This window comes from Lissotriton helveticus, chromosome 1_1 (genome assembly GCF_964261635.1).
Source record: "Lissotriton helveticus chromosome 1_1, aLisHel1.1, whole genome shotgun sequence".
In the NCBI taxonomy this organism is placed as follows: domain Eukaryota; kingdom Metazoa; phylum Chordata; class Amphibia; order Caudata; family Salamandridae; genus Lissotriton; species Lissotriton helveticus.
The window spans coordinates 1009790906-1010079263 of NC_136057.1; positions in this window are offsets into that span (position 1 = coordinate 1009790906).

Sequence of the window (288358 nt, forward strand, 5' to 3'; positions counted from 1 at the left end):
TTCTGAAAATAAACAGCTTTCCTAAAAGCACTCATCTGCGTGGGCTTCCTTGCATCAGGGCAGAGTTTGGGATAATATATATATAGATAGATATATAGATATATATAGATATATATTCACTGAAAAAAACATAGGTTTTACAGATGTTACAGTTAGGAATTAGCATTTAAAAAACCTTTGAAATTCACTAAAAAAAACATATGTTTCTGGGACGTTATAGTTAGTTGGATATTTAACTCATAAAACCAGAGAAATTGGTTTTTTGAGCTCATGACATGGTCAGTGACATCACTGATTACATCACTGATGACATCTCAAATGACATCACTGATGACATCATCCAGTTAATGTGTGTTTCTGTAAAGTTTAAATATTTTTCATATATACCTATGCCAAGGTGTATTGAAGAATGAATGCATTTACAAGTGCCTGAAGGGATTATTTAGTAGGTGCGTGACTGACTGTAGAAGTGAGTGATTGAACATGTCTTACTGAATGCCTGGGTTAGTGACTAAACTGTGTGAAAGTCTGTATTAGTATCTCAGTTGGTGTGTAAGCAACTACATGGGTTGGTGAATAGGTACATGACTGTCTATATGGGTTACTGATTTGTTGTCTAAGTATCTGTATGGGTGCCTGAGTGTCTGTGTGCGTCGTATGACTCTGTACATAGATGTCTGAGTGGGTGATTCACTGGTTGTAAGGATTCAAAAGTGCATCTGTGAAGGGCTGTATGGGTGAGTTAGTGTGTGTATGGGTGGGTTGGTCAGTGAATGAATGTCTCAGTGGTATATCTGTGACTAACTACATATGTTTTAAGGCACTTGTGTTGAAGTATATAAATGCAATACATGCTCACTTTGCCACTGGAGTCAAGCAAGCCCGGCTGAAGACGGCTATAATGCCAGAAACCGGTCCTGGGAAGCTTGATTCCGGTCCAGGGAAGACATGGCTTGGCAGTTCGGGCTGTACTGTTCCCATGAGGCACAGGGTCAGACTGATTTGCATATGGCCATGTCTGAACTGGGGTGGCGGAGTGAGCTAAAGAACGGTGATGGATTAAACCCAGATCAGTTGACTGGGGGTGAGTGCTTGTATTGTCAACGCTCCGTCCATCATCACCTTTGGTTTTTCTTTGTTCGCCCTAAGTTGGCAGGGTATACTCAGACGTGAGTCCCTTGCTCACTATGCCACTGGAGTCAAGCAAGCCCGGCTGAAGACGGCTGTAATGCCAGAAACCGGTCCTGGGAAGCTTGATTCCGGTCCAGGGAAGACATGGCTTGGCAGTTCGGGCTGTACTGTTCCCATGAGGCACAGGGTCAGACTGATTTGCATATGGCCATGTCTGAACTGGGGTGGCGGAGTGAGCTAAAGAACGGTGATGGATTAAACCCAGATCAGTTGACTGGGGGTGAGTGCTTGTATTGTCAACGCTCCGTCCATCATCACCTTTGTTTTTTTTTTTGTTCACCCTAAGTTGGCAGGGAATGCTCAGACATGAGTCCCTTGCTCACTTTGCCACTGGAGTCAAGCAAGCCCGGCTGAAGACGGCTGTAATGCCAGAAACCGGTCCTGGGAAGCTTGATTCCGGTCCAGGGAAGACATGGCTTGGCAGTTCGGGCTGTACTGTTCCCATGAGGCACAGGGTCAGACTGATTTGCATATGACCATGTCTGAACTGGGGTGGCGGAGTGAGCTAAAGAACGGTGATGGATTAAACCCAGATCAGTTGACTGGGGGTGAGTGCTTGTATTGTCAACGCTCCGTCCATCATCACCTTTGGTTTTCTTTGTTCGCCCTAAGTTGGCAGGGTATGCTCAGACGTGAGTCCCTTGCTCACTTTGACACTGGAGACAAGCAAGCCCGGCTGAAGACGGCTGTAATGCCAGAAACCGGTCTTGTGAAGCTTGATTCCGGTCTAGGGAAGACATGGCTTGGCAGTTCAGGCTGTACTGTTCCCATGAGGCACAGGGTCAGACTGATTTGCATATGGCCATGTCTGAACTGGGGTGGCGGAGTGAGCTAAAGAACGGTGATGGATTAAACCCAGATCAGTTGACTGGGGGTGAGTGCTTGTATTGTCAACGCTCCGTCCATCATCACCTTTGGTTTTTCTTTGTATAAATGAGTATCTGCTTCTATCAGTGATTGTATAAGACAGTAAATACGCGTTAGTATCTGTATAAATAAGTGATGTGGTGTGTCTATAAATAATGGAGTTGGTGTGTATAACTGTATACATGAGTAAATGGGTATGTGATTGATTCTTTGCATTACTGACTAGGTGTGTGAGTAACTCTATAGATGAGTGGCAGAGTGTGAATGTATGTATAGATGTATGAGTGCATTTATAGCACTGTATTGATGAGTAACTACATGTATAAGTGACTGGATGTGTGTGTAGGCCTAGGAAATAGTGAGTGGTATGTAGTATCTGGCATTGTTGTGTGCATGGTTTCAAAAATAGTAGTCTGTATTTTAGAGTGGGTGTATCACAGTTTATATTAGGGCATCAATATGTGCATCAGATTATCACATAGATGATGTCTTCAGTGATGTCATTTGAGATGTCATCAGTGATGTCAGTGACCATGTCATGAGTGATGTAATAGGTGATGTCATCAGCAGTGCATTGCCGGCGCGCGAGTTATAGTTAGCTCAACTAACTATAAGGGGCGAATTTCTCTGGTTTTATATGAGTCAAATGTCCAACTAACTATAACGTCCCTGAAACCTGTTTTCTTTAGTGAATTTCAAAGGTTTTTTAAATGCTAATTCCTAACTATAACGGCTGTAAAACGTATGTTTTTTTCAGTGAATTTTGAAGGTTTTTTAAAGGAAAATTTCATATTTTAATATTTATAAAACCTATCTTTTTCCCATTTTCTTGTAATATTTAGGAACTCTATTATCCTTTTTTAACTTTAAAAATGATGTAATGTTTTATATCTGCCCCAAAAAATATGTACATCTTTTTTGGGGTCGCTCCCGCTTCGTGTGCGTATGCGACGAGTGCACGCTGCCAGGCCCTGTGTTACGTCATAGACATATGGTGTCACGCCGGGTACGCCATTCTCTCATTTTTCTTTATGACTCAAAACTATATCTAAATAAGTTTAAAGTGTATATGAGAGCAAGCGATAATCTAAAATATTTTAAACATTTATATATTTCTAACTGTAATAAACTTATATTATGATAAATATATTTTCTCAAAATCGCGTCGGGTGCTGCCTCCTTGCAGGCTCGATGCCGATTGCCATATGACCTAAAAAAAATGCATTTGATTAGTTCATAAAAATTCCCATTGTAACAGTTGGAGGACCCCACCCATTTTAGTAATTCTCTCTACAGCATTTGATGAGAGCCACCCCTTCTGCTTAGAGAGCTTTTTGAATTTTTTTTTGCTGTGTACACATATCTTATACTACACACAACGTGCAACGATCATCTTGATCAATATTCATGGTCTGTACATTAGCCTTCCACGTGTGATGGCAATACATCTGAAACGTTACAACAAAAAACAAATGTGTGTTAAACGATGCCCCTGGTGTATGTCTGTGCGCATTATTGTGCTGCCTGTCAGCCTGGGTATTGGTGGCATGAAGGGGTATCATCAGCCAAGGGCTGAGTGCACATCCTAGATCACATGTGACAAACAGTAAAGAGTAATGTGTAGATTTGTGTTGCAGTATGCTCTGTTGTCAGGCTTTACCAGTATACTAGTGTGTCATATGTGAGACTTTCAGATTCACGTTTGACATGCATTGCTTAACTATAATGAGCACTATCATTGTGTATGACGTAGCCTCACTGCTGATCCTCCCTCCGTCTGAGCACTTTCACATGTGTGTGCTTCACGATAGTAACACTTTCAATAATACCGCACACCATTGACACGCGTGTCTGCGCATATCCACAAGCTTGACACGGACATGTGATGTTGGTCATTCAATGTTTTCGATCAGCATCTCATTAGCGATATCTGCCGCCTTCCCGCTGCATGCTCCATTAATGTAAATTGTGCATTCTGCGACGTCAAAACTGCAACAGAAACACACATAAGTACACTTCCTGGCCAGGCAGGAACTGAACAACGCCCAGGACCCCGGAATAATTAGACACACCCCTACACTAGACTGGGGTACGCAAGCCTAGCCCACTTTGTGAACGTATAAATAGGATAACAACAACGCCCCAGTTCTTCTACACTGCCTCAGGTGATATGGCCGCATCCACCTCGCAAATCACAATGCGCATAAAAAAAAGAGATCCATGAGGAGTACACCATCCTGGCAATCAACACTGGATATGAATTGTGAACCCTACTGGCCGTCATGTTTGGAAAGGGATCCATGAGTTGTACACCATCCTGGCAATCAACACTGCATATGAATTGTGAACACTGCTGCACGTCGTGTTTGGACACACAACAATGACAGCAGGGGAGCAGTGGTGCCTGGGTGCACAGGGTCTGCAATCGAGCGCGGTGCTGCGAGAGGGGTGTGGTGCATCAGCCTGGGTGCGCAGGTGCGAACAAGCGATGTTGCTGTGCGTAATGATGTGATCTCTGACCTCATTCAGTCACATATCTGTCTGATTTTAAGGACCTGATGGTCCGTACTGTAGGCCTGAGCCAGCGGGCATGAAAGGGGGTGGTGATGGAAGGAGCATCTGAACCAATCAAACACTCACACCCAGTTAAAAGATGTGGGTTTAATCCATCACCGTTCTTTAGCCCACTCTGCCCTACAGACATGTGGCGTTGGCTTTTGGAACAATGCAGTGAGCTAATTACTAAGTGTACATGCACACAGGCTTGCACCACTGCATTACACACGCATATTATGCTTCCAGCATGCGCGCCGTTCTTTGTATGTGAACGTTGGCCTAACATAATATTATTCAACCTTGTAAATTCCCGTGCACTCAAACTCCTCTTTGAACTACGATTACCACTAACAGTTGGTAGATCCTACTTCAAGAAGGAAGGACGCACTCAACTGGTGTTCTCTATTAAGCTTGAAATAAACCTTAATTTACCTCAAGACGTTTCCAGCATTATATTATTTTTAGCTTTTCAGACACTGAGTTGCTTGCTCCAAAATGGGCGGAGCGGGTGCTCACCCGTGACGATGCCCTGGGCATTCTGACGCCTTCAATCGTGGTATCAAGACACCGTCCCAGACCGGAGACCTGCTGTACCACCCTGAGAGAGGCACCTTGCTGAGAGAGCTTGCAACGGCACGTCGTTGGATACACAGTTTGTGGCAGTTGAGCAGAGAAGCCTGGGGTGCAGCAGCCTGGGTGCATAGGTGTAGGCAAGCGATGTTGCCATAGATAATATTGTAATCTCTAGCTTCATTTGTGTCTGTTTCATTTTAAGGACTTGCTGGGCCGCACTCTTTCTCGTGGACCCCAGCGTCCTAGACACACGGGTGACGGGAGGTGAACAGTGAGGCTGGGTGCAGTAGGCTGACGCTCTGTCTCCTCCTCCCTCTGTTCTTTTGACTCTCCCTCCCCTTCTCCCTTCCACCCACTCCCTCTCTGTCCCATTCTCACTATCTTCCTTTCATTCTGACTACCTTTCTTTTTCTCTTGGACATGGCACACATACCTATGTTTCTTTTTTGTCTTGCCGATAAGTAGATTTATTGCAGGAAAACAAGATAGATTAAACAGCCACCAACAGGAGCAGACAGCAAAGCAACCATCTTCTCCAGCACCGTGTACAAACTCCCCAAGGTTCCCCTCATGACAGCCCTACATTCTAACATTACAGACTTACATTCTACTAGCATTACATACTAACATTTTACTATGACTTACATTGGAATACTACACAGAGGACATGACTGTACAGCAATGAGCTCATAGTTTCATCCTCGAGTCTTGAGACCGGTCGGGGTGAGTAGTTCACTTCCCACTCCCTATATTGTATAAAAGCAAACTAACACTACTTCCACAGGTATGCTACACCGACCAGAGCACATCACTTTACAGCAATGGGCTCACAATTTAGGCTCACAGTTTAAACCCCGAGTCTTCAGACCAGTAGGGGTGAGTAGTTTGCTTCCCCCTCCCTGTACAGTATAAACGTATACTAACACTACTTACACAGTTATACTACAGCGGCCAGTATGCTACACCGCCCAGAGCCCATCACTTTACAACAATTAGCTCGGTTTGATCCCAGAGTCTTCACACCAGTAGGCGTGAGTACTTTGCTTCCCACTTCCGGTATAGTATAAACGCACGGGAGGGGTCAATAGTTCGCTTCCCACTCACTGTATGGTATAAACGCCTACTAACACTACTTGCACACATATGCTACAAAGACCAGAGCACATCACTTTACAGCAATGAGCACATGGTTTAGGCTCTAGGTTTCATACCCGCGTGTAGCAGCATCTCATCTCAGCAGCATGTCACTCTGAGCAACACCGCACTTTCAGACTGGTAGGAGTGACTACCTCGCTTCGCACTCCCCCACAGAGGTCACAGTGCTCCTATCCTCCTGTTTCCTACTCTTCTTGCCCTTTTTTCCCCTTACTCATTTCAACTGAATCACAAAATGGTTGCCAACACTTCCTAGTTGCAACCACTTGCACTGCTCGCAGCCAATAAGCACTAAGCTTGTGCTCGTAAAGCCTCAGGCAATCAGACGGCAGAATTCCCAAATATCGATATCTGTAAATTTAGATATTTCTCCATACCTACTGAACGGATTTACACCAAACAAAGAAAAGCGTGCTTTCTAGACCAAGACCCTTCTCCCTGTCAAATTTGGGGTAATTCCGTTCACCCGTTCGACCTGTAGCCTTGTCTAAAGTTTCCTATGGAAATTGCATGGAGAAAACACGTTTGGGACCCCCCTTTTTTCACGGCCATCCTTGCCGAAACATCTCCAAACTTTCAATCTAGGAGCTGACATGAGCAAAGAATTAGTTTGAAAAATTTCATGAAGATTCATCAAATGACGCCAAAGTTATAAGCAAAACAAAAAATTTTCTGGGGGCGTGGCCTTGAGGGCGAAGATGGTGGACGCGGCTCTTTAGAGCTCCCGCCAGCCCGTACCTGATCCGTCGCATTATCCTTGCCCCCGAGTCCGACTCCCGACCCAAACTTGCAGCGGAGGTGGAGTCCAGCGAGGGGTGCCCTCCGGTGCAAGAACCGGAGCACTGGCTACATCGGTGGCGGAGTTCGTGGTGGCGACGACCTGGGGCCTACACTAGCCGAGTGACGCCGGGGCCTCAATTTTGGTGATCCCCGGCCGGGGGCTCCGGGCTCGGCGGGCGGGGCCGGCGGTGCAGCCCGCGACCAGAGGCTTGATCCTGCAAGAGGAGCGGAGGTGCCAGAGGCTGCCATATCCTGCATCTGGGGGGTGAGTGCAGCCCCCCAGACCCTGAGGGCGGACAGTACCTGCTGCGGGGCCCGGAGACCGGGGCCTCAATTTTGGTGCCTTGCGCATTGCGGCGCAGGGGCGGCTGGTGCTGCGCCCCCCCGGAGTGCCATCCTGCCTGCTCCTTGGCCTGAAGCCTTGGCGATTGTCTGCCTTCTGGTTGGCTGGGGGCCCCCCCTCTGTCCCGGACTTCTCTGGAGGTGGTGCCCGGCCTTGGAGTTGCTGGAGGGCCCTGGTTGCGTCGACGAGGTGCGCTGTTGGCCCGCTGCCGGGGGCTTGGACCTGCCTCGGGGCGAAGGTACCGGGGGTGGCCTTATCCTGCGACTGGGGGTGAGTGTGGCCTCCTGGACCCCTGGGGTGCCCCGGATTTGCCTGGAGGTGGTGCCTGACTTCGGGGTGGCTGGCGATCCCTCGGCTGAGACGACGGGGTGTACAGTCGGCCCGCTGGAGCCTGCTCCCCTGCTGGACGGTGGCCTAGCCCTGGGAGCTTTGCGTGTGCCCCCCCCCGCGGACGGTCTGTGGCGGTCTGCTGGCCTGAGATTGGGTGCCACACTTGGTGGCGAATTGCGGCGCGGACAGCCCGGCTGTGAGGACAGGTGCCTGCCCTGGGGCTCCGGTCACCTGAGGAGAGTTTCACCATGACCCGAGGGGGGGGAGGGCCCGCCAAACAGGGCCCAATTGACAAATTTACTGGCCCGAGTGGGAGACAGGGGGCATCCGGTGGCCAGGGTTCGGCCCCGACAACGCGGCGCTCATGGCGGCGATCACCCAGTCCAGGGACATGCTCGATGCCAAGATTGGGGCTGTTGGAGCGGACGTCACCCTGCTGCGCCAAGATCTGCGCAACGCCGTGGCTAGAATTACTGAGACCGAATCGAGGATCTCTGTCGTGGAGGACGATGTTGGGACCCTGAAGCGGAAAGTGGCGGCGATGGAAAACATTCAACGTGGTCTGGCGCTTAGGGTCGAGGATGCCGAAGGGCGGGCGCGCAGAAACAACCTACGCTTCGTGGGTTTTCCGGAGGGGTGCGAGAAGGGCAATATGGAACGGTTCCTGACTCAGTGGCTGGAGAGTTGGCTCCCCCCGGAGGCCCTGTCCCGCTGTTTCGTGATCGAACGCACCCACAGGGCTCTGACGCAGAAGCCGCCGGAGGGTGAGAGGCCCAGACCTGTGATCGCCAAACTCTTGAACTTTCATGACAAGGACACCATTCTGCGGGAAGCGAGGGCCAAAGACTCTCTTCTGTTTGAAAATCAAAAAATTATGATCTTCCCGGACTATACTAGGCTCGTGCAACAACAGCGGCACTCCTTTCTAGCCGCTAAGGCGAAACTCCGGGGCCTAAAGATCCAGTACTCCTTACTCTATCCGGCTCGCCTACGGGTGATCTTTCAATCTCGTACTCATTTCTTCGACACCCCGGAGGCCGTGTTCAAATGGACGGATGAGACGGTGAGAATCAGACCGCACGATCAGCCTGGATTGAACCCGGGACGTTCACGGGAGCCGTCGCAAGATCGGGGGGACCAGGCTGCCAGGCCCCGAAGGGATAGGAAGTCACGATCGCGGAAACGGACCGCTTCCCGAGGTGGATCTCCTTCTGCTGCGCCTACTGACTCTGATCACTCTGGAAGAGGCCGCTGACAGCCAGTGGGGACATAGGCCCGTATTGGTCTACCATGATTCCCGGCTGAGTGGACATGCTCCGCAGGGTCCCATTTTACCGCCTGGCTTTGCAACTGTTCGTTGATCATGAGGGGGTACTGGGAGTGGGGGCTCGGGGGTTGCATGTTAGGGGCTGTTGTTCTCCTACGACTGTAGGAGGTTTGGGGGGGGAGGGGTGTGATTACTGTTCTGGGGGAGTTGGGATCCATTGGTATGGATGGCTCGGGGCTCTCTGTTCTGGACCCTGGGTCACCCATGCCGCGACAGGTACTTCATGGTTCCTTGAGGTATAGGGTGGGGGGCGGTGGGGTGTGGGTGGCTGGAGACAAGGCCACTAAGTTGGGACTGTACTTTGATCTGGACTATGCTGACGTTCTATTGTTGGTTGGCCCTGAGGTTTGGGGTGAGACGAGGGTTGCTCGTTGGGTTTTGTTGGGGTTCTGGGACGGGAGGGTGGGACTGCACGTGTGTTTTGCTGTATTGTTCTTTGCTGTGTGTGATGGGTGGCAATGGCGAGGACGCCCTGTTGATCTAGTCCCGCTGGATTATGGCTGATGGGACTCATAGACTCCCCGGGGAGTCATTGCGGGTGGTCACGTGGAATGTCAGGGGGTTGCTTGACAAGATCAAGCGTGGTGCTGTGTTGCGTTGGGGGAAGCGTGAGAGTGCTGACATATTATTGCTCCAGGAAACGCACATGATGGGCTCGAAAGTGTTGGGCCTGCAGAGGTTTGGCTACCACCAGGTGTTCCATGCTGGTTTTTCCCGGGGATCTAGGGGTGTGGCCATTTTGATTCATCGCAGGGTGGCATACGTCCATGAGGAACAGTGGGTTGACCCGCAGGGTCGGTTTATCTTTGTCAAGGGCATGGTGGGTGCTGAAACTGTGGTCTTTGGGAGTGTCTATGCCCCCCCCCCCCTGCAGTGGGCCCTGGCTGAGCGACTCTTCACTGTGTGGGAGGACATCCCTGATTCCTTGGCGATGGTTGGTGGTGATTGGAACGATGTGATGGATGCGAGTGTGGACCGCTGGCGGCGCCGGGATGTGCTGGACGTTGCCCCTCCCTCTGCTCGCACTAGATTGCATGCTATGGCTGAGGGACTGGGTTGGTCGGATACCTGGAGGCATATGCATCCTGCAGCTTGTGAATATACCTATGTCTCTGCTGTGCATGGCTCCTACTCGAGGTTGGACTGTGTGTTTGTGCCCAGGGGCTGCTTGTGTAGAGTGAAAAGTGCTGATATTCTGCCTAGGGGTCTGTCCGATCACTCCCCGGTCTCGGTTAGGGTGGAACTCTGCCGAACGCGCCAACCGTTTCGATGGCGGATGTCCTCATGGCATCTGCAGCAGCCGGCCTACGTGACACACTTACGGGAGGCGCTGGACTTCTACTGGCGGGAGAACCTTGTGGGGGACGTGGATGCTGGGGTGGTGTGGGAGGCCATGAAGCCCACTATCCGTGGAGTGGACATTGCGTGGTGCGCCGCGGCGCGTCGAAACGACGGGAACTGATCATAGACGCGGCTACAAGGGTGGAAACGTTGGAAGGGCAGAACCGAGCGGGGGGAGACGACGCCGGGTTGCGATTGCTTCTCCAGGCTCAACAGTCCTATGCGTCTGTCCTGCTTGATGAGGCTAGACAGGCGTGGCTGGCCACACGTAGTAGAATATACCAGTGGGGGGACAAGTCGTGCACGATGCTTCATAGACTCTGCCAACGCCATCTTCAGCCGCTTGTGCTGCCGGGGCTCACGTCTGCCGACGGTGAGGTCATTACCGATCCAATTGAACTGGCGGCGAGTTTTGCCGCTTACTATGCTGCCCAATACGCCCCATGCGACCGCCTGTCCGCTGATGAGGTGGTTAAATTTATTGAGGACCTGCCCCCCAAGGCAGTGTCTGACGAAACCAGGACAGCCCTGGATGTGCCCCTTTCAGCTGAGGAACTGGGCGATGCCCTGGGACAGCTTAATACTGGGAAAGCCCCTGGCCCAAGTGGTTACCCGAGTGAGTTCTTCAAAAAGTTTCATGTACAGCTGGGGCCCCATTATCACCGTGCGCTTGAGACTGCACGTGAGCAGGGCACTCTGTCCCGGGACTGGAGGCACGCCGAAATAGTGGTCTTTCAGAAGCCGGGTAGACCCCCGGAGAGGCACGACTCCTACCGCCCCATTTCGTTGCTCAATATTGAGGCTAAAGTGCTGGCTAAGGCTCTAGCGAATCGCTTGTCCCCACATATAACAGATCTTGTGCATCCGGATCAGGCCGGGTTCATGCCTCATAGGGCGACGCGGCACAACATCAGACGCACGCAGGCGGCGATTGATGCAATGGGAGCCACAGGGGAGCAGGCGGCCTTATTGCTGGCTGACATTAATAGGGCCTTTGACTCTGTCAGCTGGATGTACCTGTTTGCACTCTTGCCCCGGCTCAATCTCGGCCCGGTCTTCCTGTCCTATATTAAATTATTGTACACCGACAATACGGCCTCGGTGCGGGTTGCGGGGGCGGTATCGGAGACGTTTCCAATTGGTCGAGGGACCAGGCAGGGATGCCCACTCTCCCCCTATTTGTTTGCTCTCCTTATGGAGCCGCTGGCTGCCTGGGTCCGTATAGATGCGCAAATGCGGGGGTTTGTGTGGAGCGACAGTTTAACTGATAGAATTGCGCTTTACGCGGACGATGTCCTTTTCTTTCTTACCGACCTGCGGCGATCGGGACCGCGCGTCCTGGAAATCATGCAAGTCTTTGGGGAGGTCTCCGGTCTCTATTTGAATCTGCGTAAATCCACCCTTTGGGTGCTGGATGGCGGTGATGTGACAGATCCCTGGACGCTGGGGCTTCAGGTGGCTACCCGTGGCCTGAAATACTTGGGAGTGTTCCTGTCGAGCTCGGCGGACGTTGCGTGGGAGCGCAATGTAGTGCCGGTTTGGGATCGGGTGCAGTCGGATGTCAAGACTTGGTCTCGAATGCCACTCTCTATATTTGGCAGGTCCGCTATTTTTAAGATGGTGGCCCTCCCGCGTCTCCTCTACCAGTTGCAGAATCATCCCTATCCAATTGCACCCCGGTGGTTCCGACGAGTCAACTCGGTTTTAGGCCGTTTTCTATGGGCGGGGGGGACGGCCAGAGTGGCTCTCCGTACATGCTTCTTGTCCACCTATTGCGGGGGCCTAGCCACCTCGGATCTCTTATCCTATTACCAAGCCGCTCATCTGCTTATCCTGAACGACTGGTGGTATGGTGACAGAGCGGATCCGGCCTATGCCCTGGAGCGCTCCTTGATGGGTGACAACACGCTCCACACGGTTCTCTACTCGGCCCGCGTGCGGCGGGATCTGCCGAGGGTGACGTGCCTTGTTTTTGCGGTGTGGAGGCAGGCCTTGCGCCGCATGGGCTGGTGGGGTCGCCTGACCGCTGAGACGCCGCTTTGGCATAATGGCCTCTTGCCCGAGCTTTTGGCACTGACAGGATTCGACGGATGGGATGCGATCGGGATTTCGTGACTGGGTAATGTGATGTCCGGTACGACTCTCAAGTCCTTTCAGGCACTTAGCGCTGAGTTTGATATGCCCCAGTCCCAATTTTTCCGATATTTGCAACTTCGCCATGCGCTGATGCCCAGCATTGTCACCTTAGCTTCCCTTCCAGAGTTTAGTCCCATTGAGGCAAAGGTCTTTATGGGTGATTTGGGTGATAAGAAAGTCTCTCGCATCTATCAGACTTTGGTCACTCATTGCTCCTCCACCCTTCTTTCGTTGAAGACGGCTTGGGAAGCTGACGTTGGCCCCCTTGACGAGGATGACTGGAGGGAGGCTCTGGAGTCCCCTAAAGGTGCGGCCATTGCCATGCGGCTTAGGCTAATCCAGTTCAAGATTCTCCATAGGGCCTACTTCACCCGTGAACGACTGTGGAAGGCTGGCTTGATTGAGTCCCCTGAATGTTTGCGCTGCGGGAATGCAGTGGGCGATTTGCTTCATACGATGTGGTCGTGCCCGAGGCTGGTGGGGTTCTGGAGGGGTGTGTGGGGCTGTTTGTCGGAAGTGTTGTGTTGGACTCTTCCTCGTACCCATCGCCTAGGCCTCCTACACGTCTTGGAGGGGGTTGGTGGAAACGTATACAAACGGCATCTCCTGCTCCTGGGTCTAGTGGTGGCCAAGAGGGACCTGGCCCGAGCGTGGAAGGATGTGAGGGCTCCCCCCCTGTGTGCGTGGAGGGCCGGATTGGACTTTTGCATGGGCCTGGAACGGCCGGTATTTGAGGCGCGCGGTTGCCCCCGCAAACATTTCAAGATCTGGAAGAGGTGGGCTGAGTATAGGGGGCTGACGCTTGACCCTCCAGCGGAACTGGAGGAAGATCCCTAGACGTCTGTTATTGGCGAGTCCTTGCATTTTGCCACGAATCCTATCTCATGTTGAAACGTGCAGCAGTTGTTACACGCGTGCGAGGGGTGGGGTGGGACACAGGGGTGGGGTTGGGAGGAGTGGGTAGTTGGGGTTTTTGAGGATGGGGGAAGGCATCGTGCTGTTAATGTTTATCTATCTTTCATGACTGACTGGTTGGTCACTTGGTCCTGTGCTGTCATGCTATCATGATGTTTGGTGGTGTTCTCCTGACTGTGGGGAGCCACGCATATTACTTGCCCGATCCTGTCAATAAATAAAAAAAATTTGTTGTGAAAAAAAACAAAAAATGTTCTTCCTATGGAAACTTGGTCCTAACTATAACTACCTACTGGTGACCGCCAGTAGGTAAAATAAATATATAAATTGTTTAGAGATATATATATATATATATAATCACCTCAATCCGTATTTTTTTCAGATTTCCTCCTCCAAATGTACACGGACCATCAAATAGGTGCTTGTTTCAATATTCAATTCTTGCAATGTCGCCATAACGTTTCGGCTCGTCCGAGCCTTGATCACATGACATATATATATATTCCTGGTTGAAGTGTTGGCAGCCAATAAGATCTCTGCTTGGATTTGTGGAGGGTTCATGCCCCTAGACATACAAATATCATTTTCTTTAATATCTCTACTGAACAGATTTACACCAAATAGCAACAAGCATTTGCAATGCAATAGGTCTTGCATTTGCGAGATTTTGAGCTATTGACATTGTAAATTACAATACCTTTTATTTCAGCATTTTGAAAACCAACAAGAAATACAAAGTGCACATAAATACAAGGCATTGTCATTTACAATGCCTATAGGTGAAAGTTTAGAAAATGCAAGACCCATTACATTGCAAATGCATGTACTGGAATTATGTGGAGTGGGATTGTGTGTTATGGAGTGTATTATGTGGAATGGTATTTTGGGTTGCTGAGTGGTATGTAGTGGAGTTTAACTATATAGTGTGCTGTTGAATTTTGTGGCACAATGTGGAATTGTGAGGTGGTATTTAAATGTATGTGAACCAATGTCAAGCGGCAGGTGGGATTACCCTCCATATTCTGTTTACTTCAGGTCTTGCGACAGCACATGCGCTGTCTAGGCTCGACCTAATGAGTCTTGCAGCTAAGATGTTTTTTTCTGTAATAGAGTTGGGTCAGCTTCTCTGGAAAAGGTAGGCATGCTGCAAGAGGGAAAACGTGGCTCAGCAGGGCAGTAGAAAAATGAGATGGCAGTAGCCCATGTGTAACAGGTTGTATGTGAAAGGGGTACTTGAGGTTGTCAGACTCTTCAAATAAACAAGTATGAGGCAACGGAGACTGAAAAGTAAGAAGGAACTCTGTAACCATAGTTGGGGGGAGGGGGCTGTCAGGGGAATGGGGGAAAGGAAAAGGCTGCAACAAAGTTTCCGCAGCCTGGGAGTAGGGAGGCGGCAGCCACAATTAACTTAGACTGTCTGCCGTGCAGTGGCGGCGGTGTGCAGTGCGCATTGCCTGCAGGAAGGGGCGTTGAAGAGGACAAGCTTTCCTGGGCAGTGAGAGGCTCTCGGGTCGTGCTTTCAACCACTCTTCACACCCACACACCCCAGTGTCCACGTTTTCCTCTTTTGTACCTTTCTCAAAATCATTTCTTCCCAGTACCTGGCCTTCACCCGTGGGATGACGGTTACACCCCATCATACCATTGCCTTTCACCTGTGAGATGAAGCTTGCACCTCGTTCTGCCAATGTCTGTCACCTGCAAGCTGAAGCTTGCACCTCAACTTCACTTGTGAGATGAAGCTTGCAAATGTCTGTCAGGGTGGTGAGTGAATCTTGCATCTCATCCTGGCCATGCCTCTGACCTGGGCATTGAAATGCTAATATCATTCCGCCAAAAGTCATCTCGGAGGCGAACGCTATGCTTTCTTCTACCCTACTCCTTCAGCAGGGCTAGGAAGCTTGCACCTCATCCTGCTGCTTCCTTTCAGCTGGGAGGTGATGTCTATAGGAGCCTGAAGGTTGCTTCTCAGTACCTCAATTCTGCCCGTGTATTTCAGCGGGGAAGTAAAGCCTGTGCTGAAATTAACCTCGCCCAGTGTATTTCGGCTGGGGTTTGACCCCTGAACCTCTTTCTGTCCTATATTTTCAGCTGGGGTGTGAAGCCTGCACCTTGTCCTGCCCAGCGTGTTTTAGCTGGTGGTAAAGTCTGCCCACATTGTGCCAACTACATTTGGTTGGACAGAGGCAATGCTGGATGATATTCTCACATCAAATACATATTTTCTCAGCTTTGGAGCAATTACCGGACCCCCTTTGGTCTACTTTATCTGTTTCTATTCGGGGGAGGGGGTAGAGGTCATGACAAAGGCTATGTCCAAGCCAAACTGATGTGTTCAGCTGCTTGCTGTCAGTGCTACGATGTTTGTGTTGGATCAGGAAATGATATAGCAACTAAAACTGCCGGGTAGACACTTCTGTGCGCTTTTCTAACCTTATACTGAGCTTCTTTGCATTCCTGTAATTACATCTTTGATAACTGACAGCCCAAGTTCCCTGCATGGTGTGATACAACCATGGCATTGAAAGAAGGGTTAAAACCCACGCCTGGTCAATTACCCATCTCATAATGCATGTTTTCAATCTCTGCAACTTGAGGTGGAAGCCCCTTATCCCCAATCCCCGCCAGCATGGGATTAGCAAACCTGTAGGTGCCAGTATCACCACAAACCTTGTACACTGGCTACCCTCCCCTCTTACCAACCCCCAGCTTGCCATGCTATGTCCCTTAAACATGCATTAGGGGTCTGTAGACTCTCTGGGATTCAGGAAGACTGGAGCTGCAGGTAACTTTGGTGCAACATGTGCACAGATGTACCAAGCAATCGTGTAACACAAGGTGCAGGCCTGGGGGCGGGGTGCACGTTGTGCCCGCGCAGCCTCCTGTGCTTCGGTACATGTTGGAGTGCGCGGCTTTCTCACTGGTAAAATTAAAATGCCAGTCCATACACCATGGCACTGGAGAGCCTGGGACATGCAGCCCCAAAATGTTGTTCAAAAGATGCCGGGCTGTGATGGGGGAGGCCATATGTTTCCCCAACCCCCTACGTCCCCCTCTCCTGAAAGATTTCAAAAGAATACCCAAATCTGCCTAAAAATTCAGCAGACTGAAGGGTGAAGCATGGGAAAAGCACACACAAGTATAAACCTGAATGTGCACGTCCTGTAACAAATAGGTTCAAAGACGCATTCTAAAGAGAGAGCACAGTATGTTGATGCACTTGCTACATATACGCATACTACGCGTACTACTCGCAATCCACAATAATGGCATTAGTCTCATCACAAAGGTCTGCCCGATATTTCCAAGCAGACCTTGCTCTGTGACTATGGGGTTCTTAAGAGGGGCCTTGCCGCGTTGCCGCAGCTGTCAGTGTTTTTCCGTCCGTGAGATTTGCATGTGAGCTCCTAGCCAGGATTTCTGCCGGCTCATTCTCCCTGCCTGTGTACCAGGCTGCAGTGCATCCACTCCTAACGGGTTTATATGTAGCGCTTAGTCAGAGTCGGCCCTTGCTACAATAGCGCCCCAGGTGCACAGAAATATGGTGCCCCTGCTAGTGCCAGTGAATTATACAAGCGACTGCCCTTACCAAAGCGGTTGTTCCCGTTTTTTTTGCTCCTTGTCTGTTAGCTGGCAATGGCGGTCGCTTGTTTGTATTTGCAGCGCACTGTGCATGCTTTCACGTATGAAGCGAATGGTGTGAGGGACTGCAGCTGTTCTTAAAGAGAAACGCTGCTAATACAAACAAGCAACTGCCATTGTCCCGGCTCAATAAACAACAAGTATTTTTGTACGAGGCTGGGGACGCTGAGAAGATAAAGTAGTCCCAAAACTAAAGAGATACCGACCTACAGCGCAACTAAACTGTAGTTGGTCAGTGCTGCTTCCCACAAAATGGAAGTGATATATCAGATGGCCAGTCAATAAAGAGCAAGCTACGCAGAGCAACGCCAGAGTAAACCAATTTCAAGCGGCCGGCGGGATTACCCTCCATATTCTGTTTACTTCAGGTCTTGCAACAGCGCATGCGCTGTCTAGGCTCAACCTAAAAGGACTCTTTCTGGACCAAGTTCTAGCTTTCTGCCAAATTTGGTGTCATTCCATTCAGCGTTTCGGGCTGTTGATGTGCCTAAAATCTCTATGGGAATTAACGTAGGAAACCTTTTCTCAGCGCCCGCTTGACTGATCACTCTGAAACTTTCCATGAACAGCTAGAATCAGGAAGACCTTTTTTGGGGCAAATTTCATGAAGATCCGTAAAATGGTGCCAATGTTATAAGCAAGTCAAAAAACGCTTTTCCTATGAAAACAATGTCTTAACTATAACTACCTACTGGGTGGCAAGGATATTTCTAGCGTATAGGGTCGGTGAGGGAATTTGGTTGGCAAGGGTATTTTTAGGGTGGTTAGAGTTTAGGGGTCGATAGGGTAATGTATATAGGTAGTTATAGTTAGAACCTAGTTTCCATAGGAATTTGTTTTTTTAATGTGCTATGTATTAACTTTGGAACCGTCTGACGAATATTCACGAAATTTTCCAAAAAAAAAGCTATCCAAGTCAGCTCCCATCTGGAAAGTTTGCAGGTGATTCGTCAAGCGGGGACTGAGAAAAAGGGGGGTCCCAAAAGGTGTTTTCTCCATGTTAATTTCCGTAGGAAACTGTAGCCAAGGCTACAGCCTGAACTGCTGAACGGAATTACACCAAATTTAGCAAAAAGGTAGCTCTTGATTCAGAAAGCGACCTTATTTTAAATGGTGTAAATCCATTCGGTAGCTACTGACAAATTCGAAAAAAAGGCAAAAAATCAATTTTGCATGGCAATCTTTAGCCAAGGCTACAGCCCAAACTGCTGAACGTAATTACACCAGAATTGGCAAAAAGGTAGTTCTTGGTTCAGAAAGCGACCTTTTGTAAAATGGTGCTAATCCATTCAGTAGTTGCTGAGAAAATCAAATCGATATCTAGGGGCGACGTGGGTTCACGAACCCTCCCGACCATGCGCTTCATTCTAATTTGCTGTGAACACTCCAAACCAGGAAATGTTGGCAGCCCTCTTGTGACTTGGAAGAACTGTGTCACAAGAAAACAGTAAAAGAAAGTTTAAAATGAAGAAAATGGGGAAGGGTAGAAACACCCTGACCCCCTAGGCCTGCTCAGGCAGTCCCAAAAGAACCCCCACAATTTAAATTATTATTTTTTTTAATCGTCTGAGTACAAGCTGGGTGCGGGAATCCGGATGACAATGTTTTAAAAAACAGTAAGCGGGCTCCCCCACTTCATTTAAATGAACCCCCAGATGGGCCTGGTCCCGTGGCAATCGTATAATCATACCGCCACCTCCTCTGAGCTATGTAAATTAGGTGCGGCCTTCCCGCAGCCCCGGGGTCCACCACCACCCTGGGGCTTTGCAAATAGAGGGAGGGGGGCTGCGCGGCCTGGTTTGCTTTGTTGAAGCGAGAAGAGGAAAACCTCCTCTCGCTTCAATAAAGGAAAGGAAAATTGCTTTTAGGGAAGGGAAGCTGCATGTTAACAGCTCCCGTTGCCCAAAAGGAATGCCATCTACAGCAGGAGCCAGGTAGCCAGCGGGACCATGGGGGCATTGGGGCTCCCCCAATGGTCCCCAACAGAGAGGCCAGGCCACAGGGAGGGGGTCCCTGGGGCCAGAAGTGGCCTGGGAGGGGCACCACTTGGCCCCCCTCTCCTTTGAAGAAAAAAATGTAGATGTGGGCATGCTTCAGGGGATGGGGTCCCCAAGGCAAATGTAAATTAATGAGAGTGAACGCTTTTTATTTTTCAAAAAAGTCTGAAGTCGCAACTCTAGAGCGGCCCCCTAGTGTGAACATGAAGGGTGCACGGCCCCCTGGTGTGAATATGAAGGGTGTGCGGCTCTCAGCACGGCCCCATAGTGTCAACGCACTGGGTGCGCAGCACTCGAGTACTTCTCAGGTCTTTAAAACACCAAGGGTTATATTCTCAAGGACACATCGCCAAGTTAACAGCACTTTATCACAGCCAAAATGGTGATAAATTTAACACATCATTCACAAGCTGGTGCAAACAGCCCATATCACCAGTTTACAAGCGATAGCAGCCTCAAAAACCATTGCCACGGATGACCTCGGCAAATATCGCTAATGAGATGCAGAGTAGGCGTTGCGGTGCAAAAACCAGTAAACACACCACTTCGCAACTTTATCAAACACCAGCAAGATCGGCGAAGAGAATACAAAACAGGCGATAAGGTACGTTAGCAGCAGGAAGTTTACACCTGCTCTGACCTGGTGTAAAGTCGGACTACAACCTGCAATATGAAAGGGAACCCAGCCCACAGCCACACTTGAATGACAACAGATGCTATGGAGACAACGATCATGCAGCTCGGACAACCAACAGTGCCCCGCCACCAGCCTCGAATCCGCTATTGCCCCTGACACCCCGACAAACAAATGTTGCGGCAACCTTCCAAAATCTGGAACGTAACAAATCGGCTGATGTTACACAATTATAATAAAAAAGATGCATGCAATGTTGGACAAATGAGAATCACAGTCATCTATAGATTTACATATAAAACATTTTATTTAAACAAAACAACAACATATAAAAGTAGGTACAGCCATGGCATGTCATCCCTCGACAATTTTTGAATCACAGCCTGCAAGACAAAAAGCAAAATAAGATTGTGCGTCATGCGCCCATCAAAGGAGAGAGAGAGAGAGAAAGAGAGAAAGAGTGAGAGAGAGAGGAAGAGAGAGACAAAGAAAGAGTGAGTGAGCGAGGAAGACAGAAAGAGAGAAAGAGTGAGAGAGAGAGGAAGACAGAGAGAAAGAGTCAGAGAGAGAGGAATAGAGAGAGTAAGAGAGAAACAGTGTGAGAGAGAAAGTGTGAGAGAGAAAGAGGAAGAGAGAGAGAAAGAGTGTGTGAGAGAGAAAGGAAGAGATGGAGAGGGAGAGTGAGAGTGAGTGCTGCCACTGTGGACAAAACCCTCATACCTCACCTTTGGACCACCAGTGTGTCTCCAACCACATGCCAGGACATAGTGCAGCCCTCAAGCTCACTCATCTGAAACATAGTATAGAATCAGTAATGGCAGAGTACATACAACTGCACATGCCTAAATCGCTGCCCTGCCCTTGCGCACCCAGGCTGCTGCACCCCATCCACTCCCGCCGCCCAGAGGTGTCTGCCCACCCCTGCACACCCTGGCTTCTGCACCCCATCCACTCCCGCCGCCCAGAGGTGTCTAACCACCCCTGCGCACCCAGGCTGCTGCACCCATCCACTCCTGCTGCTTAGAGGTGTCTGCCCACCCCTGAGCACCCGGGCTGCTGCACACTAGTCACTCCCACCGCCCAGAGGTGACTGCCTGCCGCTGCGCAAACAAGCCTCTCTGCACACCTTTCGCCACCCGCGTGTGTCCAAGAGGGCCCACCACGTGCCGAAGTAACCTCCTCAGCCATGGCGTACACGCAGTCAAGATGAGCTCACAATTCAAATCCGGTCTTAATTGCCAGGATGGTGTATGGAGGCCACGCATAATTGCAGGCTGCACACCCACTCAGCTCTAGTGGCACTAACTCAGTGGAAATCAAGTAAACGCCACATGGCGGGAGGCCCGTGTTGGGGGGTGGGGGTCGACAATCTGTGAATCACAGCCTGCAAGACAAAAAGCAAGATAAGACTGTGTGTCATGCGCCCATCAAAGGAGAGAGAGAAAGAGTGAAAGAGAGAAAGAAAGAGTGAGAGAGGAAGTCAGAGAGAAAGAGTGAGAGAGAGAGAGAGAGGAAGAGGAAGAGAGAGAGAAAGTGTGAGAGAGAGAGGAAGAGAGAGAGAAACAGTCTGAGAGAGAGGAAAGAGAGAAAGAGTGAGAGAAAGAAGAAGAGCAAGAGATAGAGAGAAAGAGTGTGAGAGAGAGAAAGGAAGAGATGGAAAGGGAGAGGGAGTGCCGACACTGGGGACAAAAACCTCACTGCTCACCTTTCCACCACCAATGTGTCTCCAACCACGTGCCGGGACATACTGCAGCCCTCAAGCTCATTCATCTGAAACATAGTATAGAATCAGTAATGGCAGAATACATACAACTGCACAAGCCTAAATTGCTGTCCCGCCCCTGCACACACAGGCTGCTGCACCCCATCCACTCTTGCCGCCCAGAGTTGACTGCCCACCTCTGCGCAAACAAGCCTCTCTGCTCACCTACCGCCACCAGCGTGTGTCCAAGAAGGCACACCACGTGCCGAAGCAACCTCCTCAGCCATGGCGTACACTAACCCAGGACATAATACTACACTACGCCAACAGAGCATAAGTAGTTTGTACTATAGCACAGTACAAAAACTGTGCTTAATCACGTAGCGTAGCAGCTAGATAAACAACATCCTCAGATGCTTTGATAAAGCAATTTTACATGCTAAAAAACATATAACCAATTCACAAAAGTGAGTTTTTTCAATGAAAACATTAGGCAATGAGAGAGGTGATGATTTTGGGGTCCCCCCTAACCTAGGGGGAGGACCAAGCAGATGCCTTGAACGCAAAGAGCATAAACAAAAAGCACATCTTGTTGAACTTCGGTGGTGGTCCCATCCTCTTAGGACCACCCCAAGCACAGTTATTGGCAAAAAGCAATCCCAACCAAAGGCCCTGCAAAGCATTATGGGACGAGATTAGCAGTGGGCAGTAAATATTATAGTATCCAATATCAAAATATTTCTACTAAGAGCTGCAGTTCAACTGTCGTTACTAGATGTCCCTCACGAGTCAAATGCAAAGCATTGAAATTATTCTTACATCATGCTGCAGTTCCACTAGTCGTTACTAGATGTCCCTTAGGAGTCAAATGCAAAACCATTGAAACCCTTTCATCAAGCATTTGAATTTGACCCTGCAGTCATACAGGCACACATCTCTCCCTGCACTCATACAGGCACACTGCTCACCCTGCACTCATACAGGCACACCTCTCACCCTGCACACATACTGGAACACTGCTCACCCTGCACTCATACAGGAACACCGCTCACCCTGCACTCATACAGACACACAGCTCACCCTGCACTCATACAGGCACAGTGCTCACCCTGCACTCATACAGGCACACCACTCACCCTGCACTCCTGCAGGCACTCAGCTCACCCTGCATTTGTACAGGCACAGTGCTCACCCTGCACTCATACAGGCATAGTGCTCACCCTGCACTCATACAGGCATAGTGCTCACCCTGTACTCATACAGGCACAGTGCCCACCCTGCACTCATACAGGCACAGTGCTCACCCTCCACTCATACAGGAACATCACTTACCCTGCACTCATACAGGCACGCCAGTCACCCTGCACTCATACAGGCACACTGCTCTCATACAGACACACTGCTCACCATGCACTCATACAGGCACACTGCTCACCCTGAAGTCATACAGGCACACTGCTCACCCTGCAGTCATACAGAAACACCTCTCACCCTGCACTCATATAGGCACACCAGTCACCCTACACTCATACAGGGACAATGCTCACCCTGCCCTCATACAGCCACACTGCTCACCCAGCACTCATACAGCCACAATGCTCACCCTGCGCTCATACAGGAACACTGCTCACCCTGCGTTCATACAGGAACACCACACACCCTGCACTCACACAGGAACACGGCTCACCCTACACTCATACAGGTACACTGCTCATCCTGCATTCATACAGGCACACCGCTCACCCTGCACTCATACAGGAACACTGCTCATCCTGCACTCATACAGGCACACCACTCACCCTGCACTCATGCAGGCACACAGTTCACCCTGCACTCGTACAGACACAGTACTCACCCTGCAGTCATGCAGGCATACTGCTCACCCTGCACTCATACAGGAACACCGCTCTCCCTGCACTTATACAGGCACACCAGTCACCCCACATTCATACAGGCACACTGCTCTCATACAGGCACACTGCTCCCCCTGCACTCATATAGGAACACTGCTCGCCCTGCACTCATACAAGTACACTGCACACCCTGCACTCATACAGGCACATTGCTCTCCCTGCACCCATACAGGCACAATGCTTACCCTGCACTCAAACAGGTACAGTGCTCACCCTGCACTCAAACAGGCACAGTGCTCACCCTGCAGTCATACAGGCACACTGCTCACCCTGCACTCATACAGGAACACCGCTCACCCTGCCCTTATACAGGCACACCAGTCACCCCACACTCATACAGGCACACTGCTCTCATACAGGCACACTGCTCACCCTGCACTCATACAGGCACACTTGCTCGCCCTGCACTCATACAGGCACACAAGTCACCCCGCACTCATACAGGCACACTGCTCTCATACAGACACACTGCTTACCCTGCACTCATACAGGCACACTGCTCACCCTGAAGTCATACTGTGGAAAAGTAAATTTTGCCATGTTGTATGTGCCTACGTGTTCCTCATCTTATGTTATATGTGCATGATCGATATGCATGTATCCCCCTATGATCGATTAAAGACGCAATTATAGTTGTGTCCAACTCTAGTATGCCAGTTTCCAGTTCTCGTGAAAGCTACGAGTATTAGGCCTATGTGAACCTATGTTGCCACGTTTTACAGTGTGCACGTTAATTCAGTAAATGTCCCCGTTTCTAGGCCTCAAAAGGGCCCGGACACCAGATTCAGCTCCTGTCTCCTGAACCCTCTCCGAGGAGCGATACAGCCCCCACCTGTATCCCTGACCCTTCACTTACTTCCTGCCTCACAGTGCCCGGCCTGGCTCTGCCTGCCTGTCTGCCAAGAGTATGTTATGCTTCTAGTTATCAGTCCAGTCCTCCTTCTCTGCATTCCTAAGCTACTGAATCGCATCAATAGTTTCAGTCATAGTCTAGCCTTTCTGTCTCCATGTAAGAGAAATACTGTATTAATATTCATAGAATATTCCTCGCACACGCAATACATGTAGAATACTGCATGTACCAGCCTTAGTGTCAAGTAGCCTTTACCCTGATAACTTTTGGATTCTATCAACATGCTCTCCAAACACCAGATACCAGATAGGTTTTAGGTACATGTCGCTCTGACTCCGCAGACTTTAGTCTCCTCTTCTAGCGCAGAAGTCATAGCCCCCAGTTCTCCCTGGTAACACGTCATTGCCCGTTTGCGCGCACCACTAGGTTAAAGGTCCCAGCTGCTCAGGTAGCCCCCTCCATGTTTCCGCCCCATTTATGACACTTCTGTTACGTTTACATCACATGTCTATGTATACGCCCTGTACACGTCTCTTGTTACACCTACTTTATGCCTTATCTTTCGCGACTGCTAATAGTCACACCCACTGTTACGCCTACTGTATTGAATGTAATGCAATTTCTTTGATATATATATCATGTACTGTTAATGTGATGTTAGCGATCCTGCTCACCCCATTCCTGCCCCCGGCAGCTGCCATCCGTTTGTCCCCATGCAGGCTGTCCTGTTTCTGTCTTTTATGCCTGATTAAAGCCTGTAGACTCAAGATACCTCGAATCCTGACTCTTATTTATTGAGCTATCTGTTTATATGAGTATCCTGAAAAATAGAACCGGTAATTAATTATTTATTTACCACATAATGGCGCCCGAATAGGGACTTGCCCTTTCCCCACGCGCCGGCGAAGCCACGCAAGCCCCCTGACCCTCTGCAGCCGTGACGGAACCATACCGTGCACGTGCAGATATTTCTGCTTCAAGTATCCCTCAGGCCCACGGAGGAGACGGAGGTTGCGGTCCAGCATCCAGACGAGGCGGTGTGGAACGCGGCGAGTCCCGACCAGAGCCCAAGCCGAGAGTACAAGGTCCGAGGTATCCGGAGGCCCACCTGTAACTGAAGTCCGAAGTTCGTAGTCCGACGTCGTAGTGGTCCAGTCCAGTCCAGTCCGAGGCCTTCCGTTCTTGCTGCCCGGTGAGTACCGTTGCTGGGGTAGTATCTAGACAGGGTCAATTAATTTGTCTCTGGTCCGTGGGTTTGGGTACACAGATCCAACACGAAGTGTCCACCTAGGTGGATGCGGGTCCTGGCGTGTCTCTTTATGGGACCGGTATGTTTCGTACTGTTTCAGCAGTGCATCTAGTAATTCTAGTAGGTTCCGTTCTCGAGAAATGCATGTGTTTCTGTTCTCAGTATTCCAGGTAATATTCTGTCCGAACTGTTATTTTAAATGTTATTTCAATGTGTTTTCAATGTCGTGGTATGAGTGATTTGTTTTTCCAGTCATTATTATGTTTATCGTGTATTGTATTGGTCCAGATTTAAGTATAGTATGCCTCTATTCTCTAAGTTACGTCAGTTAAAGACCAGAAAAGGGCTGCTCGAGGAAGCAGTCCCTGTCCCTCCTAGGGACAGTCCAGGACATTTTATGTATCACAAGCATGGCTTAAGTGCCATAATATATCTAGACTTATGGTCTGATTATACCAGACATCTCGAAGAGAAATATAGATGGCCTGTATCAGGCACATGGGATGCCGAGTGCATCATGCGAGTAGAAGAAGCATTATGGAAAAAGAAAGCCAGACAGTCCCAGAAAGATGCCATCGAGTTATGGCGCAAAGAATCTCATAAAAGAACCGAAAAAGAATTCAGAAAAACAGAATTAAGTAGAGAATCCTCAGAGAAAGCCCAAGAAAGGGAATTAATCGAAATAGGTGAACGAGTTAGAACGGAACAGTCAGACAGACAGAGAAATGCCCTTATTAAGGGTATGTATCCTCTTCTTGCCGAGGGCTTGCCAAAAGCAACCCCGGAGGCATCCAGTAATTTTCCGCCACCACTAGTTCCGACTAAGCTACCTCATAAACCGACCGCAGCTGATATTTTTCTTTCGTCCTATTTGGACGACACAGTCCCAGAATATGCAAATCCTGTTCCGCCAGCCCCCGTAAATAATGTAATTCCTGTTCCTCCAGCCACCGGGGCACCCGTTACACCATCTGTTACAGCGCCCCCGGTCCAGTCCACAGTACATGTACCCGCTTTGTCAGTCACTCTGCCAGCACGTACAGTACCCACCGACGATTCCAGTTTAGGAGCCGCGGGGGGAAGTTCTCCTCGTACCCCACCTCAACACAGACGTATGACGCTACATGAACTAGCGTTACAGCGTACGCCAAAAGTTCATACCTATGTAGATATCAAGCGAGCACTTACTGAATGTCGTTATGATCCAGTTCCAGGCGATGGCCACATGGTCATATATTCATTACGTTTAAGACGGGTGACCGACTATTTGGACACCCTTCCCGATATGAAAGAACATCTAGACAGAATGTATCGTTTTATCCGTACAGGAGTGAATCCAGAAAGTGTTCACGAAGCCATGGTTCAGAGAAAAGTCGAGACTCAGCTCATGCTTTTAAAATTTTTAATTAACTGCTTAATAAGAGAACAAGATTATCCAGGAAAAGATCAAGAAGAAATGAAAGTCCTGACCAGGTGGAGTGACAATATATCCGAGGGAAAACACAAGACACAGAACTGTATAGAGAGTATGTACAAGAAAATCCGTAAAGAAATAGTAAAGTTACACGAGAAACGAGAAGCAATACAAGCAACCGAGAAAGAAAATGACTCTTCTAGTGAAGAGGTAGACAACGAGAATCCTTCCAGAATAGCGTATGTAGGTAGAACTAGACTTTCCGATAGATATTCACGCCAAGACTACAAGAAAGTTTTTCCTTCTCCAGTACCAGAACAGGGTTCCCTTGAACAAGTATTCCAAGCTACCGATAAAATTCTGAAATCACGAATAGGCTATAGTGAGCTTAGTACCATGCATGAACAAGAACTAGCCCGATCAGCAGTCCGGTGGACTACTGATTCTACCACTTTTCCAGACGAAATAGTGGCACAAATGTTTCTGAAATTGCCCCCAGCCGAGCAGCGACTGGTGGGTATGTATATGATTCAGCACCTCATTACACTGTATGAGGATCAGCATTCCGATCCAGGTCCGCTACATGATGTATTAAATGAGTTACTACAGTACAGATGGAGAGGTCTAGGTACCGATTTAATTAGTATCATTCTAGAACAGCGCCACAAATACCGAACGTTCCTGAATCCGCATTTTGTTCACGTCTCACCCCCAGAAAGTAAATCATTTTACATAGATAGACAGCATCCGTTACGAGAAGTACACCCAGTTAGGACAACGGGTGGTGATCTAGAACGAGTATTTGTTTACACCCCTATCACAAAGATGGAACTCTTAGAAATGAAGAAGTTAATTCCCTGTCATGACAAAGATCCAGCAGGGTTCCATCGTGAATTAAAAGATATGCTCCGTATGGGAGAATACACGTATCCAGATATCATTAAAATGTTAAAGGTCCTGTTGCCTGCGGGCATATATGAAAAACTCAAAGAAAAAGAATGGGAGGTGGGAGAGAAAAAGATAGATTGGACAGCTCTAGAAGCTGAAGATAATACACGAGTACCAGGTACCGGTCTTGGGGATAAATGTAAAGAATTACCCGAGTTATTGATACAAGTTTTGCCAAGATTACTAGCCACGAAAAAGGAAGACTGGGATGCCATCTCAGCCTGTAAACAGAAACAAGACGAAGATACTAGTGATTTTTATTCTAGATTTGAGAAATGTTTTATTATTAACAGTGGTTTGAAAACAAGTAGCGAGTCATACCCTCATCTTTTTGTTACTAAACTAGTCGAGAATTCAAGTCCACAAGTTAAAAATCGAGTTTTGAAAGTCGAAAGTACCTGGCAAGCTAATACTCCGTCACAAATGTTACAAATGCTCCAGTACCACCAGAACAGAATCAGGGAAGAGCAAGAACACGAAAGGAGACGTATGAAAGACACGAAAATGAAAGTATTAGTTGCACAATCTGTTCCCCAAGACAGTCAGAAGAGGGGTACGAATCAAGCCAGTCATCCTGCAGTTCCTGTTAAAGGGACCTGCAATTATTGTAAGCAGCCAGGTCATTTTATAAACAAGTGTGCAGTTCTGAAACACAACATAGCTACTGGTAAGACTAAAGAAAGACCACGTCCGCCTAGACAAGAACAAGTTTCACAGACTTCTCAGTCACCACAGAATGCACAACAGACAGTTACAGTACCGCAGCCGATAGCTGCAACACAGCATGTTACACAGCAGATGTACCAGTATGCACAGTCCGAGTATCCAGAGTACCAGCAGTATTCATGAAACAGCCTTGAGAGGGAGGTAGGCTTGCCTCTCATCGAGATACCTGTAGATCAAGAGGGTCCCTATGTACACAGTCAAGTCTTAGGGAACGACAGAAAGTTTCTGATTGATACAGGGGCAAGTAGGACTACAATCAGTCATGACGAGGTTCCAGGGGCTCCGCTCTCAGGCTCTAGAAATATTTCCCTGGGATTTTCAGGAAAGCCTATTGTTAATGAAATTTCGAAACCAGTTTCTCTAGAAGTTGGTCCATTGTCCCGAACTACTGATTTGTTACTTACAAAGTCATGTCCAGAAAATTTGTTAGGCATTAAGACATTAAAAGAATTAGGTGCAATTATTTGTTGTTCCCCAGAGGGAGTTCGTTTGTTCCTTAGAGACTTTAAAGGTCATTATGTATTACGTGATTTTGATCCAAGATTATTGAATGTACCACAGCATTTATGGGCGCAAGGTCCAACTGATGTAGGATGTATGCAAATCACACCCTATCGTGTGACTCTGAAACAAGGTGTAGTATTACCACGAATCCGACAGTACAAATTGCCACCTGAGGCTGTAGCAGCCTTATCCAAAATTATTGATGAACTTATTGCTCAAGGAATGGTTGTAGAAACTGACTCCAATGTATGTAATTCTCCTATCATTCCAGTCATGAAACGTACTGATCCAAATGCACCTCCAGTTTATCGATTAGTGATTGATCTCCGAGAACTTAATAAATGTATTATTCCCCAGTACCCAGTAGTTCCAGATATTTCTTTCCTATTGACAGCCATTGATTCTGAAGCCACGTTCTTTACAGTTATCGACCTCAAGAACGCATTCTTTAGTGTTCCCATTCATCCAGACAGCCAGTTCCTTTTCGGTTTCTGTTTAAATGGAAGGAGCTATAAATTTACACGAGCTCCTCAAGGTTTCACAGAAAGTCCTAGCATTTACAGTCAAGCACTTAAGAGACAACTAGACAATATTCACATGCCAACTGACACTGCCCTGCTCCAGTATGTCGATGATCTACTGATCACAGCCCGTTCTGAACGTGACTGCGAGCGAGCGTCACTTAAAGTCCTGTATTTTCTGGCCGAGATGGGGCACAAGGTGTCCCCTTCCAAATTACAATTCTGTGTCCAGCAAGTGGTCTACTTAGGACACTTACTGTCCAAGAGGGGTAGGCAGTTGACACCTGACCGTATTCAGTTAATAGCGAGTCTTCCACAGCCCAAGACCCAGAAGGAGGTACGAGCTTTTATCGGCCTCACTTCTTATTGCAGACAATGGATTCCTCAGTATGCATTTCTAGCCAAGCCACTGATACAGTTAACAACACAGGAGGCAGCCGTATCGACTGTCCTCCCTTGGACATCCGAACATACACTCGCTTTTAATGAGTTAAAGAAAGCCTTATGCCAAGCACCTGTTCTAGCAACACCGAACTATAGTAAGCCTTTTACACTTTTTGTTACTGAACGAAATGGTACTGCATTATCTGTTCTCACACAAGATCAAGCAGGACAGTACAAGCCCTGTGCTTATTTTTCGAGCACATTAGACCCAGTAGCCCAGGCTCTGCCTGCGTGCCTCAAGTCAGTTGCAGCCACAGCACTAGCTATCAGACAAAGTGATTCCATAGTATTAGGACACTCCCTGACAGTACAAGTTCCACACTCCGTGGAAGTTCTTTTAAACCGAACACAGACTCAGCACTTGACAATTGCACGTTTAACAGGTTATGAATTGACACTGTTCCAGCCACACATAAAAATCAGACGCTGTAACACTTTAAATCCCGCTACACTGTTACCGTCAGTTACTTCAAATCCTGCCACACATGACTGTGTGGAAGTTGTTAACACCATGACAAAGCCAAGACAAGATCTGACAGATATTGCATTACCTGACCCCGACCTGACACTTTATGTGGATGGTTCATGTATGAGAACAAGTACAGGAGAACTAGTAGCCGCGTATGCAGTGACTACTGAAACTGAAGTTATAGAAACCCATCGTATTGACACCTTGTCCACTCAAGCAGCAGAGCTAGTCGCTCTGACCCAAGCCTGCATACGAGCCAAGAACCTGAAAGTTAACATTTACACAGATTCACGTTATGCATTCGGAGTCGTACACGACTTCGGAGTGCTCTAGCAAGAGAGAGGTTTTATGACTTCTCATGGAACCAAGATTCAGCATGGTCTCCTTATTCAAGCTCTGTTAGATGCAATACATTTACCGACAGCTATCGCTATCATGAAGTGCAAGGCACATACGAAAGTCACTGATATCATTTCCCAAGGTAACGATCTAGCAGATCGAACAGCCAAGCTCACAGCTCAGATTCCAGACATTCCAGTTAACACGACACTGACACACACTCCAGAACAGACTACTTGTATGACAGTTAAGGACCCTACACAAGATGTCATAGATATCCAGTCACATGCTACTCCCGAAGAAATCAAGAAATGGTCCGAACAAGGAGGGGTCCAAACAGATCAAGGATGGTTGACGAAGGGAAAAGCCACATGGTTTCTCCCCGACTCAATGGTTCAAGTCATTATTAATACCGCACATAGTCCTGCACATTTAGGAGAAAAAGCCATGTTAGACAGTATCCAGAACCTTTGGTTCAACAAGCATTTACGAGCTGCAGCCAAGCAGAAAGTCCGTACCTGTATGATATGTTGTCAGTTCAATCCAGGTAAAAGTGTCCCGGTGGAACAAGGTGGTTTCCAACCTCCTGACCACCCTTTTGAAGTCCTCCAGATGGATTATATTCAGATGGAGCGATGTCGAGGTTTCAAGTATGTCCTCGTAGTTGTATGCGCTTTGTCCAGGTGGACAGAGGCATATCCAGTCCCAGATTACACAGCTGCGACCACTGCCAGGCAGTTGGTTCGTGAGTTCTTTCCCCGTTATGGACTTCCTAGGGTCGTGTATTCAGATAACGGCCAGCCATTCTCATCCGAGTTAATGAAACAAGTTTCCCTTCTGTTAGGGTACCAGTGGAAGTTCCATTGTGTACGCCATCCTGAAGCAGCCGGTCTCGTAGAGAGACATAACCAGACTCTGAAAATCCGCATTGCCAAAATATGTAAAGAGAAAGGTGTAGACTGGCTCGTAGCCCTGCCAGTTGCTCTATTCTATATGCGCATGGTCGCACATTCCAGATCAGGTCTGTCCCCGTATGAGGTCGTATTCGGCCGTCCTCCTAATATGTGGGGTACACCTAGACCCCGAAAGATTACAGATGTTTCCAGTAATATGCTGACAGATTGCCTAGCTTCCTTGATGTCTGCCCTACACTCTTGTCGTTCACAGGTTGCCGCCGCATTTCCAGACAATACCGAGGTGAAACCGCATGAAATCGTTCCCGGTGACCTCGTATTGGTCCGGAATTTTGATCGTTCAAGTCCGCTGGAGCCCCGTTGGAAGGAGCCTCGCCTAGTCTTGCTTACAACAAGGACTGCGGCCAAACTAGAGGGAAGGAAAGGATGGATCCACCTGTCCCACATAAAGAAGTTCCATGGAATGTCAGAAAAGACTTTTGCTAAGGACTGCCTAAATCCTAAAGACTGCCTAAAAACAGACTCTGAACTCAAAGTTCCCCTGTTAGAGAAAACTCCGCAGCAGGAGTATAAAGAGAAACTTCGGTCTAGTAAAATAAGTCAGCCAGTTTAATTGTCTAAGTCCCTCTCGGGTGAAACGGTTAGACAGGTTCCTGACATGTATGAGATAGACCCCCACAGTGAGAGAGTTAGTCAAAACTCTAAAAGATGTATTATTGTTCTATGTTTTCTATTATTTTTGAGTCTTATGGTTACCTGCACAAGTTATGCTTTACATTTATGTTTTCCAATTTCACATGTACATATGTTTTCCAATACTACAGTAGAGCACACATTTAGTGACCTGCCTCCTCATGAGCTATCCTATCGTCTTGCTATGCGAAATAATACCTTTATCCGAATGCTACATTATTCACACCAGACCAGCAATGCCACTAATTGTTGGGTGTGTGGTCGACTTCCCCCTTTCCAGACACCGAAGGGAGTTCTACCACTCTTTCCTTATCCGTTCTCACATAATGGTTCGTGTGGAGCATGGTCCACGTTAACGTCATCCTCATCTGATATGTCCCTTCTGAATCGAACATGTTTCCCAGACAAGCAAGGTCTCACCCATAGAATAGGGTTAGATCTAGAAAATGAAGTATATGATCTAGGTAATTATTCATCGAATTTTATGGTCCTGAATGTTCAGTCCGATACTACTCCAGATCTGCCTGCTATTTCAGTACTGCCAGTCAAAGGCGAATTATGTGTCAGAAAGAATGGTTCCGCACATGTAGGACATAGTGATTGTACTACTATTGTCAAGTATAGTGACAGTGGGAAATCTATTTTCAAAGCCTCACGTCATTCTTATTTTGTTTGTGGTCAGACCGCATATGCTCGTTTGCCCCTCGATTGGGATGGAACATGTTACATTGCCTTCCTACTGCCACCAGTTTTCCTAGCCCCATCCGATTATCATAGAAACACACATCTAGTACACGTCAGACATAGAAGGGAGATCGAGTCCCCAATTGTCGATCAAACTGAAACTGCTTTAGAACAGTATACAGACTTCAATAGAGGTTTCTTCTTCTTTATAGGACCTATCCAGAATAGTAAGTTAATACGTAGGTTAACCAGAACCCTTGAAGCTGTAGTGAATGAGACTACTTCCGCTCTAGGTAACTTAACCGAAGAGCAATCTGCTATGAGATTTGTCGTGCTCCAAAATCGTCTCGTTCTTGACGTCATACTGGCCGATAGAGGAGGAGCATGTAGAGTCATCGGATCTAGTTGCTGCATTTTCATTCCTAATAACGCGCCGTCTGTTTATTCAGCTATAACCAGACTCCATAAAATTGCCCATCAGTTACACCAGAATCCAGGCACCTGGACATGGTCCGGTTGGCTCTGGAGTATAATTTCTGCCTGGGGATGGAAAGTATTGTCATTCCTAGGTATTGCAGTAATGATCATATTCAGTTGCTGCCTCTGTTTACAATGTGGCCCTGCGATTTGCGGCATTTGTGCTACATCCTGTATTCCTAGTCCTAAGTCCCGTTCCAAGACAATTCGAGACGAGCAAATGATGCTATATGAAATGATAGATGGTATCATGAACATTGATGTTTCCTGATGGAAACGTAGGGCACAAGGAGGGAATGTGGAAAAGTAAATTTTGCCATGTTGTATGTGCCTACGTGTTCCTCATCTTATGTTATATGTGCATGATCGATATGCATGTATCCCCCTATGATCGATTAAAGACGCAATTATAGTTGTGTCCAACTCTAGTATGCCAGTTTCCAGTTCTCGTGAAAGCTACGAGTATTAGGCCTATGTGAACCTATGTTGCCACGTTTTACAGTGTGCACGTTAATTCAGTAAATGTCCCCGTTTCTAGGCCTCAAAAGGGCCCGGACACCAGATTCAGCTCCTGTCTCCTGAACCCTCTCCGAGGAGCGATACAGCCCCCACCTGTATCCCTGACCCTTCACTTACTTCCTGCCTCACAGTGCCCGGCCCGGCCTGGCTCTGCCTGCCTGTCTGCCAAGAGTATGTTATGCTTCTAGTTATCAGTCCAGTCCTCCTTCTCTGCATTCCTAAGCTACTGAATCGCATCAATAGTTTCAGTCATAGTCTAGCCTTTCTGTCTCCATGTAAGAGAAATACTGTATTAATATTCATAGAATATTCCTCGCACACGCAATACATGTAGAATACTGCATGCACCAGCCTTAGTGTCAAGTAGCCTTTACCCTGATAACTTTTGGATTCTATCAACATGTTCTCCAAACACCAGATACCAGATAGGTTTTAGGTACATGTCGCTCTGACTCCGCAGACTTTAGTCTCCTCTTCTAGCACAGAAGTCATAGCCCCCAGTTCTCCCTGGTAACACGTCATTGCCCGTTTGCGCGCACCACTAGGTTAAAGGTCCCAGCTGCTCAGGTAGCCCCCTCCATGTTTCCGCCCCATTTATGACACTTCTGTTACGTTTACATCACATGTCTATGTATACGCCCTGTACACGTCTCTTGTTACACCTACTTTATGCCTTATCTTTCGCGACTGCTAATAGTCACGCCCACTGTTACGCCTACTGTATTGAATGTAATGCAATTTCTTTGATATATATATTATGTACTGTTAATGTGATGTTAGCGATCCTGCTCACCCCATTCCTGCCCCCGGCAGCTGCCATCCGTTTGTCCCCATGCAGGCTGTCCTGTTTCTGTCTTTTATGCCTGATTAAAGCCTGTAGACTCAAGATACCTCGAATCCTGACTCTTATTTATTGAGCTATCTGTTTATATGAGTATCCTGAAAAATAGAACCGGTAATTAATTATTTATTTACCACAATACAGGCACACTGCTCACCCTGCAGTCATACAGGAACACCGCTCACCCTGCACTCATACAGGCACACCAGTCACCCCGCACTCATACAGGGACAATGCTCACCCTGCCCTCATACAGCCACACTGCTCACCCTGCACTCATACAGGCACACTGCTCACTCTGCGCTCATACAGGAACATCGCTCACCCTGCGCTCATACAGAAACACCACTCACCCTGCACTCATACAGGAACACTGCTTACCCTACACTCATACAGGCACACCGCTCACCCTGCACTCATACAGGCACAGTACTCACCCTGCAGTCATGCAGGCACACTGCTCACCCAGCACTCATACAGGAACACCGTTCTCCCTGCACTTATACAGGCACACCAGTCACCCCACACTCATACAGGCACACTGCTCTCATACAGGCACTGCTCACCCTGCACTCAAACAGGAACACTGCTCGTCCTACACTCATACAGGCACACCCTGCACTCATAAAGGCACAGTGCTCTCCTTGCACTTGTACAGGCACAGTGCTCACCCTGCACTCAAACAGGTACCGTGCTCGCCCTGCACTCAAACAGGCACAGTGCTCACCCTGCAGTCATACAGGCACACTGTTCACCCTGAACTTATACAGGCACGATAGTCACCCCACACTCATACAGGCACACTGCTCACATACAGGCACACTGCTCACCATGCACTCATACAGGCACACTTGCTCGCCCTGCACTCATACAGGCACACCACACACCCTGCACTCATACAAGCACAGTGCTCTCCCTGTACTCGTACAGGCACAGACTCACTCTGCACTCAAACAGGTACAGTGCTCACCCTGCACTCAAACAGGTACAGTGCTCACCCTGCACTCAAACAAGCACACCAGTCTTCCTACACTCATACATGCACACAGGTCACCCTGCGCAACTCTTACCATGCACTCATACAGGCACAGTGCTCACGGGCATTCAAACAGGCACACCAGTCACTCTGCACTCATAAATAAAGAAAATGAAAAGACTTAAAGCACACACAGTAATCTGTAGAATCGTAGATATGCATGAACACACATTAAATCCCTTTGGTACCTTTAGAGGAACACTGTCTTTCTGAAAACAGAAATGTTTAGGTTAAAACTGTTAATGCGCTCAGAGTCTAACAATGAACCCTCCATGTTCGTTTTTCCAGCAGCTGTGATTAATCTGCCCGCCCGGCCTCTCTTCATTGCAGTGGGCAATAAAGGCGGGAAGCAGGTCTGGACACTTCTAGGGGCCGTTGCTACCTTTAAAGCGTCTGTAGTTTGAACAGAGTAATAATGCAGTTGAAATATGTACACTAGACATGGGTGAGTGGGCATCTTTGTTAACTGCAAACAACTTTCCTTATTAAAACATATGTAAAATGCCCAAGACGAAATTGCATATCTGTTAATGTAATGCAAACTTCTCTTTAAATGTACAGGGAGGCCAGGAGCATTGTTAGACCATCTCCGGATGGCATCTCCAGACCAAACTAAAAATGTCAACACGCTGTTTACACTTTACAGCATTACTGCTGCTATTATCACATACCTACTGCAGATGTCCTGCTCTTCTGACAGTCAATCCTGTCAATGGCGACGTGCGGGCTGGGGCTGCAGCCAGGCTCCAATCTACAAAGACACTGCAGCTCCAAAGGAGTAGGGATTTGGCAGCACTGATAGGTCTGTAATCCTGCTGCTCGAGGCAACAGTGGTGACAAAAGCAATGCACGCCATGTTGAGTTGCTAAAAAAAATGATCTGCACCGGTTACTTCTCTGACGTGAGCTAACTGCCAAATATCCTGTGGGCCCCTCCACCAGCCCCTGCTCTGTGTGTGTGTGTGTGTGTGTGTGGGAGATGTTTGGGGGGGCGGTGGCGGTAACTTATAAAAACCACGCTACACACTGTTAACCCCCACATAAGAAAATGTTACAATTTAAAGGCTTATCACCGTTCTAGTAATGTCACAGAATGTAAAGTAAACTAAAACACAGGTAAATACTGACAAACACATTACATTAAAATCGAAATCATCGACTTTAAAAAGAAAGGCAGACTAAAAAAATGGCTACCGAACATAGTTGTACGTACACAGGGGACCACAGATGAAAGTAAACAAGCATTAGCATAGCCAATAGGTCTCACTTTTGGGACCTTCTAAGTATTTAGTTATGCAGCACAATATCCTTGGTGCAACAACATCAACTGTTGCGTGGCTAAACACTTATAAGGTCCCAAAGGCGAGACCTATTAGCTATGCCAATGCTTGTTATGTTTTGTTCTTGGGGAATACCAGGCTAGTGCCAGGAGGGTCACGGGTGAGTGGCAGGGAGGTGAGGAGTGAATGCCAGGAGGGACCAGGGTGACTGTCAGGCAATGCTGTGATAAGATCTACATCAGCCCTTCTCAGCTTTGCTAGACGGTTGGGAGCCAGGCCCGTGGAGGCCATGCTCAAAATATACAAGGCTAAATGTTGTGAGATTGCATCATATGGGGCCTCCATATGGGGATATGCCACTGTGGGTAAATTACAACTCGCGAAAACAGATTTCTTAGATCCTTGTTGGTGGTACCTCAGTCATCCCCGACTCTGTCCATTCACTCTGATTTAGGTTTAGGCTACATTACGGATCATCTAAAAGGAGCCCCCCTGATTTGTTGGGCGAAGACATGGCTTAACGGGGATATCACCCTTAACCACCTTATCCTTAAAGATTGTTTAGCCCTCGATAAGGCAGATGGCATACCATGGCTGGCATACGTTAGAGCGGCGTGTGTCAGACTGGGTCGTCCTGAACTATATACAGCCCCAGAGGGAATCAAGAAAGAGGATGTGGACTGGATCAAACATAATTTTAGGATTATGTCGGAGGCAGATAGGGAGGAGGAGGAGCTTAGAAAACTGGGTGCAAGAAGTATCTATCTCTTACAGACTTCCCCTTCAATTGAACCTTATCTGAAGATTGTCACAAAGCCTTTTCATCGCTTCTTGTTGACAAGATTCAGGTTCAATTTAATACATCTCACCTTAGGATTTTTTCCAAAATGGGGTAAACCGGAAGAATCTGCACCATGCTCCTGCAACAATTTTTCAACACAAGATACTCTCCACCTAATTATGTTCTGCGAAAAGTTTTCCAAGGAACGTAAAAAAAATGTATACCCCATATTACGAGAGGCGGGTTTTGTGCAAGTAAGACCAGCACTCTTACACCTGCAATTACTGAGTAGCGTGCGCACTATTTTCAGTGTAGCAAGCTTGTTGGTGGCAGCAGCTAGGATTAATAAAAAAAGTGGTAACATCTGCATGCTCCAAGAATAGTAGGAGGAGAAGGGGGTACCTCGTTATAAATTATGGTAATACACATGATGCATTTCTGTTTTTAAAATTCTAGTTTCACAGTGGTGCTTTAAATATGATGTGGACACCGCTTTACTATTTATTTTTTATAAATTCATGAACTGTATATAATGTGTATATAGATGAATGCCTGCAAAAGTTTGCACAATTATTTATTTGTATATATTTTATTCTATCTCCCGCATTTCGTATGTATGTATTGCTGCTGCTTTTTATGATTTTTATAAATCGAAATAAAGATTTTTGACTGACTGACTGACTGACTGTCAGGCCATGGGGGTGAAGGGTAAGTGCCAGAAAGAGAGGAGTGAGTGCCAGGGAGATGAGACGTAAGAGTCAGGAGGGTCAAGGGTGAGTGCCAGGGAGGGGAAGGGTGACTGCCGAGAAGGGGAAGTATGAGTGCCAGGGTGAGGGGTAGCTGCCAGGCCAGGGGGGTGAAGGGCTAGTGCCATGGAGATGAAGGTTGAGTGCATGGTGAGGGGGATGAAGGGTGAGTGCCAGGGAGATGAAGGTTGAGTGCCATGGAGGAGAGACTTAAGAGTCAGGAGGGTCACTGGGAGTGCCAGGGAGAGGAAGGGTGAGTGCAAGGGGTGAAGGGTAGCTGCCAGGCCACGGGGATGAAGGGCTAATGCAATGGAGGTGAAGGGTGAGTGCCAAGGGGGCGAGTAGTGAATGCCAGGAGGGACATGGGTGAGTGTTAGGGAGGTGAAGGATATATGCCAGGGAGGGGAAGTATGAGCACCAGGAGGGTCGAGGGTGAGTGTCAGGGAGGTGACAGTTGAGTGTCACAGAGAATCAATGCTGAGTGCCAGAGAGAGAGAAGGGTGAGTCCCAGGTGCAAGGAGTGACTGCCAGGCCTGAGGCGTGAAGGGTGAGTGCCAGGAATGTGAGGGGTGAGTGACAGACTGCAAACAGTAGTGAGCTGAGGTCTAGAAGGAGGTGTGGAGATCATCACCGGGTGTGGTCCAGGCTGGGACACACCAGTGCCAGGCAAGACTTGGGTGGATGCAAAAACCTCTTAAAGGCGGGTGCCAGGTCACTCGTAACCTTAGTACAGGAGTGGGGTGCGCAAGAGAGAGTAACATCTTCAAACAAGAAACTATTCAAAATCCTGAAAACTCCACTTTATGGTCTTGAAACCTTATGTGGAAAATAATTAGCAAATGAATGGGCTTCCATAGTGGACTTGAACCTTGTTACAGCAACTTATTGCGATAAAGTTTGCATTGCAAATAAGTCAAAGCTAACACAATTTGAATTAGTAACAGTAAGATTCGCAATGAACTAGAGACAAGTTAAAAAAGCACCCCAGTATTGAACCGAGGATACAGAATAATAAAAATCGGGGCAATATTGGTCTCCTTTTCACAGCTGACAGCCAAAAAAACAGGGTCTTGTGGAGGACTCGGATTCTGGTGGAATCAGAATTTTTAAAAGAGTCAATTTTTCATAAAACCTTTTTTTTAAACAACTCTTTTGGACACACTAGCGTATAGTGCCATGCGAGTGCCACTGCCCTTCTCCTAAGACACAACCTCTGTGAAACAAACCGATCAGAATAACTGTTTGCTGTTTAAAACTAAGTGGGGCATAAATGCAGTTTAGCATTCTGGTTATTGCTTGAAAGAAGGACAAGAAACCTGGTTACCTTTGTCTATACCACTGATATCTATGTGGACGGGAGATGTGCAGGCTGCTTAAATATTGTAGAGATTGGATTGTCAAGCACTAGGAAACAAGAGTGAATGCTGAATAAAACTAGAAACGCAAACACTTTCACGGCGAATGTGGAATGAAAGTGAAACTGATCGTGATCGCGCTACCTCACTGAGAGGACGGTGATAGGCAGTGAGTGGCCGGGGCAGGGTGGGTGTGTGTGTGTGGTTATATGTGTGTGTGGGGTTGTGTGTGTGTGTGGTTGTGTGTGTGGTTGTATGTGGTTGTGTGTGGTGGTTGTGGTTGTGTGTGTGGTTGTGGTTGGTTGTGTGTGTGGTTGTGGGTGTGTGGTTGGGTGTGGTTGAGTGTAGTTGTGTGTGGTTGTGTTTGTGTGTGTGGTTGTGTGTGTGTGGTTGTGTGGGTATGTGTGTGTGGTTGGGTATGGTTGTGTGTGATTGTGGTTGTGTGTGTGGTTGTGTGCTGGTTGTATGTGTGTGGTTGTGTGTGCTGTGGTTCTGTGTGTGGTTGTGTATGTGTGTGGCTGTGTGTGTGTGGTTGTGTGTGTGTGGTTGTGTATGTGTGTGGTTGGGTGTGGTTGTGGGTGTGGTTGGGTGAGGTTGTGAGTGGTTGTGTGTGGTTGTGGGTGTGGTTGTGGGTGTGGTTGGGTGTGGTTGTGGTTGTGATTGTGTGTGCGGTTGTGTGTGTGGTTGTGTGTGTGTGGTTGTGTGTGTGGTTGTATGTGTGGTTGTGGTGTGGTTGTGTGTGGTTGTGTAGTTTGGGGTGGTTGTGTGTGGTTGTGTGTATGTGGTTGTGTGTGTGTGGTTGTGGGTGTATGTGGTTGTGTGTGTGTGGTTGTGTGTGTGTGGTTTTGTGGTGTGTGCTTGTGTGTGTGGTTGTGTGTGCAGTTGTGTGTGTGGTTGTGTGTGTGTGGTTGTGGTTGTGGGTGTGGTTGTATGTGTGTGTGGTTGTGTGTATGTGTGTGGCTGTGTGTGTGGGTGTGTGGTTGTGTGTGTGATTGTGGTTATGTGTGTGGTTGTGTGTGTGTGTGGTTGTGTGGTTGTGTGTGTGGTTGTGTGTGCAGTTGTGGTTGTGGGTGTGGTTGTTTGTGTGTGTGTTGTGTGTGTGTGTGGTTGTGTGTGTATGTGTGTGTGTAGTTGTGTGGTTGTGTGTGTAGTGTGGTTGTGTGTGTCTGTGGTTGTGTGTGTGGTTGTGTGTGTGTGGTTGTGTGTGTGTGTTGTTTGTGTATGATTGTGTGTGTGGTTGTGTGTGGTTGTGTGTGTATGGTTGTGTGTGTGTCGTGTGTATGTGGTTGTGTGTGTGGCTGTGTAGGTGGTTGTGTGTGAGGTTGTGTGTGTGGTTGTGTGTGTGTGGGGTTGTGTGTGTTTATGGTTGTGTGTGGTTATGGTTGTGTGTGTGGTTGTGTATGTGGTTGTGTGTGTGGTTGTGTGTGGTTGTGTGTGTGGGTGTGGTTGTGTGTGATTGTGTGTGATTGTGTGTGTGTGTGTGTGGTTGTGTGTGTATGGTTGTGTGTGTGTTGTGTGTATGTGATTGTGTGTGTGGTTGTGTATGTGGCTGTGTATGTGGTTATGTATGTGGTTGTGTGGTTGTGGTTGTGTGGTTGTGTGTGTGGTTGTGTGTGTGGTTCTGTGTGTGTGGTTGTGGTTGTGTGGTTGTGTGTGGGTGTGGTTGTGTGTATGGGTGTGGTTGGGTGTGGGTGTGGTTGTGTGTGTGGTTGTGTGGCTGTGGTTGTGTGAGATTGTGGGTGTGGTTGTGGTTGTGGGTGTGTGTGTGTGGTGTGTGTGTATGTGGTTGTGTGTGGGTGTGGTTGTGGGTGTTGTTGTGTGTGGGTGTGGTTGTGTGGGATGTGTGTGTGGTTGTGTGGTTGTGTGCGTGGTTTTGGGTGTGTGTGATTTTGTGTGTGCGTGGTTGTGTGGGTGTGGTTGTGTGTGTGTGTCTGTGGTTGTGTGTGTGTGGTTTTGTGTGTGTGTGGTTGTGTGTGGTTGTGTGTGTGGTTGTGTGTGTGATTGTATGTGGGGTTATGTGTGTGATGTGGTTGTGTGTGTGTGTTTGTGGTGGTGTGGGTGGTTGTTGTTGTGTGTGTTGCTGTGGTTGTGTGTGTGAGGTTGTGTGTGGTTGTGTCTGTGGCTGTGTGTGGTTGTGTGTGTGGTTGTGTGTGGTTGTGGCTGTGTGTGTAGTTATATTTGTGTGTGTGTGTGGTGTGTGGTTGTGTGTGGTTGCATGTTTGTGGTTGTGTGTGTGGCTGTGTGTGTGGTTGTGGTTGTGTGTGTGGTTGTGGGTGGTTGTGTGTGTGGTTGTGTGTGGGAATGTGGTTGTGGTTTTGTGGTTGTGTGTGTGTGTTGGTGTGTATGGGCTGTGGTTGTGTGTGTGGTTGTGGATGTGGTTATGTGTGTGTGGTTATGTGTGAGTGTGTGGTTGTGTGTGGTTGTGGCTGTGTTAGGTTGTGGATGTGGCTGTGTGTGTTGTGAGTGTGTGTGGTTGTAGTTGTGTGTGTGTGGTTGTGTGTGCGGTTGTGTGTATTGTGTGTGTGTGTGTGGTTGTGTGTGTGTTGTGTGTTTATACTTTGATCATGAGGAAAGGCTAGGCAGGGAAGGGGGTTGCTACAGAGGAGGAGGGCTACGTGGGAGGGGATAGTGAGGGCAGAGCGCAAGGGGTGGAGGAGCAAAAAAAGGCAAGTTCTAAAAGTATAAGTACAAAAACTGCTTCTACCAACAATAGTTTTCACAGTTATTCATCTGTTTGGTGTTTGTTTGTGAAGAGTTAAGGATATTATTACAACACCCGATGGGACACTTTGAAATTACTGTTTTTAATTGCTGCCAGGTTTTGAGACTGAGATGGAGGTGACTCATTTAAAGTCTTGCATTTAAGTAGTAGTGATACTGGGTTTTGAATACTTTTAGTGTAAGCACAGTCAAGAGCTTAAAAACCTTTTCCCTGGAGAATGAGCAGAGAAAATGAGTGCTTACTTTACGTAACAGTGGCAGTTTTGTACTTCAGCCAATCCTGTTGTCCGTGTGCAGGAAGTTTTCATAGCCGCAGCCCATGCTTCTTCTGTACTGTGAGCGATTAAAGCTGGTACTGCTCCTGGCAGGGATGTACCTGTTGTGTAAGTCATGGATGTGTGTGCTCCTCTACACCCTCTCTGAGTGCAGGAAGATAGTGCAGGTGCAGGCTGTGCCATACAAACCTGTTGTGTACAAGTGTGTTACTTAGCTGTGTCACACTGCGTTCCAAGACGATGCTTGGTCTGTTGTGTGCACGCATGATGGAAGCCTGCACTGCTGGTGTGTGACACTGCAGAAATCTGCGCTGTGGTGGATGTGTTTTTTCGTTTCTTGTACTGCTGGTGCCGGTGCTGTAAATGCTGCTGCACAAGCTGTAATATTTGGAATGCGAGAAGAGCCAAACCCCTTCTCCAAACGACGTGCTCTCTGAACAGCACAAAGGCTTCCGGGGGAGAGCAAGGAGAAGAGGGGGAGAGCTGAAGAGCTCTCATGTTTCAGGGCCTGCGTACAATCATGAACTGGCTTCTCAAGCGGGAGGCAGCAGGAAACATGAATATGCAATTTAAAAGTTAGCCACCGAACTGCCGCCATAGTGAAGCTTGAAATGTGGTGACTGCTAAGCGCGCGTCGTGCTGATAAACTACAATAAAATATGAGCACTGAAGTTGAACACGCTCTAATAGAGTAACATCAACAGGAAAGAAAACAAGCTTGCACGCTGTAAGGAGGCAGCAGGGGGAGGGGAGAGAGGAGGGGGCCTGCACCTGTTTCCCTCGCAGGAGCGAGCAGGAACCATCTGTTAATTACTAACAGATGGTTTAAAAGCTCACTCCCACAAGGGAATCGCCAAACGTGCACGCGCTGCCATTTAAAGCAATGCAACGCGTGCACGTTTTCTGCAGAAAAGAGAATTGATGGCTAAAGGTCTTTCTCCTAAGTAGTGCATTCATACTGTGTAGGCGAGACCTAATAAATGACATTTGAGGTGAGCAGATCTAGTGTGTTGCTGGTGTTGTGGGTGCCCTATACAGGAGCTGCTTTCCACCTGAACTTGAGAACTACCCAGAGTTCTCTCCTTCACTTTTGCATAATTTATGAGTCACTTTATGTCTGAAAGGGTATTGTTTTGACTTATGTTGGGTGATTCCTTGTGTCTGATCAAAGCTATACCTCTCTGAAGAGCTCTAAGTAGAGCAAAACACTGTGTCAGGGGTTGTTGTTACTCATTTCAGGTTGGCTTTGTTGGTATTTTACCAATTCAAAGCTGTAATACTGTGCCTGCAGTGATAAATGGCGTTCGTCATTTTACAGCTCAGCATGGAGAGCACTGGGATAGTCTTATGCTTAAAGACTGTGCTGTAGAAATGGCAAGCCTTTGCCCCTCTCTATCTCGATGTGGATGGCACTGTGCTAATTCTATGTTTAAAGACTTTGATAGAAAAGCAGACATTTGAGGTGAGTAGATCTAGAGTGTCACTGGTGTTGAGGGTGCTCTATACAGGAGCTGCTTTCCACCTAAACTTGAGAACTACTCAGAGTTTTCTCCTTCTTTTTTGCATAATTTATGTATAACTCTATGCCTGAAAAGGTATTGTTTTGACTTGAACTGGGTGCTCCCTTGTGTTTGGACAAGGCTATAACTCTCCGAAGAGCTCTAAGTAGAGCGAGACACTGTGTCAGGAGTTGCTTTTACTCATTTCAGGTTGGGTTGGTTGGTATTTTACCAATTCAAAACTGTAATATTGTGCCTTGAGTGGTAACTGGCTTTTGTCATTTTACAGCTCGGCATGGACAGCACTGGGCTAGCCTTTGATTAACGATTTTGCTGTAGAAATGGAAAAAGGCTTTGTCCCTTTCTATCTCGGCACGGATGGCACTGAGCTAATCCTAGGCTTAAAGACTGACAGAAAAGCAGACAATTGAGGTGAGCAGATGTAGAGTGTCGCTGGTGTTGAGGGTGCCCTATACAGGAGCTGCTTTCCACCTAAACATGAGAACTACCAGAGTACTCTCCTTCTTTTTTTGCATAATTTATATGTCACTCTATTCCTGAAAGGGTATTGTGTTGATACATATTGATCACTCTCCAGGTTAAAGCAAAACGCTCCTGAAGAACCACCAACAGCGACTAGGTGCTTCTCATCTCTCTTTTTATTTTATTTTATAAAGTGCTATTGTGCTCCCTTAAGATGTGTTTCGGCCGCTGCGCAGCCTTGTTCACATACAAAGGTGCCATATATAAATAAGACAGGGATTTAGCACTAATGGGCAGATAAAATCAACCAAAATCATTAAAATGATATATCTTTCAATCCACATGTATTGCCTAATCTCCCGTTGTTATTACATGTTATTAAATGCTGTGCATTTATATTGTACTTCTTCTTAACATTTGATCCTAACAGATATTGAGTTTTAATTTTAAAACTTCCCCATATTTGATTCTACTTAAAAGTTGTCTTCCTCACCAAGATGCATTTCTTTTAATGTATTCAGGTAATTTACTTAGATTTTTCTATGTTTTATATCCCTTACCCAGAGCATTATATAACTAACTGCAATGTGCTATAAATTTTACTTTAAGAATTTTTATTTCTAAACACCTCAAAACTGAATAAAATCAAGAAAAATACATTTCTAAAACTCTATTGGTATGTATGGAGATCTTCTTCACTTTTCAAGCCCCACGGTGTCTTTGTGTTCAATTCAATAATATATCTAGACTCCAATTGTCTACGCTTCTTTTCCCTAACCACTCCCTTAATGTTTTGGGCACAGAATCAATTACAAAGTATTCCAATCCTCCATGTCTCTCTTCGAATTGGCGAGAAAACTGGGTAGGTCTTATCTTTGTGCTTGGTCGCCCGTATATGTTGCAGGATTCTTTTGTGTACTGGAAGTACTGTGCTCCCCACGTACATAAACACTTTGGACAGCATAATACATAAATTGCATGATCCGTTTTGCAATTGAATTGGCCTCTAATTGACTTTCTCTGTTTGGTCAAGGGTGATTCTTAGTGTTTTACGTTGCTCCCAAATCTATGTGCTTCGCATTTACTGCACTTCTAAAAACCTTTCACATTGCCCAATCAATTATTCATCTGTCTACTGCTTTCTGAACTGCTTTTGGTTAGAGAATCCCTCATTGATTTGGCCCTTCTAAACATTAGACCTGGCCGACAAGGAGCCTCTTTATAATCTATTGCATAATTTTTGTATATATTGTGCCAATTTTCTGTAAAATTATTCTTATTTTACCCTCCTGTTTGTTAAAAGTTGTGATAAATCTAAATTGTCCAGATTTCTTGGATTTTTTTTGTTAATTGAAAGACTAACTTTCCCCTAGGTATTGCCTTTGCCTTTCTCTTTGCTTCCTTAATGGTATTACAAGCATAGCCTCTTTCTAGAAACCTACAGGTCAATTCCTTCAAAGCTTTCTCATCTTCCTGTTTGTTACTACAGTTCCTTCTTATTCTTAGGCTTTCACCATATGGTTTACTCTTTTTCGAGATTCCGAGGATAAAAGGTTGTCACATGCAGAAGTGTATTTCCTGCTGTAGGTTTTCTAAATAGTTAGTTTTGCAGTTTTCTATTTTCAACATACACTGTTAAGTCAAGAAAGTCAACATTGATTTCACTTACTGTGTTAGTAAAATGCAAATTCAAATCATTTATGTTTATATTTTCTACAAACTGTCTGGCATTTGCAGTTGATCCCCTCCAAATAACAAAAATATAATCTATAAAGCGACACCAAAAAATCACAGATTCCGACCATTCTTATTGGAAATTAGCCTGTAGCCCCTGCTTCTCCCACAAGCCCATATGCAAAGTAGCATAGCTGGGGTGAAGCAGGTGACTTGATGGAACAATTCCTTGTTGAATTAAAATAAGATATTTTCTAAACATGTTTTAATCATAGTCATGGTCATTTTCGTGCGTTTCCATGAATTGAGAGGTTTCAATCCCATGAAGTGTTGTACTGCTTTCAAGCCATCGCTGTGCTGTATGCTTGTATATAACATTTACACATCAATCATTACAAGCACATAATTGCACTCCCATCAGATTTCAAACACCTTTTAAAAAAAAAATCCCCTTTATCTTTTAAATACGAGGGAAGGTTGATCACAAAATCTCTTAGGAAATGGTCTACAAATCTGGACGTATTTTCACATGTGCTCCCTAGCGCAGAAATTATGGGGCGCCCTGGAGTTTTCATTCTATCTTTGTGTATTTGGGGTATTAGTTAAAACGCAGGGATTTTAGGTTTGTCTATGCATACAAACTGGTACTCATCATTACTTAATAATCCTTGATCCCTACAATTCATTAAGTCATCATTATATTGTGTTTTGGTCAATCTCAAAGTATCTTGTGTAACTCAACAAAGACCATCATTCAATTGTACATATGCTTCATTCATTTATTTATTCATAGGCCACAAGACTAAATGTCCTCTTTTATCAGAGTTCCTGATAACACAGTTTTGTTTCATTTTCTAGTTTTTTCATTAAGGTATCATACTGATTTATCTGCATGTCTTTATACTGCATCTTCTTTTCAGTATTAGTGTATAGATCTTTCACTTCTTGACTGACTAGATCATTAAAAATATCAATGGAATCCTTCGGGGTAATCGGAGTAAATTTCGACCTAGCTTTAAATTCCGTCAGGACACTGCTATATACATCCAATCCTTGGAGTGTTACAATGTTCAGTTCTGTTACTGGGTCTTGTATTCCAATGTTCTAATTTTCTAGTTCTTGTAATTCCTTAAAAAATTGTACATCCTCCACTTGAAGTGCATCATGTTGTTTTATGTTGATATTTTTTTCTTTCCCTTGTCTGGGTTGTGCTAGAAAAAACTGATCTTATAAACTTAAACAAATCTATTCTTGTTTGGGCATAGTTCATGTTTTGTTCTGGGCTTAAGTTTATAAGCTCAATGAAACATAAAAAGTTTAAACTGTTGCTCAACGTTTGACTGTACACTGAAGGTGAAACTCCCTTGAGTTGAGCACAGCAGCTTCTAGGCTTCCCTTTAAACTGATGTCTGATCTCATAGGCCATTCCGACCACATCCAGGCTTAAAGTAGAGTGTCTGCTTTGGAACTACTCCCTTGCTTCTTCCGTTGCCCTCCTCAACCTTTGGTACCGCTGCAGTTAAGTACCCTGAGATCAACCCCTATGGTAATCATATCCTTTCTTGTGCATTTCAGCCGCCCTTGTGTATTCTTGATAATGATTAATTCTGCTGCTACTGCCCCCTGCCAAAGGTCCACAACCTGTGACAGTTCCCCCTTTTGCCGATCCTCTTGACTCACCTACGAACAGCCCAGTAGCACAACACATTCATGCCCAACTCTGACAAGTGGACTTTGTGTCAGCTTAGAACCAGGAGACGGATGAGCCTGTGCCTAATAACATCCCAGTCCGACTCCTGCAGAACTTGCCGATTGTGCTATTAAGCTTTCTCCTTTACTTCTCAACTGCACTGAGGTTGTCCACCCCCTTGCATTTGTATTGGGATATGGTTTCCTATCACAGAATATCTATGGGCCCCAGTAGTTCCACAGCCATAGTCAGAGCCTTTCTCATCTTAATTAGTAGTTTGCTCTTGTTTCTAAGATTCTGGTCACTGATCAATCACCAGTGCTTCAGTAATGCTATGATAAGTTAATAATCAACTGTAACTGCCTATATCTTGTTGTCACATCTAAAGGAGAGTACTGACTCTCCTTTGGATGTGACAACGATATACAGGCATTTACCGTCTGACTTGTGGAATAAACAATATGATAAGAAAGAGGAGTTGATTATTAACTTACCATAGAATTACCGAAAAATTGGTGATTGACCGGTCACGTTTACTTATTATGAACTAGATGATTGATAACGGCAGCCCTGGTGAAGTCAGAGGTGCATGTACCTAACTGCTGAAACACATATTGGCTACAGAAGTTACCCGAGTGACTATGAAGTGTATTAAGAACACCAATTGAAATGTGAAGAAGAAAGAAAACAAAAGAATGACGAACAAAGAAAATTGTTTGTACTCATATATCACAGTTCTTTAAATATGCTTGGCACAGATCTCCAAAATATTAAGATGTCCCTGCTCCGCAATGAGCTGGCAGTCATTTCAAGAAAACTTCCATTTTGCCTCCTGGTTCATTTACGGCCTCCTAAGCTTCAACACCATGAATCCTTCCTACATCTGCGTGTCGCATAGGTGCGGTCCAGGAATATACAAGTCTTAAGGTTCAACCACATTTAGAAATACCATGGTTTGTACAAACCAAAAACCCTTTTATGAAAGCATGATTCGGCAACTTACCTGGCTTAAAACATGCAGTGCCCTGGTTGAGACCATCTAAGCCGGCTATGTGCAGACTATGCTACCTATGGGACGGAAGTATTATGCATTTTGTTTGTACATGTGCAGTAATGATGGTGGAAAGAAAACGATATTTGAAAAACTGCTTCATTGACAGAGATATTCGTACTTACAGACAGGCTATGGTAGTTTGTTTTAGACCAATGGATATTAAAATGAAGTTGGTTACTTGTGAGTTGCCCACAGGAAATCTGGAAGTCTAAAACAATTAAGGACAACATTTAGGACTATTTTTATGAAATCACACATAATTACAGTAATTTTAATTGACACTTTTTATATTAAGTCCTGGAAAGATGACGGACTGATGTAATGTCTATAAATTGTGTTTATGTTTTATTTAGGAAAACTATTTTAGACTTTTAGAAATTTTTAAATTATTGATCTGTAATTTTAAATTGGTATGTTTTCTTTAGGATTGTAGTAATTGTAAGATTTTTGTTAATCATGGAAATACAATTTACCAACTTACCAACTGCATAGGCGCAAGCATAATTGGCCTGCTTCTGTCTTTAATGTTGCCACCACCTCACTGCCTCGGAACGTCACAAAAAAAGGCACCCTGAACAGACTAATTTCAAATGGGTTATTGTAGGTAACTGAATTCTCCATTGGAATGCCCCTAACACTGTCTTTAGCCTCTCAAATGCTATGCACAGTCTCTCATTCTTGGGAGCAGCCTGCATGTACCCCACCCTCTTGTGGCAGCCCTACAATCTGTAATGCCCAATCCCACAGGAACAGCGATTTTTTTGGCCAATCAAGTACAGCCTACATATACCGCCCTCACGATCAGTCATTGATTGACTTGACCTTTGTTTGAGATAGATAGAGGATAAGCTGGAATTGCCCTGTCTCTTTCTTTGGGACACTCACTAATGGAGATATTTTGAAATGTGGCAACAGACGATGTTGGAAAGAGTCTGCAATGCAGCCTAGCCACAGTTCACGTGCCACTTTCTGCCTCACTTGCTACTCAACTGATTTCCGATTCTTGCTAAATGTTTCTACTGGCGGGTTCTCTGTATGGTAAAGTGAAAACCTTGTTGAATCATTTTAACAACAGCTGTGAGTCATCCTGTTTATGGTACACCATAAGTAATTGTCTGAGGATGGCAACTTTTATAGTTGTGGGTGCCTTAAGTGTTACTTTAGTGGCTTCTTCCCACACTTCCTGCACCGCATTATCCTTTATGACTCAGCTCCTTGCTCCCTATTGCTTCTTTATGGGGTTTTTTCCTCACCTGCCCCTGTTCTCCTGCTACATATGCTTACTGGATGTCCTCCCCCACATGTGCTGCAGATGTGCCTGAATGTACATGAAGGCCACCATTTACATTCGACCATATCAAATTCCCAACATAAAGCTGAGGACTCTTTTCCCCAGCTTGGCTTTTAAATTCCTCCCTCATTTGTACCGGTCCAGCTTTGTTTTATCTGCAGTGTACCAAAAGGGGTAATCACTCCTGCTTGCTATCACCATCACATAGGTGTTCCTGGCTACATCTTGGTAGTCCTGCTCGATAGAGAGTGAGCTTTGCATCTTCAGCGTAAAACCCTTGTCATTGTGTAGTCATGTGTCATTCTGAAACATATGCTGCTCCTCATCAATCTTATCAGCGGAGTAGCTGGGGGGCAGTGGGCGCGGTCCACCCCAGGCGGCATTGTTTTGTGGACGGCCACAGCCACCGCGCGACACAGGTGGCCCTACTGTAGTAGTATCTGTATTGGTCGACTATTGGATGGCAGCCGCAGGAGTAAAAAGAAGTGCATCCAGGCGTTGCGCGTGAGAATGGTGACTAAGGGGTACAGTGTGAGGCGCCGGCCTATCACCCTTAGTCACACTTCTTGCGGGCGCAACGGCAGGACGCACTTCTTTTTACTACCGTGGCCGCCATCCAATAGCCCTTAAAGGGTGATAGGCCGCCGCCTCACACTGTACCAGACTCAGAGTGAAGGTGTGCATGGGAGGAGACAGAGAACCGGATACATCAGCCGAAGGGAAAGCAGGGGCCTGTGATCTTGCACTGCTTCCACCGAAGTAGAGGGAAAATAAGAGGTGAGATCTTGCTCTGTCTGCACTGTGGGAAGTGAGAACAAGAGCTGTTCTGCAATGCAGGCGCCGGGGGATGGAGACAAACTGACAAAGTCACTGTGTTTTCTCTGTCACGTCGTGTCTTGGGGGCAAAGGCAGAAAAGCAGCGGCCTGTCCTGGCACTGCAAGCGTTGTCATAAATGGGGTCGGATATATTTAGCACTGCGTGATTTGGCGTCAAGGAGGAGCAAGTAAGGATGTGTGGATTGGAACTGTAGGCATTAGAGAGAAGGGAAATGTAGGGGGGCATGTTGTGGCACTGCCGTACAGTAGGGTGAGGTGGACTGTGGACATGCCAGGCAATGTGGCTAAACGGTGGACAAGGTTGATGTGTTCCGTACTGCTGCATGCCCTGGGTGTAGGAAGAACAAGATGGATGTGTTCTGACACCCCCTAAAGTGAAGGGCGGGGAGATGTGCTCTCATGCTGACACGGCATGGATAAGTGTCAAGGGTGTTAAGGGAGATGTGCTCTGCCCGCATTGTGTCATGAAAACATGGGGGCGTGTTCATATTTGGTATACACCGCTTTATTTTCAATTTCTGTGTTTGATTTCAGGTGCCTTTCCGCTGCGGCTCTGCGTCCTGATGGGTGGGGTCAGATGCATAGCTAGACCTTGTGGTGCCCATGGCTATCCCTCAGGTTGCCGTCCCTGGGAACGGGAAGGGTGCTGGGGAAAAAGGATGGCGAGCACTTGAATGAGGTCCGAGATACACATAGTATCACTGCTAATAGTTATCTCGATCACTCATGCAAGTTACATGTACATACATGACACGGTCCAAGGCTACACAGTTGAATACACCGGTGACCGTCAGTACAAAGGAGAACACACAGACTGAATAATCTATCTGGGGACTCAGAAAAACCACATGTGACATCCATCAGAGATCTGCGTGAACGATTACCTGGTAATCCCCTCAGCACAATGCAAACATGCACATACATGACACTGTTCGGGGATCCATCATCTACAGCTGACATTAAATGACCAACATCATGGTCTCCCCATTAAAGCAGTGGGGACGTGCACAAATATGATGTGCTCTGACTTGAGGTACAATAATGCAATGACAAACTCAGAACAGCATGAACTACTGAGGGGAGGTGGGAGCGGGGTGGTACACTTATAGCCTGGCCTTAGAATAGAGTCACACCAGTCTCAACAGTCAGACCCACACCATTGCAGCCAGAGAGTTTCTGCCAAACTCCTAGTGCCTACTGCTTGGTGCCCATCTAAGTTGGAGTGTGTGCAACAGCTAAGTTCAATTCAAGTCAAGGGAGATTTCTAAGATCTGACTATCTTGTCGCCAACCTAGCACCAGGCTGCATTAATTGAGAGTCGCACTGGTGGCCCACCACAGCAGCAAGCCACTATAGCAACAACAAAGTACGACCCTGCAGGGTTACAGCATCACCATCCACCAAAGCATCCAGGCCTATCAACAGTGCCAGCTTCTTAACTGATGTGTTCTAATTTCTTGAGAATCCCAGGCCCTGCCAACTTGCCTTACCAGCACCGCCTCATTGCTACTGGACCTCAACAGTATGGCCTTACCACAGAAGGGCCTTATCAGTGTTGAGGTACGCATGATCTTCCTCCACTAATGCCTTATCAGTGCTTTCGGATTCCAGGAAGTATTAGCTTTCCCCAACAATGCATTATCAATGCCACAAAAAATGCTTTGCTACTAAAATATCTACACTGTTGCTTCCCCAAAATTTTTAGATTTTACACTCATGACAGTGAAATGTCTCATAAATAAAACATGTTTGTGGGATTACCGATCCATATCATGGTGAATCTCGAAAATGCCTTAACGGTAAAGAAAACCAGAAAATAGGATACTGGGACCCATGTTCCCGGATGCTTGTATGCTTTCAGGCGCCAACCATCATGTGTGGTATTGAGGGGCAAAACTTCCATTTGCATAATTTTCAACATGCTTGCCAGGTGGACTTACCTGTCTTCTCCTCTCCTTTCTTTCCTGTGTTCAGACGTTCCAAACAAACAACTGTGCAGATACCTATGATGCACTGTAGAAGTTCCTCTCGGGTTGGCTCTGGTCCTCCATTAGACCCTGGGATGGACCCACAAGCAACCACAACAAACACGGTACGTCGGGTGGCAATAATCACAGAGAAATTCAAAGCCTGCTGTACCAATACAGACCCTTGCGCGCCTCCATTCGATTGCCTGCACCCTACGAAGGGGAAGTGCTTAACTCACTCAGAGGAGTATAGGAGGATGAGTGAGTGAATGTGGGAGTTCTCACGGAATTCTCAATTAGGTGCTCCCCGTCAGCATTCTGAAAATCCTGCTGCCATCACTCAGAGACCCAGTGTTTGTTTTAATTCCTTTGTTTTCCATGTATTGAGAAATTGCAGTAACCTGACAGGGCAGCATTATTTGCAGCAGCCTCCCCATGACACAGCCTAAGTATGATGGACACTCAGGTGCCAACCTCTTCAAAAAGGTTTTGAATTGTGCACATCAGGCTCTGTGTAGTCCCATCGTCGGCGCTGCCCCTGTACAAAGTGTTGAGGCCGGCTAGTGGTCGAATGTGTAATATTGACATATGGCTCTCGTTGTCGTGCCAAGGATGCTGCCCAGAGTGCCTCAGGAGGAGGTTGGAGTGGGGAGTGCAGGATTTCCCTTGAGAAAGAAAGGGCTGAATCGGCCACATAGTCAGTGTGTGGGGCCTGGGCAAGAAAGGGAATGACCCCCTTCCCAAGCTGTTGGAATGTAAAAATACAGGAATAACTATGATGCAGAGGTGTCCTCGGGTCTTTGGGCACCAGGCACTACCGGAAGCTATGCCGCTCGGCTCAATGAGCACGAAAAGGGCATTTTCAAAGACAGCCACTCTGGCGCAATGAATTTCGAGATGTCCAAAATGTGTCCAGGACGGTTGGATCCATGCCCGTTTTTCTCGAAGTTCCCATAAGACAAGTTTGGCCACAAGTAATCTAAAATAAAATATTTGTATAGCCAGTGGTCATCTGACATGCATCCTGCTCTCCTGGGTCTATGTTGGACACCCTGATAGAGTAAGAAGGGACAAAACGTGTGAGGACCTGCAACATGATGTGTAATGGGTGCTCAAATGAGGCCCACTTCAAACACGGACCACCGCAGGCGCTATCGGCCAGCATCGTGTGCATGAGGTGCGGGCCCTAACCCACCCCACCCATCAGGATGCAGAGTGACAGCGGAAAGGCATCTGAAATCAAACACAGAAATGGAAAATAAAGCGGTGTATGCCAAATAAAAATTCGCCCCCATGTTTCCATGACATGATGCGGGCAGAGCACATCTCCCTTAACACCCTTGACACCAATCCATGCCGTGTGAGCACGAGAGCACATCTCCCCGCCCTTCACTTTTGGGGGTGTCAGAACACATCCATCTTCCTCTCCCTACACCCAGGACATGCAGCAGTACGGAACACATCAACCTTGTCCCCCCTAAGCCACATTGCCTGGCGTGTCCACAGTCCACCTCACCCAACCTTACGGCAGTGCTACAACACACCACCCTACATTTCCCTTCACTTTAGTGCCTGCAGTTCCAATCCACACATCCTTCCTTGCTCCCCCTTGACGCCAAATCACTCAGTGCCAAATATATCCGATCCCCTCTATGACAACGAGTGCAGTGCCAGGACAGGCCGCTGCCTTTCTGCCTTCGCCCACAAGACACGACGTTACAGAGAAAACACAGTGACTTTGTCAGTTTGTCTCCATCCCCCGGTGCCTTCATTGCAGAACAGCTCTTGTTCTCACTTCCTACAGTGCAGACAGAGCAAGATCTCACCTCCTATTTTCCCTCTACTGCGATGGAAGCAGTTCAAGATCACAGAGCCCTGCTTTCCCTTCGGCTGATGTATCCGGTTCTCTGTCTCCTCCCTTGCCCTCCTTCACTCTGAGTCTGGTACAGTGTGAGGCGGCGGCCTATAACCCTTAAAGGGCTATTGGATGGAGGCTGCAGGAGTAAAAAGAAGTCCGTCGTGGCGTTGCATGCGTGAGAAGTGGGACTAAGGGTGATAGGCCGCCGCCTCACACTGTACCCCTTAGTCATACTTCTTGTGCGCGCAACGCCGGAACGCACTTCTTTTTACCCCCGCGGCCGCCATCCAATAGTCGACCAATACAGATACGACTACAGTTGGGCCACCAGTGTCGCGTGGCTGCCCCCAAAACAGTGCCGCCTGGGGCGGACCGCCCCCACCGCACCCCTAGCTACACCGCTGTGCTGTAAGTAAATGGCCCACATTCACAGTTTATCATGATGGCATATGACAGGGCATTTGCGTAGGACTCAACCTTGGTGTTTCTCTCTCTTTTTACACACATACCATAGTTTGAGTACAGGCCTACCCCCACCGCCCCCTAATAAGTAGAATTTACTTGTAGCTGTCTGTGGTAAGTCTATATAAAATTGTTGTGACAATACATCACACACACAGTTCCTGAAATTATTGCATGACATGGCCATTTGGCCTTTTTATCTTTTGTTTATGTATTGGATTTACAATAAATGTATGACTGTGAGTCTCACTCTTTCTAGCTACATTACGTGTTCCCACACTAGAGATTAGTCCAAATTTCAGACACATATTAAGATACAGCAAAGTATGGTGTGACGATCTTTGTAGTGATTAGATCAGCAAATTATAAACCATATTAATATAAATAAGACAGCATTCAAAAATCTAGAAAGACAAAGTATGCCTACAGTTACAATCCAGAGTAATGAAGATATAAAGAGATTACAATTATCTATAGAGTAACATATCCATGTAAAACTGTGCTATATCTTCTTGTCTTTTCTGTTTACAGGTACTTCCAAAACACAGCAAGTACATCACCTTTTATTCTGCATACACAAGCTTACCTTCTGCATGTAATGCATTAGTCTGTAAAAATTGCAGTAGTGCGTCACTGGGGGAATCCTTTTTCTCTGCTATTGCCCTGAAGAATGCCTAGAACCTTTGTTAGGCCAATCGATTAGGGCAGAAACAGGTCAGCATTTTTAGGTTAGAGTCATAGGACTAAAATATCCTGTTTGCCCCATATAATTCGTTTTTAATCGTTACCATTCACCCCGCGAATAAAGGGATACCTTGGGGTGGACATGGAATTTTTATATAATACTATATAAAACCCCCAAAAATAAATACTTCTTCAAAGAGCTCCTTGCAATATGGTCAAGCCCAACCTGACCTTTAGGAGTCAGGGTGAACTGGATGATGAAGCATGTCACTACTAGAGTGGGTGAGGGTTGTATATAAAAAAGATTTTTGCTTTTCCCACCTCTGAGTGTGATGGAGTGTAGGTGTACTTCTATCTCCTTACTACATTGCCACCTAGTGAGGAGGATACTGTTTAAGGTTTTGGTCATTGTATAAGGGTTTGTATCCTTTCTCCTTCCATTTATGAAAGGATCTCTCTACCCTTCTGGTCCCAGGAGTTACCTTCCTGTTCCTAACTATCCAAGAGATGCCCTTGAATCTGAGCCTATATCTCTCAGGGGTCAGTCCAGACACGTAAAAACGTGGTGCTTTTCGAGAGCTTACACAGGTTGAGCTGCCAGGTTTTTGTCATGAGCTGGATTTGGAATTAGGCGCCTTGATGCCCACTGGGCTAAGTCTGCGCATGATAAGATCCCCTTTATTATTATTATTATTATTATTATTATTATTATTATTATTATTATTACTTACTGACTAGGATGGCCTTCATAGCAGTATAGCATGTCTGTTCCTTTACCTCTAGTGTAAGGAGTGTGTCCCTTCCCACTGTGGGTATATACCTTCATTAACTACCACCCAAGACGTTTTCTGGGACCTTGTGCACTCTTAGAGCCACTTCATAGACAGCAAAGCATTTGTCTATGCCATCCACTACCGCATGGATGGTCATAAAATCTTTTTGGGAATCCTGACTCTGGACTTACTAGTGGACACTGCAGGTATGCTGCCACCATTGCTGTTAGTAGACCCCGCTTGTAGGGCTCTAATGTCAGCTCTTTGAGGTTGAGTTCATGGGTTTGTTTCCTCTCCTCCATGACCAGCCTCGTCTCTTCTCGAGCCTGCTCCAATTTAGCAAGCTCCAACTTGAGCTTCATTTCATTCTTCCTGTCTGCCAGCTCCTCTGAGGGCAGATTCATTTAGGAGACACTGTTCCCTGCTCTGGATATCAGCATGGCTACGAGCACAGTGCTGCCTGCCTCTACACGCAGTTCCAGAGCCTTCTCGGACTCCAGAATCAGGTCATCCTTCCCTTCTCATCAGGAATTTCCTGCTCCTCCTATGGAATGTCATCCCCTGCAACCTGGGTCTCTGCCTAGACTCTCAAGGCTTTCCACAGCTCTACCTTCCGGGTGAAGCCTTTTGTAGAAATTTTAAAATCTTGCAGAAATCTCTCAGCTCAGGCACAGTTTAGACCTCTATCCTGGCCAGCTCAAAATCAATTCCTGCAGGTGCTGCTTCTCCAGAGTGCGACATCATTTAGCAGAAACAATCAAAGGCTTATCAGGAAACTGAAAAAAATTTGAAATGGTCCCAATATAGAGTTGTAATGGACAATGAGTTACTATGTGGCACTGCACAAACACAAGTCCTATCCTCACTGCTGATCACCAGTGTTAGAACTGGGGTTTTTGGCTGCCAGAGTCTGCACCCTGTAGACGCAGAAACCACCACTCTTGTTGTGTAGATTCCACTAATCCATAGGATCTGAGAGTTTGTGGACAACCTAAACTTTGGGTGACATGCTTAGACTGATTCCATGCAACCCCATAGTATATGTTGGCCTAGAGACCAGCTAGCTTACAGTGCCACCGTAATCCCCCTTAACCTGAACAGGCAGTGAATAGTTTCTGGTAACCACAGAACATGGTGACCCTGAACCCTCAGGAATCAAGGTGACAGATCTAGGACCATTTCGATCAGTCACTTGTGCTCTCTTGTCCTCAGAGAAGTATACAGAGACTACACAATCGGACGTTCTTCAATATATTGATTGAGCCAATGTTATTCTTTTTTTTTGTTTGTTTTTTTAGTCCTCATTGTGCAACATTTATAGTAAGGAGTTATCAGGCTCTCCCCTTTTCCCCTCTGACTGTGTATTGTACCAAACCCAGCGTGTGGGATCCATCCGGGAACAACAGGGGACCCTTCACTTCCAATTACTATTCTGGAAGGTTAGTTTTCGGAGTGGGTTGAGCTAGCCATTATGACTACTCTATTTGGCCTTCTACCTTAGTAGATGTTACTTGCACTTAATCATAGGACATGAGTACAAAAGAAGAAGAGAGGAGGAACATGATACATTATCAAAACATTCCCTCATTATAAACCCAGATGATGGTTTTCCCACAACTCCCAGAACCTGTATTTTTTAGACAATGGCATCTTCTTTTTATCTAAGTTGTAGATTTTAAGCACTGAAGAAAGCCACTCCTCAGGTAACAGAGCTATTGGTGTGATCCATTTTACACATTCCTCTCTTCTGGCTAATAGAATCAAGAGGAACACCAAATTTTCTTCCCGTTGTGTCAACTTGTCTGCTAATGAAGACCCCGTCACCCCAAGAAAAACTAAATCCAGACTCACGGTTAGCTGTTTTCCCAAAACCTCTTCTAAGATCTTTCCCACCGCCTTCCAGAAACCGTCGAGATGGGGGCACTGCCAGAACATATGCAGGTCATTGGCCTTCGGTAATCCACATTTCGGGCAGCACTTCACCGAGGATCCGTTGAATTTTGATAGTTTTTCCGGCGACCAATAAGCTCTATGGGTGTTATATAAATGATTTCTTCTTAATGCCGCAGATGTTACTATTGACCAGCATTTGCTCATTGATACTTGCCATAGGAGGTTTGTATCCAGCGTCGGCAGGTCTTTCCCCCAGATTCTCTCCGGTATCCGAAATTCCTCCTCCCCTGATGCTATGAGGGCTCAATACCAGAATGATACCTCTTTCTTGAAATGTTTCTCCAGCATTTTACCTTCCAGGGCTGCATTGCCTGTTTTAGCTTCCTTGATTGACTTTGTCTAACTTAGAAGTTGATAATATTTGAACTTAGCTAGAAAACAGTTTGTGATTTCGTTTAGTATTTCCCACTCCAAGATTTTATTCTGATATAATAATTGCCCCCATACTGCTATTCCCGCTGATTTTAGGGGGATCGTCAGAGAGTCTTTAAGGCAATCAGGAGTACAGGGCGAGTCCCAAATTGGAGCTTTGTCACTGTAAAGGGGGATATTCACAGTAGACCTAATGCAGTACCACAATTTAGCAGCTGCCCTTAAAATCTTCAACGTAACTTTTTTGAAAAATTTCGGGTGACCGAATTTAAAAAGAAAATGACTGGTGTTGTTTGTCATTTTCTGTAAGTACAATGGGTAGTCTTCATATAGGCCTAACATGATTCTATTATTTTTAAATTGGAATGCTCTGCAGTATTCTAAAATATCTGGGGTGGCTAGTCCACCCTGGTTTTTCCTTCTCCTTATTTTGCTCCAAGCAATTCTAGTTTTTTTCGATGACCAAATAAAACTTGATAACTCTCCCTGGATTTTCTTTATAGACTCCCTGTTAAACTCTAACGGTATGGCGCCAAAAATAAATGTAAATTTCGGCAAAACTGACCTTTTAAGAATATTTGATTTACCCAAGATAGACAGCGGTAAGCCACTCCATACTTTCAACAGTCTTTTAACTTTCCCCTGAACTCTATGGATGTTAACCTGGGGAACCTTATCAAGATCTTTAATTAGGTTGATACCCAGGTATCTAATTTTTTCCTTATTGTAGGGGCTCAAGAGGACCCCATTTCAAGTCATGGTCTCTGTTTTAGACTTGTTTATTTGGTAATCAGTGATTTTCCCAAAATCGGTTAATGTCTCCTACGTTGTTTCAAGGGCCTCTTTAAATTGACAGGTAAAAATCATGAGGTCGTCCGCATATAGAGCTACTTTTTTATGCCAGCCTTGATATGAAAAAGGGATAATAGAAGGATGGTTCCTCAGACATTCAGCTGCTGGTTCAATATAAAAATTGAATAACAACGGGGATAGAAGGCATCCCTGGCGAGTACCTCTCTTTATCAGAATATGATCTGGTAGCTGCCCATTGATAAAAATTCTGGCCTTTGGAGCATTATAGATATTTTCGACCATCTTCAATATATTAGTTCCTAGATAGAATTTTTTTAGGACCTCACTCAGATAGGGCCAATTAACTCTATCAAAAGCTTTTGCTGCATCGATAGAAATTATAGATAGAGGCAGCTTCTCACAAATGGCTATATCTATTGCTCCAATGAGCTCATGGGTTAAACCTTGCAGATTTCTTCCTGCCACAAAACCTCTTTGGTTAGAGTTAATTAGAGAACCGACTATTCAGCCAAGTCTTTTCGCCATTATTTGGGTGAAGATTTTATAGTCGCAATTTAAAATGGATATAGGACGATAGGACTCGCATTTCTTGGGGTTTTTACCTGGTTTAGGAGGATAGAGATAGTTGCATCATTCCAGGAATCTGGAAGACTGCAGTTTTCAAGAAAAATTCTATTAAAAAGAGTAGTGAGGGGGATCACAAGGATATCTTTTAGTTTAATATAGAACTCATTTGGGATGGCGTCCGGACCTGCCGCCTTACCTCTTTTTAAATTTTTTATGATTCCTTCTACTTCTTCAGTAGTGATTTCTGCATTGAGCTTGCCTTTCTCCTCCTGGGTTAACCTTGGGGTATTTTGAGCATCTAAAAAAGTATTAATCTCATCTATAGATCTCAGAGTAGAGATCCCCAAAAAAGGCCATAAAATCTTGCTATATAACATCTTCCTCTGCTCCATTATGTGATTGGTTATGTGGGTCTATAAAGACGATTTTATTTCTAGACCTATCTGTTCTTGCCTTCCAAGCCCGTAATTTTCCACAACCCTCCCCATATTCGTAATGGGCCAACTTACTGCATTCCCACCTCTCCTTAATTCTATCTTCCAAAATTTCTGAAAGCTTATTCTTTTGCTCTAATCTCTCTACCTCCAGCTCTGGCCCTCTTGGATCTGTGATAATTTGTTGGTCTATTAATGAGATGCTATCTTCTATTCTTTGAATTTCCCTTTTAAGTCCTCTAGATTTATGAGATGCTAGACTAAGGATCGTACCCCTAATCACCGTTTTATACGTGTCCCAAACTATATGGGTTGGGGCGCCCTCGTTGTTGATTTCAAAAAAGTTTTTTGTCTCTTGCATAAGTTGATTAACTATCTCGGAATTCAAAAGAATTGTGCGATCCATCGTCCACCTCAAAGGTTTTGTTATATCTTTTAATAGGATTGTCATTTGTACCGCTGAGTGGTCTGAAAGATGAGCAGGGAGATGGGCCACTTTTAGAGTCTTTTCCAGTAATCCCTGGTCTATTAAAAAGAAATCTATTCTGGACTGTATCCCTAGTTTCTTGTTCTTAAAAGAAAACTTCTCTTGATTATCCCCCTTCTTTTTCCAGATATCTATTAGACTCAGATCCTTTATGTAAATTCTCAACCATTCTCTCATTTTTGGGAGATTGACTTGTTTCCCCCTCGGGTATCGGTCAACTTTAGGATCTGGTATAATATTAAAGTCTCCTCCTATAATGAGGGGTTCTGATATTGAGATCAAATGGGTATATAGTGATTGAAGGGGGACGGATTGTCCAAGTTTGGACCATAATAGCCCACTAAAGAAAGGGTTTGATTGAGTAGTCTAATGTTAGCTATTGCCCACCTTCCTTTGGGATCTACTTCTGCTGATTCTATCCTCACTTTCAGAGATTTCTTAAATAAGATAGCAACCCCTTTTATGACGCATTCTTGATTAGTACATATGTACGAGTCCACCCAACTCAAGTTTTTCACTATTTCCTCCCATTCTTTCTTTAATAGATGAGTTTCTTGTAGTATTATTATTTCACTATCAATTGATTATAAGTATACAAAAATCCTCCTCCGCCTACTCTTAGTACGTAGCCCATTTACATTCCAGGTAGTTATCTTTACATGTTTCATTTTCTGGATCATTTCTTTCTCCTGTTTCGCCAACCCCTGAATTTCTCCTTCTTTTTATATCTGATGGCTTGAAGAGGACATGTTTAATAATTTTTTTCCCTATCTTGCTCCCATCCCCTGTGCATTTTCACTGCTTTTTTTCCCTTCTTTCCTTTTTTTTGAAAATATACATTAGAACCAAAATAATGATGATGAAAAGAAACAAAACCAAAGTGGGAAGACACACCCACCCTCCTTGGGAAGCCTCCCTGATCCTCCATTGGGCTCTATTTCTGGCCCTCTTTGAGCTCCCTGCGTCTATTCAATTCTACTTGAAGTGCGCTACGACTCCTTTTTTTTTTCATACGAATAAATTGTGTGTTTATGTTTGGGTCATTGACTGAATTTTTATCTGGTCGCGCATTTGACCAATAATTGTTTCCACTTCTTTGGGGTCTCTGATATTATACATTTTGTTCCTCCACATTATTCTGAGGGAAGCTGGAAATTTCATCTGGACAGTTGCGCCTAACGTTTTTAATTCCGGCATCAGCTGACCTAGCTCCCACTGCCCATCCTGGGTTGCTTTAGCGATGTCTGATCGGATTTTAAAGGACCGATCATCCTTGCTGAGTTCCCCCACTTTCAATGCCTCACTCAATAATCTTTCTTTAAGTGTGTAGGTCTTAAAGTTCATTAAGATTTTTCTTGGTTTCTTTCTTTCTTTTGATTTACCAAAGGGGTCTCGATGTACCCGTTGGATATCATCTCCAAGACCCTGAGTTTTACTCCATGGGAAATACTCCTCCAGTAGGGAGACCACAAAGTTTTTTACTTCCGAACCTTCTCGCCCTTCAGGAACATTAAGCAGTCTGAGGTTACACCTTCGAGATTGATTTTCTAATGTTTCCAGCTTCTCTTCAATGTTTTTTATCTTTGACTTTCAAAGATCTGATTTCCTTCTGAGTTGTTTCAACTTTTTTATTTAGCTCATCCACCACATCTTCCACTGCTTTAACTCTCTCCCCCAGTGCGTTCAGCTTGACGTCCAGCATCTCAAATCTCTCCTGTATCTTATTTTGATTACCTTCCGAAATCACAAACCTAGACCTGATCTCTTCCATCATCTTTTCTAACAGAGTGTCTGTGGTGCTTCGAGGTTTATCTTGGGGGGGTTCCGAATCAATATCTTGGCTACTAAGAACGGCTTTAGGGAGATTTTTAGACGTATTTCCAGCAGGACTCTGTACCAGGCTATGAAGCGGCATCTTTTCTGGCCTAGGTGCTAGGCTTTGAGTTGGACTAAGCTCCGGGGTAGGGGACTGACTTTGAAGGAGAGCAGGTGCCTGACTAACTACTTCAGTCACTTCCCCCTCTATACCAACTGTTATTTCATCTGCTGCGTCAACTAAAGCGTCAATTTTATAGGTAGCCAGCCTATCAGCCATTTCACTACTGGATGGTATTGCCTCTCTTTGTTCCATGCCCTTTTCTCTACTACAACCCCGATTTTGTACCTTAAAAAATGACCTTAGTGATGGAGTGATTTTTATTTTTATGGCTTTACCCTCTTCCCTAGCCTCTGGGCTTTCCCCAGTTGAGCCTTTTTATTACTGCCTTTATTCACTAATGGCTTTAAGGCTTTGCGAGTAATTCTTCTGGTGATCCTGGGGACAACTGGCTGTTTCGTAGATGATGGAAGACTTGTTTTAAGGAATTGCCTATTCCTAAGGCAATAGGAGAACTTTCCTTTATTTTCGGGACTACCCAAAAGTGTGCCTTTCTTGCTTTGGGGTAATTCTCCGATAGCGCTTCGTTGGACTTCTTTCTGGGGTTCCTGAGACTCTCCCTTCCCTTTTCTGGGTAAACTCTGCTCTGACTGTAGCCCCTTCCATTGATTTAAAGACACCTCCCCTGCAAGACCCACGTTGTCCACACAAGGAAATAATGGATATGCTGCCTTATCAAAAGTCATACCTGACCCCTCCACCTTTGCTAAAAGAAACCTCTCTGCGAAGTTCTTCCCTTGTTCCAAGAAAGCCAGAGGCTCCTGTGCTGCCAACAAATCTATGAGCGAGAGTACAGGGGTAAATTCTCTATCTGGGGAAGCCCTTGAAAAAGAATTAAAGCCTCGGTCCTGTTTTAAACAGAGATCTATACTAGGTATGGCTCGAAGTGTACCGGCAAGATAACCCAGCAGTTCAAACGCTCCAAGGTCCTCGAGTGCTTCAAACACTCCGGTTTCGCCTCTGATTCCACTCAAGCCAGGACTGTTCCGAGTTGCCTCCCCAGCTTTCCCCCGAAGGAAAAACGGAAGCCGACTCACCGCCCTTTTGTAGCTGTGCTGGGCCTCAGAAGCCACCTCCCACCGGCAGGTTCGTGAACGGAACGTAGGACTGCTGCTGCAGCAACGGGACCCTCGGATCTCTCGCCTCGTTTTTTCGACCCGGTATGGGAGGCTTGCACAATCGGCGCGCCCGCTGCGCGTCAACGCTGCGCGTTCGTGGGAGCGACATAAGAAGGAGCCGGGAGGGAGGAGCAGCTGGGTGGCGGGAGCGGGCGGCGAATGGGCAGGAGGGGGGCGGGCCGCAGGGAGGCAGCGGCGGGAAAGGAGGGCAGAGGGCGGCTCAGCGGCGGCTGGGTCGCCCTGTGGGACAAATGCAGGTAAAAACGAGTAAAAACAAACTAAGGCAGCAGAAATGAAGGCAGCAGAGGGCACCAAGGGCACCAGATGGCAGATGACAAGAGAGAAGGAGGAGGCAAAACGTGGAGTGAAAAAAACGAGAAAAAAACGAGAAAAACCGGGAAAAAACGAGTAAAAAATTAAGACTAAGGCAGCAAAAACGAAGGCAGCAGGGGCACCAAGGGCACCAGAGGGCTGATGGAGGCAGTAGCAGGGGTGTGTGGGGGCGACCTCGCCTTGTTACAGGCTCAGCGGACGTTGGTATATTTATACCTGTAAGGTGCCGGGTTTGACGTAAGGCTGGACATAAGACGTCAATAAAGATGTCACTAAGAACTGGCCGTTCTTACAGTGCTTTACAGGAGTTCTAGGATGAAATCAAAACAAAACAAGGGGGATTTCACAGGTTGCTGGAGGTTTGGATTGTTTAGAGAACTCGTTGTGCTTTCTAGGGGGCCGGGGAAGTAGCCTTGCTTAATGTGACAGCATGTGCTACGACTGAATATGGATATGATTATTATGCCGTTGTATGGATATTATTGATTATAACCGGACAAGGGCATAAAATAGGAATATCGATTTAGGCTCCTACATAAAAACACAATACCCACTCCACGATCTAATGTCCATCATTACTAAAACTAAGCAATAGTAAACATATAAAAGTGTATGTGTATTTCAACCCACCCCAAAATACATTTTTAGCATTTGAAATGGTGCATAGATATACACGAAAATTGATTATAGGTACTGTACGCTATTCAAGCAGTGTAATCATTCAGTAAAAAAGATGCATATATATATCAGCATGAATGATTTGCGAAATTTACCCATGAAATGGCTCTTAATACAGAAAAAAGGTCGAGACCATTCCATCACATATAAATACAGTTGCTGTAAATGTGCTAGAGGCTGAGGTAATATATTGTCTCTAGAGTTCCTATAAATAGAAGCTCTGTTCTCTAAGAATAGTTCTACTTCAAGCAGAGTACATGTGCCAGAGAAAAAGGTAAATATTTTGGAATCGGGAAAAAAATTATTTCGCTTTCGGGGAGAGAGAAAAAATATAGTTCCAAATATGTTCAGTAGCTTTTGTTTATCAAAGCCGAAGGCCGAATTCGGAGTTCAGGGAACGCTGTGTACTTGTTTGCTTAAAAAGTTATTCTTTTTGCTCGGGGGAAAACATCATTTCAGACAGACTCGCAAAAAAGTTGTCTACGGCTTCAGGTGAAAGTTCGATTAAGTTCGAAAATGCCGCAACTGTACAGTCGTAAGAATGATTGCTATCATCGATGTCAGGATCAACAATGCTCACAGAAGGTCGTACCTGGGTGATGTTGCTCTCATCTCGTACTTCACTACCCTTTAATCGCAGTAGTGAAGCCTCAACGAATGCCGTCATCAGAATGGGTAGCCGCTGGGGACAACACGATGCATGAGCCGTTACAGAACTTAGCAAAGTATCTTTATCCAATGGTACTGCTGATGGTAGTGTAAGACAGACGTCCAACACGCATTCTTCTCCGCATAGCATACATCGAAGCACAGGTAAGATGCAATTCTGCCAGATGGGTCTGAATGAAAGAAACCAGGTCATATTCAGATCTCTTAGCCGGGCTAAACCAAGGACTTTAGTTATTCGGTCCCGATAGCGTATAGCTAGGATCGTTTCTTCCATTGTTGCTGGAGTCTTGTCTGCGACTTGGCTTGCCATATCGAAGCAGAAGTATCAAAAATAAAATGTCTGCTACGAGTCCCAACAGAAGTGGTAGGCCGCCAAAGACAGAATGGACAAAATTAGGAAAAATGCCCAGAACTGTTTGGAAGGGTGTTAACAGTCCCGAAAAAATTGTCTTAAATATATGTGGGATACCACTGGTATCAGACATATTTAGGATTTGGCTTAGCATTTCTGCAAAATGCACTGGGCAATTTGATGATAAAAGGGTATGTATCTCCGCCGTTGTCCTTGCAACTTGCAGATCATACGTTTCTTTTGATGACGTCAAGGCCACAGTTGTCTGTAAAAGAACAGACTTCATTCTGCTTAAAGTATCAATTCGAATAGAAGAGATATTCAAAAAGGGCCAAATCTTCGCCTCTGTGCCTGGAGTGCTGTTTGGATACAGTACTTGCATACAGCAAGTGACCATGGAACTAACGCTCACGAGATAAGCTTTTCCTGGCACCATGCCACAACATCTGTGGTCCACTATTAGAATATAGCTCCCGTTAGAAAGCCGTCTAAAGAATGGCTCTATTCGAGTTGCAGGTGTGCCATGCTGGTGACATGAAAGGTTATTTGAAGTCCCCTCACAGGCCCCATGCAAGTTAATACCTTGACAAAGAAGTATACCACTCAGTGATCGTTTACAATTGTTACCACTAAGAAATACATTCTGTTTCTTTTCACTATAACATGTGTGTGTATAAGGTAATTTCCATGATGACTTAATGTACCCTTTACCCAATCTTTCATACTGGCCTGCTGGTATATACTCTTGACAGAATTTAAATTGGAAAGTTGTTATCGGAATTGTTATTATTCCATGTATTATCCATTCAATGACAGGTCTTTCTGACATTGTCAATGGTAATCTCTCAAGTTTTTCAATGCTCAGAATTGTATACTCTGTTCTGTGCCAAGCTGATTTGTGTATCAGTAAGGTTAAAGTTAGAGAAGAGTGACGTTATGTTGATTAAACGCCAGGGCACGTAGCCTGAACGCAGAATTTGCAACGTCCAGCCAAGCTGTACAATAGAACGCAATTGGGACTGACCGTGTTGTAACATTAGTAAGTCCTGCTCTATTATATCAATAGCAGATGATACAATACTGTCCAGTGAATTCTGGAAGACAGAGTCATTAACCCATTGTCCACAACAGAAAGTGATTTTTCCAAATTGATACGGTCAATTTCCCGTATTTTTTCTGCTGTTTCAATTTGCATTGTTTTCCAAGCTTCGTTGTACGCTGCGTATACACCGGCCGCTATGAAACGTTTTTGACGCTGTTTACGTGGTCCCATTATGAAATCACGCAAGTCAGCACCGTCTTTAAGTAAAGTCAAGTGTTGCTTAATTTCTGCCAGTGTGGATGTGTGTAGCCATTCGAGGCAGAGTTTTCCTACACTGTATGTTGTAACTATCCCTGGATGTTGTCTCTGGGAGTATCTAGGGTCTGGCCTGGTCAATTTGAACCCCTGTAATTTGTTCAGGAATCTATCTTGACAGCTGTTTGTGTCTGTGGGCCAGATCAACCATTTTTTCCAATCAGGATGTGTTCTGTTTTGGTTAAAAATATGGGATACGTCTATCTCAACATCCGTAGTGCTAATACTGTCAGGTGTTGGCTTTGGAATAGACGGTTTGTTTAGTCTTTAATTTTGGCTAGGCCAAGACAGGTTGTCTGTTGAATGGTGTCATTCAAGAATATAATTTGTTCTGGGATCATGCAGGCTCTAAATAATGATTCTAAACCTTGGACCTGCCAATCTTTGGTACCCCAGAAAGTTTTTGTTTCAATGTTGTTTTTCCAGAAATCAAAACCAAATGTAGTCATTTTTTCATAAAATGCTTCTGAATAGATTAATTTAGTGTTTGTCAGCATTGTTTTCATTCCTGTCTTATTTAACATTTTAAAATAAAACGTTTCTGCTTCACTTGTGTTAAATCCTGAAAAATACGGGAATTTCCCATAAAATGTTTTCGCACTTCCTTTTGGTGGAGTTGCACAATGTTCCCATTGATTATAATTAAAAACATTTCTAGGTTGAACAGATTTATGCAAATAATGATGTGCAAAGTGGTTGTAGCAGTACATTTCTTCATAATTCGATAAACCTTGTAAATAATCATGTTCTTTAAATTTTGCTGACATAACTAAATCTGACATCATATCATTAATACTTTCAAAGTTCCAATCATCAGAGAATGTGCTCGGTTTTACAAAGTCACTTAATGAAACCTTAAACTGGTGTGGATACTTCAAGAGCTCGACCGGGCCATAGATTTCGTAATCTGTTTTGTCCCAAGCTACCCCACCGGGTATTGGATTGGCTGTGACATTCACGGATGATAGTTCTCTTTTCTCGATGTGAGATGACTTGTGTGGCTTTAGGACCAAGTTGATGTCCTGACTTGCTGTGTCCATTGTACTATATTTTCCTTCAATAATATTTCCCAAACAGAGAACCATGATGAGCCAAAGCAGGAGGAAAAGTACACCTAACACAATTCAAAATTCAATCCATGGAGAAATCGGATAGGTTTCTTTGAGTTGATGAAAGAGTTCTGTTACTTTGTCTTTAAAAGTTTTTGTTGTTGGCTGTTCTTCAGGCTCGCTTGGATCCTCAGAAAAGTCATCGAAATTGATGAAGTAGCCAGATGCAGTTCTGTCAATTGTTGGAATCGCTTCATGATTTTTATTTGCTTTTGCATCTTTTGTTTCATTAGCATAGTCTGAGGCTACATCGTTGTAGACTGGTGTTTCTTGACGAACTGTTGAAATTTGGGTTTAAACAGGCACAAGTTCCATGGCATTGTTGCATAGTCCTTTTTTATTCACTGCAGGTCTATCAAATGTGATTAGTTTCTCAGTTTGAACCTCTTGTATTGTAGCAAGTTTTGGTGCTCTGCTACATCTTGGGAGTACACTGGGCCTACTACTTATTATTGGCCACATGATTGTGGTTTTACCAGGTCGATGGATACAACTCGGTTCTACTTTTTACCAGCAAGGGGCGGTAGTACTACTGATCTTGTTCCGCTGACAGCTAAGACAGGTACTGCTTTTCTGTAAGAAGGCCCAAATTCCTTCTTCACCGCTATTTTCTCTCTGACTAGATCCCCAATCTTTGGAATCAAGACAGGCCTTGCTGGGACAGGTGGTTTATTTGGCTGTTGGCTGCTGTTTTAGCTTTATGTTGCTCAGGTCTTTTCTTGTTTCATTTAAGTCCTGTAAAATAGCCAAACGATCTTTGATACCAAAGCATTTTTCTTCTACCACTGAAGTCTGACTATCTAAGTCCTGAATATGCATTCTAGTACCGAACAATAGTTCGTACGGGCTGAAACTTTTAGAGAATTTCTTGGCAGATTATTAAGACTACGTTGGACACTTGTTAAATGTTGGACCCACCCATCACCCGAACCTAATACCCTCGCCGTTATAGATTGCTTTATGTCTCGTTTTTTTCTTTCCACAATCCCATTTCAATCAGGATGGAAGGGACAAGAGTACCGCAATGCAATGCCCATGCTGGTCATGGCCTCCTTATAAGCTTGAGAGCTAAAAGCAGGACCCTGGTCAGAATGTAGCATGCCAATTGCGTATGTGCCGATATAGACTCGCAAATCTTTTATAACAGTTCTGGCGTTAGCCGAGCGCTGATGTCTACATTTTTAGTGACTCTAGTCTTAAATAATATACATTGGGACGCATTTTTCCTGTTTGATTTTGCGTATAGATCGCCTTATGCTTTCTAATAGGGGTCCTGGCACTACTTCGGCCGGTTCGCCACTGCGATCTCTGTTGCAGGTTTGACAGTTTATTGCAAATTTGTGATTATGCAAGCTCATTCCCGGCCACCAGTATTCTGATTGTAATTCTGTCAGAGATTCTTTGATCATCTGATGCCTTAGACCTAATCCCATATGTGCTTCTTGTATTAAGAAGATTCTCCTGTTTGTGTTTGGAATTACTCTATCCCCCACTCCATGGATTCGAGCAAAAGGAACAGAGTTTGCATCGATTATGTATGTATAATTGAGTGGATAGTTCACGGGTAATGCTGCACAGTCGCCTTTTGAAGACGTTTTTACCGCCAGCATGGTTTTCCCGTCTATGTATTTTTCTGAACGCTTTTTTGTGGCTACGGAAGCCGGTCTAGTTGCTTCCGCTTTGGCTGTGTCAGCCAATGAATTCCCTGCAGCGTGAACGTCATCACGCTGATGACTCAGTGTATGTATCACGTGAGTCTTTTGTAGTTCTTTCTGCAAAATGTTAAATGTTAAATGTTGTATACTTGTAAAGCGCACAGCTGCCCCAGCAAAGGGGCGTCCCGGCGCTGTATACCGCTGGGGAACCCGTCCTGGCTTTCCCTGTGGGATGGTCCCTACTGGGAATCCCCAAGGTGGAGCCAGGCATCCCTGGCGTTGATGGGGCCGTTGTGGAAATTAGGCAAGCTAATGCCCAGAGTTGCCGAGTGTGATCCCTGGTTAGAGTAGGCACCGAGGCGAGAATTGTCGAGTCCGCTGACCCTGGTCCACGACCCTGCCCCGTCGGGAATTGAACCCTGGTCCCGGGCCGACTTCTGCTCCCGGGTCTGCCGTCTCTAACCAGTGAGCCACACCACTCCAAAGAACTACCTGTTCCAAAAGCTTTTTATGCTTTATTGTGGCACCTGTGTCATCTTTGTAATCGTTTTGAATCCAGTTCTGCAAGTCATTATTGTAAGATTTGACGCATTAATGCGAATCGCACACTATTAGTGTGGGGAATTCGCGATCAGCATTTTCAAGCGCCATCTTTAAAGATCTTATTTCAGCTCGCTGAGTTGAACAGTTTCTGAGTGATTCAGTTTTGGTAATTAACGGTCTGAATTTACCCAAGCGCCAGCGACCTTTAACAATCGCGCACGCTACGTTGTAGGATTTTTGCTCTGCATCGTAGTGTTGTGCAAATTTGTCCATGTAGATTACACATTTGTATTTTTCGAGAGGCAGAATGTCGATTGGCAGAGGATATTCTTCTTCATATTCTAGATTTTCTAGTTTTTTCATTTCCGGGTCAAAGTAGTATTTCACTTTTTCTGTAGCGAGAGAATTTTCCCATTGTATCCATTTTGGATCTAATGCCACATTAGTCAAATTGCGTGGGCTTGTTAATGCCTCAAAGGCTGATTCTGCTATTAAAACAGTTATCCTTTTGCCTTGTGCATGGGCTCTTTCTTTTGCTACAGCAGTTTGAACCGCATTTACAATGTTTTCCGTAAGACTGAATGTTTTTTCAGCTTGTGTGTACAAGTGTGATTTGTAAGCTATTGGTACCTTTTCTCCCTCATTAGTGGTCAGGTACGTGAATCTGCATCTTCCTGGGATGACTCGGATTACAAGGTTGCGTGTGTTATCGCGAGTTGGCAATTTTGTTTTAGCTAACATGTCCGCTTGCAATGATCTCAAAATTTCTGCGTGTTTTTGAGTCCAATTGATTGGTTTGAAATCAGGTTTTATTAGTTCATAGAGAGGTTTAACCCGCTCTGCTTAATTTAGAATGTAAGTTCTTCCGAAATTCAGGAAACCTAGTATTGATTGTAAGTTCTTCAGCGTTTTTGGTGCTTGAAGTACAGCACACTTTCTCTAAGAAATTGTCTGCTAGGCTTTTGCCTTCACTTGATAATTCATATCCTAAAAACAGGACAGTTAGATGGGCAATTCGTGACTTTTTAAAGTTGAATTTGTAACCCTCTGCTGCAAACCCAAGTATTATGGTGTTCACTCTTTTCAAGTGAGTCTCCAAATCATCATCTGTGAGATAGATGTCATCGACATAAGATAATGCCTCATCATCATACATTTGTATTAACTCTGTTACTCTTGCTGAGACTAATCCTGGGCTATTCTTGAATCCCTGTGGGAGTCGACAGAATTTTTTTTGTGACCCCATTATTGAGAAAGCGGTCAAGTACCTGCTTTCAGGTGCTATGTTTTGACAAAAGAATCCATTAGAGATGTCTAATGTTGTTTTGTATTTTTTGCGCACGATGTTATTCATTAGTGCTGCACTGTGTGAATTTTGTGCTGCAAATGTCTTGCAACATGAGTTAAGGTGTCTGTAGTCCAAAACTAGACGATATGAATCGTCTGGCTTGGAGACAGGAAACAAAGGATTGTTCATTTGTGAGGTGCATGTTTCAATCACCCCCTGGTATTCAAGTTGATCTAAGATCTCCCTGACTTTCTTTTTAGCTTCTTGCTTAATTGGGTACTGTCTTTGTGCAGTTGGTTGACATTTTAACTGGATTTTGTGAGGAGGAGAGTCCTCATCCCATCCTACATGATTTTTATATAATGCAGGAGCTTGGGCTACTGCCCATTTTCTTGCATATATATATTTTTTATGAATTGGAATATGATTTGAGAAGGCAGGCATAATCATTTCTTCGCCATGAGGGCACTCCCTGACAAACTCCGGTGGCCAGTCTTTCTCAGCTAAAAGGATGTCATAGCCTTTAGAAAGGTTATCCAAAAATAGACCCCTTACTTTCCTAGTCTTATCTCCCTCTATACGTAATGTTATCTCGTATATTTTATGAGGTTTGCTAACTCTGGTATCTGCAGTTTCCACCTGAATGTATTCATTCGTGTCCACTGTCTCCAGAAGATTCATCAGGATCCTGCGAGCTATGGTCACTTCTGCTGCGCTGTCTAGCATTGTCTGGGCCCACTCTCCTTTTTTCAGTTGTGTCCTCAGTATCCTCGGCATGTTTAACTATTTTAATGCTGGCTACCTTCTTTCTTGGAAATTGTAATTTTTTTACTTTGATGAGCAGGTTCCTTGTCTTTGGACTTGACGTGCTCTTCCCTGTGTTCTGACCGTCCTCTTCTTTCCGATTTCTGCGAGGAAGTCTGAAAAGATCGAGAGGGACGTGTATCAATGTCTTGATATCTATCAGGTTTCTTTGGATTATCCCTATTTCTAAGGTTGTATCTTTTCTCAGAGGGCTCCCTCTGGGGAGACTTGTGTCCTTGGTCCGGAGATCTTTCTCTCCGCCGAGGAGACCTTCCTCTGGACTGGAATCTTTTTTCTTTGGGAGTGGATTGTTTATTTCCATCCCAGCTCTTTTTTGGAGTGTTTAGATTATTTTTAATAAATATCTTTTCAGGATTTTCAGTTAGTTGGGGTTTTACTGGTTTCCCACCCAAACTATCTCTACCTAGTTCTTCATATGATTTTTCTATGATTCTGGCAAGTTAAATTGGTTGGTCTGCTATATCTGTTTCTTTCAATTTCTGGAGGTAAGTTATATCCTCCATTGTCATTTGAACTAACTCTCTATATGCCTTTGTTAATTCTTTTATTTTAACTAAGAGTTCTTCGCTTGACATTTTATCAATGTCTGGATGTGGTGTGTAGCTGGCTAGAACCGGCCACGTTGCTCCTGGTCTACCTAGTGGACCGAGCCTGGTGATGTGATTATTATGTTTTAGGGCGCCTTTAAACCAGAGCAGGTGCTCTTGGTATTTTAATGGGATTTCTACCTCCTCGAAAGGAGTGTACTCATCCGGAGGTTCCTCTATTTTGTAATAGTGGAATTCGTGTGTTACAGCGTTTGCTGCTGGAAAGTGTATCCATGTGTAGAATACCTCTGTCTGCCGATATTCATGGGCCTCAATTACGAATACGACTATTCCACCTCTTGGTGTTAGTCCATTTTCTATAAGTTTAAGAGTTATAGTTTTTCTTATGTTGACCGGAATGGGTATAGCATTCGGGTCATTCTGTAGGAGACTTGTGTCATCCTCTAGGAGTCGAGCTGCTATTCTAGCTGCCTCCCTTTCTTCTTCATTTTCTGACATTTTTACTGACAGAAAGGTTTTTGTTGCAGATCAGGTTTCAAGGAAACAAAGATTAGGTGCACAATATTTTGGATCACTGTATCCTTCAACGTTGACTAAACCAAAAACTATACATAGGAATCTCTTCCTACTAAGTTCCGGCGGATTTTAACCTTTTACCCACTCCAGACGTCTTTTGGAGTATTTACGGGAAAAGGGGTCTGTGTGAAAAAGCACGACTGAGTTACTCTAACGTCTTGCGTTAGATTTATCGCCTTACCAAACATTGGGCGCCATGTAGTGTAGTTCCTATATTCCCAATAGGCTCTGCGCATTGGAATAATATACTCAGCAGTGTAGACGTAGGACTGAGGTCGACTAGGTCCCTACTGACTATATTAGACTTACGTTTTTGCCAGCTAGCTCAGAGGTCACTAGAAACTTTCTCGAATAAACGAGGAGGAGTTTAACCTCCCTGGATAGACAAGAAGGGATTAGCTTCTGACAACCATATAACATGACAACTTTGCTCCCTCAGAATAAGAGTGTATCTCTAGAGTCGTGTGAAAACAATAGACAGCTATTTCACTCAGTCAAATGTGCGTACTTAGTTTCATCAGAATGCAGAGAAAAGAAAGACGGGCGTTTTCAATAAAAAGGTGTAATTTATTGAGCAGTCTTCTTCCTCATACAAGAGAAATGAATTGCCACAATTGCAATACTCATAGTAAAGTAAAGTGCGTACAGTAAAAGGAGGATTATAAAATAATACTGTAAAAGCATTGATATGGTTTCTTAGCCATAAGATACTTTAAAATAGATAGAATATATATACATATATACATTGACTAACGTACTCAACTGGTGCTTCTAAATACGCCTACCCCTGTGTACCTGACCTAAGCCTAATACGTGGGAAGGAGTAAGTAATTAGCAAATTTAGTTAAGTTCGTTTTTGCCAAGAATCTAACTCAAGAATTCTCTTTAAGGGTTTAGTCAGCTCCGTACCTGGGTATTAGAAAGCAGGAGGTCTGGTATCTCTCTCTCAGGACTCGATATCCCAGTAACCCGCGAAGGTATCTGGAAACACCGGATCTGGATTTCTCGGCAGGAGAAAAGACAGCATCTCTCTCAGTGCGTCAAAGGGAGGGGCAGCGTCCGTGGGCTCTCGCATCAGCTGGGCTCTCGGGCAAGTAGATAGCTGCTCCCAATACCACCACTGTGTGTTTGCTTAAGGCAACGTTGGTATATTTATACCTGTAAGGTGCCGGGTTTGACGTAAGGCTGGACATAAGACGTCAATAAAGATGTCACTAAGAACTGGCCGTTCTTACAGTGCTTTACAGGAGTTCTAGGATGAAATCCAAACAAAGCAAGGGGGATTTCCCAGGTTGCTGGAGGTTTGGATTGTTTAGAGAACTCGTTGTGCTTTCTAGGGGGCCGGGGAAGTAGCCTTGCTTAATGTGACAGCATGTGCTACGACTGAATATGGATATGATTATTATGCCGTTGTATGGATATTATTGATTATAACCGGACAAGGGCATAAAATAGGAATATCGATTTAGACCTCCTAGATAAAAACACAATAGCACCAGGATTTATTTCTATTTTCATTTGATTATTTAAATTTATTGTGGTGGTGTGGCCTACATTTTCAATAGGAGCCTAGTTATTATTGCACATAATTTTTCTTATTTTGTAAAGGCGCAATGAAGCACAGGTTAGTACATTTTCTCCATTTTTTCTAAAAAATGTGCAAAAATATTTTAATATACTATAAGGCCTATTTTGCCAATGGGCCTTCCATCAAGTGGGCCCAGTACTAGTCATGGATGCATTGAACAACTATGGTGCCTGTTGAATTTAAACATCATTTAGGACATGGGTGGCACTGGATTAAAATACAAACTTGTGTGTTTTTTGTACAGTGTAAATGTTGGGTAATGCTTTTGCTGGATGTGTGTTGCTGTAAACAGTTTTAGCCCTGTTAGTTTTCGTTTTTGGCATTGCTGAATTAATGCTGTGTTCTATGTGTTACCATGCCTCCTTTGTCTGGCCAGTGTGTGTGTTTGCCATAGGCCCCCATTTGCCTTTGTTCCCTCTGCCATGTGGCCAGGGGCCATGTTGTATAACAAGTGTCCATAGGCCTGCATGTGCTCTTTGTTTGCCAGGCCTCCTGCTTATTGTTGTGACCATGTGACTGGTGGCCATTTTGTGTAGCCAGCCTTTGTGCTTTTGCCATAGGCCTGCATGTCTTCTTTGTTGTGGCCATGCCGTGTTGCTGGTTGTTGTTGTGGTCATGTGGCTGGTGGACATTTTGTGTAGACAGCCAATGTGCTTTTGCCATAGGCTTGCATGTGTGCTTTGTTCCCCATGCATTCTTGCTTGTTGTTGTGACCATGTAGCTGGCGGCCTTTTTATGTAGGCAGACAGTGTGCTTTCAGTGGATGACGGAAGAAAAATGCATTCAGTGGCATTGGAATAGCTAAGAACAAATATAAAAACTTGGGGAGAGTCACCGTTTTAAAAATGGCAATCTGCCCAGCCACTGACAAAGACATTCTGATCTATCTGTCAAGTTGGTGTTTCATTTTATCCCCCACATGACCATAACTATACATAATCAGGCTGTTAGTACTTATCCAGTCCAGGCTTTGAACGGAGCTCACGTCTGTGCGTAGAAGCAGTGGAAGTAGAGGAGCCGAGGAGCCGACCGGCGGCAGCGCGTTGTGCCCGAGCCAGCATTTTCAACCGGTACACCTAAGCCAAACTCGAGCCGCTTGTCATTGCGGATCGGGCCGGGGGGCGTTAAGGCATTGCCGCCTACCTCACCCGTCTGCCCACCCGCCTGCTTTTCAGCCGCCCGCCCACCCGCCTGCCTGCTCTCATCCTGCGCTCGGGCAGGGGCAGGGGCTGGGGCAGGGGCGGGAGAAAGTGTGAGCCGCGGGAGAGTTGCCTGGCGGCAGAGCCACTCAGCCGCAAGGCACTAGGAGCCGCGGCCGGAGCTCCCAACCGGCAATCGCCAAGCTAGTCCCGACAAGCCCCGCCAAGCCCTCACCACACCAAGTCTCACCAGCGGAGTAGCCCGGCGGCCCAGCGGCGGGCAGGGGCCCCCAGTAGAAAGTGGAAGCACGCAGAAAGCGCCCGGTACTGGCAAACAACCAAACAGCAAACAGCTGAGCCAAGGCGGGGCGGCGGCCGAGAGTTGCAGAGGAGCCGAGGAGGAGCCCAGGAACCCAGGAGTACGGGAGCACCACCCCAAGCCACCCCAAGCCAGCCCAATTTTGATTAAAAGCCAGGCACTAGCCTGTTCTCTGCTCAACTCAGCCCTGCCCAGCCCTGCCCAGTTCAGCGGGTAAAAGGCTCTGCTGTAGTAGCAGAAGGGGTGGGGGGGCAGTAGCTGAGCAGCAGGAGTTACAAAAAAAACCAAAACAGCACAGGTTAATAGCAACAGCACTGGGCGACCCTAGTCGGAGTGTCAGGAACTTTGGAGTGTCAAGATCTTCAACTCTTCATCTCCAGCTGGCAATAAACTTTTCGCCCTTACAAGAAACGTTTCCATCGCCAGTCTCCATCGCAAAAAATGTAGCAAGAAAAATTACTATATCTTCACGCCCAGAACTACAAGAGGGATTGAGGGAGAATCAAGGAATCTAACGGGAAATGGGATCAGGAAAAATTCATCAACCGGTGGAAAGTAAAAGAAAACAACAAAAAAAAACCAGAAAAGCATCCAAGGAATCCAAGGGAGCCATCCTGCCGATCAAAACAGGAAACCCACCAAGTCCTAGAGAGAGGTTGGTCTCAGTACCGACTCCAGAATCAACGTCGAACACAAGACGGAAAACTGGTCTTTATACATTTTTCTATTTAAAGGACTCGATGGCGGCGATCTATGCATCAACAGCCGAAGCCTGCAAGTTGCCAAGCCCCATTGTTCCACTTAACTCATCGTCTCCTCGGGCCAAAAGTTTGAAGAAAACGAATAACGATCTAATGGGGTCCCAACTCTTGCAGTCTCAAGCAATACATAAGCCGGCATTAGTCACTGCTCAAGTGCACCATCCCAAAACTCCCACAACCGCAAGGGAACCAACGAGAAGTATAGCAAAAATGGATAGTATAGAGGATCTCCGGTCAAAAGTAAATTGTATGAATCTGAGCAGAAGCACGTCAATCGTAGAGACAGCTAAAGCAAAAAATTCCACCAAGGACCCCATGGAATCTAAGGAGGGAAGTTTAAAATTCAGTAATTCTTCCACATCGTCCGTACAAGAAGTGGATCCATGGCTAAATCCTCTTTTTCTATCAAATGATCCCCAACTCGAGGAAATCATCGAGATAATGACCAAGGATAAAGGTTTCCAAGGGAGAGCGTCCCAAGCAGCAACGGGTAATAATGACCATCAGATCAGTCTGGGTATGGTGGTTTCCACCCCTCGCAGCCCCTTGGCAAACAAAGACCAACAGCGGCTAGTAATGGATGATAGCGGTATTATGCCAATAAATCAAAACCATTCCAACCGTACAGCGCCAATTACAATTTTGTCTGTAAGTACGAGGGACTTAGAGTCTGAGGATTTGCGCAATCCCCAAAAAGCACAGCCATCCACTCCATGGACTCAATCTATATTAGGCACCTTAGACCAAGCAATAAAGGTGCTGAATTATCAATCAGACACATTGGTGGTCCAGATAGACCTTATAAACTTAATCGCTGCTCACATCTCAGGCATAAACGCAAAGTTGGACTTACTTACGTCTCACATAACCAACAGGGGGAATTTAGAGCCCCATACTCTTAAAGGTAATAAACAGTTTAATTACGGTTGTGGGAGCATAATCGAGAAGTTAGCAAGTCTTCCGGACATCTTAAAGGACATCCTAGGGGAGGTAAAACTAACCCATATCAGTAAACAGGAAAAGGAAATGCATCCAAACAAGGATGCGTCGCCAATTTTAAAAAGCAAGTACGCACCAGGATACTCAAGAACCAAAGCAATAGACGACCAAGAACAAATATCAGTTGAAGAAAAATTAGAAAGCATAGTTAGAGTAATGGAAACAACTCAGTCCACCAATAAGTCCCTCATCGAGGGTAAGCCAACAAAGAGGAAAAGGAAAAAGGCAAGGAAGGCCAGGTTAAAGTACAAAAGGCAACAAAATACAGATCAAAACAACATCTTTCCTATATTCAAAATGATTGCTCCCAGGAAAGCAAAAGTAAACCACTGGACGTGCAGCCAGGTGGAGAGGATGTATTCAATGGATTTAATGTACCACCACATAAGCATACTCTTGTAACCTCACCAAGGGATGGACGCCTGGCTTCTGGAGTAATGACCCCCCCACTTTTACAAGAATGCAAAACGAACCAACCTTCACCCTGAGACCATGATCAGCAAAGTGCAAAAGCCCCTGATAAAAAAAAAACGACTAGAATTACGACAAGATCAAATAAAGTCCTTAAAGGTCGCAGGTCAAGTAGGATTCTCCCAAATGATAACAACACTTTACTCGGCGGAAAATACGCGTAAAGAAAGCATAATTGGTGAGGATTCTACACGGGAATCAAAGGCCAGTAATGCACAGCACACATCCATAATACAGGAAAACAAAATAAACGGAACACATGGGGAAAAAATAAGTGTAGGGAACAAAACTGGGCCAAAACCCTTGAGAGTCACAATAACCGACAAGGATCGCAGATGTATGTTACTTCAAATGGACTCAATCCCCGAACCAATAAGGACAATTAAAACAGGATCATCGTACATAAAAAAAAGTAAAATGGAGGAAGTGAAGGGAGAGAAAGAGCAACAAGTATCCTTCGCAGTGTGCAACACCTTCATAACCCATAATCTTTTGCCCCTTAATCCAGATTCTATACAATCGCCTAAAGACCATCCAAACCATACAGAGGCTTTTGAATTCAAATTGACATTTGTGCCTGAATATTCAACACAGGGGAGGCAGGATATCCTTAATAGAGGTAACCTGTTAAAACTGTTAAAGGAAATAACAGAACTTAAAGAGATAACCCCCCGAGATCTGATAGCCGTTAAATTCCAACTGAACAGACATAATGCGGATACTGAGGAATCAGTAACAACTTGGGCCTCAAAGGACCTGGTGGACAAGATACTCTCCATAAGACCACAGTCCGGAACATGGGGTATCACACTTTTGCCTCACAAACGCCCAAGGTATCCCTATCCCCTACTAGATAGTTCAAAAAATCCAAAAAAAGAAAAAGGAGTCGGGGAAAGACAAAGGACTTGCTTACGAGGCGCTCGGGCATCCTCGCTAGGATCAACAATATCAGGGAACAGGCTCAGTACACTAGAAAGCAAACAAAATATTGGACATCAAGCGTTGGACAGGATGGATTGGTCATGGGTACCCACGGCACTGAGCAAAAAATATACCTAACAAAGAGCCCAATTTCCTCATGGCAGTAGAAAAAAGGAACCAAATCCAGAAGGGTAAAATGCCGCAATGTATTTCGTTTTGCTCTTGGAATGTTCACGGTTTTCAAGAAATGGCCCATGATCATGATACATTAGCCTTCTTGCAGCAACAGGATGTAATCCTGATCCAGGAGTCATGGAAATTGACGCCCACTTCAATTGCAGGGTTTAAAGAACATCACATATTTGCCCAAAGATTTTCACCTTTTGGGCATCCTCGCGGTGGATTGTCAGCCTATGTAGCACAAAAATACAACTGGGTAACAGAAGAGCTGGACGTGGGGTTCAACTGGGCCAGGTGATCAGAATTACTGATAGGTCCCCATCAGGTACTCAAAATTGGCAACTTTTAGTGATTAACATCTATATCAACCCTGAGAGGAAGACCCAGAAAGAAAAACATGCAAACTTAATATCCTTGATAAAAGTGATGCAAAGATCTTATGCGCAATGCCCACTGTTTATTTCAGGGGACTTTAACTGTGACCTTATAGGAAAAAAGCAGGCGGAAGAGAACACGACAGCGACCTGTGGCGGACAAAAGATAACAACTACATTAGGAGACCTGGGCTTGGCAATTTTGAATGGTAATACAAAGGGATACAGGATGGCAGGTGTCACATTTTTGAGCGGCAAGGTTCACTCAACAATTGATTATACAATTATAAGTAAGGAATTAGTTCCCAGTACTGAAACATTCCAAATTGACCAACGCATAGAAAGCGATCACTTCCCCCAAATAACGAGAATGATCATCACACTTACTTTACTACCAAGAACGACCTCTCTTTTACAACACACCGACAAGTTCAACCTAAAGAAGTTAAAATGGTGTGGGGGGGCGTTGAAAAATATCCAGGATACAGCAAAATACTTTTTTCCCAAGTTAGGTCCGCAGTCTGAGGAAGAACGTGTACCTAACTGGGAGCAGCTGATTCTGGACCTCCTGCACAAATTTCCAGCATTGCCAGGGAATCCAAGAAGTACAAACAGCAGGAAGGAGCCATGGTTTAACATGGATTAAGAGCGCAAAAGAGAAGGGTCGCAAGAGAGGTTAGAGCACTGGCACAGGCAAAAAGAATGGGGATTACTCCAAACAAATGCAAATTAAAGGAAGCAAGGAGCATTTACAGGAAGTCGTTGAGGGTTGCTAAGAGCACATATAAGGAAACTATTCGGAACAAACTATAGCAGGGACCTCTGGGGTATCATCAACGATCTAAATAAGGGAGCAAGACTTCGACAAGAAGCCGGGGTTGGAGAGGAAACCTGGGCCCAACATGTGCAATCTTTGTATTGTAATGTAGACCCTGGCCTCACCAAAGGTCCCCGGGGATTGGAATCGGATGAGGGGAAAAAAATAGGAATCAAGAGCTTGGAGAGTAAAGAAAATGAGGACCGGGAAGGAGTAAACGGGCCCTTTGAAACAGCTCCCCTAACAACTAAAAAACAATTGAGGGACATAATATTAAGATTAAAGACAGAAGGAGCAGCAGGCCCGAACGGGCTGCCCAACGCGCTTTTTAAGAATGACCCGGACTTCTGGTCAGAGTTCTTAACGCCCCTTTTCAATTATATATACATACAAGCTAACGTCCCCGCTTCCTGGAAAGGGAACATTATTCATCCGATATTTAAACAGGGAGACCATCGCAACCCCGCAAATTATAGGTTGAAATCCTTAATAGATGTTGAGGCTAAGCTCTATGCCTCTTGTATCCTAGCACAGCTACAAGATTGGATAGAATACACGAACATTTTGCCTAAGTTTCAAACAGGGTTCAGGCAAGGGATGGCAAACATAACAAATGTAGCCAGCCTGTCGCTCCTAATGGAAAAAGCAATAATCAAGGGATCCCGGTTGTACGCTTGTTTTATTGATATAAAGTCAGCATTTGATCGGGTGAGTAGAGAGCGCCTGTGGGCAAAATTAAATACCTGGGGACTTCCAATCCAAATTTTAAAGGCTATAACCGCCCTGCATAACAACACATGGGCAAGAGTGAAATTAATCAATGGAGGCAGTACAACTTCGTGCATCACAACGCACCAAGGTCTCAAACAAGGGTGCGTGTTGGCTCCTGGCCTCTTTAACCTTTTTCTCTCAGATATCACCAAAGTGTTGGAAACTGCTGAATGTCATCCACCGATATTGGCCAACAATCCAATTTATTTTCTACAATACGCAGACGACATAGTAGTGCTAAGCAAAACACCAATTGGTCTTCAAAGAGCAATAAATAATTTAGCAGCCTATTTGAAACAGGAAATGTTGGAACTAAACAAAGTAAAAACAAAGGTTGTTCGACTTGTAGAACCAACAAAGATCAAGTATAAATGGACGGCAAACGGGGAAACGGTGGAAGAACAACGATCATACAAATACCTTGGAATCACAATAGAGCAAGGATTCAAACATAAGGAGCATAAAGCAGTAATAAAAGCAAAAGCACAATCATTAATTTTTGCATATCGACTAGTAAAATCAAAATTGGCCTGTACCAATTACAATCAACTTTTAAAGGTTATGGCTGCCCAAATCCTGCCCTCCTTGTTCTACGGCCTAGTAACTTGGTGTGGTAATGAGGCTGATTTATTAAATGACCTGCAGACAAAGATATACAAGGCCGTCTTCAACCTGCCAAAAGCTGCCTCACCTTCGCAGGTACGGCTTGAATTTGGACTGCAAAATCAGAAATTCCGGAGCATGAGCGGCTTCGTGAAGCTCTACCACAAATTTCGCTCCGCCGACCCGGAGACAATGGATTGTCTATGCTGGGAAGAAATTAAACAACAGGCGGATAGTGAAACCCCGAGTACCTGGGGGAAAGCACTTGAATTCCTGTCTAACAGAGCTCGATTTAGAAACAGCATGGAAAATCAGGGCAGACAAAGCAGGTTTAAGCAGATCAGCTAACGAGGCGGCTAAAAGGAAATCCTTCGTGGAAGATAAAAACACAATCTCCAAACGTCGGCATGGGTGGACCATCATCGCCTCCTTTACATCATTTAAACCACAAGCATATCTATCCTCTCACTTTAGTGGGCACTTAAAAAGAGCTTTTATAGACTACTGGAGGGGACAGCATGTCTCAAAAGATCTATTACCCTTCTGGAAACACAATTATCAAACAGAGCATTGCCATCTTTGTGGATACAAAATGGAATCCTTAGTACATTTTCTTTGTGTATGCCCAGCAGTAATGGTCCAGAGGCGATGATACTTGAAGCCAATTTTTAATGACCTAAAAATTCGAACTTGCAGACATGCAGTAACAAGTTGGTTGGGAGGCGCCTCCATAATTCTGGCCTGCCCGGGAGTAAAATTCCTGGCAGAGGTAAGAAAATGTTTAGGGCACGTTGAGCAGGAGGAACACTGAGGAGGAATGCCACCAAGGCCAGACTATTTTGGTACTCTCACGGAAAGCACAAACTGAACCAAAAGACGATTAAGACGTTATAGAGATGGCAGGAGCTGGCCCTGACCCAAATTTTAATAATTGTATTTAATAACACTTATTGGATACTGAGTTGTAAATTGATTAGATAATTTTTAATGTGGTTTGCATTAATTGTTTTTACATACTTATTTCATGTGGAAATTGTGACAATTTTAATTAATTATACAATAAACCTTTTTGACTTTGACTGTTACTACTTATATTAAGCCTGTGACATTTAACAAAGGAATTATTCTATTTTACAGAATTTCTAGGCTCAGTTGAGCACTTATAGGGGCCTATTATGATTGCGGATTTCCCGCATCCTCTGGGCCGGAGGATGCGGGAAAACCGCCACGGAGGCTTGAAAGACCCACCGCCAAATTAGGATGGCTGGTGGGTCTTGCAATCTGTCCGCCGCTTTTCCGCCGCCGTCGCCTTCCGACCGCGGCGGAAAAGCATTAACATGGCTGTAGGTGTTTATCAGACACCGCCAGCCATATTAGGATGGAGTAGAAAGTATGCTTTTCCACGGCTGATTTTCCGCCGTGGAAAAGCATACGGACCTTCACTTCGGGGGCCCGTTGCGGGCCCCCTGGGTGAATGGGGGGTGCACATGGGGGGTACCTATGGTACCCCCCTGCATTTGCGTGAACAAAGCGGCAGGCACCGCGCGGTGCCTGCCGCTTTGTGCACGCAAATGCCGTGCATGCATTTTTAACATTGCGGCGGGGGCTGCTTGAAGCTGCACCCGCCGCAATGTTAGAGATAGAGGATGTGACCGCCACCCTGGCGGTCACATCCTAATCTGCACGGAGGGACCGCCGCTGCCCCTGCGGACGGTCCCTCCTACTCTATGGTGGCGGACGTCCGCCATCATAATCGGCCCCTTAATGTTAAAATAGAAAAATTCTGATTTATCCTAATTAATCGATAGTCCCATTAATCCACCATATTGTACACTCACTCTTATTGATGGTGGCAAATGTTCATCTGGGCATAAAATATCATCTGCATAGAGGGAGATTATCATTCTCCTCAAAGGAAAGGAAATCCCCCTTTGAAAGTGAAGTTCTCCAATTTCACATGCCAAGGGTTCCAACATTAACGCAATAAAAAAGGGTGGCAGAGGACTTTCCTGGTGAATTCTTCTACCAATAAGGAAACTAGCCAAAAGAGTGTTGTGTACAAATACTCTTCATATGACGTCGGTGTTAAAAAGCAGTACATTTTGATCAAGTTATTGGCTAGACCTATGTGCTGTAGTACAGTGTACAAGAAAAGCCATTCTAGAGAGGCAAAGTCCTTCTTAGTGTCCAAAAAGGTTGATACAGCCTCATTCTCTAGATGTGTTTGTTTCATCCATGCAAACAATGTTTACATATTGTTAACTTTAGTTCTGCCTGGATAATCCCCCCAAATGTTCTGGGAAAGGCAGTTTGCCACATAAGGAGAGAGCCTGGTGATGATCATTTTAGATATCATTTTATTATCCATGTTTGGGAGCCATAGCGGGTAGTATGACTTAGCTTGGCTCGGGAAGGAAAGTTATAATGGCTTGTCTGGCGGTAGTAGATAAGTGGGTCATTCAAACTAAATGCACATTCGATTACCCCCCTAGAGAGTGCACAAAGTGAAAGTTATATAAATGGCAATTGTAAATTAAAAAGCACAACTACGCATCTGCAGGGGGACTGGGTCGTGGTCAATTTTGCACACCCATAAGGGTTTGGTGAGGCCAGGACTGGAGGGACCCTTTTGTCTCCAAATCATTCTGAAATACGCAGCCTGCATAGCTCACACTGCCTCTTTCCTCTCTCGCACTCTTGATGAGCCCGATCTAAGCTAACATCAGAAAAATATGCTGAAATATGCTGGTGTAAATTGCTGACGCTGAGACTTATTCAGTACATTCGCATATTGTCTGCTTTTCTTTCAGAGCAGTAACCTTTAGGAGTAGAGAGGGGTTTCTTATTTTTCACTTCCAGTTGGGCACAAGACTCACTTCAAGGTCCATCGGCCCTCCTTTTCTTAGAATCGCACCCTGGCTTAGTGCTATCTGGAGCAAAAGGCCTACATAACAAATCAATGGTTAGAAAAACAAGCATTTACAATGCAACGGTTTCGCCTTTGTAAAAGTTAGAGCTATTGTCATTGTAAATGACAATTTTTTTATTTATGTGTTGCTTTTGAAAACAGATAAATAAATGGCATTGTCATTTACAATGCCAATAGCTAAATCTCTCGCAAATGCGAGACCTATTGCATTTGCACCCACACGCACACACACACAGAGAGCCACCCACACACACACAGAGCCACCCACACACACACAGAGCCACCCACACATAGAGTCACCTACAAAAAAAGCTAGCCACACAGACAGAGCCCCAACACAGACTGAAAAGTGACGCAAAGTGGGTTTGCGTGGCCATGTAAATATGCGCTGCACACTGCGCCACCCGAGCATAAGAAAAGTTTCAATCCAGTGGCGCAAATGTGCCCCTAGAGCCTTGTCAATGAGACCCTGAGGGGCTTATTTACATGCGCCTTGCGCCCCTTTTGCGTCATTGCAAAAGTGACGTACAGGCGCAAGGGGCTGGTAAATATGCCCCTAAGTGTGCTCATAGCCCCTCCCACAAAACATTAATGCCTCTCCCTTTAAACGGATGCATGTTTACGTAGTACAGCACCCTAGCCCCTGGAGCCTGATGGGTCCCTGTAACGGGACAGACAGCTGCGCTGTGCACACTCCTGCAGTTAATGCAAAGCACGAACCGCGCAGAAATGAGAACAAAAACCTTAAGTAAACCCCACAGGGCACAGGGAGTGTTCTTCGAAGGGCGGTGGCGTCACTCGCATGCGTTTCAGGGTGCGTGTGGGCCGAATTATCCGTGAAAATCGGATTGCAAATACAGATGTAATGTTACCTTAACGAGAGCCGCTAATGAGCTGGGATTAAAGGACATGAAAAGAAATCTATTCTGAAATCAAAAATCAAATCTCGGGTTTGATTCCGGCTGTGGGGCAGCTGTGGGGCCCCGGCTTTGAAACGGGCTCCCAGAAACATCACACGCATCACAGAACAGTATTAGACACGGCTTTCATCTCGAGGCGGACAGACTTCTCACTTAAGTGGTATGGCCAGTGGGACGCCATCTGTGGGGCATTTGCTGTGGTCCGTTTGCTGTGGCTTCGCGAAGCTTGCATTGGCAAGCTTTGCCAGCTCTGCGGCGTGCCTGGTTCTGCTGCTGTTGAAGGGTGGGTGGGAAACCCTAAAAACGGTTGCAGAGGATTCCTGCAGGCGTCTTACGGGAATCCTGGCAAAGGCATGTTGATGACATTAAAGTGATGCCCCCTGACCGCTTTGTCGCTGCCATGGACTGTTGTTTTACCTGTTGGAAAGTGAGGCAACCAAGACACGCACCCTGGGGCCTGGTCTGCTGGAATTCTCGAGATTTACAACGGCGTGTGTTAGAAAGTGGCTCCGTTTTGTCCAGGAGGTGTGATCTTGCGCACATTGGTGGAAAGAGCCTGGAAATCTATTGACCACAGACAGATATTTCTGGGCTCCACCGTTGCGCTCAGAACCTTTTAACAAGCATTAAGCACGGGCACACGGACATGCGGAAGGGGGGGCGGGAACGGGCAAATGGACAGCGGGGGGGGCGGGTTAATGGGCAGGGGGGGCGGGAACGGGCACACGGACAATGGGGGGGACGGGCTCACGGACAGCGGGAGGGGGGCGGGAACGGACAGCGGGACATCGCGCAACCCACCCCTGCAAAGGACACTTCCGAAATGGCGAAAACAAAACTTTAAAAAAAAAAAGCACCGCCCACCGCCACATGACGTGAGCAAAATGCGAAAAACTGTCGGGAACGCCCACGAATCTGGTCCGGCCATGACGGACAGATCTCTGTTCCAATGGCTAGCCTCCATTTATGGAGCTAGCCAATGGAACAGAGAGGCGGCACAAACATCCATACTGTAACTCATAAGATTTCACCCTGCGCGAAAGTCTGCTGCGCAGCTTTCGGCGAGGCGAAACCTAAAAAGACACTCCGCTTGCTACAACTTCACAAGTGCTCTGGTAACAGAAGGTTTTTTACTTTATTCAGCACCTATGTGTAAGAAATATGTATGCATTGCAAGAACGTCAGATCTTACTGTATGACTGATTACAATAATGACATATCTAGCTGTTTGACTATTACAGTATTTATGTAAATAGCACTTACATATTTCTCTTTTTCTTTTGTTTTATTCTTCCTAATGCATGATTTCAGAGCACTTTACATCGTGGAAACAGAGTATACAAAGACAATGAGTCATAGAAGAGTGTACATCAATGTTCAGAGACTGTCACATTAGAAAACCAGGGCTAAAAGCTGTGGGAGCTACAGACTCTAAATTAGTAGGCATTATATGTTAAGATCACATGGTCTGGAGAAGCACAAAGTCGGGATTTAAAATGCTATGCAATGGTTGCATGTGGTAATAGACTTTATTGAAGTCCTTTGCACTCTTTTTTAAAACACCTTGAAATAATGAAAGAATGAGGATAAAACAAGGTCACTCACTGCTACGATGTATTACGTGGATTGTCCGAGGACTGAACAATTGCAGAAAAATATGCAAGGTGATGGCTCATCTACAGAGGCACAGGGTGGATTTATCAATACTGCAGGAAACACATCTGGCACCAAGGAGCAGATTCTTGACACAGCGAAGAATGCTGGGACATATTGTGGCGACAGGTTTCTTCATGTACGCCAGATAGCCGATTGGACTGAAAGGGTTTTAGCTCCCCCCCCCCGTCGTGTGTGGCAGCCTGGGCTGAGACAGCTTCCCGGGCACACATACGGCTGCACCTGTGTACTTCACAGGTCTTTAAAAGACCATTTACTTGCTAACGAGGCGTTGTTGTTTTTTCACCCCTTCTTAGAGACCCTGCATCTGCACTCTGATGATTCCCGGAAGAATTAGCCCCCCCCACCCAAAAAAATTATTAGCCGCTCCCACCACCCGAATTGTGGCTCTAGTTGCGCCTCTGATGCCAGAGGCACTTTGATCTGGGTGTGCAAGGGATCAGGTGCCAGACTGCAGAAGGTGTGTGTGGATCCGAGGGGCAGATTTGTTGTGACGCATTGTTATAAAGACGATTTAGCGGTCCTCTTGTTCGGGATTTATAGCCCAACCTAGGACAATGCACAGTTTTACCATGCTCTGACTGACCAACTGACCAAATGATGGACCTACTGCATATATGGGGTGGCGACTTCTAATGTGGCTATGCCCAGATCGCGATCAATTTAAGGGGCCTCCTCGGCGCCCTTCTTCGGCGGCAAGTGCCCTTGCAGAAATAGCTGCACAGGAGGGTTTGTTGGACATCTGGTGATATAGATCCCCCACAGGTGCAGGGTACACACATTATTTATTAGTGCATGATGTCTATATTCGCAATGACTATTGGAAGCTGTCGCAGGATCTGGCTTCTCACGTGCGACGCTGTGAGCTGCTCCCGCATAGTCATTTGGCCCACTCACCGGTCCTTTTCGAGCTAGATCTGGGCTTCCCGCGTTTTCATTGCATTTTCACCCATTTTCATTGTTAGACTCCATGTTTTTCATGATGGAAACGTTCAAAGTTTCTCGGTCGCTGTGGGCTCGCTTAGCCAGATTACAGACAGATTGTGGAACTGGAGTGCACATCACAGGGAAGCAGCCTTGCAAAGCCTCCTAGGTGATATCAGAACTAAGATAGATGAGTTTTACAAAACTGCACACAGTGAGGTAAAACACTTGGGAAAGTACACAGTGGCACGATTGTACGGCGAGGGAGAGCAATCCTGTGCAATGCTGCAGGGGTGACTCTAGGCTCATGGCGGCCCTGGGCAGGGAGCGTAGGTAGGGGGCCCTGGTAGAGGGGGTCCAGGCGGGGGCCAGGCACGGAGGCCAGTGAAGAGGGGGGGGTCAGGGTGTTTGGAAGTGGAACAGAGCCAGTGGCCGCCAAATCCCTGCCCGGGGCTGCCACACAAATATGTATCCATCCTCAGAGGATTATTATATTAAGGATATATATTGGCGCGGCGGCCGCCCTGTGCAGGTGCACATCTTGCATATGCCTAAGGCCGCCCCTGAACGCTGGTGGCACTGTTGCACCCCCACACGGAGGATATCGTGATACTCGAGATACACAATGAGCAAGGGCAGAAACTACGTGCTGCTGAGCAGATATCAGACCATTTCCACAGATATTATGCCGACTTATACAAGTCGTGTCTCATTTATGATGATGGTGCAGCTGCGGTCTATCTCGCACACATCACCATGCAGAGGCTGAGTGTTGGGCACAGGGAGCACCTCATGGCCCCGCTGACCCCAGGGGAGATGTGTGGCTCTCAATGATATGCCCTCTAGGAAGGCCCCGTGTACTGATGGGCTTACGGTATCCTTATATAGGGCCTAATAGGATCAGCTCATTCCACACCTGGTGTCCCTGTATGAGGAGATGGCTGCAGATCGTTGTATGCCCCCCCTCCACAATTATTATTATTATTATTATTATTGGGACATTTATTGAGCGCTGCGCTTACGCACACCGGCGTGTCCACGCGCTGAAAGTGGGAGAAGGCAGATGACAGGGAGCACAAAAACAGCACGGGCCATTATTTGCTATAAAGATAGGTTTTTAATTTTTTCCGGAATCTGGCCTCATCAAGTTCCAGACGCAGGTCCGTTGGCAATTTGTTCCAGTTAGTTGCCGCCAAGTGTCTAAAAGACCTGCCTCCCATGCGGGCCTTCTTAATTCTTGGGGTCCTCAGTAGGCCACCCCCTGTTGATCTAAGCGCCCGAGTTGGTATGTACGCTTTGATCAAATTCGTCAGGGGGGCGGGTGCCCTGCCATTCAAAATACGATGACAGGTACAGAGGGCTTTATACTCCACTCTTCTCCTTACGGGAAGCCAGTGTAGCTGCTGGAGGGCCGCCTTAGAAGGCGCCCTTTTAGGCAGTCTGAGTATCAGACGTGCTGCCGCATTCTGGAGCACTTGCAGCCGGGCCATGCTTTTTTCTGGCGCCCCCAGGTACAACAGGTTCCCGTAGTCCGCCCTAGCTGTTACCAGGGCATGAACCAGGGTTTGACGTGCTTCCAGCGGGAGTAAGTCCAGGACCTTTCTCAGCCGCTTCAGAATCCCGAAACAGACTCCCACCACCCGATTAATCTGGGGGCCAAAAGTGAGCCCTACGTCAAACCACACCCCCAAATTGCGCGCCTCTAGGCACGGGGTAGGGGTGGGGCCAAGGCAGGAGGGCCACCAGGCCGGCGACCAGGCAGACTGGGCTCTCCCTACCACCAGCACCTCTGTCTTGCTGCCGTTAAGCTTCAAGCAATTGTTGGCCATCCATTCGGCAAGATCTTTCATACACGAACGGAAGCCATCGGCAGCAAGACAGGGGGCCTGCGACAGGGAGATCACCAGCTGCGTGTCGTCGGCATAGGAGACTAGTTGGAGGCCATGACTCTCCACGATCGATGCGCAAGGCTCTACTGTTTCACCATATTGGAGCCGGGGTAGCCAGCAGATAATTGTGTGTCCTACTGTTGGCTGTCCCTACTGAATGTTGACACCAAAGTATATGCAAAGATATTGGGTAATCGCTTGGCCCCATTGCTACCGGGGGTAGTGGGACCCTAACAAGCCAGATTGGCCCCAGGACGTAGCTTGACATTTATCCTCTGAACCCTGTTGGGCACTATTTACCAATTGAACACAGAGGTACGCTCAGCTGCGGTAATTCTCGATGCTTAGAAAGCATTCTATTTGGTGGAGTGGGGCTTCATGCTATCTGTCCTGAGATGCTTTCTGCAGCTGGTGACAGTACTTTACACCCAACCGTCTGCATCAATAATGAATATTGGCACTGTCACAGCTTCTATGGTATTATGACAGGGTTGTCCTATGTCTCCCCTACTATATGCTCTGGTTGCTGAGGCTTTGGCTATTGCACCATGTGAATACCATGCACATCGGGGCTTGTGATTCCCAGGATTTAAGTTAATCATCTTGGCCTATGCTGATGATACTTTACTTTACATAAGCAATCCAGAGTGTGATGTTACTGTAGGATTGCGAGAGGAGGTGCAGTTCGGGGAGCACTCCGGGCTCTGAGTAAATTGGGATAAGTCTACCATTTTCCCACTCACTCAAGCTATGACACTGGTGCAGCTAGATTACCCGCCACAGTGGGTGATGGATTCAGTGTGCTAATTTGGGATACAGATACACATGGACCCCTCGGTTGTCATGCTAGACAGCTATGGCAAAGCAGTACAGAAAATTTCAGATGTAATAGAACGCTGGATTTGGTTGCTGTTGTCGCTTATGGGACGCATTGCAAACATGAAAATGGTGGTGCTGCCCCGGTTTTTATTCTTGGTCATGAATATTCTGATGCTGCTACCTTTGGCAACATTCGATATCCTCTGGACTCTCAAGATTCACCTGGTGTGGGCCGGGAAACAACTGGGGTGCGTTGGTAGACACTCACATTGCCATACCACATGGGAGCACTCAGTGCCCTGACTTTGAAACTCATTATAGGGCCACACAGTGTATGTTCACCCATTTTGGATCAATGGTCCAGGGAACTTGACGCACTTGTGCCTGGAGCGCGACACCGCGGCAACGCACATGCTGCCTCAGGCCCTGTTTGACAACTCTGTGTGCAGATTCCTTAAATGCAACAGTATACTCATGGCAGAGACTACTGGAGAGGCAGACCAGATCTTTATTGTGTTCACCCCATGTCCCCTTAGCCTGATGTGTATGGTTTCCAATAGGCCAGGATTGTGGCACAGCGAATGCTGAACAAGAGTTGGGTATACACACTATGGGATACTTCTTTGATGATGGCGTCATGAGTGGCTGGGATGTGGTGCGGGAGCCGGACAATAAATAATAATAAAGGGGTTTATAAAGCGCATGGTTACGCCATTCCGGCGGGTCCCCGCGCTGGGGTGAGAGAAAGGGGCAGCGCCTCAAACCACGTCCAAAACGCCCACCTAACTTAACATGAGAACAGATGAGTTTTAAGAGCCTTCCTAAATTTTAATTCAGAAGTCTCGATCCGGAGGATTAGAGGGAGTTTGTTCCAGCTCTGAGCCGCCAGGAACCGGAAGGATCTGCCTCCCATTCTGGTCTTCTTCACCTTCGGCACTATCAACAAGCCAGTCCCACTAGATCTAAGGGACCTTACTGGCACATAGTCGGTGACAAGATCCCTCTAATACGAAGGACCCGTGTCCCGGGTGACGTGTTGGCATGTGCACAGTGCCTTAAACATCACTCTTTTCCTAACTGGTAGCCAGTGCAGGGTATCCAAGGCTCTTTTGGAGGCAGCCCTCCTCGGCTGCATAAGTACCAGCCATGCGGCTGCATTCTGCACAACCTGCAATCTTAAAAGGCATTTAGCAGTGGCCCCAAGATAGAGTATGTTGCCATAGTCTAGGCGAGATGTAATGAGGGCATGCACCAGCGTCTTCCTAGCCTCTATAGGAAGGAGATCCATCGTTTTCCGCAAACTTTTAAAGACTCCAAAACATTTCCCCACTACTTGTATAGTATGTACTTCATAAGAAAGATTGGAGTCCAACCATACGCCAAGTTTTTTTCACTTGGGCGCATGGTGTGGGAGTGGAGCCCAGCCTCGGAGGCCACCAAGCCGGCATCCAGCCTGAAGGAGTACCCCCTACCACAAGCACCTCTGTCTTGTTACCATTGAGTGTCAGGCAGTTCTTCGCAATCCAGGAGGCCAGCTCCTGCATGCATGCCCTGAAATTAGAGGCTGCCACGTCCGGTGCCTTTGATAGGGAGATCACCAGCTGGGTATCGTCGGCATATGAGACGACCCTAATACCAAATCCTTCTGCTATCTCCGCCAGAGGAGTTACGTATAGGTTAAACAGGATAGGACTCAGGGCAGAGCCCTGAGGCACACCCTCTTCCAGTTTGATGTCCTTAGAGTAGTGCGCACCCTGTCTAACCTGAAAGCTTCGCTCTACCAGAAAGGATTTCAACCATTTTAGGGCCGGGCCTGAGACACCGTCCTTATTCAGACACTGCAACAAGGTGTAATGAGCCACAGTGTCAAAGGCAGCTCTCAGGTCCAGCAGAATAAGGGCCTAGTGTGCCCAGCATTTGCCCCCTGTCTGATGACTTCCGTGGCAAGGAGTATTGCAGACTCTGTAGAATGTAGTGCCCGGAAGCCCGATTGAGACGGGTGCAGGAGGATAGATTGGTTTACTTTCTTCTCTGCCACCTTAGCCAGGTAAGGCAGAAGCGAAATAGACCCACAGTTTGTGTCCAATTCCACTATTATAGCGTGCAACACAAATTACGGGAACTTCTGGGGGAAGAAGTTCTGAAGCCCCGAGAAATGCTGACATTGACTTTGCTTCTCAAGACAGCCGCCACCTGCACATTAGTGGCGAGGTTGTATGCATATGCCCAGGAGGCGAGTAGACCCAAGGGTTCAAGGTCAGGCTTGAGTAACAGGGCAACTTGGGGATAGTCATCAGCGACCAGCAATGGCAGTATTGCTGTTCTGTTACAAAGACTGTCTCACTAAACAGCAGACATAGGTTATTGCATTTTAAGTATATACACAGAGTGCACTACACTCCAACCCGGTTACACCGCTATGGCGTGACCATGCAGACTGACTGCGCTGCAGAGCAATGGAGGCAGGTTTTGTGCCCCTTGCTTGATATTGGCCTGACATGCAGGAAATCAGGCAAGACATTTTTGGTGAGCTCAAATCTATCACTGGGGTGGTGCTGGATCCCATTCCTCTTCTGGCACTGCTGGGTTACGACAAGAAGGTGCAGAGCAGTGTCAGACGACTGGTGGCTATTGGCTTGCTACTTGTGCGACGATGGGTGGATATGCACTGGGCCCACAGCCCGCTACCGGTGCAAAGAAGTGGCACGCAGATATAGTTTACTGCAACACATTTATCGTGAGCTCCTCCTGCTTCAGAGCTGGCCCAGGGGTATTTGGGGTCCTTATCAGGCCTACCTGGCAGGTGTCGAGGCAACAGCGGAAGAGAGGGGTACTATTAAAGAGATGGCGGATGGTGACGATTGAGAAAGTTCCTTATACTCCTTCACAGTGCAGGCTGTGACCAATGTTCCCGTATATACCTGTGCACGAGTAAACTTTACCCCTGAACCTGTTGGAATATCTTGCTGACTCGGTCCCTAGGGGTAGCGCGAGGTGTTTGGTTTGCAATATTTTTGCCACTGGAATTACGTCACTTAATATAGAAATGTGATTGAAGAATGAGATCAGATTGACCTGACTGTACATGAAGCCGTTGCAGCTTGGTCCACACATAAAGTTTTCCTGTACTGGCAGCCACGCCTGTGTGAATATGTCATATTATATCACGTTTGATGCGAAATTCACAAATAAAGTTCATAAATATAAAAAAATACATTGTGCCATGCCATAAAATTCATATCATCAGCAGTATCATAATACATTAACAAGCACACGTGGAGCAGATATAAGAGCAAAGCAACATATGGGGAGGAGGGTATGACTGTGCACTAGTTACAAACTAGATGGCATCTCTGACATCAAATGTTAACACTAGTTGTTAACTCTTGGATAATATTAGAGCGTGGGTGACAGGTCAGCGTGAACCTTGTAACTGGACATTGGAGCACTTCATATCGACAAAGACTATGTTACAATTTTTTAAGCATGGATATTTTGGGAGCTTTATATGCTACTTTAAGATGAGTCAAACATATGACTAGACAAAACAGAACATTCCACAAGAGAATTCACGTTATATTACCTGAATATATCTGAATACAGAAGGACTCGCAGGTCAACAAGCCTAATCGTTCCTCCTTCCTCAAGGTCCAGACCAAACCATACACTAGCATTACTCCAGGGCATGAGCACACTAAAATAAAAAATATAACTACATAGGTTCATTCACTTTAGGTGCAGGTCTGTTGCATGAAACAAGGCTGACAGTGACATAGCGCTGCGCTATGAGGGACAATCCCTTGGTATAATTTCTTTAGCACAGCAAAGCCAAAAAGCAAATTTTGCTGAACATCTGGTGGCGGTGCTACATTTACTAAAACTTTGCACAGAAAGGGGAACATATTGACAAAATGTGTCCAACCTGCCAGGAGTGTTGTTCCCATACAAATAAGAACAATATCATCCATTTGCAGGGTTGGATTGGGATTAAAAAAAAACGGCCCGGGCACACCCAACAAAAGTGGCCCACGTTTACGGTACGTTTACGTTAAAGGCGTTTATTGCCTTTTCGCAAAACACTGCTTCAGCAAAGTTTTATGAAAAGAAAGGGGGCGGGGTGGGCGGGTGTTTTATTAACTTCACTTAGATAAAAATGCAGTTCAAGTTGAATAGGGTTGATACAGTCCTGATTCACAAATTTAGATTACTCCCTTGGTGGTATGAGAAAATCTTCTAGTCAGGGCAAAAATAATGGGGTTCTTCATAGTATGCCAAAACAATACTTACTTTCTTGTCAAAAATTAGGATCACCCTTTATGACTGATGGATATAACTGGAGAGTGTATAAATGTACCTGAACATTTTGAACACAGTAGATCATATATCGGATACACTGAGATGTGCATGAGTTCATCTACTGATGATTGTTTGGAAGGACAGCTTCTAGGTGTGTGACTTCCCTAGTAATCACTGAAGTCTAAGATGTCTCTTTAGCTGTAATTAGCTACGTTTGTTAAGTTGTGTCTAGGGTATCTCATCGTCCAGACCATCAACGTCAGTTCACTGCCTAAATACCCAATTTTGATCAAAGTGTAAAAGCGACGCTATCATGTCTGTTTGTCATTGTTGGACTTGACCCTCTCTGCAGGGTCACCCCTAACCCTTTTTCTAACCCTTTTCCATTCACCCCTCCTGTTTTCTGAAATTCGTTTTAGTTGGCATTAGGGCTCTGTGCTTTTTACCACTGCTAACCAGTACTAAGATGCTTGTGCTGTCTCCCTGAAACTTTGTAAAATTGTTATGTACCTAATTGCCATATTTAATTTACCTATAAGTCCCTAGTATATGCTATTACATGCAGCAAGAACATGTAAAAAAAATCCTACTAGTAGGTCTGTGGCACTGATTGTGCCACCCACTAAATTAGCCCCTTAAAAAATGTGTCAGGTCTGCAATTATTACCTTTAATGCAATTTGAAACTGCTATTTCACCCTGGCAAAATAAGACTTTAGTCAGGCCTAAACCTTCCTTTTTAATACATGTACGTCAACCCTAAGGTAGGCCCTACACAGCCCATAGGACAGGGTGCATTTTATTTCAAAATTGGGACATGTGATTTTAAGTTTTGCATGGCCTGGCCTGGTAGTGGAAAATTCCTGAATTCGTTTTTTACTACTGTTAGGCCTATATCGTGGCTTTTTCTTGTACAAACATATATGCCACAATAGTTTCATGCGTATACTTGTACATATATATATGTTATATATATTTGTAGGGTGTCACAGTTGTATTTGAGTCCATGACATATTGGTTTCAATTGATGATGTCAAATGATATAAATGTTGTATGTTGTCAAAAAATGTCAATGTCATTAGTGATAAATGTTGTATAAATCGTGTACTATACATGTGTTGTTCTAGAAGGCTAGGAGCTTCCTTATAAAAATAAGAAATATAAGTACTGAAAAAATAGGGTAAATAAATAACCCCACCACAAAAAGTATATAGTGTGGTTGCTCTTTTCAATGAAAAAGGATTCCAGATCTTTTTCATTTTTGTATACTTATAAAATGGCCCTCCTGGGTTCTGTCCGTTGGGCGTGACCCCCATCTTGGTTTAACGTTTAGAAAGTTGGCATTTTCCTGCTCAAAAGTTTCTAAGGCCTGCTAAGAGTTTCCAGCTGCCTGGTCCTGTTAATAGCTCCCTCATTAAGAATGCATAATGGGCCTAGACAGTGAACAAGAAGGGATGAGATGTGGGCAGGATAGTTGGGGGCAGAGCTGTTACTTACCCCTCTTATTTTTGAAAGGGCTGCCTCCAGCACTCACATAGAAACCTAATGCTAGTCTTTGGTGACCCTAGACTTCTTGGAGCCTTTGCAGGTGAAGGGATGAATGTTCCCGAACCAGATGAGAGGGTAGCCTAGAACATTCTCCCACTTCAAAGGATGGCACCAGGTATACATATTGGACCTCCTGAGCTACTCTTCAGTACACTCCTGAACTTACAGACATTACAGAAGGATTGCCTTGTTCACCAACTAACTGGCCTGCTGCTTGAGATCTGCCTTGCTCCTCCGAGAACTGCCCTGCTTCTACTAGAGAACTGTCCTTCTGCTTGCTTTGTTCCCCAGAGGACTGCCCTGCTGCTTGATACCTACCTTACTCTCGAAGAGGGAAAACTGAACTTTCTCCCTTCACCACAGGCTACATGAATAACTCCAAGAGTCTGCTGGCTGACCTATCTGAGATACCCACACACAACAAGCTCCAGAGGCTTCCCTGCACCTGCCCATCTGACCTGCTGCAACAGGACTTACCTGGACTTGCACCTGGACCTGTCTGAGGCATACTGATTTCTGCTAGGATGAGTCCCTGATCCCCAAAAAGGTACCTCTTCAGGTGCTCGACTGACATCAGACTGCACGCCTCTGCAAGAAAAGGCAAAATCCTGACATTTCGAACTCTTTGAGGCATACTTTTTCCACTGCACTAACCTTGTTCCTGTATCCACCCCGTGCTTCATCCCAGTCAGCCTGAACTTGTGACTTTCCTCTTGTCTAGCAGGAAAAGATGACCATGAGTGACGCTTTGTGCTTCTAAGTGCTATATCTACCTAAAACTCTAAAACTGCATACCTTCTATTCTACTGATTGGATTGTTGTCATTTTGGTATCATTTTATTTATTACATTGTACTCTGTTTATCTAAATTGGTGTGAGATTTTTCTTGTGTTGTATTTTCACTTTATTACTGTTTGTGTGCTGCATAAATACTTAACACAGTGCTTTTAAGTGAAACATGGCTTCTTTTGAGCCAGGCTACCAGAGGGTTAAGCCCAGCTTAATTTTGTGACTTTAGTGGTTCACCCTGACAAGGAATATGGGTGTTGCTTAAAAAACGGTTTACACCCCACTCAACCAATAACCCTATTCCTTACAGCAATGGTTTTAATTTCTTGATGATAAACCACTGCAAGATATTCTCACTGTGCCCATTTCGAAGAAATGTTTTGTCAGTTTTGTATTATTTTTCTTACAGCTTATAGTAATTCCATGATCATTGATTCTGACTCACACTTTTCTCATTGTCATGCCGATGTATTTTAAACAACATCAGCAAAATATTACGATACTACAAGTGCCGAGTTACAGTTAGTGAACTGATTTAATTGCCATGGGGTCCTTAGACTCAAGTCTATTTCTGTAGTCTTCTGTGTAAGGCAGAAAATGCCACTGCCCCATTTGCCTTTCACTAGTTTCAAGGAATTTACTTTATTACTGTCTTTTACCTTCTGAGGTTGTGTGTGTACAAGAATGTCACATAGACTCTATCCCTTCTAAAGGAGTACTTTAGTTTTTCTACTGTGACATTGCCTGATGTTAGAATGTGCCAATGTTTGTTGAACAGGTTTTTTAACTTTGTTCAAGCTATTGCAAAAGGTGGTGACAGAGATGGGCCTTTCGGTTTCTTTTTCTAACGGGTCGCCAAATGTTGTTCTGTTTTGTTATTATAAAGTCTTTTCTTTGGTCTGTTGATGATAGGCATGGGATAGTGTTTTTCTTTTTTACTTAGTTTCTTGGCATGCTTATTGAACATGCTAATATTAGATCACATACTTTTTAAGGCATAAGAACTGATCGTAGGTTTTCCTTGAGCGAAGGTGGAAGTTTTCACACCTAAGTAAATTATTCCTGCCTGTCGGTTTGTAATAGACTATTGTTTTCAGCACTCCACTTTCTCGTTATATTCTTAGATCTAGGAAAGCTAGTTCTTGGCTGCTCATGGTAGTTATGAACTTCAGAAAAAGATCAAGGGCCAGATGTAGGTAATTTCGATTTAGCGACTCTTAAATACCAACTCATACCGAATCGGTATTTAAGAGTCGGTAAATAGGAAGGAGGCAGATGTAGGGAAAAAAATACCGATTCTGTAAGAGTCGGTATTTACCGATTCTGTAAATACCGAATCTGTATTTCCTATTGATGGGAAATACAGATTCGGTATTTACAGAATCGGTAAATACCGATTCCTGCCAGGGTGCAGGGGGTGTCACTTTGACACCCTTTAGCACCCCAAGTATAGGCTTGTGTGACATGTGGCACACATACATGCCCTAAGGGCATGTCTGTGTGTCACATTCCACTGGTGTGCATGCACAGATGTGCATGCACACCTGAATTCGGTATTTTACCACCCAATAGGTTTGGGTGGTAAAATACCGACTCTTAAGGGCCTGTGGCACTCTTAGGAGTGTCAGCTACATATGGATTTACAGAATCGGTATGTTTACCGATTCGGTAAAATACCGAAGTGGTAAATTTACCGAATCGGTAAATATACCGATTCTGTAAATAATGACCCACCTACATCTCAAAAGCCTAATACCGGTCGGTAACGGCCGAAATCGGCCGTTACCGACCGGTATTTGGCTACCTACATCTGGCCCCTAGTGAGCTCAACCAAACTACGGAAGTGTTAGCATCATTTAAGGTGCCTTTTCTGATAAGGAATCTATTCCAGAGACAGATGTTCTTGCTGACAGAAATGCTGTTACAGTAAACATATTGGGGCATATGTAGGTAATTCACATTTTGCGATTCTCAAATAGCGATTTTTAAGGAATCGCTATTTGAGAATTGCAAAATGGAATGTAGCTAAAAAATCGCAATATTTTTGCGAATCTCTAAAATTCCTTAATTGCGATTAGCAAATTGCAAATCGCAATTAAGGAATGAATGGGGATACATTTTGAAATTGCGATTTTCTATGAGAAAATCGCAATTTGAGAATGCCAATTCCAAGGGTGCCAGGGTGTCCAAATGAAACATGTTGCACCCCTGGAATGTGCCTGTAAGTACATGTAAGTACATGTGTCGCACATACATGCCCTAAGGGCATGTCTGTGCGCCACATGGCACTTTGATTCTTTTTAAAAAATGCATTTTGACAGGAAATCGCAAAATACCATCTACTTGAAGTAGGTGGTATGTTGCGATTCCTTAAGCCAAAATCGCAATTTTAAAGGCACCCCTACATAGCATTTAAGGAATCGCAAAATTGTGATTCCTTAAATGCTTGAGCAAAAAAAGGAATCACAATTTTTGCGATTCCTTATTTTGCTAAGTGGCACCTACATACCAAAAGGCCGTTTGCGATTCGCAAACGGATTCGCAAACGCCTACCTACATATGCCTCATTAAGGCCCAAAAGCATGCAAATATAAACATGCTAAGCTGGGGGGAAGAACTGCTCCCCATCAAAGTAGTGTGTGTCTGTAAGAAGAATACTCTTCGAAGTAGTTGCATGTCAGTGCCGGGAAACTTCCGGAACTGCATGGACAGAGTCACGCATTCCGGAAGCCCGCAAGCTTAACCATGATTGCCCGAACAACACATTTGCCTAAACCATGCATATGCGTGGTTAAGGCAAATGCGCTCTAGTGTTCGGGATGGGTAGGGACTCGAAGCAGGAGCGATGGAACAGGAAATGGACACAGACAGGTACATGGGGCTGGGTTTGCTTTTGGGGGTGGATTGGTGGCGAGTTTTTAGGGCTCAGTTCGGGGGTCGGTGGCAAGGTTTTAGGGCTCAGTGAGGGTAGGACGTCAGAGTACTTTTAAGGCAGGGTCAAGTTTTTAGGGCTCATGGCAGGAGGAGGGGTTTGGGGTAGCTTTAAGGACTGGGTTTGGGGGAGTATTTAAGGAATGGGGCAACTTTAGGGCTCAGGACGGGGCAGGTAGGGGTTTGTAATTTTGGGCTTAGGGTGGGGGGGAGGTTGGTAATTTTTGGCTTATGGCGGGGGCTAATAGGGGGTTTGTAATTTAGGGCTTAGGGAAAGGGGGAGTGGGTCAGAGTAGTGGCAAACGTAGCAGCGCATACACTCTTGCCATTCATGCCTTTGCCACAAAATAGCGTAGTAAAGGCATGCGTGTTAAGGGATTGCATGGTTACATCACATTTGTGGAAAACAAGTTCAACACCTCCCACTTAATCTATATTACTTTTTACTGAGACTCAAACAGCTCTATTGGGCCATTTGCATCAGAGACCTGATACACAGTAATATTGTACTTTTATTACCCCATTGTTTTACTTTTTTATTTTTGTATATAATCATTTAATTTTTTTTATCAAAAAGATTAAAAACATATATTTGGAATATTCTTTTCTTTTTTCATTTACAAGAATACTATACATTTGATGATTTTACAAAAAAACAACAATCACTTACGAAAAAATTCATTCACATGAGAAATACTTTTTGACAACCCCTGTGTTTTGAATCACCAACATATGCTAACCTCTAACACACACATACACACTCAATCATACTCATTCATACTCCATGACATATCATACCCCCCAAGATCACAAACACTAAATGGTCATACAAGAAACAGATGTTTATTTATATTATGGCCATACAAGAGACAGATGTTTATTGATCTTCATGACCATGTTGTGGACCGGGTATAGCATTAATTGTTCAGATCTAAAAGTATAATTCAAGGGGGTCCCCATATTTATCTGTAAGTCACATTTGTGGTTTAGGCTGTGTGGTAGAGGCATGCGTGTTTTAGCCTTGCATGCCTCTATCAAACAACCTTCAGTACCATGTGTACACAATCTTGTACAAAACCTTGTGGTGTTATATAATATCAAGTGGATGTTGAAGGGATGCCTTCAATATCTTTCAAAGTTTCCTCCTGTCAAATAATTGTCTATCGGACCGCTTTAGGGTGGCTTTTAGGTGGTGCGATTGGTGTCATCGCCCCAGGCACCATCATGGTCATCACACCATGCGCCAAGCTCGGGGGGAAGTTTGGAGGGGTATATTTTTGGGATTCTGCTAAAGAGTTCCTTGTTCCCTGTTTTATCATCAATCAATTTTCAGGCAATAATAAAAATGTGAAATAACTCTAGTGATTAACGATCTTGCTTTAGAGATCTGAGTTTCTTCTAGTCGCTCTTTTGACTTATCATAAAAGTAGCACAGAGTGTAAATGGGCCTGCTGCATAATATGTATAGCATGCAGATCACAAAATTGTATTTTATGTAACTTGTTGCTTTTGTCACAGTGATCCTTTTCTTAATTGTAGTTAATAAATTACAGTCCTTCCACTGTAGCACAGTGAGCTATTAACTGACATCCCATGACCTGCAACATACTGCAAGGCATAGGTTTAGAATCGTATGTTTTTCCCCCGTCTATTGGTAACTTAAGGTTACTAAAAAGGGTTAATTTGGCTAGAAATAAATACTTAGTAGTAAAGCCAACCCCCAACCACTGTTACATTTTACATCCAGAGTTTGAGCTTCTCCAAAACAAGTACATTTAAAATATACTATCTACCGGCAAAGATGACATATAATTCCTACACCTTGTAGCCCTCATTGTCTTATGTCACATTTCCTATGCATTAATTTACAGAGATTTGATTAATTGCCTCTCTATAATATGTCTGTGTGATGTAAAGTGCTCTGATACCCTGCAGTGGTATAAGAAAATTAAATATATATCTTATCTAGATGCTGTTCAGTGTAATAAGCAACCTTTGGATCTGCGTCTTATAGAAGATCATTTTAGATTCAGGAAGAAATAAAAAAAATGCTGTTTACAACATAGAGATGAGGTTAATGTGCCATCTAAGGCCTTTACAATTCACTGCTTTCTGTATCAGCACTGTGATATCCTGCATGAGATGATTGATGAGCCTAACTAAATATGATATAAGGGCAATGGACAGATGAGGGGCATCATTAGAGAGTGGTAGTGAAGGAGAATGAAGTCATGTGAGGGCCCCAGCAAATATTGGCAACTCTGGTGCTACCATACTTAAGCTGGCCCTGATTCAACATCCATACTAATCAGAATCTCATTTACTGGGTTAAAATTCACATCCTTGGGTAAGTTAGGTGCATTCTTGGTGTTCTTGAGAAAAGCAGTTGCAAAACTGTGACAGTGGTTCAAGGGCCAAACCAATGCCAGAGACTATAAGCAGTCATGGGGGGGTGTTTGCTTTTGTGGACCTCAGGTATGATATAAAAATAATGGATATGTATTTGTTCAATGATCAAGTAATTGGCTTCTGATTTTGTGACCCACTAATTTTCTGCCCACTAGGAAAGAACTTTCCTCCATTATTTCTGCTATGGGGTCTTTTGACAAATGTTTATAATTACTTTTATCAGTAACCTCTTTAGTTCGGATTCTGCCAAAGGCCAACATCTGCACTACCTCCCCAGTGTGTCTGTCGTCCATTGGCTGACATTGGGGAGGTAAATAAAATGCCTTCTGGTGCTCTGCATTATTTATTTTATTTGAATCTTGGGTTGTTCACAAAGAGCTTCTCCACACCACATGGAAACTCTCTGTCTTACTGTTGGGATGGATGAGTGGTTATTACCCCCGATCTGTACCCCCGGGTGGACAGAATGCCCACTGAACCCTAGGAATACAAAAAAATAGAAGGTAGGGATGGGGGCTTCTCACCATGGGCATGGCCATGCTCCCACCCCTAAATAGAGCATCAGCAGAAACCAGGGAAGAATGTTATGGTGTGGGGCCTGCCCCTCAGAGACCCGGCATTTCCCCACCCCAAAAGAGTGACATCAGCATTTCTGCCCCCTGGGGGCTGATGGGGGGATTACCCCCAATCTCCCCCCCGGGTTGGGGCAGAAAGCTCACTAGACACCAGGGAAACTCTGCACAAAAAATATACAGGGCAATGGTAATGCCCCCAACCAACTAACTGGTGTTAGATTGGAGATTTACAACAATCGGGGGAGAGTGCTTCCAATCTGTCTTGGGGTTGGTGGGGGTAGAAAGCCCACCTGATGCCAGAGATTTTGCCTTTGTGGCAAAAGAAAGTCGGTGTGAGCCCTCTAATGGGACCTCTATTGACCTCGGTTTGATTTGTTCCTGACGCAGGTACTAGGCCCAGCCACACAAGTGGTATCGCGTTTTATATCGGCACAAGTGGGGCAATCCTGGGTGGTAGGAATGTTGTGGATTCCTGTGGATTCTGAACGTTGCCATCGCTGAAACGTAAAGAAAATATGTGATTTCAGACAAAGTTAGAGGTTTGCATGGCATTGTGGGTGAATAAAACAAATGGGATCCAAGCAAGGCACCCCACCCTGAACTCACCTAGTTGTCTAATTTTAAAAAAATATGTAGGTTTGCTAAGTTTCACTATGTGCTGCCTGAATTATGGCCCATTATCCACAGCTACTCACTTTGCAAAAAAGGATCCGTTTTGAGTTGAAAAACGTGATGTATCCATGTTGCATTTTGGGCCTTTGCCTGTTGCGGGCACTAGGCCTACCCACACAGGTGAGGTACCTTTTTTTCCAGAATATTTGCAGGAATGCTGGATGGAAGGAAGATTGTGGCTCCCCACAGATTCCAGAATTCCAAAACACAGAAATATAAGGAAAATGTGGTTTTTTTCAGTCAAAGTTTGAGGTTTGCAAAGGAATCTAGATATAACAACCTGATGATAGCCACATAAGTCACTCCACCCTGGATTTTCATGGGTGTCTAGTTTCTTAAAATGGGCAGGTTTGCTAAGTTTCCCTCGGTGCAGGCTAAGCTAGGGCCCACCTTGCAAAAATGATTCAGGTTTGAGTGGAAAAATGTGATGTCGCCGTGTTGCATTTTGGACAGCTTCCAGTCGCTGGCACTAAACCTTCCCACACAAGTGGGGTACTATTTTTATTGGAAGACTTCCTTCCCACATATATGAGGAAAATTTGTTTTTTTCAGTCAAAGTTTGAGGTTTGCAAAGGATTCTGGATAAAACAACCTGGTGATAGCCACATAAGTCACCCCACCCTGGATTTCCTTGTGTGTGTAGTTTCTTAAAATGGGCAGGTTTTCTATGTTTCCTTCGGTGCGGGCTAAGCTAGGGCCCACTTTGCAAAAATGGGTCAGTTTTGAGTGCAAAAATGTGATGTCTCCATGTTGCGTTTTGGACCATTTCCTGTCACGGGCACTAAGCCTACCCACACAAGTGTGGTGCCATTTTTATTGGAAGACTTAGGGGAATGCTGAGTGGAAGGACGCTTGTGGCTCCCTGCAGTTCCAGAACAAGCCATCACAGAACCCTGAGGAAAATTTTTTTTTTTATTCAAGGTTTGAGGTTTGCAAGGGATTCTGGCAACAACCTGGTGAGAAATCCACAAGTCACCCCACCCTGGTTTTCCCAAAGTGTATAATTTCTACAAATGTGCAGGTTTGCTGGGTTTCCCTAGGTGTCCCTGAGTTAGGGCTCAAAATACAAAAATACCCACTTTGCAAAAATAGGGCAGTTTTCAGTGGAAAATTGTTATGTATCCAAACCGCGTTTTTGGGCCATTTCCTGTTGTGAGCACTAGACCTGCCCACAACAGTGAGGTACCATTTGTATCATAAAAGAATCAGGAGAATGCTGGATGGAAGGAAGTTTGTGGCTCCCCACTGATTCTAGTACTTTCCATCACCAAAATGTGACGGAACACTGTTTTTAGTCAAGCAAATCTGGGTAAAACAACCTGGTGAGAGCCACACAAGTTGATAGGTTTCCCTAGGTATAGGCTGAGCTAGGGCCCAAAACATACAGCAGCCCACTTTGCAGAATATGGGTCGGTTTTAAGTGGAATAAATGTGATATATCCATGTTGCGTTTTGGGCCATTTCCTGTCTCAGACACTATGTACCACTTTTATCAGAAAACATGTGGAAGCATATAATAATACAATATTTGTTATTTCCATTGGATTTTGCTACATTTGTGCCTTCCTAATATAAGCCAGTGTGTAAGAAAGAAGACATTTTGAAAAATACCCTTTCAATCATATGCTCGTTCTAGTACCCACAAATTCAGAGATGTACAAATAACAACTGCTCCTAAACTCCATATCTTGTGCTGATCTCAGAAATACATATGTTACCTTGATACCTATTTTTCACTCCACATATTTCACCAGATGAATTGGCCTTTACTCAATACAAAATGAAAAACCATTGTACAGTGTAGCTCAGTTGGTGGCTCGAGTTCTTGGAGAACCTACAAATTCAATATATCGAACACAGTCTAGTAAACATAATGGTAGATAATGGTAGATTGCATTTGTAAATCGGCCATCATGACAAACGTTACAGATGAAAACATTGTCATAAATGGCTGTTTTTTCCTACTCGCTTTCAATATTGCTTTAATTCATTAGTTAGTTTCTTTTGGAAAAGCTTGAGGGATCTACACATATGACGCGTCGCTGAATTTGGAATTTCAGAAATATATAGCTTTCCTATATCACCTATGGGTTTCACACTAACTGGAAGGAGGTTGAAAGCACACAGAATAGGAAAAATGGGCTACCTCTTTGAAAAATGATAAAACTATGCATGTTCCAGAAAGTTGGAAAGAAGGTGACTTTAGCACAGTAAACCATTTGTTGATGCGATTTTTATGAAAAACACAGACACTTTTATCCAGAGTACTTTTTTTCTATTTTTCCCCAAAAACTCAAAACTTAGCCATATTTTGACTATTTTCTTGGTCCTCTCCAAGGGAATCCACAAGCACTGGGTGCCTTTAGAATCCCCAGGATGTAGGGAAAAAAAGGACACAAATTTGTTGTGGATACCTTATGTCAGAGGTCTTCAAACTTTTGGGTGCCGAAACCCCCTTGTCAAAATTTTCAGTCGTAAGGATCCCCTCCTGACAAACATTTCTAAACCTGTAGGCAGGGCTACTGGAATTATGAGGCAGGTGAGTACCAAATTACACGACAGGCTTGACTAAATTGTGTGGGAAGAAAATTTAAATAATGTTATGTGATGCCACATTATTTTGGGGTAGAATTGCTTCATTATTTTGACATTTTTTGCACACAGTAACACTGAGGAAAGATTTCACCCCATCAGTACCAGTTTATAACCAAAATAGAGCAATTAACATCAGAGAGATGTTGTAAGACCTGACAGCCCTTTGGGTGGTCCCTCCTATTATTTATTTATTTTGTCAGTTTTTGCCTCCTAGTATTTTTCATTTTTATGTTCACTGGAAATTTTTGGGTGTTGTCCTAGGGGATGGGTGCTTCCTTGTCCCAATAATTTTTTTAGGCCTAGGTGTCCCTTATAATGGTGGAAATTTAGTCACACAAAATGGTGGCTAGTAACTGCCACAACTGATTACCTCAGGAACTGGCGCCATAGGAGAGTATGGGGAAAGCTCTAGAACCTTCCAGCTGGTTCTGGTAGCCTGAGGTCAGCCTATATAAGGGACAGAACCAGGGCCATTGGATCCACCAACTTCAGCTGGTCACAGGTTTATCCTGGTTCTGGTGGATCACGCCACACGGTACCCAGAGGCAATTCCTTTGAGGACTATTACTGCACCTGCAGTGGCGAGGGCCCTGATGGGGATCTTTACCCGAGTGGGTTTCCCCAAAGAAGTTGTGTCCGACAGGGGGACCAACTTCATGTCAGCTTACATGCGGGCTATGTGGAAGGAGTGTGGGGTTACCTACCGGTTCACCACTCCTTACCACCCACAGACCAATGGTCTAGTTGAAAGGTTCAACAAAACCTTGAAAGGCATGATCAGAAGTCTGCCTGAGAGCCTGCGGAGGAAATGGGACGTCCTCCTACCCTGTTTGTTGTTTTCCTACAGGGAAGTACCACAGAAGGGAGTGGGCTTCAGCCCCTTTGAGCTTCTGTATGGGCACCCCGTGTGGACCTCTCAGCCTGGTGAAAGACGGATGGGAAAAGACTCCCAGGAAGCTTCCCCAGGATGTGGAGAGCTATATGCTGGCCTTCCGGAGCCAAATGGCTAAGTTGTGGAAGCAAGCTTCTGAAAACTTGGAAGCTAGCCAAGAAGGGATGAAGGAGTGGTATGACCACAATGCTCACCCTGTGGAGTTGGAGCCTGGCCAGAAAGTGTGGGTGATGGAACCTGGAGAGTTGAGCGCCCTTCAGGATCGCTGGACAGGCCCCTTTGAGGGGATTGAGAAGAAGGGCAAAGCCACCTACTTAGTGGATCTTAAGACCCCCAGGCAGCCCCATCGGGTGCTCCATGCCAATCGCCTCAAACCCCATCATGAGAGGCCCGAGGTCATCTTGATGATGGTGACTGATGGGGCAGAGGAAGAGGAAAGTGAACCTCTCCCTGATCTATTTTCGTCTCAGGAAAAGGATGGGTCGATGGAGGGAGTGATTCTCTCCCCATCCCTAACTCCTGAACAGCGTAGGGACTGCCAACGGGTCTTGGAGCAGTACTCCTCACTGTTCTCCCTTGTCCCGGGAAGGACCCACCTGTGTACCCATGATGTGGACACAGGAGACAGCCCACCTGTGAAGTCTAAGATCTACCGGCTGTCAGACAAGGTGAAGGCCAGCATCCATAGTGAAGTCACTAAGATGCTGGAGATGGGAGTAATTGAACCTTCGAGTAGCCCCTGGTCCAGTCCGGTGGTTCTGGTACCAAAAGCTGCCCCACCGGGCACCACTCCAGAACTAAGGTTCTGTGTGGATTACCGGGGACTGAATTAAGTGACCAAAACTGATGCCCATCCCATCCCTAGGGCGGATGAACTCATTGACCGGTTGGGAGCTGCCCAATACTTGAGTACCTTTGACCTCACTTCAGGGTACTGGCAGATCTCCGTTACAGATGGAGCCAAGGAAAGGTCAGCCTTCTCCACGCCTGAGGGCCACTACCAGTCTGTGTAATGCCCTTTGGGCTCAAGAACGCTCCTGCCACCTTTCAGCGGCTGGTGAACGAGGTCCTCTCCGGGATGGAGGCCTTCTCCGCTGCCTATCTGGATGACATTGCTGTCTTCAGCAGCAGCTGGGAGGACCATTTGTGCCATCTACAAGCTGTTCTCCAAGCCCTGAAGCAGGCTGGCTTGAAAATCAAGGCCAGCAAGTGTCAGATCGGGCAGGGTCGGTGGTGTACTTAGGCCACTTGGTGGGCAGGGGAACGGTGCAGCCCCTCCAGGCTAAGATTGAGGCTATCATGGCCTGGGAGCCCCCAAGACCCAAACCGAGGTCCGAGCTTTCCTGGGCCTCACAGGATACTACCGTCGCTTTGTGAAGGGGTATGGCACTATCGTGGCCCCTCTAACTGAACTCACTTCCAAGAAGCAACCCTGACGGGTAATCTGGACAGAGGCTTGTCAGCAAGCTTTTGACACCTTAAAACAAGCAATGTGTGCAGCTCCAGTCCTGAGAGCTCCGGATTTTTCTAGGGAATTCATTGTCCAAACAGACGCATCAGAATATGGCATTGGGGCAGTGTTACCGCAACTCAATGAAGAGGGTCTGGATCAACCTGTTGTCTTCCTGTCCAGGAGACTGCTTCCCCGGGAACAGAGGTGGAGTGCAATTGAGCGGGAAGACATTGCAGTAGTATGGGCTCTGAAGAAGTTGCGGCCATACCTGTTTGGCTCGCACTTCCTGGTTCAGACTGACCATCGACCCCTTCGTTGGCTGATGCAAATGAAGGGAGAAAATCCCAAGCTGTTGAGATGGTCTATCTCCCTACAGGGAATGGACTTCCGGGTGGAACATCGGCCTGGAGTGGACCATGCCAATGCAGACGGTCTCTCTAGGTATTTCCGCCTTAGTGATGAGAACTCCCAAGGGGTTGGGTAGCTCTCTCCACTTTCAGCTGGGGGGGACGCGTGTTAGACCTGACAGCCCTTTGGGTGGTCCCTCCTATTATTTATTTATTTTGTCCCTTTTTGCCTCCTAGTATTTTTCATTTTTATGTTCACTGGAAATTTTTGGGTGTTGTCCTTGGGGATGGGTGCTTCCTTGTCCCAATAATTTTTTTAGGCCTAGGTGTCCCTTATAATGGTGGAAATTTAGTCACACAAAATGGTGGCTAGTAACTGCCACAACTGATTACCTCAGGAACTGGCGCCATAGGAGAGTATGGGAAAAGCTCCAGAACCTTCCAGCTGGTTCTGGTAGCCTGAGGTCAGCCTATATAAGGGACAGAACCAGGGTGGCCATTTTAGAAGTGTTCGGAGAGTGGGTCCAGTGAGGAGTTTAGGCTGCTGGGCAGGGAGGTTAGCGCACTGTGGGAGGGTTTGGCTACCCCCTGGGGTTGCTACCCCTCACTGTTGACGTTACCCCCAGTGTGTTGATCTAGCCCTGCTGTCCACAACTTGGGGAAAACGCATCTCTCACCCTTTATCGCCCCCGTGAGAGAAATCCTGGACTGGCTCTAGGGTGTGAGGGCATACAAGCCGGCGGGAGGGGAGGTGAAAACTACCTCCTCCTGTAGGGGACTGGGTCTATTTTCATTACCCCCTTGACCTCGTCGAATTGCCCTCAGGAGTCGTCAGAATTCCAGACTCCTTATTATTCTGACAGAACCCGCCCAGAACTTGCCCTCCAGTGCGGGTCCCAAGACTGTCACAGACCCTGGCTTGCTCAGCGTGTACCTGATCTTGCTGCCGCAGGCCTGCTTGGAGCCCCTGTGGTGGAGTTGGTACTGCCCGGGTGCCGGACCCGCTGGTACCCTGGTGCCCGGACTGGCGAGCGTAGAAGGAATAGAGAGGAAGCCGCCAGCCGCCGGGGCTCCTGTCCCGCTGTGGTGGATCGGCGCGGGAGGGAGAGGTGCCTCATTCTCCGTGAGGAGATCGGGAGCGAGAACGAGTGAAGTCCCGCCCCGTGCTGACAGGAAAGAGCACAGGGAGGCGGGACGAGCTCGTAGGAGGCTGGAAACAGGGGAGGTTCCTCCCTCGTTGTTAAGCAGAAGGGAGGGACGCAGGAGCAGGGCATATCAGCCGTAGTTGGTGGGGGCTCCTCTCCGTGTGCCAGCCACTAAGGGCCCTCCTTTGCTGAGGAAAGCGTCGGAAGTGGAAGCTTTACAACGCCGACTGCCAAAATCGTCAGGACCTTCTGTTTCTGCCTCAGGTGACAAGTAAGCTGGGAAATGGGCTAGTGGGAGGCCAGGCAGACCTCAAAAGACCCCCGTTGAACTATGATGTAATCGGCCCCTTTCAGCACATACAGGAAGAGTGTGAGAAGAGCCCAGGGAGTGAATCTAGCAGAATCAAGCTGCCGGGGAGAGTTAATGTGTGGCAGAACTAAGAACTCAGGAACCATACCAGCAAGGCTTTGGCTAATCCGAGTCTGGTACTTAGCGAGACAATCGAGGGGAACGGGTTGATGTGCTGAGTTAAATGTGAAGCCATGTTACTTGTATGAAATAAGCCCCCCCCTCCTAAGTTTTTAATTCAACTCAAGTCCTGCCTCCATTAAGTGGGTAATTTCTCCAACAGTTCAATGCTTGTATGAATTGAGAAACCGAACTATTACCTTATACAAATGTAAAATGGAAGCAATGTAAAAATGAATTACTGTTTTGGTCTGTAGACAGCTTACTAGGTTTTCAGAGGATCGATTCCTTTACCAAGGCACCAGTACTGCAGAATTACTAGTAGAACTTATTCTCTTCCTGATGGGTAATGTAATGAATTTATGTTTACAACTAAACTACTTTAGGATGCTACAAGTAAAAAGAAGAAACGCTTATGAAATGTGTTCCTATGCTTCAACATGTGTTTTTAAATGCAGGAGTAACAGGAGAAAGGTCTAAATGTTGATTTAATAAATTGTGTGCAACTGCTAAACTAACTGAAGGAAAGATAAAACTTTTCTATCTTTTATAAATACGGTGTAGTGTCATTTTTGGGTGGACGTACACTGGGTTGCTGTGGACAGTGTGACTTAATCACAACACAAATGTCTCTGAGAATAGTCCTTACCACTTGTGCTAGGCTACCCTAGGTGGACTCGTAACCCCAGGTCCAACAGATGTCTAGTCAAACTTTGTGATGGGCCTTCCACTCCACAGGAATACGTGCTGACACATTAGAAGCTCACCTGGCCCTGGCCGGGATCAGCAGGGGTCCCTTGAAACCCTGAAGGTCTTGTCCAGAGTTAAGTAATTTGCCCATGCTGCTTTCCTCTCACCCCTCCCTTCCATCCCTCTCGCCTCTCCTCTCCAAATCCCGGATCCCTCTCTCACTTTGCAAGCCATTTTCGTTCACCCCTTTTCACAACTTCTGTACTCTCCCCATTCAACTTCTCACTTCATCCTTAATCACCTCTTGCCGTTCTGTCTTTTCACTGCCCTCATCTCTAACAGTCTCTCGCATTTATCTCATGGCCTCTCTGGCCCGTCACCTCCCGTGCCCATCTGCACTTCTCATCCACCTCAAGTCTCTCCATTCAAATTGTTGTGTATCTTACACCTCTCTAGCCCCCCCATTCATCTTTCACATCTCTCCTTTGTTCTTCCACACTTTCTTGAACCAATGTCCCTCTCCCCTGTTACCTCAGCAACAGTGCTTAATTTGAGCAGGTGGTTTCCGGTGCTCCGCACTGGCACCTACTTGTGCACACTGGCACTATGACTGTCTGCCACATGGTGGCTCTGTCTGTGTAATTTAGAGATGAGCAGAACAGCTGTTTATTAACTCAATATATATTAAAAACGATAAACTCCTGACATCCATGCCATTCTTATAGCTTTGGGTGCTCGAAATAGTCACACTTGTACAAGTGTTATGGCTGGTAGTTGCTTAGGTATTATCATTGGCCGCACAGGCAAGGCAATGGGTGGGTGGTTAAAGTTGCAGTGGCCTACTGGTGAGGTCCCTGGCACATGTTTTATTACAAATTAATCACTGCTCAGCACCCACCCCAATACTCCTTCTCTTCCCCTATTGGTGCTGTCCCTCACCCATGTTGCATCAAATTACATTTTAGGTCACAGATCATCTCTCAGCTATCTTCTCACACAGTTTAACAGTAGCCCTCCTCTGTGCCTTCAACTTTCCCACTCACTTATTGCGTGTCTGCACTTCCCTTTGACTCTTCACATTTCTCCTCAACCCTGACCTCTTCAATCGAATGTTCTCACTCCCTTGCTCTCCTTTCTCATCCTCTCATCTCTCCTCACCGAGCACCTGGGTTGGACCCCTATGCTCCTCTTGGCATGTGCCACTCTGCTTATTGTTCCCTAATTCAGGAAAGCACAAATTGTCTGTCTTTCTGCTTTGGTGCAGGCTGCATAGTTATGGAACTTGCACCCTCCTTTGCTACGCTCCACCAAGAATCTATTTTCCTTTATGAAGATATAAAAACCTGGCTCTATGCTCTGTAGGTCACCCCATTTGGCTGGTTCTCCTTCCCCTTCTGTGTGTTTCTCATTTGCCTTCAGGCAGCAGATGGCTATTAGCCCCAGGACACCTTTTGATAACAGTAGCGCACTACAAATATAAATAATAATAGTAATAGGCAGAAGCAGGGGAGCCATTAGACCCAAACTTTGCGAGGTCCTACACTCCCAGGCAGGGATGGCCCTAGCACTGGTTACACACGGTGCAACAGTCTTTTTTGGCGCCCCCTCCCCAGTTTCCTCCTTCTCCATAAATTCCCTCACTATCACTCACCAACAATGCACCTCATCTCTCTGTTGCACCTTTCTGACAAACATTTTTTTTATAGCGCTACTCATAGTTTACTCACACTCAGTTCTGTGATCTGCATAGTACATGTTCTTTGCAGCAGGCACTCTGTGGATGACAAGAGTGCCCATGTGAGTGCAGGGTGAGCTATGCAACAGTGTGAGAATAGGGAAAAAGAAGTGACTGCAGGGGGAGTGATGTGACCATATGAATTTGGGTGCAGATGTAAGTGCAGAGTGGGACGAATTAATGCATGGTTAATGGTGGTCTTCTTTGAGTGAGTTGCAAAATGAGCAGTAGGGGGCTGGTGAATGAAGTGCCACATGAGTGCAGGATGAGTGCAGATGAGTAGTGTGACTGCAGAGTGAGGTAAAGGGTGAACAGTGCAAGTGTATTGTGAGTGCAGAGTGATCACTGTGAGTGAAGGGTGAGAGGGTGAATGATGTGAGTGCATGGTGATCAGTGTGAGTGCAGTGATCACTGTGAGTGCAGGGTGAGAGGGTCAATGATATGAGTGCATGGTGATCAGTGTGAATGCATTGTGATCACTGTGAGTGCAGGGTGAGCGTGAAAGTGAAGTGCTAAAATGAGAAGTAAGTTCTCTGAATGCAGGGTGCATTCCCAGACGCTCGAAGTAACTCAGCATATTATTGACGGCGCCGTAGGGTTTAAGATACGAGTTAAACTATTGCTATTATGGCATTAATCAGGGATTGAGGGTGGAGGAAATAAATAATATGCTGATCCTGCAAAAACACCTTCCATCCCTCTCGCCTCTCCTCTCCCAATCCCAGATCCCTCTCTCACTTTGCAGGCCGTTTTCTTTCACCCCTTTTTACAACTTCTGTACTCTCCCCATTCAACTTCTCACTTCATCCTTAATCACCTCTTGCCATCTGTCTTTTCACTGCCCTCAACTCTAACAGTCTCTCGCATTTATCTCATGGGCTCTCTGGCCCGTCACCTCCCGTGCCCATCTGCACTTCTCATTCACCTCAAGTCTCTCCATTCAAATTGTTGTCTATTTGTATCTTACACCTCTCTAGTCCCCCCATTCATCTTTCACATCTCTCCTTTGTTCTTCCACACTTTCTTGAACAAATGTCCCTCTCCCCTGTTACCTCAGCAACTGTGCTTAATTTGAGCAGGTGGTTTCCAGTGCTCCGCACTGGTACCTAATTGTGCACACTGGCACTCTGACTGTCTGCCACATGGTGGCTCTGTCTCTGTAATTTAGAGATGAGCAGAACAGCTGTTTATTAATTCATTATATATTAAAAATGATACATTCCTGACATCCATGCCATTCTTATAGCTTTGAGTGCTCAAAATAGTCACACTTGTACAAGTGTTATGGCTGGTAGTTGCAAAGGTATTATCATTAGCCGCACAGGCAAGGCAGTGGGTGGGTGGTTAAAGTTGCAGTGGCCTACTGGTGAGGTCCCTGGCATATGTTTTATTACAAATTAATCACTGCTCAGCACCCACCCCAATACTTCTTCTCTTCCCCTAACACTGCTGTCCCTCACCCATGTTGCATCAAATTACATTTTAGGTCACAGATCATCTCTCAGCTATCGTCTCACACAGTTTAACAGTAGCCCTCCTCTGTACCCTCAACTTTCCCTCACACTCACTTCTTGCGTGTCTGCACTTCCCTTTGGCACTTCACATTTCTCCTCAACCCTGACCTCTTCAATCGAATTCTCTCACTCCCTTGCTCTCCTATCTCATCCTCTCATCTCTCCTCACCGAGCACCCGGGTTGGACCCCTATGCTCCTCTTGGCATGTGCCACTCTGCTTATTGTTCCCTAATTCAGGAAGGCACAAATTGTCTGTCTTTCTGTTTTGGTGCAGGCCACATAGTTATGGAACGTGCACCCTCCTTTGCTACGCTCCACCAAGAATCTATTTTCCTTTATGAAGATATAAAAACCTGGCTCTATGCTCTGTAGGTCACCCCTTTTGGCTGGTTCTCCTTCCCCTTCTGTGTGTTTCTCATTTGCCTTCAGGCAGCAGATGGCTTCGGCACTTAGTGACAGTGAAGCAAGGTCCGGACAGGAACTCTTTGCTTCTGCTAACAGTCAGAGGCGCAACTAGAGTCAAATTTTTGGGGGGGCTAAGAAAAATTTCCGGGGGGGGACTGAATCTTTAGGCAATCGGCAGAGTCGAGCTGCAGGGGCTCTTAGAAGGGGTGAAACAACAACAAAGCCCCATTAACATGCACAAGGTCTTTTAAAGACCTGGCAGCCACTTCCTAAATATGCCTCATTTTTCTGTTTGATGCAGCAGTGACTCCACTAACTCACGAGGACTATGATCACATTATGGGGCTGCCATTTCCTTGGTGAGCAACATGCCTGAGGTAAATTGTTTCTAGCACATGTTACATGTTTCGCGTGCTCCAATGCCCTTGGGCTATCAGCTGTTAGCTTCGTACAGCACACGCTTAATTTCTATATTTGAAAGGCAATATTTATAGCACAAATACTACGGTATGCGTTTATTTTAGTTTTTATCTATGTGACATTCTTGATTTGAGGTTTTCTTCTCCCAATGTACTTTTCAAGTTGAAGCAGCAATTGTTTAATATCAGTTTCGTCAATACTAACTCCGCCCTCTTAATTTCAGTTCACATTTAATTGATTTACCAGTGTTTCCTTACTCTCACTGCTCTGCCTCTTTGGTCTTCTGAGGGGAAAAATCAGAGTGTCAGCCAGTCATCTTCTTCTTGCAAGTCTGTAACTTCCCTCATGTTTTGCACATTCAACAAATAAGATCCTATTTGCCACCAACTGTCACAATGGAAAATGCCTCAGAAATATTAAGAGACAGTTCTACCTCCTCCCATGCTTCTGGTGCTATAGCAAAAAAATCTTCTAACACCACTTCGGTTAAGCAGCCCAAAAAATACCTTGACTGCCCCTCTAAATCACCCACCCACCTGACCCTAGACGATGTCATGGGGAAATAACAAACTTGGGGCCAGATGTAGGAGGCTATTTACCGACCGGTAAAGGCCTTACAGATTCGGTATTTTACCACCCAATCCAATTGGGTGGTAAAATACCGAATCCAGGTGTGCATGCACATGTGTGCATGCACACCTATGCCATGTGACAAACAGACATGCCCTTAGGGCATGTCTGTGTGCCACATGGCACACATGCCTGTATTGGGGGTGGTAGAGGGTGTCAAAGTGACACCCCCTGCACCCTTGCTGGAATCGGTATTTACGGAATTGGTAAATACTGATTCGGTATTGCCCATTGATTCCTATGGGCTTCAAGGCCCATAGGAATCAATGGGCATTACCGAATCGGTATTTACAGAATCGGTAAATACCGAATCTTAACGATTCGGTATTTACCGATTCTGAAATACCTACGTTCCCCCCCCCCCCTCTATTTTACCACTTCTTAAATACCGAATCGGTAAAGTTCGGTATTTAAGAAGTGGTAAAATAGAATTACCTACATCTAACCCTTAGACCCTTCTATGATCGATACCAATGCTTCATTCCAACACACTGAGGAGAAATGGTCCTTACACAACCAACTTATCTCAATTTTGGAACAAAAAGTTATCAGTCTTGAAGACTCCACTCCTGACAGCCCTCAAATCTCATCAGACATTACTAAACTTAAAAGACCTACCGCAAAATTTAGAAAACAAGGAACAGGAGGAATAGTCTTTGTCTTTTTGGGATTCCATATGGTTAAGAAGGCTTCAACATGATTTCTTTTCTGCAAACACTGATGCCTTCAATTCTACATTGGCCCTCTGCTTCTCCTCTATCTATTCAGTGTGCGCAGCACCCAGGTACATGGACTTCAACAGGCCTTCGCTCTCGGCCCAGAGAAATCATTATTCATTTTCTTCAATTCACTGATTTGAACTCAGCTATTATCTGAGGCTAAAATGGTGGGTTCTCTTCAATGGACAGATCATAAAGTAATTTTTCAGAAGACTTTCTCCTGCCACAACAGCTCCTCAGAAACAATTCCTGAATCTACACTGTCAACTAAACTCCTTGAACATGAGCTACGTTTTACTTCATCCATGCCTCTTTAAAATCACTTTAAAAAATTAATCCTACTCCTCCGAAGACTCTGTGGACTACTAAATCTTCTTCAATCAACACAAAACCGAAGCTATGGATATAGGGTCTTCCTCAATCACTGGATGTTTTATTATAATGTGTTTCTAATGTCAGTCTTTCTCATCGCAATTTAACGTGTGTTGTAATTCAAATATTATTTATTGAATTTTTTCTCATTCTCCCTTTTTTCCAGTTTTTTCGATAAAAAACCTTCTGTGGATTCCTTGTGTACCTTCCCCCTTATGTTAATTCCAAATCCCCCCAATTGTCTTCCTCTATGTTCCCACTGGTAAGTTCGCTTTTCCTTTTTCAATCCTAATGCCTCATGCATTTATGTGATTACTGTTGCCCGTTTGTCACCTGGTTCAACATCAATGGTATTATAGCCTTAATGCCCGCCGTATCGGGCTATACCGGCTATTAAAGGCCCGCTGCAGCGTTAAAGGCCCGAGCCGAAGGCGAGTGACTTTAACAAGGCAGTGGGACTTTAATAGCCGGTATAGCCTTGCTACGAAGGGCTATAAGGCTATTAGAACATTCTGCCACTAGAGGAAAGAATGTTCTAACAAATTAAACAAAGGTTTTAGGGAGCGCAAGGGGATTAAAAACCCCTCAGGCTCCCTGAAGCCTTTGTTCACAGCCACAAAGAAGCATTGGAATGTTGGAGCTCCGGGCTTATACCAGCCATTAAAAGCCCGGAACTACTCCATTGTTTTCAATGGAGCTTCCAACGTTCCAATGTTCTAATTATGCTTATACAATTTTTGGATGTCATCTTCCTCCACTTTTTTTCTATCACCCTCTTTTTTCCTCCTTTTTCTTTGCCTCTACTACTGTGATATACCTTGTATTTTCTATGAATCAGCAGTTGTATATCAATTCATATTGTGATGCAATTTAGAACAGTGACGTGAATTAAAGGTTGTTAAGCTTAAAAACAATGGGTTGGCAAAATCTTTTTTTCTTCCTCTACCACAAACAAAATTAGGGTTATTGTTCTCTGTCAAAAATCTCTCAAACTCACCACACATTCACAACATCAAGATACAGAGGGTCATTGGATACTAGTCACACTTACAATTGATAACACTACTCTTAGTATCCAAAATCTCTACTACCCAACCCACCTAGAACCAGATTTTTGGCAGAACCACACTATCTCTGAACACGCCTCAGATGATTAAATGCTAGCAGGTGACTGCAATCAAGTTCTTGACCCTTTTTTGGACAAACGTACCAATTCACAACTTGCTCCCCATGCCTCCTACAAGGCTTTCAAAAATCCTCATTTCTCAACATTCTCTTGCAGATTCCTGGAGATGATACAATCCCCCACCTACCACTCTCAATCTTCACTTGATTACATCTTCTGTAGTAACAATCGATTGCAAAACATGGTTAATTTCAAGACTGGCTCTATCTTGATATCGGATAAGTATGGGCCAATTTTGCGAATTCGCGGTACGCGAGTTCACGCTAAAGCGTACTCGCTGTTCGCAAAATACGTGAACTTTCGAGAGATTGCGGATTTTTTATTTTTGCGAGTTCGCAAGATTTTTTTCATCGCGGCGATCACGAAGTTACCCATGCGGTCGCATATGGGCGCGGCCATCTTGTTTTTCACTGTTCGCGTTGCCTATTTCCGTTTCCGGTCGCGAGTTGCATGCTCGCATTGCACATTTCCTGCTGCAAGTCGCATGTTGCATGCTCGCGATCATTTCTCCTGTTCGTGACCGCTTACTACGTGTTCGCGTCCGTTTTTGCGTGCTCGCGAGGATATTCATTGCTATGGTTCTGGGCATGCCTTTTCCAACCTGCTTGAATCTCTGTAATCCTTTGTTTGTTTGAACTTTTTTACACATCTATCTCTCTATTTTTGTACATCTATATTTGCGTTTTTTTCTACTTTTCGTTGCTTTAATAACTACTTTTTTGTAACTCTCTCTCTCTTTTCTTTTATTTACTTTTTCCCTATTTCCCTATTTTCCCTTTTTCCCTTCTATCGCGGGCCCTTATGACATATTTGCGATCTCAAAGTCTCGCAGTGCAAGATGGCGGGACTCCATGACATACTCGCAGTCGAAAAGTCAGCGAGATCAATCAGGCAAATTCAAAATGTCGCAGCGCACGCAAACCGGGAGGAAAACACCATGGCGAACTCAGAATCACGGTAAGTCAACGCTGCGCGCGCGAGATTGTATTTTTGAAGCGCGAACAAGCAAAAAGAAATCGCCAACTCACGAATTGCGAATTATTTGGGAATTTTGCGCCATTCGTGGATCGCGAAATTGCCAATATTTCGCAGATTCTGCGAGCGGAACGTATTTTCAGGCCATGCTTAATATCAGACCATGCACCAGTGATCACTGACTTAGAAATCCTTGCTAGTAGACCTAAAACACAGGCAGTCCACCTTTCTGATTTCTCTGCACCCCCCTTACCGGTCACTTGTGGGGTACCCCAGGGCTCTTCTCTTTCCCCTCTTCTCTTCAATCTCTATATCCGTCCCCTCATTTCCTCTCTTCTTGAGCTGGGGGTCTCGGTGTATAACTACGCAGACGACCTCCAGCTCGTCTTTGATCTATCTTCTCCTATTCATTCTCTCCCCAAGCTCAGCTCTACCCTTGTCTTCATTTCTCAATGGATGAGCTTCAATCATTTGAAGCTCAATCCTGACAAGACTGAGCTTGTTCTCACTGGTGGTCCCTCCAATCCCTGGTCCTCCGTTCACTGGCCCCTTTCTTTTGGCCCTCCCCCCTCCCCAGTCTCTTCTGTCCGGACCTTGGGCATTAAGATCAGTAATGATCTTTCTATGCATGCGCACATCAGCTCCGTTGTTTCCTCCTGTTTTCTTTCCCTCCGCCTCATTCGTAAAATTTCCCGGTTCTTTTCTGTTGACGCCCTCAAAACCATCATTTCTGCCCTCATTACATCCCGCCTGGATTATGGAAATGGCCTGTACGTAGGCATTCCCGCCTACGAAACCCGGCGGCTTCAGGCCATCCAGAACCAGGCGGCCCGTCTTGTTTTTCGTCTTCCCAAGTTTTCCCACATTACCCCCGTCCTCAAATCCCTCCACTGGCTCCCCGTTCATTTCAGGTCCCAGTTCAAACTTGCCTGTTTGGCTTTTCGGGCGCATGCTCGCTCCGCTCCTCTCTTCATCAACTCCTTAATCTCTTCTCATGCCCCACTCCGCTCTCTTCGTTCTTCTTCTCTTTCTCTTCTCCACGTTCCCCGCTTCCGCAAATCCCGCACCGGAGGCACCCGCTTCTCGGTGCGGGCCCCTCAGATCTGGAATACTCTCCCTCTCTCTATTCGCTCCATTCCTATTTTCTCACACTTTCGTAAAGCTCTTAAAACCTTTCTTTTTCTTCAGGCTTTCCCTGGCTAATTCCCTTGGACTCCTTGGCTGACATGGTTGTGTTCCTCAGCGCCAGGAAGCCGCTTGGCCGCAGTGCGCTTTTATAAATTTCTTTTTCATTTCATTTCATTTCAAAACGGCCTCCTGGAGGTTCAATAATTCTTTGCTTTCCAATGCTGTTTTCCTTGCTTCCTATCCAGCTTTCATTGAGGAGCACTTCTAAATTAATGGCAATGACTAATCACCATTTAATTCTGTTTGGTATGCCTTTAATTAGCCTTACAGGGATTCATCATAGGTTACATACATTCCAAAAGAAGTATGCAGAGCAAAACTCTGCTTCTATTCTCGCATGTGTACAGTTCCTCCAACATAATTATTATATTAAAAAAATTAGCAAACTATATCTTGAGGCCTTGATTACAGCTTAAGTTAGAATTCAACGAGTAAACAACTGGGCAAGCATGTGGTACACCTCTGAAAGTGAACGTCGAATACTATGGTAGTAACAAAAGAGCTGGTTCTCTCTTAGCTTAATATCTAAAATCCAGAATGGAAAAAAACAACCATAAAATCCATTACTGACAACAATGCCATAAGGTTTTTCAGGGAAGCTGATATTGCATCTTGTTTTGCTTTTTATTATGAGGTTTTATGTACTCCAGAACACATATCATCAGAAGATTACCTCAATAGTTATTTTTCCAACCTTAAACCCAGAGAATTGCCACTGGTATAGCTCTCATCATTAGAACAACCACTTAAAATTGTAGAATTTGATATGGCCTTACTGTCCCTTTCCAAGACAGAGCACCAGGTCCAGATGGCTTCAGAGTCAAACTTAATCTCCACTTTGCTAAACTCCTCTTTCCCAAACTCTTTAAACAACTTGAATTTTTCAGAACTTCAGACTCCTCTTGTGGCTCTTTTGCAGAACCCATAATATGTTTAATTCCTGAAAAGAATTATGATCTGACCCAGTGCAAAACAAATTACAGACCCATTTCCTTAATCAACACAGACTGTAAAATATTTGCCCAATTCCTAGATCTTGCTGCTCGCTTTTATGTACGATCTCATAGACGTACACCAATCTGGATTTATTCCCAATGGAAATGTGGCAGATAACTCTTGCACCTTTTTAAACACCATCAATAAAGCTTGTAAGGTTAAGGTTCCCTTAGTGGCATTATCTTCAGATGTGGAAAAGGCATTAGATAGGGTTATTTGTTGTTTCTTATCAGAGGCTTTGGAATGACAGGGTCTCTGCCCTAATTTTCAATATCTTATATCATTGTTATACTCCTCACCACGGTCCTTGGTTATAATGAATGGCTTTCAATCTTCATTCTTTCCTCTTAACCCCTTCTATGTTCATGACGGATTGGTTCCGTCATGAGCATAAGTTCCAGTGTGCTCATGGCGGAACCATTCCGTCATGTGCACACTTAAAAAAAATCCCTCTGCTGTAAACAGCAGAGGGATTTCCCTTTTTTGGGGGGGTGGGGGGGGGGGGTTGGGGAAGAACTTCCCCAACCTCCCAAAGCATGGCTTGTGTTTTCATTGTAATGACAATCGCGTGCACGGTGCGCTGCCGTCAGTACATTAAAAACGAAATTGAAACTTATTTAATTAAATAAAGTTGGTAACCAGTAATGTAAGGCGCTCAGCAATTTCAAGGGGAAAGTAATCCCTGAATATTATCTTCCTCGGTGCTAATAGGGGTGAAGAGTATGGTTACCATACATACTCACTCAGGGCCACCTTGGTGACGCTGAAACTAAATTGTATATGTTCTCCCCGAGCACTCACAACCAAATCACTAAACAGTACATTAGTCCAATATCATCTGATTTTCATATTGCAGGCAGACACTCTCAATTCCAATTAATCCACTAATGGATTAATTGGAATTGAGAGTGTCTTCCTGCAATAAGAAAATCAGATGATATTGGACTGGTGTACTGTTTAGTGATTTGGTTGTGAGTGCTCGGAGAGAACATATACAACGAAACTGAAACTTAGTTTCAGTTTCACAGTTTCATGCTTGGGGGTCTATCTCAGCAACCCCAGCACCGTAAAATACGGTAGGGGTATTGTTGGAAAGGGGAAAATATCCCCAGTCCAATGGTACCCTAGTGCATTCCTGCTTGGGGATTGCTCCAGGAGGGTGATACCCAAGCAGCTAACCACCCACTAGCCACCAGGGAGGGGGGGAGCGGCCCCTCGGGCATGGTCCCTTGCCCCCCAATAAAATTATGCCAGACAGTCTTAATGCCCTCCCCCGGGGGGCAGAAAGCCCACTAGGCCCCAGGGATTTTTGTATTTACTATATAAGTAGTGGTGGGGCTGCCCAGCATGGGCATGCCAATGCCCCCATGCTACAGTCTTTCTGCACCCCCGGGCGTCAGATGTGGCAATAGCCCCTTATATGCCCCCCGGGGAGGCAGAAAGCCCACTAGGGATCAGGGATTTTTTTCTTCCAAAGTTTTGGGTGGGGGCTGCCCAGAATGGGCATGCCAATGCCCCAAAGCCCCCCCAAAAAATGTTAGTCTTTCTGCCCCCCCAGGAGGCAGATGCGGGCAGAAGTCCCTGATCTGCTCCAGGGGGGCAGAAAGCTCACAAGGCACCAGGGATTTAATTCTGTCAAAGCTCAGATGGGGGCTGCACAGAATGGGCATGCCAGTGCCCCCACTCCCCCAAGTCAATGGCAGTCTTACTGCCACCGCCCAGAGGTAGATAGGGGCAAAAGACCCTTATCTGACTTCAAGGCTGGGGGCCCCACCCCCCCAAACAAATAGCCACAGTCTTTCTGCCCCCTTGGTGGCATATCGGAGCAAACACCCCCCACCCCTTCCTCCCGATTCCCCACCATGGTGGCCGAAAGCCCACCAGGCACTGACTTATTTTTAGCAATGTGCCTACCTGTGGATTTTGGGCCCTAGCGCAGCCGGCACATAGGGAAACCTAGCAAACCTGTACATTTTTGAAAATGCGACACTAAGGGGAATCAAGGATGGGGTGACGCGTGCCTCTCAACAGGTTCTGTTACCCTAAATCCCTTGCAAAACTCAAACTTAGCTAAAAAACATATTTTGCTCACATTTCTGTGATGGAAAGTTCTGGGAACTGCGAGGAACCACAAAATTCCACACATCACACATTCCCCAAAAGTCTTCCAATAAAAATGGTACCTCACTTGTTTCAGTTGGCCTAGTGCCCGCCACAGGAAACGGCCCAAAATGCACGTGGACAAACCACATTTCGTAAAGTTAAAACTGACCCTTTTTTTGCAAAGTGCCTAGCTGTAGATATTGAACCCTAGCTCTGCCGGCCCCTAGGGAAACCTAGCAAACCTATACATTTTTTTAAACTAGACACCCAGGGGAATCCAGGATGGAGTGACTTGTCTGGCTCTCACCAGGTTCTGTTACCCAGAATCCCATGCAAACCTCATAGTTTGTAAAAAGAATAACACATTTTCCCCACATTTCTGTGATGGAAAGTTCTGAAATCTAGGTGGATCCACAAAACTCCACTCACCCTGTATTTCCCAAAGTCTTCCGATAAAAATGGTACCTCACTTGTGTGGGTAGGCCTAGTGATGCAACAGGAAAAGGCCCAAGACGTAACATGGACACCACATTTTACAGTCAAAACTGACCCTTTTTTTTGCAAAGTGCCTAGCTGTAGATTTTTAACCCTAGCTCTGCCGGCACCTAGGAAAACCTAGCAAACCTATACATTTTTGAAAACAAGACACCCAGGGGAATCTAGGATGGGGTGACTTGTCTGGCTCTCACTAGGTTCTGTAACCCTGAATCCCTTGCAAACCTCAAACTTTGTCAAAGAAACCCACATTTTCCTCATATTTCTGTATGGAATGTTCTGGAATCTGCGTGGATCCACAAAATTCCACCCACCCACATCCCCCAAAGTCTTCCGATAAAAATGGTACCTCACTTGTGTGAGTAGGCCTAGTGCCCGCAACAGGAAATGGTCCAAAACACAACGTGGACACCACATTTTCACAGAGAAAACGGACCATTTTTTTGCACATCCAGTCTCCCTCAAACTTTATATATTTTTTTATAATAGACATTTTACATTCCTCGTCCTTTTAAACTCGAATGTATGCATCAAGATTCTTTCTGCCATTGCCATACCTAACAGGGCACAGATTTTCACATGTTCTTTTCCTGTCCAGCTCTGATTGCTTTCTGGGCTTCAATATGGACTTGTATTGGAGCCGTAACCCAGATTTCCCTACCGCTTTCAGATGATCTTCTGTTTTTGGGTAGTTTGCATGAATTCTGGAGTTCACACAGAATGCTTGGGAAACTGGTGGATCCCTTGGTTTCCATATCAAATTCTGTTATTACTTCTAATTGGAAATCTACAAATAATATCAGCCTTCTAAATTGGTGAAATTTAGTCTGTTACTATCATAGACTGGACTGTTATAAACCTCTCTCAATGCAACTTTAAACCTGTCTCAATGCAACTTTCAATCAAGCGTCATCAGCTATGGATGCCAGTTAGTAACTATCTGTCACGCACTGCAACGGAAATGGATTTCTCCCCTCCCACCTAACTGCATAAATGTACTATTTTTTCACTTTAATGCATTTCTTACCAATTTGATTACACTTATTATTCAATATGTTATATTTTGATATTATGTCTGCTGTATTTCTTGCTTTTCATTCTCCGTACCCACAAGGCTATAACTCGATTTTTACTCTTTATAGCTTCTCCCTTTCTCTCCTTCTAGTCTCCCTCTCTCTCTTTTTCCTTTTTCTTTTTCTCTTATTCAAAACGTATGGTTTGATCTCACATTGCTGACTTTGTTCAAACATGAAAAATTAATAATGTATTAATTAAACTGTTCGAGTTCACAATTCACATACTTGCATCTGCAATGTGTTCTAATGTATTTTGTAATATGCTCAATAAAATATATTTTTAAAAAACAAAGATTTCGGTATTCTCTACTGCAGTAGACTCAGCAATTCCCAAAATTCCCAAATTTTTTATTTATACCAAACATACCTCCCACTTTTCACAATTGTGTATTGAAGGAGGTGATTGTGTTTTCAAGTTTAGTCATCAGATTTGTGGTGGATTTGGAACCACCTTAGAAGTCTGAAATCCTTTGTTCAGCTTTGATCTCCTACATGTCATAATGCTCCTTCATTTGGACGAGGAATAGTCTCATTTAGTAATTTTTCAAATTGATAGCTGTTAGATTATTTTTCAGGTCAATTACAATAGTTTATTTGTTCTCCATAGCGACTGATGAAGTATCCCGCGCAACAGGTGTATCACTGTAACTCGGAGCTCATTTAATAAGCTTCATACATTCATGTTCTCAAATGTAACTTTTATTTTTTCTGTTACCTTTCCCACATTATGCAGTCTTTCACTTTCGCCACAATTAAGCCTGTATGCCCCGGACTTATTTAGCAAAGAAGGCATCTGTAACTAACACCAATGAAATAAATACTAATACTAACAAACTCCCATGCATTTTATTTCTCCAATTTATGTTGCATGGTTCTCGTCCATCTAACAATTAGAAAAACACAATTTGCAAATGTCATTCACAAAAAATCGGCACTTGCATCAGCACCATAAATGAAATGGTTGATTGCATTGCAGAAATCATTGCAAACATTATAGAATCAGCTAGATCGGTGTATTCAAATTCATATTCGTGCTTAGCAGAGCATCAACAGGGCAAAGATCGACAATTATCTCCTCCACTAGTGAAACTGCTTACAACTTAATGCCAAGATAAGGGGGAATATTCTCAAGAAGTTATCGCCGAGTTATCAGCACTTTATCACAGCCAAAGTTGCGATAAATCTATCACCTGATTCGCAAGCTGGTGATAACAGCCAATAGCACCAGTTTACCCCCGATAGCAGCCGCAAAAACACATCGCCACAGATGACCCCGGCAACTATCACTAATGAGATGCAGAGTAGACGTTCCTGTGCAAAAAGCCGCGGCAACACCATGTCGCAACTTTCTCAATGACCAGCCAGATCGGCGATGAGTATCCAAAACAGGCGATTAGCTGCAGGAAATTAACACCTGCTCTGACCTGGTGTAAAGTTGGACCACAGTCTGCATCAGAAAAGGGAGCCAAGGCCAGAGTCACACATGAAGGGCAACAGATGCCAAGGAGCCACTGACCATGCAGATGGGAGCCCCAACAGTGCCACAACACCCACTGCCACCACACCCCAGGACCCCCTCCGGACCAACACCAAGGCAGCGCAGACCAAGACAGCGACACTTAGAAAATGCACCAACCTCACAGACCCAACACCAGAGAATGCCAGTGTCCACCACAGGCTCAAAAGGACAACCATCCTCCACATCCTGAATACCATTGTCCACAGGCTGATGGTACCAACACAGCTGACAACCAACATCCCACCTCAAACAAAGCTGCTGGCTGTGCTGCACATGTAGGCTACTGCTACCCTACAACCAACAATTGCCTGAGTTGGAGGAGTCTCACAGCCAGCCCAATCCAAGTCCCCCACAACGGTCATGGATGACACCATCAGCTTGGTGCCACACTATCTATACTTCCCCCACACTGCGCAGGGACAGCTGGAGACCAAGCAAGGTGTCTACGCCACAGCTGGCAACCCGCACGTGTTATGGGCAAATTGACTGCACACATGTCCTATTTGTGCCCACTGGCAACACTGCACACAATTACTGCAACAGAAAGCGCACGTACACTATCAATGTCCAGGCAATAGCGGACCACCGAAGAATCTCCACCAACGTCGCCGCCAACCACCCACGCAGTGTGCATGATCCCTACATCTTCCGACAGTCCATCACCAACCAGCGATAACAGGATGGCACACACCAAAATGCACTTCTCGTTTGCACATACCAAATGTACAGACCACACACCTCAACTCCACAATAATGCAACTCACAACTCTGGGGATGCACACATCACATGCTCACATACAACATGCCAAACAAAATGCATACACACCAGACACAACAGCACAACCTACTGTGGGAACCTGGGCCAGCCATGCACAGAAGCCATCAACGACTTGGCACCTCAGCCACACAATAGCAGATTGTGAGAAGAGGTGGGGCCCAGGCATGTGTTAAGGAAGCAAGTGACCCATGAATACGAATGTACACAATGCTAAATGCAACGTGGATGTGCTTGCCAAACAGCAGTATGCAGACCACGGACATGTCCATGTCAACATATACCGCTGGTGTTTGGAGTGTAGTGGACAGTGGATGCAATCATGTCACCCCAGCCAGTGGGGAAGATCGTGGAAATGTAGCTTGTTACGTCTCTCCCGTAAGCGTGAGCAGAGTGGGCTGGCCCGGCGTACGCCAGGCCCGTGTAGGGGTGTGAATAAAAAACACTCTGGGTGTGGTCCTCTTCCGGAATGCCCAACGTCTCTGCCAGGGCGGCACCCCCTCAGCCCGCCACAAGGCTGGCGCTGTGAGCGGTGGTGCCTGCGATCCTGTGCGCCTGCTGCACCCCAGGCCGCTGGTCCCCGAACCAGTCTTGCCCACCCCTGCACACCCAGGCCTCACTGCTCACCTTTGGACATCGGCGTGTGTCGAAGAGGGCCCACCACATGCCGGTGCAAACTCCAAGCTCGAGACACGCGAACCTGGCAACCTGCTACGACCATCAAGGCCTCTGCAAGCAAGGCCCGCAGTACTCCTTTCTCGTTTACGTACTCTACCGGCATACACAGCGGACTAGTAGGTCACACATTTGGAACTGAGTTTAAATTACACTATGGCAGAGAACATTATTTATAGTAGATTTTATGTCACTATACTCCCTTTGATGTGGTGCCACCAAGTCTGTGCAAAGCATTACAACCACACGTGTCTGTGGGCCCAAGCGGACCACTGCCCTCGGCCTACTCTGCGCCCGAGTAGGTCACACAATTGGAACTGAGCATCAATATGTCAATGGCAGAGTACATATCATTGCACGCAAGGAGAGATGAAAGAGGAAGACGCGTTGCAGTCAGGAGGAAAAAAGGATCACCGTTACGGAGGTGATCGAACACTACTGTCAACTGCCCTAGTGTCACTAACTGTGCATATCGAGCCAACGACAAGTGGCTGTGGGCCACTGCTGACCGCTGCCTCCTGCCTACACTGTGGTCCAGTAGGTCACAGAGTCTTGATTTAGCAATGGTGGAGCTCATATCAGTGTACCAGCATCCCCGCTCAGCCCCGGTGCCACTAAGTACGTTCCCCGACATTCATGGACACTCTCTGGTTGAACTTTGGTAGCGTCTGAGTCTATGGACTAGGGGGCAGTTTTTATCCTCATGTAGCTGATACCGAATTGGTGATGGCAACGAGGCAGTAGCATTCCACTCCTCCATTTGCTGCTTCCGGACGGCTACTGCCCTCTGCATCATGCCCTGGAGAACACCTTCCACTGTCCCCGTGAGTCTCCCCCACAGTCCCCTTGGACATCATCGAGGATCGCTCAGTCTGCTTGGCCCTACCTCAGTGGACCGCAAGTCACTGTCCCATGGTGGTGTGCCTGTGCCGGCCGCTGTGCATCCGGGACCACGAACTATGCAGCTCAAGTCAGAGACCCCGTCTGAATGAATATTGGATGGCCTCGGAGACAATGGCCTTGGGGTTGTCAATGATATGTGTCTGTGGCCCTGCGCTGACCGCTGCCTCCAACCTCATCTGTGGTCCACCAGTGCTCACACATCCAATTGAGTCCTGACAGGCCCGGATGTGGCATCACCGCAGGAGGCACATACCACCATCAGCATGACTACCTCCAATCGCCATCTGCCAGAGTCGATGCAGAGGTACTGGCAGACTGACGGAGTTGCTCATACCTGTCGTGGATGCCATCATCTGCCTTATACCCTGCTCAGCACTCCAGGTGCCACTGACTCAGTGCACCGCAACTCATGGGCCGTTACTGATTGAGTTTTGGCTGTGGAGACGTTGCACAGCAATGTCACCTCAAGCAGTGTGGGAGACCTGGGACGTTAATGAGGAAGATGATGCAGGTCTAACACACACCACTGCATCTGCATCAGGAATATCTTGAAGGAACACAATCCTAGACATTTTCTTCACATGAGCGCACTCAGCTCTAGTACCCCAACCTCAGTGCAATGCAACTCAGGTACACTTCTGTTTGCATATTGGGTGACCTCTGTACTTGCTCTGGCTACCTCCATGTTGCTCAGCAGTTGACTCTGTTTTGCTGGTGTTTTCTTTTTCCATTTCAATGGTGTTCACTGTCGAAGTTGTTGCCAGCACCAACCACTCCGTGGGGGCTGGCTTACACTCACCACACACACATCCAGCACAGGCGTCACTGTGGAGGGGCCGGGCGCACATGTCCATATCCAGTTCCACATACTATCTGTGTGTGTCCCTGTGGTCTTGTTGTATGCATGAGAGCCCAGGGCCCTAACACATTACATTGTACTGTGTACATCGGATGCAGACATGTCTCCGCAGGAAGTGGGTTCGACCTTGGACATGTAGCTGTGTTATCACCCACTCAATATGTAAGAGCAGTGTCCTGGGCCATCAACCTGGGTGTTTGACTGGTATTTGCATGCCCCTCTGCGTGGTTCTGCACCTGGAATGTGCATATCCATGTGTCTCTGTGGCAGTGTGGGTCTCCTTTGTGGGGTGCAGGTGGTCCCTGAAGGGTATTAGACACCCACATATGTGATCTAGTTCGCCTTCCATGTGTTTGGACCCTACCTGCACCTGTTCGACCACCTCCTTTTGGTGTTCTGACACCTGCCATTGGATGCCATGTATGGGTCGGTGAGGTGTTGGGAGCCAGCCATGCTTGCAGGTACTTCCTGCTGTGTGGTCTGTTGAAGGGGCTGTGTTCTCCTCTATGTAGCTTGGCTGCCCTGCTCCTGGTGGTGGGTTGCGTGGGATGTCCATGGGCTGTTGTAGGGCGTCGGTGTTGAAGGTGTGGTGGTCCTCTCTGGCATCACTGATGAGTGGTCATCTCTGCTCTGCTGGAGGTGCTGTGTGTCCCTCTGCTATGTGAAGGATAGATGCATGTTGACATTGTGTTGACATGTATGTTGGCGCATTGTTTTTGTTTACATGCAGACTGTATGACAATGTACACTGTGACTGTTTGGGAGGTGCTGGATTTAGATGCGGGACAGTGGACATTTGGACTACATGACCGGTGAGAGGTTCTACGCATACATTTTCATTTCACTGTTTCCAGCTCTGTCAGATGTAGTTTGACAGTTTTCAGCACCTGTGCGGAGCCCGTTGTGTCCTCTGTTCTGCAGTGTCGGGGTTGCGCATTGTGCCACAGTTTTGTCAATGTGGATGTGCTGTGATTGCTATGCGTGTGTGCTGCAGTGTGCCCATGATCCTGGGTAATTGTGGGTGTGCAGTGTGCTACACATTATTGTGCATGTGTGCCATTGTGCCTATCTTCCCACGTCCCCCCAGTCCCTGGTTGTTATTCACACTGTTGTTGTTGTGTCAGGTCCTCCCGAGCTGTGTGTGGACTCCCGACTTCTTGCACCATCTCCAAACTAATGACTGCGGCCTCCATTTCCTCCAGCTTCTCCTGTGGCACAGGACTCCCACCTCCTGTCGCTGCCTTCCTGTGGGCAGCGGCTTAGTGCCTGGTTTAGGTTTTTACATCATGCCAGCACCTCTTGGCCTCCTCCATTGGCCTCCTCGACACTCCGACTGCATTCACGGTAGTCTAATTGTGGGTCAGTTGATGGTAGTGTTCAGTCACCTCCGTGACGCTGATCTGGTTTTCCTGCGGACTGCACCCCGTCTTCCTCTCCCTCTTCTCCTTGGCATTCCCCGAGCCTGTTGTTCCTTGCTGGTGGTCTGTGGGGCTTGTGGGGTTTGCGTTGGCCTCTGCGGTCAGTCAGGGTGCATCCATGTTGCTATATACTTTGGATTGTTTCTGTTGTGGTGTTTTTGTAGCTTTTTTAGTGCATTTTCCCACCAGACGCGTAGGATTTGCAGGACTGCTGCTGGTTTTCGCTGCTTTTTGTACCGTGATTGGCCTGATCACAACTTTTTTTACATTCGTGTTTCATATTTTAGCGGTGTGGCATTGTCATTTGACACATTTTCTGGAGACTATCTCATTGTACCACTGTGTTGTGAATATTTAGTTAACATGGCGTAATTTTCCCGCAATAGACTGCGATGTTGAGTGTTGCGTTAAGTTACTTTTGCTATGGCTATCACACATTCTTGAGAATATCCCTAAAGGTTCCTACATGTTTGTAGCACATTGATAAGTTAGAGAGAGCAACAAGAGACCTTATTGGGCCGTCACTTTCAATCCAGGCACGGAATTGCACACCCAACGCACCTGCTACACTCAAGATAAGGGGCGAAGTCAAAGATGCAGCCTATACTCCCAGAGGCAATTTTATTGCAAGCCTGGAGGCTCCTATTATGCTTTCAATTCTTGCTTTATTTTAGGAGCAGCAGTCAAGATAACTAAGAAAATCCCATTAGGCTAGAGGAACGCAGCCAATGGGAACAAAAACGTAGTACAAAAGAATAGCCAATAAAAACCGTGGAAACACCTGTAATACCTAGCTTGACTGCAAACAGTCCTCTTTTCTTGTTGCTCACAGTCAAGATAAGTATTTGCATATTGTTTCCTTACATTAATATTGCCTTGTTCTGTTGCTTACTTGATTTAAAACATATTTTCTTAATGTTTCTGGCCAGTTGGCACGTTGCTGCATTGTTCTTTCAGGGTACGTATCCTCGCGCTCTCACACACTCACTCCGACGTGCTCTTGGGCCACTGTAGCCATTTTGTGGCAGTCCAAGACAATCACTTCATTTTCTGACATCCCTCTCTGGTACTGTGCAGCCAAATGCCCCTGGGGATTTCTCCTTCTCATGCTGCTCAGTGTGGCCAAGTGTTTCTCCTTCCCAGGGGTGTAGCGTTTGTCTCCATCTCCATCCTTCACTCGGCCTCGGCACTCAAAGCACACCCACAGGAGGGGTTTGGGCTTCTCCCTCACACACACACACACACACACTAGCTTCTTAACCCCTTGCTTACCAGTTACAATTTTTTGCTATAAGCTGCTGTCCATTACTTTAATAATGGAGCTAGATAGTTCTCCTATTTCCAATGATAACAATAAGGAGGAGGTGGATTCCTTTAAACACTATTTGAATTAATTAATTCATGCTTCTGTGGAGCAGGCTGTTGCAGCCTTTATGGACAAAGTCACCAAAAATATAGAAAACTCTATGCTTAATTTAATGACCAAGACGATTCTGGAGTCAAGTCAGTGGAATACACTCCAATAGGAGGAAATGCCCTCACACACCCCGAGAGGTGTTATGCTTCATCATCTGGGCATGCTCCTCGTCGGGTCAGTGCTGCAATTCCCGACAGGCAACCGCTAAGGGGCTCTTTGCAGGAGATCTTTAAATATAGCCGTTTGATTCAACTTGTCACCTTGCCTCCATGGATCCTGGTATAAAGGCAGAGGGTCTATTGTTCAGGGAGATTTTCATCAAAGAACTAAGCAAATATGTGTCAACTTGTGCCTCACTGGACAAAGTCCAGCAATCCTGATGGAAAGTTTTCCCGCAACGTGTTTTCTCCAGGGTCAGGAACCGCTTTACCGGCCACAACTACAATAACCAATGTTCCAGAGGCTCCCTTAATTCATCTTACCAGGAGTACAATCCTCAATTCTATCCACAGATGGGCCTAGGCTTCTGTGGTCGTGGAAACAAAGGTGCCAGATAACATTCTCAACCAGGTAAGATTTTTTTCTGGCCCTCCTTCTGCAGGAGGTTGGCTTCGTTTCTTTCTTCCAAAATGGGGTAATATAGCTGCAGACCCAAGGGTGCAAAGCACAGTTCACGGATATGTTACAGAGCTCTACTCTGAACCTATCCAAACTGTATTTCCGTGCCCTTCACATTTTTCTACTGAAATGTCCACCCTCCTCTCTCTAGAAATACAGACATTATTGCAAATGCAAGCAATAGTTCCATCCCTTCCCAATCCCTCCGGTTTCTTCAGTTCCCTTTCTCTAGTTAAAAAGAAGAACAAGAATATGAGGCTTGTAATAAACCTCAAACAGTTCAATCATTTTGTCATATACTGCCACTTCAAAATGGAGACAATTGTTCATCTCTGAGATTCATTGCTCCAGAACGACTGAATAGTTTCTTTGGACTTACAGGAATGCTTATCTAATGGTTCCCGTCCACCTGGATTACAGGAAGTATCTTCAATTTCAATAGTTGAGTTGCATCTTTAAATGTTCCTCTCTTCCTTATGAACTCTCTTTGGCACTGCAGTGTTTTACCAAGCTGATCAAGCCAGTGGTAGCCTTTCTCAGAGCCCAAGGTATCTGATTGATTATATATCTGGATGATATTCTTTTGAGGAGTCAAAATATTCACTCTTTACAGACTCACTTTCATCTTACATGTTCTCTTTTATCAGACCTGGGTTTCCTGATCAACGAGGAAAAGTTGTTACTAACTCCGAAAAAACAGATCGAATTCTTGGGTTTTCTCATATATTTCTCCACTGCCACTCTGCATCTTCCCTCTGCAAAGGTATAATTGATAAAATCCAAGATTGTACAGACTCTTCGGAGTTGGATGATCTCCCTCAGAACGTTAGCAAAGATCGTAGGCCTTCTTTCTTCTTCCATATAGGCTATCTTTCCAGGTCCTCTTCATTATAGGGAACTTCAAAGGTTGAAAATCCGCCATTTACAAGGAGGCCACTCGTAGACCAACACCATTTCCCTAGATCAAGAGTCCCCGTTAGAGAACTCCAGTGGTGGATAGACCATTTAGATGCCTGTAAAGGCAAACCTATTTTTGCATCAGCCCCCAATCTTGCATTAGAATCAGATGCAAGTCGTCAGGGCTGGGGCGCCCATTGTGGACCAATCTCGACTGGAAGTACATGGTCCCTAGAGGAATCCAAATTGCATATAAAGTGTTTAAAGATGCTTGCAGGCTCCTTTGCAATATAAACCTCATAAAGAACAGGCTATGTTGCTCTATTCTTCTTCAGATGGACCACATTTCTTCCGGTCACTACATCAATCACCTAGGTGGCACCAAATCCAAATCTCTAGCAGAACTAGCAAAGTGTTGGGAATTCTGCCTGTTAAACAACATTTACAACAGGTAGAATAATTGTCAGGAAATGTCAACTCTGTAGAAGATTGGCATTCCCGTTACCTTCGAGATTACAGCAATTGGAAATCTCATTCTACAGTCTTCACTTCTTTACACCACAAATTGGGTCATTTTCAAATAGCTCTTTCCCTTCACACCTGAATCATCAGATTCCTCTTTTCTTCAGTTGGCGACCAGATCATTTGGCCTTATCCTTGGATGCTTTTCTTCAGGACTGGTTCAATTTGATAAATTATGCCTCTCCTCCTTTCCTTATTACAAACAGAGTTCTTACGTAAATCAGACGCCAACAAGCAGTTCTCATCCTAGTAGGTCCCTTCTGGCAGTCACATGTGTGGTTTCCCCCGCTTTTTTAATTAACAATGGACTTTCAAGTTCTGCTTCCCTCCTTTCCCGATCTCCTCCTGGTTCCCTCAGGTCTTCCTCACCAACTGGTCTTAAACAAATCCCTCATTCTATCAGCCTAGAAAATATCTGGAATTCCCAGTCTTTCCCTCTCATTTTGTCAGAAGCTTCATAATACATTAACAAATCCTGGGCTGTTGGAACTACAAAGGCTTACAACTCATCTTGGGCTTTATCGGGCAAGCTGGTGTATGGGAAAAAATACTGATGCCTTTTCAGCGGATGTACCTTATATTGTTAATTTTTTAACAGCTGAAGTTAGCAGCCGAAAACGTACTGGAATATTAGCCACTAAAGATTGGCCATTTCTACTAATCATCCATACATCAACGGAAAACCAGTGGGAGAACATCCAATCATTTGTCGTCTGTTAGGGAGTACAATTTTACAATTCTCCTGTTCCTAAATACAGTACCTTGTGGGAGTAGATATGGTTTTGAATTTGTTTCTTCCTGGTCTGAAAATGACCTTCTTTCTCTGAAAATGCGATCAGCCAAACTTACAATGTGTTATGTCTTATTTCCATCAAGCTTTAACCTGATGCTAAAGCACTAGACATTTCCTCTCTGCAATTTACCCCTACAGGTGTTTTGTTTTCAGTCAGAAGACGCACTAAAACAAACTTAACCTCTGTGTTCTATCCCTATTTTCCTAATCAACCCAAATCATGTGTTGGACATTTCCTTAACGTATGTGAGCAGGGTACAATTGAGCTCAGAAAGCCTTCAGACACCCAAGTCCTGATTTCCTTTAGAAAGACCCATAATCCAGTCTCTTCCTTTGCCCTTGCTCGCTGGGTAAAATGGATTATGTCCTTAGCGGGTCCTGATACCTCTATTTTTGGTGCCCATTCTTCCGGGTGAGCCATGGAATCCAAAGCTTTTTGTGCTGGTTCCCGTTGCGAAGACATTCTGAGATCAGCTGATTGGTATAATGACAATGTGTTCAGAACAATCTGTTGCAAACCTGTACTTACTGCTTCTTCTGTTGTTGTTAACATGCTTTAAACAAGCATAATTGGAGCCTCCCGTATTGCAATAAAATGTCGATTTTCCTAGTAATTCATGAAGGAAAGTCTTCATTTTATTACAGATACGGAGGCGAGTATTATCTCATCTCAACATTTATTAATTTGCATGTTTTTCCATTCCTGACAGTGGCGCCAGCATCTCACTTTGCTTCCTCATGAGGATCTTTCCTTTTGTCCTGGTTCTTTTCTGCAGTCTTCTCTTCTGGGCTGTAGCACAATGCTGAATCTTCTGCATCAACCTACTTTTCCTGGGATTTTCTTTGATGGACTTTTGTCAAGAACTTTTTTCCATGGCCATGGCTATTCTATGTTCTCTTTTTCCATTGTTCAATGCTTATTAACTTCTCGCACAAGAAAAGACGGCTGTTTGCAGTGAAGTTAGGTATTATAGGTATTTCTACATTGTTTTTGGCTATTCATTTGTACTACAATTGTGTTCCCCTTGGCAACATTCCTCTAGTCATATGGGATTTGTAGTTTTTCTTAGTTATCGTATCTGCTGCTCTTAATATAAAGCAACATTTGAAAGCATAATACTCAGCTCAGTGTCTTTAATAAAATGACAACTTTCCTTCATAAATTATAGGAAAATGTACATTCTTTTCACCAGCACAGGCTATATGGTACTTGTTGAAGTTCCAGGGAGGCCACTGCTAGATCCGGCGTTTACATCTATCAGCAACTCCTTGAGGCTCAAGACAGAACCACCCAAAACCATAGTGGCTGCACCCAGGCACCTCTAAGGAAAACCCTGAGTCTCAGTGCCCAAGACAGAATCACCCAAACCCACAGTGTCTGAATTTAGGCACCTCTTGGTAACACTGTGAAACTGCACAAGTGAACCCTGCAGCTGCTTTCTGGAACTAGTATTAGAAATGTATCCGGTTTCATCTGCACCCCAGGACCTGGAGTAGCATGCACCCTGGCATCTCTTAAACAATATCTAGGAACTGGCAGCAGTCAAGATTCCCCTGTGACCTGACAGCATCAACTGCTAAGTAAAAGAAAGGTTCCTTGTAATACTTTTGACTCCATCCTTCACCTTGGGATGGAGTCAGTCTTGTGATTTGAAATTGGGACCTGCATACCACAGTATGTTTTTAAAGGCAAGCATTCAGTTCACTGAGCAATCAATCCTGTAGGCTATATATATCAGCCAATGGATGAATGAGAACCAACTTAAACTCAACCCGGATAAAACGGAGCTGGTTCTGACTGGTGGCACCAATAACAATCCTTGGGGTCCCCACTTTTGGCCTAGGGAGTTGGGCCAGCCGCCCTCTCCTTCCAGCTCGGCTAAAAGTCTTGGGGTGGTCATCAGTCAGGATCTTACTCTGAAACCCCAGATTAGATCAATGATATCCACCTTCTTCTTTCAACTCCATAAAATAAAAAAGATCTGTAGATTCCTTACCTACGACGCTCAGATCCAGGCGATTATCGCCTTCGTCATGTCGCATGTCGATTATGCCAATTCACTCTACTTTGGCATCCCTCTTTACCTTTTAAAACGTCTACAGATGGTACAGAACCAGGCCGTCACCAGCCTAGGTATCATCACATTACTCCCCTCTTGAAGCAACTTCATTGGCTCCCTGTTGCTCAGCGGTACGCCTTTAAGATTGGATGTCTCATTTTTAAATCTCTTAATGGAAAGAGCTCGAAATTCGTCAATAATATGATTAACAAATATGTTCCCACACGCAACCTTCGCTCCGCTCATAAAAATCTACTCCTCATTCCCCATTTCAGACTAAAGCGCACTGGTGGTTCCAGATTTTCTATCTTAACCCCCAATTTCTGGAACTCCCTCCACTCTGAAATCCGCTTGTGTTCCAACCTTCTTGGCTTCAGAGAACTTCTGAAAACTTGGGTTTTTCGACAGACTTTCTAAATTCCTCTCTCTGAGTCTGGGATCTCCACCAAACTAGCGCCATGAAACCTCCCCGGTGTACGTGCGCTCTATAAATTTGTATACATATTTATTGACATATGTTATCAATCTCGGCAGGAGCGGCCCGTGCAGGTCAGAGCGTTGGGGCGAGGCAGGGGATGGGGGAGGGAAGTCGACAGATAACGACGAGGTAAAATAAAAATGTTAATAAAGAAAACCACTTACCTTGAGCTTACTGCATCAGCGATGCGGCGTGCAGAAGGTAAGTGGTTTTCTTTCTTTTATTTTATTTTAGCTTGTCATCTTCTGTCACCGCTCTTACCTGCATGGGCTGCATGGGCTGCTCCTGATTCTTGGTAAAAAAAACTGGTAGCAGAATGGGCATATAGATTGGTTTCCTCTTCTAAACCCCCTAGCACATGTGATTGTTACTGGGTTGGTGTCCACAAGGCAACATCAGGTCTCAGCGCAGAAGTCAATGGTTGAAGGGGTATAGATTTTGGCGTCCTCTTGTACACTCCAAAACAGGTGTGATGGTTACTGAGATTGTGTATGCCACGCAGCAACCAAAAAAATACAATGTTTGATTGGACAAAGGAAATGAGCTTCCCATTTTATTCCTTAAAAATAATGTGGTGAACCTAAGGCAGCATCAGGTCCCAGCAGAAATATCAGTGGTTGAATAGGCATGGAGCTCAGCTTCTCCTTTCACACTTCAAGGCAGGTGTGGTTGGTACTGGTGTGGTGGACACGAAGCAACATCGATTCTCATACTCAGGTATGCCTCAACAAACCTTGTCTTACAGTAAAAAGGTCAAACTATTTGTTTACCCCAAGACCTGTTGGCCTATCTCTACCTTGTCTGATGGCTCAGTCAACTAATACATCAACTGCAGGAAACTGTATTCCAGTCCTGTGGTCACAAATTTGAATTCCAATGGACCCACTCAATCTTTCATCTTCGGATGGTTGAGAAAATGTGTACTCTTGAGTTGGGTTACAATAAACACATAATATAGTGGTAAGATACAGATGGGTGAATGTAGCCTTTACAAATGCACATTATGTTTCCCAATTTATCTCCATGACTTAAATCAATAAACGTACGGGAGACAAAGTTATCCACAAACATTGGTACATGTTTTCTCGGTTTAATATTTCAAGCAACTAGCTCACTGCCCATTTTCAATCATGTTCTTGATATATTTTTGAATGTTGGATAGGAAGGCACAGGAGAAAATGTGGGAAAGTTAAATATCTGACATATTCCCATTTCTCAAGAGGGGGAAACCATAGTTACTTTCCCGATATAAAAGGTAAGCTTGAATATAAACAAGCATTGGCAAAGCCATCATGTCTGGCTCATAAGTGAAAGTGCCTGAGTGAGTTTTTGCAGTATTGTGAACGGGCATGTGGGTGAATGCATGGCTGAGTCCATCAGTGGATAAATCGATGCATATCTTCAAACATGAGTGACTGGGCACCTGGGTTGATTGAGGACATTATCAGAAGCCTCAGGTTATCTATCCAGAGACTCGTCCTAGCACTCACCCATTAACCCATCCACAGAATGACACAAATTAATCACAAATCAACAATAAAGAGGTACTTTCAATAATAAGCCAGATCGATTGGGTTTGTCAGTGCTTGTTGCGGTGGAAACTATCATTCTCAGTGAATACTTGGTGGCCAAATTAGCCTTTCCTCTAGTAGTAACAAGTTTGTTTATGCAATACAATTGGTCTGTCAATAGACAATGGATCCTAGCAACCAAGGATTGTTTTTAATATAATGGGAAACGACAGCAACACAACAAATACTGTGGTTTCGTTTTTAGATGTGATGAGGACGCTGCTCAGGGGACACAGCTCTGTCCGGAGACGGTGCGCACAGTAGGTTCGTTAAGGTGAACTTCCGACTTTTTGATACTATTATTGATATGTTTTCGAGGAAGTTTGCGGTAGCTTGGGGGGGGGGGGGGGGGAAGGAAGAAGGAACAAAGAAGCATACTTTCAGGGAGATGGGGTTTGAGAACGCTGTGCAGGACGACTACGGTAAAACAGACTGGTTGCGGGAATATCCGTTAGTGTCCTGTTTTCATGTGCCGAAATGTCCTCTTCATTGGCATGTATTAGACCAGTTTAAAGGCTACCACACGCTTCAAGTGCAGATTTAACTTCTTTAGTCTCAAAGTCAGTAAAGAAGCAGGTTTCCAAAACCTATAACGTTAGGCAATTGTCCGTGTAAATGCGTCGCTCGGTCTTTGCAGCTCTCTACGTGTCCGGGGCTTAAGCGGCTTTACTGGTTCATTGTTCTGACACTTGCTGACGGCACTCACTGCAACTCTTCCACACACTAGTAAGACTGAAGCTCGCTTGTTCGCCAGTTGGCCCACTCAGAACACACGGTGTGCATGTTGACTTTATTACTCCGCTGACTGGGTCTTTTTTTCACGTGCATTGTTCTACCTGCTTGAACGTGTAAATGCTCTAATACAGAAAACGTAAACCGGTCACACATTAAGAAAACACGGTAAATGCAGTGTTGACAGATAACGTGGAATCACCTTGAGAAATGAATCTTTTAATTTTTAACCACGCTCACCTTGAGCCTCTTATATGTGAATACATTTTCAAACTAACACGCGAACCTGTGATAATCTAATTTTGAACAAAAGTGAATGTTAGTGATTTTCCTTTTTTTTCATAACTGAAGAGGAGAGAAGAAGTATTGAAATGTCTTGCTGCAGCTCGGTTCCCTGCCTGTTCCAAAATCGCCGCAGGGTTTGGATAGGGTCTGTGTATTTCTTCGTGGGCAGATGAGCAGAAATGCTGTTTCTTCTTTCCTGTGCGCAAAGGACAGCCGGGGGTGCTGGTTTGAGGGAGTCTTCAGATTATGTACAAAGTGCTGATGTCTCTCTGCTCCACCAGTGTCTTTTTAATGCATTCTGTCACTGACTGTCACATGGATTCCATGCATGAAACCACGCAACAATACCTGTGATGTACTAGAGTTGCACTTTTATAGTGATGTATTCTCCTGCTACCAGTAACTATGCCACAAATGAGTTAAGGGCCATTCTCATCAAATCATCTCAAATGTCGTGGGGAGCAGTGTGCTACGACAGGTGACAGTCAGATGCATTAAGAATATATTTCACCATTCAGAAAAACAGCCTGCCAGTGACCTGTGGGGCTATTAATTTCCTCCCTAGCATGGTCTGATTGTGAATGCCTAACTTCACTGACCCTCAGTAACTCCTTTTCTCCACAATGTTTCGCAGCAGACAGCAGGTGTAATAAGTCAAAGGCAGCACAGCTGGACACTAACACTTTGCTGCCAGACTCGCCTGCCCATAAAGGGAAACAAAGACACTTACAGTGTGACCAAGATATAAAGGGAAATTTGAAACAGATTTTAGCTTTCTCAAGCTCTTTATGTTGTTAATGTTAATGTTAAGAGTATTTCTAAAGCGCTGACATTCATCCTAAAAGGATATCATGGCGCTAAGATTGAACAGTGTACAGAGAACTAACACAGGTTCATGGTAAATTTTAGTCTGTATTAGGAAACAGTATGGTTTTAAGTTTTTTTCTAAAAGTGAGGTACCCATCAGTAAGTCTTAAATCTGTTGGTAAGTTATTCCACAGGTTTGCAGCCAAATGTGAAAAGGCACGGCCGCCCGTCCTGACTTTCTTTATTTGGGTGGTAACAGCTCTTGCAGTGAATTGGGAGCGGAGATTTCTGTTCGGTACATAGAAGTTAATTCTGTTTTTTAGGATAGTCGGGCCAGTGTTATGAAGTACTCTGTGGGTAATACACAACATTTTGAAAGAGGCTCTTTCCCTCATTAGGAGCCAGTGTAGGGCTCTCAGACAACTCGTGGCGGAGTCGTACTTTTTTTTGTTACAGACGGCTTTTGCTGCCGCGTTCTGGACAAGCTGTAACTTTGAAAATAAATAGTCCGCCATGCCAACAAATAGGGAATTCCCGTAGTCAAGTCTATCCATTAGTAGTGATTGAACTAAGATCTTTCTACATTCCACGGGAATCCAGGGAAACACTCGTCGTAGCATTTTTAGTAACGCGAAGCTTTTACCACAAATTGTTGTTACATGGTTTTACATTGACAATGCATTATCAATATGGACTCCCAGATTTCTAGCAGTCTGGGTTGGTTTAGGAGGTGTACCAAGAGTATTGGGCCACCAGGTGTCATCCCCGAGCTGTTGAGATCCGACGAACAAGAGGATCTCCGATTTATCAGCATTTAATTTCAGACAGTGGTTGTGCATCCAGCTAGATAATTCAGTAAGGCAGCTGAGCAGTCTGTTTTTGGAGTCCTCTTCACCATTTAAGGCAACCATTAGTTGTGTATCATCTGTGTATGAGCAGATGCTGATGCCCCACTTCTTTCCTATGGTGGCTAACGATGAAACATAAACATTAAATAATGTTGGGCTTAATGATGCCCCCTGTGGTATACCGTACTTGATCTTCCGGGGTTTGGAAGTAAAATTGCCTAGTCGGACAGATTGCGATCTGTCAGACAGAAAAGAATTCAACCAGGTCAAGGCTTTTCCCTGTACTTCTTTTGCGGCTAACATTCGTATTAAAAGATTATGGAATACGGTATCAAATGCCGCTGATAAATCTAATAATATCAGGGCAACCGTTTTACCCGCATCAGCCTGGCTTCTGATGTCATCCAGCACTGCCAGGAGTGTTGTCTCGGTACTATTGTTGGTCCTAAAGCCTGTCTGTGAGGCGTCCAGTAAGTTATTAATTTAAAAAAAATTGGACAGCTGTTTATTCACCAGTTTCTCCAGCACTTTTGAAAGATATGGCAACTGTGAGATGGGCCGATAGTTAGCAGGATTGTTTATATCGGTACCGACTTTTTTCAGTAGGGGAGTAACTACTGCAGTTTTCCAAATAGCTGGAAATTCCGCTCGGTCGAGTGACTGGTTTAGTACTTGCGTCACTATTGGACTGATTAGAGGGGTTAATTGTAAGAAGATATGATGTGGACATGGGTCCAGTGGGGATCCTGATTTAATTTCCAACATCACTTTGCTTACTTCTTCCTCTGAAAAAGGGCTGAAGAAAGGGCAGCTGACCGGCGCGATGGAATCTGCCTCTAAGTGATGCTCAGTCTGTTCCTGATTATTATTGGAGAAGGATGTATAGATTTTATCTATTTTTTCACAGAAGAAGTTGCTGATTTTATTGCATCACTCCTGTGAAGGTGTCAGGCATGATGTGAGACTAGGGGGGTTGCAGAGTTCTCTGACATTTTTAAAGAGTTCTTTGGAGGAATGCTTGTTTTCTAATATCTGCTGTGAAAAATAGTCTTTTTTTGCTTTTCTTATGGCTGCGTTATAGGCTTTCAATTCCCTTTTATAAATTGATCTGTCATTCGCGGTTTTGCTTAGCCTCCATTTATGTTCCAGAGTAGTGCATTTTCTTTTAAGAATCTTGAGATCTGGGCCATACCATTTCTCCGACACCGTTCGTCAGAAGTTATGTTTAGTGACTTTTGTTGAACAGTGTTCGAGTGCATCCCCAATACCTTTTTGTAGATGGTATATTTCTTGCTCAGTGGAGGATCCCAGGTCAGTGTTAAAATGAAAGTGCTGTTGGAATTTCTCCAATGAGAATTTTTTCCAGTTTCTAGCTGTAACTGAGGTCTGTATCATTGGTCTCATATTTTTTATGGGTAGGCTGAAGTTGAATTCGATCCTATAGTGATCAGTCCATGTTAGAGGCACAATATTGTTAATGATTGTGGTCTCGATGTTCGTAAATATCAGGTCCAGTCTATGTCCCGCTCTATGTGTGTCCTGGTTGACTTTTTGTGTTAATTGCAGAATTTCCATGTTGTCTGCAAGATGCTTAGTGAGTGTGTTAGTATGCGACTCAAAATGTACATTGAAGTCTCCTAATACTAAAATGTTTTTATGTTTTAGGCAAGTAGGGAGAATTTGAGATAGAAGCTGAGTGCTGAATTCTACTGTGCTCCCAGGAGGGTTGTTAATAATTGCACCTCCCAGCAATAAATGGGTGTCTAAAAAGACTGAGAAAATCATAACTTCATGTTTGCTTTCTTGTGTAGGCACTTCTTGGATGCAGGTGAACTTCTCTTTAAATAGCAAGGCCACCCTCCTCCCTTCTTTTTTGATCTATTAAGATTTAGGATTTTATACCCTATAGGGAGTGCTGCTCCAATATCTGGAGTACTATGGGTGTCAAGCCAGGTCTCCGTAAGGAACACGAGATCAGGTTTCATTTGGTATAAGGTGTCCCATATTTCAATCGAGTGCTTAGGGAGAGATCTTGTGTTTAGGTAGATGCAGGAGATTTCGAGGTTAGGGGGGTTTCTGTGTATTGGACAGTCTATGGGCTTGCTGTCCCATCTGCATATCCGACAGCCAAAGGGGCCCATAATGTTAGCGGGCTCCACTTTGGCACATCGAGGATGACCATGTGGGGATTTGGTATTGAGTAACATAAGGTTGTCTCTGGAATAAGTCAGTCGTAATGTATCTGACCTGTCGCTGGACGGTGAGGCAGGGTTTGTAGCCCCTAGTCCCGGGCAGGCGCGGATGGGCGCAGACGGGCTTGACTTTGGCGCGCCTGCTGCGCTCGTCCGCTGCGCTTCCTGGTTCGGGAGTCCATTTTATGCTGTCGATGGCGGGAGGGGCCGAGCACTAGTCTGCTCGCCCTAATCCTCACCCAAGATGGCGGGTCCTAATCCAGTCCGGTCTCCAGGCAGCACCTAATCGGCTGCAGAGGGGTAGTCTGGTGAAGCCAAAGGGGCGAAATAAAGCGCTACTGCGAGTCAGCGCGTGTGGGGACCAAAGTGTTGTGCAAGTTTAAAACTACAGGTTTGTCGAGTTCTTTTTTTAAAAATGACTTGGATGTCACCATAAATCGGCGCAAAGTATAAGAATAAAAGTAACAGAAATTAGTAACCAAAACACACGCACCAGGTCCCGGCTTTCCGCCTCAAGACCGCACTCATACACAATCTGGGTGAAATATATAAGGCTGACTTTTCTATTTAGGAATATCAGGCAGACCTCTGTGTGTAATTATAATCATAGCAAGTATTTATGTAGCACGACACACAAAGGGCCCGATTACGATGACATCGGACCCAAATACCTCAATGAGAGATTTTTCTTCCACGCACCCAAGAGAAACCTCTGCTTCACCGCCCGCAAACTGGCAGAAGTCCCCTGCATCCGCAGAAACAAAACTGGAGGTAGAGCCTTCTCCTGCATCGCAGCCAAGACCTGGAACGAGGTCTCGGTGAACATCAGATGCTCCCCGACCCTGCACACGTTCAGGAGGGACCTCAAGAACTGGCTCTTCATCTGATCCGGAGCCGCCCCCCACCCCCAAAGCAACTTGAGACCCTCATGGGTGAGTAGCGTGCTATATAAACCCTTGATTGATTGATTGATGATGTTCGGAGAGCCACAGACCTCAGGTCAGAGGATTTCCGACCCTCACAGTGATTTCAGTTCTGACTGCCGCATTACAATGCAGGCTGTCTAAACTGAAATCAGCCGGTCATTCTGGCAGGATTCCGGCATGTATTCCCAATGGATGGCATTTCCGCCGTTGGGATTATGATGCTCGGTTTCCGACAGGCTTTCCATGCCAGACTTTTCGACATGGAAAGCCTGTTGGAAAGCTTGTTTGGGGGGCCCTAGCAGGGCCCCCTTCCCCCTGCGGCCTCCGATTAGAGGCCAATGGGGCACGTATGGTGTCCCCCCTGTTAATCCATGCACCATGTGGCAGGCACCTTGAGGTGCCTGCCACGTGGTGCATACATTAACAAAATCTCCCATTTCTCTATGGGAGGTTGTGCTACGGCTTGATCACGGGCGCAGCACAAACTCCCAAAGGGAAATGGGAGTAATGGACCGCACCATGTGCAGTCGCATTGTAATTGTGGTGTTGGGACTGCCGACCGGAGGTCTGTCGGTCCCGAGACTGTGACGGTGTCAGTTGGAGTCAACTCCGACCGATATCGTAATCGGGCCCAAAAATATTTATGGCACATCATCTTTAAAAAGTATTTCTTACTATCTAGTGGAATTCATCCTTTCAACTTTACAATAGGATTGAGTTAAAGCTTGGAAATATTCAAATGTTTGCCTTGCAGGTCACATGCATCTGTTTGCAGTGCAGGGGCATTACTAGGTGAGCTGCTTCACTCGGATGGTCACCTATGACCAGTAGGTTTCACAGGGATCTTTGGAGCACTGAATTAATACACTGAGGTATTTTACACAAAGGCCTGTGACCTACTATTGTTTATGCAAGGCTCCTTTACAGGCATCTTAATCGTTTAAACCATTTCATGATGATTGGAGTGCCCAGCTTGTGCATTAACTACCTGATATATTTCACCATTATCAGGCAATAAGTCTTGCTGGACACACAGAGATCTCGATAGCAGGTTCCTTAACCACAAAACTATCTCAGAATGTACTCTCTAGGCGACCAATTAAGTAACCCACAACAAATTTACCATCACATATTTCTTCATTGTCAACTATTTCTTTCGGGGCAGTGTTTGTAAAGATAATGCCTGTGTAGTAGCAGACCACATGCTGACTGTTATTGACTCCGCTCCTCATGATGCGGCCCTTCATGAGTGCTGCCGCCCTCTATTGATAGATCACCCGATTATTGTCTATTTCAAATACTGGTCCAGATCTAATGCAAAAGGCATTGCTCAGAAAAAGCAGTAATTAAGGACAGAGCAGGCAAACAGAGTCATATAATGTTACAGACCAGAGAATAAAAATACAGACTAGGAGCAGAGATGATTATCATTTCAAAGTAAATTGTGTGAGAGGAGACTCTCCAGATCGGTGTTACTCATTCAAGTAAATAAATCAAGTAAATGGGCTTCAATCCTCTGCCGAAATGGACTTATTTTATGGGGAAGACGCCAGGCTAACCTTGGTTCACCAACAACTCCCTCGCTCCAGCAGCTCCTAGTGCTGCCCGTCGAGTGTGGCAACAGGGTTCCATTTCTCACCGGTGCATTCATGGTGGGGGTACTTCTAAGTAGAAAGAAACTCTGCTGTAGCCGCGGGTCTTCTCTGGGCCCTGGCTATCAGAATCAACGTTTTAATGGGAAGTCCTTGCACAGTGGCGGGAGGTGTCTGTAGTTTTATGAATAGGAGAACCAAGGGTCAGTTTCCAATTGAATGACCCCCTTTCATTGTCAGAGGTTCTCTGCTCCCTCTGGCAGCCTGCAGGGTTGAGAACATCGGTCTGTTCCTTCGAGGACTAATTAGCAGAAATATTCGCATCGGGTGGTGCAAGCAGTGTTATTTGAATGCATAATATCCCTGCATGCAACATGGCTTCCATGGATAAAATCACACAACAATTCTGCTGTTGTACTGCAGTTGCATTTATATAGAAGTAGTGTGACTAATCCAGATTAAACTTGGGCAAATATTAAGTACACAAAGCAAGAGCTCCTGCAGGGAGAGATTCAAGTATTCACATTTTAAAAGACAGTAATGACATTTTCATCATTGGTACTCAAATGACTTATTTCCCGAAAAATTATTTCCAAAAACATTTGTTTTTATGCCTCAGTGATGTAAAACTCACCAATCTCACCCATTATAATGTCTGGAACATGTGAACATATGTTTTTCAAGAGTTTACTCAAATGTCACCCTAATACGCCATACAAATTTGCACTAGACATAATCAACTAAAAAAATAATTGTGTGATTCCAGAATCTAGCCCGTCTTTCACCCTTTGTATATTTAATTCAAAAGTGTTACACATATTTTCAGTGTCTGAAGTATCACCAGGAGACTGTCGCTTCAAAAAGCTCCACTCTGTGTGTGGAATCCTCATTCTTTGTCATGTTGAAAAAAGTATCCTTAGCACGCCCTTTAATAAAAAAACTCCTCCAAATATATTGTTGAGTTGTTTGGCTAGTAATTGGTTTTGGCCTTCTCTGCACCTATACAAGAGACTGTGCTTGACATCCCAAAAGCATGAATACATACAATTACCACATGTTTCAGTACAGGATCTTACATGCAATTCTTCTTTAAGTTTGTTACCTAATTAAGAAAAAGCATTATCTCTTATCTACCTCCTTGGTGAATAAATATTGGAGCTCTTATGTTTGTTTAATATCATGGAAACCCGATGCTTCAATATTGTAAGAGCTATCAGATGTTAGACCATGCAAATCTGAACAAGCACTGTGCTGCTCAAACGGGCATAGCGAGGAGCATGGGCAAATTTGAGGGCACGTGTAAAGGCCAGTCTCTTTCAATATATGGTGGATATCAGGTGAAATCCCAAATATTACATGAATATCACTTAAAAAAGGGGAGTCTCTTTTCGTTTAATATGGGTTATCAGTTAACAAAACATTGACGTGAGGCTCATCTTCATTTTTATTTTGCACAAAAGGGATACATATGTGAAGAAGTTTTCTGAGCATCAGGTAGAAATATTGAATGTAAGGAATTAGTTCCAATATTTAAAGTCTTTTCTTTACATCAAGGACTTTCGAGGCTTAATTTATGTTTTTCATAAGTCTTTTTAAGACATGCATGTGATCATATGACAGCCATTTAGAAAACAGATCAGCCAACATGTGTTTCGCCCTTGGCCGGGCATTTTTCAAGGCGTTAAATATGAAGGGTGTCCCTACCATTGGTCAGTTTTCATTTTATTGTTCGTTAAGTTTGGTCTTTCATGAGGCTGAAATACATAAGTAAACAAGGAACCTCTTCGTGCTCTTTTATAGACCATCTGTCTGGTCTCCGCATAGCCCGTATGCAAATTAGACGCATCGGTTCCCCAAAAATGGTAATGTTATTCGGCAGTGGCTTAACACTGCCTTGTAAATAAGATGAAGCCCTAATCACCACCACAATGTCGTGAAAAGTGATGTTGTGGTGGCGATAGGGGCTTGTAAATATGCCCCTGAGTGTGTCAGTAGGATAACCACAAAACTACACATGGAAAACTAGGAAATAGGCGAAGGCCACCCTGAAGGCATTCTCAGAGGCACTGGTGTTGGAGGATTCTCAGTCAAGCAATGATATTGATTCAGTGAATCAGCATCCTGAAGGTTGGATCACTGGGGCCCTCGACAGGATTGCACCGCTGACAGATCACCTTGTGACCTGCTCCAAACCATCTGCAGAATGGTCTGAGGAACTATGATACAGAAGAAATCCTGTAAGTGCCTAGGATGCTTATGGCACAAACATTTTAATGATAACAGTAAAGCTAACTATTCCTTGGCTTTGAGGGAATACCATAAGTTAATTCATGCTACGTGCAGTCAATTCTATGCACAGAAGATCGAGTCCTCGCCTAACTTTCTGGGAGAACTTTTCCCAGTTGTCAAAACCTTATCATCTCTGGAGTAGGTATTTGCATATATTGTTCCATCTTTCGAGAGATAAAATTCGATTGCCCTCTTCTTTTTCGACAAGGTTGCAAAAAACTATGACACCTTTCTAGAGGCAGCGAGGGAATTTCGATGGCAAGAGGCCTGGTGTGATGCTCCAAAATCTAAAAAAGGCCTCCTCAATTTCTCTACTCCCTCCTTAGATGAGCTTCAGACTCTATTTATCAAGGTAAAATCAGGGTCCCATGCTGACCCGGCCCCACCCCAGATTCTGGTTTAGGAGATGGTAAAAATTCTACCCAGTTGAACAATCTGTTAGACATATCGTACTCAACTGGTGTAGTTCCCCTGAAATGGAAGCATGCGATTGTCAAGCTGCTTCTTAAAAACATTATTAAATCCGTCTTTATTGGAAAATTTGAGGCCCATCTCACCACTTCCCTTCTTCTCAAAGGTTCCAAAGAATCATGTCAATGCCAACTTACAAGTTTCATAGCGATCAATAACTTACTTCATGACACTCAATCAGGTTTTAGGGCCCAATACATCACAGAGTGAGCCTTACTACTGGCCTGTGAGTCTCTCAGACTCTGTGCTGACCTGAGGCAAACAGCAGCACTTATTATGCTGGACCTCAGCGCAGCGTTCAATGCCATATGCTTGAATGGCTAGGGAACTGCAGTGTCGGGATTTTAGCTTCGACATGGATGGGTTCCTTCCTCCAGAAAAGCACCTTTCAGGTAGTTCAATGCCCCTTCTCATCGGAAGTGCTGCCTCAGCCTCACAGGGTTCCTCAGGGCTCTACATTGAGCCCTACTTTGTTCAATATCTGGCAGATGTCATCGAGCAACACAATGCAGATGACACGCAGCTTATTGTCACTCTTTCCCAGGAGGAGGATGCGACTGCATCTCAATCTAGATCCTGCCTGGTGGAACTTGTGGAATGGACACATAGGAGCTGCCTTAAGCTTAACCCTAATAAAACAGAGGTACTCATGTTGGTAAACAACCCTCTCTTTGGTCATCAGCCTGCTGGCCTGATGCACTTGGTCTTGATCCAGGCCCTAAGCCCAAAGTGAAAAATGTAGGAATCTGGTTTGACACTAATCTAACATCTGATGACCAATTATCCTAGCTGCCTGAAAAATGTTTTAGCGCTCCCAAACTTCTGTCAAAAATCATTGGCCTTCTCCCCATAGCTGCTAGGAAAACAATAGTCCAGGCTCTTATTACTCCTAATAATGGACTATTGTACACAACTTTATATTGGAGCTACACAGGGCAGACTACAAAAACTGCAGAGTACAGAATGCGGCAGCACGTCTGTTGCTGAATCTTCTGTGATGTGCGCCCTCTGGCTCGTCACTTGACAAATCACACTGGTTACTATTCAGAAAAAAAATCTTTTAAAGCCTTTTGCCTTTGCCACAAGATTTGTAATGGCAGAGGTCCCCTGTACTTTTCCTCCTTAGTAAAACCCTACCAACCCAGGTGAAGTCTCAAGTCAATGAGTGACGCGTTGGCACTGGTTCCCGTCACATAAAGATCTAATTTGGGTGGATTCTCATTCGACTTCTGGACTTCAAAGCTGTGGAACACCGTGCCCTTTCACCTGAGATAGGAAACCCTAGAACCAACCTTCAGGAATAAACTTAAAACCTGGCTGTTTAGGAGGGCCTACCATTGGCACTGCTAGAGACTGCTTCTGACCTCTTAATGTTCATGATTCAGGTCTATCTTCTCTTATTTAGGGAGGTTTTTTCTCATTTTGATCCACGCTTGATGTTTGTGTTGTGGAATCCTAGCATGGGGACGCTCCGTTTGGAGTAAACATTGCGCTTTATAACTTAACATAACATAGGTCACTCGGTGCAGCAAATAGCACTCCACTACCAACAAATCTCACTCCACATTAGAACACATGTTGAAAGAGAGCTCAGCACCCTAGAAGCTGATGGGATCATCAGAAAGGTGGAAGGGCCCACCTCTTGGGTCTTACTCATCATCTTTGATAGAAAGCCTATGATGTCAAGCACTGACCTGATTGTTCCAGCAGGAGCGAGGTCAAGACCGAGAGGCTGGCTCCAAACTTCTGCTCCATTCTAAAGCCTTCCCTGTGATATTATGCAGTGAGAGACTGGTGTCCGGAAGGAGAAAAGGGAATGGGATGACAAGGTGAGCAGCTTCAGAGATTGTAGTTGAGCACTTCCTCCGTCTTGCGTGGTGTTTCTCCTAGAGTTCTTCTGCTAGAGGCATTAATGGGTTAGTGAGTCTCTGTGAAGTGCAAAAAAATACAATTGCTTCGAAGTAGGAACTTGTGTACTTCCCAACCCCTCCCTCCAGCAACTGTCATAGTATATGTGTATTAACTCTTTCTCACTTGATTCCGTCTCAACTCTTTCTTTTGTGGGATCAGTACTCTGAATACCTTTTAAAAGGAACACCGTTGGTTAATTTAATTCGAGATTACAACTGACCAAAACATTTGTCATAAATCTATTGGTAGGAAGAGTATGCATACAAGAGTCTCTCAATTTGAGACTAACCATTGATCGCCTCAGGTCACGATTATCCACTTGCAACCCTTCGGTGAACGTTACTAAAGCAATGGTACAAAGTGATATAATTGAAAACCGAGAATAACCTTAACAGTGGTAACGCAAACACGATGTGCATACAACTAAGGGGCAATACCATGATGTGTCATATCATATGCATTAAATCAAGGTCTTTCTTCCCAGCAATTTCACAGTATATTGTCTTTTGCTTTGCAGGGAATCGACTCTAGCGTGTATCGAGAGCATCTCAGGTAAATCTAGCTTCTTGTGGGCATATCGCAAGCGCTATACCGCCTGCAAAATTTGTTGTCCTGAATTGTTCCTTGTGCTCCTCAGTTTCCTCCAGAGTCGACGTGTGCAGGGCATGGTTGAAGGCAACCGGAAGAGAGGCGCTCTTAGGATTCTTTTCAGGTGAGTCGTCTAACCTTAACTAGGTTCCAGAACATGGGCGAGGCTTCAAATAGCAGCTGCGCCAAAGAGGTTTTGTGGGAGTTTGAGTGTCACATTTCCTTTGTCACTCTTCATTACTCATGGGCAGAACTCAAGTTCAGGTCACGTTGTGCCTACTCATGAGTACCCTTATCGTGGGTATTCAGACACTGAAGGGCTTCCCAATCCATTCCACACTGTTGGGCTCCATGTTGGGCTTACAGGCCCGTCACATGCAACCTGTGGAAGTGAAGATATTTGTGGACTAGAGGCTGCCCAACATAGCCATAAAGAGACAACATCACACAACCCCCACAGTGGATAACTTTGTGGACGAAGCTATTGGAGCAAATTGGTTATGCAAAATTAATCTCCCATTGGGTTACCATCGGCTGAAATTTTCACAGGGCATCCAGATATATACCCACCTTCTGCACATGTTTGCCTCAGCTTCGGGACCTCAATTGTAGCAAAAGCATTTGAGCAGCCCATCCACGAAGTACTAGCAAGGCGCCCTGGTGTCTTCAATGTGAGCAATGACAATTTCCACACCACCACCACCGTACAAAAACACAAAGCCCGCCGATGAACCATCCTGGACATGGTCAAAGAAAGTGGGCACCCCCTGCGAATATGCCATGTTACAATGCATGAGATACATCACCATGCCATAATAATGCGGTTGTTACAAAAACCGCACAGTTACATGGCATACCATTATAACGCAAGTCGTTTACAACGACTTGCTGTAGGGGGGTGCTGGATGTTGGAATTATATAATTTACTATTCCAACTCCAGTCTGTGCAACAGCAGGTAAGGTGTTGGATTTTAAATCCAAAATCTTCTGCCCCCTACAGCAAGTCATTGTAATGACTTGCCTTGTAATGGTTTGCGATGTAACAATGCGGTCGTTGTAAGAGCACGTTGTAATGGCATGCGATGTATCGCATGCAATTTAAACAATGCTTCCTCTCCATGCACAAGAATAAATGTGAGCTCTTGAAGCAAAGTATTGGCTTATTTGGATACCACTACACAGCTGACGTTGTAGTCCCTGACCCTAGGAAGGTGCAAGATGTCAAGACAGCAACTCTCCCCAAAATGTCACAGAAATATGGAGCTTCCTAGAGATGGTCATGTACTGAAGATATTTCATTCCCAATCTGACAATCCTTACCAAACCATTGAAAAACCTCCTAAAAGTAGAGACCCCGTGGACCTGGGACTCAAAGAACTTTTCAGAACACCAAAGAAACTCTGTACGCAAGCACAAGGATGAAAAATTATGACATAACACTACCCACTGAATTTTACGTCAATGCCAGTCTCAGTGGTCTGGGTGCTGTCCTGCTACGCTGCAAAGAAAGGACAGTGAGTGCCAGTAGCCTACACCAAGCAGAGCCCTGACTGAGACAGAGCAAAGAGATACTCTCATATCAAAAGAGTCAATTGCAATATTATGGGGGTTTCAAAGTTTCCATGTCTTTCTCTACTGCAACCAATTCTGAGTAGGGGCAGACATCATACCACTCATTTCCCGTTTGAGAGGGATTACGTCAAAAACACGGTTTCTCATCGAGAAATGGATACTACAGCTTAAAGACACATATATTAGACAAACGAAGGGAATCCAGCAGACTATGTATCCCAACACCCAAGAAATGTTACCAATAAAGAAAGTAGGGAACGTCTGGTAGTTCCTAAGTTTTAGGTGGAGAGTAGCTCCTTTATATGGAGCACTCTACAACACCACTGACACTCTAAAACTTCTCACCTTAAATGTGTGGTTTTCTGGCAGAGTTTTTAAACATAGTATTAGCATAGTGCCATCCATGCAGAGCTAGAAAAGTGGGAAAGCCCTTTACCATTTTTGCAGCTAGGTGTTTAAGCATAGGATTAGCTAGTGCCATTCACGCTAAAATTAAACAAATTACAAAGCCTTTTACTACTCCAGGGACAGTATTACAGCTATGGATTTGTAAAATATCATCTAAGCCAACCTGGAAATAATGAAAGCAGTCCCTGACAAGTGTTGCTCTTATTAGAGCCTATCAGAGAGACATATATTTTTCAAGGCAGGTTTCAGGTTTTAAAGTCTTTATTTCGATTCATAAAAAAATCATAAAAGACAGACATTTGACAACATTACTTAATTTAAAAAGATACATAATCTTTAGATTCATAAAACTAGTATTAAATGACAAAGAAGACAAACCTGTAGAATAAAAACAGAAAATTTACAATTGGGTTCAAAACAGTTTTCGATGGCATAGACAAAAAATGGACAACTTATTTTGAAAAAGCTCAGTACATCATGGGGAAGCATATTCATGGTCAGTACAGTAATTATACTATGGTTTCGACCTTAGTATCCAGGCCCACCCCAGGTATTTGGCCAGGCACACTGAAATGAACTCAGAGGTGTTGGTAGTTAGTACACGAATAGCCTCTTCGGATTTTCTTATGGGCAAACGTTGGAACAATGGTTTTAACCATTTGGCTCTAGGTGCTCGGTATCTAGGGCAAACAAACAAAAAATGTCCTATTGTTTCCCTATGACCCGGGCACCAACCACAATCATCCATATTACTCGTTTTCCAACTTTTAGTAAATGTATTCAAAGGTAATGCACCCACCCGGAACTGATGGTAGAGTTTCCTGTCCAGGGTTTTAGAAATTAAATCCCAATAGAGTTCACGGGACAAGTCCAACTTAAATGACAGGAACCTACCCGTAAGATTAATAGAGCTTGAGGCATTAACTCTATTCTGACGGACAGTGGCCCAGTACATTTCCTTGAAAGCTAGTTTAGATGGAAAGGTGCTGGTAGAAGGGGATATCCAGAGTTGCTCTAGCCCCATATCCGTCAGGATAGATTTTACCATTTTGAACCATTTAATTTTTCCTGAACCCCCAAGTGACCTAACTTCAGCTACCTCGTTGGCAAATAGGGTGAGTTCAGGGGTTGTCCACAAACGCCTCCAAAAGGCGGCCAATCTAAATTTAGCCATTTCATTAATCGGGGGGCATCCCATGTCCAAGCAGAGAGGGGTGGATGGGGTCGACTGTGGCAAGCCCACGAGGTTACGCAAAAATTTGCATTGTATTTTGTACAAACCCATAAGATCCATATAACCCCACAAATCTGCACCATATAAAATTGCTGGGTTAATTTTAGCATCATAGATCTTAAGAACCGGACAAACCCGCTTAGTGATAGATCTCTTTTGTTCACTTAGTAGGCAGCCGGTAAGGCGGGCAAGCTTTAGTTGTTGTGCTTCGACTTGTGCTTTCCATCCCAGTCGACTGTCTAGGGTAACCCCTAGATATACCATATTCTCCACTTGGTCCAGTTTAACACCACCCATATTAACTGTGCACCGGACAGGGCGATTCTTTGTTAGTACCATAAGCTTAGTTTTCTCGACGTTCACCTTAAGGTCGCTGATGACACAAAACTCCCCAAACCGGTCCAACGCCCGCTGTAGGCCAGAGCGTGTCCGGGAAAGGAGAAGGGTGTCATCAGCGAAGATGAGCATCGGGAAACGTTGTCCTGCAAGCATCGGGGCGTCCGTTGGCGTTTCCTTAAAAAATTTGACCACTTGGTCTATAAACAATAAGAAAAGAGTTGGTGCCAGAACACACCCCTGGCGGACACCTCGGGTTACTGGAAAATGTTCTGTCACTTGCCCCTGGGCACCCCATCTTACCCTTGCAAAATTGTCTTCGTGCAATTTAATTATTAAACCTAATAACTCCTCGGGCATTCCCAAGCTCCTCAAAACTCCCCACAGTTTATCCCTCGGGACTAGATCGAACGCGGACTTCAGATCAAGAAACGCTGCGTAGATTGTACCACCGCCAAGCTGAACCACCTTCCAGTAGATCAGACAAAATCTGAACACCTGGTCGATGGTGCTTGTTCCCGATCTGAAGCCCGCCTGCATTGGAGATAGTATGTCCTCTAGTTCGATCCATCCTTGGACCCTACCTAAAATCATACGTGCAATAAGTTTCTGGGTTGTATCAATGAGGCTAATTGGGCGATAATTACCCGGAGTTGACCTACTGCCCTTTTTGTAGATGGGTAATATCTCAGCCCCCTTCCAGGATTCTGGTATACTTGCACCAGCGGCTATTGAATTAGCCACTTTAGTAAGGTAAGGTATCCATAAGCCGGGGTCTGTCTTGAACAGGTCGGCTGGTATGAGATCCATGCCCGGTGCTTTCCCTTGCATTGTAAGACCTATGGCCAGTTCGACCTCTTTTTCCGTGAAGGTAATAATCTTAGTTTGCAAGGGGGGCTGGGATACCATCGCCGTAGTACTGGGAGGATTAGAGTTCTCGGCACAAAACTGGGTCGAATAAAACGTGACCCATTCCACAGGGGATACATGATTTACAGGGATGCAAGCATCCGGATCCTTCCCCCACTTGACTATTTCCCAAAACTTAATGGGGTTATTTGAAGTGGTAGCCTCCAATAAATCCGACCAGTGCTTATCCTCCCACACCCGCTTAGCTTCCCACTGTGTTTTCTTATAATTAGATCTCGCTTCTTTCACTGAGATCATAACTCCAGACTTAACTGCCCTTATAAGTTTAGTATGGGCTTCCCTACATTTAATATTATACCATTTCTTAGGACAGTTCCGTATTTTGGGATTTGCCTTAGGTCGGGGTTTTGAAAGTAGAGATTTAAGGTCGGCAAAACAACCATTGTGGAGATTCATAATATCGTTGGCCATTTCGGGGTTTCCCCCCAGATGATCATATGCCAGCATCTCTCTATATGTTTTGCTGACTTTTATGTTTACCTTGTCCCTTAGAGCAACATCCTCCACAATTTTAGACCATTTGAGTCTCTTCCTATCATTGGTTAGGAAGGCATCCCCAGTTTGTGCAGTACCAGGGTTCTCAGATCTCGCTAAGCCTGGTAACTTTAATTTTAGGGACAGGGGATTATGGTCACTTTCTGGGCGGGGGAGGATTGCCATGTCTATCATAAGGGGCCAATCTCCTACTTTTAATAGGATATAATCGATACGGCTTTTTCTAAGCCCGTTATCGAATGTAAAATTTGCTTCCTGGTCTGATTTGGCGCGGCCATTGACAGCCCGAAAGCCCCTATTAAGGCAAAGAGCCGTCCAATTCACTGCTGCCTCAGTTGCAGTTACTGATTTACAGGGCATCAGTTCTGGAATACCCCATACTGCATCCTCCGCATAGCCCCAACTGTCCCCTGAGTCGAGCAATGGCTCAAAGGTACAGTTTAGGTCTCCAGCCAGGAGGGTTACAAGATCACTATCAAGATCGTCTAAGATTGGGTCCAATGTTTCCAGCAGGTGAGGTGAGCGGCCTCCTGGCAAACCTCGGGCATATACATTAAACAAAATCATGTCCCGACAGCCAGTCTTCCTCAACTTAATGATAAGGAGGTCAGGGTTGCATACTGTTATTTCTGTGGAATGGAATCCCAGGGATTGTTTCACCCAGATCAATAAACCCCCTGAGGCTCTCCCTTTAGGGCTTCTAATTGCAGGTTTAAAAAAATTGATGTATCCCTGCCTAAATGTTGGTTCGGTTGCCCAGGTTTCCTATTTTTCAAGGCACTAAGTAGCTTCCAGTATAAGGTAAAGCAATACCCTTTCAGGATTGGAGTGCTGCATAGATTATGTAAAAAAATGAAGTAGCCACTCTAGGCAGTTCCCAATTTTTAGGTGGAGAGCAGCTCCTTTATATAGAACACTGTACAACTCCACCAACACTCTAAAACTCAGTGGAGGGCGGTGACCCTCAAAACTAGAGGGGCGTAAGGGGACCGAGAGACAAACCAAGTAGACAAAATGTACTTACCCGTGCTGTGTTTTCTTCATTGTTCTGGCGTCAGCGTGAGCCAGTGCACCTCATGGACCCTCAGGCAACTCCCTTCAGCAAATCCCGATGCTGTTCTCATGCTGCAGATGAGCAGCATGATAGCAGCTCCAGGATTGGTTGGAGCGGGCTGCCTCAACACTCCAGCAGGCAGAGCAGGCCTGTTCCTGCTCTCCACCCAGCTGTCTGAGACAGCTAGATGGAGAGGTTTACACTGCGCATGTTGGGCTAGCAGTCGCACAACGGCTGGCCAAAGTGACTTGCGCAGTGTAAACTGGTGGAGTGAGCAGCATCCCCCTGCTGCCACTCAGCAACAATTCCCCTCCACCAAACACTACTCTGGCTGGGAGTAGTGAAAAATAAAACGGTCATTAATTTTATTACCGTTTTATTTTTCACATTTGCTGCACTGGCAGCAGGGGGGCGACTCTTCTTTGCTCTAATAGAGGGACCGCCGCTGCTAAAACAGCTTACTTCAAATGTCTGTTTTTTCTAGCAGAGCTTTTGACCATAGGATTAGCATAGTGCCATCCACATTGAGTTAAAAAAATCCTTTGCCATTTTTGGAGCAAAGTCTTTAAGCTTGGGCTTTGCTAGTGCCATCCACTACAGCCTGAAAAATGCCAAACACTCTTTATTACTCCAGGCAAATACAACTTTGGATTGGTTAAATGCCATCCAAGCCAACCTGAAATTAATAAAAAAAAAAATATATATATATATATATTACACACATATATATGTATATCTTACACATTTACTTAGGTATGTTATGCGTTTCCTTAGAAAATGCTTATATTGGTTTGCTAATAACTTTGGCCCTGTTTCACAAATCTCTATGAAACTTTCTAGAAAGGGTCTCCTTTTAGCAAAGTTTGTGCAGGGAAAGTTTCAGGGTGATCCGTCAAGCAGGAGCCTAGAAAAATGGTGGAGATCCCAAACTGCAAATAATCGCCATGCATTTGTCCTAGATCTTTTTAGGCATTGCTACTGCAAACTGCAGCACAGGATTACACCAAATTTTGTAGGAAGCTAGATCTTGAAGATAGATATTGGTCAAGAAACCGTGCTTTTGTGATTTGTGTAAACCTGTTCAGTGGTTTAAAAAAATTAAGGTTAACAAATATGTTTATATATATATATATATATATATATATATATATATATATATATATATATATATATATATATATATATATATATATATATATATATGTATACATATGTATATATATATATATATATATATATATATAATATATATATATATATTTATTTATGGACAGTTGGTGGCCATATATGCTCAGATTGGCCAATTTTAAGGTGTAGCCAATCCTTATTGATTTGTGACAACCTAAACGATATGTCACAGCAAGCAGGTACAAGACTTAGGGACTTGGTCCCTGTGTCCTGGAAATGATAAATAAAAACATGTAAAGAGGCAGTGTGAGCCCACCCAGACCCCAAAGAGGATTTGAGGGGGTTCCCAAAAGGACCTCTCCCCTATTGGTTGGACACAACATGGACCACATGTTGCACAGCTGGTAAAGGACTCTGGGACATGGTCCCCATTGAAATGAATTGTAATGAATGGCAGGTTTAGAGGGTCTCAATGAGGAGCACATATAAAGGGTGAGGACAGATTTTAGTTACAATATAAATCATTTGTTGGTAGGACCATACTAATCTTACGAATTGTGGTGTATTTTAAGGTGCTTTTACCCATTGAAAAATGCTGACCCTCTACTGGGTTTTCATAACCATGAACGAGAGAAAACATTTTTTTCTCATGATTTTCTGATTGAGGTTATGGAAGCTACTCCTGAAGCTAAAATGAGGGCATCATTTTTATAAATTCACACTATTCTTTTCAGCCATGTGAGAATAAAGTCTGACAATCTGATTATACTACGTACTCTAACAGCAGCAGCCTATCAGGTGATTCCCTTACTGCAAGCCTGCCAGAGTATTTGAAAGAATAACTAGAGTGCTGACAGTCTTACTCATGACAAACGTGTGGCAGTCCTGAAGTCCTGAATTCAATCAAACTGGTAAAACTTAAAGCATTTCTTTTAGAAAGGAACACAATGAGAGGGCTCATTTTATCATAGAAATTGTGGTTAGTGCTGTAGAAAGCAAAATTAGACCACATTTTAAATGAGTTCCAAAACATCTTAAAAATCTATTTTATTAAAACAGTCTGACATGCAGACTGTAGCAGCAGACTCCCAGTTGATCCTGTTGATCCAGTTGAGTTTATGACAAAAGTGAGGCACATCTGAACACCATCTTGATGGAATCGAAGTGGAAAACTGAAAGCATTTTCTACAGAAAATACTGCAGTAGATGACGAAATGAGGGAGCTTCATAGCAAAAAGGTCTCCCAAGATGGCCACCAGAGAAAAAAAGCCCAAATGTGGCTCAACTATCACCCAAACATAACCCAAATATAATCCAGTGACAGAAGTGTTTAAAATACAAACTTTTTTTTGCAATTTTTATAGCGCAGTCATGACCCAAAGGTATTGGTGTGCTTTATGTGAGCATCAGTTATATTACACAAGGACACATTCATTTTGGTTTTAGGCACAGGGGGATTCAGTGATTTGCCCAACATCCCAGGATGTTGAGCCAATGCCAAAACTCAAACCTTGTTCCCCAAGTCCCAATTCAGCAGCTCTGGCTGTATCTCCACTTCCTCTCCCCTAAGTGCAACAAACAACCAAGTAATAAACTGGATACAAAAATAGGAAATAATTTAAAAGTGCTTTGTCACAGTTTGAGATCTCAGAAAATGTGCACTCATATTAGTTTTATAGAGCACTAATCATAATTTCTATGGGAAAAAGTCCCCCACATTTTTAGGTCGAGCCTATTGCGACAGTGCGCATGCGCTGCTCGCTCTGCAAGGCATGCAGTAATGGAGTATGGAGTGGAAGCTCCGCCCACTCCCATGCCCATCTTTTTCATTGGCTAGTGTCTTTGTCCATTCTAAATGCTGCCTTCCAATTGGTTTATATGCTGTTAGTCCCTCCTTATGACGGCCATGGAGCGGCGCCAGGGCTGAGACTAGATCCTGGGGCTGCGGAGGGGGAGAAGGCCAAGGGCTCGCGTGGATGGAGGTAGGGGACCGAGCGACGTCCGTGGATTTACTCTAAGGTTTTCAGTTCCTTTCAGCTTCCGCCAACAGAGAAGCAAATTATATTCCTTATTTGTGCGGGGCTGGGGGTTAAGGGCGCCCCCCCACTGCCAGGAAGCAGCATGGAAGAGCAGGGCCGGCTGATGCAGGGCCAGGGTGTGGGCCTGCCATGGCACCCCCGCACCTGGGGCCCCCGGGTCTGCAAGGCATGAATCCCCACCAGGATAATGGGGAGCCTCCCCGGAAGCAAGACATCACGGACATTGTGCAGCAGATCATGACTATCATGGACCAGAGCCTGGACGAGGTACAAGCCAAGTGAGTGTTTTCCCCCGGGTGACTCCCTGGTGCCCTCTTCAACCCCAATCCCCCCTCCCACCCCCAAGTCCTGTACTGCACCTTCCTACCCCCAGCAGGCTCTCCTTACTCTGCTCTCTAGTCCACATTTGGTTCCCTCAATTGTACCATCCACCCCCCCCCCCATCTGCAGCCCCTAAGCCTCATCCCCAACTACAACCCCCAACCATCACCCTGGTCCTCAACTCCATCGTGCAACCCTCTCTCAGGGGGCACCCTCCAATCCGGCCCCCTAACTGAGTAATTCAACTTCATCCTTCTTCCTCCGATGCCCCACTTGCACCTTACCTCCAGAACACCTCTCCGAACAACCCCTAGAGCTTGGATGACACGCATGTCAAATAAGTGCTTGTTCCTCTGGGAACGGCCCCTACTGTACTACTGTCCTTAAAAGTCCAAGGCATGGAGGAATGGCAGGCCTGGGGAGTGCTGGCTCCCCCACACATAATGAATCCCAACATTAACCAGAACATGGATAAGCAGCAGGTCTATTGGCATGCTTATTAACCCTATGAGCCCCTCTGCCCCAACCACACCATGGAGCCCTACTGCACCTCCCCTGCTAAGATCAGAGCCTGGACAAGGCTCAAGCCAAGACAAAACCTCCCCCACACATCGATCACAAAGTGGAAGAGGCTCAGACATTGGGAACGCTACAACCCTCCCCGCGGAGCCCCACAACAATAACCAGGGAATGGACCATGCTTACGCCAAGTCATACTGGGCCTACATCGGCCACAGTTTGAAGGAACAACCCTCTATCTCAATGCCCATTCTGCTGCATTCTAAGACACCAACATCGAACATAGGGGCCGATTGTCCGCCCGCCATCGCTGGTGGAAAAGTGACCACCCCCCATAGGTGCGGCGGTCCGGCAAAACGAATTAGGATGCACCCGCCACACTGGCGGGCGCATCCTGTATATTTACATTGTGGCGGGTGGCAGCACCCGCCACAATGTAAAAATACATGTTTTACATTTGCATGTACAACATGGCAGACACCGTGCGGTGCCTGCCACCTTGTACATGCAAATGTAGGGGGGTACCACAGGTACCCTCCACGTGCAGCACCCCCCTGGGGGCCCGCAGCGGGCCTCTGAAGGCATTTTCTGCCTGTCTTTTTGCAGCGGGAACTCCGTGGCAAAAGACAGGCATCGAAATGACCACAGAGGTGACTGCACGGCACCGCCTCCATAGACCCCTTGTACCTGGTCCCACAAGGCAGGCGGAAAGGCCCGCCTTGCTGGACCACGGCGGACGGTCTTTCCGTCCGCCGTGGTACCTTTTCCCTTCCCACCGCCATCCTAATTTGGCGGTGGGAATTTTAAGGGTGATGGCGGTAAATTTGCGACTGCCGTGCCGGCGGGCCTCACCGCCGGCCCGGCGGTCGCAGATTTACCGCCATCGTAATCAGCCCCATAGACTGGTTGAGGTGAGACCCCCTTCAGAAGTACCTGCATCCCACCGACTTCTTAATCCAGATCACAAGGGACAAAAGTGGCGAGTTCCTACCTCTTCTCCAATTTCCAACTTTTTAGAAAACACCCCGCTTTCCATGGATTGCGTACCTACCACCGATCCACCTAACTGTGAATCAGGCTATCCCTGTACCACTGCACCGCGCTGAAACCAACGCAGGGACAACAGGCCATTTGCTGGGGCATCTTGCCCTATTCGAGTTATAGTTCTTACTCTCCATCACACTTAATTAATTTAAATTTCGCTGTTCCAGGTTCCATTCTTCGGTCTCCAACTTGTTCACTTTGTGCCTCACGTTTCTTTTGCACTCTTACATTGTTTTCTTTTTCTCCTAACTCCTTCTTATTTGCCTTTCTTACTTTTCTCTCCAGCTTACCTATTCTCCTTAACTAGTCTCCTCTTTAAATTTTCTGTCCTCCTTTATTGGTTCCTCTTATGGGAGCCCACGACTCAATCTTCCTGTTACATCACGTGTCTCTTTCTCTTTATTGATCCTCATTATCTCACTCCAGATTATTTGATTTCTCATAATTTATCTCTATGGTCCCCTATTTCTCTCTCCGGCTTTCCTTTACCCATTTGTTTTTTTTCTCCAGGTGTTGACTCTTCTCTATTACAAACTCGCTCTGTTAACACGTTGTGTGCGTGCATCGGCCAATGGCCATCGCGAGCGCTACCTCCGTAGTGTTGCGCACGTCCGTTGGCTGACTCACTTTCCTAACTTCCACTGTATGGCTCTGTCCCTCGAGGTGGTTGGGGCGGGGGCGTTGTGTAGAATCACGGCAACCAACTCCTGATGTAATAACCAGTATAAAAGTCGGAGCCCGGCGTGTTCAATGGCGGCGGATGAGTCCGTCGCAAAAGGCCCCGTCTGAGCGTGGAAACGTCCGCACTACGGCGGATTCTATGCCGCGCTACAGGGATTAATAGCTCCCAATGTATTACCCACTCACTTTCCTAACTTCCACTGTCTGGCTCTGTCCCTCGCATGCTCCCACTGTGTGGCTCTGTCCCTTGTGTGCTCCCACTGTGTGGCTCTGTCCCTCGCGTGCACCCATTGTGTGGCTCTGTCCCTTGCGTGCACACACTGTGTGGCTCTGGTCCTCACATGCTCCCACTGCGGCGCTCGGAACCTGGCGTGCTCCCACCACTGTGGCGCTCTGTCCCTGGCACGCTCCCACCACTGTGGCGCTCGGAACCTGGCGTGCTGCTACCACTGTGGTCCTCTGTCCCTGGTGCGCCCCCACCACTGTGGTGCTCTGTCCCTGGTGTTCTCCCACCACTGTTGCTCTCTGTCCCTGGTGCGCTCCCACCACTGTGGTTCTCTGTCCCTGGTACGCTCCCACCACTGTAGTATTCTGTCTCCTGCGTGCTCTCCCACCACTGTGGCGCTCTGTCTCACGTGCTCCCACCACTGTATCACTTGCTGTCTTACCCCTTCAACTTCAATGTTCATTTTCTCAACAAGGCTACTTTTAAAAAAATGTATTTTATTGGCATTTTCAAAAGAAAAATTACAAAGGGAAAGAATGAGCATGGGCAAACAAAAGTCCTTTACAATACTCACAAGTGGCAAAAACACAGGGCATGATCATAAAATAAACAATATCAAGATTATACAGTTAATGGAGCATCACATTTATATGACTGCACGTTACAGATTTGGACACGTGTATCTGGAGATCCTAAGTTTTCGTTTAAGTCACCACTCACACCGGCGTTCAGAGGGGACACCTGTATATCCCACCGTCAAAGGCCACCACCACCCCTCCTGCGGCCAATCCAAGTCAGTCAGCCTACGTGGCATGTTCTGCTGTTTCAGTCAGGGCCGTGCCAGTCGTCGGGGAAGAAACGTCCACTTCCATCTCAGCGTCACATGTGCGGCGTCTGTCGGTGAACAGAGACCAGTAGTTTTTGGGCCGGTTGCGTGGAGGAAGCAGATCACTATACAGCTCCGTCTGCGTGCAGCAAAACGTCATTTCCCTAGTCCACTGGGCTAACGTGAGGACCGGGCCCCGCATCCAGTTCTGTGCAATACACTATTTCGCAGTAAGAAAAGCCATGTCTACCAGTCTCCTATGCATTGAGCGCAAGGGCTTAGAGTATCCTAATATGGCTAACAGTGGGTCGGGAGTCAGCTCTAAGTGCGTGATCTCGTTAACTTCTTTGTACACTAAGTACCAAAAAGTAAGGACATCCGGGCAAGACCACGCAACATGTATAAAATCGGCAATTAAAACCCCACATCTCTCACAGTTAGGACTGTCCCGTAAGCCGTATCTTTGTAGTCTTTCAGGGGTGTAATATACCCTGTTGAGGAATTTAAAGTGCTGCAGCCTATGTCGACCGTTCAGGGCAATTCTTCTCGTACTCATGCAGCAATACTGACACATCTCCTCCCCCAGTTCAACTCGCAAGTCAGCCTGCCATTCCAATCGCGGTTTAGCATACTCCGCCGTCCTCTCCGTGAGGGCAATGTGGTATAAGTTAGTAATTAGTTTGGAAGGGGCTTTAGTGTTGACTATGTAGTCAAAGGCTGTCACAATCACAGGTTCCGCCATATCATCCCCCAGTATGTTTTTAAGAGCGAGCCGCACTCTGTGGAACTGGAAGCATGATAGCGGAGAGAGCGGAGTGTCATCAGTCACTATCTCATTCCAGCTACGAGCGCGTCCCCAGAGAAAAGATCTCCCATAGTGTGGATCTGCAGCCCCCTCAAAGCCTCTATGACCCCTTTGTCCCTACACGGTGACAACCACGTGCACCAAGCCACAGGTGCACTAGGGGCATATAGGAGACTACACGCCTGAATATCCATCATATGGTGCCAGGCATGAGTGACAACATTCAGAGAGTCGAGAAGACCTGTTCTGCGATCTGGCGGTCTGGATAGCAGAGCTGGCAGGGGCGTCAGGTCCACTACTATGGACTCTATACGGATATGTGGAATGTTTGTTGGTCCGTGGATCCAATGGTAAGCATGCGCACATTGCGCCGTGCGATAATAAAGCTCCAAATCCGGGGCTCCCAGCCCTCTCGTCTCATACGGACGCACTAATATTTTCCATGCTATTCGGGGCTGCTTCCCGGCCCAGGCCAGGCAGACCATTAACGATTGTACTTGTTGGAAGAAGAGGTGCGATAAAACCATAGGAATGCTGCTGAATAAGAATAAGAAGCGCGGGAGGACAACCATTTTCATCAGCGAGATTCGCCCCAGCAGCGATAGTGGGAGGGCTATCCATCTCTCAACATCCTCCTCGAGATTCGAGACAGCCACACCATAATTCTCCCGTAGGACCACTTCCGAGTCCGTGTGGAGACGTATCCCCAAATACCGAACTGCGTCTGTAGACCATTGGAATGGGTAGTCCGGCTCAAAGGACCGAGTGGCCGGCGTGAGCAGGAACATAAGGGACTTAGACCAGTTGACGTGTATCCCCAACAGTGAGCTAAACAGGACCACCTCTCTCAGTACCATCGGTAGGTGCACCTCCAGGTCCCTGACATAGAGAAGGGTGTCGTCAGCATACGTGGACAAAATCAGGTTATAAGTGGTGAAGCGGATTCCTCTATGGCTGTGGTATTCGCGCAAGGCACAGGCGAGCGGCTCGGCGACCCGCGCGTACAATATGGGGGAGAGAGGACATCCCTGCCTAGTGCCTCTGCTTATCTGTATTGGGTCCGTGGTGAGGGAACCTATGCGTATGCGGGCAGACGGTGAAGTGTACAACGTAGCTAGCAACTGTAGAAACAGCTCACCTACACCCATACGGCTCAGGACATGTCGCAGGAAAGGCCACTCGACAGAATCGCGGAGACCTCAGGGGGTGTGTGTTGAAACGCCACAAAAACCGTCCGGATATTATATGTGACATTCCGGGTCAGAACAAAACCAGCTTATTCCAGTGCCACCAGCGAAGTTACCATGGTTGGCGATTATTTTTGCAAATATCTTTGCGTCGACATTGAGCAGCAACAGAGGACGGGGTCCTTCCCAGGTTTGAGAATAGTAACTAATATGGCTTCACGAAGAGTGGGCTGCATCGTGCCCGTGTCTGCCCTATCCTCGCAGAGGGAAAGTAGATGTGGTATCAATAAATCCGAGTAGGCCTTATAAAAGGCAGCAGAGAGACCGTCACTGCCCGGGGCGCCACCCGCCCTCATCGCCGATAATGCCCACAATATTTCTTCCCGCTCTATCGGCCGTGCCAGAAACTCTTGATGCGTGTTGGACAACCAGGGGAGCTCTATGTGGGCTAGATAATCTGTTATACACTCCTCGGGAACTGGGCCTCTCGAGGCACACAGTGTCGTATAATACTCCCGAAAACGCTCCACCACCTGCTCATCAGTAAGCAGCTCTTCTGTTGTGGGTGACCTAATAACGGGAGTCGATGTTCTATCTCGGAGCTGTTTAGCAAGGTGCGCAAGCACCACTCCAGGTCGATCTCCCTCCCCGTACACTCTGGCAATTGCGTATTTACCTAAATGCTTGACCTCAGCGTCAGTCTCCTCTTGGAATTCGGGTAGCGTGCTGGCTAGCTCCTGTGTTAGGGCCTCACTACTATTGTGTACTTGCTTTCGCTCCAACTCTTCCAGTTTGGATTCTAAGGTACGCAAACTGCCCCTAATTGATTTGAGAACTCCCGAGTGTTTTGAGATGGTGACCCTTCTGACATACACCTTGAACGTTTCCCATACAGTCTGAAATGAATCTACTGAGCCAACATTAGCTTCAAAGAACATCTCGATGGCATCCGCCAGCTCCTCCTTGAAAGAGGCATCTAGCAGTGAGTACGGAGGGAAGTGCCAGGCAAACGGCGGGATGCGCTTCGCCGGGGCCTCTACCGTCAACAATATAGGGGAGTGGTCTGACTATGTACGCGGTAAAATAGTGCAACCAGTAGTCTATCCTAGTGTATATATTATATGAGGCAGAAAAGTGTGTGAAACCGCCTTGTGTGCGGTCTCGGTGTCTCCATACGTTGCACATGTCTAGTCTAACCATTTGTGACTCCAGCGCTCTAGCTGAGGCCGAGGGACGGCGTTCGGGCCGTCCGATCTGTCCAGATGGGGTTGTCTAGTCATGTTAAAGTTGCCACCCCAGAGAACGTCCCCACCTGAGTACTTCGCAACCTTTGTCCCTAAGTCCGTGTAGAAGTCAGGGTTGTCATAATTGGGGCCGTACGTGTTCACTATGCAGATATCCATGCCCTTGCCACAACATCTCGTGATTGTATAGCGTCCGTCACTGTCAGTCACCAAAGGCGTCATCTTAATATGTGTCTTCGGGTTGACCCATGTGAGCACCCCTCTGGCATGCGATGTGAACCCGGCAGAATGAGAGTTCCCCACTAGGCCCCTGTAACAAAGAATTTGCCTGTTAGGGTGGAGGTGCGTCTCCTGTAATAATGCGATATCGACACCATGCCATGCAAGACATTGCAATACCTTCTGAACCTTTCTGTGGTCGTTAAGTCCCTGAACGTTTCAGGTGATTAGAGTCAGGGTGTCCAAATTGTCCCCAGAGGTGTCCATGCTATCTACAGTGGTCTGAGTGCCTGTTCTAGGATGTTTGCCTGCATGGTCATCTCGATGCTGTGTTGTGACTGTGACATGTGAGGTAGCCCGTCAAAATCGTCCACAGGCAACAAACAAATCTCACATCGCAAAAATAATACACCACAACGCTCCCCGATCCCCCCACCCGCTCCCACCCACGCCTGCCCATCCCCAACTAGGCCGCAAACAACCCCTCTCCCCATCTTAGCCCTCCTCTCCTCCCAAAACTCTCCCCGAAAACCCCTAAACCCTCTAGAACCCAAACAGTACCAGATTCAGTGGGGAACACGCAGGGGCAAAGGTAGCCAACAATGTGCAAGCTCTATGTAAGGTCGGATAAAAATGAGAAGCTGCATGCCCCTCCCCCGCCTCTATACAAAAATAGAAAAAACGATTTTGCGTGTAACGAAAGAGAATACAGCTGTGTTACCAACCCGGCATGACCAGAATACAGTGCATTCGTCACAATTCATAGTGTACATTCCAGGTTGCAAGATAAATAGAGAGTAGTAGATATGTGGCACCTGGGCACATAGTTCTTCCGTTAGTGCGTGAATGTAACTAAGGATCATACCTAACATCCAGCAACACATCCCCACAGAGCAAACCATCGCCCGGGAGATTGAAGCCCTCCAATGTGTCCAAATAGCAACACTCCGCCACCTCCAACCCCACATCGTTATCCCCCCCAACCCCTGTGAGATACAAAGCCCAAAATTTTCCTTATCTGCAAGAGTCACATTTATTCCTGGTCGTTCGCAGAGCCTCCCGCTGCTTCGCACAATCTCTCCTGGGAGGAACGGCTCTCCTTACGCCAGTCCTTCAGAGCCCTCTGCAGTACCTTAGGGTCTGTAAATATCAGGTATTTCCCCTGCCTGTTGATCCTCAATTTTACCGGATATAACATCGCGTAGTCCGAGCCCATCTCTCGTAGCTGTCTTTTCATCGGTTGGAACTGACGCCGGGCCTTCGGGACTCTTGCTGTGAAATCCGGGAACAGCGAGATGGTCGAGCCCTCATATTGAAGAGGTTGTTTCTCCCTTGCGAGTCATAATGCCACGTCGCGGTCCCTGTAGTTGAGCAGTTTGGCTATAATGGGCTGCGACGGAGCTCCCGGCTTAGGCCTCGGACCGAGAGATCGATGAGCACGTTCAACCACAAACATGGCGGAGAAAGCTGAATCACCCAGGAGGGACTTCAGGAGATTCTCTATAAAGATTTCCATGTTCCCGGTCTGCGTGGTCTCTGGCAGACCCGTAATGCGAAGGTTGCATCGCCGGGAGCAAGCCTCCAAATCCTCCGTCTTGTCCTGGAGCACCTGCATCACTCTAGCCAGTTGTTTACCATCTGAATCCAAGTAAGTCTGGGCTTCTTCCACCTCAGTAAGCCTACGCTCAGACATGTCCAGGCGCTCCGCGTGTTTGTCCAGCCTCTCCGCCATGCGATCCATGCGGTAAGTGAGCGCGCCCATCTTGGTACCCAAGGAGGCTATACCCCCCTGAAGACTCTTTTCCATTGCCAGTAGCAGACTGCGAATATCTTGTTGGGGGAGGTCCTCCGTAGATTTGTGCTCACCTGGGTCTTTCCCCGATGCCGTATCCCCTGTTTTGGTGCCTTTAGGATCAAAGGACAGCTTCGTCTGAGTCCTGTCAGTGTGCCCCATTTTCACCGGGCTTGGTGATCTCCTGTCCTCCGGCGCCGACGCCCTGCTCCACACTGCGCCAGGTCAAGCCAAGCTTCCACGGGGACGGCCGTCACACCCCGAGTCCAAAGTCTGGTCACCTCCTCCGATCCACCGGGCTCCAGATCGAGCTGGCTCTCTCCTAGGACTCCCTCGCCCAGGGCGCCAATCAGCAACACCAAAGCAACGTGTATCGGGTTATAGGGCCTCCCAGCACCCCAGGCCCTTTCAAAGGGCGTCAAACTGAGACCTCGGAGTGGGGGGGGGGCACAGGGGGAGCACGCAGTAACACTCAGGGGCTCCAGGTGCAAAGGGTAGCACCCTACCGTGATGATGCGGTGTCCTCTAGTCTTCCAGGGCAAGTCTCCAATACAGCCCAGGAGAGGCCGTCGTCGCAGTTCCGCAGCACTCAGGGTTCCCAAAGGGGGACCGCTCTCATCACTCTCCTGGTGTTGCAGAGCGCGGGCCGGGGTCTCGCCCCCGTATATCAGACGTCAATGCCCCTCAGCTGGCACAATTAACACGTCCTGCAGCTCTGCTAAGTATCAGCCCCCGCCTCACGACGCACCACCAATACCATAATTGCTTTCTGCTTGTTCAACTGCCTCCATTTAACTGTCTTGATAGAAAATGATCAGTAAAGGTCAGTAAAATACCAGAACTGCTTTCTGCTTAGGGACTTTCTTTTATTTATTTTTCTGGCAACTGCCTCTATTTAACTTTCTTGATGGAAAACGACCAGCAGAGGTCAGTAAAATACCAGAATCACTTTAGCATTCTCTAGATTTCAGCCCATAGAAATTGTCTTCCACGAACACCCGTAGACAAAAATATATTTTTCAAATCTTGTATTTTTAGTGATATTATCACCGAAGGCCCAGATTTTATATTAAAACAAAGCTTTGGACTATACCATTTCCCACTGAAAGACAATATTTCTCTCCATGTGTTCCCATACCTGGCGTGTCATACAGTTTGGCGATTACTTTCCCTCTGTGTTAAGGAACAGTAGATGTTTCAGCGCCCAAGCTTCTGTGCTGCATAGCTAAATACATATAAGGTCCCAAAGGCGAGACCAATTGCATTGCAAATGCTTGTTATCATTTCTAAAGGAAATGCTTTAGATATTACATCTAGATGTCTTCAGGTGTGCCACACCACACTTTTGTTATAAATAAGGAATGTTAGTGATCTAGTTGCTCATTCCAATAGTGTTGGGAGACAGAGGACACGGGGAACAACCCTGACAATTAAGGAAGGGGGAGGGGGAAGAGGCAGCAAGTTGACCGCGCTAGGCAGGGAGGAGGGGCAGCGACGGCACAACAGACCATGGAAGGCAGGGGATAGGGGGCAGAGGCAGAAAACCAACAATGCAGAAGAGGCAAGAGATGCTGTGGCAACACAACAGACCACTGAGGAAAGGAGGGAGAAACATTGGCAGTACAATTATACATGCAAAAACAACAGTTGATGGACAGAATGCAGAACAATGTCATACATTCAACCCAGTACAGAGATCTGGGCCTAAATCCATAGTTTTTTTGCTCACCACACCACCCCAGTTCAGACATGGCCATATGCAAATCAGCCTTGACCCTGTGCCTCATGGGAACAGTCCAGCCCAAACTGCCAAGCCATGTCTTCCCTGGACCGGAATGAAGGATCCTATGACCGGTTTCTGGCTATCAGCCATCTTCAGCCAGGATAGCTTGACTCCAGTAGTGTGAGTCCCATGCTCTCCACACCACTGGAGTCAAGCTATCCAGGCTGAAGACGGCTAGTAGCCAGAAACCGGTCCTAGGATGCTTGATTCCGGTCCAGGAAAGACACGGCTTGGCAGTTCGGGCTGGACTGTTCCCATGAGGCACAGGGTCAAGGCTGATTTGCATATGGCCATGTCTGAACTGGGGTGGTGTGGAGTACAAAAAAACGATGGATTAGGCCCAGATTTCTGTACTGGGGTGAATGTATGACATTGTTCTACATTCTGTCCATCAATTGTTGTTTTTGCATTTGTCACCCCGACTGGGATGGGTATGCGCAGACGTGAGTCCCATGCTCTCCACACCACTGGAGTCAAGCTATCCTGGCTGAAGACGGCTGATAGCCAGAAACCAGTCCTAGGATGCTTGATTCCGGTCCAGGAAAGACATGGCTTGGCAGTTCGGGCTGGACTGTTCCCATGAGGCACAGGGTCAAGGCTGATTTTAATATGGCCATGTCTGAACTGGGGTGGTGTGGAGTGCAAAAAAACGTTGGATTTAGGCCCAGATCTCTGTACTGGGGTGAATGTATGACATTGTTCTGCATTCTGTCCATCAATTGTTGTTTTTGCATTTGTCACCCCGAGTGGGATGGGTATGCTCAGACGTGAGTCCCAGCTAAAGACGGCTGATAGCCAGAAACCGGTCCTAGAATGCCTGATTCCAGTCCAGGAAAGACATGGCTTGGCAGTTCGGGCTGGACTGTTTCCATGAGGCACAGGGTAAAGGCTGATTTGTATATGGCCATGTCTGAACTGGGGTGGTGTGGAGTGCAGAAAAACGATGGGTTTAGGCCCTGATCTCTGTACTGGGGTGAATGTATGGTATTGTTCTGCATTCTGTCCATCAATTGTTGTTTTTGCAGTACAATTATACATGCCATCATTCTCAAATCATGTGGGAGACGCCCGTTTTTATTAGGTCTCACCTAGGCAGCACCCATGCGCTGCCCTAGGAGGGCCTTTAGCCATTGGTCTGGTCATTTTCAAGCACACACTCGTGCTTGTGCTGGTATCCACCTTGCAGGAGCGAGCAGCAGTGCGTGTGGTAATTGAAAACATATGGCTCTCGCGTCGCCGCTGCTCGCACCCACAAGGCGGATAACAGCACAAGGACGAGTGCATTTGCCTCCCTCCCTAGGAGTCCCCGTGGCTAATACCCTATAGACATCAAAAGCCGGCGGAGAACTTTTGTTGCCCACAGGTTAGAAAATGACTGCTTTCCTGTGAGGGCGGCGACAGACTTGTCTGCCTGCCGGCGCGAGCATCAGGCTTGACACAGACACACACACGGCTTGTGACACATGTGTACACATGCAGGCTCTAGCAGCAGGCTTGTGACACACACACTTGTGCACCTAATGGTTCGAGTAGTGGGCTTGCGGCACACCTGTGCATCTGCTAGCAGGAGGAGAAGGCTTGTTACTGTAGGTCTGTGAACAAGCCTGTTACCACTCTATTGTGTAACTGTTTACATGCCTTTCGGCTGCTGTAGCTTGTGAGTGTGGCCCTGTGTGCCTGCCAGTGGGCACTCTAGCACATGGCTGAAGGCTGTGTTTCAGTCAGCTGTCTCTCTAGCTTGTGACTGTCAGTGTCCCTGTTGACTGCTGTTGCGTATCACTGTAGGCCTATGGGTGTGCTTGTTGGCCACTGTAACTTGGGGCTGTTGGGCCTGTATGCCTGCTGGTGACTCTATTTTGTGACTGTAGACCAGTGACCTGTGGCCACTCCACCTGGGGTTTGCAAGTTTGGGAGTGTGCCTGTTATCCACTCCTGCTGCTGGCCACAGGTTTGTGTGGGCTGTTGGGAGGTAGGTTTGTGTGCGCCTGTTGGCCACTCCTGCTGGTGGTGAAAGGTTTGTGTGGCCTGTTGGTCACTCCAGGCGGTAGGTTTGTGTGCGGCTGCTGGCCTCTCCAGGCGGTGGCGGTAGGTTTGGGTGCGCCTGTTGGCCACTCCAGGCGGTGTTGGTAGGTTTGTGTGCGGCTGTTGGCCACTGAAGGCAGTAAGTGTGTGCGCGCCTGTTGACCGCAGCAGCTTGTGACTCTAGGCATGTGCAATGCCTTCTACCCACTGGCTTCTGTTTTTTTGTGTTTGCCTATTGCGCAATCCCGCTTCCTTGATTTTACCGTGTTATTGGATGTTGAGTGCCAAAAATGCATAAAATGCAGCTGTCTGGTTCTTAAAACTGTGTAAACAAGAAATGTATTATATGAAAACAATGTCTGAATAAATTGACAGCTTGACTCCATAATGTGCGGTTTAAAAGTGCACGGTAGTGCACATATTGTGCTACAGTACTCTGCTGGAGTCTAAATGATGCACGTGGGAAATTAACATTCTACGTCTTTGCGCAATTCTAGTGCATAAAGAGGTCGAGTGGCATATATTACTGTTAATTCATTTACATAACCTAAAATTAACCAGCATTAGTCAAGCATGAAAGCAGCCGAGCACGAAGGCCTGCAGGCAAAAGAGGCCCACACATTTATTAAAGTCAAGATGGATTCCAAGGCCCATCTGTTAATTTAAAGCACGAACAGGGGAAAACTGCCTTCCGTGAGCAGCGGTCTTCGAGAAAAACCTTTTGAAATACAGTTTCTGTGACTCCCATTTCATACCTCCAACCTTACTTTCCAAATTTAGGCTCCTTGTAGACAGATTACTCGCTGCCCTGCTGGCCTGTTTATTGAATCATATTTTCTCATTTTGGTTATTATCCCACAATTAATATGTTGCATACTGTGCCACACACCTTTTTACCACAAACTGCACAAAAACTCCCACGTAGGTTTCTTTGGAACCCTTGCACAGGTGGGTGAAGGTCGGTGTGTTGGTGGATGGCAGTGATTCATTTGTAAAAAAGTAAGGGAAAAAGGTGATTGCCAGCCTGCTCCACCCATTACCCCGTTGGCTTGGAAGGTAACAACAGAACTACTAACCATCACACACGTGTGACAATTCAGACTGTTCTAGGCCACGTGAAGCTATAATAAATATGTTTTGCAGGTATTTCTTTTTAAATTGTATATTGATGTATTAAACATTGTTATCCCCATATCAGAATTAGACAGACCGCGCCACCATGCGGGGACTGTCACTATTAATTGCCGGTGCCGAGCACGGAAACCACCGGCTCAAATTGAGCACTGGTGGGTTGGTTTCTGATTTCTGGCACAGATGTGGCTTGTGCTCTTTCATGGGAGTGTGGTTGTGGTTGTGCATAGTAGTTAACCGGGCATTAATCTCGCAGCATCTCAGAGGTTTTCAGTTGCTGATGGGTAGATTTATTTTAAGCAGATTTAGATTTTTTTCTTGTCCCTTACTTGAGAAACACTCTCTGTTCGATCCTTGGAGGTGTTCTGGACCGTAGTACACCTACGTTATTGATTTGATTAAATATTGCAATGTCCATAGAAAAACCTCATGGGGAGAATGCAAGAAAATGCTTGAAACCAAGATGAAGATTAACTAAGGGCAAATGGGAAATGCAAGCATAGACGTGGGTGCTGCTCACCCTTTTTCTTGCCATGCTAATCCCAGCCCAGGTGCAAGTAGTTTTATGTTTCCAGGGCTGAATACTGTTTTTGCGCCTCCCTACCTCTATCAGCAAGGCTTGTTTAAAAACAGGAGCCATTTGGCGCCCTCTTGTGGTTACTTCCGTAGCCAATGTTCTGCATCAGAACCAAAGTTCAGGAAAGGCATATCTCCTGTAAAAGCACTCGCGGCATCTCTACCTCACAGTGGCACAAGCCACTCACTCAAAACAAGCATTGGCATAGCCAATCGGTTGCGTCTTTCAATCAATCAATCAATCAGGTCATTTATAGAGCGCACTACTCACCCGTAGGGTCTCAAGGCGCTGGTTTGGGGGGGGGGGTGCCGTTACTGCTCGAACAGCCAGGTCTTGAGCTTCTTCCTGAAGGAGAGGTGGTCTTGGGTCAGGCGCAGGTCGGTTGGGAGTGAGTTCCAGGTCTTGGCGGCCAGGTAGGAGAAGGACCTTCCTCCTGTTGTCGCTCTTCGGATGCGGGGGACGGCGGCGAGGGCGTGGCTGGTTGATCTGAGGAGGCGTTTGGGGGTGTAGAAGTTGATCCGGTTGTTGAGGTAGCTCGGGCCTTGGTCGTGTAGGGCTTTGTGTGCGTGGGTGAGGAGACGGAAGGTGATTCTCTTGTTGACCGGGAGCCAGTGCAGATCTCTCAGGTGTCCGGAGATGTGGCTGCGTCGGGGGATGTCGAGGATGAGTCTGGCCGAGGCGTTCTGGATCCGCTGGAGTCTCTTCTGGAGCTTGGCGGTGGTTCCGGCGTAGAGGGCGTTGCCGTAGTCCAGTCGGCTGGTGACGAGTGCCTGGGTGACCGTCTTCCTCGTCTCGGTGGGGATCCACCGGAAGATCTTGCGTAGCATGCGCAGGATGTTGAAGCAAGATGAGGAGACGGCGTTTACTTGTCTGGTCATGGAGAGGGAGGAGTCCAGGATGAAGCCCAGGTTGCGTGCGTGGTCCGTCGGTTTGGGTGCGGTGCCCAGGGCGGGGGGCCACCAGGAGTCGTCCCAGGCGGAGGACGAGGAGCCCAGGATGAGGACCTCCGTCTTGTCCGAGTTCAGTTTCAGGCGGCTGGTCGTCATCCATTCGGCTACCTCTCTCATCCCTTCGTGCAGGTTGGCTCTGGCGGTGGCGGGGTCGTTGGTCAGGGAGAGGATCAGCTGGGTGTCGTCGGCGTAGGAGATTATGTTGAGGTTGTGTTGGCGTGCGATGGCCGCGAGGGGGCTCATGTAGACGTTGAAGAGGGTGGGGCTCAGTGAGGATCCTTGAGGGACGCCGCAGATGACTTTGGTGGCCTCTGACTTGTACGGTGGTAGGCGGACTCTCTGTGTTCTTCCGTCGAGGAAGGAGGTGATCCATTCCAGTGCCTTGTCCTGTATTCCGATGTTGCCGAGGCGCTGTACTAGGGTGCGGTGGCAGACAGTGTCAAAAGCCGCGGAGAGGTCCAGGAGGATGAGGGCCGCTGTTTCTCCGTTGTCCATCAGAGTTCGTATGTCATCGGTGGCAGCGATGAGGGCGGTCTCGGTGCTGTGGTTCGCTCGGAAGCCAGACTGTGAGGGGTCGAGGGATCCGTTCGTCTCGAGGAAGGCGGCCAGCTGTTTGTTGACGGTCTTCTCGATGACTTTGGCCGGGAACGGGAGGAGCGAGATGGGACGGTAGTTCTTGAGGTCGGTGGGGTCTGCTGTGGGTTTCTTGAGAAGAGCGCTGAGTTCGGCGTGCTTCCAGCTCTCAGGGAAGGTGGCGGTGTCGAAGGAGGTGTTGATGATGTCCCGCAGGTGGGGTGCGATGACAGCGTCGGCCTTGTTGAAGACGTGGTGAGGGCAGGGGTCAGTCGGAGATCCGGAATGGATGGAGTTCATTGTGCGGATGGTGTCTTCGGTGCTGATCGGAGTCCAGGTGCGGAGGGTGGTGGTGGGTGGCGTTGTTGCGGTTGTGGCTTGCGTTGGTTGGTTGCTGAAGCTGTTGTGTATGTCCGCGATCTTGTTGTGGAAGTAGGATGCGAGGGAGTTGCAGAGGTCTTGCGACGGGGTGATGTCATTGTTTCCGGCGTTGGGGTTGGAGAGCTCTTTCACGATGTTGAAGAGTTCCTTGCAGTTGTGTGCATTGTTGTCCAGCCGGTCCTTGTATGTATTTTTCTTGGTGGCGCGGATCAGTTGGTGGTGTTTCCGGGTGGCGAGCTTGAGGGTGGACATGTTGTCCATAGTAGGTTCCCTTCTCCAGACTTTCTCGAGGGCTCGACAGTTCTTCTTGGAGCTCCTGAGTTCGTCGGTGACCCATGGTGTTCTTCTGCTGCAGGGTCTGCTGGGTGGTGTTCTCAGAGGGGCGAGTTCGTCTGCGCAGTTGTTGATCCACTTCGTGAGGTTGTCGGCGGCCTGGCTGGGGTTCGCTGAGCCGGCAGGAGGGTGCTGGCTCAGGGAGGTGGTGAGCTGGTCGGCTGTGATCTTGTTCCAGCTTCTTCGGGCAACCTGTTGCTGGTGGTGGTGGATCGTCGTTCTTCTGAAGGTGAAGTGGACGCAGCTGTGGTCCGTCCAGTGGAGTCCTGTTGCGTGGCTGAAGGTGACGTCTTTGCTGGAGGAGAAGACGGCGTCGAGTGTGTGTCCGGCGAGGTGGGTGGGGGTGGACACCAGCTGCTTGAGTCCGAGGTTGGCGAGGTTGTCGAGCAGGCTGATGGTGTTGCGGTCGCTGTTGTTCTCCAGGTGGAAGTTGAGGTCTCCGAGGAGGATGTAGTCCGCGGAGGGGAGGGCATGCGGGCTGATGAAGTCGGCGATGTCCTCGCTGAATCGTGTGCGTGGCCCCGGGGGTCGGTATATCAGGGTGCCTCTGAGGGTGGTGTTCGGGTTGGTGTGGATCTGGAAGTGCAGGTGTTCAGCGGTGGTTAGGGTGTCGTCGGTGTTGGTCGTGATGCGGATGGTGTCTCTGTGGATGATGGCGATGCCTCCTCCCGTCTGGTTGGCGGTGCGGTCCTTCCGGATGATCTTGTAGCCCTCTGGGATGGCGATGGCGATGTCTGGGGCTGAGGAGGCGTTCATCCAGGTCTCGGTGAGGAAGGCAACGTCAGGGGCGGTGGTGTCGAGGAGGTTCCAGAGTTCTACGGCGTGTCTGTGGACGGAGCGGGTGTTGAGCAGGATGCACTTGAGGTGGTTGCTGCTGGTGTTCGGCTTGGCGGGTGCAGGGGAGGTCCGGATGCAGGTGAACTTGCAGGTTTGGCAGCTGAAGGGTCCGTGGGTGTGCTTCGGGGCGGCTCGATGACATCCTGGGATGCGGCCTGTGTTGAGTGCGATGAGATCGGCGGTGGTGTAGGTTCGGCGGGTCGTCTTTCGTCGGTGGGGGCCAGGGGTCTTGGCCCTGGGCGCGGTCCAGGCGCGGATGGGCGCAGACGGGCTTACCTTTGGCGCGCCTTCGGCACACAATCGGCGCGCCCGCTGCGCGTGACCGCTGCGCGTTCGCACGGTCGCCATTTAAGGCGAAGTGCGCGGGTGGGCGGAGCAGCTGGGAGGCGGGGAGGGAACAGAAGAGAAAGGGGCGGGTCAAATGGCGGTGGCGGGAAGCGGGAAGCGGGAAGGGAGAGCGGAGGGCGGCGAGGTAGGCGGCCAAACAGGAAGGAACCTGAAACACGGCACAGAGGTTACTTTAAGTGAAACAGGCACAAGTGGAGGACAAAATAAAAGGCAAAAACAGGAAGGAAAACGATGTCACGGCACAGAAATACAGGCACAAATGGCGGGCAAAACAATGGTGAAAACAGCAAAAGAAACGATCACACGGCACAACAGAAACAAGCACAAATTTAGGGCAAAACAACTGGCGAAAACCAAAGGGGAGCGACCAAGGCGGCAGCGAGGCCGTCGGCGAGGCAGAAGGCAGGCAATGGGGCACACGCAGCAGCTGGTGGCCGTGCGGCGCGGGGGTGTCCCACAAGTGGGTCACACTCACCTGCGTCGCACGGTCGCCATTTAAGGCCAAGTGCGCGGGTGGGCGGAGCAGCTGGGAGGCGGGAGCGGGGAGGGAACAGAAGAGAAAGGGGCGGGTCAAATGGCGGTGGCGGGAAGCGGGAAGCGGGAAGGGAGAGCGGAGGGCGGCGAGGTAGGCGGCCAAACAGGAAGGAACCTGAAACACGGCACAGAGGTTACTTTAAGTGAAACAGGCACAAGTGGAGGACAAAATAAAAGGCAAAAACAGGAAGGAAAACGATGTCACGGCACAGAAATACAGGCACAAATGGCGGGCAAAACAATGGTGAAAACAGCAAAAGAAACGATCACACGGCACAACAGAAACAAGCACAAATTTAGGGCAAAACAACTGGCGAAAACCAAAGGGGAGCGACCAAGGCGGCAGCGAGGCCGTCGGCGAGGCAGAAGGCAGGCAATGGGGCACACGCAGCAGCTGGTGGCCGTGCGGCGCGGGGGTGTCCCACAAGTGGGACCTTTGGGACCTTATAAGTGTTTAGCCATGCAACACTTGATGTTGTTGCACCAAGGATATTGTGCTGGATACCTAAACACTAATAAGGTCCCAAAGGCGAGACCTATTGGCTATGCCAATGCTTGTTTTGTTAAGGATTCGTTATGCCTTTTTCTAAATGATACTAATATTTTTGCACATTACATTATAGCACCAAAAGCAGCAGGCCTAGCATCCCTCACCACACCAGTTCAGACTATTATCCTTTTACAATGTTTATTTCAGTACAAGAGGACAAAAACTGCTGTGTTCTGCCCCTCTTTATTAACGATTATAATTCAAGATGGCAAGTGTTTTCATTCTTATGCAGGCAAATTCCTTTGCTTTTGCATCAGATTACACTACACTCTTTATTTTTCGACTTACCCCCAGCCACTGTGACTAATGGAAGAATAAGTTAAATTTTTTTCACTGTGGCTTTCTGGTTGAAACAATTAACCAAACTTGATAGTGACCATCTTGAAGTTGAGAATGGTGCTGCCGCCTGCAACCCTGGTCTTCATTTTGAACGGACTGACATATTGGTAACTTCGGTTTGCAGTGCTGAGAGAGTCCTATTGGTCATGGATAATTTTCTTCTGCATCACATTTCAAAACAAGCATTGGCATAGCCAATCGGTCTCGCCTTTGGGACCTTAAATGTGTTTGGTTATCCAGCACAATTTCCATGGTGCAACAACATCAACTGTTGCATGGCTAAACACTTATAAGGTCCAAAAGGAGAGACCTATTGGCTATGCCAGGGCTTGTTGTACCTGTCTTCCACCTAAAATATCCTCTTTTTCAATGTAAGTCAATGGGGAAAATTGATTCCCCTGTTTTGTTTTCAAAATCTTCCCTTTACCAAGTTCAAAATGTTGACATGTATGGTACAACGGACCATGGAGGAATGGGTTAGGGCCTGCACATGGACAGCAGAAACCAGAGGGCAAAAGGGACAGGAGCTGCCAGCTGACCATGGAGGGCAGGAGGGAAACACAACACACCATTGAGAACAACAGGGAGGCTACATGGACATACACACGGACAATGGAGAGAAGATCAGGGGGTTAGGGGCAGCAAGCTGCCCATATATGGCAGGCGAGAGGGGAAGTGGCAGCACAAAAGACCATGCATGGTAGGTGATAGGATTATTGGAACACAACGGACCATGGTGGGCAAGTTGGAAGGGGCAGGGAAATGCTCAAAGGACAATGAAGAGCAGAAGAGTGGGGTAGGGGCTGGACTCAGGCAACAAGGGACAGCGGAAGGGGCATGGGCTTTACATCAGACCACACAGATCTGATAGTACGGGCAGTTGCAGCAAAACAGAATATGGAGAGTAGGAGGGAGGGGCAGCAAAATGGACCACGGAGACCACAAGGGAGTTTATTGGAGCTTGGACACTGACAATGGAAGGTAGGGTGGAGGGGACAGGGGCAGCAATCTGACTGTGCTGGGCGGGTAGTGGCAGTGCAACAGAACACTCAGAGTAGAAAGAAGAGTCAGTAGTGGCTCAATGGAACATAGTGGGCATAAGGGAGGGTGCAGGTCAGGTGGGAAGGGCAGTGGCAGAACAAAGTCTAAACAGTGCTGGAGTGAGGGGACAGGGGCATGGACGTGGACAGTGGAAAACAAGGAGGAGGGGAGCAGCAAACTTGGGTGGGGAAGCACAACGAACTATGCCAGGCCAGGCCCTCCATCCAGCACCCGCTCTGTGCACAGCAATGGACATCTTCCTTTACATTTTTTTTAAACTAGAATGTGGCAGAAAAATTATAAAGGTTAGAGTGATGTTACAGTTTGAAATTTTAAAAATATCTAACTTTACTTTAAAAATGTTTTAAGAAATTCACTGAAAAAAATGGTCAAAGGCTGTGCGCAGTGGCAGTTGGATTAATGCATAGTAATTAAATATTTCTTTACGTTACAAAAAACTAGAAATTCACTGAAGAAACCAAAGTTACAGGGACATTATATTTAGAAAATAGAATTAAAAAACAAAAAAATTCACCAAGAAAGAAAAGGTTACAGGGACGTTATAGTTAAGTTCAGGTTTTACACACATAAAACCATAGAAATTCAGTAGTTATAGTTATCTCAAGAAATTATAACTTGTGCCCAAATCTGATTCGGATCCTATGTTTCCCACCGAATCGGACACATTTCTTAACGACCGATTACAATGCAAAGAAACCATTCGGGCTGACCAAATCGGTTCTGAACAGCATTTGGACAGCCCAAGTCGTTCAGAGCCAAATCGTTCAGCTCTATGGACACGGTTTCTGAACGAGCGATTACAATGACCGATTTGGTCAGCTGTTCTGATTTGGTCTGCCCGACACTAAACAGCTGTCGGAAACTGACTTTGGAGGCTCATAGCAGACCTCCCTTCACCCATTGGCCTCCGGTTGGGGCCTGTGAGGGTACCTGAGGGACCTCTCCTTACCACCATGCAAAGTGTGGCAGGCACTATAGGGTGCCCATCACAGGGTGCATAGTTTTCCTCAATAACCCTTTTTTCAATGGGAGCCTGGGTTCTAGTTCAGGACACAGGCTCCCATTGAAGTTAATGGGAGTCCAACCGAATGATGTACGGAAGCATCGTAATCGGTCGGTTGGACACACAGAACCCGATTCGATCGGGAGCGATTCTGAAACCGATTAGGTCGGAAGAATTTCCTAACGAGATCATAGTCGGACCCTTGGTGTTTGCTCCGACTTGGATGGAGCTTTTAAATTTCTCCCGCCAAGTGTGAGCAAACACAGGTTTCCCTGCCTACACCAGGATGAGCAGGGAAACTGTTATGTCCCGGGTTAGGCACCCAAGGACATAACAGTAACCTGGCCCTGGGGCTGGGGTCCCAGAGCCATTATTGGCTCCGGGAGGAGGCAGCTCCAACTCCCTTTGGTATGCATGGCTGGGCCATGAGGGGGATCTCAAGGGTTAAACACAGCCTGTGTAGGGGTCCACGCAGCCCCCTTCTCCATATGGTGTAAGGCCGGGCCCCGGGGAACAAATTGGCCCCCTCCCTGTTTGAGAAATCAGCTGGGTCCTGGGAGATTGGGTTCACAAAGCTGAAATTAGCTCAGGAGGGGGGCCGCGTATTGTCATTTGGCTCGGTCCCAAGGTATGAGTGTTGGACCTGGCCCTTTTGGCAGGTTCACCCCGAAACTTTTTGCTTTTCCTAGCCTGTTTCTGGAACCTAGTGTTGATGGTTTTAGGCCTTTGCGCACTTTGTCACTGTGGTACAGTGTAAAGTGCGTGAGCTCTCTGTGTATGTGTGGTGAGTGACCTGCCCTCCCATAGGTATGAATGGGGAATATGTATGCCCATGGTAGTTCCTGATGTGTGGGGAGTGTAGGGTCGAGTTTGATATGTGTGAACTCGTGAGATTGAATGCTGCATTATGGTGTATGCGGCATGGTTGTGTCTAGTCTAGAAGTGCCACTTTTAGAAGTTGGCATATTTGTGTAGTGAGTCTGCTGGCACGTGATTGGCTGGTGAGCCTGGCCCAGGAGTGCCTGGGCCTGCTTGTGGATTGACTGTCTGGTTTGAGTGTGACAGGGGCTGCAGAGCCCCCAGGAGGTTGTCTGAGTCAGCCCGTGGATGAAAGGCAGCATCTGCTGCCAGGGAAGTGGGAGGAGATAGCACCTGATAGTGAAGGGCTGTGCCTGCCTGACCACAATGCTGGCTCTACCTCCCCGCTGGGCGACTGTCACCTCTGTCCCTGATACTGACAGGACTTCCCTATAACCAGTTCTAGCTGGTTCTCACACTGCCTACACAAGACTTCAAAGACTTTTCTCTGTATAAGAAGGGGCTGTGTCCCCTTCCAAAATGTTCTTGTTTTTGACTTGAATCTGCCAGGGGCGAGCTGCTGCTTGGGCTCAGGGGAATCCCTGGGCCCTGGCCAGCCCCTGGACACCTGATGGACTTTTCCCCTGGTTCTTGGGAGCTGCTTGCTCCATCTTTTGATGATCCTGGACTTTGGGAGGAGCTCTAGCGCTTGGGAGCGCTTATTCTTGCCATTAGCGCGGGGAGCGCTTTATTTGCCCTAGCGAGTGCCCACCTCGCTTATTTTCGATTATTTTGTCCCCTGGCAGGTGCCCACCCTGCCAGGGACCTGGCCGCTAATTTTATATTTTAACTCGAGGGAGCCCACTCCTCGGTTAATTCAGCCCCAGCCTACGAGTGCCTGAAACGGGCCGCCGCGCTGGCCGCGACGACCCGGAAGTGGTTGGCCGGCCGGCCAATCCCAGCGCGGCCTGGCCGGAAGTCCCGCCCCCCACCGAAGCCGTGTGGAGAGGAGAAGCATGGCACCGGTGAACAGGGCTCCCATGTGCCGAGGGAGCCCGGCAGCGAGAGGAGAGGAAGCCGCCGGCCGTGTCCGTCCCGGGGCTCCTGAGTGAAGGGGGAGCCCCGGGGAGGGAGAGAAGTCCCGTGCCGCCGCCCAGGAAAGCGCCGCCGAAGTCGGGTGAGTCTGGGCTGGGCCGGGGGCAGTTCTGTTTCTGCTCCGTGAGGGAGCAGATGGATTCTTGTGGTGCCGGTGGAGGCACTGTGTTAAGAGCGGCCCCGTGTGGCAGTGGGCCGCTCCAACGAGGAGGATGGTTGCACGGGTCTAGAGGGGCCCACGCTTTGTTCTGTAGGGGAGGGTGGTGTCGGGGCACGTTGTCGGTGCCCGCCCCCTCCCCCTGCGCCCATCTTCAGAGCGGCCCCGATGGCAGAGGGCCGCTCCAGCGATCACGGGGACACTCGCAATTTAGAGCCCAGAGAGGCTCTGTGGCATTCGTTTAGAGCCCTGCAAGGCTCCAACGTGGGGGCATAATTGTTTAGAGAGCTTCTGAGGCTCAGGGGGCAAATTGGTTATTTCGAGCCAAGAGGCCCATGTGTGGAGGAGCCCACGAGGGGGCTCCGGGGGCCATATTAATTAGAGGGGGCGTCGGGGCACATTGCCGGTGCCCGCCCCCTCCTGCCTGCGAGAGATTTGTTCAGAGCCTCGAGGGCTCCAGGGGCCTATCATTGTTTAAGAGCCTGTGTGGCTCCAAGAGCACAGTTCAGAGCATGTGTGGCTCCAGCAGTGGCGCAGTTTGCGCCTAAGGGTCACTGAGGGCCCAGGCGCAGTTTTGTTGATTTCCAGCTGCCCAGCAATTAGTGGGCAGCTGCACCGTTTAGGTCTTGGGATTTCACAGGTGCCCAGCAAGTAGTGGGCACCTGCATCGTTTAGGCCCCTGACATTGAGACACAGGGCGTCTTAGCCCCAACAAGGCCAGTTGGCCTAGGGACTGCCACATGTGGTGGCTTATGTAAGTTTTGCGCAATTGTATGGTTATTGCACCTCTGAATGTGTTTTCTTGCATCATGTGTTAGTCCTGCACCTCTGAATGTTTTTAGACATCATGTGATTTTTGCACTATTGTATTGTTCTGGTACCTCTGAATGTATTTTTATTGCATCATGTGCTTCGTTCTTAACACCGCTGAATGTGTAGGTATATGCATCATGTGTTTCCCTTTACTACTCCTCTGAATGTATATTTATGCATCATGGGTAATGTGTTCTTTCCTAGACCCCTAAATGCTGTGTGATACTTAGGTGGTTGTCCGTACACCTCTGAATGTTTTTAGGCATCATTTGTTTTCCTTTACTACTCCTCTGAATGTGTTTCATACATCATGGGTAATGTGTTCTTGATTATACCCCTTAAGTGTATTTCATTCTTAGGTGGTTGTTCTTTCCAGTACAGGTGGTCCTAGTGAGGTCCTGGTCCCCTGCGTGACATTCTCCTAAGGTGGTTAGGGTTGCGAAGGTGGTACTTACCTGTTACCAGTAGATACTGGTTGTGATTTATAACTGTTACTTTGTGCTACAGTGATTTTATATCTTTTATTCTAATTTCTGACAGTATTTCTATTTCTACAAAGTGTTGATTATGACAGTGGCCCATGTGGCCCTGTCTTGTGAATAATCCCTTATGAATGTTGCCCGTGCCAGTCGGCACAATGTACATGTGTGATTTCTATCTGATGTGTGTTTACAATACAAAAGTTATTTTAATATAACCTTGTGTGGAGTCCCTTTTGTGGTGTGCCTAGGATGTTGTTGCTGTTGTGTGCTGGCGCAAATGCTTTACACATTGCCTCCGAGTTTAGCCTCACTGCTCGTGCCAAGCTACCAAGGGGGTGAGCAGGGGTTATCTTGGCGTGTGACTCCCTCGCCCTGACTAGAATGGTGGTTTCTACCTGGCTTTGGCGTCAGCCTTAGCCTACCAGAAATAGCCAGTTCTAACAATGAGGCACTGGGATCCCCCTCCACCACTTTTGAAAATGTCTGCACCCTGAGTGATGAGGTCCCCAGTGTCGGGGGGCGTGGCTAGCAGCCTAACATGGTGGACGAGACCTTGTAGCGCTCCGCCCACGGGGCCCTCACTATCCTGAAATTATCCTGCTGAGGTGCTCTTATCCAAGCCGGGACACACAGAGATGGTGTGCTAAAGTGCAGTGAGGCCATCTGGATGAGGAGTGACTCGTTTCCAGGCGGCGGAGAGATGCGGTCTGGGCTGCGGCAGCGCTGAGAGGCCTCGGGTGACACAGCGGACGCAGCGGAGCGACCTGGGGAGGCTAAGAAGGCTTCCTACATCCCCATCTGTGACCTCAGGGACTGCTGGTGCGCGGCGGTGCTGCGGACCTAGGCGGCGGGCGGCGACCCTTCAGCCTGCGGTGGACTAAGTGTCTGCAGCACGGAATAAGTGCCGTACCGGGGATACCACTCCTCATCTGCCCGGGACGGACCCGGACGCCCTGGCTCAGCGGCGAGTCCCGCTTGGATTACCTGGCTATCGCCTGCGGCCTGGGCCCTTCATCAGCGCGACTGGCACAAGATGGCGCCGGATCCCCGACCCGCCTGAGACTGAGCCTGAGATTCCACTGGGCCAGACGAGGCAGCTCCAAAACCTTCTGGAACAGCTGGCATCTGCTGCCTGTTGCCTCGATCTTCCAGGGCGCATTCCTGATGGTGGCTGTCCTTTAAGTGTGCCTGCACTCGCCCTGTGCTTTCTGCCCTGCCTGACCCTAAAATGGCGGCCTGCAAGACATTCTGACCTACACTGCCTGCCCAAATATAACTATTTGTACAATTGACAGTTGCCCCACTCGCACTCAGCGCAATTTGTGGCATCAGCAGGAAGACAGTCCCTCAACCTCCATCCTGCATGCAGGCCCACGCACTCAACCTGATCCTCCTCGCGGGAGTCTCTAAAATGGCGGCGTAGCTGCTTCATTACCGATGCGCCTCAGGGAGGAAAGCAGGGAGGCAGGCTGCGGCGCGCTCACCCTGGCGTCAACGCGACCTGAGGACCCGCTGCGGGCGAAAGTGGTGAATTTGCTAGACGGACCTTACAGCAATTGTCTCTGGGTGGTGGAGGTGTGCTTGGGCAAGCTTGACGCCACCTGGTCCGCGGCGCCGACCCACTACATCATGAAGCGGAAGGGTTGGCCGCTCCCTCCCCGCCCTTCCTGTCCCCCACCCCTCTCCGGTCGTCGTGTCAAGACCTGAACGGGCGTGTGGATGCCCACGGCGCAGCAGCTCGCAATGGGCAGGCTGCGAGAAAAGTCGCAGACGAAGCAGCAGGAATCCAGAGGTCCTGACCCATTACCGGAGCAGAGGCGGATGGATGTGGAGCCCGTGGCCGCCCTGGCGGCCAAGATGGACACTGTTTTGGCGGCGGTGGAATGTATTGGGACTACCCTAACGCAGACCAAAACCTCCTTGGAAGCACGTCTTGATAAAGTCACCTCCGACTTCACACTGTTGCACGCGGATCATCGCAAGCTGTCAGAGTCGGTCGCTGTGCAGCGCCAAACGATCCAGGACTTGCAGCCCATGGTCCACAGCCACGCCTCGGCTTTGCAGGATCTAATTGACAGAGTCCATGTCCTCGAAGATCGCGCGGAAGACGCGGAAGGGCGCTCTTGGCGCAACGATGTCCGCGTGGTGGGCCTGCCGGAGGGAGAAGAAGGGAAGAACCCCGAACGGTATATGGAGGACTGGTTGCGGACGATCCTGCCGACTGGAGTGCTGTGCCCGCATTTCGTGGTGGAAAGGGCACATAGGGTGCCGGCGCAAGCTCAGAGGCCTGGTACTCGGCCCGTCCTTTCCTTTTTAAACTCCTCAACTACCGGGACCGTGATGCGGTGCTTCGCGAAACGCTAAAGATGGAAGACATCAAAGTGGGCAACAGTCAGGTGCTGTTCTTTCCTGACTACACGGCGACGGTGCAGCGACGATGTGGCTCCTATCTGGCAGTGAAGCGACAGCTACGGGAATTGGAGCTGCCATACTCGCTACTGTTCCCCTCCCGTTTGCGAGTGGTCACCACGGAGGGCACGTGCTTCTTTGAGACCCCATCGGAGGTTTGGGACTGGCTGGAGGAGACAGGGCTCTGGTCGGGGCTGAGGCCGTCGGATCCGGATGGGGGCGGATGGCAGGAACAGCGATCCTGGAGACGGAGGAAGAGGAAGAGGCCCAAGCGGGGTACGGGCCCGGGGCGGGCTGCCCCCAGTCCAGAGAAAATGCAGCAGGAACGCCAGGAGGCCCTCGGGCGGTTGCGACGATGGTAACAGTGAGCGCAAGCACCGACCTAAGCTGCGGACAGCTGAGCGAAGCACATGCCAGTGGTTCTTCTTCGCCGCCTACTGTTACGTCTGAGGACGCTGCAATGCCTGTGGTCACTCCTCAGATAGCGGAATTCATCATGTGACCAGAGGCGGACTTGAGACAGTCTGATATGCTACCTGTTAAATGCAATGCTCATTGTATCCTTTATTTGACTGTTATACCATGCTCTTTTAGCTGACTGTATGCGCATGTGCCCCGCGCAAGCTTGAGTTTCAGAGGCGCACCATAGGTACACAGCTGCGCCCTGCGTAGGGAGGAGACCGGTGTTTCCCACGCGCGTTGCTCCCGGGGGGCGCCGTTGGTTAGACTCGGTGCGTCTTCCTGATTAGATTCTGTATGAGCACCTCCAACTCTATGTGGGCCCTGGACGAGGGTGCGATATGCTACACCACCGACAGCGCGTTCCGTCACGCACCCTTGGCTTGCGAACACGTCACTTTGAAGAGTAATCACTCTAATTAGTTTGGACGCTTACCCCTTTGGGAAACCGCCCTTAAGCTTATAATGTTGGTTCTGGTTTATATGTTTTGGACGTGACGCTCAGTGTATACACCCCATTGACTCAGTCCACGGCCTGGTGAGGCGACCTACCCCCGAGTAACTGCATTACAACACACATCATGGCATGCACCAACATTATGACCTGGAATATCCGCGGTATGCACACCCCTTCGCGCAGATATGCGGTCTTTGCCTACATGCAGCGACACCGGGTGGGGATCGCACTTCTCCAAGAGACACATATGTCCCAGGTAGAGCTGGGCCGACTCCGCAGTCGCTGGAGAGGGCAGATCCATGGCACCACCTACTCAACACAGGCGCGGGGCACTCTGGTATGGGTAACAGCCGGCGTCCCCTTTACATGCACTGACGCACTGGTGGACAATGAGGGGAGGTACACCTTCGTTCGGGGGAAGCTTAACGGGCAGGAGATACTGCTGGGTTCCATCTATGTCCCCAACGTGGACCAGCCCATTTTCCTGGCGTCCCTAAATCCCATCCTTCAGCGGTATGCGGGCCTCCCCAGGCTGATTGGTGGTGACTTTAACATGGTCATGGACATCCATCTGGACCGCTCCTTTCCGCCCCTTCGCGCAGCGGCAGCAACATGGACAGCACAGGCCCTTAGGGATTGGTTAGTACACTGGGATATTTACGACCTTTGGCGCGTACAGCATCCTGTGGATAAAATATACTCTTACTACTCGGCAGTGCATGACCTGCATGTCCGCCTGGACCGCATAGTAGGTTCCTAGTCTCTGCTCCCCCTCCTGTCCCGGTCAGAATACCTAGGTAGGACACACTCGGACCACAATCCCCTGTGGTTCCAGTTCAGTTGGGCGGCGGATAGACCCCCAGTGCCCACATGGCGGTTACAGCATGCAGCGTTGGAAGACGCTGAGTTTAGGTCCTCCCTGAGCACGGCCATTCTCTCCTATTTTGAAGACAATGAAGATACAGTGAATGACCCTGGGATAGAGTGGGATGCCCATAAGGTGACCATTCGTGGCCACTGCATGAGTGCCACGTGGAGTATCCGCGCGCAGGTGTCTGCATCTCTTGCTCGCATAGAGTCTGAGCTCCTGCGCTATGAGAGGGACGGGGAAGGGGCTGGCAGACATGCACGCAAGCTTGGTGACCTGCGTGCCGAGCATGCAGTCCTGCTTGAACGCCTGAGGTGAAACAACGACACAGGGTCGTGACTCCAAACCAGCAAGGCTGAGCCCAAGCTTACTAAACAACAAAACAAGTGCCAATACCGGATACTACTTCACTATTTTTTGAAATGACCTATATGAAAAAAAGCATAAAGGTCCGTTTTTTTGGTTTACGTCACTAGTTTATTTATTTATTTTAACACTAGTGGAAAACTTTATTTGAATAACCAACTTAATTATGGTGTATATACAATTAGAGCAAAGGAAATTACAATAGAGTATTTACAAATAATTCATAATATACAAAACAATTTACAGAATTTACAATACATCCAATCTTTCACACTGGCCAAATCATTCATCCATACACAGTCATACAAAACAACAGCACAAATCCTCAGGGTCGGAGGTACTTCAGGGTCGCGGCGGAGGCAGTGGCAGCTTGGCCCAGGGCGGGGTGCCTGGTGCTTGACTTGGAGAAGGCTTTCAATTGCCTAGAGTGGGGATACCTGGCGTCGGTGTTGGAGGCGTATGGACTGGAGGCGAACTTTCTGCAGATGTTAAGACTCCTGTACAATAGACCGGTGGTCCGTGTCCGGATGGGACCGTGTGTCTCAGATGCGGTGGAGGTGGGCAGGGGTACTCGCCAGGGCTGACCCCTGTCGCCCCTGCTCTTCGCCCTTGCCATGGACCCCTTGGCTGCGACCATGCGGCAGCTTCTAGCGGATGGCATCTCGCTAGGGGACGGAGTTCATCAGAAGTCCTTGTACCTGTTGGTCTTTGTCCGTGATGTGGCCCGCATTCCGGAGCTGTTGGCCTCACTGCTAAGCCGTTTCGCGGATCTCTCGGGGCTCCGAGTGAACGCAGGCAAGTCATGCCTCTATGCATTTGACAGTGCGGTACCCGACCCGGAGTACAGTCTCCACAGCACGCGAGTCCAGTGGCGGGCGGACACGTTTAAGTATCAGGGGATTGTGGAAAAGTAAATTTTGCCATGTTCTGTGTCCCTACGCCTCATCCATCATATGTTATGTGTGCATGATCAATATGCATATGTTATTCCCCATTTCTGATTAAAGACGCAATTACAGTTGTGTCCACCTCTAGTATGTTATTTTCCAGTCCTCGTGAATACTACGAATATCAGGCCTATGTAAGAAATGTTGCCACGTTTCTCAGTGTGCACGTTATTCAATTATAAAGTCCCCGTTTCCAGGCCTCAAAAGGGCCCGGATCACAGATTCAGCTCCTGTCTCCTGAAAGCCTCGCTGAGGAGCGATACAGCCCCCACCTGTATCCTCGACCCTTCACTTACTTCCTGCCTTGCAGTGCCCGGTGCACCCCGGCTCTGCCTCTGAGTCTGCCAAAAGTATGTTATAGTTCCAGTTATCAGTTCAGTCCTCCTCTTCTGCATTCCTAAGCTACTGAACTGTATCAATAGTTTCCGTCATTGTCTAGCCTTCTCGTCTCCATGTTAGAGAAATACTGTATTTAATGGTCATTTAGTATTCTTCATCACGCACTACATGTAGAATAATGCATGGTCCAGTCTTAGAATCAAGTTAGCTTTTCCCCTCATGACTTCTAGTTTATATCAACATGTTCCCTAAACAGTAGATACCAGATAGGGTTTAGGTACATGTCGCTCCGACCCTCCAGACTCTAGTCTCTGCTCCTAGCACAGAGTTCGTAGCCCCCAGCTTCTCCTAGTAACACGTCATTGCCAGTTTTCGCGCACCATTAGGTTAGAGGTCCCGGCTCCTTAGGTAGCCCCCTCCAAAGTTTCCGCCCATTCATGACATATTCTGTTACGTTTTGCATCACATGTCTATGTATACTCCCAGTTACACCTCTTTTTACTGTTATCTCTCGCGACTGCTACGCGTCACGCCTTCTACTCCACCTACTGTTACGCCCACTGCAATGTAATGCTATGTGTTTGCGCTATGTATATAAGTCAATGTTTTGTTATTAAATGTTAGCGCGCTCATCCCAGACCTAGCCCCAGCAGCTGCTGGGCCTCTTTTCCCCTGCTGGGCCCCAGTTGTCCTGCTGGGCCCTGTCATTCTGTTCCTATGCAGGTTGTCCTGATCCTGTCCTTATGCTGTAATAAACCTGCAGAAACTCCTACTACCTCGAATCTTGACTCTTATTTATTGAGCTATCTGTTATGCTATAAGTCTAGTCAAAAATAGGGTATTATTTATTTATTTACCACATAATGGCGCCCGAATAGGGACTTGCCCTTTCCCCACGCGTCGGTGAAGCCACGCCGACCCCCTGACCCTCTGCAGTCGTGACAGAACCATACTGGCCAAGTGCAGATATTTCTGCTTCAAGTATTCCTCAGGCCCACGGAGGAGACGGAGGAGGCGGTCCAGCATCCGAACGAGACGGTGGAGGAACGCGGCGAGTCCCGACCAGAGCCCAAGTCGAGAGTCCAAGGTCCGAGGTATCCGGAGGCCCACCCGTAACTGAAGTCCGAAGTCCGAAGTCCGTCGTAGTCCAGTCCCGTTCGAGGCCTTCCGTTCCGTGCTGCCCGGTGAGTACCATTGCTGGGGTAGTGTCTAGACAGGGTCAGTCTAAATTGACTCCTGGTCCGTGGGTTGGTGGTACCCAAGCCCACAAACAAAGTGTTCACCTAGGTGGATACGGGTCTTGATGCGTTCCTTTATGGGACCGGTATGTTCCGTACTGTTACAGCAGTGCATCCAGTAACTCTAGTCTGTTCCGTTCTCGAGAATTCTGTTCTGTTTCTGTTTTCAGTATTTTCAGGTAGTATTCTGTTCGAACTGTTATGTTATGATATTGTTTAATGTATTTCCAATGTCGTGGTATGCCTGAATTGTTTTCCCAATTGTTATTGTTTTTCGTGTATTGTATTGTGTTCCGATTCAAGTTTAGAATGCCGCTCTTTTCCAAGTTACGTCAGTTAAAAACTAGAAAGGGTCTGCTGGAAGCAGCAGTTCCTGTTCCGCCTAGGGACAGTCCAGGTCACTTTATGTATCAGAAACATGGCATAAGCGCCATATTGTATCTAGATTTATGGGTAGAGTATACCAAACAGTTAGAAGAAAAGTATAGATGGCCCGTATCGGGTACATGGGATGCCGAATGTATCATGCGAGTAGAAGAAGCATTATGGAAAAAGAAAGCCAGACAGTCACAGAAAGATGCCATCGAGTTATGGCGTAAGGAAGCGCATAGAAGAACGGAAAAGGAAGTCAGAAAGTCAGAGTTAAGTAGAGAATCCCAAGAACGAGCCCAAGAAAGAGAATTAATCGAGATAGGTGAACAAGTCAAAGCCGAACAGTCAGACAGACAGAGGCATGCCCTTATTAAGGGTATGTATCCTCTCCTTGCCGAAGGTTTGCCAAAAGCGACCCCAGAGGCACCCAGTAATTTCCCGCCACCATTAGTTCCGACCAAACTACGTCACAAACCGACCGCAGCTGATATTTTTATTTCGTCCTATTTGGACGACACAGTTCCAGAATATGCAAATCCAGTTCGCGCTCCACCTGTCCCTGTAAATCAGGCATTTCCCGTTCCTCCAGATACCGGAGTACCTGTTACGGTACCCCCGGGTCAGCCTGTCATACAAGTTCAGCCCACGTTACAATTACCGACCCTGCAAGCACGAAGAATGTCAGTCGACGATTCTAGTATAGGGGCCGCAGGAGGAGGTCCTCCTCAAACCCCACCGCCACACAAGCGTTTATCAGCACTCGAATTACATGCTCAAGCATCACAGCGTACTCCTAAAAGTAGTAAGTCTGTCACAGAAATCAGACAAGCCCTTGCCGAATGTGTCTATGACGCAGTCCCAGGCGAGTATAATATGGTTTTATATTCCGTACGCGTAAGAAGGGTGACCGAGTATCTAGTCACCTTACCAAATATGAAAGAAGATCTAGACAGAATATATCGTTTCATCCGTACAGGGGATGATCCAGAAAGTATTGGCGAGATTATGTCTCAAAGGAAAGCCGAGATTCAGTGCATGATATTAAAGTTCCTGATCAATTGTCTAATAAGAGAACAAGATTACCCGTCTAAAGATCCCGCCGAAATGAGAATCCTAACAAGGTGGAGTGATAATATAGCCGAGGGTAAGCACAAGACCATTAGTGCCATGGAAAGTATGTACAAGAAAATTCGTAAAGAAATAATAAGGTTACACGAACAGCGTAAAGCAGCACAAGTAAGCGAGAAAGAAAGTATCTCTGATCCTGAAGAGGAAGACGAGAATCCCGCCAGAATAGCGTATGTAGGAAAATCCAGATTTCCAGATCGCCATTTACGTCCAGAACCTAAGTCTATTTTTCATCATCTAGCACCAGAACGAGATTCTCTAGAACAAGTATTTCAAGCTACCGATCACATTCTGAAATCACGAGTCGGATATAGCGAATTAAGTACTATGCATGAACAAGAACTAGCCCGATCAGCAGTCCGATGGATTACTGATTCTACCACTTTTCCAGACGAAATAGTGGCACAAATGTTTCTGAAACTGCCCCCAGCCGAGCAACGACTGGTGGGTATGTATATGATCCAGCACCTCATTACCCTGTATGAGGGTCAACATTCTGATCCAGGCCCGTTGCACGATATCCTGAACGAGTTACTCCAGTATAGATGGAGAGGTCTAGGTACCGATTTAATTAGTGTCATTCTAGAACAGCGCCACAAGTATAGAACGTTCCTGAACCCGCATTTTGTTCATGTCTCACCCCCAGAAAGTAAACCATTCTACATAGACAGACAGAATCCGCTACGAGAAGTCCACCCAGTCCAAGGGGCAGGTGGCGTAATGCAACGAGTGTTTGTATACACTCCGATATCAAAGATGGAACTTCTTGAAATGAAGAAATTAATCCCCTGTCACGACAAAGATCCAGCAGGGTTCCATAGAGAATTAAAAGACATGCTCCGTATGGGAGAATACACTTACCCAGATATCATTAAAATGTTAAAGGTCCTGCTACCCGCAGGGGTGTATGAAAAGTTAAAGGAAAAAGAATGGGAGGTGGGAGAGAAAAAGATCGATTGGGCAGCTCTAGAAGCTGAAGACAAGGCACGAGTACCAGGTACCGGTCTTGGAGATAAATGTAAAGAATTACCAGAATTATTGATTCAAGTTTTACCCAGATTATTGACAACTAGGAAAGAAGACTGGGATGCAATCTCAGCCTGTAAACAGAAACAAGATGAGGATATTAGTGATTTTTATTCTAGATTCGAGAAATGTTTCAGTATTAACAGTGGTCTCAAGACAAGTAGTGAGTCATACCCTCATCTTTTCGTTACCAAATTAGTCGAGAATTCAAGTCCACAAATTAAAAACCGAGTTTTGAAAGTCGAAAGCACCTGGCAAGCAAATACTCCGTCCCAGATGCTCCAGATGCTTCAGTATCACCAGAATAGAATTAGAGAAGAGCAAGAACACGAAAGAAAACGTATGAAAGACACGAAAATGAAAGTGCTAGTTGCACAGTCTATTCCTCAAGACAGTCAGAAGAGAGGTCCGAATCAAGCCAGTCACCCTGCGGCTCCCGTTAAAGGGAACTGCAATTATTGTACACAGCCAGGTCATTTTATAAACGAGTGTGCAGTTCTGAAACACAACATAGCTACTGGTAAGACTAAAGAAAGACCACGTCCGCCGAGACAAGAACAAGTTTCACAGACTCCTCAGTCACAGAATGCACAACAGACAGTTTCCGCACCGCAGCCTATCGCTGCAACACAGCATGTTACACAGCAGATGTACCAGTATGCACAGTCCGAGTATCCAGAGTATCAGTCATATTCATGAAACAGCCTAGAGAGGGAGGTAGGCTTGCCTCTCATCGAGATACCTGTAGACCAAGAAGGTCCCTATGTTCACAGTCAAGTATTAGGGAAAGACAGAAAGTTTTTGATCGATACAGGGGCAAGTAGGACCACAATTAGTCATGCCGAAGTTCCAGGGGCTCCGCTCTCAGGCTCAAGAAATGTTTCCCTTGGATTTTCAGGAAAACCCATAGTTAATGAAATATCTAAGCCAGTTACTCTAGAAGTAGGTCCATTGTCCCGTACTACTGATCTGTTACTTACTAAGTCATGTCCAGAAAATCTATTAGGTATTAAGACACTGAAAGAATTAGGTGCAGTTATTTGCTGTTCCCCAGAGGGAATACGTCTGTTCCTACGTGACTTTAAGGGTCACTATGTATTACGAGATTTTGATCCGAGATTGTCTAATGTTCCACAGCATTTATGGGCGCAAGGTCCAACTGATGTAGGTTACATGCAAATCACACCCTATCGTGTGACTCTCAAACCAGGTGTAGTGTTACCACGAATCAGGCAGTACAGATTGCCACCTGAGGCTGTAGCAGCCTTATCCAAAATTATTGACGAGCTCATGGCTCAAGGAGTAGTTGTAGAAACTGACTCCAATGTGTGCAATTCTCCGATCATTCCAGTCATGAAACGTACTGATCCAAATGCACCCCCAGTATATCGATTAGTGATTGATTTACGAGAGCTTAATAAATGTATTATTCCTCAGTACCCAGTCGTCCCAGACATTTCTTCCCTGTTAACAGCCATTGATTCCGAAGCCATGTTTTTCACTGTTATTGACCTCAAGAATGCATTTTTTAGTGTTCCAATTCATCCAGACAGCCAGTTTCTTTTCGGATTTTGTTTAAATGGAAGGAGCTATATGTTTACACGCGCTCCTCAAGGTTTCACAGAAAGTCCTAGTATTTACAGTCAAGCACTCAAGAGACAACTAGACAACATTCACATGCCAACTGACACTGCCCTGCTCCAGTATGTCGATGATCTACTGATCACAGCCCGTTCTGAACGTGCTTGCGAGCGAGCATCACTTACAGTTCTGTATTTTCTAGCCGAGATGGGGCACAAGGTGTCACCTTCGAAGCTTCAATTCTGTGTCCAGCAAGTGGTATACTTAGGACACTTGCTGTCCAAGAGGGGTAGGCAGTTGACACCCGGCCGTATCCAGTTAATAGCGAGTCTTCCCCAGCCCAGAACCCAGAAGGAGGTACGTGCCTTTATCGGCCTTACTTCTTATTGTAGACAATGGATTCCCCAGTATGCATTCCTAGCCAAGCCACTGATACAGTTAACGACACAGGAGGCAGCCGTATCGACTGTCCTCCCTTGGACATCTGACCATACACTTAGTTTTAACGAGTTAAAGAAAGCCCTATGTCAAGCTCCAGTTCTAGCTACACCGAACTACAGTAAGCCTTTTACACTTTTCGTTACTGAACGCGAAGGTACAGCATTATCTGTCCTCACACAAGATCAAGCAGGTCAATACAAGCCCTGTGCTTATTTTTCGAGCACATTAGATCCAGTCGCCCAGGCGTTGCCTGCGTGCCTCAAGTCAGTTGCAGCCACAGCACTAGCTATCAGACAAAGTGATTCCATAGTTTTAGGACACTCCCTGACAGTACAGGTCCCACATTCAGTAGAAGTTCTTTTAAACCGAACACAAACTCAGCACTTGACAATTGCACGTTTAACAGGTTATGAATTGACACTGTTCCAGCCACACATAGAAATTAGACGCTGCAACGTCCTGAATCCTGCTACACTGTTACCATCAGCTAGTTCAAATCCAGACACACATGATTGTGTGGAAGTAGTTAACATTACGACAAAGCCAAGACAAGACCTGACAGATATTCCGTTACCAGATCCTGACCTGACACTTTATGTGGATGGTTCATGTATGAGAACTAGTACAGGAGAACTAGTCGCCGCGTATGCAGTGACTACTGACACTGAAGTTATTGAAACACACCGTATTGATACCCTGTCCGCTCAAGCAGCAGAGCTAGTCGCTCTGACACAAGCCTGTATACATGCCAAGAACCTGAAGGTTAATGTTTACACAGATTCACGTTACGCATTCGGAGTTGTACACGACTTCGGAGTGCTCTGGCAGGAGAGAGGTTTTATGACTTCTCATGGAACCAAGATTCAGCATGGTCTCCTTATTCAAGCCCTGTTAGATGCCATACATTTACCGACATCTATTGCTATCATGAAGTGCAAAGCACATACGAAAGTCACTGACATTATTTCCCAAGGTAATGATTTAGCAGACCGCACAGCCAAGCTTACAGCACAGACTCCAGACGTTCCAGTTAATATGACACATACTCCAGATCCGATTACATACATGACAGTTAAGGACCCTACTCAAGATGTCATAGATATCCAGTCACATGCTACTCCTGATGAAATCAAGAAATGGTCTGTACAAGGAGGGGTCCAGACAGATCAAGGATGGTTAACGAAGGGTAGAGCCACATGGTTTCTCCCCGATTCTATGGTTCAAGTCATTATCAATACCGCACATAGTCCAGCACATTTAGGAGAAAAAGCTATGTTAGACAGTATCCAGACCATTTGGTTCAACAAGCATTTACGAGCTGCAGCCAAGCAGAAAGTCCGTACCTGTATGATATGTTGTCAGTTTAATCCAGGTAAAAGTGTCCCGGTGGAACAAGGTGGTTTCCAGCCCCCTGACCACCCTTTTGAGGTCCTCCAGATGGATTATATTCAAATGGAGCGATGTCGAGGTTTCAAGTATGTCCTTGTAGTTGTATGCGCCTTGTCCAGATGGACAGAAGCATATCCAGTCCCAGATTACACAGCCGCGACCACTGCCAAGCAGTTGGTTCGTGAATTCTTCCCTAGATATGGACTCCCTAGAGTCGTATATTCTGATAACGGCCAGCCATTCTCATCTGAACTCATGAAACACGTTTCCCTTTTGTTAGGGTACCAGTGGAAGTTCCATTGTGTACGCCATCCAGAAGCAGCTGGACTAGTCGAAAGGCATAATCAGACTCTGAAAATCCGTATAGCAAAAGTCTGTAAAGACAAGGGTGTGGACTGGTTAGTAGCTTTGCCAGTCGCTCTGTTTTACATGCGCATGGTCGCACATTCCAGATCAGGTCTGTCCCCGTATGAGGTCGTTTTCGGCCGCCCCCCTAATATGTGGGGTACTCCTAGACCCCGAAGTATTACCGATGTTTCATGTAATATGCTGACAGATTACCTAGCTTCCTTGATGTCTGCCCTCAACTCATGTCGTTCACAGGTTGCCGCCGCATTTCCAGACAATACCGAGGTGGCACCGCACGAGATCGTTCCAGGCTCCCTTGTGATGATCAGAAATTTTGACAGATCAAGTCCGCTGGAACCACGTTGGAAGGAGCCACGTCAGGTCCTCTTGACCACCCGGACTGCCGTCAAGTTGGAAGGCAGGAAGGGGTGGGTCCACCTTTCTCATGTAAAACTTTTCAAAGGATCGAAACCAGTCTTCAAAAACATTTCCAAGAACATTTCCCAGGATTCGAAGGATTGCCAGAACATTGTTTTAAAGGACTGTCCCGCACAAGACATTATTACAACCCCTCCCTTGTTAGAGAAAACTCCGCAACAGGAGTATAAGTTAAAGCTCAGGTCTAATAAGTCAGCCAGTTTGATTGTATAAGTCCTCCCCTAGGTGAAACGGTTAGATTGTTTCTGACATGTATAAAATAGACCCCCATAGTGAGAGAGTCAGTCAAAGTTCAATCAAATGTATCGTTTTTCTGAGTTTCGTATTATTTCTCAGCATAATGATTTCCTGCACCAGCTATGCTCTCTATCTGTGTTTTTCAGTTCCTCATGTGAATATGTCTGCTCATTCTACAGTAGAGCACACGTTTAGTGATCTGCCTCCTCACGAATATGCATACCGCCTCGCTATGCGTAATAACACATTTATCCGTATGTTACATTATTCACACCAGACCAGCAATGCCACTAATTGTTGGGTGTGTGGTCGACTCCCCCCTTTCCAGACACCGAAGGGAGTTCTGCCACTCTTTCCTTATCCATTCTCACACAATGGTTCGTGTGGAGCATGGTCCACGTTAACGTCATCCTCAACAGATATGTCTTTTCTTAACAGTACATGTTTCCCAGACAAGCAAGGTTTCCCCCACAGAACAGGTTTAGATTTAGAAAATGAAGTATATAATTTAGGAAATTATTCGTCGAATTTCATGGTCCTGAATGTTCAGTCTGATACTACTCCAGACTCACCCGCTATTTCAGTACTACCAGTCAAAGGCGAATTATGTGTCCGTAGTTATGGTTCTGTACACATAGGTCATAGTGAATGTACTACTGTTATCCAGTATAGTGACAGTGGGAAATCTATTTTCAAAGCTTCACGTCATTCTTATTTTATTTGTGGTCAAACTGCATATGTCCGTCTGCCCCTCGATTGGGAGGGAACCTGTTACATTGCTTTCCTACTGCCACCTGTTTTTCTAGCCCCACCTGACTATCATAGGAACTCTTTCTTAGTACACACTAGACACAAGAGAAATCTCCCGATTGTCGATTATACTGAAACCGCCGCAGAGCAATTCATTGATATAGATAAAGGTGTTTTCCCTTACTTAGGTACAGTTGTAAATAGTAAGCTTATTCGTAGGTTAACAAGAACCCTTGAAGCAGTAGTAGATGAGACTGCCTCCGCTCTAGGTAACTTAACCGAAGAGCAATCCTTTATGAGAATTGTCGTTTTACAGAATCGTCTCGTCCTTGACGTCATACTGGCCGATAGGGGCGGGGCCTGTAGAATTCTCGGATCCAGTTGTTGTATTTTCATTCCTAATAACGCGCCGTCTGTTTATTCAGCTATAACCAGACTCCATAAAATTGCCCATCTGTTACACCAAGATCTAGGCACCTGGACATGGTCCGGTTGGTTCTGGAATATAATTTCCGCATGGGGTTGGAAAGTCCTGTCCTTTTTAGGCATTGCAGTAGCGATCATATTTAGCTGCTGCCTCTGTATACAATGTGGCCCTGCGATTTGCAGCATGTGTGCTACCTCTTGTATTCCTAGTCCCAAGCCCCGTTCTAAATCCCGTTCCAAGACAATTCGAGACGAGCAAATGGTACTGTATGAAATGATAGACGGTATCATGAATATTGATGTTTCCTGATGGAAACGTAGTGACAAGGAGGGAATGTGGAAAAGTAAATTTTGCCATGTTCTGTGTCCCTACGCCTCATCCATCATATGTTATGTGTGCATGATCAATATGCATATGTTATTCCCCATTTCTGATTAAAGACGCAATTACAGTTGTGTCCACCTCTAGTATGTTATTTTCCAGTCCTCGTGAATACTACGAATATCAGGCCTATGTAAGAAATGTTGCCACGTTTCTCAGTGTGCACGTTATTCAATTATAAAGTCCCCGTTTCCAGGCCTCAAAAGGGCCCGGATCACAGATTCAGCTCCTGTCTCCTGAAAGCCTCGCTGAGGAGCGATACAGCCCCCACCTGTATCCTCGACCCTTCACTTACTTCCTGCCTTGCAGTGCCCGGTGCACCCCGGCTCTGCCTCTGAGTCTGCCAAAAGTATGTTATAGTTCCAGTTATCAGTTCAGTCCTCCTCTTCTGCATTCCTAAGCTACTGAACTGTATCAATAGTTTCCGTCATTGTCTAGCCTTCTCGTCTCCATGTTAGAGAAATACTGTATTTAATGGTCATTTAGTATTCTTCATCACGCACTACATGTAGAATAATGCATGGTCCAGTCTTAGAATCAAGTTAGCTTTTCCCCTCATGACTTCTAGTTTATATCAACATGTTCCCTAAACAGTAGATACCAGATAGGGTTTAGGTACATGTCGCTCCGACCCTCCAGACTCTAGTCTCTGCTCCTAGCACAGAGTTCGTAGCCCCCAGCTTCTCCTAGTAACACGTCATTGCCAGTTTTCGCGCACCATTAGGTTAGAGGTCCCGGCTCCTTAGGTAGCCCCCTCCAAAGTTTCCGCCCATTCATGACATATTCTGTTACGTTTTGCATCACATGTCTATGTATACTCCCAGTTACACCTCTTTTTACTGTTATCTCTCGCGACTGCTACGCGTCACGCCTTCTACTCCACCTACTGTTACGCCCACTGCAATGTAATGCTATGTGTTTGCGCTATGTATATAAGTCAATGTTTTGTTATTAAATGTTAGCGCGCTCATCCCAGACCTAGCCCCAGCAGCTGCTGGGCCTCTTTTCCCCTGCTGGGCCCCAGTTGTCCTGCTGGGCCCTGTCATTCTGTTCCTATGCAGGTTGTCCTGATCCTGTCCTTATGCTGTAATAAACCTGCAGAAACTCCTACTACCTCGAATCTTGACTCTTATTTATTGAGCTATCTGTTATGCTATAAGTCTAGTCAAAAATAGGGTATTATTTATTTATTTACCACAGGATCCAGATCTACCGCCAGCCAACGGACCTGCTGGACGGCAGAGCGGTGACGGCGCTCAGAGCCCAAATTGGCTTCTGGTCCACGCTTCCCCTGACGCCTACCGGCAGAGTGGCTCTTGCCAAGATGGTAATGCTCCATTGCCTTCTATATTATTTTGAGAACTTGCCACTGTTCGTACCTATGCCGTTCTTCTCTAGTCTTAATAAGATACTCAGAGACTTTGTTTGGGGTACGTCAAGGCATCGTCTGGCCCTTGGGAAGTTGTTTTTGCCCACTGATAAGAGCGGGCTTGCTGCCCCCTGTTTTGAACACTACGACCTAGTGGCGCAACTCCAGTGGGTCACCCGTTGGCTGGCGGACAGGGGGAGAGAAGACACAGCCACGGCCGAGCCGCCTTACACGCTGGAGCGGGTCACTGCGCTCTTTCACCCGTTGGTGGCGCCGGCGCACCCTATCCCGCTGCTGCTGGCAGTGGCACATAAATGCTTCCGTAGGGCATTGTACCTCACGCACTCGGTGCACCCTTATGCACCTGCGGTGCCGCTGGAAGGCTCACCCGGAGGTGGGGGGGGTGCTCACGCACTCTGTGCTGGAGCAGTGGCATGAAGTGGACGTCCGGACGTTGGGCGACCTGTACCAGGATGGTGCGCAGTTGAGGACGTTGGACTCCCACCTGGGGGTTTCCTCCCGCACCGTTCTCTCACGGCCCACATGGCGGCTCGGTGGGGAGATATTGCGGTAGAGCCAGCGCAACACCTGACGGTGCAATACTTACATGTCATGGGCAGGGGCAGACACCTAATTAAGTGGTTTGCGGCGTCCCTACGGATGCACACGGAAATGGACCGTGCCCCACTTAGGGGGAAATGGGAGCGGGATATGGGGCGAGAGCTGGCAGACAGAGAATGGGAACAGATCCTTAAAAGCCCGGTGCGCATCCCTAGAAATATGCGATTTCGACAAATCCAAGTCTACATAGTGCATAGGGCCTACCTCACCCCGACCTCATCAACAGATATTTTCATAGGGTGGATGCGACCTGCCCCAGATGCAAGGAGGTCAACGCGGATCTGCTCCATCTTCTGTGGCGCTGTCCAAGCCTTGGTGCATATTTGAGAGACGTTCATGTACTACTTGCACAATGCACCGGTCGCATCATCCCTTGTAACTGGCCTGAATATCTCTTGCATCACTTCAAGAGGTCGCCCAAAGACAAAGCGTCATCTTGTTTCCTTGATCTGGGGATGGTCGCAGCAGTGCGACTCCTCACTAGGAGATGGACAGCAAGGGACTCGCTCAATGTAAGAGCGTGGGTTCTGTCTTTCTCGTCATGGGCTCTTGCAGAATGGACAGCCATTCGGCGGGAGGAAATAGTGGGGCTTCGGAGGGAGCCATTGGCAGAGAGATGGCAACACATGCTAAACAGACTACAGACGGCAGGCAGTGCAGTGGACAAGGCGGGTGGCGGGACATTAGGCTGACATATCAGGTGTGAGGGAGGGAGTGCGCAGCGGTGGCCACGCCTGACACACCATTTAGTACATGGCACGGTAAATAGTTGAGGAAGCATTGGCCACGGTGGTGTATGTGCCCTGTGCGTATGAGTGGGGCGGGGGGGGGGTTCGGGTGGATTGGGGGGGTCGAGAAGGGGGGGAGTTTTGTAATGTACTTCGGTGACAGTGTCGCAGTTAGTTGTTCCTGCTACTGTTTTGTGCATATGATCATTATCAGGACTGGGATGCACATGTACGGCCTGTTCCCTCGTGCAGGAAGGTGGGATGTATTGAATCTTAATCACCATTTAAGGACACACCTGGGTGCTCATGATTCTCCTGCGGACTAATTGCATGTATTTCTACAGCGCCCTAGTCGTGATATGTTGTCGGTGCACTTCTACCCAGGAACGGCCGCTAAGATGAAATGTGTGAAATGGAATACCTAATGTAATGTTCATCTTTATAAATCATAATAAAAAGATTTGACAAAAAAAATGAGGTCCCCAGTGTCAAAATAGGCATGGGGAGGGGGTTGCGTGCATCCCCTCCCTCTTTATATGAATGGCATTTACACCCCAGAATGTGGTCCACCTGGGGGCAAAAAAAGCGAGAGCGGGCAACGATGGATCTGCATCCCTAGATGTAAATGTTTTTCTTTAATAACTCCAAAACTGTTGAACAGATTTACACCAGATTACAAAAAAAAATCTTTCTGGACCAAGATCTAGCCTTCTTCCAAATTTGGTGTTATTCTGTCCAGCAGTTTGGGCTGTAGTCGTGTTTAAAATCCCTATTGGAAATTGCATGGTGAAAACGTGTTTTGGGAGCCCCCTTTTTCTTAAACCCTGCTAGACGGATCAACCCAAAACTTTCAAAACAGCAGCTGAAGTGAGTGACAAACTCATTTTTAGAATTCCGTTAACATTCGTCGAACTGAACCAAAGTTATTAGAAAAACAAAAAATGCTCTGTCTCTGGAAACTAGGTCCTACATATAACTACCTACAGGCTAGTAGGTGATACATACACACACACACAAACACACGCATATATGTATTACCTACTGGCGGTCGCCAGTAGGTATATATAGTTAGGATTTTTTTGAATAGGGATTTCTGAAAATTCTATGTTGAATAACTTTGGCGTTGATGGACGGAATTGGCTGAAAATTTCAGGAAAATGGCACATTTTGTTTCTGAGCGTCCCCTGAAAGTTTGGGGGGGTTTCGTAAAGCGGGGGCCGAGAAAAAAGGGGGGTCCCAAAACGTGTTTTTATCATTGAGTTTTCCATAGGGCAGTTGGACTCACTTTTAGCTCGAACGGCTGAATGGATTTCCACAAAACTTGGCAAAATAGTAGGGACTGGTAGCCCGATGTGCCTTTGCTATGTCTCAAGATATATGCTCCAGTGGTTTTTACGAAAATTAACTTTGAAAAATATATATTGGGCTACATTGGGCTATATATATGTTAGAGCCCAAATGTAGCCCAATGTAGCCCAATGTAGCCCAAAGATGGCCACCAGAGACAAAAAAAACAAATGGTGCCCAAATATCAGCCAGATGTAGCCCAACTATAGCCCAGTGACAGAATGTCCCAGAGTGTTCTAAAGAACAACTAGAGCGCTAACAGTCTTACTTATGACAAAAGTATGGCACACCTGAAGTCATCTTGATTGGAATAAAGTGTTAACACTTAAAAAATTTAATTTGCAAAGGAACAAAATGAGGGGGTTCATTTGGCCATAGAAATTATGATAAGTGCTGAAGAAAGAAAAATTAGGGCACATTTTTAGTGACTTCTCAAATCCTCTTATATTTCATTAAACAAATTCTGATATGCAGTCTCCCAAGATGGCCACCAGAGACAAAAGAGCCCAAATGTAGCCCAAATATCAGCCAGATGTAGCCCAACTATAGCCCAATGACAGAATGTCCCAGAGTGTTCTAAAGAACAACTAGAACGCTAACAGTCTTACTTATGACAAAAGTATGGCACACCTGAAGTCATCTTGATTGGAATAAAGTGGTAACACTTAATACATTTAATTTGAAAAGGAACAACATGAGAGGTTTCATTTTGCCATAGAAATGTTATATATATATATATATATATATATATATATATATATATATATATATATATATTACCTACTGGCGGTCGCCAGTAGGTATATATAGTTAGGATTTTTTTGAATAGGGATTTCTGAAAATTCTATGTTGAATAACTTTGGCGTTGATGGACGGAATTGGCTGAAATTTGCAGGAAAATGGCACATTTTGTGTCTGAGCGTCCCCTGGAAGTTTGGGGGGGTTTCGTCAAGCGGGGGCCGAGAAAAAAGGGGGGTCCCAAAACGTGTTTTTAACATTGAGTTTTCCATAGGGCGGTTGGACTCACTTTTAGCTCGAACGGCTGAATGGATTTCTATGAAACTTGGCAAAATTGTAGAGACTGTTTGCCCGATGTGCCTTTGCTAGGTCTCAAGATATGTGCTCCAGTGGATTTTGAGAAATTAACGTTAAAAAAAATATATATATCTGTGACAGCGTCCCGGTTAGCGCCCCGGTTCGTGTACCAGACGCGTAACGGAACTTCGCGAGGAGAAGCGGATTGGCTCTCCGGTGACTGTCAACATTCTAAAAAGGCTGGAGCGGCCGCCATCTTGTCTCTCGGTAGGATCGAGAGACAAGAGGTGGAAATAAACAAAGGGGGAAATGAATGAAAGGGGGCAAGGTAGACCCCTCCTGAACCCCTAGGATTGATGTGGGGGATATTAAAGGGCCCCGCGGGGCAAAAAATAATATAATTTTTTTTTCGATTTTTCGCGGTGGAAGCGCTACCCGGTACGCGAACCGGGTAGCTCACCGGTAGCGTAACGGGAGTCCGCCATCTTGTGTTTCGGACGAATTTAGTCACAAGATGGAGGATAAACAATGTTGGGAATAGGTATAAGGGGGCACGGGAGACATATCCTGACCCCCTAGGTTTTCTGAGAGTGGCTGAGGAGGCCCATATATGTAAAAAAAAAAAAAAATTCGCACGGTTAGCGCCCGGTCCGCGCACCGGGTAGCGTTCCGGAAAGCGTAACAAGGGGAAAACCAAGGGAAATATTAAAATAATACTTTAGAGTGCTTTGAGGTAGGGTAGCTCTGAATAGAGCTGTTGTGTTGTGTGGGTGATGTAAGTAACAACATGTAGGTACCAATGAAGAGTCTAAAATTCAATGTACACCGTCTCCTCTGTAGATATTTTGTATGTTCTACTATGGGTTATTTAAATGTAAATGTGTGGAAAAGCACTTCATGCTTTAAAGCAATTGTATTTTTTAACTGATTGTTCTTTCCTCTTAGTCCTCCTCTTTGTTTTTTTTTCCCAACACTCTTCTTCAGCATGATAGTTGATAAATTCGTTCCCTCAAAAATTTAAATACATAAAAAAATTATATTAAATACATATAAAATATATTTTTCCTTTAAAAGAAGAATACATTTTACAGCTTTTGATATTTGCTATTAAAAAAACATTGAAATTCACTGAAAAAACCATAGGTTATAGACCATATATAGTTAGGAATTAGCATTTACAAAACCTTATTTTACTCACACAAAACCATTGAAATTCGCATATATAGTTAGTTGCACTAACTATATATCGCGCACCCGCAATCCACTGCTGATCATGTCACATATTACATCATTCATGACATGGTCAGTGACATCACTGATGACATCACTGATGACATCTCAAATACACAATCCCAGTAATTTTGTTGGGGTAATTATATTATCAGACGTAGGAAAGCTGTTTGGGAAAATAGAGGCTGCCATCAGTAGTCTGATGTCCTCTTAGCCAGCACAGTTAGGTGGGGTTGCCATCCTTTTCTAACGATGTCCCCATCCATACACAAACAGGGCATGAAGTATTTGATTTTTAAGTAGTTTTGTATATATTTGTATAGTATTTATTGAGTATTAAAATATCGTTCACTGAATATAGTTTCCCCAACACAGGTGTATATATGAAAATATGGTCGTTTGTATATAGAGTAAACTAACGACAAATATTTGTACATATATAAGTGACATCAATTTTTGTAGGTGTATATTTATATTCCTGTACAGACATTGATTAATCAATAATGTCAACATATTTAACTTAAAATTTGGGTTAGTTTGTGATATAATTATGATATTTACTTTATTCAATTTATTTCTTTAATGTTGATATTTACAAGTGAAAGAATCTGTACTACTCTTGCCTTTGAAAAACTTTGAGAAAATGGTGACATTAGGCATTTATGCTGTTATAATCTTTGTCACCACTGTTATCGAAAATGAATTTATTCAGAAATTAAGTTTTTACTGTGTGTCAGGCAATTCAAGTCACATTAATTTCATGTGTCTTTGTATCCCTCTTTTCCCAAACAATTGCCATGAATATATGTAGTGGTAGTATGTTGTCCATGTTTATAGGTGTCACATGGTATGCACACGCAGTTTAAAAAGTTCAGGTGTGAGGGGTTTCAATTGACTGTGATCAAGGGCATTCCGCCCGAAACGCGTCAGTTTTCTTGTCTCTGTTAAGCGTTGCTTAATAAAAACTCTTGCCTGAATATTGGATTCGTGGAGTTGCCTGCTTTCCTGGGGATCCGGGACGGCAGTTTTGCTTCTTCTTGCTTCGAGATATATATATATATATATATATATATATTACCTACTGGCGGTCGCCAGTAGGTATATATAGTTAGGATTTTTTCTCTATGGGATTTTTGAAAATTCTATGTCTAATAACATTGGCGTTTGTGGACGGAATTGGCTGAAATTTTCAGGAAAATGGCACATTTTGTTTCTGAGCAGCCCCTGAAAATTTGGGGGGGTTTCGTCAAGGGGGGGCCGAGAAAAAAGGGGGGTCCCAAAATGCGTTTTTCCCATTCATTTTTCCATAGGGCGGTTGGACTCACTTTTAGCTCGAACGGCTGAATGGATTTACATGAAACTTGGCAAAATTGTAGATATTGTTTGCCCGATGTGCCTTTGCTAGGTCTCAATATATGTGCTCCAGTGGATTTTGAGAAATTAACGTTCAAAAAAATATATATATCTGTAAGCGCGCCCCGGTTAGCGCCCCGGTTCGCGTACCTGACGCGTAACGGAACTTCGCGAAGCGAAGCTGATTGGCTCTCCGGTGTCTGTCAACATTCTAAACAGTGCGGAGCGGCCGCCATCTTGTCTCTCGGTAGGATCGAGAGACAAGAGGAGGCCAAAACAAAGGGGGAAATGACCATAAGGGGGCATAGTAGATCCTCCATGACCCCCTAGGTTTGATGTGGAGGCTTTAAAAGGGCCCCGCGGGGGAAAAAAAACAACATTTTTTTTGCGTGGGGAGCGCCCGGTACGCGCACCGGGAAGCGGTCCGGGAAGCGTACTATGAGGAAAAAAGAATGATAGACTTTTCAAATATTGTATGTTTATTGATTGTTCGTTTTGTTGTTTTTTTTTTGTTTTTTTTTTTTTTGTGATTGTTTTTCAAAATTTAATAGAACGTCTAACATTTGACTGTCCGAAATGTCGTCATTTTCAGTGAACATAACTTGCAACATTTGAGTGTCTGAAATGTCCTCATTTTGAAGGAGGAAATCTACAGATTGTACACATTGTAGTAGTTCATGGTCCTGTGATTCATCCATGAATTCAATGTCATTTGGTTCAATGTTTTCTTGATTGGTCTCTTCAAGGACAATTTCAAATGACACTTTTTGTTCTCCTTCCATTTTGCCTGAAATTTGCATAAAAAAATATATATATATCAGTAGAGATAGGGCACTGTTGGGATTAATTTAACAGTGAATTTATCTTTGGGCAGTGTATGGTATCAGACTGGTAGTAGAAATATAAAAATGTGTATGTGATGAAACCTTAGTAAATTCATAATTATACAAGACAAGCCTAAATCCATCCATAACTATAACAGAGAAGTCTATCTAAATCTATAACTATTACAGAGGGATAGTATATAACTATCAGAAAAAGTTTTCCATATTAACTTAAAGTGCACAATATACTTCAGTTTTCAAAATAACATCTTACCTTTTAAAAACAAGTTTAAGTTGTCAGTGAAAATGCTCTTGCAATGTACTTCAGGAAGTAGTAGTCAAAATGGCTGTGTTTCTCTCTCTTTCTTTATATATATTCAGGTACATAACCAATCAAATGTCAGGTAAAAAAAGTAGAAAATTAAAGTAACAATTTAATTGGTTGTCAATTCCAACACTTCAGATGTGTTTTGTGAAGTAATTTACCTCAGGGTATTTAGAGAGGTCTACAGGCTAAATGGCTAAATGGAATTCCAATCAAATTTGTGAAAATGGTAGGGATTGGTATGTAGTATGAGCTAATCTATATTTGGTGAAAGTTTCTCCAGTGGTTTTTCTGTGAATTACTTTCCCACCTTTTTTAAGCGAGCGCTTCCCGGTGCGCGCCCCGGTACGCGAACCGGCAGCGTTACGGGAGTCCTCCATTTTGTGTTTCGGTAGAATTGAGATACAAGATGGAGGGCAAATAATGTTCAGAATGGGCAGAAGGGGGCACGGTAGACGTATCCTGACCCCCTAGGTTTTCTGAGGGTGGCTGAGGAGGCCCATATGTGCGAAAAAAAAACATTTTTTGTTAAATTTTTGCGCGGTTAGCGTCCGGTGCGCGTACCGGGTAGCGCTCCGGAAAGCGTAAATCGTGAAAATTAGTAAAAAAAAAGTTACATTTAAAATTTGTTTAGAGTGATCATAGTTAGGGTAGCTCTGAGAAGAGCTTTTGGGTATGTGGTAGATTTAGGTACTTATAAGTAGGTACCAATACATAGTCTTAAATTCAGGATGAAAACTCTGTTCCCCTCATCTGAGAAGTGAACTCCATCTCCTCTGTAGATATCTTGCATGTAGTAACGCAAGTTATTGTTGTAGATGGAGCCCATTCCATGGTCTCTCATGTAAGCTGAAATAACCCTGGGCGTAGTGTGCGGAGTGGGGCTCCGCGGAGCTACGCGAAGTGGGCACACAACTACGCCCACCCGCGCACTCCGCGTAGCCCCACTCCGCGCCGCCCGCCTCCCTCCCTCCCTAAATACATCAATAAAAGTATAAAAAGCTATTAAAAACACTTACCTTGTCTGCCGCGTCCCCGGGGCTCCCTCTCGCCGTCCCGCGATTCGCGCCGCCACCGACCCGGATACTAATGCGCATGCACGGGCGGCCGCGCATGCGCATTCCTCATGAGAAATGTGCATGCGCGGCCGCCCGCGCATGCGCATTAGGACCTGAAATGGCGGCGAGAATCGCGGGACGGCAAGAGGGAGCCCCGGGGACGCGGCAGACAAGGTAAGTGTTTTTAATAGCTTTTCATACTTTTATTGATGTATTTAGGGAGGGCGGGAGGGAGGCGGGTGGCGGCCGGCTACGCACCGTCTGCGGAGCGCGCGTAGTGCCGCCTGGCTACGCCCGCTACGCAAAATGCGTAGGAGACGGCACTCCGTGCACGGAGCGTAGCTGGCCGCCCACCCTTAAGCTGAAACAGACTTATTTACATGCTTCCTCGATTTCTCAATTTGTGGACAAAATTGGTTGGACCACTTCCATTTCTGTCTTTGGCATATATTTGAATATACCAAGGCAGTTTGTGGAAAAAGTGCCATCAATTGCTCAAAGGTGTCCTTTAAAAGCATTTCCAGACCTACCCCAGTCAAAGTACCCAAGTCATTTCCTCCACAGTGCACAATTAACAGGTCAGGGTTTGGCAAATGCAAAAAGGTTTTCACCAATGGTATCAATTGGTGACATCTTAATCCTCTGTGACCAATCCAGTTGATTTCCACATTTTGTAAATTGAGGTTGTGTAAATTTCTGTTATCAGCATACCTTTGAGCCCAGTGGATGTAACTATGTCCAACAATCCAGACAGAAAACATGGTGAGAGGAGGTTCTGCTGCAGTCAGATGAAGTGTGGGAATGAAATGGCAGTTGAAATAGTAGGAGTATGTAATGAAAAAAAGTGTGGAGTTTCAGTGCTAATGATTCAGTAGCAGTGATTGGTGGATTTTGATTGCTGAAAACAGAAAGTTAGGGTGCATGGATGAGTTCTTTGAAAGATGTAATTTGAATGGTCAAGAAAAAATCATTTTATGAAAGATTGCACTGGATACGCAGGTGTACTGAGAGTTCAGAGTTCAATTGAAACATTGTTGTGTGAACTTGTAAACATGACAGGTCTTTCAGGAGGTGGTTGCTATGGAAAAAAGGCAGAAAGGGCAGAGGGGGGAAGGGTGTTGATTTGAAAAAAATGAGGGAAGAGTTTTGATTGGGTGACATGAGAGATATGTGTTATGAATTACAGCATTTCTGTGCCATTGATGGTTGCAGCCTCTGGAGTGCATACCCTTTGCTCTGCTAAAGAAAAATTGGTGTGTGTTTGAGACTGTTTTGAAACTCAAAAAGTATTTGCTAAGGTGAGAAAAGATTCATTTAATTTAGATAGAGAATATTATGCTTTAGGGATAAATTTATGAAGAAAGTTGTGTATTTAAAATGTTGCTTTGTGTCAAGTGTTTTACAAATAGATTTAGTTTCTTTGAGTTACATAGCCATGTTAAAAGTGACGCAAAAGTGGTGGAAGGGCTTTAAAAATACGCTTTCATGTGTGTTAGGGCATTTTAAGTCACTTCCCCATGAATGTGGGTAAATAAGTGAATTACTTGAAGTGTTTAAAAACGTTTTTTGAAATCAATTAGGTTTCTTGATATGTACTGCTAGAGTTTCATAGGCTGCTTGAGGCATATTTACAAGGCCTTTGAGTCACTTTGATGTTATTTTCCCCATTTTAATTTAAGACATTTCCCCGTGCTGCAAAGTCTTTGTAAATACGCCGCCATGTGTGCTTGGCAAATTTAGACTTTGTTTCTTTGAGTTACATAGCCATGTTAAAAGTGACGCAAAAGTGGCGGAAGGGCCTTAAAAATACGCTTTCATGTGTGTTAGAGCATTTTAAGTCACTTCCTCATGAATGTGGGAAAATAATTAGTTTTTTTGATGTGTTTAAAAACGTTTTTTGAAATCAATTAGGTTTCTTGATATGTACTGCTAGAGTTTCATAGGCTGCTTGACGCATATTTACAAGGCCTTTGAGTCACTTTGATGTTATTTTCCACATTTTAATTTAAGACATTTCCCCGTGGTGCAAAGTCCTTGTAAATATGCCCCCATGTGTGCTTGGCAAATTTAGACTTTGTTTCTTTGAGTTACATAGCCATGTTAAAACTGACGCAAAAATGGTGCAAGGGCCTTAAAAATACGCTTTCATGTGTGTTAGGGCATTTTAAGTCAATTCCCCATGAATGTGGGTAAATAAGTGATTTACTTGAAGTGTTTAAAAACGTTTTTTTAAATCAATTAGGTTTCTTGATATGTACTGCTAGAGTTTCATAGGCTGCTTGAGGCATATTTACAAGGCCATTGAGTCACTTTGATGTTATTTTCCCCATTTTAATTTAAGACATTTCCCCGTGCTGCAAAGTCTTTGTAAATACGCCGCCATGTGTGCTTGGCAAATTTAGACTTTGTTTCTTTGAGTTACATAGCCATGTTAAAAGTGACGCAAAAGTGGTGGAAGGGCCTTAAAAATACGCTTTCATGTGTGTTAGGGCATTTTAAGTCACTTCCTCATGAATGTGGGAAAATAATTTGTTTTTTTGATGTGTTTAAAAACGTTTTTTGAAATCAATTAGGTTTCTTGATATGTACTGCTAGAGTTTCATAGGCTGCTTGACGCATATTTACAAGGCCTTTGAGTCACTTTGATGTTATTTTCCACATTTTAATTTAAGACATTTCCCCGTGGTGCAAAGTCCGTGTAAATACGCCCCCATGTGTGCTTGGCAAATTTAGACTTTGTTTCTTTGAGTTACATAGCCATGTTAAAAGTGACGCAAAAATGGTGCAAGGGCCTTATAAATACGCTTTCATGTGTGTTAGGGCACTTTAAGTCACTTCCCCATGACTGTGGGTGAATAAATAGTTTACTTCATGTGTTGAAAAACGTTTCTTGAAGTCAATTAGGTTTCTTGAAATGTACTGCTAGAGTTTCATAGGCTGCTTGGGGCATATTTACAAGGCCTTTGAGTCACTTTGACATTATTTTCCCCATTTTAATTTAAGTCATTTCCCCGTGGTGCAAGGTCCTTGTAAATACGCCCCCATGTGTGCTTGGCAAATTTAAGTACTGACAGGGTGTGCTTTTACATAGGAGCTGTGTTGTGTTTTCAAATTATGACCAGAAAATCGTTTTTTAAAAAAAAGAAATGCTTTATTGTGAGTAATGTACATTGCTCTGTTGCATACAGTCCTCATCTTCTGCGTACTCTTGGATATGCTAGACTACATCTGCACAATGAGATACCTAAGCTGAGGAAACACAGGTGATGTGATTGTGAATTGAGCATAAATATTTGCACGTTTTTCAATTACATCACCTGTGTTTTCTAACATTACGAATCACATTGTGCAGATGAGGTTTAGGTCTGTGCAGGGAGACAGAGGAGGTCTGGCCTTTGTTCAAGAGTGCAGTGGACATGACTCACTTCATTGGTAGGCCTGCACATGTATTATGTCCTCTGTACTCTTCAACAAGCCTAAATTTCATCTGCAACCCTGAGTAGGCCTCACCTCAAACAAACCTCTGGATAGGCCACACCTTATCGTCATCCTGAATCAATCATTTAAAATGTTAGGGGCAAATTTATGATGGCCGTGCGCCTCTTTTGCGCCGCTGTTGCGTCACTTTTGTGACGCAGCAGTGGTGCAAAAGATGCACCATGTTGCAAGATAGGCCTCACTTCATCTGCAACAAGATACCGTCACTTTAAACTGTATACATTTAGGACTGTGTAGGGGGCATGGAGAAGCTGAATCTTCTGTAAGTGTCAAAATTGTTGCATACAGTGCTCACCTTCTGCGTACTCTTTGATATGCTAGACTACATCTGCACAATGAGATACCTAAGCAAAGGAAACACAAGTGATGTGATTGTGAAATGAGCAAAAAAAATTGCACGTTTTTCAATTACATCATCCTTTGTTTCCTAACATTATGAATCACATTGTGGAGATCAGGTTTAGGCCTGTCCAGGGAGAAAGAGGAGGTCTGGCCTTTGTTAAAGAATGCAGTAGACATGACTCACTTCACTGGTAGGCATGCACATGTATTATCTCGTCTGTACTCTTCAACAAACATAAATTTCATCTGTAACCCTGAGTAGGCCTCACGTCAAACAAACCCCTGGATACGCCACACCTTATCGGCATCCTGAACCAATCATTTAAAATGTTAGGGGCAGATTTATGATGGCTGTGTACCTCTTTTGCGCCGCTGTTGCGTCATTTTTGTGACGCAGCGGCGGCGCTAAAGATGCGCTATGTTGAGACATATTTACAACTTGACGCATCTAGGCAGATGTGTCACGGTGTAAAGTCCTGTGCCACATGAAACCTGCGTCAGGTTTCATGTGGGCGTTTTGTTGCAGGGTGGGCATTCATTTGCATGAAAGCCCTGTAAAACTAACACGGTGAAATTTAGAACATTTCACTGAGTCAGCTTTATGGCATTGCTGAATCAAATCCTTACGCCTGTTTGAAACAGCCATAAGGAGTGACGCACCATGCAATGTGTGGCTTGCCCCTGTGCATTGTAGTAGACATGTCGCGCTTATGACGTGATTCCTGCAATGTGCCGCTTTTGCGGCACAGATGCGTGACGCATCTGTGCTATTTTTGTTCAATGGTGCTCCACATTGTAAATACGGCACATCATGGGTGGCAGAGCAGCAGCGCACGTAAACTGTTGCATCCCTGCGGATGCGCCAGTTAACATAAATCTGCCCCTTTACATTTAAGTATGAGCAGGGGACACAGAGTTGGTGAGGCTAATCCAAGGTTAAGAAGAGATGAGTCCTGTTCACTGAAAACTTGGACATAGGCCTCACCTCCTCAGCATCGCTGGACATGGCTAAATAATATCTGCAAAATGTTACTCTTGTTAAACAATTTTACTATTATAGTCTCTGGGATTTGTCTCTTACTCTGCAACATCTCATTGTTGTTCTCTTTTTTTAAAGATAACGACAACATCAAGCATGAGTGATAATGAGCAAACTGTTGATCTCGATATTATCATTGAAATTGTCATTGAAACATCAGTGGAAGTAGATCCCTTGGATGATTTAAATCCTGAGGATGATGAAGAACATGATGAGGATGCCGATTTGTCAGAATTGTATGACATAGGGTGGGAAGCTGACCTGCTCGAGCCTATGGAACTATAAACAGTTATTTTTAAAAGTTACTGGAAATGAAAAGTAACCATGTTAACCGTTTCATTTAAAATTAAACACAACTTCAAAAACAGCTTGTGTGAAGTGTCTTTAATAAAATAGTGAAATATGCTGATAAAATTAGTTCAGATTCACATATAAAAGAGCAAAGGTCAAATGTAGAAGCATTCTATTTCTTTGCTACTATTTGTGAGTACTAAATTTGCCAATGCACTAAAAATTATTGTATGTAGAATTGACAAGTAGTGTGTTAATTTTTTGACGACTGTTATTGATTTACTGTTTGGTAATAGTGGTTAATAATTTTTTTTATTATATTTTACCACAGATTCAACTGCAGATCATTTCAAAACTACAGTATGCCATCGAAGCAAAGAAGCCGAAAGGCTACAAAACATCAAAGACAGCAGCTTACTACATGCTTGCAGCAGTCCTCTACAATAAAAACTCGTCAAGTCACCAAGAAACCTCCGGGTAAGACAACAAAATCATTCATAAGAAACATTTGCAGAAAAAAAAATATCAGTACAGAACATGTTTTAGTCCAGAAAAAGAGAGCCAATTTAAACGGAAAGGAAAGGCCAATCAAAAATGTTACTGCTAGAGCAGGAGATAACTCTGTGCATGGTAGTAGAAGGAAAAATCAGTTTAGGGACATTCGTAGATGAATGTTTCGCAACAGGATAATTGGCAATTTGTTAAAAAATGTTAAGAAACGTCAACAGAAAGTGGCTTTTTATAAGAGAAAGAGAAACATTGAGAAAATTATTGATCAGGCATTCGAAATTAAGCGAAAGTTATTTATTTTGATAATCAATAGAATTAGGAAACTAAACAAGGTAATTTATGATTCCAAAACAAATAGTAGATGGAAGAGAACAGTTAATCGTAGTAATTTTTGTGAAGTTTTTTCAGGAGAATGAATGCATAGTTCAAGTTGTGAGGCATTTTTTAATGAGGAGAGTTATTTCCAAGATAATTATTTGGTGCATGCAGTTGACACCAGTGGTCGAGCATATGAGGTGAAAGATGGTTGTCCGGTTGAAAAAGAAAAACTTGTGTCAACAGAGGCAGAAGAGGTGTTAGGTAATGAGGTTTTAGGAAGACGTCCTAAGGGACCAGTGTACACCTGGAAGTGTAGTAGTATTTGCAGTGTGCGACAGGATTCCATCAATTTGCTTTGTGATTTTGTACGGACATTTAATAAGAAAACTTTAAAACAGAAAATGAAGTTGTTGCAAGAATTAGATCCTTGCAGAGTGAGAGAAGTGACAGGTTTGCATGGTCATTCACTGGCTTGTCTTTCCAGGAGAGTATGCCAGAGTGTTTTTCATCATTTCAGGATGCTAGCAGTGCATCATAATAAAGTGAGGAAATTAGTTAGAATGTTGTATTATGCTAAGAGTCCAGCAATTATGCTTAAACAATTATGCACTGCTTTTTTGCATGGTTCTGAAGTAGATGTGAAGAATATTTGTGAAGAAATTGAGTTTTGTTACTTTGCAAGTAAAGAGAAGAATGTTGAAATTGACCCAGAAGAAGAAGGTAATGTGGAAGAGAGTGTACAGGTTTCCAGTAGAGATAATTTTCAGAAGGAAATTGCCACGTTTCAGGTCAAATCAAGTGAGAGGCCTAATTTCACTTGTGTGTGTTGTCGACGCACTTATTATAAGAATCAGACTAAGTTAGTGGATTTATATGCAAAAAGTGAAAGGGAAAATAATAGTGAATGGAAGGATTTCGCAACATACTTGATGGTAGAAAATTGTTTTGATTTGGGTTCGGATCAACGTGTGTGTACTTATTGTTGTAACAAATTAAATCAAAACCAGATGCCTGCTAGAGCGGTTCATAATAATCTGGAATTGGTTGAGATTCCTTCTGAATTGAAGGATTTAAATACTTATGAATCTATTTTGATTCAAAGTATCCATCCCTTTCAGGCTATTGTATGAATGGAGCCAAAGACAGGGAAATTGCCTCCATCAGATTTACAGAGAGGATTAAAGGGAAGAGTTGTTTATTTGCCTCTAGATTTCAAGAAAAACATTAATACAATTGGAGTAGAGAAAGTGGAAGAGGAACCTCTGGTTATCCTAGTTAATGGGGTTCCGACAAAGAGTAAGATTTAGTGGATGTTAGGAAAGTCAAAAAGGCAACATTGTATTTGAAGAAAAACAATAAGTACTACAAGAATGTATATGTTGCAGAAGAGGAAGTAAGTGAAGAAGAGGACAGCGATTTGTGTGCTGGACAAATTGAGAAAGTAGAAGCCTCTAAAAATGAAGAAATATATGAACATTATAGTGTTCATCCTTTGCATTCCAAGGAAGTCATGGGGAATGCTATTGAGTTGTTTCAAATGAAACAAGCCAAAGGGAGTCCCATTAGTGTTTGGGATGAAAGTTTGGAAGCTCAGTGTTTCCCACAGCTACTTCCAACAGGTCAAGGAGGAAGATATGATGAGCGACCTCATCAAATTCCTGCTTCTGAATACCGGACTTTACGATTGTATGCAGAAGATCCTAGGTTTCGTCAATGCATTCCCTATTTGTTTCATCTACTGTTTGAAAGTGATCTGTCTGGACTGTCATATGCAGTGAACCACATTTTGAAAAGTGATGTACAGATGCAAAATATCTCGGCAAGGGACTTTATGGATAAAGTCGATGTGCAAGACAGTATTTTGGATTCTCACCTGATTAATCTCATGGCGTGTCAGCGTGGTACTAATGAGTACTGGTACCGTCGTCATGGTGATTTAAAATGTATGCTGAGGAACTTAGGAACTCCCACATGGTTCCTCACTCTCAGCTGTGCTGAGTATGGCTGGGAAGACTTACTTGAATTTCTACGAGAGGCAAATGGAAACATTGAAAATATCGAATTCAAGACACCTGGAAAACTTTGCTCTTTGGATCCAGTGAATGTATGCAGATACTTCAATCATAGATTTGAAGCTATGATGTCTTTCATCATGAACAAGAAGAATCCACCTCTTGGAGAGGTGTTGGATTTCTTCTGGAGAAAGGAGTACCAAGCAAGAGGTGCTCCTCATATACATATGCTGCTATGGATCAAAGATGCACCCAAATTTGGAACAGATCCGGATGACTTAGTGATGAGTTTCATAGAACAGTATTCTACATGTGCTGTTCCAAACACAAAGGAAGACAAAAGCCTAAGAGAACAAGTTTTACGCTTCCAAAGCCATCGTTGTGGAAAGTACTGTCGTCGTAAATTCAGAAACAAGGACAAGTTCTACACAAAATGTCGTTTCGCCTTTCCACGACCGGTGATTTCTAAAGGAAGAGTGAACAGTTTGATGTCTTCGCTGCGACATAACGTGACGAGGAAATCACCCAAAAATACATACAATTTGAAAAGGAACGAAGAGTCCAAGTACATCAACGACTACAACCCAGTGATTTTGTCCATGTGGAATGCTAACATGGATATACAGTTTGTGGCTGATAACTGTATGGCTGTGGCTCGGTATGTGACATCTTACATCACCAAAAAAGAAAAGACAGAATTGAAAGATATGTGGGAGGACATTTCCCATGAAAAGAGCCTCAGTAACAAGTTGTACAGTTTCAGTCTGAAGATGTTGTCGCATCGAGAAATCGGAGCTTACGAATGTTCTGACCGATTGTCTTCAGCAAGTCTCTATGCCAAATCTAGGAGTATCATTTGGGCGAGTCTTGGTCTTGCTGCAACACGTAATCGAGTTCTGAAACCTGTGCGGGAAATTGAGTATTTGGCGAAAAAGGAGCCAAACAGTACAGATATTTTGAAGACCAACATGTTGGATACATATTATCCAAATAGAAGCAGTCACCTCGAGAATGTTTGTCTGTATGAGGTTCTACAAAATTACATATTCAAGAGGAACATCAAAGAAGATATTGATAAAGGAGTGTATGCTGTAATTGGAAGTGAGGGATGTCTGGTCAAGCAAAGAAAATGCCACTTGGTAAACCATCGAAAATTGAGTGGTAAATCTCCTGAAAGAAAAGAGTTTTTCTATTTAGCACTTTTGCAACTTTTCAAGCCTTGGCGTGCAGAAGAGGAACTGCTTGGAGATTTCCTCTGTTACGAAGACTCTTTCAATGCCACCAAGGAGACCATAGAATGTCCTGTTTTTCCCAAATATCTAGAAATGTTGAATGCGGAAATCGAGCAGGAAGCAACGATTGCAGGCGAGATTGCTAGAGACAGTTCTCAGGACAGTCAGAGTTCTGTTTCATTGAGTCAGGATCCACTAGGAGGACCAGTTATCGAAAATGAAGCTGCCACTGCCATGATTGAAGTGGAAAGAGCCATGGCACATGCTCAGGAGGATGCGGTTAACTTAGAAGACTTGGAAAGACAACTCAACGTTGAGCAGAGGAAAATATATGACGAAGTTACACACCAAATTGATCATGGATTAAGTCATGAGAAGAAAGAGTGCTCATGTACGTCGTTGAAGCCTGTCCGACTGTACGTGAGTGGAGAAGCGGGAACTGGAAAAAGTTTCCTCATTAAAGCAATTTCATATTATTTGCAGAAAAGGACTGAGTCATCGCTGTCTTGTGTTGTCACCGCTCCAACTGGACTGGCAGCACATAACATTAAAGGTATTACTTTGCATCGTCTACTGATGCTGCCAGTGGAGCATGATAACAAATTACAATACCACAAGTTATCTGGAGATGCTTGTTGTGAAGTTTCAAGAGTCTTGAGGAAAATGAAACTTCTTATCATTGACGAAGTAAGCATGGTTTCCAATGTCATGCTTGCCTTTGTGCATTTGAGAATGCAAGAAGTTCTCAAAACAGAGTATGATGTGTTATTTGGTGGCAAACACATCATTGTTTTCGGTGATCTTCTGCAGCTGACACCAGTGAAAGGACAACCTGTGTTCAAAATGCTCACGCATGAATATACCAGGAAGTGCCTAGGGAGCATTGGCAACGTCAATATATGGTTAAACTTCAATTATGCTGAACTGCGTGAAAATATGCGTCAAGCGAAGGATGAAGATTATAAGAATATTCTACAAGATGTTAGAATCGGAAAAGTGACCGAGCATGGGAAAGAAGCTTTACATGCACGATTACTGTCAAATTTGTATCCAGAAGAAGACGTTGTGCCTGAGAATATTTTTCGGAAAATTACTGAGAAGAAATCTGGAATATGTTTGATGCCAACTCTTGCAGAATGTGCCATCTTCAACAATAAAATGTTGAATTTAGAAAACCAAGAGATTGTGAAACTGGAAGCTATTGACAGAATAGAGCATATGGGAGCAACAATTATTTTGTCTGAGAATTTGAAATCAAATTAATTAGCGAAGACTATATCTAAAACTGCTGGTTTTGAAAAGACTCTGAATGTGTGCTTAAATTGCCGTATAATTTTAAGAAGGAATTTACATGTTGAAAGAGGTCTGGTAAATGGATCAATGGGTAATGTTGTTGATTTTGAGAAATACAGAAATAGAGATGGAATTGAATTTTTAAAAATTAAATTTGATGGCATTGAGGAAGTACAGCTAATTGGTCGTTGCTCTGCTAGGTTTTTGCTTGTAAAAGACTTATATGTTCGCCGTAAGCAGTTTCCTGTTTGCTTAGCATATGCGGTGACAATCCATAAATCGCAAGGTTTAAGTGTAGACTGTGCATTGGTGAATATTGGCAGTTCTGTGTTCAAGGAAGGTATGGCATATGTGGCATTGTCACGAGTCAGAACTTTATCGGGATTGTACTTGATTGAGTGTGATGTCACAAACATTTGTGCGGATCTAGATTGTATTAAGGAATACAATAGGTTAAGAAGAGAGTATGCGCCGCATTTGCCTCAATATCCTTTGTTTGAGAAACGTGTGGTAGGCCGGAAACGAAGAAATGTGACCAATAGTAGGGAGGTTGTAGCAAAAAGACGAAAAGTCGATGAACCCAAAATTATAAGCAGAAAAAAATGGATTCTGTTGAAGATGTTGTTGGTTTTCAATTTGAAAATAGTTCTGGTGTCAACTGCTATGCTAATGTAGTGGTTAATGTTGTCTTTTCTCTAGAAACTTTAAAAGAAGAGATTGTGGTCAATTCGGATCAAAGATTTTGCAGTTTGTTGAATTCTGTGTTAGAGAAATGTAGCACTGATAGAATAAAAATAGAAAGTGTGTCTGAAATTCGAAATCTGTTAGACAAATGTTCAGGTCAAACGCAATTCTCTCAAAATATTCAGCAAGATTGTCAGGAGTTTTTAATGTATATGCTTGATGTATTGCAAGATGAAGGTGTAGATGTAGATCATCTGTTTGGCCTTTCTTATCAATGGCAGCATGACTGCGAGAACTGTAGGTTATCAAGTACTACTAGTGTAGACTCAGAAAGATTTATATATTTAACTTTGCCAGACAGTAAATCAGTGTCCTTTATTAAGCTAGTAAAAGCAACTGATCACAACATGGAGTGTAGCCAATGTAAGTCTGCAATGTTGTCAACATTATTTATACGAACATATGGCCAGTATGTCATTTTAATGTTCCAACGATGTAGGCCTGATGGAACAAAATTGACAACTTTAATTTTGTGGCTTCGCAGTTGTCAATATCAGGAAGGACTTTTGTAACTGCAGCAATTATATATCATGACGGTCCTTCAACAACATCAGGACATTGCACAGCTTATTTGAAGTCTAGAAACGGCTGGTCATTCTGCAATGATTCTGTTTTAACTTTAAAAAAAATATTGCCTTTTGACCTTAAAAATTCTTACCTGGTGTTTTTACAACCAAAATTTTAGGGAAAGAATCTCGGGATTTGCTCTGAGGAATTTCAAGAGGTTCTAATGGCTCCTACACTATTTGGCTTGAGGATAAGTGTAGTACAGAGTAAAAAGTTATTTTTGAGTTTTAAGTAGTTCCTGAAAAAAAAGAAGGTTTTCTTACAGAAAGTGGTGGGCACGGATTAGTTAAAGGACAACAGAGTATTCCCCAAAGCAAACGATGTTCTTACCATAACACTTGACGTCATGGAAAAATAACTGCACTTTGAATGAGTTCAGAAAAACTGTTTCTTTTAATAAGCTAATTCAAGCAGCCAATAAAAACATGGAGTAGAGGTAATGTAAGTCTGCAATGGTGACCACATTTTTTGAACAAACTTTTGGTTATAATGTCATTTTAAAATTCCAACTATATAAACCTGATGAAAGTAAGTTTTCAACTTTAATTACAAATGTTGTGGCTACACAGTTGTTGATTTTAGGAAGAACATTTCTAACTGCAGCTATTATATGACATGATGGTCCTTTGACAACATCCGCGTATTACACAGCTTATTGAAAATGTAAAAAAAGCTTATGTTTCGGAAATGATTCACATTTGTCTATGAAACAATGTTGCCTTTTGACTTAAAAATATTCTTACTTTCTGTTTTCAGAAGAAAGAATTTAGGGTAGGTAACTGGCCTATAATGATTCTAGGAGTTGATATAATTTTATGTACTGTTTTAAATTGCTTTGTGATTAAAAGTGATGTAGACAATTAAATAATTGTAGTAGTCATAGAGGTAGTGTAAGTCTGCTTCATAGTAAGCAGTATCAGTGTCATAGGAAATGTGGAACATGAGTGAGCAAGAAGGGTGAGATATTACTAGTACAGGATTGTGAAAGTGATCTTGAACGTTTTCTTTCTGAAAGTTGCGGAAAAAGAAAATGGCGGGATTTGCTTAGAAGAATTCCAAGAGTTATAAATGGCTCTTACACGATTTGGCCTTGAGGAGAAGTGCGGTAGAGAGCGAGAAGTCATTTATTGTATGTAACATATTTGTCAAAACGATGGAGTTTTTCTTTCAGAAAGTGGCAGGCTGAAAATAATAACAGCACAACAGAGTATAAGCTGTTCATAAGACATCCTTCGACGTCATGGAAAGTAAGTTACTTTTGAGGAGTTCTGATTTCTGATTGGTTATGTTATATGGGTTTTTTAAACACAATCATTTTGATTGTGTTTTTTTTTCCCCGCTGTTATATGATGAATACCTTCAAGTCACTGTTTTTAGTGAAATTTGATATATTCTGAGAACAGCAAAAATAAACAATTTAACATGTATAATTAATTCTGTACTTTTTGTATTTATGATATACATTTAGAACTGTGTAGGAGGCATGGAGAAACTGAGGCTTCTGTAAGTGTCAAGGGAGGTGAGTAATGCACATTGCTCTGTTGCATACAGTCCTCACCTTCTGCGTACTCTTGGATATGCTAGACTACATCTGTACAATGAGATACCTAAGCTGAGGAAATACAGGTGATGTGATTGTTAAATTAGCAAAAATATTTGCACGTTTTTCATTTATATCACCTGTGTTTCCTAACATTACGAATCACATTGTGCAGATGAGGTTAAGGCCTGTCCAGGGAGACAGAGGAGGTCTGGCCTTTGTTCAAGAGTGCAGTGGACATGACTCACTTCGTTGGTAGGCCTGCACATGTATTATCTCCTCTGTACTCTTCAACAAGCCTAAATTTAATCTGTAACTCTGAGTAGGCCTCACCTCAAACAAATCTCTGGATAGGCCACACCTTATCGGCATCCTGAAACAATCAATTAAAATGTTAGGGGCAGTTTTATGATGGCCGTGCGCCTCTTTTGCGCCTCTGTTGCGTCACTTTTGTGACACAGCAGCAGTGCAAAAGATGCACCATGTTGCAAGATAGGCCTCACTTCATCTGCAACAAGATACCGTTAGTTTAAAATGTATATATTTAGGACTGTGTAGGGGGCATGGAGAAGCAGAGGCTTCTGTAAGTGTCAAAGTTGTTGCATACAGTGCTCACCTTCTGCGTAGTCTTTCATATGCTAGACTACATCTGCACAATGAGATACCTAAGCAAAGGAAACACAGGTGATGTGATTGTGGAATGAGCAAAAAAAATTGAACGTTTTTCAATTACATTACCTGTGTTTCCTAACATTATGAATCACATTGTGTAGATGCCTCACTCAGTCTGTATCTGACACTCTTTCCTTCACTTCCTCTGTCTCCTCTCTCCCTCACTCTATTTTCCTTATTCACCCTTTCCTTATATAGTTTACCTTACTCACTTTCTTTTAGTAGCTTACACAACTTCAATTTAGTTTTCTCTTCTATCCTTCTTTTCTGTCACTGAAAGTATCTTCTTTTTTTTCTCTTAGTAATTTACTCTATTTCAATTTCTTTTTGTGTCTGACTGTCTATCACCGTTTCTTTCTCTTTTTTTTCTGCATGTTTATCTCCAACTTTATTTCTTTGTAAAATTGGATGATTGTCAATCTTTTCCCTTGTCTTTTCTAATTTTTAAATACATGTTTTAATATTTTTCAAATTTTTGTTCTTTCTTTCACAGATTGAAAGTATAAAAATAACAAGTGACTAAGTTAACGACAATTATAAGGTAAATGTTTTGTACTCTTTTCGTTACATTTCTATCACATTTAACTTCTATTAGTTCCACTGCTTCATTTCTTTAACCCTCAGTTTCCTGCCTTTGCTACTTCCTTCATTCCTTTCTCTATTACTTACTTACTCTACTCCTTCCACTCCTTTTCTCAGTCCCTCTGTTCTCATAGTTCCTCACTCCTGTTCTATTACTCTCACTGTCTCTGACTGATCACTCTTTCACTACTTGTTCATTATGCTTTCTTCCTGTAGTTCAAGCACACTAAGGGGCATATTATCAACACAGGCGATAAAATTATCGCTGCTTTTATTGGCAGAAAACTGCCGCAAAAGCTGCTTTAGCGGCAGTTTTCTGCCGCAAAAGCGGCTTTAGCGGCAGTTTTCTGCCAATAAAAGCAGCGAAAATTTTAGCGCCTGTGTTGATAATATGCCCCTATGTTATTTACATTTCTTTGCTGTTTCAATCATTCCTTTTCTGTCACTTCTTCTTTTCTGCTTTCTGTTTTTTCTCTCTGTTATTCCACATGTTTTAACCTTAGTCACTATCATACATCTTGTTTTATTCCTATTTACTCTTGCTCACTGTTTTCTTAACACTTTCCCTCAGGATTGTTCTTTTAGTCCGGTTCTATCCCCACCTCTCATTCCACATCCTTTACTATTTTTCTTCTTATTTTGAACATTCACTCACATTCTCTAAGAAACTCTTGTTTATTATTCTTCTACTCTCCTTTTTTTCTTTCACTTCCTTATCTATTTTGTTTTTCACAATTATACCCTCTTCCATCTTTTCTTCGGTAAATAGATCTATTAAACAGTATCTCTCTGTTACTCCCTCTAGCTGTCTTTCTTTTAACATTACTCTCTGTTTCCTTCCCTTATACTAACTCTTCTTTTTTTTTTTTTGGTGCGCACCAATGAGAAAAATGAAGTCAAGAGTGCTAAAATTTTTAGTAATTTTTTAAAAATGGGAGGTAGTTCTGAAAATAACTTTTTTTATGTTTTTGATGTTTTATATATTTTTTTAATTTTTCTGAACATTTTTTGTTTTTTTTGTATTTTTTGAACAATTTTATGTTTTTTTTTGTTTTTTTGGGGGGAAAACAACGAAAAACAGCCATTATAAAGGGCTCAACAAAAAACAAGAAACAAAAAACTGGGAATTAACAGTGGCTAGAGAGGAGCAAAAAAAAATAAAAAAACGACTGCTTTCTTCTCTTGCTGCAGTTGTGGTTGTCGATGGAATCATTAATAAGGTGAATGCTTAGTTCCCCGTAGCAGAGGGTCTTTCCGCAAAAAATGCAGACCATTTTTATTACACCAATTTTTTTTTGTATATTTGGTACTGTTTCGCGCCCTTCTGGTGCTGCAAATGAAGATTCACCTGAGGAGGTGCTGGCCTGATGGTCTCTTTTTTTCTGAGCCAGATCCCGTACCTCAGCTTGTGCCAGATTGTTAGGGTGCCACCTCTGCATGTGGCGGATCATTGTGTAGTTCCCAAATGAATATTTTTTATTTGGGTTGCCCCTGGACATGACCTCGTTGCAAATTAAGCATGTCACCTTCGGGGCATTCACTTTTTTTTGCCCAGCAGGGATGGAAAAATACTGCCATATATAATGAACTTTGACATGGCTTTGTCTTGGTTCTTCAGGCAAGTATGTTCTGGTTTGTTGGTCCTCATCATCTTCTTCCTCCTCTTCTTAAACTCCTGGAAGGATCTGGGGTGGTGGACCTTCCTTTCTGGGTGGTGGTGGTGGTGGTGGGGGTGCACCAGCTGCAGCTACTCCTGAAGCCATGTCTCACAAATAGCTCTTGCTTTCTCAAAGAAAAAAGTAAGAATGAGGAAAAAAGGAGGGGGCTTTCATCATTTGTAGAAAAAAAAAGTTGAGAACCAATGAAAAGTGTTATTTTCAGGTCACATGTCCCGACGCGCTTACGCTACGCGCACAGGAGCGCTTACGTTGCGCGCTCCGGGTCGCGCCACGGAGCGCTTCCGGGTACGTTTATGGAGCGCGCCGAAGAAACGCATCACGCGGTTACGCGATGCGTCACGTTTACGCGGCGCATCACGCGACTACGCGAAACGTCATGATGTTGTTTTCGTTCGCGGGAAAAGCGCTCACGGGACGCTCCCCGGTACGCGCCCCGGGGCGCTCACCCGTACGTTCACCGGTACGTGCCCCGGGAGCGCCCCGGAGCGCGTACCGGGCAAATAATAAAAAAAAAATATTTACACATTTTAAAATTTCTAATAAAAATTATTACTTTCATACATATAGATATTTGCTATTAAAAAATCTATGAAATTCACTGAAAAAACCATAGGTTATAGACAATATATAGTTAGGAATTAGCATTTACAAAACCTTGAAAATTCACTGAAAAAACCATAGGTTATAGACTATATATAGTTAGGAATTAGCATTTACAAAACCTTATTTTACTCACACAAAACCATTGAAATTCGCATATATAGTTAGTTGTACTAACTATATATCGCGCACCCGCAATCCACTGCTGATCATGTCACATATTACATCATTCATGACATGGTCAGTGACATCACTGATGACATCACTGATGACATCTCAAATGACATCACTGATGACATCACTGATGACATCTCAAATGACACCACTGATGACATCACTGATGACAACATCCAGTGACTGTGTATTTCTGTAAAGTTAAAATATGTCTTACATATTGAAGAATGAGTGGATGTATAAGAGTCTGGATGAAGGATTTAGTAGGTGCATGACTGACTGTATGAGTGAGTGATTAAATGTGTCTCACTGAGTGCATGGGTTAGTGACTAAACTGTCTTAATTTGTCCATCATTATGTCTGTTGTTCTGTAAACTGCTGCATGTGTTGATCAGTAGCTATATGAGTAACTATATGGGTTATTGATTGGTTGCCCAAGTATTTGTATGGTAGACTGAGTGTGTGTGTGGGTGGCTGGGAGGTGTATGACTCTGTGCATAGATGTGTGAGCAGTTGATTCACTAGATGTATGGGTTCAAAGTGCATGTGGAAACAGCTGTATGGGCGGTTGACTGTGTGCATGAGTGTATTGGTGAGTGAATGGATATCTCAGTGCTACATGTCAAAGTAAGTACATATGTAAAACACAGTACATGTGAGAGTTGACATATATAAATAACTGTGCATAAGAGCCAGTGAATGTGTGAGTGGCTGTATGGATCATTCTGAAATTGTATCAGGGATTGTATAAGAGAGTAAATATGTGTTAGTATCTGTTTGAATAAGTAAGGTGTGTATAACTGTATAGTTGAGAAAATGGAGGTGTGATTGATTCTTTGCATGACTGAGTAGGTGTGTGAGTAACTCCATGGATGAGTGACAGTCTGTGAGTGTCTGTTTACACTGAGTGTATCTAAGGTTATATTAGAGTCTGAAGAGGTTAATCGTATTATCACATGAATGATGTCATCAGTGATGTGATCAGTCATGTTATCAGTGATGTCATCAGTGATGTCATTTGAGATGTCATCAGTGATGTCATCAGTGATGTCACTGACCATGTCATGAATGATGTAATATGTGACATGATCAGCAGTGGATTGCGGGTGCGCGATATATAGTTAGTACAACTAACTATATATGCGAATTTCAATGGTTTTGTGTGAGTAAAATAAGGTTTTGTAAATGCTAATTTCTAACTATATATGGTCTATAACCTATGGTTTTTTCAGTGAATTTTCAAGGTTTTGTAAATGCTAATTCCTAACTATATATGGTCTATAACCTATGGGTTTTTCAGTGAATATAATATATATATATATGTATGTATATATATATATATGTATATTTATATATATGTTCACACACATGTATATAGATATATATGTAGTTGTAGATACTGGGGTGCTACTGCTCCTTGCACAGCGGCTGTTGCAAGTATGTGAGGGCGGTCTCACAAACAATTAGGCAATATTTCCCGTAAGGTAGTAGGAAACTCACGCACTCTCTGGGTCGTTTCTTATTATCTTAATATATCAAAAGACAAATGCGTTTAGGCACTGACACCTTCTTCCAATGTCAAAATGCTCGGTGCAATGTTTTTTCTTTTTATCTAAGTTTCATGTAACGTTTGCTGATATAGAAAATAGGCCATTTTCTTGCAATGAAGAATTACGTTACAAATAAGGCCGCCATATTACACTTTCAACAAATTGAAGTTAAACTGAATAATTTACAATTTTCTATTAATTATCAAACACATTTTGTCACATAATATTCCACAAGCAGTAAATTCATTATTTTCTTATTAACCACAAAAATAATAACCTCAGAATATTCTAAAAATAAAAAATAAGAGATTTAAATACTACAAAATAAACTGAAAATGAATCGTACGTAGGGCTTTTCATTTCACCATCATTACTTAATCGTGAGTTTTCGCTAGGCCTGGGCGTTCAACTCTGCTCCATTCGCGGAGTTTGCTGTGTTTTCTGCACTCTGCACTCCGCGGAGCTCGTGGAGTGCAAGAAAACCCCGTTTCGCGTAGTGCAGCAGTTATTTCACAGCTCGCGAACGGTAAGTTCACAAACGCGATCTGCAGCTTGGGTAACATTTGTACCCAAGCTGCAGAAAGTCCAGCGCGAAGAGTAGTTCGGACAACACTCCGCCACTTGTGGAACTTCGCTGAGCTTTATTGTAACTTCGCGATGTTCCGCGTAGCAAAACTCCGCGAACTACGCCCAGGCTTAGTTTCACATTAATATTTCATCTGATAATAAATACCAATTTTATATTATTCACAACTGTGCCCTGAATGGGCCTACATTAATGGACAATTCATTTGAGATTTTATTTTACGAACAATTTGGATAAGTCTCACCAAACTCAATTTTCTTCTATTCATCCTTATATTCCAATGTTACTCTCTCTAAAGGATGTTGCATTTATTCATGAAGAGTGGGAAGTGATATGGATCAATCCTTCATCCTATATGTACACATAGTTCTTCATCAGTATTGAGACATACTGGATGTTTGGTCTGTAAGATTATAATATATTTTGATTCCATCTGTCTCAATTTTCTCACCCGATCTCCTCCCCTTTCTTCTTTGCCAATTTGGTCTAAGCAAACAAATCTTAGAAGATCCCGATTGCTAAGATGTTTTGTTTCAAAATGTCTTGCAACCTGATAAGTTGCATCGTGATTATCGATTTCCCTCATGTGTTCTAATATTCTCTTTTTTGCGATGTTTGTTGTAGTTCCTATGTATTTTTTCTCACATGGACAAATGAGGCAATATACCACATGATTGCCCTAGCCCTTGTGTTGTCCTAGTACAAGAGTCAATTACACAACAACAAGGATAGATATATATAGATACATCCAAAAACTTAAACTTCTGAAAATACATAGAATGAATCCAAAAAATAAGGACAAAAAGAAAAAGTTGGACATCCAAGCCAGTGATATTTTAACTGGTGAAGATCTAGAAGCACTGTTAATGCTCCAAGAACTACATGAAGAAAATCCGTTCAACCAAGATTAGACCACGAAGGATGTTGTAGAAACAATAGAAGTCGCAGGAATCTCGCAAGTGAGTGGAAAGAGTGAATTCAGAACCAACTTGCGGTACATTCCACAAATGCCACATGATGCGATTGACTGCTTCCATTATGCTGTCTGTAAAGATCTATTGAAATTGAGAGGAGAAGCACAGAAAGATTGCAACAAAACCAAAAGAACCTGACACACCTACAGTGAAAAGCAATAAGGAAATTAAAAGATGATGCATCCATAGAAATTAAACCTTCAGATAAAGGTGGCAATGTAGTGCTACTAACAAAAGAAGCCTATGAGAAAGAAGCTTTGAGACAATTAGGGGGCCAATACGAGTTATCGTCATTTTTGTTAATGCCGCCTAACTCTGAAAAATATCGCCATGTTAGCGGTGTATTAACAAGCCGTTTCAACATGGCGGAGAAAACACACTATAACATTATCGCAATAGTGAAACCGGCATTAGCCGGCGATACCTTGCGATTGGCACATCATCGCCAGAAAAGTCCCTCCTACCCTCCCTGCAACAACTACATGAGAATATTCCCCACAGTGCTTTCTACAATAAAATGTGTATAAAATGTATGCTGCAGCTTGAAACAGAATTACAATTTACTTCTTTCATGTGTCCAGGCCATAAATACTTCTCAATTCCCTTTCCCCTCTCCTTGTCAGAAACAATGAGATCAGATTTGATCAGGGTAGTGATTTGATCAGAGCCAAATCACACAACAGCGAGCGTGCTGTAATTAAATCTGCATCAAATGCATTAATATATCAAACATCTTACTTGACATTTTCAAATGCATAATGTCATTTCATCCCATGCTCTGTGCTGTCCAGTGGGAGTGCGGTGGATGTCCTGTGTCTCCCTCGCCATTGCTCCCTGTGTGGCGGTAAAGGGCTTCCTCTGACGGCTGGGTTCGCACGCCAGGCCACGCGCATGACCAATGAAAGGAGCTGTGATGCACTGTGCGTAGTGGCATTCTGCGACCAACCCCCACCCCGACAATTGGGACGCATTAGATATCTCTGACTGGAATCTGTCACAGCCTTTGATATTGGAAAATGAGGGGGCTCTGTAGCATTGGCTTGCAGCAGCACCTTCACTATGTATGTGGTGAGTGGTGAATGGGGTGAGAGGGCATGGGCCTGAGAGATTAGGGGTAATATCTCCTCTTTTTCATACTTTTTCCCCCTAATAAGGTTAACATATTTTGGGGCTCTGCTCTTATAGTTTTTGTTTCTACTTACTTAAACCTCAAATAGTATTCCATGTGTTCCAGTCAAAATCACCCCCTTTAACATAAAACGACTCTCAGAGAGTTCATTAAGGGTGCCAGTCCTAGGATGGTGAGTGGGCATTGATAGAGTCTATTTCTGTATTTCTGTAACTCACTATGTGTATAAGGGATTGCTTCAGTGGTGTGAATCTACAGGAAGCGTGGCACAGGGTAGAGGGAGAACACCCTGTTCACTTCCTCTAAAACCTTCATTGCCCGAATGTTTCCTGGGAATGGGACAAAGCTGTCATAAACACTCAGCACCTGCTACCAGGGGTGTGTGTGTGCGCGCGCATGTGAGTGTGCGCACGCATGCCTCAGAAAGATGCACGGAGCAACTCGGGGATATTCTCAAGGACTGATGCTACCTATTGCCAATGCCAGTTAGCAGCATTTTTTGTATCGCCGCCTAACCCTGAAAACCATCACCATGTTAGCGCCGTATTAACATGCCGTTGGTACATGGTGATAGTAACAGGGAACGTGGGTGAAAACTTATGCTAACATCAGCGCATGCCGATTGGAATTCCTGCGTTAGCGGGTGACAACAAGCAAAAGGCCCATTAGCGGCAAGCAAACTCACGTTATTCAGCCCAACTTTAGTTTTCTTGCCACTAATGCAAAAACTTGCCTATCAGTCAACCTCCAATAGTAAATAGGCATAAAATATGATGACATGCAGAATGGAGCAGCCAGGGCCAAGTGCAGCACACATCAACGACTCCTGCTAGCCAGCCAACATCCAGGATGAGAGCCATGTTACCTCGCTGGACCTGCGTCTAGATCCATGATACCTCGCTGGACCTGCATCTGGATCCTTGATACCACGCTGGACCTGCATCTGGATCCTTGATACCTTGCTGGACCTGCGTCTGGATCCTTGATACCTTGCTGGACCTGCATCTGGATCCTTGATACCTCACTGGAACTGCATCTGGATCCATGATGCCTCGCTGGACCTGCGTTTAGAACCTTGATACCTCGCTAACCTGTGTCTGGAATGGGATGTGGAGGAGCTGTGGAGTTGATGATCCGTGGCAGTAAACATTGATGTGCGACGATCACCCATACCTGGTGGTGAAGTCTGGCAGGATGCCTGGAGACACGTTTCTGACCTGTGTGAGAAGACCGCTTTGTGACCCTTAGAACTGCTAATGGTAGAGGAGCTCATACGCACCAACGTAGTGAGGTACACATCGCATAGTACGATCCACCACTACACTGGGGTGCACAGAGGGGATTACCAACAGTGTGTGCTGTCTCCCTGCATCACAGGCTGGATTATGTTGGGCTGGCCGTACGCTGTGGAGGGTGAGGCCCCATGTGCTACTCCAATCTTCTGTTGCGTGATCGCTGCAACATCACGCATAAGGGGGCCCTCCCTGCTGCATCAACTACATCTTGAGGCCCACCAGCGGACTACCCTGCGACTGCTGTACCCAGCCTAGTGAAATCACACCTGGTTGATGCTCCTGCTGGCTGAGTCACAGATTTTGAGAGAGTTCATTGGATTGTGCCACGGTGTCAATGTCCAGGTAAGGAGAAGGTGGGACACGTAGCGCAGGAGGGCCTTGGGCGAGTCGCTCAGGCCTATCACACGTAGATTAGGCCTACCCAGTGGCGTATCTTCCGATATGGTGGAAGAGCATTGCCCCACTGCCTCAAGCAGTGCAGAAGAGGAACAATCATCACATGATTATAACTAACTGATGTAGTCATGCTATGTATCCTCAGGGGGTGGGAGGGTGGATCGGACTTCTCCAAACATGGAGCAGGGTATGGGCGGATTGGCATGCCCACTCAAGTGCGCAATAACTGTTTGTTCGGCCCACTCAGGCTGCACATAGGAGCCTTGCGCACTTTCCTGTTCGCAACGCAGGCTGTATTACAGCCTGCATGGAGAACATGCTCCCCCCAGCACTTCTCAATGGTGGACGCTGTGCGCCCATGCACAGCGGGCTTACCACTCATGTGCCAAAGGTACATACATATTTGCGACGCATGCCATAACATCGCATTCAGTTCAAATGCATACTAATACTAGACACATTGCAACAGTAGAGTAGGTGTTGCATAGTTGAGACATGAATATCACTATTCCCAATTCAGTGAGTCCAACACAAAACTAACCTTTGAACCCCAAACCCAACGGTGAACCCAGACTTACATTTTTGAGCCCATAAAAACACTCACAAAAATAAAAAATCACACAAAACACTTCCCAATTTTCATATTTTACCCCAAAACACACCCCAATTTTCATATTTTACATCTGGAACGCATACCCACCCAAAAAAATGTGTATCATACCATTACTGACCTCACAATGCGTTGTAATCAAATGCAATGTAAAGTCACCTGCGTTGCCAGAGTTCCGTTGTTAATGATGTACTGCCTGCATTGGAATGGTAGTCTCAAGTGCCAAAGGCAACCCATAGGCTACGCCGTTTGCCTCCATTTGCCCCTGGACCGAGCTTAGCACCAAGGAGCAATCCTCTTGGACACTCCACAGCTACGATGCCAGCACCCTCTCTGCCATCAAGCCTGGATGTCACCTCGCCTGCCAGGACCAACCTCTGCTCTGGACCGGACATCACCATCGACATCACTGACGGCTGTAGTATCACCCACAAGGAGCACCACAACCGTCAAGAAGGAGGCAATGTCATCACCTACAGACACACTCAGACTGACCATGCATTCTAATGACCCAAAGGTGACCATGGACCACCTCAACTCTACCACATCTAGACCAAGCACATCCTCTGCGGCACCCTCATGTGCAGGCCCACAGGGCCATGGCCCTCCATTCTCCAAAACCATTGTAGACATCATTGCACCACAGGGTCTCCCATCCACCGACAACATCCTACTCACCGTCCTGCTTTCAGCAGAAGCGGCCGCTCCACTCACTGTTCCCTGCCTCCTGGAAGTGGTATTGTAGACGCCGAGACCCGGTCTCACTCCCTGCCTGAGCCTGCATTATTGAAAAGAAGCGCCTAGTCTGTGATTAGCGCTAGACCGCCGAGCATTTATTTAGATAAGTAGCATTATTAGCGCTAGACCGCCGAGCATTTATTTAGATAAGTAGCATTATTTAAGAGAAGCGCCTAGTCAGGGACGTGCTGCCTGAGAATACATTATTGCGTGCAATTGTGCTGTGATTTTGCATCGCGCTCGCCTCCATTGTGCCCCTGTGTTGTTTTAGGATTGCCTGCTTGCTGCTGCCATTTTGTTTGTTGTTGACTCCTTCCCCTGATCTCCACCCCGCCTCCCTGCAGACCCTCCCTCCCACTGATACTGACCTCGCTGCCCCACCTCTATCGCGCTGTGACCGTCCTGCTTTCAGCAGAAGCGGCCGCTCCACTCACTGTTCCCTGCCTCCTGAAAGTGGTATTGTAGACGCCGAGACCCGGTCTCACTCCCTGCCTGAGCCTGCATTATTGAAAAGAAGCGCCTAGTCTGTGATTAGCGCTAGACCGCCGAGCATTTATTTAGATAAGTAGCATTATTAGCGCTAGACCGCCGAGCATTTATTTAGATAAGTAGCATTATTTAAGAGAAGCGCCTAGTCAGGGACGTGCTGCCTGAGAATACATTATTGCCTGCAATTGTGCTGTGATTTTGCATCGCGCTCGCCTCCATTGTGCCCCTGTGTTGTTTTAGGATTGCCTGCTTGCTGCTGCCATTTTGTTTGTTGTTGACTCCTTCCCCTGATCTCCACCCCGCCTCCCTGCAAACCCTCCCTCCCACTGATACTGACCTCGCTGCCCCACCTCTATCGCGCTGTGACCGTCCTGCTTTCAGCAGAAGCGGCCGCTCCACTCACTGTTCCCTGCCTCCTGGAAGTGGTATTGTAGACGCCGAGACCCGGTCTCACTCCCTGCCTGAGCCTGCATTATTGAAAAGAAGCGCCTAGTCTGTGATTAGCGCTAGACCGCCGAGCATTTATTTAGATAAGTAGCATTATTAGCGCTAGACCGCCGAGCATTTATTTAGATAAGTAGCATTATTTAAGAGAAGCGCCTAGTCAGGGACGTGCTGCCTGAGAATACATTATTGCCTGCAATTGTGCTGTGATTTTGCATCGCGCTCGCCTCCATTGTGCCCCTGTGTTGTTTTAGGATTGCCTGCTTGCTGCTGCCATTTTGTTTGTTGTTGACTCCTTCCCCTGATCTCCACCCCGCCTCCCTGCAGACCCTCCCTCGCCCCTCCCCTTCCACTATCAATATATGTCAGATGCATTTGTGCGCAGCGTTCACGCGCAGCGACAGCGCCCTATGCGCGCCGAAGGTGCGCCAAAGGTAAGCCCGTCTACGCCCGTCTGCGCCTGGACCGCGCCCAGCACCAGACCCCCTGGTCCTCGTGATGCCCACCCCTCCCGCATTACTTACGATGCCACCACCCTCCTAGCCCTTAACCCCGGCCGTTTCCCCAACTGCGTCCAAGCCGCTCCTGGACACACCCATGGCCCCTTCTCTTGTAACTCCTGCAAGTACGACGGCACCAAGAACTACTCCTCATCTACGAACACACAACAGATATCCGACCCCAACCACCTACAATGCATCCTGCTCAACACCCGCTCGGTCCACAGGCACGCCATCGCCCTCTGGAATCTACTAGACACCATCTCTCCGGACGTCGCCTTCCTAACAGAAACATGGATGAACGCCACATCAGCCCCAGACATCACCATTGCCATCCCGGAAGGCTATAAGATCATTCGCAAGGACCGGACCGGCCAAACAGGAGGAGGCATCGCTATCGTCCATAAGAAATCCATCCGCATCTCATCCAGCTCAGACGTCAATCTCGCCATCACTGAACACCTTCACTTCCAGATCCACATCGACCCCAAGACCACACTCAGAGGCACCCTCCTTTACAGGCCACCAGGACCCCGCGCAAAGTTTAGTGAAGACATCACGGACTTCATCACTCCACACACGCTCCCCTCCGAGGATTACATCCTTTTGGGAGACCTCAACTTTCACCTTGAAAAGAACAACGACCGCAACACCACCACCCTTTTGGACAACCTCGCCAACCTCGGACTTAAACAACTTGTCACTACCCCCACCCACATCGCAGGTCACACACTCGACCCTATCTTCACCTCCAGCAAACATGTCTCCTTCAGCCACACCACAGCTCTCCTTTGGACTGACCACAGCTGCGTTCACTTTACCTACAACAAGTCCACATCCAACAACCACCCCCAACCCACTCTACGAAGAAACTGGAACAAAATCACCATCGACCAGATCTCCTCATCGCTTCTTCAAAACCCCCCCGCCCACTCCTCAAACCCCGACTAAGCAGCCACCAACCTCACCCAATGGTTATCCAACAGCGCCGACATCCTAGCACCACTGAAAAAACGACAAATCAAACTAGGCAGCAAGAAGGCCTCCTGGTTCAACGATGATCTTAAGAAATCGAAGAAACTCTGTCGCTCCCTTGAGAAGGCCTGGAAAAAAGGCCCAACCACCAGCACCAAGGACGCCTTCAAAAACGGCACCCGCATACACCACCAACTGATCCGGAATGCCAAGAAAGCCGCTTTCAAGGACCGACTAGATAGCAACGCCCACAACAGCAAAGAATTATTCAACATCGTCAAGGAATTCACCAACCCCTCAGCCAACTCCAACGACATCACCCCCTCTCAAGCCCTCTGCGACTCCCTAGCCTCATTCTTCCACAACAAAATTGCAGACATCCACAACAGCTTCGACAACCAACCCGAAGACCAACCCACCCAACCTTCTGCAGGACCCCCACCCCCCTTGAACATCCTCAATGACTGGAACCCAATCTCCACTGAGGACACCATCCGTCTGATGAACTCTATCCACTCAGGATCCCCCACAGACCCATGCCCTCACCACATCTTTAACAAAGCAGACTCCATTATAGCACCGCACCTCCGAGACGTCATCAACTGCTCCCTCACCTCCGCAACCTTCCCGGAAAGCTGGAAACACGCCGAACTCAGCGCCCTCCTGAAGAAACCCACAGCTGACCCCACCGAACTCAAAAACTACCGCCCTATCTCACTCCTTCCATTCCCGGCCAAAGTCATCGAGAAAGCGGTCAACAACCAGCTCGCCACCTTCCTCGAAACCAACAAATCCCTCGACTCCTCACAGTCCGGCTTCCGAGCCAAGCACAGCACTGAAACCGCCCTCATCGCAGCAACAGACGACATTCGAACTCTACTGGACAGTGGAGACACAGTCGCCCTCATCCTCCTCGACCTCTCCGCAGCCTTCGACACGGTCTGTCATAGCACTCTTTTACAGCGCCTCAGAAACGTCGGAATCCAAGGAAAAGCACTGGAATGGATCACCTCGTTCCTCACCGGAAGAACCCAGAGAGTCCGCCTTCCACCATTCAAGTCAGAGGCCTCTGAAGTCATCTGCGGCGTACCACAAGGATCTTCACTCAGCCCCACCCTCTTCAATGTATACATGAGCCCCCTCGCTGTCATCGCACGCCAACACAACCTCAACATCATCTCCTACGCCGATGACACTCAACTGATCCTATCACTCACCAGAGACCCTAACACTGCCAAAACCAACCTGCATGAAGGAATGAAAGAAGTAGCCGAATGGATGAAGCACAGCCGTCTGAAACTGAACTCAGACAAAACAGAAGTCCTCATCCTAGGAACCTCACCCTCCGCCTGGGATGACTCTTGGTGGCCAGAGGCCCTTGGAAAAGCACCCACCCCGACGGACCACGCACGGAACCTGGGCGTCATCCTGGATTCCTCACTCTCGATGAACAGACAAGTCAACGCCGTTTCTTCATCTTGCTTCAACATTCTTCGCATGCTCAAAAAAACATTTCGCTGGATCCCCACCGAAACGTCACCCACGCACTGGTCACGAGCCGACTGGACTACGGAAACACCCTCTACGCCGGTACCACCGCAAAACTCCAGAAAAAACTCCAACGCATCCAGAACGCTTCAGCCAGGCTCATATTAGACATCCCGCGTAAAGAACACATCTCTGGTCACCTGAAAAACCTCCACTGGCTCCCCGTCAATAAGAGGATTACTTTCCGCCTCCTAACCCACGCACACAAAGCACTCTACGAAATCGGACCCGAATGCCTCAACACACGACTGTCCTTCTACACCCCCTCCCGCCAACTACGATCCTCCAACCAAGCCCTTGCCACTGTTCCTCGCATCAACAAAACCACCATGGGAGGTAGATCCTTCTCCTACCTAGCAGCTAAAACCTGGAACTCACTTCCCACTCACCTTCGCCTTACTCAGAACCACCTAGCATTCAGAAAACAACTTAAAACGTGGATTTTCGACAAGTAATTCCCCACCCTTCTTCAAGCGCCTTGAGACCCTCTGGGTATGTAGCGCGCTATATAAATCTATTGACTTGACTTGACTCAGTGTACTCAAGTTCCACCTGGACAACCCCAGTGACAAGGACACCACTTCCTCCTGGTGAAGGTCCCCTACATCGGACGCATGCAGCAAGTCACCGCAACAAGCCACATAGCAGGACACAGTCGGATCAAGGCCAACACCAGCGGGGACTTCAATTACAACCACAACAACAGACTCTCCTGGACCGACCATCTTTGGTAACATCACGTCTTCACTTTGCCCACCGGATGCCACCGCCATCATCGCACACCTTCACAGCTGGATCAAGGCCAACGGAGAACGTCTCGTCAACTCCCTCCGCACCAACACTCCATCAATGCTTGCAAATGATGACACCCCTTTGCACAACCAACACCGATGGATCTCCAACAGCGCCGACTATGGGCACCCCTCAGGAGCTGCACTGCATCAGTACCTTCCGCCTGCCTGATGGCAGGCGTGAGGGTGATGCAGTTCCACAGGGATATGCTGGCCCCATGCATTGATGGAGTTGCATCATGGTTGTGACACAACTGCAACACTGCGTAATAGCGTTAATAACTGAAATCAGTAAGCACAAAGGTTTTTAGCAGTTTCTATAGTACCCGTTTCATGAGACATTAACAATGCAATCTTGCTGTAATTATCAAAGCAAATAATAGGTGTTGTTATAGGCCACGTAACTGGCACTCATTTTGAAAACATGAGAAGGATGAAAAGCTGGGTTATCCTCAATGAGATTTGAATATTTGACCTTGACACTGCCTACAGATTTCTAGGGTCGGATTGGGACTAAAAATTGGTCCAGGTAAAAATGTGGCCTTGGCTTTGCACCTGCCAAGGGTTGCACCATTCATTTCTGGACACGTTCTTGGCCCCATATTCTACGTAATGTGAACTGTACTTAAAGACCAATTCAACTACATTAGGTAATGTCATGAGCAGGAGCAGCTACACACTTGTTTACAACACATATTGAGCAGTTTTCCGTAACATGCACATCCCACAAAACACTTCAGACATAGCCCATAATCCACTCACACTTCTGTCTATTTATATATAACAATCTAGGACCTCATTTACAACAAAATGACATAGCGCGTCGCCGCAAACCATTTTGCATCGCCGAGTTGAGCGATTTTAAAAGCACAGGATGCGTCATATTTGCAAATATTTGATGCATTCCTGTGCTTTCCCCTGCGCTGGCGCACAATTTGCTGCCAAGGCAGACACCCTTGCACCATGGTGCAAGGCTGCCAGCATTGCGGGTATAATTCCAACCTAAAGTTACAAGCCTTTTTGTGGTAGGGAATGAGGCATGAGATGCTCTATCTTAGAAATCCCAGTCTCAGCCTGCGAAAGGTACCATTCCTGCTCTGCATCTCCCCTACCCCCTTCTCCAAAATCTGTAACAACCGAAGTAAAAGGGCCAGTCGCCATGGGAGGATACAAATGAAGACAAGGCTGTACTAAGGAGGGACTAACAAGGCTTTTTACGAATCAGAAGCCATCTTTAACGAAGGACAATGACACAAACCAAAGGCAAATATGGGCTGAGAGTGGGTGGAGCTTCTATTCCATACTTGTTAATCCAATAAAATAAAGATGAATCCTTGGTTGCTGTGTCCAAGGGGTAGATGTATTGATTGTTAGATTTGGGGGGCTCTAGATGGCACAGGTAGGTACTTGTGACAAATAGGGACCCTTGCGTCTAGTCAGGGTAAGGAGGTTCACTCCTAAAATCACCCCTGCTCACCCCCTTGGTAGCTTGGCATGAGCAGACAGACTTATCTCAGAGGCAGTGTGTAAAGCATTTGTGAACACATACAGTAATCAAGTGACAACACTACAGATGGACACCACACAAGTTGTATATTAAAAATAAGTATCTTTTATATAGGTTTAACACAAGACCACAAATGAGAAAAATCCACAATACTGTACTTAAAATGGTAGAATTAGCTTAGTTCTCTCTTGGATGTAAAATGCGACACTTTGAGACAATGTACCTTAAAAATGCGTAACGCAATACAGCAAAAGTGGTGCAGGGAAGGTGATGCGTCGGTTCCTTACACGCAAGAACAGTGATGCGTTGGTTCCCTACTGCTGCGTAGGGGACGGTAATGCGTCAGTTCTTCTCTGCCAGGGGAGGTGATGTGTCAGTTTCTTACTGCGCTTCCGGGGTGATGCAGCAAGCAACGCCGTGATGCAATGAAGATTTGGTACAAAGAAATAAAGATGTCGTCTTCTTCTTGGTGCGATACGATGCGGACCACGACAGGCCCTGCGACATGCTTCCCGGTGATGCGGCGGTTTCTACTGCAACGTTGATCCTCTTCTCTGGCGATGCGTGGTGCTTTGACAATGATGTAAGCCGCGACAGGCTCCGCGACAGGCTTCCCGGTGATGCGGCGGCGTCTGCTGCAACGTCGATCCTCTACTCCGGAGATGCGCGGTGCTTATGACGACAATGCGAGCCGCAACAGGCCCTGCGACACGCTTCCTGGTGATGCGGCGGCATCTGCTGCGACGTTGATCCTCTTCTCTGGCGATGCAAGGTGCTTCAGGGGCCCTGCGATGACTCAGCGGTTCTTGGGAGCCAAAACAGGCCCTGCGACATGCTTCCCGGTGATGCGGCTGCGTCTGCTGTGACGTGGATCCTCTTCTCCAGCGATGCGAGGTGCTCTCGTGTTGTGAAGCGGCAGCGGCAGTTCGGCGTCAGGCTTCTTGCTCGTGAGTCACGCTTCCAGCTCCTTCCAACGTGCAGTTCCTCAAAAAGACCAGCACAACTGCAGGCACTTCAAAAAAACACTCTTGGGGAGCTAGTGGGTGAAGTCTGTTGTCCCTGAGACTTCAGCAGGAGGCAAGCTCTTTTCTCAAGCCCTTGGAGATGCTTACAAGTTGATGAAAGTACACAAAGTTCCTCTCTCCTTTCTTTGGCAGTCAGGCAACCGCTGCAGGCCAATCCCCCAAGCAGCACTTCAGCTTAGGGATAGTCCCTCCTCAGTCTAACTGGTTCCACTCCTCAGCAAAGGTTTCTTCTTGTTGTCCAAAGTGATCTAAAGTTCTGGGGTTTGGGGTCCCTCCTTTATACACAGTTTCTCTTTGTTCTCTGAAGGCAGAGAGGCCTTTGCCTAGTCCAAACCAGTTCGGGTCAGTCGTGGAGCATCCAGTTTACATGACTCCTTCTTTCCTTTCACAGTGCAGGGCAGAGATATCAGACGTGCCACAGGAGGTGGAGCCAGCATTGTGGAGGGAAGGCACAGCCCTATTCAGGTCCCAGGTGCAACTCCTCCCTCCTAGATGCTGATCTCTCTATTTAGCACTGGGCTGACTCACCCTGTCTCCTAGAATCCCCCAGCCCCTGTCACTCAAACTCCAGACAAAGAATACACAACCTAGCAGAGGCAGGCTTGGATGGTTAGACAAGAAAATACCTACTTTCTAAAAATGGTATTTTCAAACACAGAATGTTAAACCCAACTTCACTAAAAGATGCATTTTATCATTTTGAATTCAGGCATACTAAACTCGAATTTCTACTTAGTTCCCTGAGTCAGTTAGGATTATAAAATGTAATAATCAAACTGCCCATTCTGGCCTATGGGGAATAGTTAGCCTTGCAATAGCGAAAAACGAAAATGGCTGTAATTCACTATTAGGACATGCCACACACATCAGGGCTTGTCCTGCCTCATACTTACAATGCACCCTGCCCTTGGGCCTACCATAGGTGTGTCTGCTATGAAGAAAAGGGAAGGTTTAGGGACTGGCAAGTGGGTGCATGTGCCCAGTTAACATGGCAGTACCGGACTGCACACAGGCTCTGCAATAGCAGACCTGAGACACACTTTTACAGGCTGCTTTTGTGGGTGGCACAACCAGTGCTGCAAGCCCACCAGCATTATTTGGATGTACAAGCCCTAGTCACACTTAGTGCACTGTACTAGGGTCTGACAAGTAAACCAAATCAGCCAATCACGGAATCACTAATCCATACATCAATTTACAATAGGGAGAGCATATGCACTTTAGCACTGATCAGCAGTGGTAAAATGCCCAGAGTCATAAAACCAACAAAAACAGGTGCGACAAAATACAGGAGGAAGGCAAAAAGTTCAGGGATGACCCTGCAAAAAGGGCTAAGTCCAACATTGATCTAATGAAATTACAAGGTGGAGAGGTACAGCATGTAATATAGATAGTAAGTTCCAGCCAATGCCCACTGGGAGCAGCCACCCTGACAGTACACTTAAACATGCACAAATAGAACAGTGGATGACCTCACAGAGACTGGCTGAGCAGCAGAGTACAAGACACTAAGAAAGGTCAAGGAAGAAGGAAGAGCAGGATACAACACACCTTCCCCCTTTAACCAAAGAGATGAAGAAGATAAAATAGAGAACAGAAGAAAGGAAGAACATAAAACGCACAAAAATAAACACCCTCTTCACAATGATGGAGAGAAGAGGAAGAGGTAAACACCAAAGGGAGAGGGTACCAAGGTTGTACCAACACCATGAGCTAACAAAAGAATGCAAGAAGGACTAAAAGTGGTTATGGTACACCACCTGACAAAATCCACATTAGAATGAAAATGGAGGAAAACCCATTCTTCACCGGACAAATGGAACATTCTTCACCGGACAAATGGAACTCAACACCTCAATGGAAATTGAGCAATAAAGGTTCAGTACCATCAATCATAAATGCAATTTGAACACCTCTAACAATATAGTGCTCCAAAGTGGTTCAGCAAACATAAGCACCAACAGAATTGAGCCCCAGGCTCATCACCAGTAAGTATAAATAGAAATGAGTATCTCAATAAGAATAGAACACCTCTACCAAAGGAGAGCACCTAAGTGGTTCACAACATGTGAGCATAAATAAAACTGCGCACATCCACGGCTCCTCACAAACACGAGCATGAAAATGTAATTTGAACACCTCTAACAAAATAGAGCACCTAAGTGGTTCATAACAAATAATCACTAATAAAACTGAGCACGTCTACGGCTCTTCATAAAACTGAACACCTCTAATAAAATAGAGCACCAAAGTGGTTCATCAGAATTAAGCACCTATAAAACTGAGCACCTTTACGGCTCCTCACAAACACTGAGCCCCTTTATGGCCCATCACCAGTAAACATAGAAAGAATGGAGCACTTCAATAAAAATTGAGCACAAGGGTGTGGCTCCGCATAAGTACGCATCAATAAAATCAATTGCTTCAAAAACTACTCACAAGAAAATAAAAAAACCAACAATTAAAACAATTGAGTAATAAGTATAGCAGAAAATATAAACGTTGAGCACCTCAATTAAAATTGAGCACGTGAGTGGCTCATCACAGTAACACAGAATGTCCAGAACCAAGCAATTCGAGCACAAACACAAAACTTTGAGAAATGACATATATGCAATAACCCGCATATAGTATCACATAGTTGGCAATTCAGGTCAATATATTGTAAACATACATATCCTACATGACGACTTCCCATACATAACATATTTGTACAATAAACCAAAGCGTAAACACAATAAAAACAGCACACTCTGTAACTGAGTTAATGTGCAAGGTGGAGACAACAATATCATAAACATAACAAATTAAAATAATAAATGTAGTCACCGTTGTCAAATCTTCGGAGGAAACTTCTTCCCTGACTTGTAGAATGAAGCGTGAATGAAAACGCCGATAATCTATGCGTTATACAGGCAGTCATCAACTCCAGCACCGTGGTGCAGAAGGCTCCGAATTTCAGATGGCTTGAATCCAACGACATTCCGAAGGAAATTCATGAATTAAAACTCGTGGAACACGGCTCAAGCAATGACAGTGATGAGGTATCTCAAGTCAAATTCTCTTGCAAACACATTCCTCATCAATTAACGGGGGCACGCAGTCATGATGGTGCGGGATAGCTAAAGGCACAGGCGTGCACCAAACAACGAAGACAAGAGGTTGCCGATTGAGCGAATGAGATGCTGCTGCACGAGAAGTAACACCATGGATACCAACAAACCGTTGCGTGTAAGGTAACGGTTCCAAATTTTGAACGTTGCTTTCCTTTTCAAATCGCTTCAGGCTGGGCCACATTTCCCAAAGGCACAACCATTAAAACCAAATGTGCTTGTTAGCATTAGACAAAACATATTGCCACACGTGCTTACCGGCTACCATCCTCGTCGCCAGTGTAAAATCCAATTGGTTGCTGTGTCCAAGGGGTAGATTTATTGGTTGCTGTGTCCAAGGGGTAGATTTATTGATCAAATGAAATTACAAAGTGGACAGGTACAGCATGTAATATAGATAGTAAGTTCCAGCAAAGGCCCCACCGGGAGCAGCCATTCTGCTGCTCAGCCTCAGGAATAGCTGACAGTACACTTAAACATACACAAATAGAACAGTGGATGGCCTCACTGAGACTGGCTGAGCAGCAGAGTACAAGACACTAAGAAAGGACAAGGAAGAAGGAAGAGCAGGATACAACAATACTCCAGTACAGCAAGTCTTGCAGAGCAGCGCATGCTTCCTGACTCTAGGCTCGACCTAAAAAGGCGGTTGATTCTGTAATGGCAGAACCCAGAGCAAAGAGCTCTAAAGATTAAGATGATGATTTTGAAAAGGATCAAAAGGAAAAATATATGTAAGGCTGTCAATTGCGAGAAGTTTTGTTTCACATCAGAGAAACCCTGGATTTTAAATGCAAAGACCGACAAGAAGATGGGTTTTATTCACAATATATGAGTCATGATGCGTGTGACCTGATTCCCCACGATGTCAAAGGAAATGTTATGTAAACTGTGGAAATATCCAGATAAATCTGCCATTCTGCGATTCTTGAACAGGAGATATTAGGTCAGAGATTTTGAAAAAGATTTTCCTCAAATTCCCAAGTTTACCACTATTTTGGCTTCATGGCATCAACATCTAAGCTTTTATCAGAGAATTCCAGCCTGCCAGAGGTCATGGAGGCTTGGCTTAATAGGTCAAAGTTTTCAGTGAAGCATATGCCACACCCAAGTGTTACACTTTCAATACCTACATGACTGCATATAGGAAGATGAAGACCCCCACTAATACTTTAGCAAACATGAAACTGGTATTCAAATTAATCTCGGATGTCACATTTGATAGCTTGTGGGCAGCCACAGTATCGGTTGTGGCTTCAATAGCTGGTCCTAGACTGCTTTGGATGAACTCATGAAAACTAGACTCCACCCAGAGAGGGCTACTTTGAAAATTACATTGAGAAGTACAGCTCCCTCCTGTGAGGTAAGGACTGGGGCTGTGCTTCTGTAGAGCTGCAGACACATTAAACATGCCTATTTCAAAGTGGAATACTCTGCTAAAACAATTTCCATAAATTTTAGGCTGAAAATGAATGATTATGACTAAAATAACCTGCCGCAAAAATATGCTAAATTTCAATATTTGTGCCGCTAAATTTCCAAATCCATGCTGCAATATTCTGGGGGGTCTGCTTGATATCACTAGTTTGTACACAAGCATTTCTCATGAAGATAGGCTTAAGGCTGTGGAAAGTTTTCTTAATGCACAAGCTTTAAAATGTTATAATCATAACACTATGCTTTTAAAGTGCTTTAAAGTTCTGCTAGTATAATGCAAATGTTCTGTTTGCAGATCAATTGTATCATCAGAAACAGGGGAATGCCATGGGCACGTGCTATACCCCCAGTTACACAAATCTTTTCATGGGCTGGTGGGAGAAGCACATAACCTGGGCAGGAGAAAATGAGCAGTGGATGAAACCCCTAATATTATGAATTTGTTTCATCAACAACCTATATATAATTTGAAAAGGCACATGCAATGAGAAAGAAGAGTACATCATGAGTCTGAACAATAACACTCTGGACCTCAAATTCACAAGCACCATCAGCCAGACAAGAGTCCCGTTCCTAGATGTGACAGTTTTTGTGGAGGGAAACAGATTAGAAAGTACCCTCCACAGAAAACCAACTGCAGGGAATTCCCTATTACATGCAAGCAGTCATCATTCACGCAGTTTAATTTGAAGTATTCCTCATGGTAAATTACTGCGCATTAAACAAACCTGTTCCACCTCCTATGAGCAATTTGCATGTACATAGACGATACAACAAAAAACAAGACAACTATTGTTAGAAAAAGAAACAAACAAACAAAAAGAGGGAAACAGTACACAAGAATCAATAAGATTAGTGACAAATTACTCTAGTAGTGCATCAAAATGATTCCAGATAATGAGAAGAAATTGGAATATTTTAAGATCAGATCCAATAATAAGGGGGTCCTAACCCCATCCCTGCAAATTTCATACACACGCAATACTGCACTGAAGGACATATTGGTTTAGCCTATCAATGGCTAGTGGCTCTAAGAGTCTCTTGTGGGAAACCTGTAACAATGTCCAGTGAGTGAACTGAACAAGACTAAACAGCATTATGTACCACTGAATACCACATTCTTCATAAGTCATAGTGCTTCTTTCTAATAAAAAGTCTTATTCTGTGATGTAATTTTCTCTTTGGGCATGCAATGTAATCCAGGCACATTGCATCCCTCTTGTTCCCAAATATAAGGAAGCAAAGAGGTCTCTTGCAGCCTCAATTCAAAGAAACGTCTGGAAACTTGAAACATAGCAGACTACATGAGCACCAGTTACATGCAGTGGAACAAAGCGCTCTGATACCTTCAGGTCTAGTTTGCGCTATATAAAACCACCCAAAAAAAATACGGAGCAAGTGATGAGTTTGGGTCAAAAAGATCACAAAGGCCTCCACGCGAAACAACTAGAATTTAAAGCACTGGCCCTCGAGAAAGCGCAGGCCAAGCTCTTGAAAACTCACCATCGTGTTTACGAACTGGGAGACAGTGCAGGTAAATTGCTGGCATGGCTCAAAAAACGTGAGCAGGGATCTCGGTGGATCCCAGAGTTGACCTTACCAGATCAATCTACGGTCACAGACCCAAGTGACATAGCGGAGGTCTTTGCCGTCCACCTCCAGAGAATCTACACAGCCAGAGCACACTATGGCGCCGAAGAGTCTAAACTGCTTCTGGCTGAGATGAAACTTCCCTCTCTTTGCCGAATCTGATGTGCAGGAACTGGAGGCAGACCTCACAGCAGAAGAGGTTGGCAATGCCTTATTTGCCGTTTAATCAGGTAAAGCTATGGGCCCCAGCGGTGTCCCAATTGAGTTCCTAAAGGGCATGGCAGGTGAGATCCTCCCGCACCTCAAAGCAATGTTCGAGGAGAGCCGGGATGCCGGATGCCTGCCATTGGACCAGCGGTTGGCATCAATAGTAGTCATTCGTAAACCTAACAAACCGGCCAATGATTGCGGCTCCTACAGACCAATTTCCCTCATTAACTCTGAAGTGAAGGTCCTGGCGAAACTCCTCGCTGCCAGGCTTATGACAGTCCTCCCTGCCTTGATCCACGAAGATCAGTCGGGCTTCTTACCAGGCCGTAACACAGCACTCAACCTCCGCTGGGTTCACAATGTAATGAGCAGGATACCACTACTTCAAGAGGACGCGGCTATCCTCTCCCATGACGCTACGCTTGCCTTTGATTCTATAGAATGGTCTTACTTTTTCAAGGTTCTACTCCGCTATGGTTTTGGTCCTAAATTTATCCAATGGATCCGACTACTATACACTGATCTCTGGGGTCAAGTTTATGTTAATGGACATACGTCCAGGCGATTTCCCTTGCACAGAGGTACAAGACAGGGATGCCCTCTGTCCCCTTTGTTGTTCGCACTCACCCTCGAACCTTTGGCTCATTGGGTCAGAACTGACAACTCCATCCGTGGCCTCCGATGGAATGACGACACGATTGACAAGATCTCGTTCTACGCAGACGACATCCTCGTCTACGTCTCCTCCCCCAAATTCTCTCTTAACAGTCTGCTACACGTCATCACTAATTTTGGCAAATACTCGGGCTTTTCTATCAATTGGTCCAAATCACTATTATATGTTCTTGGAAGCTGAATGGCGGGCGGCACTGATGTCCCCGCGCGAATCAGCTATTAACCACAGATTTAGGCTTATACAATTAAAGATACTGCACAGAACGTACATTTCCGATCCCCTTCTGGCCAGGATTGGTAGACGAACTTCTGACCTATGCCTCTGTAACTGCGGTCAGATTGGCACCTTCTATCACATTCTCTGGGAATGCCCGGTGATTCGAGACTTGTGGGAGCGCGCTGCCCGCAAGATGGCCGATGCTCTAGGAAAGTCCATCCCTCTGATTCCCAAATGTGAACTTCTTAATGTGTGGGACCCCACTGATCTCACTGCACTCGAACAGCAGTGGGCGGCTCTGGGCTTCCTGTTGCTGAAACGTGAAATAGCAATGCAATGGGGCTCACCATCTAAACCGCTTGGGTTGCTGCTATGGATGTGTGTATGTTGTCCGAAATAATGGTCTATAAGGTTAGGGGCTGCCCTGGTGTCTGGGATAAGAAATGGGGACAATGGAATATTTATAGAGGTGAACTATGTACTTCCCCTTCAACTGATATGGCACTGGCTCGACCTGGTTCCTCCTCGTAATTGTGCCTGTGATACACTGCTGTAATGTACGTATTCTATGTCAAGATTGTAATTCATGATTATCTGCTCTGCTTTTTGTTCAATAAAATATATATATTTTTTTAAAAGATCACAAAGGTTTGAGTATCAACTTCCCAAATCCTAACAGTAAATGTCTGAAACGGAAAACGAGTTATAATAGTGGCATTTTCTGAATGTCTGCATTGGAAGAAGGGATATAGCTGGGGCCAGACCCCTTTGAATTGAAAGAAAGACCTCCTCTTAAAAATAACAAATCTTGGATTGGGTTTTATTTCACGTTAATATCAAGAGAGACAATGAATGTAGCAGACAGCATGCAGAATTAAAGTGGCAAAACGCAACCAGCCTGGCCGTGAAAATTGATTACCAAACAGTAAATTCTGTATTAGAAACTCAAATTGTGCATCAACCTCTGCCTACTTTTATATACGACAATGGCAAACTTCACAAGTAAAAATAAAATATATGAAAAAATAAAGCATGAACATCAACTTCTATGGCACAACCTATGTCTAAAAGGCAAGCATAGGCGCAAGGCATAAACCACAGTTTTGTGAGATTCATTTAAGTGGCTGCCCCCAAAAAGAGTGCTGCTTGGGGCAGACCCCCCCAGCCGCACCACTGTAAAGGTAACTTCAATGTACCTTTTTTTATATGTAACAATGTTCAGTTTGAAAGACAAATCTATAGAAATATGTGACAAGTGCTGTTTCACAAGCGCTCTAGCAAAATCCTTTGAGATGCTTTCACACAAGGTGAAACTAATGTTTTGTTGTTGCCAGATTAATTGGAGACCAAACTCTCACGTCCTGCCTTCTAAATGTAGTGTTGTTTTTCTGCGCCCATGTGTTGTTACATCGACGCTCAGTCGTGAACAACAATACATGGGCAGCTTGCCAAGCCAGCAAACAGAGCATTGCTGAGGATGACAACAAACTGGCCCAATGCATGAAAGAGTCCTGCTGCCAGCCAGGGCCGTTCAAAGCTTTGGAGATTGCAGGATTAATTTCCAATGCAGCACTGCATTTTTTAATGTGGAAAAAGATGACAAGAAAGAGAATTGTTTTTGTGGCGGAAACCCATTTTCTTTTTTCACAGCTTCTTATATACAGAACTTTGTACCATTCTAAAAATTGACACAATCGTTTTTTAGCTCTTCGCTGATTGGACGTGGACAGCTAATTGTTTTTACCTAGAAAATGTTGCACTCTATTTTAAAACCAAGTAGTACTGTATCATGCAGGTGTGTGTTTGTTGTGTGCTTGATTTTATTTATCCCTTGCCCTTTCTAAAGCAGATAGAGTGAATGCAAAATTCCTTCGAGTTACTGACCAGTACTGCTCCAAATCAATAGATGCTCATTTTTGGAATTTAGAGGAGTCATAATTTCTTCTGTCACCAAACTTTGTGAGGAACACCTCAAATGACATCTGGGAAAAACACAGCACAGCTCTCTCTGTATAAACTAATACCCGCATCTCATGTTTAGCAGTCTGACACACTTCTGGGCTCCGTCTGCACTAAAGAAACTTTAAAAATCTAATTTGAAAATGAAGAGAACAAATTAATGCAGTTGGGGGCTGGGTGGAGGGCATTCACGTGTACATGTTCTAATCTTTATACATATGCTACATAGTGCCTGAGCTCCTAAAACTGCTAGGAAACGTGTTCATAGCTGCCAAGGTTTCAGATTGCCACATGTGACATTTTCATCATTTCAGTGCGATTATGAGGGGCATTTGATCGAGTATGAGTGACATGCAAAATGAAGGAATGAAGAGAAGGAAAACATAAAATATCCCAAATTACAACCATTTGCACAACGAGAAACTTATTTTAAGCAGTTTAATGTACGATGTGTTACGTCACTTCTTTAAGAACTCCAGCAAATAAAACAAGTAAACAGCCATATGTCTTTATCAGCTACAATCTACTTACAGGGCGCTATCGTGGCAAAGGCCGGCTCTGCCCTATGCCTGCTGCTGAAGCGGGTGCACATTGGTAATAAAGAGGGTCCTTGCCGCCATTTGTATAATAAGAAAACACGGGCCTTGCAGGGCAAACAGAGGTATTTGCTGCTCCTTCCGGGTTGTATATTCTGCAAACCCCGTCTCGGGTCTGCATAGGAAGGCCATTGCAAAATGAGAACATGACTGATGTGGTGGGAAGAACCGTGAGAAATAGAAACTACATCTGGAGGGAGCCGAACATGTTGGCATCCAAAAAAGACAAACAGTTGTGGCTTGTGTCTTCTTTATTGTGGGATGAACCTCCTGAATAAGAGAGGGGAGGTGCGACATTGTGAAAGTCTGTTCTATACAGTGCGTTTTCACTATAAATGATTCATTTGCTGTGGCCCACGTGAGTGGGATTTCTACACAGTGTGAACGGGACGACTTCACAAGCGCGAATTTTGCTGCCATCTAAATTGTGTCGACCTTCAACTTCTGAACAAAGTCTACGAAACTTCCAAAAATGGTGTTCTAAAAATCCCATTATTTTGCGACTTAATCGAAAAATAATTGAAGTTTTTCTGTCACCATCTGGATGATGTTCTGGGCGCCAGTGATTGCTAAAAACCCAATCACCAACTGATTCTCGTTTCACCCTTTTTTGCTCCAAGCAGAACAGGGTCACTGAGGACAGACCCGAAATGTCACCCGCACGGACCCTGCCTTTACAACGCTGATAGAGACTAAACATGTGCTAAGACACTCTTAATTGATTTCCACCTGTTAAAACCCGGCTACTCAGAAACCTAGAGTGGTGCATAAATTATGCAAAACAGAAAGAGGAATTCTGGGAGGTTCCAAGGTCAGGTGGTTAGTGCTCGAACTGAAACACATCAGTCCTGCAGCTACCCTAGAATTTACCAGCTCCAACAATCTGCATCTTGGCAGGAGTTCCCATTCACGACTTTATTTGATCACCCTACTTGTGAGAAGGTCAAGAATGTTAAGGCCTTCTTACGCCGTGGCAAAGATATTGTTCGTAGGGCCCGCTCTTTCCTCTTGGTCCTGAAACTGCGTATGTGCCGGGCGCACTAGCTCGCCTACCAAGGTCTCCTCCTTTCTTCACATATGTCTGGCATTCGGACGTCGCAGGCGTCATCCCGCGACACACCCACCATTAGCAGGCGACACAGTACCGTGTCGGGTTACACCTTCAGCTACCGAAGTAGGCAGTTTCATGCAAACATAGCAATCTTCTATCTCCATAGCTTCTACATAGTGTACTAACAAGTTTGCAAATACATACAAATGTGTCTTATTTTTGATCCTCGTGTAATGTAGTCCTTCCTCATCTGGTGCTTTTAAGTCTACCTTCTGTTGTCTAATACTAAGTGCCCTTTCTTGTGCATCTACTCTTTTCAGTGTATCTTTTGTTTGTAACTCTTCTGTATCTGGTGGCAGATGTTCATTAGTGTTAAGTTTTGTCTCTTTACTCATAATGTAAGGAATAGCTATTGTTAGTCCTATCCAAAGTATAAGTACTATTGCTATTGCTATACTACATAAACATACTCTACAGCATGTCTTTAAACAATTTATTTTCGGTCTTCCATTAACAGTATGATGAGCCATTACTGACTAAAGGAGACTCAACCCCTCTTCGTAACTTTTACACAGTCTCTTTACCCTGTGGGTATTTCAGGTCGGTCTCACTTCTTTGTCAGTTTGATCAGTAATCAATTCTTCATCACTTTTGTCACTTATTTCCAGATTTTCAAAAATCTTCCAAGACAATGTAGGTCCACTCGGGGCCTTTGTATTTATTATTCAGTCTCTTTAACCGGGGACTTCTCCTTCTTCGTTGTATCACAGGTTGATCAGCTTGACTTGATATTTCATTTACTTGTTCAGGTTTTTCATCAATTTTTTTATACGCAGTCTCAGTCTTTAGACAAATCTAGGCCATTTGTCTCCTTTTCTGAGTCTTTTAGCTGGCACTGTGACTTGGCTTTCTTCAAAAGTTCTTTTATTTTCATTCAGTTGTGGCACATCTATTTTAATGCTGTCTTCTGTTTCCTTCTCTAACTGACTTGGTCCAGGTCTTATTTCTGTTTCTTCTGCCTGGTTACTAAACTGGCCTTGTTCAGGTATTTGCTGAATTTGGCTTTTGTCGGTTTTACTTTCTTTGTCCTGAACACGATTTTCTACCCCTGTCTGGTCCTGCTCAAGCTCTTCGAACCCTTGATTTTCTTCAGCTTGAGCCTCCGCCCTAATTTTGATCTGTCCCTTTTCAAGCTCAGGAGTTCTTGGTGGAGTGTCGATTATCTGATCTCTCCCTATCTGGTCCTGCTCAGAATCACTTTGGACTCGGATTTCTATGATCCGAGTACCTTCTTCTATACCTGTCTCGTCCTCACTATCACTCGGTCTATCTAGATATGTGTGGCTTCTTGTTCTCACATATTCTGCAGGTATGTCGATTACTGGAATCCAATCATCTTGACTGGTGCTCGGCTGTTCCTCCTCAGTTACTTCAGGATCGATCTCTTGAGACCCCTCAGCTGCACAACCTTCAGCTTCAGTTTCATCAGGTCCAGTCACCTTTTTCGTATGACTGGCATGGATCCAGTGTGGAACTCCTGCAAACTTTACAGCTGTAGTGGTAACCAAAATTACTTGACGTGGTTTTCCCCACCTTTGTGCAAGGCAAGATTTCCCGTATGTTTCTTTAACACTACCCAATCACCTGGGTTCAGGTCATGTGCTGTAGTTGCTGGTCTGGCGACAGCGTCTTCCCCAACCTGGTGAGAGATAGAAAGCACTTGGTCAGCCAGTTCTTTGCAGTACTCCAGTACTAAATCATCAGATATATTTAGCAGCTTGTGTCCTGGTGTTCCAGCGCTTCAACAGAAATTCTTTATAAATGACATCACTATCTACTACCACACTTACCAATCAAAACCAGGCCCATAAGAAACAACAGAGCAGCTGAAACATGAGGCAATTGGATCTAATATGTTGTTTTTAAACTCTTTTCAATAAACAAGACCAGCTTGTCATTTTAAAGGTTTATTTTAAAATTCTCAAAATTGCATAAATTCAATTAGCTTTTTATTAATATCAGCATTTATTTTTAATAAGTAAGCTTTATTGCATTAATTATTGGTTCAAAAACTGACAGTTTAACTCAGCATAAAATAATGAATTAAAGAAAACATAGCCCTAGACCCTAAGTTAGCTTTCTGACCTGAAAGGGAAAATAAATGAATAAACAGTTGAATGCTTACAAGTCCATGGGAAATCGAACAGCACTTCGCCCTCAGGAATCAGTCAGCCCCGATCCCTTCAAGAGGCCAATTTTTATACCCTATTTGCTCGCTAATCTAACTAAAATGTAATTCTTTCTAAAAAGTTCAGCATTCTGATTGGTTGCTGTCTGTCAGTCCACCAAAATCACTACGTCCAGGGTGTGAGCGTCACCATGCCATTGTCCATTGACATAGAGTGACATCAGTTTCTGAGTGTCTTTGCAACAAATTAAAAAGTTGCTTTTCTGACTTCCACTAGAGCTCGGCAAAATCATCCCCGCCATTTCCTCGGCCTTGAGAAAAGAACATCCTGAGCAGTCCGTGAACAAATTCCATTGTCAGAGGAACCACAGTTTTTTTTTTCAAATGTCAGAGCCACAGTCTTTTCAATGAAATAAGCAAAATAAAACTCTCCATGGAAAGTTTCCAAGATGACTGCACTTGGCTCCAACTCTGCTCACGTACAGGCCGACCAACTTCTCTTCAGAATCAGAACCAAAGCTAGGCCTCAAATCACTTTTAGGCCTATTATTTAAACAAACACAAAAAGAGTGATTAATTCAGGTAAAACAAACCCTTCTGTTACCCACCTTACCCTGCTAGTAATTAACCCATTAATAAATGACAACTAGCAGAAGCAAACAAATAAAGCAGCACATAAAATATTTACCATTCTTCATATAGTCCAGCTTTATGAATCTGAAAGATTTAAAAGATGATTAAATGATACACAGACAGACAAATCACAACATAGGACAAACATGTAAGCACATATAATGAAGCACATGCCTTGAATGATCAGCCGCATATTAATAGTGACAAAGACAATAGGACAGACATTACAAACAAAACAATATTAATCATGTGTTACAAAACAGACTTGCAAATGCAACAAGAGCACATGTTATTAATTCCCGCGTGTTCATGTGTGGTGCAAACTTAATCTAGGTTGGATTAATCAAATATATCATGCAACAATTCATTAATTGATTAGTTCATGTTATAGGGAATTGAATCCACAAGTCAGAATAAAATATTTTCTGAAGCTCGCTCCATCAACTCCCTCATCTGGTGATTTTAAAATCACCAAACAACACCCAAACATTTTAGCAAAAATTTTATCTAAGATGAACATGATTCAATTTCACCTGTGTTAGTATTTCTAAAGACTTTTCTCATCAGTTTGCCTACAACTCTCATATTCAGTTTTACAAATTCCCTCTAGATCTATTTCTTTCTTTTGTGTAACATGCAATTGATCTTCAACAAAAGTGTTGCAAAAACTATAAATAATAAAAGTGTCAGTATTACACTATGTTTGTCTTGACTAGCTGAAGCTTTGCTTGTCATATTGACCTTAAACTTCTCCTTGTTAATTTCTAAAAGAACAATAACCTAAATTAACCAAAGCAGAATTATTAGGAGCATATATATCAGAGACATCTAACAACATTTATTTAAAATTAAGCACCTTGAGCTTGTTGAATGTATTTTCATTAAGCTTGCAAAGAAAAATAAAACAAAAATTGTAAAAATTTTACCTAAATTTTCTAAAACTTTCTAACACCCCCCTTTTTCAAAATTTTTTTTTTTTTTTTTTATATATACTCTAAACCTTCTAACAGTTTTTCTTCGACCTAATGTCACAAATTAATTTTTCAGCTAACAGAATTTCTTCGACCTTGTGTCATCTAACAAGATTTCTTCAGCCTTATGCCAAAAACAGAAAACCTAATAATTTTCTAGCAGGTATGTACTTCAATCATTGTCACTATTCTCTTCAATCTTTTCCTGACTGTAACTATTTACCTCCATTACAGGTATCACTTCCATTTTCTTTCCTGCCTCACTTTTCTTTTCAGAATCTTTTTGACTTGATTTTTCATCAATCTGTTCTTTTGATCTGTGTACCAATTTGAATTTTCATTTTCTCCTGGCCAGTTATCACTTTTTCTTGGTAATTTCTTCTTTTGCTTGGTCACATTACATTCTGTTCTCCAAGCTTCTTTTCTGAATTTTCTTATTTGAGAATCTTCATCACTCTCATCAGTTTCAGTGTCAGAAATTTTCATTCTGGACTCAGGTACTTCTTTACTCAGCAGGTTCACTCCGTTAGGAACATCATCTTTGTAGCTGGTACTTGGCAATTCATCTTCTTCTTCTTCAATTACCTTCAACTTCCCAGTTTCAGAATTCTTGTTCCTGCTTTCAGAGCTACTTTCCTGCTTTTCAATACTCTCCTGGTCTTGAATCACAATCTGATCACATTCTTCTTCTGCTTCTTTTTCTGGCAGATTTCCATCATTTTCTGAGTCTTCAGTCACAACTTTCAAGTCTTCTTCAATCAAGGCTTGTTTTCTTTTCGTGTTCTCCAGATATCGACCAACCTGTCGATCTTCAAGATCTGGATTCTTTTCAGGCTCTTCTTCAGAATCTGAATCAGCAATGATGACACTATCCTCATCAGGATTTTCAGGTGTAGTTACACGAAAAGTATGGCCAGTGTCAATCCACCTCTTCAGTCTTTTGCACTTCTCTGCATTTGTTGTGACAAGACTGACTGGCCTCCTTTTCTGCCACCTTGGCACTAGACAATTTCCTTTTAGACGAACCTTTTTCCTCATCCTTTTACCTGGTAACAGATCAAGTATTTGCTCTTTTTCTCTTGTTTGCACTTCAGTTTCATCTTCATCAGACACAGAGATCATTTAATCTGATAAATTCCTGCAGTTCTTCAAATTGATGCTCTCGTTGATAGTCATCATTCTTTTCTCTGGTATGAAAGCCTGTCTCATTGACCTTGTCCATCACAATATTATGTAAACCTAAATCTGTCTTTTTATCAGTAGTACTTCTCAGAAAAATCAAAACAAGTGGAAGATCATCTGTCCACTTTATACCTGTAGCTAGGCACATTTTTGTATCTCTGTTCTTTATAGTACCATTCTCTTGCTCCGCAACACCTGAAATTTCTAGTCTATGTGTACATTGGAGCAGTCTGTTTTCAATATGTCCTTTGCCATCTGGTAAATTTGCAACAGTAATTTCATCATCATGTCGCATCTGAAATGTTTCAAACCATTTTGAAAACAAACAGTAAATCACAAAAATGTAGCACAGTTTGTCATGCAGTGCCATCTCACAGAAATCCATTTGTAATCTAGTTAATGAATCACTTTCCTGTCTTTCTGTTTCCATTCCCACAATTGTTTTCTTAACTTTGTTCACTTTCTGGCAACACAGCTTGACCATTAAATCTTTTCCAATATGTTCCAAACTATGGTACATTTTAGCCATGTCATCAATCATGCTGTTTGGTAAAACTATTCTGTCATCTCTATGTGTCCAAATCTCATCCTCATCTCCCTGTCTACATTCTGTTCTCAACCATGTGTTTTTCTCCTCATGAGTTTCTTCATCTTGTAAATCTTTGACTCCCTGCCATGTTTCAACTACAGAAGTTAATATTAGTGAACTCAAAGCATGTTCATCATTCTTTTTGTATGCTGCACATTTCACGTCAGCAATTCTTTCTACCAATTGGATGTCATCAATCAATCCTTTAATTAAATTTGCATTTCTGATAGGTGAACCTGTAGAAGTAAAATAATCTCTTTGGGACCAGAGCTGTTCAAAATCATGCTCAACTCCATAACCGTATTCATTGTCTATTTCCTGTTCTCTATTTAATCCTGTATCGGTATTGTCTGACTGCTTGTTAACATAATTTGGCAATGGCAGTGAAGCCATCACATTCTGCTCAATCATCACCTGTCGCTGTATCTGTGGCTGTTCATTTAGCTCATTTAATTCAATCTCCTTTTCATTTAACCATAAATTTGACTCATCAGGGTGTGTCAATTCAATCAGATCAATATCAGAATTCTCGCTAGTTGGAACTGGAGTCATCACTCTTTCTTGCTGAGCTGTAATCATTATTAATTCAATTTCAAGTACAATAGAATAAACTTTTTCAGTAAAATTTTTAATTTCAGAATTAATTGGAATCATTAAAGCTGTGTTACTAATTTCATCTTTTCCAAGCACAGAGATTGTCACTGCTTCTTTAAAATTCATAGACTGTTTCAAATCATTTGATGAAATCACATTACCAGGAATATTAATTCTAGAAGTACCAGGCATTTCATCATGCTTTTCTGTTACATAAGTCTGAGCTGACATTCTATTAATCTGATCTGGGACTTTTGACGTTGCATTAATTTGTTCTGGGGGTCTTCTTGATTTCCTGTTCTGATCAATATTTACAACATCATTTTTACATTGATCAATATTCTCTACTCTGACACTTTTATTATTTACATTCACAGATTTGAGAATCGAATTTTCATTAAAAATTATTTCTTTTGGGGGAGGTGGTATTCTTTCAGAATATGTGTCATTTAAAACTGCATCTTTAGCATCTGTATTTTTATTATGCTTACTAGTTACTTCATTACTCACCTGTTTATTCATTAATTTGCTCTCACATGTAGCAACAACCTTTTTAACCTTTTTAAATAAATTTTTCATTTTCTGATGGCAGAAAAACATTTTCTTCTTCTTTGGATAATAATTATCCATGATTTAAAATACTCACCTTTATTAATAATTAATCTAAATTTAAAATAATTACAATAAGTAAATGCGTTCACTTGGCCTTCCAATCTTTTGCTGATCAATTAATTATCAAGGACAGGTGAAATAAAATGTTATACCCTGCTCAAAATAATTCAACTCCTAATTTACCTGTATCACTAATTTTAATAAACCTAGGAAAAAATATGCATTTACAAAACAGCAATGTAAAACATCTATTTTGCAACAACAAACACCTAAATGTGATTGGGTATGTTTAAAATGTATTTCTGCACTTACACACCTTACTGCAACAGTACTTGTAAATAAAATTGAATACACAGGTAAATATATTTGGCAAAAGACAACAATAAAATACCTTATTTTAACAAAAGCAGAAACACTTAAAAATGATTAAGTATTTAGGAATGCTTGTTTGCACATATTCGTGCACTACTTCTTTGAGAAAGATTTGTAACATTTTATTTAAACACACTGCTGTAAGATCCTCAGTTTTTCCCCTCTGTCAACCAGCATCAAATTAGTTTCCCTTGAACTTATTTAAACCCCATTAATCACTAATTCCATTTATGTCACAACACTTGCTGGCTGCTGCAACACGAGTCAGCTGTAACAAGCACTTTTTAAAAGGAAAAGAAACCACATTTAAATTATTATTTTTTCCTTCGTTGTGTCAGTGTTGATTTAGATACCATGCACACTGTGTATCAGAGAAATACATTCACACAATGCCTTGAGAAGTTCCTAATATCACGCTTTCCACACAATCTATATTTTCTAATTATAGAACAGAAGGTTTCACCTTCACGCTCCCTGCACACGATGTTTACTTTCCATTAGTGGCACAGCATATATTTCAGCACGAGCCTCTCCCCACACTCGGCTGAATGCAATGTTTACTTTCAATTAGTATAACAGTAAGGCTCCAACACGACCTTCCTCAACGCCTGCCTGCTTATTTTCAGTCACATATGACAAGTCTTAATAAACGCTTGGATACGCAGATTAACACGGTGTTTATTTCAATTAATTAGTGTAACAGCAAGCTTGTTCCTTTTGTACACAGCGCAATGACAGATTTCAGATAAGCTTTTTATGGAAGATTTTACACCAGGTTCTCACCGCTTTAAACAGTCATTTATTCAAACTTGCACAATGGTTTTAAATTCTAAAGTACTTGTGCCACAATCTAGATGAAAGCTGAGACACTCATAATGGAAATAAACAACTCGGCAGTCAACACGCCCACCAAGCCATTCACAACACGATCTTGCTGTGACACTATGAGAGCCACACGAATTACAGCGCAGCTCTGCTGTGACACTACGGCACATTAACCAATCAGGGCACAGCTCAGCTATGACACTGCGGCACCCTGACGAATGAGAGCGAGGCAGCTGTGACGTAGACAGCTGCTGCAGCTGGCAGCTCTCCCCTTTCGCTCCTCACTCGGTAAACGGCCCCTCCCTTCAGAATTTTCGATCGGGACCCTAAAATGCTCATAAAATAGCGCAGTATTCTTTAAAATACTTTTAACAACGTGGAATACCTTTATTATAACCTAATTAACTCAGAACACTCCTAAATGCTCCTAAATGCATTAAAATAGCACAGATCACCTTTTTGTACATTCCAACTACGCTGAACACTTTTGAATGGTTTTAAATAGCGCGCAATGCTTTTAAATGGATTTAAATAGCGCAAAACACCCTTTAATGCTTTAAACAGCGCAGACTTTACCTAAAGGCTTCAGAGCGCTTTACAATATTTTAAAATAGCGCATTCTTTACCATGAAGGCTCCAAAAAACGCTTTCCTATTACTTTTTGAACGCAATTAATAACTACATAAAGGAAACCATTTGTCTGCTTCCCTAACAAAGAGATAGTTTTATATATTCATTCAAGTATTCTCAGCGTGGAATAGACGACGCTATTCTCACAGAATAATCTCATTCACTAGTAAGGCAATTCTTACCCTACCCTTCTAACAGGTAATAATCAAAAGAGTCTCATTTAAAAGCAGACACCTAGATCCAGCAAGTTCAAACTTAACCCAGTTGACATTACAGATCATTCACGCACTTTCACACAGAAAACCCTGATCATACACACATGAATTCTTGGCAGGACTTGAACCAACCACAGAAAAACGTCAGGCGTTGATAAGAATAGACTACGCTATCTCACCCTTCTCTCAAGCTTGAATAAATCCTACTACTCTCTTCACAGAAAGTTTTAAAACAGGCTCACCAGGTCCCTCTGCTTAATGCTACAATTTCATAGGCAATCCTCACTATACATTCAACCAGTCAATCTAAGGTCCCTAAACTTGTGTTGTACGTCCACAACACGTGATATATTCTATACCACAATTTTGAAACAGACAAATGCACTGTGTAACTCTTCTAGTCATACTACCTTTGCCGGCAAACCAGGAGTTTTTCACAGCTGGAAAAAACCCTTAAAGATTACATACTACATATAACAATCTGACAAAATAAAAAACTCAACATATGTTAAACATTAATCCTATGTCTATACCTACATATATGTAACATGCATGTCAAAAGCAACATATAACCGTCTGAATGCTACCATGAATTGTTCCAGCGCTTCAACAGAAATTCTTTATAAATGACATCACTATCTACTACCAAACTTACCAATCAAAACCAGGCCCATAAGAAACAACAGAGCAGCTGAAACATGAGGCAATTGGATCTAATATGTTGTTTTTAAACTCTTTTCAATAAACAAGACCAGCTTGTCATTTTAAAGGTTTATTTTAAAATTCTCAAAATTGCATAAATTCAATTAGCTTTTTATTAATATCAGCATTTATTTTTAATAAGTAAGCTTTATTGCATTAATTATTGGTTCAAAAACTGACAGTTTAACTCAGCATAAAATAATGAATTAAAGAAAACATAGCCCTAGACCCTAAGTTAGCTTTCTGACCTGAAAGGGAAAATAAATGAATAAACAGTTGAATGCTTACAAGTCCATGGGAAATCGAACAGCACTTCGCCCTCAGGAATCAGTCAGCCCCGATCCCTTCAAGAGGCCAATTTTTATACCCTATTTGCTCGCTAATCTAACTAAAATGTAATTCTTTCTAAAAAGTTCAGCATTCTGATTGGTTGCTGTCTGTCAGTCCACCAAAATCACTACGTCCAGGGTGTGAGCGTCACCATGCCATTGTCCATTGACATAGAGTGACATCAGTTTCTGAGTGTCTTTGCAACAAATTAAAAAGTTGCTTTTCTGACTTCCACTAGAGCTCGGCAAAATCATCCCTGCCATTTCCTCGGCCTTGAGAAAAGAACATCCTGAGCAGTCCGTGAACAAATTCCATTGTCAGAGGAACCACAGTTTTTTTTTTCAAATGTCAGAGCCACAGTCTTTTCAATGAAATAAGCAAAATAAAACTCTCCATGGAAAGTTTCCAAGATGACTGCACTTGGCTCCAACTCTGCTCACGTACAGGCCGACCAACTTCTCTTCAGAATCAGAACCAAAGCTAGGCCTCAAATCACTTTTAGGCCTATTATTTAAACAAACACAAAAAGAGTGATTAATTCAGGTAAAACAAACCCTTCTGTTACCCACCTTACCCTGCTAGTAATTAACCCATTAATAAATGACAACTAGCAGAAGCAAACAAATAAAGCAGCACATAAAATATTTACCATTCTTCATATAGTCCAGCTTTATGAATCTGAAAGATTTAAAAGATGATTAAATGATACACAGACAGACAAATCACAACATAGGACAAACATGTAAGCACATATAATGAAGCACATGCCTTGAATGATCAGCCGCATATTAATAGTGACAAAGACAATAGGACAGACATTACAAACAAAACAATATTAATCATGTGTTACAAAACAGACTTGCAAATGCAACAAGAGCACATGTTATTAATTCCCGCGTGTTCATGTGTGGTGCAAACTTAATCTAGGTTGGATTAATCAAATATATCATGCAACAATTCATTAATTGATTAGTTCATGTTATAGGGAATTGAATCCACAAGTCAGAATAAAATATTTTCTGAAGCTCGCTCCATCACTGGCACCCATGCTTACCGCATCGCTCTTCCCATCAGTATTTCATGGGGACTAAAGCCCGTGTTCCGGTCTGGAATACTTCTGAGTCCCATCAAAACAAGTGGCAAAGCATCTGGCCACCCCAATCGGGTTGACTCATACATCTTTCCCAATCTTAACTTGATAGTGCCATTCAATTGTTCTACCACTCCAGAAGCCTCTGGGCGATATGCACAGTGCAGTTTTTGCTTAATTTTGAATGCTTCACAAATCTGACCCATTATTTCACTATTAAAATGTTTTCCTCTGTCTGATTCAATTGTTACTGGAAAACCGAAACGTGGGATAAGCTCTCTAAGTAAAAGCTTAGCTACAGTGATGCTATTGTTTCTGCGTGTGGGGTAAGCTTCCTCCCATTTTGAAAACAGGCAAACAATGACAAGTACGTATTTCAATCCTCGACAAGGGGGTAACTGAATGAAGTCAATCTGTAATTGAACAAAAGGACCTTCTGCCTTCCCAATTTTCTCTGGTAACACTACTGTTTTCTTCCCTGGGTTCATTTGTTGGCAAATCAAACACCTCTGGCAGAGGGCCTCTGCTATGTTCCTGAATTTCGCTTTAAACCATGTTCGTCTGAATACACGTATCATAGCATCTCTTCCCAAATGAGAATCTCCATGAATCAACCTAGCCATAGGAGCAAGCAGACAGTCGGGTAACACTGGTGTTTCATCAAGATAAACAATGATACCATCTTCAGCCCTTCTCTGACAACCTATTTTCCTCCATTGTTTCTTTTCTTTTGGTTCTGCTGCATTCTGCAAATCTCTCACTTCTTCCCATGTATTCACACCTTCCAGCAACATATGTTGGCAGCTGTTTCCGCTCATCTCAACCTTTTTATTAACAGCCATCTTATATTTTGCACAATGCTGGGCTAACTGGTCAGCATATCGATTACCAGCTGTCACTTTGACGTTGCCAGATTTGTGAGCAGCACACTTGACCACAGCCACTTCTTTTGGTAACTGGATTGCCTCAAGCAAATCCTTTACAAATTTTTCATTTCTAATCGGAGTACCTGAAGAAGTCAGGAACTCCCTTTGCATCCATAGTTGGCCATAGTCATGCACAACTCCATAACCATATTAGCTGTCAGTGTATATGGTTACTTTCCAATTTTTCCCAAATTTACAGGCCTTTGCCAAGGCAACCAATTCGGCTACTTGTGCAGACTTGACTCCAGGCAAATGGGACGCTTCAACTGGACCTCCCAATGTGCACACGGCGTAAGCAGCACTCAGACCTCCTTCCTCATGTCTCATACAAAAGCCATTTACAAATAGCTCATAATCTGAATCAATTAATGGCTCTTCTCTTATGTCTGGTCGTGGCTTTGTACTATACTCAGTCAGATCAATACAGTCATGTTCAACCTCTCCTTTCACTTCTGCAGTATATGTCTTAGGTAGCAGTGTTGCTGGGTTCAGGATATTACACCTAGCAATGGTTATGTTTCCTGCACCTACAAGAATACTCTCGTACTTAGTCAGCTGACTAGGTGTGAGGTACTGAGTCTTAGTCCTTGTTAGCAAAATTACAACTGCATGTGGAACATACACAGTTACAGGATGTCCCATAATAATGGATTCACTCTGCTTAAGGCTTGTGCAAGTTGCAGCTACTGCTTTCAGACATCCAGGTAATGCAGCTGCCACTGGGTCCAATGTGGAAGAAAAATATGCCACAGGACGTCTCACTAGACCATGAATTTGAGTCAAAACTGAAAGTGCACAATTTTCTCGGGTGTCACAGAAAAGTGCAACATTTTTTGAATAGTCAGGCATCCCTAATGCTGGAGCTGTACACAGACATTCTCGTAATTTTACAAAAGCAGACATGCTTTCGTCATCCCACTCTACTGGGTCCTTGGCTCCTTTCCTTGTCATTTGTATCAGTGGTTTTGCTAGGACTGCAAATCCCACAATCCATTGCCTGCAGTATCCTACAACTCCAAGAAACATCCTGATCTCTTTCTGGGTATTAGGCAATTCCATATTTCTAATTATTCTGATTCTTTCTGAGATAACTCTTCTGACACCTTTTTCTATCTGGTGCCCCAGATATTTCACTGACGTGGTACAGAATTGCAACTTGTCTGGTGACACTTTTTGTCCTACTTCACCCAAATGGTTCAGTAAGGCGATAGTATCAACAACACAGACATTTCGGGTTTTAGACGTCACCAATAGGTTGTCTATGTACTGGACCAAAACTGACTGTCCAGGTAGTACTAATGACTCAAGGCACTTCTTCAAAATCTGATTAAAAATCGAGGGACTTTCTGTGTACCCCTGAGGGACACAAATCCATAGACATGACTGTCGAATTCAAATGGGAAAATAAATTTGCTGTCTGGGTGTAATGGAATCGAGAAAAATGCATGACACAGGTCAATGACAGTAAACCATCCAGCCTCCCACGGTATCTGATATAGAATCACTGCAGGATTTGGCACGACTGGACAGCATGGGACAGCAATCTTATTAATCTTTCTCAGGTCCTGTACTACTCTGTACTTTCCGCTCGGTTTCTTTATACCAATTATGGGAGAGTTACATGGACTGCTCATTATTTCTTGTAAAATGCCTGCTTCAACCAAACGTTTTATTTCTACTGCAACACCTGCTTTTATTTCTGCACTCATTTTATACTGTCGAGTATTTGGGTAAACTGCATCTTCTTTTATTGGGTCAACATTCACCATTAATCCTGCATCTTTTCCAGTAAAGTCCCATACATCTGGTTTTACCGTCTGTTGCAGTTCTTCTGGTAAGTCCTCTATTGTCAGTCTTTTAATTTCTGTCTCTGGTCTGGCTAGCATTAATTTATAAAGTCCATCTTCGTCTGGGGTTTGAATTTCAACACCATTTGGGGTGCATAAAATAGTGCAATTCATTTTGCACAGTAAGTCTCGACCTAGGAGGTTTTGTCGGGACCATGGAACATGTACATGACCTCCACCTGGTACCTCTCGCATAGGACAGATTTTTTCAACCTTTTCTGCTTGTTTTAAAACATATTCTGAAGTCATTTGTTTTGATCTAACCTCTTCCTTTTTCTTTGCCCACCTGGCTTTCCATTTCTCTAATTCTCCCCATTTTTGTAACAAGTTTAGTAGTTCTCTTATCTGCACTTTTCTTCCGGATACATTTATGTTCTCTATATCTTTGTCAGAAAATTCTGCTCGATAGGGTTTTTGTAATACCTTTAATTTACCAATGTCAATTCCCATACTAGCTGCTGTGTCCATTAACTTTTCATGAAACACCCTTGTATTTCGAGTAATGCTTTTACAAATAAATAGCAATTCATCTTCACTAAGGGGATTTAGCCTGTCCAATCCCAGATTCCCAGCCATTAATTACTCATGTTCAATTCTCAATTTATATATGTCTAACGGCTTTGGCTGTAGTTTTGGTTTCTCAATTTCTCGGGTCCATCTGTCTATTTCTTCAGGTGTCACTACGGTTGCACTCCTTGTACCTGAAGATGTTTCCATCTGTACCTCTCTTAAGTTGAAAGGAGTGGTTTTCCTAATTGAACTATTCTCCGGTTCCCTAATTGGTAGATCCATTAAGGAGATTACTGACTCACATTCACTCGCCTGGTCATCTACTATCAATGGTTCTCTTTTTGGCTGTACTACTGATGTAGTTATAACTGGAGCTTTTGGACTAGCCTCCTTCTCTCCGTACAATGGAACAACTGGGCCAATAGTTACTGGAATTGTCAGAGCTTCGGGACTTGTATTTAATTGGGACATTTTCTGAATTAATTCACTTCTCTCTTTATTTAATGCTTCTCTTTCTTGTAATACCCTTTCAATGGAGTTTTCATGTATCACTTGTGGAATCAAGGGTGGTTTTAAAAACGGTGCACTTGGATTCACTATACTTGATCCCTCATTATAAGGTGGTGGATTTTTTAGTAATAAATCCTCCATATACTCATCGTCTGAATCAACACTAGTCATTAAGTGTTTTGTTTTTTCTGTATTTTTCCCTCCAACAGGCTCTTCTAAAGTAAATACAGGATATAGCCCTTCCACTAACATGTTCTGTCTCCATGTTTTCATCTGTTTATCTCTGGTTTCTCCTTTAACTTTAGGGTAGAATTTGCTCAACCCTTTGTCAGATCTTGGTCTGTCTCGCTCAAAGTCCTCAATTCCCCATTCTTCTAGTGCCTCATATTGCTTTAGTCTAGGTCTAGGATGCAAATCATTCATTCGCGTTCTTAAATTGAACAAAATTCTGCCATTAAATGTGCCTTCTAAGGAAATGCCAAAAGTCTGTCATCTTTAGGGTATTCAACCAAATTCTCTAGCCATACACAAGTGTGGTAACCCCTGTCAAACATCATAAATGATGTGGGAGTATTTGGTGGTGGAATAATAACACCTTCTCTAGTTTTAATCTGCTTATCTTTTTTAAAGTAATTCTTTACTCTGCTTACGAGTGACATTTTTCTTTTGCTTCCATACATTTTGCAAGGTCTGCCCCTTATCATCTGTTCTCTAGCAAACCCTAGGTATCTTGGGTCAGGTCGCGTTTCTGGACTATTTAATTGCCACATATATTTTTTACAAAAAAATTCAAGACCGTACAATAATCACTCAACTTTGTTTACAAAATACTTCCAATACTAGCGTGTCTTTTATTTTTCTTCAACCAATCAACAAGGTGGGTTCAAATAATTTTAACCAATGATTGCGCGGCTTTTCTCGTGAAATGAGTTCCCACGCTCCTGTGCTCACCCCTCCTTTACAATCACTATCTCCACTACACGCCTGCTGGCTTCACCAATACCAGCGCGGCTCTGAGTGACGTCAGCGCAACTCCGCAACTGATTTCCTCCTTCAGAAGGTAATGGAAAAATTCAATTCTTTTAATTTAAAGTGCGTTTCTCTTTTAATCAACAACGTAAAAACATTTGCCACTGTACCCGAGTGACTAGATAGGAAAGAAACATCTCACTGCAAGTAAATCCCTTCCGCCTACCCTTCACCCAAGCATTAGAGAACCTGCTACTCCTTCGGACTCATCCACTCTGGGATATATACTAAGGCCAAAGTTTCACCAGCGAACCCCTTCGCTATCAATCAAGCTCAGATGAACCTGCTACTCCTTCGGTGTGACCCTTTCTAGGTGATATCACAACAGAAGTTTTACCAGCGAACTCTTTGCTATAATTTATTCACACATTCATACAGAAACCCTAACTAGTGCTTCCGGTTCAGCCTAACCATGCACTAACTTCCTGCGGGTAAGTGACCTCCCCGCGATGTGGCTTCCATTTACCACCCGCTATTCTGCCCCCGGGGATTCCAGACAAACATATAACAGGTACGAACGATTTTGGTTAATACATAAAATCAATACAGCATCAACAGAATCAATAAACTTCAAAACATTTCAAATAATATCACATTTGATCGATCAATCAATAACAATGTCGTCATAACCAACTAACTAGCTACCTTTATTTAACTAATCCCTAAACCATCCTCTGCTACCAAAGAAATATACTGATAGAGCGCGCAGGTCACCCGACCACAAATTTACCATACTCAACTGGGCCCATAATCAATTACACATTTCTTAAGTCATGTAACCTACGCTCTGACTACCAGTAATGTTACCTACTAGGTCCTATACCATTGACTTACCAATCCTTGTCACTGGTACCTGTAACCTATTGGATCAGGGAGTTAGATTAAATTTGGTAGCAAATAACATATGCACTCATATAATAACCACAGACTCTGGAAAGTTTTAAAATCTTCATCTAAACTTCATCAATGGTCATGATCCACAGATTGAACACGATAAGACTCTCAATACCGAAAATCAGAAATAATGTATAGCTATGCAAAAGATATATTATGCCAATCATTTAGCAATGTAAAGGGAAGGTAATGGACAGGGAACATACTATTCAATTCAGACAGACTTGCAAAATTTTGTCTAAGGGCAGGTAAAGAAAGGGAACATGCTATATAACACTACTTTAAGCACTTATCAAAGGATGGGTAAAAAAGAGGGAACATAATATGCAATCAAGAAAAAATTATTTGAGCATATAACTATAGGGAAGGTAAGAAAATGGAAAACACTATTAAATCAAAATGACCAAACTAAAGTATTTTCAAAAGGTAGGGTTTGGAAAAGATCAAGAACCATATAATATGCAATCATGAGAACATTTCAACATAATCTATAGGAGGGTAGAAAGAGGAACATGCTAATTAAACAGCAAAAACATAAATTTATCATTTACTAAGGGAGGGTAAGAAAAAAGGAACATATGTAATCAAAGCTTTAGCAAATTTTGGGAAAGAAAAGGACATGCAGAAATATGATAACGATACTCACACAGATTTATATTTACCTAGAATGGTGTGAAGACCAACCCTGGCCACGGGTCAGTTGAAAGGACAGAAACCCCGAAGGTTACAGTTGCCAGTAGGCCAGCAGGTGCAGATCAGAATCAGGACAGAATAAACTAGATTTGGATCAGGACCAGACCACCAAAGGTTAAGACCAGCACCCGCAGTTCAGTTGCAACACCTGCGCTACTCCCGCTCTGCAAGGAATCAGCCAAAACCCCGATTGGGTTACAGCATATACCAGCAAAGTGCTTCGCCAGCACCTCAGCTTTCCCAGAACCCCGATTGGGTCAGCAAATCTTCTGACAGAGGGCTCCGCAGCCCTCTGCTCTTAATCACCTATTGAATGCGTTGGGTCAGTGACAGGTATTCGGACAAGTCGGACTATTTCTCTAGCTAAACCTACGCTAGTTATACTATTTTCCAGGTCAGTGTACCACCCCCCAATGTTGCAAGTGTAAGGATCCCCAATTTCGATTGGCCAAAGGAGGAGGAGAGGTCGTCACACCATACCAAATTTTAGAATTTTGCCATCTCTTATTCAAATTTACATTCCCACCCATAAAAATCAGGTTCACATGATGTCTTCATTTCACCTAACAATGGATGTTCTATTGACAAATACATTGTAATACAACGGGTACAGTTTAGTTTCTTCTAGCAAGGTGAGAGTTCATCTTCCCAGGCACACCTTGGCTGTGACTGTCTTTGGCTTGGTTTCAATGACAAATGACTTCAACTTTTCTCTGTATCTTGTCATGCGCAGAAAGACTTTCAAAATGGAGTATCAACGTCCCCCAGGCCAGAATTTATCGTTTCATGAAAGAATAGAAAGATACAGTTTTAGAACACAGAATAAATGAATACACTGTATACCAAGTATTTCTACTCTATACCCATTATCTTAATTTTAACTATAGCATTAGGATTAAACAGAACGAACAGCTTGGCCAAAGCAGCAGTGCAAGCTTCTCGCATGTGAGAACATAGAGCAGCCATATTAGCTCTAGTGCGCAGAAGCGGCAGCTTCCCTCCAAATAACGAATACGTCATATCACGTGAGTATGACAGACGCATGTGCAATAGAAACCCTCGCGTAGCAACAGCCATATTAGATGCAAGCGTATTAGGATTAGTACACACATAAGCAAGCTTCACTCGGACACCCCGTATAAAGGTGAATATGAAAAATTAGTAAAACAGACATGTTGGTTACTTTTAATAACGTTATTCGAGGTTCATGAATACGAGCAAGTCGCTTCATGTGCGAATCCTTGCTCCATCAATAGCACCTCATTAAAAAAGCAATATAGTTAATAGAAGGTTTTAAGGCTTTAGTTACATTATAAATCATTTGTTGATGGTACCATACTCATTTTAGGAATTGTGGTGTGTTCTAAGGTGATTTTACCATGTGAAAAAGCCTTCTGCTGGGATATCATGAATCCTGTTTGAGAGAAAACTATTTTCTCATGCTTTTCCCACAGAGGTTTGGAAGGTGATCTATAGGCTAAACTGAGAGCATATTTTCTGTAAATTCACATTATCGTTCTCAGTCATGTGAGAATGAAGTCTGACATTCTCAGTAAAACATGTACATCCAACAAACGCAGAGACTGTCAGTTGATTCCTTTGTGTTCTACTGCAGCTTCCCAGAGTGTTCTAAAGAACAACTAGAGCGCTAACAATCCTACTTATGACAAAGGTATGGCACACCTGAAGCCATCTTGATTGGAATAAGTGGTAACTCTTAAAACATTTAATTTAAAAAGGAACAAAATGAGGGGGTTCATTTTGCCATAGAAAGTATGATTAGTGCTGCAGAAAGAAAAATTAGGGCACATTTTGAGTGACTTCTCAAATCCTCTTCTATTTCATTAAAAAATTCTGACATGCAGACTGAAACATGCCCTTTGAATACCAGCAGCAGACTTCCCTGTTGAGCAGTAGCTTTACTGCAGTGATCTAATAAGCAACTAGAGTGCTAAGATTCTGAATTTATGGAAAATGTGTGACACATCTGAATGCCTTCTTGATGGAACCAAAGTAAACAAGCATTGAAAATGCAATAGGTCTCGCCCTCGTTTAAGTTAAAACAATTCTATTTGTAATTAGGTGGCTTTTTAGCTTTGCTTTTATTAGTGTTTTTCATATTTCATGTACATAACATAACATATATGTATATGTATATGTATGCATGCATTTATATTTGTATTTATAAAGATATGCAGATTATATATATGTTTATATATGTATTTATATGAGACACACAGAGTTCGGCGTGCTCAAGCCACTTAACGCAGCAGGCTCCCGGCAGGATCGCCACCCCCTCCAAATTGCACACTCCTGGTTCACCAAGTCCGTGATGTAGAAAAAACCAGAGCCGGGGCCCAAATAATGTTCAGTGCTGTATTTATTAGGCACACGGAAAAACAACCCTACGCGTTTCGAAGCCTGAACTTCTTGCTCACGGGTGAAATTGTTTTGGGCGGCCATTCTATTTAAAGTGATACGTTCAAATAAACTTCCGTACACGTGATCAAAATGACATAGACAAGTTACTACATTTGCAAAACATGTCCGTTTTTAACACATAGACAATTGAGGATGTAAAACATTTTTGGCAGACAATTGGATCAACAAAATACGATCTGAAAAATATACTGATCGAAACTTGTCCATAACATTCTAATACCGCCCAAGTGGGCAAATTTCCTGATGCTGATATATTTTCAAAGAACGATATTTTCAAAGAACGGTATTTAAGTTTGATGGTGTGTGGCCCAAGTGGGCCTAAGCGATCCCGCTGCTCAATACATCTTCAACATAATCTGTAAATTAAAGGGACAAAATATGCACAAAATTTACTATATAAAGTCTATGGATCACCGTGTTATTAAAAACTTTAAAATCAAACAGAATGATGATTAATACGAAAGTAGACAGTTAAAGAATTCATACTAAGTTTGTAAGTGGACTGCTAGCTCTTCCCCCACATTATGACCTGCGGGGTGTGTGGTATTATACCGAATGATGTAACGGGATTCCAATTTACGCAGTTCCAACAACCTGTTGCCACCCCTTTCTTTGTTCTCCACACAATCGATGACGAAGAATTTCAATAGATTTGGGTTCTGGTTATGTACAGTAGAGAAATGTCTCGCCACTGGATATTGTGGATTCACATTTTTTATAGCTCTCAAGTGTTCGAGTACTCTTAACTTGGCTTTTTTGGTAGTCATGCCTATGTAGAATTTATCACAAGGGCATTGCAGTGCATACACTGCATACTCAGTGTTACACCCTAGAAGCTTAGTGATTTTGTGTTCTGCTTGGTTTTTACAAATTTTAAGGCTCTTGCACTTGTGGCTGTTTTTGCATACCTTGCACTTAGTGCAAAGAAAAAACCCAATGATTTGTTTGGATTTGGATGGCTCTTGTACTAGGGCATTACTCAATGTGTCCTTGAGGATTGCGCTTTTCTAAAAGACACATATGGATGCATTAAGTGAGAATCTATCTACTGTACATAACCAGAACCCAAATCTATTGAAATTCTTCGTCATCGATTGTGTGGAGAACAAAGAAAGGGGTGGCAACAGGTTGTTGGAACTGCGTAAATTGGAATCCTGTTACATCATTCGGTATAATACCACACACCCCGTAGGTCATAATGTAGGGGAAGAGCTAGCAGTCCACTTACAAACTTAGTATGAATTCTTTAACTGTCTACTTTCGTATTAATCATCATTCTGTTTGATTTTAAAGTTTTTAATAACACGGTGATCCATAGACTTTATATAGTAAATTTTGTGCATATTTTGTCCCTTTAATTTACAGATTATGTTGAAGATGTATTGAGCAGCGGGATCGCTTAGGCCCACTTGGGCCACACACCATCAAACTTAAATACCGTTCTTTGAAAATATCGTTCTTTGAAAATATATCAGCATCAGGAAATTTGCCCACTTGGGCGGTATTAGAATGTTATGGACAAGTTTCGATCAGTATATTTTTCAGATCGTTTTTTGTTGATCCAATTGTCTGCCAAAAAGGTTTTACATCCTCAATTGTCTGTGTGTTAAAAACGGACATGTTTTGCAAATGTAGTAACTTGTCTATGTCACTTTTATCACGTGTACAGAAGTTTATTTGAACGTATCACTTTAAATAGAATGGCCGCCCAAAACAATTTCACACGTGAGCAAGAAGTTCAGGCTTCGAAACGCGTAGGGTTGTTTTTCCGTGTGCCTAATAAATACTGCACTGAACATTATTTGGGCCCCGGCTCTGGTTTTTTCTACATCACGGACTTGGTGAACCAGGAGTGTGCAATATGTATTTATATATATATATATATCCGTTCCACACTCCTACTAATCGGCTCTGGACACCAATTCAGCAAACGTAGGTACAGACCATAAAACAGCGCTCAAAATATCTTCAAAAGGTGGTTTATTGCTCCTTTGTCACCAGCATGACGCGTTTCGGCTACGTCACGGTAGCCTTGATCACATGACCATAGGAACCAATAAGTGCATTTATATACTGTGAGAATCCCAATTGTAAAAACGTCAGCAGTGCATAGACATAAAAGATATACTTTGAAAACAACATCCATTATTTGCATACATTAGAAAGGACCAGGTAAAATCAATATATTCACAAATATTTTACAGACTGTCTTAAAATATTCCCCCCTCAGGAATAACAATTATTATTTTAATATATCTGTTCTATCCTGCTTAATCCATCCAAAAAACATTGAGCATGTCATTTCTCTTAATTCATATACAAAAGCTGAATGAATTCAACAATCCGGAAAAGTGCAAGTGCTAAACTTATTAAAGTGCTCAGTTGTGCAATGTGCAAAATCAGTTAACCTTAAAACAAGGGAAATTAAATTGGTATATGTAAGGGAGCGCATTGGTGATGGCACGTTTTTTTAAAACCTCTATTTATGAAGAGTTACATGCCACCCACGTACAAAGCATGTTTTTCTAGACAACACATAATTACTGAAAACTCGTGTAAATCAATATTTAATTGAGACGAAAAAACATCATGGCACAGTGCCCAATTTTTATAGGAGAAAAAACTACGGGTAAAGGCGAATGTATAACAATTACCCCGCCCTACCAAACCAAAAGCTAGTAGTTTTAAAGGGGAGACTGTCAAGGAAAAAAGCCTCAAATACTGTGCATATACCAAGCAGGGGGGTCCTAGGAGCCCTAAGTATATAATCATTTGGTTAACAGTAACCGAGCCACCTGGATATGATGATACATTGATACACTCCACAACTGAATAACCATACAGCTGGAAAATGGTATTGAACAAGGTAAGACTCCATATAACTGTTGATCTACACATCTATAAAAAGCAATGAAGATCTTCCCCTGTATTTAAACCGTTTGGAATCTGGTATCTAGAAGTAAGATGTATTTACTTTCCTGTTGCCTTAGGGCTTTCTCCCTGTTACCCCCCCTGATGTTTTTGGGTACAGCATCAATAATGAAGTATTTCAAATCATTTAAATTCTTATTGTGGACTAATTCGAAGTGTCGTGTGACAGGATAATTCACATCCAAATTAACAACGGCTCTCAGGTGTTGCAGGATGCGGTTGAAGGCCTGTAATTTTGTGCTACCAACGTACCTGAGCCCACAGGTACATTGGAGCACATACACCGCAAAATCAGTACGGCAGGTGAAGTGCTCCCTGATCTTAATAGGGTTAGGATCAAATGCAGAGTAGTACTCGCTGGTGTTCACACCAAACTTGCAGGCTCTGCAAGAGATGCACTTAAAAAAGCCACATTTATTTGAAATCTGATGAGGTTTAATTACTACCTCCGGGCTGGATTTGACCAAAACGTCCCTCATGGACGGTGCTCTTCTGAAAACCAGCGATGGCTCATCCGGTATAAGGGGAGCTAAACTAATATCAGTCTTCAAAAGCGGCCAATGCTTTTTTAATATTCCTCTCACCTTCCTCTCTTCACCATTAAAAGTCGTTATGAAACTAATGTTCTTGCACACTGCCTCTCCCTCCATATTCACTGGGCTAGAGGTGACGTCTGAATCAACTGAGGCAAGATAATTGTCTCTGTCAAATTGATTTGCCCTGTCTCTTGCCTCTTGCAACAGTGAGGTGTCATACCCCCGAGCATAGAATCTTACAAAAGCCTCATTTTGACACCTCTCAAGATCTGTCGCCGCGCTACAAATCCTCCTCATCCTGAGGAACTCCCCATAAGGGATGCTTCTAATCAGATGGTTAGGATGGGAACTGCTAGCGTGCAAAATTGCATTGCCCGCTGTAGATTTTCTATGCAGACGGGTGTGCAGCCTACCTTCAGCGATGTAAATTTCCACATCAAGGAATTGAATTAGATGGGTACTGATCTGAGAGGTGAAACGTAAATTGAGATGGTTGTCATTAATCTTATTGACAAATTCAGTGGCTGATTCAACAGAACCCCTCCATATCATGCAGATATCGTCAATAAAGCACCAAAAATGCACAACACAATTAGGAAAAAGATCAGCGAGTGTACCCATGAGGACATGCTCCTCCCACCACCCTACATGTAAACATGCATAGGTGGGAGAGAAGCATGCCCGCATAGCCACTCCTCTCAACTGTTGATAAACCTCCTTGTTATATAGGAAGTAATTGTTATTCAGACACAATTCTAGCATTCTCAGTAACATGGTACTATGTTGACTATAGGAGATACTACGTTTACTCAAATAGTACTTCACTGCATTAAGTCCATCCACATGAGAAATACTAGTGTAGAGAGAATTAATGTCTAAAGCAATGAGTACATAATCATTCTACCAATTGATACCATTGAACTTGGAAAGGAAGTGGCCAGTGTCTTTGATGAAGGATGGCAGGTCTTCCACAAATTCATGCAGGAATTGGTCCACATATCTGGAAATAGATTCCAATAAGCTCCCCTGGGCAGAGATGATGGGTCACCCAGGAACAGGGAATACTTGTTTGTGAATTTTAGGGATCAAATAAAAGAAGGGTGTAACTGGAAAATCATTCTTCAAAAAAGCATGCTCTTGTTTGCTCAACAGTCCCAGTCGCCTCCATTGATTTAAATCTTTATGGGTCTTATCTTTGAGGCACTTAATGTCATTGAAGCTACCCTTTTTGTAGCATGCGGTGTCGTTCAGATGTTTCTCTGCTTCAGCCATATAGAGGTTGCGGGGCCAGATGACAGTATTGCCCCCCTTATCCCCCTTATTGATTATTAGGTTAGAATCACTCCTTAATTTCTTCATCAATTTGTAGTATTGTCTTTCCATATATTTGATTCTTTTGTTTCTACGCGTGATGTTACATTGTAGTCCTTTCAAATCCTCCACCACTATATCCCAAAAAGCATCAATATTATCCTTTGGCATTACTGGATAAAATGTAGAGGGAGGCTTGAATTTGGACACACAGGGACGATTCATGGAAATGCCCAAGTTTGATAAATTTTCCTGAGTAGTGCCTGGTTCAAATTCTTCATCACGGGCCAATTCATTCGCAACTTTGAGGGCCTTAATGTCAGAAATTTGGAACACACTTGATGGCTGGGAACTGTTAGAAATGTTTGCTGCCCGAGCCTGAACATTGGTTAATTTAAAATGTTTCCTTGATTTAAGCTTGCGAATGAATTTGAAAACGTCTATGCGTGTTTGCACATAGTTAAAATAATTTTTTGGACAATAAGACAATCCTAGTGAGAGGAGCTGCATCTCCGCTTTAGATAGAGTTGTGTCAGACAAATTGATAACAGTGTTATCTTCTGAGCTCATTGCCTCTTTATCAATTGAAGTTGCGTTTGATCCCAGGTTCTGATCATCCACTGTAACTGCAAGGGTCGGGGCTAATGCTGTTATTACCACTTTTTCCCTTTCCCCCTGCCTCTCTTTACAAAGCCTCTGCCTCCTGAGTTTCCTCCTTGCACTGCGTTTTTGTTTGCTGCTCTTCGTTTAATTTCCGCAGTTGGCGAGTCAGCGGGCGCAGTGTCTTGAATCTGTCCTCTATGAGAAAACCCAACTCTTCAGAGGGTGTGTATTTAGTGGGTACTTTTCCTTGGTTTGAGCCACCTCCTGCTCCTTCATCCGAGTCACAACAGCTTGCTACTGAACTCAATTCAGTTTCTGACACTTCTGTTCCTTGATTGTCTCCTGCTGTAAGATCCACACTTTTAGATACCAGGGCTTGTCTTTTAGCATTGTCAAATTTGCGCGCGAACGTGAAAATTCTTCCTGTTTCATAATCGTTCTTATCGCGCGCAAATTTATATTGCTTTCGAATGCTTATTGTTTCCTGGTGTTTCACCAGCCTGGCATCAATCTCCTCTCTCTGTTTCTTGATGAAATCTTTGTCCTCTTCATCATCTAACTCCTTATTCAATTCCTCAATTTCATTAAGTATCTCATTGCGATCAATTTCCGCATACTTTATCAATAGACAGACCATGTTCATGGAGGCGTCTAAATTTCCAGTGGCCTATTCTTTCAAAAGCAGGGGATTGGGGTTCTCAAAAGATGGTGCTATGAGAACCCTCAATCCCCTCGGAACTCGCTCCACTTCCCTGTACTTCTCCAATGACCGTTTCTCCCACCATTTGGTGATTTCAGTTCTTAATTCTTTCTCCAAGCGTTTCATTTTGCTCTTTAAATCGGTTACTTTTTCACTTGACTTAATTGTCTCATTTCTAGTTTTCAGTGCCGGCAAATTCACAAACATGGCTTCTGCCAATGCCTCCCGGTTCCGTAAAGCCTCTGCTGGCGTAGACATTATGTGAGAACAATAAACCCAATACTTTTAACCGGGAACCGAAATACGATTCCAGGTGAAATCAACTGTTTGAAGCGCTCAATTCCTTTCTCCCGCTTAAATGGTATGCCAATATTTTGGCAACAACAACCTTCGTCGGCGTACCCGCCAGGAATCAAACGGTACTTCGTCGACGTCCTCCGATTTCTCAGAAATCCCGATACAGAAACCTTCCGGCACTCCGACACAAAGCTGTGTATCCCACCAATGCGGGGGGCTGTACGCTCTCTTACTCCTTCCGGGTCAATTGTTGCTTCGCTTCCGCGTTCGGCCGCATAGCACAGCAGCTCAAAAATGAAAGGAGGGTCCGTAAAGGCGGCATTGGCCGTTAACCGCCCAATAGTAATCCGTTCCACACTCCTACTAATCGGCTCTGGACACCAATTCAGCAAACTTAGGTACAGACCACAAAACAGCGCTCAAAATATCTTCAAAAGGTGGTTTATTGCTCCTTTGTCACCAGCATGACGCGTTTCGGCTACGTCACGGTAGCCTTGATCACATGACCATAGGAACCAATAAATGCATTTATATACTGTGAGAATCCCAATTGTAAAAACGTCAGCAGTGCATAGACATAAAAGATATACTTTGAAAACAACATCCATTATTTGCATACATTAGAAAGGACCAGGTAAAATCAATATATTCACAAATATTTTACAGAATGTCTTAAAATATTCACCCCTCCGGAATAACAATTATTATTTTAATATATCTGTTCTATCCTGCTTAATCCATCCAAAAAAACATTGAGCATGTCATTTCTCTTAATTCATATACAAAATGCTGGTCAAAAGCTGAATGAATTCAACAATCCGGAAAAGTGCAAGTGCTAAACTTATTAAAGTGCTCAGTTGTGCAATGTGCAAAATCAGTTAACCTTAAAACAAGGGAAATTAAATTGGTATATGTAAGGGAGCGCATTGGTGATGGCACGTTTTTTTAAAACCTCTATTTATGAAGAGTTACATGCCACCCACGTGCAAAGCATGTTTTTCTAGACAACACATAATTACTGAAAACTCGTGTAAATCAATATTTAATTGAGACGAAAAAACATCATGGCACAGTGCCCAATTTTTATAGCAGAAAAAACTACGGGTAAAGGCGAATGTATAACAATTACCCCGCCCTACCAAACCAAAAGCTAGTAGTTTTAAAGGGGAGACTGTCAAGGAAAAAAGCCTCAAATACTGTGCATATACCAAGCAGGGGGGTCCTAGGAGCCCTATGTATATAATCATTTGGTTAACAGTAACCGAGCCACCTGGATATGATGATACATTGATACACTCCACAACTGAATAACCATACAGCTGGAAAATGGTATTGAACAAGGTAAGACTCCATATAACTGTTGATCTACACATCTATAAAAAGCAATGAAGATCTTCCCCTGTATTTAAACCGTTTGGAATCCTGGTATCTAGAAGTAAGATGTATTTACTTTCCTGTTGCCTTAGGGCTTTCTCCCTGTTACCCCCCCTGATGTTTTTGGGTACAGCATCAATAATGAAGTATTTCAAATCATTTAAATTCTTATTGTGGACCAATTCGAAGTGTCGTGTGACAGGATAATTCACATCCAAATTAACAACGGCTCTCAGGTGTTGCAGGATGCGGTTGAAGGCCTGTAATTTTGTGCTACCAACTTACCTGAGCCCACAGGTACATTGGAGCACATACACCGCAAAATCAGTACGGCAGGTGAAGTGCTCCCTGATCTTAATAGGGTTAGGATCAAATGCAGAGTAGTACTCGCTGGTGTTCACACCAAACTTGCACGCTCTGCAAGAGATGCACTTAAAAAAGCCACATTTATTTGAAATCCGATGAGGTTTAATTACTACCTCCGGGCTGGATTTGACCAAAACGTCCCTCATGGACGGTGCTCTTCTGAAAACCAGCGATGGCTCATCCGGTATAAGGGGAGCTAAACTAATATCAGTCTTCAAAAGCGGCCAATGCTTTTTTAATATTCCTCTCACCTTCCTCTCTTCACCATTAAAAGTCGTTATCAAACTAATGTTCTTGCACACTGCCTCTCCCTCCATATTCACTGGGCTAGAGGTGACGTCTGAATCAACTGAGGCAAGATAATTGTCTCTGTCAAATTGATTTGCCCTGTCTCTTGCCTCTTGCAACAGTGAGGTGTCATACCCCCGAGCATAGAATCTTACAAAAGCCTCATTTTGACACCTCTCAAGATCTGTCGCCGCGCTACAAATCCTCCTCATCCTGAGGAACTCCCCATAAGGGATGCTTCTAATCAGATGGTTAGGATGGGAACTGCTAGCGTGCAAAATTGCATTGCCCGCTGTAGATTTTCTATGCAGACGGGTGTGCAGCCTACCTTCTGCGATGTAAATTTCCACATCAAGGAATTGAATTAGATGGGTACTGATCTGAGAGGTGAAACGTAAATTGAGATGGTTGTCATTAATCTTATTGACAAATTCAGTGGCTGATTCAACAGAACCCCTCCATATCATGCAGATATCGCCAATAAAGCACCAAAAATGCACAACACAATTAGGAAAAAGATCAGCGAGTGTACCCAAGAGGACATGCTCCTCCCACCACCCTACATGTAAACATGCATAGGTGGGAGAGAAGCATGCCCGCATCGCCACTCCTCTCAACTGTTGATAAACCTCCTTGTTATATAGGAAGTAATTGTTATTCAGACACAATTCTAGCATTCTCAGTAACATGGTACTATGTTGACTATAGGAGATACTACGTTTACTCAAATAGTACTTCACTGCATTAAGTCCATCCACATGAGAAATACTAGTGTAGAGAGAATTAATGTCTAAAGCAATGAGTACATACTCATTCTACCAATTGATACCATTGAACTTGGAAAGGAAGTGGCCAGTGTCTTTGATGAAGGATGGCAGGTCTTCCACAAATTCATGCAGGAATTGGTCCACATATCTGGAAATAGATTCCAATAAGCTCCCCTGGGCAGAGATGATGGGTCACCCAGGAACAGGGAATACTTGTTTGTGAATTTTAGGGATCAAATAAAAGAAGGGTGTAACTGGAAAATCATTCTTCAAAAAAGCATGCTCTTGTTTGCTCAACAGTCCCAGTCGCCTCCATTGATTTAAATCTTTATGGGTCTTATCTTTGAGGCACTTAATGTCATTGAAGCTACCCTTTTTGTAGCATGCGGTGTCGTTCAGATGTTTCTCTGCTTCAGCCATATAGAGGTTGCGGGGCCAGATGACAGTATTGCCCCCCTTATCCGCCTTATTGATTATTAGGTTAGAATCACTCCTTAATTTCTTCATCAATTTGTAGTATTGTCTTTCCATATATTTGATTCTTTTGTTTCTACGCGTGATGTTACATTGTAGTCCTTTCAAATCCTCCACCACTATATCCCAAAAAGCATCAATATTATCCTTTGGCATTACTGGATAAAAGGTAGAGGGAGGCTTGAATTTGGACACACAGGGACGATTCATGGAAATGTCCAAGTTTGATAAATTTTCCTGAGTAGTGCCTGGTTCAAATTCTTCATCACAAGCCAATTCATTCGCAACTTTGAGGGCCTTAATGTCAGAAATTTGGAACACACTTGATGGCTGGGAACTGTTAGAAATGTTTGCTGCCCGAGCCTGAACATTGGTTAATTTAAAATGTTTCCTTGATTTAAGCTTGCGAATGAATTTGAAAACGTCTATGCGTGTTTGCACATAGTTAAAATAATTTTTTGGACAATAAGACAATCCTAGTGAGAGGAGCTGCATCTCCGCTTTAGATAGAGTTGTGTCAGACAAATTGATAACAGTGTTATCTTCTGAGCTCATTGCCTCTTTATCAATTGAAGTTGCGTTTGATCCCAGGTTCTGATCATCCACTGTAACTGCAAGGGTCGGGGCTAATGCTGTTATTACCACTTTTTCCCTTTCCCCCTGCCTCTCTTTACAAAGCCTCTGCCTCCTGAGTTTCCTTCTTGCACTGCGTTTTTGTTTGCTGCTCTTCGTTTAATTTCCGCAGTTGGCGAGTCAGCGGGCGCAGTGTCTTGAATCTGTCCTCTACGAGAAAACCCAACTCTTCAGAGGGTGTGTATTTAGTGGGTACTTTTCCTTGGTTTGAGCCACCTCCTGCTCCTTCATCTGAGTCACAACAGCTTGCTACTGAACTCAATTCAGTTTCTGACACTTCTGTTCCTTGATTGTCTCCTGCTGTAAGATCCACACTTTTAGATACCAGGGCTTGTCTTTTAGCATTGTCAAATTTGCGCGCGAACGTGAAAATTCTTCCTGTTTCATAATCGTTCTTATCGCGCGCAAATTTATATTGCTTTCGAATGCTTATTGTTTCCTGGTGTTTCACCAGCCTGGCATCAATCTCCTCTCTCTGTTTCTTGATGAAATCTTTGTCCTCTTCATCATCTAACTCCTTATTCAATTCCTCAATTTCATTAAGTATCTCATTGCGATCAATTTCCGCATACTTTATCAATAGACAGACCATGTTCATGGAGGCGTCTAAATTTCCAGTGGCCTATTCTTTCAAAAGCAGGGGATTGGGGTTCTCAAAAGATGGTGCTATGAGAACCCTCAATCCCCTCGGAACTCGCTCCACTTCCCTGTACTTCTCCAATGACCGTTTCTCCCACCATTTGGTGATTTCAGTTCTTAATAGTTTCTCCAAGCGTTTCATTTTGCTCTTTAAATCGGTTACTTTTTCACTTGACTTAATTGTCTCATTTCTAGTTTTCAGTGCCGGCAAATTCACAAACATGGCTTCTGCCAATGCCTCCCGGTTCCGTAAAGCCTCTGCTGGCGTAGACATTATGTGAGAACAATAAACCCAATACTTTTAACCGGGAACCGAAATACGATTCCAGGTGAAATCAACTGTTTGAAGCGCTCAATTCCTTTCTCCCGCTTAAATGGTATGCCAATATTTTGGCAACAACAACCTTTGTCGGCGTACCCGCCAGGAATCAAACGGTACTTCGTCGACGTCCTCCGACTTCTCAGAAATCCCGATACAGAAACCTTCCGGCACTCCGACACAAAGCTGTGTATCCCACCAATGCGGGGGGCTGTACGCTCTCTTACTCCTTCCGGGTCAATTGTTGCTTCGCTTCCGCGTTCGGCCGCATAGCACAGCAGCTCAAAAATGAAAGGAGGGTCCGTAAAGGCGGCATCGGCCGTTAACCGCCCAATAGTAATCCGTTCCACACTCCTACTAATCGGCTCTGGACACCAATTCAGCAAACGTAGGTACAGACCACAAAACAGCGCTCAAAATATCTTCAAAAGGTGGTTTATTGCTCCTTTGTCACCAGCATGACGCGTTTCGGCTACGTCACGGTAGCCTTGATCACATGACCATAGGAACCAATAAGTGCATTTATATACTGTGAGAATCCCAATTGTAAAAACGTCAGCAGTGCATAGACATAAA